Source organism: Ostrinia nubilalis, chromosome 4 (assembly GCF_963855985.1).
Source record: "Ostrinia nubilalis chromosome 4, ilOstNubi1.1, whole genome shotgun sequence".
Classification (NCBI taxonomy): domain Eukaryota; kingdom Metazoa; phylum Arthropoda; class Insecta; order Lepidoptera; family Crambidae; genus Ostrinia; species Ostrinia nubilalis.
In genome coordinates this window covers 16,878,004-17,166,361 of record NC_087091.1, presented here as the reverse complement: position 1 = coordinate 17,166,361, position 288,358 = coordinate 16,878,004, and the positions used below count along the sequence as shown (strand labels likewise).

The 288,358-nt window shown below is 37.0% G+C and overlaps 3 protein-coding genes, 1 long non-coding RNA gene and 1 other non-coding gene across 7 annotated transcripts; 3 read left to right on the top strand and 2 right to left on the bottom strand.

The window, feature by feature from the left end:
* Positions 1-3,551: 3,551 nt before the first annotated feature.
* On the top strand, positions 3,552-5,391 carry LOC135071561 (uncharacterized). The gene is made up of 4 exons (XR_010257288.1): positions 3,552-3,772; positions 3,850-4,035; positions 4,119-4,217; positions 5,055-5,391. It is a non-coding gene; the product is annotated as an uncharacterized LOC135071561 (long non-coding RNA).
* Positions 5,392-82,649: 77,258 nt separating this feature from the next.
* LOC135071273 (netrin receptor UNC5B-like) lies at positions 82,650-215,288 on the top strand. Of its 3 annotated transcripts, none has more exons than XM_063965065.1 (13): positions 82,650-82,693; positions 151,920-152,003; positions 172,679-173,248; positions 180,073-180,272; positions 185,274-185,352; positions 193,284-193,457; positions 193,822-193,857; positions 199,481-199,636; positions 208,384-208,521; positions 209,160-209,307; positions 209,823-209,944; positions 211,703-211,936; positions 212,164-215,288. In XM_063965065.1, the coding sequence occupies exons 2-13, from the start codon at positions 151,943-151,945 to the stop codon at positions 213,336-213,338; spliced, it is 3,093 nt and encodes a 1,030-aa protein (XP_063821135.1). In that variant the 5' UTR covers positions 82,650-82,693; positions 151,920-151,942; the 3' UTR covers positions 213,339-215,288. The 3 variants fall into 3 exon arrangements, with proteins under 3 accessions (XP_063821135.1, XP_063821134.1, XP_063821136.1); XM_063965064.1 differs by lacking the exon at positions 82,650-82,693 and adding an exon at positions 139,645-139,879; XM_063965066.1 differs by lacking the exons at positions 82,650-82,693; positions 193,822-193,857 and adding an exon at positions 139,645-139,879.
* On the bottom strand, positions 90,084-90,190 carry LOC135071578 (U6 spliceosomal RNA). The gene has a single exon (XR_010257293.1). It is a non-coding gene; the product is annotated as a U6 spliceosomal RNA (small nuclear RNA).
* Positions 215,289-263,568: 48,280 nt separating the features above from the next.
* Positions 263,569-266,113, top strand: LOC135071271 (uncharacterized). The gene is made up of 3 exons (XM_063965062.1): positions 263,569-263,710; positions 263,796-264,108; positions 265,285-266,113. Exons 1-3 carry the CDS (start codon positions 263,682-263,684, stop codon positions 266,074-266,076), a joined length of 1,134 nt encoding a protein of 377 aa, XP_063821132.1. The 5' UTR covers positions 263,569-263,681; the 3' UTR covers positions 266,077-266,113.
* Positions 264,128-267,143, bottom strand: LOC135071272 (uncharacterized). Its single transcript, XM_063965063.1, has 3 exons — positions 266,658-267,143; positions 266,153-266,253; positions 264,128-264,964 (listed from the first exon to the last, which is right to left on the bottom strand). The coding sequence occupies exons 1-3, from the start codon at positions 266,896-266,898 to the stop codon at positions 264,218-264,220; spliced, it is 1,089 nt and encodes a 362-aa protein (XP_063821133.1). The 5' UTR covers positions 266,899-267,143; the 3' UTR covers positions 264,128-264,217.
* Between the last annotated feature and the right edge of the window lie 21,215 nt (positions 267,144-288,358).

The following is a 288,358-nucleotide window of genomic DNA, read 5'->3' as shown; positions in this document are numbered from 1 at the left end:
GAGTGAGTGTTGTAATTATGACATGTAAATGCATGCAAGTGTGTGTGTGTGTGTGTGTGTGTGCGTGTGTGTGAGATTAAAAGGATATCATTCGATTATAATGTAACGTAACTTACTTATTTTGAGGTATTTTAGTCCACTTTCACGGACTACTCAGTTCTAGCCACCTGTGAAGTGAGTAACTTGATTTAATTGATTATCAGAAATAAAACTAAATCTATTGAAAAAACATAACAAAGTTGCATTACCTATCTTCTACCTTTATAGACGCAGCCTTAACATAACATAACACAACATTATCAATATCGTTCAAACAATTTACATGCACAAAGCTAGCGCCTTATCGTTTCCCCATCAGATGTTATCGGCTTGAGATGCGATCGACCGCGGGCTAGCTTACTTTGTATGGCTGGATTAATGTAGGGTTAATGAAATAAATTGTGTGTTGAGATGTATTGAATTTTGCTGCAAGCTAGATTTTGAAATTGTGTGACGAAGAGTCACGCAAACATCAAAATGATTATTAATCCTACTTATATCCTACTAATATTATAAATGCGAAAGTTTAGATGTCTGGATGTTTGTTACTCTTTCATGCAAAAACTACTGAACGGATTTTGATGAAACTTTTCAGTATTAATGTTTATAATCCAGAATAACATACGAGTAGGTATAAGGTATAATTTTCAATAAAAAATCTAGTTTGGTAATAATCCTGATAAGAATACTAGGACTCATTTATGACTTCAATAATAAATTAAATCCACTAAAGATTAGCACTTTACGCGTATTATTATTAGGTACACTTCAAATTCTTACATAACATACTCGTATTTAGTGCGTTTTTCCTGTTATGCGAATTTTGACACGCGTGAAGATCCGCATGCGGACTGCCGCATTTCATTATGAAAAACATTTTTATGTTATTTAATTATTTCCAAGTTTAAGCCTTTTTTTACGAAAATCCAATACAATACAAAAGCGAAATATGAAAGAAACGTAACAATAGTAACATAATTAAATTAACATGATGTATGAAATTATGCGCTCCTGCCCCGCATGCGGATCAGATCCGCACGCGTGTCGAATCCTCATCACAAAAAAAGGCACTTACATAGAGTTTCGCGCTTATTACAATTTCCATAAGATGCCACAGGTAACTTGAAGTGCTGTTCACTAATTACTGTGCTGTACAATAACTTAGTGATTAAATTAATCACCAAGTAACTCTTATGAATATTACATACAAACTGTCTAACATTGGTATTCACGAGCAGATCATTTTAATTCTCCTCGTAGATTAGCATCTGGAGGTGTCTGGTTTAGTCTTGTCAATCACGTTTGGCCGTTAAATTACAGCATTACCTCCATGAGCGGAATATGTGCTGAGAAAAGTACGTCAGAGTATAAATTTTAGTTGGAAAATAACACCTATTAATAACGGCATAAGAGCTACAATGTTTAGCTTGTTATGAAGTCTGTGCTGTATCTTAACCCTTAAATGCATAGTGTTGCCATTTGTCTACGAAGTACTTTTTTAATTATAAAAAGTGACACATTCTATAAGCGTTTCTGAACGTACGCTAATATCATAGGAAACATCATAATAAAAATAAAAAAACCGCAAATGAAGGTAGATTTGAAAAAAAATTAACCGATATTTGACGTAGCGATCGCGAAAGAGAAAAAATTGGTAGTGTTAAAATTTGTGGTATTTGAATTTCGGATTCAGTGAGAATTAATTGCTAAAACGATTGGAAAAAAATACATACGTGTTAGAAATAATGTAAGAATTCATTATTATAACTTATTTTTTGGTAATCTATCCCGAATGTGCCTTCGACTTGGTTTTTGTGTATGTAGCCAAATGTCTACACCATGCGTTTATGCCCTAAAATTGTTCGGATAGGAATTGTTTCATGGTTTGCTTATTTGGCTTTTCTTTTAAGCATGTTTGGCTCGCTATCTGAAAAGTTAGTGCTATCTGAAAAGTTAGTGCAGTCTCAGAAGATGATGAAAATTTAGATGATGATAACATCGATTTTTACCCAAACTTACAGGATTTATTGCACGATCTTGACGAGGAGTCCATAGATCATAATCTACCCTTGGAACATAACGAAGACCTTACCCTTGGAACATAACGGAGACCCTTCCATAGTCTATGAAGAGGAGCATATATTAGTTCAGATGGTGTTTCGTGTCAGTTCTATTGAGATTCGTCTTAATAGAATACGAATATTTGAAGTAAACCCTTTTTGAGTAATGTATAAATTCGTTTCGACTACAATTTTCGAAACAATGTCATCGTTTATGAACTGGATAAAGATCTGAAATGGCTCCTCCAGGTCAGATAATTCTGTGGGCAGTTCCGAATCCCCTAAAAAAGCAATGCCATCTTCGTCCCATGGTAAATTTCTTTTTTTCCAAATCATCTACGTGACCCGTACGGCTACGTGATCAGCAATTCCTGGAATACCTGAACTTGATTGCGATGAAGTACCCGCCACAGGTTCCGCCATGGAAACACCATCTAATATGTGCTCCTCTTCATAGACTATGGGAAGGTCTTCGTTATGTTCCAAGGGTACATTATGATCTATGGACTCCTCATTCAGATCATGCAATAAATCCCGTAATAATCGATGTTATCACCATCTAAATTTTCATCATCTTCTGAGACTGCACCATCATTTAATGCAGCAAGAGTTGCCTCAATTTCCTTTTCAGGTAGCGAGCCAAATATGCTGAAAAGAAAAGCCAAATAAGCAAACCATAGAACAATTTTATGGCATACAAACGCATGGTGTAGACATTTGGCTACATACTGTTATTTTTCAAAAATATACTTTTTTTTCGTACTAAGATTTTTTTTATTATTTTTCCCCCTATAGATAAGAAAGATAAGATAAGAAAACTTTATTTGACACAAAAACAAAAAATAGAACAAAGGAACTTAAAACTATACACGCATATTTTGTGTCAAAAAGGCGCCCGCTCAGCATTAATCGAGCCACGCGTGCATGCACGCGTGCCCCGACGCTGGTTTTCAGCGGGTGCCTCTCCAACCAACATTTAAATTAAAAAAAATAACACTAAACAAAACATTGACAAAGACATTGACAAAGAGGGCGCCACTATCTCACCACATAATAATTACAACAAGAAGAAAATAAAAATTAAATTATGAAATTTAAATATTGTACAACACTGGAGGCGACTCATGACGCTAGCCCAACAAAGGTTATGGCCAACCCAGTGTGCACCAATGCAAGCACAAAAACAAAAAATCACACAATCACAATACACAGATTAACCAGACTAAAAGAAAATAAATTATATTAAACTTTCAAACATTTATAAAATATTTAATTATAATAAACTATTTAAACACGCCTTTTCACTTCCCTTGTGAATGCCATAAAACTCAAAGGCATGAAACAGAGAGAAAAAAAAAATAATAATAATAAAAAAAAAAATGGTTGATGACTGAATGAAGTATGACCTATGAAGAAGATTATGTCATTCATTGTATGAAGACCACCCACATGCATTGAAGACCGCGTGCTGCCACGCAATAAAAACGTGATTTCATTTTTGGAGTTGGATTCCTGATTTTGATTGAAGAAAGTGATTTATAGACACACTATTTAAAGGTCAACCAGAAAATAAAATAAAGTAAAGCAGGCCCGAGACGACGCTAAACGAAGTGCTTGGCGTTTTGATTCCCACTCATTGCCTTGGTTTTTGGGCATGAAGTGCAAGTAACCTGGTGAGAAAGTTATCCATTTACTGTTTAGTTCGATACATTATACAATTTAATAAAAATAATACTACTTTACTTTCCAGGATGCACTCATGCGCAGGGAGGGCCCCGAGAATGAAAATGGGGAATAGAAATGGGAATGGTGGCAACTTTGAATGAACCCAGCGCTTTATGATCATGATCACGGCCTCCGTCCATCATTTTACTGCGGCTTACCGGCGCCAGGACGCCCTGATAGGTCTCCTACGCTTGCCGCGCATGACCCGCTGGTAAGTAACCCATCATTGTCAGTCTTTTGCAATTCTATTAAATATTTTCTTAGGTGATGTTTAAAAGTAAATTTTGTTTTCAGGGCGCGCAGAGGAGGAGGCAGGTCGTTCCAGCACCGGGACGCCGCAAATCTGAATGATCCGCGAAAAGCTGCTGTGCGATGTTTGGGTGTAGCAAATATGTGAGTGCATAGCCTCTTTGGATATCTACTCTGAGCTTGGGCCCATTCCAGTTTGCTGAACAGATACTTAGGCCTCGCACTATCCAGTATGCCAAACAACATGGTGGCCAGGTGCAATCTTCGCCGAGCAGCCATCTTTAACATGTTTGATGAGTTCAGGAATGGCGTGATGTGTGATCTCGGAGGCACAGTGAAACAAAAACGGGCGCATGCGTTTTGTACCCTTTGAATGAGACGTGACGATTTACCCAACAAGCACGGGCCATACACTGTATCACAGTAGTTAAGTTTGCTTAATACAAGTGATTCACATAAAGATATTCTAAGGCTTTCGCTTAAATAGGGCCTCAAGTTGTATAGAATCTTTAAGCGGTAAAAGCAGTTCTTAGTGCACTCGAGTATATGGCTTTCGAACTTGAGGTTTCCATCAATGACCATTCCCAAGTTTCTCGCCTCAGCCACTCTTTCTAAAGGTTCTCCATTTATTTCAACGTTGAGTTGTATGCTTTTAAGAGTTTCCAAGCCTCTACGTGTTCCAGTTAACATGAACTTTGATTTTCTTGGGTTGAGAACAAGGCAATTGGCAGTACACCAGTCAAAAATTCTGCCTAGCTGGTTGTTGATCTTCATTATTGCATTTTCATGATCAGATGGAGGGAATGATGTATATAATTGTAGATCATCGGCATAAAGGTGGTATTGACAGTCCTTGATACAGTTGATTATGTCAGCACTGTACAAAATGTACAGTATTGGACCCAATATGGATCCCTGAGGAACTCCGCGAGTTACTGGTTTTTGTTCTGACAATAATGCCGACCCATCCACCACTTTCAGCTCCACGTACTGCTGTCTCAGAGAGAGATAGCTATGAAACCATCGTATGGAGGAATCATCAAGACCATAATAACGCAACTTGGAGAGAAGCAGAGGAATATTAATGGAGTCGAAGGCGCGCGAGAAGTCCAGCAGCACCAGCGTCGAAACCAACCCCCCATCCTGAGCAGCCAGAAGGTCATCAATCACATCCGAAAGAGCAGTAGCCGTCCCAAAACCCTTGCGGAATCCCGATTGACGGCGCGGGAGCAGCCCCTGCTCCTCAAGGTATTTAGTTAATTGATCACAAACTATACGCTCGAGGATTTTGGACAAACATGGTAGGATGCTGATAGGCCTCAAGTCCTGAACTGAAGCTGAAGGATGACCAGTTTTTGGTAGTGGCCTTACGACTGCCACCTTCCAACAGTCTGGAAAGATCCCTTGCAGTATAGAACCGTTCACTATGTCGGTGAGTGCTTTGAGTGAGTAAGGCAATGTGAGCATCAGCATATCCAGTGTGATACCGTCACTTCCCTGAGCATTCGATTTGAGCGCTGTGATGGTTCTTAAGACAACGTCTGAGCTAACAGTATGGAGTGAGAATGATATAAGGTTCCTATGTCTGTGATATTCGTAATAGGTTAATTGAGAGATCGTCACATTGTTTCCCCCAGGCACGTTGAGAAAATGATGAATAATTGAATTAGGGTTGTTAAACATTGGAGGAAGCTCACAAGCGCCTTTCTTGTTCGGTAACACTGTACTTTTCAGGTTTTTCCAAAGCTGCTTAGGATTTTTTGAGTTACTATTGATGTGGTTTTTGAAGAAGCAGGTTTTTTCCCTCTCAATTGCGTCAACCACCATCTTCTTCATCATTTTGTAACTATCTCTAAGAGCAGTGGTTGCATTCTTCTTATACTGCTTGTGATAGTCGTCCCTGACGTGTATCATTTCCCTGATGGTATCTGTTATCCAGGGGTGAGGAGGATGTTTAAATCTACGTGTCTTGATCGGGGCATGCAGATCCATCAACCCTAGAATACACCGTCCCAGATTCTCAACCTTAGAATTCACATCCACAACTCCCTCGAGATTGGACCAATCGATTGCACTGAGATCAGCTTCAAGTTGTTCTGGTATAATATTTTTTAATGGTCTATAAGTAACCCAGCTTGGCCGAACTTTCTCCTTCCGGACCTTAAATTCAACCATGAGCATGGCATGGCCACCCAGATCCGGTGAGTGCTTTACGGTGACCTGAACAGCCCCCATATCAGTGCATATAATGTCAATGAGAGTACTGCTGTGATCTGTGTAGTGTGTCGGCTCCGATATCACCTGCTTCAGATTAAGACTGTCAATGCATTGCATTAGCTCTCTGCACTTACTGTTACTTTTGTCTAGTAAGTTGATATTAAAGTCGCCGAGAAGCACCAATCCGTCACATTCTGCACAGGAGGCAATCGATTCAGCTATGGCGTCCAGGAATACACTAACGTCTTGCCATGGAGGTCTGTAGGCTGTGCCAACAATTATCTTTTTATTATTTAGATGTAGAGAGATCCACATCTGTTCAACAGTAGTCGGGGTGCCAGGATGAGGACATGCTCTTATGTATAAGCCCTTGCGCACATAAAACCCAACACCACCCCCGCGGCCCCCTCTCACTTGAATAGGTCTTGGAGTATGTTTGAGCCGATAACCTGACACTTTAGGTGCCCTATCTTCTTCCCCTACTCTGAGCCTATCTGTGACTAAAAACCTAATTGAAATATTTTTTTCATAACTAAATAAAAAATCATGCATTTAAGGGTTAACCGCATTCCTGCATTAAGCCAGCTAGATGATTTATGGCCAGTGCATATATTTGCCTATGTAATCGAGTAATTACAATAATTAATAAATATTTGGAAAATTTTTGGTTTGGTTGGTGGTACTTTTAATAGAGCGCCCAGTTACCACCAACGTAAGTCATACGGCATTACAGCAGTGTTATTAACAGCTGCTTGTTTTTCAGTAGTTGAAGGTAAGATAGCCAGTTTTTTCCGAGTGAAGTTCGCTTCCACCTTCGACTTTATCATCACTTTCCATCGCAGTTAGCCCAGAGCTTCTCCATTGTGGGAGAGAGACAGAGAGAGCAATTTAGCTGTCTATAATAATACATTATACTATCTTAAAAGCTGTCCATGTAAATAAAAAAAATGGCCATGTCTTTTCATTTATAGTACAAACAATGGCACGTCAAACTAAAGAATTTGGAATTTTATGTGCTTGCAAAAAGGGTGAATTTCCAACAAAATATTATAGTGGGATGCTGTTGACTGTACTTAGTACTCGATTGATGACGCGCAACACTATCAGCTTAATCAGTCAGCGAGCACTGAGCATTGAGCATTCATCGGCAAATTATGGAAATGCTCATTACGATTGAGTGCTGCGACCGCGTCAAAGCTGCGTAGGCTTTGACGGTGCGGTACGGAGCTTTAGTTGCTGACTGACAACGCAATTCAGAAATTATGATGTATGTGCGAGCTTTGTTGTTCTCGTTTATTGAAGACTAGCGGCCGCCCGCGACTTCGTACGCGTGGATCCCGTTTTACCCCTTTCATCTATCTTACGCGGTTTAGATTTGTTCATACAAATGTTTTTTCCCGCTAACTCCCGTTCCCGTGGGAATTTTGCAATATCCTGTTGTAACTAAGCTTTAAGTTTACTAAGATATCTGCATGCCAAATTTTAAGCGTCTAACTTAAGCGGTTTAGATTTTTCATACAAAAAGATTTTCCCGCTAATTCCTGTTCCCGTGGGAATTCCGAAGTATACTATAACCTGCCCAGGCGTATGAAGAATAATTGTACCAAGTTTCGTTAAAATCCGTCGAGTAGTTTTTGTTTCTATAAGGAACATACTAGGGTTTGTACCCGGGTTATCCCGGAACCGAAAGAACCGGGAAAACCCGGGTTTTTTCGACAGCTTAAGAACCGGGTTTTAAAAATTCAAAACCCGGTTCTTTCGGTACTTTCGGGTTTTGCATAGTTGTCTAAAATATGTTAAAGGTATTAGGCATGAGTCGTCACAAGAAAATTGCGAACGTATAGAGAACCTAAAGATATCAGATTAGCTACTAATAAAGGTTAGGTACCTACTTATTGGTTTTGTACTTTGTTTTTTTTATGAGATATGTAAATATTTTAAGCATTTTTCTTACATTTTTTTTAAATCACTGGCACATTTTTGTTTGCGCTTACGCTGCGACAGGTTATACAGAAGATTGAGGACTATAACTTGCCACTATGCTTGGCGTTCGTAGACTATGAGAAGGTCTTCGATTCGATCGGGTCTTGGGCAGTGTTTACAGTCTCTTCAGCGGTGCCGTATTGACTATCGGTATATCGAGGTGCTGAAGTGCTTGTACAAAAACGCCACCATGTCGGTCCGAGTACAGGAGCAGAGCACGAGGACGATTCCTCTGCAGTGAGGCGTAAGGCAGGGAGATGTTATATCTCCTAAACTGTTCACCACTGCATTGGAAGACGCTTTCAAACTCCTTGAATGGAAAGGATTCGGCATAAACATTAATGGCGAGTACATCACTCACCTTCGGTTTGCCCACGATACTGATTGTGGTCATGGCAGAATCGTTGTAAGATCTTGGCACAATGCTCAAAGACCTTAATCGAGTTTCCTAACAGGTAGGCCTGAGGATGAATATGGACAAAACAAAGCTTATGTCCAATGTCCATGTTGCGCCCTACCCAGTTTCGGTTGGGAGCTCAATCCTCGAGATTGTTCACAAGTATGTCTACCTCGGACAAACGATCCAGCTAGGTAGGTCGAATTTCGAAAAGGAGGTCAATCGTCGAATCCAACTCGGCTAGGCAGCGTTCGGGAAACTACGCAACATCTTTTCATCCAAAATACCTCAGTGCCTGAAGACGAAAGTCTACAACCAATGTGTGTTACCAGTGATGAATTATGGCTCGGAAACGTGGCCTCTCACTATAGGCCTTAGGCCTCAGCCTCGAACTTAGCGGGCAGCGGGGCGGGAGCGGCGGCGGCGCTGGAGCGGGGCGGGCAACGCAGACCCGTTCTCGAAACAAGCGGGCAGCTCGCGCGGCGCTTTAGCGGCGAAGTGTTGTGTTCGGGGTTGTGTTGTCGAGATATTTGATTTTATTCGCAAACGAAATGTCTGAACAACGGCGACAATTTTATTTCGATTCAAATTTATTCCTAACGCTCGATTTATTGTGGGCAAAAGAAGGAGTGCACTGCCCGCTCGTTGCCCGCTCCCTCGCCGCTGCCCGCTCGTTGCCCGCTCCGGCGCCGCTGCCGCGCCGCTGTTTTCGAGAACCGGTCTATTTGATTTTACGCATAAGATCCTGCCGCTCCCGCGCCGCCGCCGCCGCCGCCCCGCTGCCCGCTAAGTTCGAGGCTGAGGCCTTATACAGAAGCTCAAAGTTGCACAGCGTGCTATGGAGAGGGCTATGCTCGGTGTTTCTTTACGAGATCAAATCAGAAATGAGGAGATTTCCTCCTTCCTTCTCCTCATTTCTATGTCAGCGGACTCAGCGGACATAGCCCAACGCGGACGCAGAACTGACGGCCGATGGGGCAGGAAGGTCCTGGAATGGAGGCCGCGTACCGGAAAACGCAGCGTGGAACGTCCACCCACAAGGTGGACCGACGACATCATAAAGGTAGCAGGGAAGCGCTGGACGCAGGCCGCTACCAATCGATCAACATGGAAAGCATTGGGGGAGGTTAATGTTCAGCAGTGGACGTCCTAATTTATGGTTTAAATGATGATGATGATGATATTTTTGTGTAAGAGTTGGCAACACTGACTCTTTTATTTGCTTTGCATCTGACAGTCAATATACCTATAAATAGTCAAATATATCGTTAAGTTGGATGAAAAAGACTGATTGTTGTACCTCAATTGAAAACGAATTATTTTACTTCTTTTTATTTTTGGGAGTAGAATTTAGTAAAAATAGAAAAATATTGCTAATCATGTTTGTTGATTATTCCTAGTCTATTCAAAGAAGTGTTATTTCAATAAAAAAAAAACATAATCAAAATATTGTTTTTTTGGAACCGAAAGAACCGAAAAAACCGGGGCTCCCGGTTCTCATGACCACCAGACCCGAAAAACCCGGTTCCTCAAACCAGAACCGATTCTGCATTCCCTAGAACATACAGACGGACAGACAGACAGACAGACAGACAAAAATTTTACTGATTGCATTTTTGGCATCAGTATCGATCACTAATCACCCCCTGATAGTTATTTTGAAAATATATTTCATGTACAGAATTGACCTCTCTACAGATTTATTATTAGTACCTATAGATAAACAATAATAATTGTTGTAAATAACAAAGCTGTTATCCGAAGGGTTAATTTAACTTTTCACTCGAACTTGCAAATGATCATAGTCAAATAATGCATATTTGGAACAAATAAATATCTTTATTTCTTTATCTTTAGTGCTTTTGCCTGTACCTTACATACCTAAGGTATGAATACAGTGTAAGTATGTATTAGTTATAGTTCCCATTAAAAAGACCCGGGTGCTCTGTCATTCGCCTTAAGTGGGATGGTTCCCTCCCCAACCAGTTTGCCCAAAGTTGGAGTGTAGACCAAATGCTCCATTTGCGTCTGCTAAATTAGAGTATCATGATAGTAGCTTACCTTAAATTTACTATGAGGTCACACACCAATCACAGAGCTCTATTCAACGCTGTGCGTTCGATTTGCTGCTTCACTTAAGCAAGCATCGTTTGTGAATACGGGCGTCAGAGCTATGAACCTAGAAACATGGTTAAGAAGTGTTGTTCCCACTACGCCATCCTGCCTTTTACAATAACATTCGACTGCCATAAGCCCGTGATCCCTTTAATTTGACGAATAATAAAACGGATATTATCGATCAGCTGTCAATCAATTTAATAAAGATGCGTAATCCGATATAAACTCGACGGTCTATTATTTCCTACTTATCGTGAAAGGTTGAAGCAGACCCAACTCGGCTTTAGAAAACCGAAACCGGAGTGCTAACAAATGCAACTTTAAAAAATGGCAAGCACGAGTGTACTTTACGTTAAGGGTTCCGTAGCCTGAAATTGCTTACTGTTTTCTACATATTAAAACAGTATTAGGCAACTCTGCTCATGTAGGTAGATGATTTATAGATCTCAAGTATAGTTAAGTTTTTGCAATTACTATTCTAGCTTATAAAATTCTAGATTTTTAGGGCATATTGCTACTTAATTGATACTAATAATGAGTCGTACATAGATTAAGTTTTTAAGACTTGACGAATAAGTTATGCATGCACTACTGGTCACATAGATTTGCAACAAGACTGGACACAGATTGGCCACAATTATTGATAATCTTCAAAAATTCGATTATTTCTAATAAACGGATTTTTCAGCTCGGGAACCCTAAAAACTTGGGAACCAGAATAGTCAATAGTCACTTCATATTGTGTTTACTATACAAACCACAGAGTTCCGCAGTATAAGGTTACAACACCAATAATCGCCACGACATTCACACTTACCGCGTTTGTCCTATCCAACCCTCGTTCAGCAAGGACAATAAATGTCTACCACCAGCACGAATAGGAAATGTATTATGCAGTAACAAAAAGAATCGTTCCAATTGAAGATGATACACATTGGTAGTCAGGTTAGGATAGTATGTCCCCACAGAGTGGTGAGTTGACTGTACGCACATAACCTAAATGGTTCACAATGCACCTATTGTTTTCAAGCTGAGAAATTTAAAAAAAGTCTTTGTTTAATCAGAAGTGAGAAAATGAGCGATGGGCGTGAAATCTTCTCACGGGTGTGTTATTAATTGAGTTATAATTGGGATGTATTTAAGAATATGTGGGAGTTAAGGAGTTACACGTGGGATTCTTACACTGATATAAAGCTATTGATAACATTTGAATTGGTTCTGCTGGTACAAATTGCATGTGCTTTGTGCAGTCATGCAAAGCGTTGTATCTGTAATTGAGTAAATTGATAAGTAAATGCACTTGTAATTCCAGAATGTCATCAAAAGAAATAAAATAATTTAGAGCCACATCCAGCACACATGCTACTTTAGCATCAGCATTCGGCGATTTAGCCGCTTTTTAGAAGTTAAATGCAGCGACCACACATTCCACATTAAAAACATCCAACGCGGTTGAGTCGGTTTTAGTAGCTTGCATAATAAAGTCGCGAAGTTGCGATTCTTTATCAATAGAGTCGCTAAAACGCGCTCTAAACAAATAATTTAACAATCAGAATTGACGTTTGACAAGTAAAACTAAATGACATAATAACCGCAATCCCATGCAGATTCAAATAGGTACAATTAAAACAGTCGAGCAGCAAATTGCACGCGTCAGTGCGGACCTTATCAGGCGCTTGTAATTAAATCTCAATCACGAATGCAATCTTGCACGGATCTGTGGCGGTGGCGTAGTGACAAGCAGAGAGGCGAGCGTAGCGATAAGCGATAAAAAGCTAAAAAATACCTTACTTCTAAATAATTAATACTGAAACGACAATACAATTATTTTTAGTAAATCACTGAATCTCTTTACAGCACAGCAAAAGCGAAATTTGATAGATAAATAGAACAGTACCAATTAGCCGAGAAGGCGCTGTAATATAACTGTTATTTTTAGCCTTTTACCTCTGGTAAGCTCGAAAGATTCGTGTTCCTCCTGAATACTTTTTGTTAATGAGAACTTACAATGTGAAAAGATTGCTCAATCTTGATTGTGATCAAAGCTTTACTTTCTTATAACTTACCTTTGTTTAGCTATCCTATAATAATCTACAGCTTGGCTGACTATAAAACTTCGCAATGATTGTGATTCATATAAACCTTTTTGTTAAAAAAATATAGGAATAAACGCTATCTCCATGTTACTGTAAAAGCTACCTTCATGCAATGAATCACTGATGACAAGTAATATGTTTTGTGAACGCAATAAACAGCAAGTTGTACCTGTCAATAAAATAATGCCTTTCGAACGAGAAAAATAAGTGGTGTAATGACTGAAGCAAAAGTCCATTGAAAATGAATGAAACCCTTGAATGACGCCTTGATTTATTATGCTTTTGAATTTTAATGACTGTATGAGATTGCAATTTAAAACAATGAAGTAAGTATGTAATTCCTGCGAGTGTTGCAAATTACCTGCTGTATTGTAATTTAGTTGTGACGGATTTTGGAGAGTGCATTTCATAACAAAATTTTTTTTTAATCTTCAAGGTTCAATTGACGGTTCATGATCGTTGTATTAGTTTTTGTTTTGAAAAACAAATTGCAATTTCTTGATCGTTCATGTAGATGACTCTACCTACACAGCCCGCCAACAGCCCAGTGGCTTGTGTCGACAGCTTTATTTTAGTAGGTTCTATGACTTTTGACATGTTAAAAGTCGACGACTCATGTCAGCATGTCAGGGTATGGTGTGTAGACTATAGATGACCCACGCTGAACTGTCCCAAACTCAATGACAAGGGGGCGCTACCATCGTTCAACTTTATGGTTTCCAACATGGCAAAAATCGGAACCAGCGATCCGGTTTTGACGGTGGCGCCCCACTGTCAATGTCATGGATAGGACAGTTCAGTATTTTGTTTGGAACTACATTATGTAGCACTATGATTGACATTGGACACATGGCTATCGTAAATAACATAACGTGTAGTACCAATCTCATTTAATCCTCTAAAATGTATTCCAAAACTAACTTTTTAAGCTACAACTCAAAATTCAACTCTCTTCTGATGAACAACACGAACGTATTTATTTTAGGAGCCCTGAAATAGGTGAAACTTTCCTTTCGGGACGCGGTTGTTGGAAAATATTTTTGTATTTCTGAGTTTAACTTTTATTTCACGTCCTGAAAACAAGTTTATTTTGTCCCAGCTCAAGGAATATAAAGTACAGAAGGCTCACCTTATTTTAAAGAGCAAGAGAAGTGTCTTTTCTACCATGCATAGGACTATTGAAGTCCCTCGGAGGATGCCTATTTTGCCCGCAGTGACAAGGCTTATGCATGTCTCAATTAGCTTTAACTATGAGTTAAAACTTTTATTTTATTACTAAAAATATTACAAAGTAGTACTCTAGACATATGGATAGATAAGTTATTTGCCATTCCCTTTAAGGCAATAAAGTATTTTATTAACTTTCAGGTTTACTAGTAGAGCATGATATAGGTATGTCATAGAGCCCGTTAATTGTTTTCTCTTTATTCCAGTAAGAGTTTAATTAAATATAATATTGTTTATGTAATTACTCGTTTATCGCTGCGCTGGATGCAGGCCGCCACCAACCGGCCATTGTGGAAATCATTGGGGGAGGCCTATGTTCAGCAGTGGAAGTCCTAGGCTGAAATGATGATAACGACTCGTTTATTGTAAGATCTGAGGCCTCGCCAGCGGGGTCCTTACAGTTTCCTACCTACTTTCAGGTTCCATACTCATTCAGCTCAGTGAATGACCACATTATGCAAAACACGTCAGCGGGACAGCGCTGTTCCCAGTTTGTGGACTTTGTTCACGCTCGATTAACTTTTGATTTTAGATTGAGTTTTGATTTTAGACTCATGCACACTTTGTCTGATATTTTGCGGTAAACCTGAGTATAAATTCTGTTACAGTTTGACATAAATGTTTTGCAAAGGGTGCTAAAAAACTTGTTATTGGTGAAATCATAATATTTTTACCAATCGATTCTTTGACTGTCGGTTTATCTGTGAATTAGGTCCACTTTTAAAATAATACACCCTAATTTCGGGAAAAACACTACGTCAGGTTCGGAGTGTCATTAGGATAAATCAATTAGCCTATTTTGTATCTATTTTTGGGCAATTAAGTTTTAGACTAACCAAATTCTATCTAGTGAACGCCAGACCTACGTTATTTTATAAAAGCTGAAAGTTTGTCAGAGCATGCTCCCAACATAGATTTTTACAAGACTAGACCTTACTTACCTACGTCACTTACGAGATGACTCATATAATGAGCATTCAATATGAAAGAAATACAGGAAAATTAATTCAATCGTAATATTATTAGCAAATAACCCGTAAATTATTAAACTCAATCTGTCCACACGGGTTGACTTATTAATCACTTGCATGGGGAAGGCGGTCGTCGGTCCTAAGTAAATATCGTCCGCCAATCCCATCAATTATGGAACCGCGAATGTAATTATTAGTGTGATTATTTAATAAGTTCTGGTAAGAGGGTTTGGTAAAGGTGAAATAATATGACGTCAACATCGTTAGTATGTTTAAAAAATGTTTTAAAATAACTTTAAAAATCTTACTTAGTTCCTTAATTAGCTTATGTAGTTCCTTTGGTTAAAAAAAAACCGGCCAAGTGCGAGTCGGGCTCGCACACCGAGGGTTCCGCCGTACAAACGTAGCGGTTTACAATTTATGACGTATTAAATCAAATTACTTACTTGATTCCGTTGCGAGTAGTGGCGAATTTCAAAATATGCGGTATGATTATTTTTTATTTATTTATTTTTCCTATATTTGCATTATAGGTAGGTACCTACCTCAGCGTTTTGAATTTTTGCGTTGATTTAGAATTTCTCACAGTTTAGAGGCAATTAGATTTAAGAAGTGTTTGATATGAATTTCACCTTTATTATCTATACGCGTTCATGTGAAAAAGGGTAGGTAGTAAGTTTATAATTATTAAAAAAATATTTTATGTCATGTAAGCAAAAATAATATTTTAAATTTTATATAACTTCAAATTTATCATTTTCGCAATTTTTCCTTTATCTGTACTATATAACGTTGCTTCGTGCCGAATTTCAAGATTCTGAGTTCACAGGAAGTACCTTGTAGGTTTTGATTCCCTAGCGTGTGACGGAAATTCGTCTAAGGTGTCGGTATAAACTGCTGTATCTTTTGATCGCGTTAACTTAGAAGTTTGATTTTTTTATTTCTTAAAGGGACAATAGATCTAGGTATTTGGTATAAGTTTCAATTTGATACCTTTATTCGGTCGTGAGAAATAAGGTAGTAAGTTTCATTTTATTAAAATATTTTTATTATATTATATAACTAAAAAAATGTAATTTTCGCAATTTTTCCTATATTTGCATTATATGACAATGCTTTATGCCAAACTTCAAGATTCTGAGTTTACGGGAAGTATCCTGTAGGTTTTGATTCCTTTGCGAGTGTCGAAAATTTGTTGAAAATATCGACATAATCGGCTGTATCTTTTGATTGGCTTGGCTTAGAAGTTTGATATTTTCACAGCTTAAAGGGACAATAGACCTGAGTATTTCATATGAATTTCAGCTTGATACGTTCACGCGTTCTTGAGATAAAGGGTCTTGACAGAAGGACGGACGGACAACAAAGTGATCCTATAAGGGTTCCGTTTTTTCCTTTTGAGGTACGGAACCCTAAAAATACACAAAAGTACGTTGTTGTTCCGTGATACGTTCTATACTGTTTAAAATTCATAAAAATTATGTCGTTTTATTAGTTTTCCATCACGTAGGTATCCGACACTCTACCTCGAGCCGTTTTCGAAAAAATCAAGCGTTATTATTTGCATTTTTTTATTATTTAAAGCACGTAGGTAACTTACATCTTTAACAAAGTAACTATCATATAAACCTAAAAAACCTCTACCTATAAATATACTGATTCTCTACCACATCAAACACATTCATAAAAAATATCAGCATGTTTATCTAAATTGAGGAACAATTTTATGTCGTGGATAACTCGCGGGCTCGGCATATCGGAGGCGAGCGGCATGCTTTGGGGCCCCTGTTCCGATGGGGGTTCCATGGTGACCCAATTCTTGACATTGCATCTTCTTGAGGTAGAGATGACAAGATTAGTAGAATGTTTAAGATTTTATAAAATACTAGCGGCCGCCCGCGACTTCGTACACGTGGATTCCGTTATACCCCTTAGGGGTGAAGTTTCGTAAAATCCTTTCTTAGCCTACTTCATAACATCTACCTGCATGCCAAATTTCAGCCCCGATCCGTCCAGTGGTTTGGGCTGATAGATCTCTATGTCAGTCAGTCACCTTTGATTTATAATATATATTTAGATAGATTCCTTTGTTAGTGTCAGTGGAGGATTTAGATTGTTCCAATTAGTCAGTAGTATAATGAATGAAGTAGTTTTGGTAACATAATGTTTTAATAACCTTACTGATGATTTAACGATAGAAACGTCAAAAAAGCAAAGTAAAGGATCCTATAAAGGATGCACTGCAGCGTGGAGGCTTCACCCAAACTCCGAACCGAAGGGTGACTCATTCAAAACTCAAACACGCGGGCCCAATAAGAATGCGTTTCCACCAGAAATGTGCGAGGATGCGAAGCGAGGAATGTGTTTGTAAAGAACTAATAGAATCGCTTCATTAATTTACCTCGCCTCGATAAATGAAGCGATTCTATTGGTTCTTTTCACATCTCTGGTGGAAACGCAGACTAGGTAACTACAAGACACTTATGGCTCAGCAACCCAAAGTGTGTCTTGGCCTCCGATTGGAGATGCCGCCATTTACTTCTATCTTGTGCGGTTTCTAAGAGCTAAAGCCGTCTAAAACTTCTTTATAGCGTCGATGAAAAGCTGCTATTGACAGATACAGACATACTTTTAAGACAAATTGTTGGATCATTTTTGGCTTTCCCCGATAAAATTACTGAACTATTAAATAAAACCAGTTGCCATCTATCTATCTACAAAACATTAGATACGAGATAACAAAAGGTCATTCATTCCATTCACTCTATATTCTCTATTCGCTCTATAAATCATCATTAAAATGAATAATGCCGACCAGATCTGAACTTGAACTGGTTTTGTCATAATGAGACCAAAATGTCTTTTGACAGATGTGTCTCAGATTTAATCTTGTTTTCGAGAGATTCCTTTAAGATAAGCTTAAAAAATTACCTCAAGATTTAAAGAATCCGGGCGATTTTTGAGGTATTCCAATGAATTGGGCGGCAAGTTGGTTTTAATTATAATAAATGAAGGCAGAATTTTATTAATCGATTAATTTTTTAAGAAACCTTTAAAAAAATGCCGTTTTCACTTTAGGTAACGAGTGTTGGACAGCAAATTGTACAATTTTGAGTTATCATTAATTTATTAGTATTGGGTATCAATTAGAATTTGGAGCCTCTTAACATAGAAGTTCCAGTTTTGATCTCTAGTTTCAACACACGTAGTTAACGGTTTGAATTGTGTTTGTTCCTAGATTGTTTAGTTCAATCGACCTAATTATTTGGAGAGAAATACCTACTTGTGCTTCAAAGATAACTTTTAGATGTCGATTCTATTAAATAACAGTCCATTAGATACCAGGAACTGTAACCTAAGTTTGTCACCCAAAGTCTCAATTACTAAACCGTTCGAAACTTCTCAAATCAATTCATGTTGTAACAATAGACACGTAATACTACGCAAACGTATCCGAACCCTCGATAAACTATCTGATAAAACTTGTATTTGCTTTCAGAAATTGAATTAACGGTATGTACATTACTTGTTGTTTTAGCGAACTCTAAAATAACAGATCTGTTTCCGCAGAACACGGGTGCGGAATATGTAATTTTGGAATGTAGTCGAGTGGTTGGGAGATTTAGGCTTCAGTCTGAAGCTATTGCTTTGAGTCCCTAGTTTGGTTAAGACTCCAGGCGCGTATTAATCTGACAGTATCATCCATCCAGCTTCTATAAATAGACAGATGCAGTAGTCGAATTGCATGGTTTGATAATGTTACGTAAACAATTGCAAATGCATTATTTTCTTCCAGAAAACAAGATATCTAGGCAAAACTTGGTTTTGTAATGCTTATTCGGAACATTTTTAATACGCACTTTACATTTGTTTGCTTGTTTGCCTCCTATTCCATAAAAAAAACGTTAGTGTAATTTAGTGATCTATGGACAAAGACACCTACTAATAAATTCTCACTATAACGGGATTCGGCAACAAACACTTTTAAAAAGGTAACCTTCCCGACGTTTTCCGAATTTAAAATATTTACACATGTACTAATACTATTAGCGAAAAAGTTTGAGAGGATGAACATGGATTATTTTAGACCTTCATGCAAAAACTACTTGTTTTGATTAAGGCAACTTTTAATGAAAACCTACGTGGACAATGTCGCAGATAAAAGCTAGTTTCTAAACTAACGTCTTACTGCATCCTATTGACAAGCAACTCCGTTTACCGCCATCGACTTGATGGAACGTCCCTTCACAACACGTAATGTTAACTGAACAAACATTGCAGAGAAATTACAAGTTACAACTGTACACACACGCAAAGCTATTTGCAAATATTGGATGACGTCTGGAGAGGCCAGACGCTTCCACGTCCAAACCCATCAGAGTATTGTCTATGCTTGCGATGCTAAACGTTACTGTTTGTTTGTTTAAACGTATTGAAGGCAGGGGAGAGTAGAATAATTAATTTACAACGGAACTCAAGCTAAACTTTGAGGCGTATTGGGTCATGATTTGTTATGTAGGTAATAAGTAGTTTCGGTTGGTGTGTTGACGACTATTTAAGAAAGAAAGAAATCGAGTTAATGAAGCCTTTGAGGGTTTATAAGCAGTTAAGTATAAAAACAATGTTAACAGCATTGTTGTGTTCCGGCAGTTAGAGGTAAGATAGCCAGTTCCTCCGTGGTTGAGCTCGCTTCCACCTTCGGCCTGATCGTCACTTACCATCAAGTGACATACAGGCCAAGAGCTTCCTCGTTGTGGATAAAAAAAGTATCGCACAGAAAACAATTAAGCAAATTATTGTTACTTATCACATTGAAATTAAAGATGATCCTACACGACACTATGCTACTACTCATACTCAACATGACTATGTTTATTTTAACGAGTTCACACATAGTAAGACTCCACGCAAACTACAGACTTATAGTCAGCTGATTGTTGGGCCCGATTCTAATTTGTATGAAAAGTCGGCTGATACCAATGTGCACTTTCATACATGTCCATACTGATTAACAGCCTGACCCTACTATAGGCCCACAAAAAGTCGGTGATCTGCGCCTAAGGTTTCATATGAACCTTTTTTTTTATTTCAAAGGTTCGTCTAGTTATCTGGCTCCTGTATTTTGCGATTTTATAGCGAACATAGTGTTCACTGGTTTACTCAAAATTGCCTTTTGAATAATACCGGAATGTGAATGTTGTTTTCCAAGCATTTGTACTTGGTAACTACAGAAAAGTATCTTTTACTGTTCACGTGAGTAACTTTGAATTTATTTTTCGTGAGCATACGGTATAATGAATTAGGGTTGAGCGAATCATCATCATCATCATCATCATTTCAGCCACAGGACGTCCACTGCTGAACATAGGCCTCCCCCAATGCTTTCCATGTTGATCGATTGTTAGCGGCCTGCGTCCAGCGCTTCCCTGCTACGTTGAGCGAATAAATTATAATAATTAATATTTTAACATATTTTTCATACAGAAAAGTCAAATGCATTCGGGAAATCTAGCGATTGAAAAAATCGACCAAGGGCATTTTTATTACTAATAAACATATTGCTTCGGAACCGTGTGATTTAGGGAAAAAAATATCCCTGATTTTTTTCCGCCAAATGTTTATTATTTTACCTAATTTAATTATACCTATCTTATTATCTTAATCCCTTGGCCTCAGGTCTCTGAACAAGAAAAGACGACCCCAAATAAAGGGAAAAAGGCTAGAGAAAAGAAGGAGATCGAACCTTTAGTAAGCAACATAAGAACTAGGCTTACTAATCGATTATGCCCCACTCTACCTAGCTGACAACTTCGATCGCCACAAAACTTATTTCCTTTACAAACGTTCCATAAAGTCGCACTCCATGGCCTAAGACCAGCCCACGACCCAAACAAAACAACGGCGTAGGGAGCCGATAAATGGTGGGTATCGTGTTACCTTAAAGAAGACATTTTCGCTCTTAACTGCTTTACGAACTTATTTGTGGGCGGATTGAAATGATCCTTTTGGTGTGGTGCAAGTAATAAGCGGGTAGCTACTGCTAGCTAGTAGCTACCAGACAACAAGTAGCAACACAACTTCGTTCCATGACGCGTGATAAAGTAAACTAAAATAAAGTCATGTGAATGAAGACACTTTAAGAGGCTAATGAGGACATGAAATCATTCGACTTACATTCTTAAAAATATATTTTTTTAACAAGACTCACTAAGAAGAACCCATAAAAGTTCACAATAAAAGCAATAATAAAAGCTTGAAAATACTTAAATACATAGAAATTAACTACATTATACCTGCAGATATTTTAAATGTCCATGACATTGGAAGCGCTTATTTTCATCAGACTAACATTTTTGCTCTGATTGTAATTCAAACCGACTCTCATAAAAGCCCTAATTGAAAAAAAAAACACTTTTATGACTTTGTTACTTTTCACTTGACTAGGAGGCCTATCATGTTATCGTGAATTTTTTCGCTAAACTCGTAGCTTATAACTTACACCACACAGCTCTCAATGCCCCACCGGTAATCAGATTCTGTGCCCAGATGAAGCTATATTCAGGACAGTTTCTTGGCATTACACTTATACCTAAGTCTTGTTTATAACACGATCGGCTGGACAGAACAATACTAAAATAGGTATTGAAAATCGGCTTAGCATTAGCAGATAATATTGAAGAGCTAGGTATAAGTAGAATGGGTAAAATCGCCTCCTACCAGTCTAAGCTTCTTTAGTCCGACATTGATTCTCTGGACTTGATGTTATGAAACTAATTTAAAATACCTAATTGAGGGCTACACAACTAAAACTATGATCTGTATGTGGTCGGAATAAATAAATAATTATTATAATAATCTCCTTGTTGATCGGTGGATATTTGTTACTATGAGGTTAGGAGCAAAATGCATGTTTGGAAAACTTTTTCAAATCGTATAAAATAATGCTCTAATATCTTGTTCAAGTTTTATAATACATAGTTATGTATTGTATTATTTAGATAAATATTGCAATGAAAAATAGAAAATACGCAAATAATCACAGCAAAACTGCATGATAAAGTATATTCAGGATACAATTTATACAGAAATTATGTTGTAATTTCTGAATGAATAACATGCAAATTGGTCCATAAATAACGCGTAGAATTAATACATCAGCACAGCATATTGAAATATTATGTTATTATTAACAGTAATAAGTCACCGACCATTGTTACAATATTTAGTTTTTACTTTAATCAACTTTTTTCTGTCCTCAAACAGTTAGTCAATTACATAGTGAAACTTGCATCGTTTTAAGAACCGTTTTATATGCATGCGGCCATCTTGGAAGGAATTCTTACTAACTATGCTTCGGGATTAATCACATTTCCTTGTTGGTTTGCTTGTCCTGAGAAATAGTCCAGGAGCTTGACTACGGAAAACTTTATTACCTATAATGTCCCTTTTTTGTAAATTCGCTGATGCAGTCTAACGTTAAACTTTTAATAAGGGTTTGTATGGTGTAATAAAATATAAAATGCTACACTTGTATGGCAATTTTTATTTTTTACAGAGGTAATCAAGCGGGAGAGCAGAGAACTGCTTTCCATAATTTTAATTTTGACTCTCGATCTCCGGAAAAAAGAATACGGAACCCTAAAAAATGATGAATTTGAAATACCTGTCTTGGCTGAATGGCAAACCTTGACATTAACCTTTAAACCAATCTGGCTGCGTTTTACAAAATTTTACTAGCGTACTCTTAGACTGGGTTGCACCACCTAAGTTTGACCGTAACTATAACGATAACCAGTGCTTTTTTGTGTGGAGTTTGACAGATATTTTGACCCTTGTCTCAGTTAAAGTAAGATGGGAACGCAGCGTGAGACGTCCACCTACAAGGTGGACCGACAACATCGTAAAGGTAGCAGGGAAGCGCTGGATGCAGGCCGCTACCAATCGATCAACATGGAAAGCATTGGGGGAGGCCAATGTTCAGCAGTGGACGTCCTATGGCTGAAATGATGATGATGAAGATGAAAGTAAGATGGTGCAACGCAGCCTTAGTTGTGATCTTTGCAAACAACTGAAGCTGGCTCTGTTTCGTAAACTTTCAATCGTATTAACCGTCCGATGCTTGTCCCCAGGAGTATAGCTCGTAATGGATTTGTCGTTACAAAACGTATCTTCTCAATTAGCATAGCGTAGCCTTTCGCATTGCCGCTTTATCACAGCGCTCGGTTATTATCGCGGTTCGCGCTTGACGGTTGTTTATTGTGAAACGCAACTAGTGGTCGTGTCGTGGTTCCGTCTGTGTGGTTTTTGTGAGGAAAGAATAGGCTGTTCTTCAAAAACTGTATAATAGATTATTCTATGTCATCCCACTTTTACAAGATTTGCTTACTTTGAGACTAGAGACGCATTGTAAAATGTCCAATGATATTCATTTAATTTTACTTTATGTGTAAAAAGTTACGCTCAAATCGAACACGCCCAATAAGCGAAAAACATCAAAATGCGTTGTGGTTACTTACACTACAGTAAAAGATTCACATCGTGATATTCGGATATAATGAGACATGGTGAGGATGAAGCCATAGTCTTCTGCCTCTTTTAATAAAAAAACGGTATTTTTTTTAACTAATACTAACCAAGTCGCTAAATAATAACCTAAAAAAATAATAAAATGCCAAAGACACGGGACTTCTAATATTCACCAAATATTCGCATACCATGCATATTCATATTGTAGCAACATGATCAATTCCACGTAAGGACTCTCCAATTGCTACATTTCCCCGGAAGTAAAAATGCAAGCAAATCCATTGTTTCAAATACATTTTCAAACAATACCGATGCTATTGCGGATACAATATTAAACTTAATATCAGATATTTTATGAGGAAACTCTCACATCGCGCAGTGTACAGACAAGGGCACATCAAGCTTGCACTATGGCTTCTTATTACGTTGGAACAAGAGTGATTTTGCAATAAAAATGCATAGTTTGGACTGTCGCTGTACAAAACATGTATGCAATATCCGTGACACGAATATAGTTGCAACTTATTGCATCGGATCTTGTTTCAGAAACAATATGCAGCAGTCATAGGCAAAGGATTTACGGGAAAGTTTAATAAATTCTTTCCCGTATTCACAAACATTACTATGAAGTCTCACAGTGCGCGTGAACGCACAGGGTCCCAAAAACCTATTCATAGACAATTCTTGAGTGGCGGAGTCACAGAGCTCTATACAACGTTGTGCGTTCGACTTCGCACAGCGTTGCTGCTTCACTTAAGCAAGCATCGTTTGTGAATATGGGTGTAAGCAATGATATTATATAAAAACAAAAGCAGATATGTTATAAGCGCTCGCGCTGTGAATACTCAAATACGTCCCAATTGGGACGTCTTGTGTTTAGTCTTCGTGTGGCCTGCGTCGTGCGCAATCGCGTGTACCACACCGTAAGTTCCTGTGTTCTTACCAAAATAAATAAAAAATGCCATCGTGTGTGTTTCGAAAGTGTACCAATTATGACTCTAAAGTAAACAAAATACAAGGGATCTCTTACCACATGTGATTATGCAAAATTATTTAGTATTTATATTTTCAATTATTTATGCAAACAATCAAGACGCCATGCGCCATGTTCAAGTTAAGAAAGAGAAAGCGATCTTGTTTTGACGTTAGAGCGATAAGGATGCGTGCGCTGCGGACATAGATTAGTTAGTGCAGAATCGTTAAAACTACAGCTATCTCTTTCATTTGCGTGCTATTTCGTATCTTTTGTTTCACTTATCAGTTACATTTGTCAATGTGTGCAATTTGGAATAGCTCGGCACGGATTAAAATTGTAATTTCTATGAACGTAACATATCTATAGTTCTATAATATCATTGGGTGTAAGTCTCTAGTTACTGTTTAAACAAGACTGGCTGTAGCCTAGCTTCTAACGCCCGTATTCACAAACGATGCTTGCTCAAGTGAAGCAGCAAATCGAACGCACAGCGTTGAATAAAGCTCTGTGATTTTCGCGTGTCACCCTGTGCGTCCACGCGCACTGTGAGACCACATAGTAATGTTTGTGAATACGGGCGTAAGTGACTCTAGATTGTTTCTTAGAACTTAGATCAAAAGCAATTTAAAATCTGGTTTCAGGCAAAATAAAATGTAGGTAACTATCCATATTTTATCTAGTTTATCAACGCAGTACTAAAATGTAAGATAATAAATGTGTCAATGATTTACATTAGATTACATAGATCGATAATAATAATATCATAATCATTTCATATTATGAATTTGAATTAAATTTTGAAATAAGATTCATGACTGAATGAATATTGTTCATTAGAGGTTGAAGGATCCTGCCCCGGCTTCGCACAGTATTTAACAAAAAATGAAAAAATATAAATTAAAAATATGTCTTGTTCATCAGAAGAAAAGTAAAATTCTAATGGTGAAAGAATTTTTCAAATCGATTTAGTAGTTTCGGAGTATGCTCCGATTGCGATATGCGAAGATTTGTATTGAATATGTTTTGTTTGTTTGTATTGAATATGTTCAATACAAATCTTTTCTCTTTATGCATTTAACTTTTGCCCATTTAAGAGCGACTTTCGCAGAGCTTTTCCATTTTTTATGCCGTTCTGCATTGCTATGTGCATATAATAGCAAAATGAGGCTACTCTATCGGATATTGTGATAGCAATACCAAGGCATTTGTAATTGTTGGCAGCCAATCGACATAATACAAATAATTCTCAGACATTTTATCGGGAACATAAAGTCCATAAAGTATCGAGTGACCGCATTCCGGCTACCGATTGTAACCAATCCGATAAACGTTTAATCAATTTTCTAACACCGGTTCGCAAAATAACCACAAAGTAAAGTAGTGTCAGTATGTTATGTTCTTTGGTAATTTGAAAAGTCGAAGAAACAATATTTTTGGAGACACCGTCACCTAAGATCATAGACAGACATGAACCTTACAAAGTAGATTTTTGTTTGTATGTTCTTTTCGTCCGTCCGTAGGAGAACCAGAGTGACCGACATAGCCCGCAGAATCACTAAAATCAAGTGGCAATGGGCAGGGCACATAGCTCGTAGAGCTGATGGCCGCTGGGGCAGGAAAGTTCTTGAGTAGCGACCACGAGCCGGAAGACGTAGCGTGGAAAAGAACATCGTTCGTTTCAGCCGAAAGACGTCCACTGCTTGACAAAGGCCTCCCCCAAGGATTTCCACAAAGACCGGTCCTGCGCCGCCCGCATCCAGTTACTTCCGCGACCTTCACCAGATTGTTGGTCCACCTAGTGAGGCCTACCCACACTAGGTAGCAGGATTACTGTCTCCCACTTTACTATGACAACAGCTTCTGGAATTGCTGGTTAGCACTTTAAATTATCAACGGAAATAATAAGTGATAATTCGCACCGCGTAAATACCAGGCGCTAGTAACGATCGAGTATTTCACAACGGTATCGCGTCACGATACAGAACTGTGATAAAAGTACGTTATTAGTGGCCCACAAAGACAACTTATGTCCTTGTCTATAATTGTAGACTTTTCAAATTATTGGTGAAACTGGCTGTTACTGTGAATAATAAAAATAAGTGGCGTTGGAAACTTACAAATAAAGTTACACTGAACTTTATGCAGATACTTAGTAGGTGGGCTAGGTTTTTTCCGGAGACCCTGAAGATGACAGTGCGCTATGTCAAGAAATTGTAACCTGGCTCTCACTCAACAAAACCAGTTTAAGACAATACGTCTTAATACTTTCTATTTTTATGAATATCATATCTTTTACGTACCACCTCGTATTTATAGTCTATTTCATTTCAAAATAGGTCTGACACCAAAATTCCTATAATAGGTTAAGGGATGAGAGAGTTACTTTTGAAAAAAATATACTTTATAACAATAACTTAATTCTCTTTCCACGATTCATGATGGAAGTTTGTTTACCAGTTCACAATTTTCGAAAAATTTTGCATTTAACTGTCTTACCCATTATACTTTGTTAGTCTACGAGTATACTCGTAGTAACCTATTAAATCTGGTTTATTACTCAAATTAGTTTACCCTACATCTCAGATACCAATCTCGTGCCATAAGTGTCAAGATACCACCTACTTAGGATCAGATACGCGGTAGCCGCAATATACAGGGTGATTATTATAAGTGACAACACAGGATGCTGCGCTATCGCGATAAAGCGGTTATTAGGAGTTTAGAGATTGAAGCGATATTCATCAGAATGTAGTTATTAAAGCATGTTGAAACATTGAAATTACTCTCAATCTATCATCAGATTACGTGCCAACGAAACATAGGTATCAGTTAAAAAAAAATCAACGTAATTGCTTTTCGAGAAGATAGAGAGAGAGCATGTTTACTTTTAGTTCTATAAAGCTCCATAAGTCAACAGGATAGACGTTTACAAGTACTAAACAAGGTCAATTTGCTGCCCTAAAATATAGGAAAATTGGGTAAGATTTTAATTACTAATAAACTGGTAAAATTACGTAAAGTACAAAACCGTTACTGACACCACTTGTTACTAAAACTTCAATTTGCTGTATCAGCTTTGTAAATTCTAATAACACTAAACAAGTTTGCCCCACAAAGCGAATTAGTTCAAACTGCCCACTGTCCAACCAATTACTGCTAACAGTTTAATTGCTAAAGATTAATTAATTAACAAACGACAATTGTTTTATCGTTTTAATCACGTTCGCGCGGATATTACACCGTAATACGACGCAGTCACGGTGTAATCGTAGTAATTATACTGTAATCACACCAGTTATCTGCTTACAAAATTACATGTAATTTGTTAGACGCCTTTTGGTTATTTTATAACACGAGCGGGGATATTTAATTAAGTAAAACAACGTTTATAATTGGCACTGGCTGTGCTAATAAGCTTGTACAGGTATCGCATGACACTTTTTGCAATTACAAGAATTACATACTAGTAATTTAAGGATAGAACAGTCAAGTCCGTCCGAGCCTTTTCAAGGCGAGAGTGAATAGGCACTTACAGGGTAGATATGTACCATCCTAGACTGCATTGCGATTGCGGTCAAATACCTGCTTTATTCTGCAAAAAAATTCAACAATCATGTTCGAAACATTCAAAACGGTGTTTTTCTTCACCATGATCAAGAGTTTCCTATTCTTGGCCTACATCTCACCTGATGGAAAATTATTGACAAGCCGAAGGTGAAAGCGAGCTTCACCTAGAATTTTCAACCATAGAGAACTGACTACTTTACCTCCAACTGCGAAACACAACATTGCTACAACAAACCTTTGGAAAAATTAGCCCATTTGTAGTAAAATCATCTGTATTTTTAATATGGAAATTGTCATTTTGTTTTTATTATCAATAACTCTGGCGAACTGTAGTAAGACATAACAAATCCCGCCGGCGCCATCGAGTGTAAACTTGCATAAATTTCAATAACTTACCAAACGTGTAATTTGAATTTATTAAGCATGAAAATCAATTCAGTCCATTATGTTTCCATCTAATACAATTAACGTTACCTACGATATTTAAAACAGATGCAAATGTGTTGTAATTTTATTGGAGCGGCCGCTTTGGAGCTTTATGGTTTTGATATTGCTCAATCCGTGTGTACTCTTATAAGCTTAAAAAATATGAGTAAGTTGCACCTTATGGTTAGAGTTCTCAATAATGGGTCAAATAAAAATATTTAGTGCAAAACGGGACTAATTCCCACCTCTCGTTCCCACCGCTTGCAACTCCTGTGTAGCCAGGATCTACACCTTGACCGCCATAAAACCCAACCAATGAAGATCAAGTTTGTCCCGGAGGAAAGTTAAACTTTCATTGTACCCGCAACGAAATTATCAGAAGGACATAGGAGGAGTTCTAAAATTATAGTTCGACTTTCCTCCATTGCAAAGCGGATGACAGGTGACAAACAAAGGTTTAATAACCTTTAAGAAAAGATATGCACCACGGACAATAAATATCAATTATGGGGTCTTTAGTGCAATAGTTGGTTCGAGATAATGTGACAAACTTTTTGCAAAACGATACGGATGGGTAGTGCCACCAGCACTCTACAAATATAAAAAATTCACATGCACAGATTGTGTGGACAAATCTTCTGTTGTCTAGAATTTTTGAAAAAGAGTGCCTTATAATCGGACTGTACGCTCACTCCAATAGGTACTGACAGTTACATTAAAAGTTAAAACATGTGTTTTCCTCAAGGAACTCCACTAAGCACATTCGGACCACTTATTCGGCAGACGGAACGATATAACGCAGCTTCTCAATTTAATGTTACATTTCAAGAGCTTAACAGAGTTTGATTAAGTACTTTGTTACAAAATAGCTCTACTTACAATTATTTACATATGCTAAAGTGTAAAGCTTGATGTGCAGTCGTCTATTGTCTTGAGTTTACAGAAGTTTCCAAAAGCAAAGCGGCTATAACAGACTATTTGATAAACTATTATATCTCTAAGTGAAAACGCAACGCTGTCGTCCAATACAGCACAGTGAAACAAGGCCCGTATTTATAAAGGTATTCAATATTCAACCTATAACAAGGTACAGGTAAGAGGCGGGGTCCGGTGTATTCAATTTACCTCGTGGCATGATGGATTCCACTTGGGACCGTGAGTTGCACCTTTTTACCTTTAAACACATTGTTTTGTTGTCATCCATTCTTTTCGTTTTGGAGAAATGTTAAAAGAAGTTTAGTAAGTGTGGATGTTTTTACAGCGGTCTTAAATGAGATTGTAATAGTCAAAAGGCCTCGTTTTTTCCGACATCCATATAAAATAATTATGTTTTCTACATACTTCAGTTTAAATAATATACTTCAAAAGTATTATCATCTAGTGTCCGCTAATGAATGTTATGCTATGATAGTGTTTGCAGTGTAAACCATTTCAGCCATTTTTTAAAATCTGAAACAGAAAAACAAAAAATTTACTTACGAGTATAATGCGCAAATAAAATCTGTAATTTTGACATAGGTACCAAACATACACTTTGATTTTATTTATTTGTTAAGATGCGTGAAGTGTTGAGAAAAAGAAGCAGAAAAAACTAACCATGGAGCAAATCCCAGTCTCAAATTTGAACAGATCCACATTTTTATCCGTTCAAACGCCTGCCATTACAAAGACAATGCGTCGAACTCTGATATTAATGATCTTCAGCGCCCATTTTGTGTCATAACTGTGATAGAAGTTTTCCGTAAGTTTATCTTACATCATATTTTTACAAACAGTATTGTCAATTTAGCAGTTATACACAATAATTATCCTAATAAGGCTCATAATATACTGTCTGGTAGATATTGCTGCTCACTTATGGTCTAGGTTGCTAGTATGATAGCTTTTCAGAATCTAAATAAAATACAAGCGTCTCACGTATCTTGAAAAACAAATATATAACTAAAAATAAGATTTTCAACCTCAAAATAACTTCAACAAAACTAACAATTCAAACAGGTTTGACTTTAGAAAACTGTATTCCCAAACTTCTCCGGCCGATAGGTTTAAGTTCTGCCAACCTAAGTCCAAAACATATAAAACTTGATCGAAATCTTTCAGACTTTAAAATTCGAACTCGGAAAAAGTTTGACAAAGAAAAACCAATGCTGCCAATGGCAAATGCGGGAGCGTGAATTTTTTATGGTGTAGGGCGCTGCCCCCTAAGAAAAATACCACCTTGCTAAGGGAAGAGGTTAATAAACGTCCGATGGTGCCCACGATGTTGGAAGGTTTGACGTGTATTGTTTTTGGCGTTAGATGTATTACGAAGCGTTCACCTGGAATCTTGGGCACTCATTTCACATTTTCATAAATAAATGGACGTTGTTCTTTAACCCGATAACAACTTTGAGACGTAAATGGATTCCATTAAATATTTGTCTTAGTTTTCAAAACCCTTGATTACCTATATGTTTTGTGTAAGATCTAACCTGTTTAAAGAAAAAAAATAGTAAGCAGGAATATTTACTTGCAACAGCTCATCAGACTATAACTTTGGGACAAAATTGCCTGCATTGTATTTAGTTTTAATGTTATCTTCCGTACGTAAAATGGAAACCAACCGACTGTCTATCACAATGCTATTCCTCTAAAACACTCACTTTTCAAACACACATTCCTTTCGCATCGCATAACTCAAAATCAACTCGCACAGAATTTTCCCGTTAAAGAAACGCTGCTTATTCAGACTGAAACTAAAATCACCAAGAAATTCTGCGCAAGAAACTGGGAATTGCCACATCCAATTCCTAGTTTCACACATGACTGGCAACACTCCGGGACCATCTGGCCTTTCCCAGGGCAAGCAAACGCCACTAAAATACACTACGCCAGTGAAGCCCTTTAATTTGTATGATACCTCTTATTACAGAAAGCATTGTTTGATTTAAACGGATTTATATTGGACGACTTTTCCTTGTAAACCAGAATCGGAAATGAAAGTTTTCGGTCGAACTAAAAGTAAAAGTGTTTTAAACTGAAGGGGCTTGCTCATGATTACAATTTTAAGGGTCCAGCGATATAATATAATGCAGCAAGCCCAAAGATGCTAGTTTACTGCGTACTTTGAAGTTTACTCGTACTTTAAAGACCTTGGGGATGATTCATGAATAATTTATTCATTAGAGAAAAATATTTGTCCTAAAAATGTGGAAAGGTTGAGTAACCTTTCTACGTTCTCTCTCTTATTTTCTCACTAACTATCAACATCTGTAAACTGTGTGTTGTATGCAACTCTAAGGCCCAGCCGTGCATCATCTTACTTTAATAGCTTTAACAAACGTTAAAAATCGGTCAAACTCCATACAAAAACATCGGTCATCGTTATAGTTACGGTTAAAGTAATATTATGGTGCAACTCAGCCCAAGTCCTTCTAGGAATGAGTCAATAAAAATCTTCTAGGTGATCTCGCTCTACCGTATGAGATCACCTCAGGTGAAATTTTAACTATCCCTCCATTCATAAAAATAATTTCTTCAAAATAATATATGACGATCAAATTAATAACACTGGCCGCAAGACTATACTAGAAAGATATAAATTTCTATCCCTCAACTTGTACTACATACTTGGCTCTAAAATTAGCAGCAATCGCAAAAGCCAAGGTAATAATTATAGACGTTTGTCACGGTTTTCCCACTTGTGGGTTTTACGCTGTTATTTGTAAGTGGTGCCACGTGATGGTTCCCACCAAGTTTGTTTTGTGCCGTTCGTTTTGAATCTTTAATGTATTGGCTTTGTACGATAATTTATAGGTATTTCTTAACATTTCCCTTTGTTGGTTATTTTGCTACAATATATTTTTCCCGTCTAATTTAAAATTTATAGCTTACCACATATTCTCATCAATTTACTATCTTCGAATGTATTTCAACACTAATGATTTTATTTTAACCACCTACATTTTAATATAAGAAGTTCCGAATAAAATGGCAAACTCAATCTCAATACATCACTCAATATAGAACAAGTGACATACGAATGCTCCATTTGCTACTATATTTTACTTGACATTCGTTCAGGAAACCTAGCTGTGATACGTAGCAAAAAGTCAACTTAATATCCACTCTTGTGTGCTACATCCAGTATTTCAATATCCACTTTATTGCCATAGAGATAGGGTGCAACTACAGCTCAAATATTGTTGGTTTTGTGTTTAATACCTTGCGGTAATGTATGATCCATCATAAATCATGACACATCAATACAGAAAGCAAATACTTCGTGTAACTGGTTTCGAGCAACAAATCGATTTAATCCCGATAGATTTACGAGCGAGTAATTTATATTTAAGCTGCATCGATACTTTAACAGTCACTTTACATATTACAAGTTTATTTTTTAATTTGTACGCTGTAAAGCAATACAAGCTGACAATAGGAACGGTTGAACATAAAGTAAGAATATCTTTACTAATATAAAAAAATATATAAGTGACTTTGTCTGTCTGCTTGTACTTTTAATGCTAAAGTTACTAGGTCAATAAATTTGGAATTTAGGTATTTTTTTAAAATTATATAAAGATAAAGTAGAGTCATAGGTTAATCTTTCAGAATGTCATACAAAGTTGCTATTTAACGCAAAATCATTTAAGAGGAAAAATAAGATGAGAGTTAATAAAAGAAGCTCATTATTTTACTTGTAAGGGATATAAGAATATTGAAGTGTTTTTCATGGGCGGTAAATTTGTGATAGTCCAAAACCCATGCGAGCAAAGCCGCGGGCACAAGTTGTACCTACCTACCCACTCAGATAAGTAGTGAATTTTGTAAGTAATAAATTTTACTAAAACGTCGCAGTGCCTTATTGCTGTGAAGTGAAGTTGATTTATTATGGAAATGATAATGCGCTAGCTTTTCAACTTTTTATGTTATTTTAATTACTTTAATATGTAGATAAGTATGGGAAACTGAACACTTTTAACTTGGAAATCTGAGCAGCTGCCTTTATTTAGATCTCACCAGCGCGGGCGTTTTTTATGTTTGAAATATCATTTGAAGCATGTGAATAATAAAACATAATAGACATTTATTGAAATTAGTAGCAATCAAAATTATTCTTCTGGCTTTAAGGTAATCCTATTAATAAATCTATAAGTATTTTTACACAATCGGTAAATTTGATTACCCTACCAATATTTGAAAAAAATACCTAGCCCATTATGTTGCCCTGAAGTGGTGGTAGGCAAACTATTTTTGGGACGTGTATATTATTATAGTTTATATTCAAAATGAAATTACTACATCTCAATTCACCACCATGTTAAATTGCTAAGCGTATTGCACATTATGTATCATATTGCGTTCACGTAAATTACCTGTCCATTACCACATACCGTCGCTTAATTCAAAACCTATTAAGTCCAAGTATCATCGATGTATCAAGATACCAATTCATGATCATTAAGCTCGCAATTTTTTTGGATTCCGTAGCATAAAAACAAAGAACCCGTTGAGAATGTTCAGTAGGATTGAATTAAAGACTTTTAGTATAGAAAAGAAAAGATATTATTATATTAATAGCCTATAACAATTCTGTTGCATAACAAGAATGTTATCAGCATTAGTGTGTTTCTATTGGAGGTTAAATAGCCAGTTCCTTTGTGATTGAGGATTCCGGGTAAAGCTCGCTTAAGTACTATATAGTTGTTATTTTTGTAACTCTATTATTAGGTAAAAAATCTTTACATAAAAGCACCAGTTCGTTCGTTCGTTCGTTCGTTTCAGCCGAAAGACGTCCACTGCTGGAGAAAGGCCTCTTCCAAGGATTTCCACAAAGACCGGCCCTGCGCCGCTCGCATCCAGACACCTCCCACGACCTTCACCAGATCGTCGGTCCACCTAGTGGGAGGCCTGCTCACGCTACGTCTTCCGACTCGTGGTCGCCACTCCAGATCTTTCCTGCCCCAGCGGCCATCAGCTCTTCGAGCTATGTGTCCCGCCCACTGCCACTTGATTTTAGAGATTCTGCGGGCTATGTCAGTCACTCTGGTTCTCCTACGGATCTCCTCATTTCTGACTCGATCACGCAGGGAAACTTCGAAGCACTAGTATTTTAAGCATAATCTGCTGCTCTACCAATGTAGCGTAGTTAAAATCATAAAATGTACTTGAGTTTACAATAGGTAAATATACGAAATATTTCTTAAATATAAGCATTTTAAGTCTATAAGTTACCAAGATCTGTCACAGAAAAACGGTATCGCGCGCGTCCCTGTTTCAAAAACCGGGATAAAAACTATCCTTTATCCTTTTACGAGACTCATGCCCGTTTTCACCATCAAGCCCTATTTTTTAAGTGATCCTTATGGGTACAAATAAAAGGAATTTTGTTTACTTAGGGGTTACTTAAAAATTAGGGATTGATGGTGAAAACGGGCATCATCTGGGGGCACGGCAGTGCCCCCGCCAAGTCGAGCGCGAAGCAAACACTGCCGTACCATCTTTACTGGAACCATTTCGCCGCATTTTCAGGCCTCTATTTGAGAACCTCTGGATAAGACCAGAATGCAGAAATTTTTGTCATCTAGTAAGCTATAATCACATACTTAAAATCCAAAATTTCAAGTTTGTAGGTCATTTAGTTCCGAAGTTAAGCGAAAGCAAAGTTTCGCATTTACGACACTCACTCACTCACTCACTGATGATCATCAAAATAGAACTAGTACTTCCCATTAACTCAGAGAGCTGAAATTTGGTACAGAGTTAGGGTGTAATGACTCCATAAAGGGAAAACTATAAAAACTAGGAAAATCGAAGATCTGGAGTAACACCACATTCATAATCAATACTACTAGCGCCACACCGGCACCGTGGTGTTCGCCTGTACCGCTCATCGCTAGATGGCGTGGCACTTGTTATTAAAACAATTTCTGATTCGTTGTCCATTTTAAAGGTCGTTGAGTTTATTTGTGTTTAATATCGTAAAAAAAATGTCGATGATATTAAAAGAAAAGACGCCGACGTTAAATAATTATGCCACTTTCTACAAAAAGAAGTGAAATCCCACCAAAAACATTCTGTAAAAAATTAGCCAAGTCTCGATGGAGCTGCCTGTTTATCTCTAAAAAGTAATGAAATCTAGACAAAGTCGTGCCAAGTCTATGGTTCCTTACTGCGATTTCTTTATTATTATATTTAATGTTGTGTGACTTGGCCGTTGAACAATCTTTATTAAGATAATCATACATAAGTATTATTGAAATACGCAGCTTTATTAAGCCTACAATTGACTGGTTATTGAATCAACGTTTTCCAAGTGCAATTTATTTTCCATCGTCAATGGGTAGCGATTTTGGCGACAAATTGGTACAATGGTGTCATGGAGCATCTGGTTTGGTACCCTTCAACGGCCAAGTCACACAACATTAAATATAATAATAAAGAAATCGCAGTAAGGAACCATAGACTTGGCACGACTTTGTCTAGATTTCATTACTTTTTAGAGATAAACAGGCAGCTCCATCGAGACTTGGCTAATTTTTTACAGAATGTTTTTGGTGGGATACTATTATCTCTTTGCCTTTCATCAAAATCAGATCAGCCGTTTAGGTGTGAAAGCGACACAGACAGACAGAGTTATTTTCGCATTTATAATATTAGTAAAGACAAAGGATAGACTACGGAACCCCACATTGCGCGTGAGCAAACACTTGTCCGGTTTTACAGAAACACATCAAGCGTTTTTGCTTACATCATTGTCTTAACAGATAAGGTTCCGTTCAATCTTCCTTAGCAGACTTTAATTCCGTAAGTAGGCCTTCGCCACAGCACTGTGGTATCAGCCACATCGTTTTTGAAGCAAACTAATTTTAACCTGACAATTTACACACCACTTTTGCACTTTTTGACGAATGAATAGTTCAAGAAAGGACATGATAGCGATACCTGTCATACTAAAGTTTTTTTATTTCTTTTGGTATGTTACTGAGTTTTTCAGAAGTTGGTTACCTGATAAGTTTTTGTTTCTTAAAGAATTTAAAAATACTATATTTTTTCAAAAAGTGTGCAATTTTTCATGAACTTTTGCTTTACAAATTGTCATTGATCATGTGGGTGTATATTTTATTCTTTTAGTATAACTTTTAAGTTATTTTGTAAGCCGTTCTATTTTAGCTACACCGGCGTCATCGCCATAATGGCAGCTACATCAAAACCTATACAGGCATTATTGGCCTCGCTGTCCTTTTCTGACCTTCCCATTCATCCCCAAGTGCAAAAGGGACAGTTGCAAGCACGTGCACAGTTCCCAGATCAAAATTGATTGTGCGGACGGCTTATTGTGGGACACGGGGCGATTGATTCTTCATCAATCTTTATTCACGGTATTAGCGACTTTTTCCTCTTTTTCCCCGCTAAAAGTCTTTGGGTCATGGAGATTTTTGTGATGTGCCAGTGTTGAAGCCAAGATTTTTGTGATGTGCCAGTGTTGAAGCCAAGACTTAGCTGAATGCTTCCCTGAATGTCATATAGTTAAATAAATAAATAAACAAATAAAAAACGTTTATTGCTTTTTACACATAAAAGGAATTAAAATAATTTATAACTTAAAGGAAAAAGCAAATGGAGGTGGCTCAGCACGTGCCGGCAAGGACTACCTGCCCTAGAAAAAAAAATGAGTAAAAAGGCAGTTTTATATTTACTTTTGAAATCCTGAATAGTTTTGGTAGTAGTATGTTTTTATTGTGTGTAGTCCAATCGCCACATAGCTGAGTATTGGAAACAGCAGTAAGTGATGCCCACTAGTAAATAACAAAAAGTAAAAAAATACTAAAACCCAACTACGACAAAAAACGACGCTGAAAAAGTATAAAACAAGATTTTCAGAATACTGAACTGAACGAAGTTGCTAATGTAGTTGCATAGTAATTTTCATGTTTTGGAGGAGGCACAAGGAGGAGTCTTTTGGTTGAAAAGAAAAACAAGTAGAATAAATTGGACCTCCTCGTTTAAATTTAGGTTAAGTACTTAGTGCCTTAAATAAGAAATTGATCTGTTTTGCCGTAAAAAACTTTTTATAGCAAACCCCAATACTTTGCGAGATTAAAGATTACGTAAAATATATAAAATACAAACAGATTATCTTGTTATTGATAAACTTTATCCGGCTCATTTAAATTTGTATATAGCCGTTTATTTTCACCAAAACATTTAAATACATTTCGAAACGAAGGAAGATATAAATATCATATTGTTTACCAACCTCGTTGCCGTCGATTTAAGATCTTTATTGCATTCTCAACACGTACAGAATTTATCTCCCAATAACTTAGCTTAAGCATGTGATTCAATAACTGTAATTTTTCCAAACGCCGTAAACCTGTTGTCTCATTATCGGAAGAAATCGCCCGACAGAGGGCCGTCGACGCAATAAACTTTAAAGAGCTTTAATTTGACGATTTATTTGTTTCCATCATTAAAATGGCAAAGAATAAGTGGCGGTGCAGAGGAGAAAAGATCTTTAAGTTTGTGAAGTTTGTGTTGAAACTTGTTTTCATTTTACAAATGAAGAGAAATTTTTCGCTACCCTCACATTATAAGTAAAGTGATAAAAATATTTACTGTTTATTAATTTACTATACAATATGTAGTTAAGAGTACGATACGGCCAAGCCATATAAGTAAGTACTACGATTCGACGCGTATTTTGCTTGAATTTGGCTTTCAAAAATTAAATACGGGAATGATACCAGTAACAAGAAAATTTATTTCCCAATTGTTATGTTAACTAAGGTGTACCTACAGTTTGTGAAGTAAAGGATAGTAGAGTTAACTTGGCATGAGATCTTATAGCTTTTTTGCAGTACTTTTTAATATACAGAACAAGGCAGGTTTTTGACCGCAATCGCACCTGATGTTAAGTGAGATGCAGTCTATGATGCAGTGCAAGCCATAATGGTCTCGCCTTGGAAAAAATGTACATGAAAATTATTGAAGACTATTTACTTACAAAACCAATTCTACATAACATGTAAGCGTGAAATGGCGTTTCTGATTAATCCTTAATCTTTGGCATTCACGAAACTAAATCGGCTGTTACGCGGCGCTCAGTTGATTGACGTTTTTAATTAACAAGCCCCATTTAGACAATCCGATTTTGTTTAAATGTAGGCGTTAAACTTTTTTGATGTTCGCGTTAAATGATCGATCGATGCTGTTCCCGGAATTGGTTTTTAAGTATGCCGTTTTGGGTTAGTATAGGCGGTTAACATATTTATTGTTAATTAGTGTGCAAAATGAAAAACAAAGGCTTTTTCTCACAAAAAATATAGCCCTTATGAAACTAAAATTTCAAGCAAGTGGATATAAAGATACATTTTTGCATTTCAAATTGAATATTTCCGATAGCATGCTATAACATACCTAATAACTTATTTCAAGTACCAAAAAATTTTAATCGGAGTAAAATAAAATTATTCACAGAGCTTTCTTATGTAGGTATGAGTCTTTTGTATTTCTAATTTCCCATCTCCTTTATCTTCCTATCTCCCAAACAAATGAATACATTTTTCTTTAAAACAGTATGTACAATGTTTAGCAGGAAATGTAACTTATCCACCGTTACTTTACAAATCGTTACCCACTAAAATAATCTATAACTGTTCCCGTGCCATGTTAACACAAACGGAAGGTCAAAACGTGTTTTATTTAAATACACCAACTAACCCATATCTCACGGTTACATTTCCCTTTGTATGTTCTATTACAATTGAAAAAGGTAGAGCAGCAGCGCATCACAGATTTTTTTTATGTATGAAGAGTTGCAGTTTTCTTTTCACTTTTTTATTTGTTTACGCATAAAAATCGTTGTGTTCGTCTTAAACGATTATCACACTGCACCGGGCTTCGCCGCGGTCCGCGTGGCTACATATAAAGAATCCCGCGCGCAGACGCGTTGTCAGTATGTTGTGCCGCGCGTGTTTTCTATACAAACTGAGGTACTTGCATACAATGATTAAATCTGTCGTCCCGCGTACCGCGGTGGAGCGCGGTGCAGTGTGATAATCGCCATACAGTTCAGATCAGTGGTTCACAACACAATACAGATTTTCCTACTTCCACTTCGATAACATAACGGTTGGTGCTGTGAAGATTTGACAGAAAAAACTCAGTCACCTTTCTTTGTGATGATATTAGAGTTAATCTTTCATAATTTTACGTTTGTATCTCAACTCAAAACATGTAATAAGTACCTAGCCTACCTACTTATATTGCTTTTGAATTTATTTGAATCTTATAAATCGTTTCATCCACGAAGACCACCCCACCATTCTTCCGCTAATGTTTGAGTGTTATCGGTACATGCTAAATCATCCATGAGTACAATAATGACGCTCGAATTGCTCGGATCAAACTCCCTGCACCCCGCGCTTCCCTCGACCAAAAATTGGTGGGGCGCGTCTTCGTCTATCTATGTTTCATCCACGAAGACGGAATACCTAATTAAATCATTTATTAAATTAATTGTGTTCAATCTCTACACCTGAGACGATTTGGAGCTAACCTTCTGTATCTATTTTCACTGTGTATGTATTAACATTTCCCCCGTATGTTTTAATTCTCATACATAAATATTAAGAGGGACCGTGACTCACGAGGTGTACCTATTCAGTTTTTAGCCTATTAAAATTTAGTTGTTGGTTTGTTATACTTAAATAATTCTCCATATAGATCCGATATTGGGTAAATAACACATTAAATTATTATACGTTTTTCGCTACTTTTGTCTTAGGATTCCTTTAAAATTGTATGCGCTTTGCCAAAACATCCAGGGGACTTCGATTTTAACTATATCTATCCAGGGTAGTTTTGCTAGCTACAACAACAGCACACGGACGATATTTTTTGTTGCGAAATCGTATCTATTACAACTGCATAAGATTTATACAGTTTTCATGCCGTTATTCATGTACAAAGATATTTTTTTTCCAAAATTATGACGGCAATAAATTATGAATATGACTTTAAGGATCTTCTTGCCGATCCTTATTCACTGTGCCATACAATAGATTAGACATGCATAATGATATTCGCTCTGTCACGCCCCCTGGCCATTATAAAGAAGTATCTATTCTGCTTTGATTTTTTGTCTCTTATCTCGTAGTCGCCACATCAAAGGACCGCTGTGTAGAACAAAAAATGTTTTGCGAAATCGTATCTGATCGATTGTTACTGTTTTTGGGATCTGCAGTCGAATCTTTTGCAAAATATTAACTAACAAGAATCACGTAAATCGGCTCAGAAATCTCGGCGTAATCGGTGTACACTGTACATACATTGAAAAAAATACCAACCGAATTGAAAACCTACTCCTTTTGTGGAAGTCGGTTAAAAACTAAGACTGAGAGTTGCATTATCTTACTTTAACCATAACTATAACCGTAACCGGTGTCTTTTGTATGGAGTTAAAGATAATTTTGACAATTGTTTATACTCGTAGTTAAAGTGATAATAATATGATGCAACCCAGTCTTAGTTATTGTTAAAAACTGAAGGTTTATGGAAATAATCTAATCTAATCTAATCTCAAATGACGACATGTATGCTTCGGAAATAAAAGTGTGTAAGCACTGTCTGATGGACTCAGAATTTATTAAATAATTCTTCATTTACGTAGGTATCTCTGATAGTAAAGGCAGAGAAATCACTTGCTTAACCAAATTACACAAACATTTTCATTCTTAGACTGTTAAATTAAATAAATAATATGGAACCAAACTCAAAAAGCAACTTGTTTCATATTTCGCCTACCACATTTCGTCGCCACGCCTAGTTATTAGTTGCCCATTATTGCCCTGGGTGGCGAGATGCGCCTTACATTTCGGTGGGCCGAAAGGTTTTTGCCCAAACCGCTTTTGTCGGAAGTGTCATCAAATATGTTAAACCTCAAACAAAAGATCGTATCTCGTTAACGTTATTAATGTGTCGGATCTGAACATGTTTTATTCTTTGAACCTTTGAAGGGAACTTAGTTGATTTGTAATTAAACTAGATTATGTCTGAGATTTCGTTTGCCTGGGTTTTGGTATATCATTGAAAGTACTTATCACGACATCCAATTGCTTTTGACTAGGTCCTATACTAAAATAATCAATTTTGGCTAAGCCATTTAGGAATGCAAAACGTAACAGACAAATAGACGGACGAAATGTGTTTTTTATTAGGGCGTGTTCTTATTTATATTATTCCGTCTCAGATTTGACTTCAAAGATACAAATTACTTATTTTAATATTTGAACCCTATTTAAATTTATTATACTTTTTTATCAAAGCAATACGAGGATTAATGATAATCGATTAAGAATGAAAAAGGGGTGAAATAATTGGCGATTACGACTCTACCTCAGGATTAAATAATAAGCTCGTCCATTATTTCCCACGAGAATCTTAAATTCAATTGCAATAATGTAATCTTACTATTAGTAATTGGAAAGCGGTTGAAGATTACTTGCAAATGGTAGAACGAAAAATCAACTCTACATTTTTGTTCCAAAATCACAACTATTAATGTTGAGATACACACACACTTAATAATTATCCCTACTAATATTACTAATGCGAAAGTAACTCTGTCTGTCACGCTTTCACGCCTAAACAACTGAACTGATTTTGAAAAATGTTGGCATTGAGATAGTTTGAATCCCGGGAAAAGACATAGGTTAGTTTTTATCACGGATTTTGAAACAGAGACGCGCTCGGTAAAGTTTTTCTGTGACAGATAAAATTACAAAACTAGTTACAAAACCTAATTCAAAGTTTCAATTTAGGTAGTTTAACAAATATGAAATAACACAAACCAATCGTCCCCACTTAGCGTCCCGTTAAGTCTTAACTCATTAATACATTAAGCACACGTTACTTACACTACGCGATTTGGGGACGCCGGGGACAATGATGTGTTTGCCCCGTCCTCTACAAATATGGGGCAGAAACCTTGCCCCAAACGGGTTGACGACTGAGATCAAAATGGGATCCAATTGAATCTAAATGTGGAGAGAATTTGGAATGGAAATTGAAATCTTTGGAATGAATATACAAATTATAAGCAGATTACTAGATTGTTTAACCTGCTATTGACTAGCTGTGTTCTCTTTGTACACGTGGAAATGATTTTACAAGATACAAAAGTAAGGTCAAAGTATTCATAATTAAATTACCAATTTGGGGCACGGGAAAACGTAATCTAGATTAATTTATTGAAATCAAATACATGCTCCAGACGTTAATGCTCTATCAAAGATCCGCTCGTCGTTTCAGCCGAAAGACGTCCACTGCTGGACAAAGGCCTCCCCCAAGATCCGCTCAGTTGTTTTAAAATACAAAAAAAAACCAATTTGGCTACACAGGAGGTGGGAATAGTCCCGTACACAATAGCTACTATGGCAAACCCTTCTGTATTATTTAAGTAAAATAATAGAACTAGGGTACCACTGTTAAGTCAATTTCGCGGTTTCTATAATTTTGCATTTATCCCACACTGACCACTGTTTCCGGATAAATCAACAGCTAAAATTTTACCATTAGTAAACTTGAGCATAAGATATTAATCAGTACTAAATATTTTCCAAGCCAACCTTAGCTTTTACCATACAATAGTACCGACCTATGTCACAAGGGAGCCCCAATTCGGGCGTAGATACGTTTTATGATACATTAACTATACCTGTTTTATTTATAGATCCTTTGTTATGCACGCCCGGTATAAAAGGCCCGGAAATACAGGGCTGTAAAGACTGGTGCATGCAATTTTAAAGGGGTCATTGAATTAGGCGCTTTACCCCAAAGGGTGAAAGTGTAACTAACAAAGGGTTAACCAATCCACTTAACCATGGAGAATAGGAAATCGCTCTATAAAATGTTATAAACTTCATTCACTCTTTTGTTTTTGATACAGCATTAAGAGTAGGCGCACACCGTTGATTTTTAGTTGGCCGATAGTTGTGCCCGATTTTAATTTGTATGAAGAATCGGCCAAATCGAATCGGCGTAGTGTGCGCACTCCCATACATGCCCCGACTAAACTATCGGCCGATAAAAATCAACGGTGTGCGCCTACTCTAAATACGATTTCATCTCCATAAATGCTTTACTACACTAGTTTACTTCATTAAGTTGTTAGAAAGATTTTCAATGTCACACAGGGTAAAGGAAATAAAGGTCAGTCTTAAAATGATGTTACATAAACACGTAATTATGTTGTTGAGGCGAGAGGCCAGTCTAATTATTTACTTCCGTCAAGTGCGATGGAGATTCCCTGAAAATGATGTTATCATCTTCATAATTTCAGCTATAGGACGTCCACTGCTGAACATAGGCCGCCCTCAATGATTGAAAATAATGTCATTTGGAAGTAATAGTCATTTGGAAGTCGGCCGTTTGGTGTAGTATAGTGGTTCGAAACGGACTACTATTCCGGAGGTAGCGGGTTCGATTCCCACACAGTACAAACATTTGTGTGCATGAACATATTTGTTTGTATTGGACTGGGTGTTTTCTATGTATAATAAGTATGTATTTACAAAAAAAAAGTATTTAGGTATGTTTATATCCGTTGTCTAGTACCCATAGTACAAGCTTTGCTTAGTTTGCAAGTGTAAAATGGCCAATGACAATGATATTTATTATTATTTATTATTTAATATAACCAATTACTACATTCTAAACTATGAAGACCGTCTGAAAGTTAATGTACACGAAAATCAAATAATAATAATACTTTCAAGGCGTAAGTTTGTATAATGATAATTCAGTCATTAAAGTTAGTAGACAAAGACTCTACCGATGCGACGGCTGCTTCCGCTGCGGCTCACGCGCATCGACGCGGTGGCATTGTCAAAGAATAAATATGGCCAGAAAGAGCACTAATCCATTTTAAGAACCTTCTTTTATACCTAAGATCTAAGATATTACAAAGTAATGTAAATTATTATTTTTCTCAAAATGTTGGAAATTAAGTTTACCTATAATTCTATCTCATCATTAGATAGGTTTACATATTCTTAAATTAGTTCTCCCATTAAATATTTACATTCAATTGCTGTATACCTATCGCTGTATTTAAATCTCTGTATTTTGAATGATGATGCCATTAGATATTGAAAATGGTAAATCTTTATTCACTTTAGACCCCCTTTTAAATGTTAAAATAAATAATTAAGTTACTGTTGTTAGGCATAATATTAGATGCTGGATGGTTCTGATCAATACTTCTGTTCTGTATTTCAGTATAATCTATGCAACCGTTCCTATGAGATCATTGACGCATGTCGGCGCTTTGACTTTGATGTGCGATCGGCGCGTGCGCACGGAATGATACTAATATGCGACTAAGTACCAATAAACGTGGACTCAGTAGGCTTATATTCTTACTGACCCTCTTGGTATACCGAATCATAATGCGTTAAGAGTTTGCGATATGATACAAGAATAAGTATATTGGGTATCTGTGATGCGGTAAAAAGTTTTTGGTATAATTTTTGGAATATTTTTCCACAGCTTACTAAGGGTTCTACATACTGGCATAGTTCGCTGAAAAAGTTTATGCTAAAGGTAGAGCAAGAGGAAAAATAATCGTGTGCGCTACTCAACGACATAGCGCCTTCATTGAAACTGTCAAATACGAGTATAATAGAATACGTATTACCTATTCGTGACGTTACTCATTGAAGCTACTGCTTTAACATCATTTAGGCATGGTACTTTGTGGAAGCCCGCTTCACAAAACTGGAAATCGTGTTCGTATTTACTATTAATTTCCAAAATTGGAATACAATTGGCCATTATCGTGGGTCGTATCAATTGTTTTGGTAAACAGATTTGAAATGAGTTTGGAATGTTAATCATACTTAGACAGATTTCATGGTAAATTATATGAAATCATCAAGCTATGTGTATGATTTTCAATTTGAAGCTATATTGTTGTCTATAAATAAATGCTGTCTTTCTTGCCAACGATACAAACATTAACTACTGTTGATGAAAGTTTCAGAACAACTAGAAAGAACATCTTCCTATTGGATACTCTACATTCAGCTGACTTTACCTCTTACATCATAACCTCTTACATCTTCAGCCCCTTAGAGAAAAATACAAACGGGACAGTCTTAATTCCTAAATTAATCTACTCTAGAGTATTTTTGTTTCTTTTTAATTTTATGTCCACGGGCCAAGTCACTGGTTTGAATTTCTAAATAAGTAGTTTTTCTTCCGGTGACTGGGCTCATCGTCAATGATTTTTAAATAAATTAAACAACAAGTCAACAAAATTTACTCCAGAATCTTAGAGGTAGGCCCAGTCACTTGAAGAAAAACTATTTAAAAAATACAAGTTACTTGGCCCGTGTCACTAGAAGACTCTACACTCCATGTATTTGTTGTCAAACGTATCACCACTTACACCTATGGTCTATTGTACTGGATCACTGTTCTGGTAAAATAGGGGTACACCCAGTTAAAACCGTTAAAGCTATCGTTTTACCGATTTTTATCACGAAAAGTAGTCGTATGTAATTGAATACATTCCCACCAAAACATCACGCCCCGCTGCATGCGCTTGCGTCGTTAATTGTCGTGCGCTAATAGACGATGACAAAAGCTGTGTATTGTGCCCCCATGCGGGTCACGGTGTTGCTTGGTATGAAATAGTGTACTAAAAATGTACTTTTTGGGGTAGGATTTGGTACTTTTAGGAACTTTTTTTGATGTAAAAAAACTAGGATGCGTTATCTTACTGCAAATAGTTAAAGTCAATCATTTTTTTCTGCAGCGAAAACTGCAATTAGTGTAATTAAAATGGGACGAGTCACATTCGATTGCAGCTTTTTCTAAAGGCATTAAAATTTATCTTTGTTCACTTTATTTTGGCATATTCTCAAGTATTTAGTACTTTTTGCAATCATTGCACTTTACAATGAGAAAATTTAGTAACAATATAATTACAATAATGAAAAAGTTCATGCTACTTTTAAGTGGCAATCTTTTCTTTAGCTTTTAGAAACCATTACATGCAACAAAAATATCGAATAACGCAGGTTATTGCAAGTTATTGGCACTCAAATGAAATCGCTGAATCATGCAAGGGTTCCTATTACAAAACATATCGACATAATATGGCAACACTAGTCATGCAGATTTATAACTGTCACGTTTTAACATGTTCATTTTATTGCCTACCGGGGGTTATCATTAACAGAATAAAAGATACTCAATTACTTTTTCATTGTCGTTATTCCGCTCCCTTTTTTATCTACCGATTAATTCTGAGAATGAAAATGATTGATCGATGTCAATGTGACAGCTGAAGATGAATGCGCTCTATCGATTTGAGAATCGATTCGGGACAAATCGATCATGTGATAGATTTGAGGCTGTGATTCTATTACTTTTACTTTTATTGTTGTTGGAAGGGGTGAGTTTTGTTGATATCTACCTGTTTATTTATTGCAGAAACCACAATTGTTTTTGATACAAAGATAGCGGAAAAACTTTTGAAAACTAAAGACGAATAAGTATTGTAGAATACATCGTAGTTTTCTTATGACACCATTATTATACTGATAAAGCAGGAAGGCGCTAGATGCAGGCCGCTACCAACCGTGCGATGTGGAAGTCATTGGGGGAGGCCTATGTTCAGCAGTGGACGTCCTGTGGCTGAAATGATGATGATGATGATTATACCACTAAAAGAAAACTAATACAGTTTTCCATCTGTACGTGGTCTTAAACCCGTATTCACAAACGATGCTTACTTAAGTGTTGAACGCACAGCGTTGAATAGAGCTCTGTGATTGGTTCGTGTGTGTTACTCCGCCAAGTAATGTCAATGAATAGGTGTTTGGGACCCTGTGCGTCCACGTGTACTGTGAGACAAACTTGACCTTCATTGGTTGGGTTTTTATGGTGGTCAAGCTGTAGATCCTGGCCACACAGGAATTGCAGCGGTGGGAACGAGAGGTGGGAATAGTAGTGTTCGTGAATACAGGTTTAAGAGTTCTTTCCTCAAAATAAAAGTCAGAGGCAAGTCAATTAATGTTTCCAACAAAACGATCCTTTAATCTACATTCCACACTATGATCCTAACCGAATCTAAGCCGATCTACAATCGATATCTCGGATCAGTCCAGCGCTCGTACATTATAACCCGAACAAAAACAAATCATGTCGCGACAGTCGCAAGATAACCGATTCGAAATGCGTAAATCGTCCGCGTTACAATTAAACCAGTGTCGATATAAAGCCGCGTTACACTCTATCGCTAAGTTATGTCATGTCAATTACTGTGTACTTGAGTTCATTGACAGGGACTATTTGTTTCTTTTTTTATTGTGACATTTGTCTAAACTACTCTTGGAAACTAAAAAGGTTATTCCAAAGTTAACACGTTACTCTGAAACTGGAGTTAGCTGGGCCTCAACCCATATTATGTCCATAGAAAAGTCGGAAAACCTCTAGTGTCAGTGTGACAATGGAAATCTTTGGGAAGTCTTTTGAACCGCCTCTGTGGTCTAGTGGTAAGACCACCTGCTTCAGACGCAGAGGTCCCGGGTTCGATTCCCAGTGGGGACAGATTTTTCTGTTCGGTTTGGTTGGTGGTAGGGCTTGTTCTAAGTCCGCCTGGCTAGCTACCACCATCTTACCTAAATCTGTCGCCATAACAACAATGTTAACAGCATTGTTGTGTTCCGTCAGTTAGAAGTAAGATAGCCAGTTCCTCCGTGGTTGAGGACTCCGGGTGAAGCTCGTTTCCACCTTCGGCCTGATCATAGGTGAGCCGTGAGATACAGGCCAAGAGCTTCCTCGTTGTGGATAAAAAAAATCCAGCAGGGGAAGTATTTTGTTTGATAAAAAACTATGTAACAAAGCTTATAATGAATCATAGGCTTTATTCAAACTTTTGTTTCTATAACTAGAATGAACGAAAGAATTACGTATCGTTATCATAACTGACACCTCAAAAATAGCCTGTAAATTGTAGCACTCTTTTAAAATCTCTTATAAAAGTAGGTACCTACATTTTATTTTTGACGAAGCAGTGTCACTAGCCCTTAACTACAAGTGACTTTACGACTCGTACCTGGACGATGTAATTGGAACGTCACGATATTGATCGAGATTTACAGCGATCCGACTGGCACTGTCGATTCAATTTATTCCATAACATTATTATAACATGTAGGGACGGGAAAAGAATATCGATAACTTTTGATATAGACTGTAGAATCATTTGGGTTCGATAACAAAAAGGTTTTTCTAGAAGCTTTTGCATTATAGTGAGACTTAGGTAACTATCGATAGTCGATACCTAAATGCATCCAATTAAATCCACATTTAAAGGTAGCTCAAATTATTACTTCAAAAGTTGTTTCAAAACGTTTATTATCGATAGAGCTCTCTTTTATTGGTTCGAATTAGATTAAACTGTATCGATACATTTTACTCGAAATCGTAGTCACTATTAATAACTAGTCTGTGCACCTTACTGCGAAGTTGAAATGTTTCAAATCAGTGTTGTTATCGACAACAATTTTGCTTGTCGACATTGTTTTCGTAATTTACTCTAGACAAATGACCGATCGTTACAAATAATAATTGTGTAATAGTTACAGGATTAAAATAATAAAATTATGCACGACTTTGTTGCCGCTTTCCCTCTAAGTACCTACCCGCCATTTTGATTGCAACTTTTGTTTAAATTTCGAGTCCTTATTAATCCTTCAAGCTCCGCGAATCTAGACACAATAGATAATCAATTGTTATGACATTAATTAATGCCGTCTGGGACTCAATCGGTTAAGTCATTCACAACTAATTTCTTCTAACTTCAAATAACTTCTAGGAATAAAGCTGCGCCAGCCTTCTGGGCACCGGTAACCTCACTGACGGATCTGGGGATACTTTTTAAGATGATACCAGTGCAACTTTTTATTTGTCTTTTGTTTTCTTTTTTGTAAATATTTTATTAAATATAGTTTTTTATTTATTAAGTTTGTAAATTAATTGTAAGAATCTTTGTATTGTAAACAAATATGCTGACACCCACTTCTAGAAATTACTGAATCTAACAATTCAGTAGGTACTTACTTAGTCTTTATTTAATGCTAATTAATTTATATCAACATCGTCTAATCGTAGTGCATTTTATCATGCAGGTTGATGAAACCCTGAAGTTACATCCATGTCACCTGACTTCACCAAACACGGATCTGAAAAAAGAAACAGTTTTTAGCAGGCAAGAACCTGTATCAGTCAAATTTCTAAACCGCAAGTAACAACCATCACGATTTTCTTGTTAACTTTTTGTTTGCCACCGATCGTTCGAGTTCACTGCGGTCGGTTAAATATCTCAAATCCAGCATCGTAGTAATGAGTTTTTGTCGTTTATTGTGGTTTTACCTTTGTATCCAGTTTTTACCAACAGTTTTTGTGTCAGCATTGTATCAGTTATTGAAGGGCCCTATAGTGAGATGATTGAAACCTTGCTTTGCTTTCTCCATTTTATTATTATTGTGCTTTTCCCTTATAATTGCGGAACCAAAAAACGTTAGTTAATCAGAAATTGGAGAACATTCTGAAATTTTGTCTATTATGCATGAACAGGGCTTAGCAAGGACGACAATGGACAATTTGACACCATTCTCCAATAATTCGAAATTACAACTTTTCTAAAAAGACGCTTCATTCTGGTCTTAAAAACTTAATTCATTTAAAATTACCTGTAAATTACGTTTTTTGGTCGCATTGTAATTGAAAAAAGTAGTTTGAGTTGACAAAATAGTGACGTCACTTGCTTGTAGTGCCATACAAAATCTATGGGAGAGTTTCGTTTTGACAGTTTTAAAAAGTACGTCAATTGATTGGTGGTGTCAACATGACTGTATATTTCGACAAATTAACTACATACATTACTTAAAAATAACTCTCTAAATTAAAAATAATATCTATCTATACCCTATTTTACCTACAGTTCCGTGAGAAAATAATTCCAGTGTATAACAAAACGCGTAAAATCTGTCAAGTAAAAGTAACTTAGTATTTTTTCTTTTTAAATAAGCTCTAGAGGCACCTGCAATTTTTCCGTCCGAGAATTTCCATTCAAAGCTCCCCCGTCCCTCTCACACCCGTGACAAGTTCAAGAGGCGTGACAAAGAGAGCATTATCTTCTGAGCCCTAATTTAGGCGACATAAATGGCATCTCTCAGGCTAGTCTTTTGAGAGCGACGAAGCATTAAATAACTGCTTCCAAAGCGCCGATAAAGGGGCCATTCACGCGCCGACATACGTTTTAATAGCCATTGAGTTGAAAAGGATTTGTAGAAAAACGCTTACTTCCGAAAGGTCTTGATTTCACCGGGAGGGCGGGGGCTGTGAATATAATTAAAGGTACGCGTGAATTTATAATTTCAGGTGAAATTTGGCCTTGGCTTGGGTAAATGATAAATCCAGTTGTTTTAGCCAAGGTGCAGACCATCGACTTTTAGTTAGCCGATAGTTGGGTCGGGCTGTTACACCGATTTGGTATCGGCGGATTCTTCAGACAAATTAAAATCGGGCCTAACTATCGGCTGGTGGTGTGCGCCTAGGCTTTAATTGTTAGTTGGTCCTACAGGGCCTTTAGTCTATGTATCTTTAGATATTATACGCCAAATTAAGAACTCTACCTTTTTTTAAATAAGAATGCTCATAGGTACTATTCGACCGTAAGCAAGTTTCTAGATATTTTTGTGCATAACAAGGCAGGTATTTCTACAGTACCGCAATCGCACCTACACTAAATAGATCGCCTTCATTCAACTTTTATGCTACTAAATGAAGACTTGAATGGCCTTCCTTACCTCAGTGCCAACAGTAAGCGTGGCATACCTCGGCCAGTGTTTCCTTTGCCGAAGGTGTTTAGTTCCACTAAAACAATGTTTGGGCTGATGGGACACGTTTGTTACTATTTTGAAAACGGACTGATGAGAAGTGTTTGTTTTAAGGAGTTTGTCTCGGTTTTATTTGAATAGTTTACCCCAAATAGTTACTTTGACTATTATTGTAGTTAAAAAAAGATAAAAGATACTGAATTGTCTCAGTGCTCTTCAGAATTTGTTACTTTGTAATAAGATTTTTTCTCATTTGCCTTTGGTAAATTAGTAAGGAGCAAAGTAAGAAAGAGTATTTATTTGATGCAAGTACATCCTTACAAAATAAACTTATAATTTGAGTAGTCAAGTGACTAAAATGAGCTGATGATAAGTAAATAAAAAGAAGGTTTATTCAACGAAGGGCCATATAGAGTGGATGTAATGTTAGTCAGCCATGTCAGTTTGCCAAATTGCCAGTATAATGAATGGATCAGACTATGAAAGCTCTGTGCGCTTTGATTGAAATTATTAATACACGATGCAATGATACTCAAGTATAAGTTTCACTAAAATATTAATTAAAGTGTATAAATTGGTCTAAACTGAAATATGTCAAAAAACTCGTATTTTTGGGCCTTTTAACGTCGTCAGTACTGACAGCTCAGCGAATACTTAAAATTGCATGAAAAACAAGTACTTCATTAGTGTTACTCGTATGTATGTACTATGTAACGTTGTTATGGGTTTTAAGATTTCCAATGTATTAAAACTTTCTCAACTTTGATTCTGTGTTCTCTCCAATCGATTGCATGTCTAAACACAGCCCGACCAGTTTTCCAACGAGTCGATAATATGACGTATTATTAGCTATTATTTATAAGTGGTCTTGTAACCGGAGTAGTTTGAAATGGAAACCTATTAATGACTGTTTCGGAAACTATGTTGGCATAACAGAGAAAATTGCGTTTGCGCTTAGAATTAGAAATTGCATAAAATAGAAAAAGAAAAAGAGAAAATAATTTTGTTTTGAATTAGACTTCGTGGGTCAATAGGATATGACACACAGTTAGAATCACATGGCATAGTTTGATTCATTTTCTCAAAATTAACCCGATATGAATTCAAAACGTAGCGTGACACGAACCGACGACATCTTAAAGGTAGCAGGAAGGCGCTGGACGCAGGTCGCTACCAACCGGGCAGCATGGAAAGCATTGGGGGAGGCCTATGTTCAGCAGTGGACGTCCTATGGCTGAGATGATGATGATGATGCATTCAAAAATGAAAAGAAAGTTTGTTCCGGCGTTTCTTCTCAGCACTTGCCATAATTATGTTTGTCTCAAGCGCTGGTAGGGCCCAAAATATAAGGAGACATGTAAAGTGCCCCATAAGGGCTACCTTTTCTTTTTATTTTTTGCTATATTTGACGTTCATAAGTGCCACTTATGGTCTTAACTGAATAAATATTTTTTATTTTGATTTTTATTTTTTGAAATCGAAATCTTAAATTATCGATTTGTTAGCAATTTCATTTAACTAAGTACTACTTATTTAAAACTATAAAACAAGTTTTTGATTTTGGTTTTGGCCATGTAGGTCAAAACAAAGCTGTCTACTAAAGCCACACACTCAAGTAAAGAAAGCCTACGTAATAAGATAACATCTCTACCCTACAGTATAGCAAAGGATTGGCCCGTACCGCCATGCAGTCGTTTCCTCGCGGTCCGAGCGATCGCTTCTCTCGCTGATTGTACTTCGTTTTCGATAGCACTTTTGTCGTTATTCGTCGCGACTGTACTCTTTTATGAATGAGGTTTTATTTTTTATTAAAAGCTGTGTAGTGTTTTGTGCCAGTGAGTGGATTTTATACTAGAAGAGCTTGCAGTTGTAAGTATGATATTATTTGTTGTGGCAAAGAAAGTTTTGTTTATGTTGTGTGTTTACATTTGGAAGTTTCGCGTCTATGCGTAAACTAATGATGGATATTAACAATTTGTTAAACTCATCTACCGTAGATTTCATTTAAATCTAAGTATCAATAATTCTCCTTTGTGTTTGTTTCTTAATTTTCTTTCTTTTTCTATTACCATTTTTTTCTTTATTAGTGTCTATTTAATAAGAACTAGCTTTCCGCCCGCGGCTTCGCCCGTGTGGAACCTTGTCTGTCACAGAAAAACTTTATCGCGTGCGTCCCTGTTTCAAAAACCGGGATAAAAACTATCCTATATCCTTTCCCGGGACTCAAACTATCTCTATGCCAAATTTCACCATAATCGGTTCAGTGGTTTAGGCGTGAAAGAGAGACAGACAGACAGACAGAGTTACTTTCGCATTTATAATATTAGTATTGATAATTGATTTTTACGTTAACTTGTATTAATGGGATAAATACTAAACAGTAGAGTTTTTACATTCATATACAGTAAGCAAGTACCTAGTAGAGTATTTGTTTTAGGTATTCCTTTGTGTTTCGTTTTAAATAAAGCCACAAACTTATCAGCCAGTCTACTAGAGACATCCGATATGAATAAATTGCACAAATCCACAACTAAAGTTTCCGATGACTCGACAAACCACGAACAAACATCCCAAGGTAGAAGAAATATAAGGCTTTTCTCACAATAATGGATTAAATATTAAAAACTCCGCTGTAACATCAAATCGCAGCTTTGCAGTAAAAGAGTTCGAATCCCTCGAGAAATTTTACGTTCTCAAGACTAGTCGCGAAGATAGCTCGTAGTGTTGTAACGATATCTATCGATATATTTTCTAAAACGTCTCGACTATTATGTAGGTTTTATTTAAGATGGTATTAATCTTTGACTAACTTCAAAATTCAATTCATTAAATTTTACCTGATGGTAGGTGACGACAGGTTTTTGATTAGGCAAGTACCTATGCTGAGTACCTAAAGTATTCAAGCACAATCACTCAGATTATAAAATGACAAATTGACATGGAATAGTTAAAATTCCGTTTCTTAATAGAGCTGTAAAAAGTAACTTTAATACAACAATTATCAATTATTGACTTATCAATTGTTTAAGATAGATTTTTTAATAAGTTCATTGTATTTGCTACCAAACTTAACAGTAGTTACTATGAAATGGTTAAAAATAGAGTATCACTGATATCGTATCGTATCAATAACTTAACCCCTTCAATACCACAATTCCATCGACAATAACCGTCCCATTTCTATCCGGACTTCTAAAAAAGATCTAAGTTTGCCAACTAATTTATTCAAGACCTGGAATTGCTTTGTGAAATATGATTTTGGGTTTAAAAACTATTCGGATTTTCATTCGTATGCATATTCGTGACAAATAGCCGGGCTTTGTTGAATTACTGCTGGGAGCTGCAGTTTAGTGCAGTTTTTGAATAGTTCTTTGGAAGTTCTGGACAGTTTTAGTTGCACATTATTTTTGAACTAGCACGTACGCACGATGGCACATTTTTTCTACACACACGCTATTAATAGATGCTACAATCTCATAATGAGTTAAAGATTATAATCCAATAGATAGCTATTCATAGGCAATGTGCAATTTTCAATGTTAATATAATAGCCTGATGCCTGTGGACTGTCCTACATCATTATTGAAAACTTACATACATACACATACTTACCTCATCTTTTTCTCAGCATTATTTTTAACGCTGTGGTCGTGTCTTGATAGACTTTTTTACTAATCATTTCAAAGTTGTTTGTGCATTGGTACAGGATACAAAAAGCGAACTTAAATGCCACTTGCATTCTCCTCCAGCTAACCTTTGGGCCTAGCACAAATTAGAGTAGGTAATTAGTGATTTTTAAACTCCTTTTTTCTCAAATAAATTAATCGCAACCCTCACCCCAAAAACAATTTGTCAGAACTCACGGTTAATTCCGTATTCCGACTTTACTCAGACCAATAAACGTCAGTTAATTTGACACTCAAACCCCACCTGTACTTCAATGATTTGAAGTCGAGGAAATAATTCCAGCCCTTCCAGGCGGAGGCAAGTTAGGATAGTAACAATTAGCGCTGGAAACTTCTAATGAACGGTTTAGTAAGTTTTAAGGATGGATTAGGAACTTAAATCGCTTTGGATTCTGCGAGTAGACTTATTAAAGTGAAATTAAGATGATCATAGAATTGAGTTTATTTTTGAAGACGTTTTGTGTTGATAATTTCATGATGACGATGATAATTAAGACTTTAATGATTCGATAGTCCAAAAAATACTTGAAAAGAGCTTTATTAGGTAATGGACACTATTACCCAGTAACTCCAAGACACTGTGTGTAAAACACTTCATTTTGGCCTGGCAACTGAGTTTGTTTTCAATTTGCTGTAAAAAAATCGATGTTTTTCAATAATAGATGGTCAATTATAGAGTTCATGATGAAATAGTGACGTCATAGGTTGCCTTTGCTATACAAAATCTTTTATGGAAAGTTGCATTTCAACAGTTCTTAACAAGTATGTCATCCTATTTATGTACGTTAAAATAGTAAAATAAATTTAGATGAACTGTGATAGCAAAGTTGCAGTCTCTATCGCAGTTGATAATAAATCCTACGTCCCAGGATTTCAAGTCGTATTTAATATTGTAATTTAAAACCGTTTCCGAGGTTTGCACTGTAAATGATTTATGTTTGCGTTTCTACGAACTGAGAAACTAACTACACGCTAAATGTAATTTGAAAGATGAAAATAAAACAGAAAATGTCATTGTTATTTTACAACATTCTAATTGGCCTTCCATGATCCCTGTTGTCTGGCTTTTCCATATATCATGATAAATGATTTTAGGTCTTGAAATATAATATAATAATAATAAAATAAAAATATAATTATATTAAAATTGTTTTATTCTTCGTCGTCTCGCTCTTGGCAAAGTCTCTGTCACGTTGAGGCGTCCACAACGACGGTAGAGGCGGAAAGTCTTCCAGTAACTTGGCAGATTTTAGCTTGGTTCAGCGACTTGGCCCGTGGCCCAAGCTAAAAGTGGGCCAAGTCACTGGAAGACTCGAGGCGGAAACAGCTCCCCGCACGATCTCCCACCAACTCTCCTTGCTAGCAGACTGCCTGGCGCAGTTAAATACGCGGTTTCCTACTATACATTTTGCTTGATCAATCCATCGCATAGGCAGCCTGTCCTGCGATCTGGTTCCCTCAACTTTTCCCAGAACGACGGTAAGTCCAGTCACGACCAGTCGCTATGTAATATAATAAAAGTGTACCTACCACTGGCCTTATTTTACAAACCATATTGTTGACTCCAGTTCTTTTCCAGATAACTACGCTCCCAATCTGTACACGGGCTTGTAATTAACAGTTGGAACAATGCAACTTTGTAGGAGAACGGCATAGACGCCATAATAGACCACAGCTCTGATTCAGAGGGTTCGTACAGTCACAGCATTATCAGAGTACAATTTTTTGTAGCAAAATGACCCCTATTCCTAACACTATAGGGGTCGTACTTAGACCTTGATGTGCAGTCATCTGTAGGTGCTACCTGCGTACCTACATGAGAATGGTATCTTAGCTAAGATGACATATCCTTCTTCGTCTTGACATGCCCTTTGAAGTGCAAAATCATCTTATTGGACAATTATATCCCATCAAAAACAATACTTGTCAAAAAAACCAAGTCTCGCAACTCAGTTGTTCTACGGTAAAAAGTTGTGAGATCCATGTAATACCAAGTCCAGGCCAGGAAATCTTTAACGTTTTACATAAATATATTGACTTGGCCATCGCACTAAATAATTTAATTTACACGTGTTTTCATGCGATGGCCAAGTCAATATATTTATGTAAAACGTTAAAGATTTCCTGGCCTGGACTTGGTATTACATGGATCTCACAACTTTTTACCGTAGAACAACTGAGTTGCGAGACTTGGTTTTTTTGACAAGTATTGTTTTTGATGGGATCTCATTTCTTTTTGTATTTTGTAGACAGCAGTTATGTATCTAGAAAACTGGACCGAAATTGAAAAATTTTACTCGACTTGGCGGTTGCACTACCGTGCCCCCAAATATTTTAGTTTTTCCTTGATTCATACACCAAACACTACTTTTATTCCAAATTTGAAGCTTCTAGGTCTGCTAGAAGTGCCTTAGAATTTTGATGATCGGTGAGTCAGTCAGTGAGTCAGTCAGTGAGTGACAAAATTAAGTAACTTTGACCCGTTATAATTCTTAAACTACTGGTTCAAATTGAATGAAATTTTAAATATACCGTGTCTTTACAATGCCTGCATAGCTAATGAAAATTCAGCCTTCTAGTTTTATCCACAACGAAGTTACAGGCGGTCGAAAATGGCCTGAATTGCTTCGAGAAAAGGATGGTACGGCCGTGCCGCTTTTTTGCTCGACTTGGTGGGGGCACTGCCGTGCCCCCAGATCTTAGAAGAATGAAGAAGAATATAATGAACCTCCCGTTGTGAGTCTTAATGGCACAAAAACATTTAGGCTGAGTTGCACCACCTAACTTTGACCGTAACTTTAACGATAACCGGTGTTTTTTGTATGAAGTTTGACAGATTTTTGACGTTTGTCAAAGTTGAAGTAGGATGGTGCAACCCGCAAAAATCCGTTTCTAGTTTAGGTAAGTAAATAAAAGACAAGTGCTTTTATGAGTTTTATGAATTCAATTGTTATAAATTAACTTATTAGCAGCATCAGGATTTTTAAAATCAAAACACAGCACTACGTACCTAATAAGTCTCCCTTGCACTAGAAGAGTCTTTTACATGTTTTTAAACTGTTTAAAAAACAAAAGCTAACGCAGTTGACGTCATCAACAACATTATTAAAGAGCCCACTGCATCCATCTCTATTACTTAAGTGCTAATATATGAGTCAGGCACAAACGGGAACAGTGAAACCGGAGTACCTACGATAAAGGGATTTTAATGGGCTGTTTTAATTAATGGTAGGAAATGTGTATTTGTTATGCTGGTGAACTCAGTTACTTTACTTTTAAGCGGTTTGGTTACATTTTACTTGCAAATAAAAGCTTAAAACTGATCCTAAGCCTAAGCAATCTGTGTCTTTCGAGGTACGGAAACGTACTAAATTCATTTTCGAACCTTTAGATTTATTATATTGTTATGGCAATGGCATAATAATAATATGGCAATCGAACCAATTAGTAGAAAGCACTACCACAAAATTGGACGCCAGGTCCAGTGCAAAAATAATGTTAATCGAAATAGGTGATACATCACATACATTATCGGTCTTGTGAATAGCAGTTTTTTGAACTTCTTCTTCATCTTATCGTCTCGATAATAAACCTACACAGTGTCCCAAAACTCCGCTACATGAGTGTTGCTGAAACACTCATTAAATCCTCCTGAGTGCAGTTGCTCGGCCACTCAGGGCACGACATCATGAGTGCTTCATCGACTGGGGAGCAAACCCGCACCTGCACTCCATGTTTGAGCCATCCAAGAAACCCCACCTTTGAACTATAAAATAAAGAGAACCAAAACATTGCCGATTCATAGCTGCCTCAACATCTACGCAAGCTGATGCACACTAGAACCAACAAAGCTAACGAAGCCAATTTATATACACCGTTTAACTCTGTAACTCTGCACGGTCCAAACTCAGCTTTTTTCTCAGGTGGAATATCCGCGTAGGCACAAAAGTAAAGTCGTCGTTTATTCAAATGTAACGCGAATAAACTCGAATAAACTCGGAATCCTTTGTATTCGAATTCCGCCAGATAGAATATCTTATCAGCGGCAAACGTTTGCCTCAGTGACTCCTTTGTCAGAGACATAAAAACGTGTCGCGTTATGTAAGGAATGTAAATAAATATATGTGACGGAATAAAATGACGGATAAAGCGTAAACACATAAGTTTGGGAATGAAGATTATTTTATCTAAAGCGCAATGACAAAAGTGATAACACGGCATTATGGAAGTTGGAATTATAAATAGCCAGTTCCTCTGTGGTCGTGGATTCCGAGTGACATCACTTTTCATCACGTGATATGCAGGCCTAGATCTTCTCCAATATAATTAGAAAAATAGATAAAACTGATCTCTTTCTTTTCTTTTTTTTTGCTTAAAGTTCAATATAATTTTCAAAGAACAGCGGTTGTTTGTATCAAACTGAAGATAATTTTAAAAAATGATAATAAGCTTTCATAAAAAAACATACAGTCTATTTGAGAACCTCCTCCTATATTTACATGCAACCTTCTCGCTTATTCGTAACCTAGAGGAGCAGCTCAATCTGCCACAACCATGCGAATCAAAGTTCTCACCTTCCTCCAAAACGTTCGAGACAAGTAGTCCCACAAACTTATAGACATTGGGTTACAATACCACTAATTACCATACGTTAGTCGTCACTCAGCAGACAGTGGTGACTGAGTTTGTTGCGGCGCTTCTTCTCAGCACTTGCCAAATGTTGGTCTCGAAGCGCTGGTAGGGTAAAAAGATTATGAGACATGTAGAGGCTCCTTAAGAGCATATTTTATGACGATTTGTAAGAACTATTTATTAGTCTAAACAAATAAAGAAATTTTGACTTTGACTTTGACTTTGACTTTGACTCAGCCATCGATCGAGTTCGATGGCTGACGGCGCACGGTATGCATGACAATGCGCGTTTTGTTCTTTTGTCGAGCTTTGTTTTTGTGATACTAAGACGGCGATAGCTTTGTGAAAAAGTTGCGGGATCTAGTTACATTGTGTTTAAATAAATAAATGTCTTATAAAGTTGTAGCTATGTCCAATATCTTAGCAACCAATAATTGTTTAGTTTGATACATATCAATACAACATTTATGTAAAATGATACATCGCGTTTGTTCATCACCGGTCCATCATAAAAGCTATGATTATTTGTAGGTTCATAACATCCACGGTTGCAATTCTAAGTTGCATTTACTGCCATCCATAACACATGCCGTTTAATTTAGTTCCTTCTTTTGATTCCAAATCCCAACTAAATTCATCAGGTATAAATATTAATGCGTCTAATAAATTATCAATTTCTAGAGATTTACCGTTCGTTTTAATTGCTACTCCAAAGATAAATGAACCACACGACTGATATGTTATTAATTTATTCGTAGTCACATTTATAAATGAACATTCAGTTATAGAGAATAATGAAACGGAAAATATAATTGATGATGCCATTCATACAGAAAATGAATAGGCTATTGAACATGTTTTGCCGCTTTCTATGAAGTTTAGGAAACTGTATGCTGAAACTAATTTATAACTAGAGGGCTTATACGGTGTTTAGTAAAACTTGCAATCATTACTGAATACGGTCTGTGAATGTTTTGGGGTATTACATTAAAGTTTATAAGCTTTGGTATTAGATTATAAATCAAAGCCATTTCATTTGCTTCAGAAATCTGTAATGAAAAGCTACATAGCAGCAAATGGCATAACTATGGCCTTATGAGCATTATCATCATCAGGACGTTTAGTTTCCATTGCAAGAGATAAATTTATCTAATTTAATGGAGACCTACACTTCCCGCGCTGTCTACTGTGGGTGTAGAGAAAGGTCACAATCACAAAGGGTCATATAATATGCGAATATGAACCACGAAGACAAAACTAGCAATTATTTAAAATATACATTTAATTAAAATCAAATGATCTGGTGAAGGTCGCGGAAAGCACCTGGATCCTGGAAATCCTTAGGGAAGTCTTTGTCCAGCTGTGGACGTCATTTGGCGGAAACGAAAGTAAGTAGGTAAATAAGAATGAAGCTCTTAAAATACAATTGATACAATTCCCTATCACAAAACTATGCATAGTGGTCAAATTTCTCAAAGGAGGATGTTTACCTTTTTATCCAGCGAGTTCCACTACTTTTGAAGACAATACAATTTATCAAACTAAAAAGACCGGTTTACCAACGAATGGTTAACCACCAAGATTTGAGGACCCGTCAGCAGTTGTAAGCTTCAACTTGACATGACATGCAACTGTAATGAAAAGCAACAACTTGCAGTTGATTTGCAGCCTTCGCCCAGTCACTGTGCAAACAACTTCACAAAGGACTCGCCACAATAGTATTGTGGCCAGGTTCTAAGGAGTTAGGTAAACTGTTAGCTTTTTGAGCTCAATGAGCGATTGTTATGAAATTACTTAGAAGGATGTGGTCTAAAGCAAGTTTATTTAATGTGTGAACGATTCAGTTTGCTTGTATTAGAATATACAAACCAGTGGAGACGAAATCCGCAAACCTAAGGGTATTTAAACTCTATATTGACAATTATTAAATAGTTTCAATAACGTAATGTGAGTTTAATGTTATCGTAATACATTGAGTTCTAATGTACTCGTAATACCGTAAAGTTATGATTTTAATTTAATCAAAGCTTTGAGATCTAAAAATAATCGTTCCTATTGCGCAATTAAAAAAAAACACTTATTTGTATTTTACTCCTTCTTCTCTTTTCTCTTACTTCCTAAAACATAAGAAGGGTTCTCAATTTTTTTATCGAATAATTTAATAAATTTTCTATTCCTATGATAAACTGAATTAAAAAGATATAAAATGGAAGGTGAGTCACAAATGACTCAATAACACACTTGCAAATGAGGTTACACAAACACAAATAACTTTTCTATAGTGACATATCAATGCAACTAGGGTTGTTGACCTTTCGATATACGTGCGTTTAATAACTATGCACAGCACAGCTCGTACAGCGATATATTAGCCATTTAGACCGGCGTTTGACCAGAGATGGTAGACCCCTGACTAATCTTAAAAAAACCCTTTTTGGGCCCTATTTTTCCAGCGCAGACGGGCGGGGAAGGTCATGTTAAATGGCCATTAAGTCACTCGTAGTCAAACACTTGTCGATTTATAACATTTCTGTACGACTATTCTCAGAAAGTAAATAGTATTTAAATGTTTCTGCTCTTGGCGATAAATCAGTTCTGGGAATTGTGCTAAGAGTGTAATCGTCTGAATAAGTTATCGTTTACGGGAATCGACGAATTTTCATAACGATGAGTTTCTTTGCTTTATTGGAGTGTTGATTTTTCCCGTTAAAATATTCTTATTAGTAGAGGGAGGGAGCTGTAATTCAAAAAAGGTACTTTATTGTTTATTTAAGCTTTAGCCTCAGGCAATATAAAGCAGAACGATGTACTTCGTAAGAAGACTTTTCGTAAATACCTACTTAGGTATAGGTCATCATCATCATCATCATCATCATCATCTTAACCATGGGACGTCCACTGTGAACATAGGCCTCCCCCAATGCTTTCCATGTTGCCCGGTTGGTAGCGGCATGCGTTCAGCGCCTTCCTGCTACTTTTACGATGTCGTCGTTCCACCTTGTGGGTGGACGTCAAGGTATAGGTACATTTTTGATAAAACCAATAAACTCCCCAGTTAGAGGCTCTTCTTAGTTTTTAAATGTAGTAATAATAGGTGCTACTTTCCAATAACATTGTATAGTATCCTAGAAAGGCACCTAAGCACCGGACAGAGATAGTGTATCGGTATCTTGAGTTCAACTCTTGACTCCCACTATCTGAGGTGTCGTACATGCCGTTACTCCCTCTTATCGAGAGAAATTGCAATTATTGTGTGTTCATTATTTGTATATGAATGGTGAACATGCTCTGGTCAATAGGTAGGTACATCCTTTCGGCGAAATATTTCCTTTAAAACGATTTTTTAAATTATTTGTTTTTGTTTTTTGTACCGATACTTAATTTGCTAACAATCTGTCTGCAGAGTCATAAATCAGCCAGAGGAGTGACAACTCTGGCCGATTTCTGACTCTGAAATCCACTATTTGCCGCTGGTAAATTAGAAACCTCGTGCTCCTGAAGTAAATAATATTCTGATAATAATAAGTGAGTAGAATGATGATGATTTGAACCCAAATAAATAGCCCTGTCACTCACTTGTATCCTAATTTGAGTGACATGAATAATGACTTTATTCGGAAAATACGGACTACTTTTCAGGCTTAAACATCGATATTAGACGTCAATGGAGTCCGATGTGATACCATATTAATAGCTATGGTGATATTCTCAGTTCATTCATTATTATTAGTTGAAGACTGTAAGGGAAATATTGCCTTTAGATTGAACGTTGGAAGGTTTAACCTTTAACTACTGACGTGGGGGCCTCTCAGGCCTTCAAAAAATCAAATTATTGAATTTCTCCTCTCCCACGTGCACGACACACGCGAATCTTTTAGTACCTTCGAGTTTCATTGCGCCGAGGCTGCCAACAACTGTGCACGTGATTGCACGCGCAATTTCAGTAGGTAAATTAATTTTAAAGTTTCTTGTGGGCCTCTCAGGCCCCCACCTCAGTATTGGCGTAACTTTTTTTGTCTATAGTTTTCATTTAGTTGTCGTCTTTTCTTGAAATAATTTGAAAAAATCTATAATATGGAGCCCACAGTACGTCGTCCGAGAGAAAGCGGTATCTCGGAAGTACAAATAACCAGCATTTATCGAAAAATAGAAGAACATTAGTTTTTGGCACGTATGCTAGAAAATGATAAGCCTGTACCTGTCTATCAAGATTTAAACGATGAAACCATGTGCCATACATGTCTTTTGAAGATTCAAATGAAATCTACATTTTAAAAACATGTATGGCTTCCTTCATTGAGCAAAGCAAGTTTATCCAGATTGTGTTTAATTCGCACTATTTGATGTGTGTAATTTTTTTCCCCCTTTTTCATATTAGGATTACTGATATATCATTAGCTAAAAAGACTATTGAAAATTAAGATTCTAAGTTGATTTGTTGAATTTATGAATATTTTTGATGATAACTTTGTGAATCATGATTTCATGAGATTTTTGCCAAAAAATGCTACATGTTTTTTAAATATTCAAATAATACCTACTTATTAACAAATAATTTACATAAAAATCGTTTTACTGTATTTAAATATAACCACTATTAATAATTATTAAACATAAAACCCTAAAAAGATAATATATTTTAAAATATAAGCACACATATGTACGGGCCTCTCAGGCCCCCACGTCAGTATTTACGTAAAATTAAATCCACCTCAGTAGCTAAAGGTTAACTTTCGAAGTACGGAATATTCTCACTAACTACACGACCAGCTTAATCTGGCCTACAATATTCTCACCGAAGTCTGTCTCCCCTGGGAATTGAATCCAGGACTTCGTCGAGAATTTAGCACCAACTTTAAGCCTTAGATGTTATTGTTCCCACTTCATCATTGTACTCGGAACATCGTTTGGTACAAGATTAATTCGCGTTCTCATTATGTCAGAGCTAATTAAATTATCAAAGGAGATGAATTGCCGCAATTACGGTTACTGCGATTTGATATTTCTGAATAACGACGTTATAATATTTGTAGATAATTTGTATGATTTGTCATTTGTTTAATAGCAGAGATCCTATACCGCAATACAATTTTAATACATTCGGTAATGTATTCTTGTTTCCTTTATGAACCTTATTACGAATATATACCAAGTCGTAAATATTGCGTTTAACAGATTGATTACACATTAGAATTTTAAAGATGAAATTTAATAATGAGCACCCTCAAATATTAATATTAAATAAGGCACAGTCAGCGTCAAATAGTTCGTGACTCCCAAGGTGGCCTAAAAGTTGTCAAAAGACGTGTTGTGAACTTTTTGGCTACTTTGGGTGTCACAACTATTTGACGCAGACTGTACGTGTGATGGCGTATGTAGATAAAATTTTCTGATATTCGCAAAAAAGTTGCACTGGTTTACTTGAGTATCTATTGGAATATATTGTTACTAACCTCACCTCTGTTACGTAAGAATCTAAATACGTTTAGTCGATCGAGCTAAGTTTAGTAGGGCTAGGAATAAATCCATTCCAGTTAGGACAGCTGACCCACTTGCTTTTAAAACTAGAGCATGAACTTTAACACCCGTATTCACAAACATTACTATGAGGTTGCACAGTGCTCGTGGACGCACAGGTTGACATACGAACCAATCACAGAGCTCTATTCAACGCTGTGCGTTCTATTTGCTGCTTCACTTAAGGAAGTATTGTTTGTGAATATGGGCGTTAGTTTGTTCTCATTCCTTTTTTAGAATTTAATGCTTTGTAAAGTTTAGTAGTTAGTTTTTTACAATGATCACGTCACGATGTTATAATCGTAAATACATATTATAGTTCTTATTAAAACTAAGATACGTCCAAGTTTGAATTTTTCAAGTATTAAAAGATAAAAAAAGAACCCATACATTTTGGGAAAAAGAAAAGAGTAACAATTTACCTACCTATTTATTTTTTAATAATTAAAACGCTAATATACCTGCTAACCAACCATAAACTCTAAAACCATTGTGCCTACCGTACTGGGCATACCAAAACAAATGCCTGCAATCACAATCATACCGCGTACACTTGCAATTCATAAATTCCGATGAAAAACTGATGGCTATCAGTCTGATCTCATCGAATGATTAAACTGTCTTTGAATTCGTAATAAGTTTCAAAGAAAGGGGATAAAATGTGCTCGTAGATGAATGACATCATGCTCCTTTGGCGGGAGGCTTGTCGAATTAATTTGTTTTGCAAGTAATAACTTGGATTGATTCATAGCGGCTTCTGACCCACAGTTAACGTCAATCGTAACTTGTTGATCAGGATTTGGAATAGATAACTTGTGTTCAAAGTTCTGTTTATTGCCTGTGGCGATTGTTGCGTTTATGCCGTTTGTCACGAGAATGTTGTTACGTTCTAGTCCAGTGTAAATAACTATTTCACATTTTTCATTTAAATAAGGAGGTTTTTTTATGTATTTCTTATCGGAGATTCTGTTTTAAATAGAACAATGGGATTTTTGATTAACACCAACACTGCCCTCATATGCCAAAAAGAGTTATCTCAAAAAAAGTTTCAGCATTTATGACTGCATAACAGTCATACCTATCTAATTGTTGTTTTATCCATTTTGTATTATTACAATCATATTACGTAGGTACTCGTAACTCACAAATTGTATTGTAACTTTACAAACTTTGCCGTATTTTTAGAAGACTTGATATTCCGCCAACTTTTGTACGAAGTTATTTTCTTCCATCAACTCGCGTCGACAGTTTAACATGGCAATATGCCAAATCAAAACCATTAAATTGTTAACGTCAAACTCCTTAAAGTTTCGAAGTCGCCCAGTTAACGAGCTCTGCAAATAGCGTGGAATAACTTGCTACATGGTTATCAGTACACGTCACTAATTCGCTTATCACAGTAATCTTTGGCTTTGATTTACGTTTTGAGATCGGTTGGATTTATGGGTTTCCAAGTTTGGAATGTTTTGGTGTTATTTAGCGAAATTTTAACACCAAATAAATGCGGTCTGTGAAGTTAATGAGCCAATTTTACAATGTACCGAAAAAACAGCATTACTTTTGAGCATGTTGCTCTTGTCAAGTAATAAAACTAAGTAGGTATGATAAAACGTATCTTTACTTTAATTAAGATGCTGGATATGGCGATAACGCGTAACGTGGAAATTATTGGGGGAGGCCTAAGTTCAATTGTTTAGCAGTGGACGTCCTGTGGCTTAAATGATGATGATGATCGTAACATGTTTCTTCTATCGTTAGAGTCGAAAAATCTTTGGTCACAAAATTTAATCGCCATAAGATATAACATGGCTCAATCTCTCTGAAGTCTGAACTAAAACTCTTTCTTTTCCTTTTCTGTATATACTTATTTGCTATCTTCCTTGACAAGGTACTCTAACTTACGTTCCACCTCTACGACTTGTAAACTAGTAAACAATTATACATACTAGATCTTAGAGAAGTGGTTTTTGGTCATCAGCCAGCATTTATGCTAATCTGTGCTACCGTAATATTTTATGTCCATGTACTTTTCTATCTATGCGTGATGATGTCCTTTGGAAAAAATGATTCTTTCTTTCTGTAATATTTTTTAAAATGTTCTTGCACTATAAAATATGATAGCTATTTACTTTTTTTTTTGACATTTTAGCTCTAAACTAAGCAAAGCTTGTGTACTATGGGTACTAGAAAACGGATATAAACATAATATTTAAATACTTTTTTTTCTAAATACATACATATTATACATAGTAACACCCAGATCCATCACAGAAATTAAAATTCATCATTTCAATTTCTGCCCGGCCGGGAATCGAAACCGAGACCTCTCGGCATAGTAGTCCGTTCCGAACCACTACACCAAACGGCCGACGGCCTTTATAAGTAATAAATGTTTCTTTCTTTCTGTAATATTTTTTAAAATGTTTTTGCACTAGAAAGTGTTTTTGCTTGTAGAAGTCTATTGAAATCCCAAGGTCACGTAAAAATAGAGCTATAAAGATCGTTTTCTTATGCAACAAACAATAGATTTTTCCATTCATCAACACAAAAAAGATAATACCTACCTAATCTATTCTTACCGTATCACAAATGATTACAAACACGATAGTTGGCCCAACTCCCCAATCCTTATTTAGCGGCAAGAAGGCAACAAATTCCGCTCATTATTCCCTCAGAACAATGGCCTCAGAAATCCGACTTTTAGACAACGTTACTTGTTACATAGTTAAGGCGCCAGGGGAGACCTTAATCTGACAACTAACAAAGCAGATACTGGACTTATTAACGCACCCCTGTCACTCTGCAGAGCAACTTTCAATTAGAGGCAACCCTAGAACAAAAACCACAGAGGATCTCTAGCTTAACGATAATCTTCGACGTGAGCTTATACATTGCTTGTTTAATACTAATAAGAATACATCAGTACGTAATAAAACTGTTGATGTAAAAGGTTTAAAAGAAACTAGTAGCAAGAACGAAGATCGAGAGGAAAGTGGACTTGATATAGGTAATTAAAGTAATTAGAGAGTCGGTTCGGCTAATCCAAAGAATTGACAAAGATTTTTTCTGTAAAAGATTTTGCTTTTTGATGTAGGTCGACGGGAATCAGGTCAGGTTTTGACGTTGGTAATTTTGGAATCAATTAAGCTTTAATTTAAAACTTGGTCAAGTTACTCTGTTAATAAATTATTTTTGCTCGCTAATTTTAGCGGGTCTAATTTTATGGACAAAATGAAGATAGTATTTTACTTTACCTAGGTAATTGAATTTTTATTAATGATTGGTTTAATTACATCTTTAAGCTATGATGATGGGTAATTAATTGTGTAACGAGAGGAATCCGGCCTTTACCATATTCATGACTGTCTTGCAACAACCTATGTAAGTATTTAGACTTTTATACAGTCTACAGACAGATTATATTTTTGTTCCAGTACTAAGTAACTACTCGTATTTCAACTGCATTACTCATACACACCTAAAAATGCTATAGCGTTGGGCTATAGATGTCATTGCCTGTTGCCACGTTGCCTTTCATGATAATATTTAATTCAGATGTATCAGCATCACCCCAAAAGAGTAGTATCATAAAAGACGACCTACTTTGGAGACACCTTAATTAAAACATTAGTGACGTCATTTAAATGAGTTTCGTAAATGTTATTAACATTAACGATAACTCAATTTCATCAGGAAAACGTCATCTATTATTAACAATATAAAAATATCCTTGGTCATTTTACACTATTCCTAGTATAAAAATAAGCAAAGCTAGAATATCATTATCCTTATTTCTTTACAAAGTATTATGTACCATTTGTGTCGCCTCATCATCATCATCATTTCAGCCATAGGACGTACACTGCTGAACATAGGCCTCCCCCAATGCTTTCCATGTTGTGTCGCCTAAACAGCAACAATATTGTGATGGCTCCCACTATTTTTACGCTTTAAGTCTTAAATAATAGAGGTATTTTCAAAATAAATAAAAACACGATAACTTACTTGTTTCCAGAGTATATTGTGTATCACACACTTACAGAACAATACACACACGGTAAGTATAACACTTTCTACTATATCACTCTGACCGCATCAAGAGCACTGCTAGGCACAACCGACCACTTCAACGACCAACAGAGAACTGAGCAACTGCCTACTTTTCGGTAAAATGACAACTGTCACCCCCACCAAAAGAGTGGTGGCGCCATCTAAAACGTCAGTTCGCTCTTAGTCAATTGAGATACTTTTAATTGTAAAATGAAGCGGAAATAACCAAAATAATAGGCGTTTGTATTATAAATTAGTGATAATAATTAATAACTATAACAAATTGATGACAGTCGGCCATCCTTAATGTCGTATGACCTCGTACGTTTACAAAAAAGAAAACTAAACTAAATTACTAGATAAGGATACATTCACAAATAGCTCGCCACATAGGCTGTCTAATTACATTATCTAATGGACCAGGGATGTCCTTATTTAATTAGAGGACCAGGGATGTCCTTATTTCAGTACAGGACCAGGGTTGTCCTTAAATCATTACAGGACCAGGGTTGTCCTTAAATCATTACAGGACCAGGGTTGTCCTTATTTCATTACAGGACCAGGGTTGTCCATATTTCATTACAGGACCAGGGTTGTCCATATTTTATTGCAGGACCAGGGTTGTCCGTTTGTGTACAAAATCAACTTAAATTCTTATTTATCATAGTATATCATATTCACTCATATATTTCATTACAACATGAAATAAAAACATCATTATTTACATAATCATTAAAATTAACGATTCATTTTCATGCAAAATTATAAATCTCATTCTTTAAGTAGTCTTAAATCATATTTTCCTTAAATTATAACCATTTTTTTTTCTTTTTTTTTTTAATGGCTCTATTCTGAGGAGTCACTAGAATTATCTAATTCTTGCTCATGAGGTCTATTGAAACTAAGCCAGGGCTTAATTTTGTCGATGGCTACTACTGTAGAAAATTTCCTATTGCCTTTTCGGGTAAGAGGAGTATCCTCTACCTGAAAGCGGTCATGATCTAGTACAGCTATAATCCTGTAAGGGCCTTGGAATTTAGGTACAAGTTTTTTGCTTTGGCCAGTAGCAGGCACTTGTCTTTCGATCCTAATCAAATCACCGACTTCGTATTTTTGAGGTTCACAGCGACGTTTATCAAAAGTTTCCTTTTGTTTCTTTTGACAGGACTCGATGTGAGTGTTGATTTCCTGGCGAATACTAGTTCTGTCCGGACTAACTGGACCTGACGTATCATGCGTTTGATTAGTATCAGTGAGCTCAGACAATATTCTACTGTCGCTAGGGCCTGCTGGTCTTACACCGAATAGTGCCTCAGAGGGAGTTCGGTTAATCCCCTTATTGAAAGTATTATTGATGCCCCACTGGATGTCAGGTAGATGATCATCCCATTTACTGTCGGGTGTACCTATACACTTGGCCGTTAGGGCGTCTACAATAATTTTATTGTAGCGCTCGACCTGACCATTCGCCCTAGGTGTAGCTACTGCGTTTAAAATATGCTTAATACCCCTTTCATTCATAAATTTTTTGAAGGATCCGCTGGTAAATGATGTCCCTCGGTCAGAAATTAGCCTTCGTGGTACGCCAAATATAGCGAAATATTCTCTGAGAACTTTAATGCTTGTATGCGATTTTGTATTTCGAACGGCTTTAAGGTATAAGTACTTTGTATAAGCATCAATCACGACAAGTATATGAATATTGCCTCTACTGCTACGCACAAAGGGTCCAACATGATCAATATGTACGGTGTCAAATGGCACGTCCACTTTTGCTATTGGGTGTAGAAATCCTTGTTTCTTACCCCCTGAAGCCTTAGCATATGCACATTCGAGACATGAGGTCACATATTTCTTAACAAAATTCCTCATTTTGGGAAACCAGAATGAAGATTTAATTTTTTCCAATGTTTTGTCAATGGAAAAGTGGCCAATGTCGTCATGGTTCTGTTTGACCACTTGCCAGCGTACTCCCTTAGGCACCACCCATCTATCCCCATTAGGCGTAATTCTAAACAGTTTATCTCCCTTTAATTTGTAGTTATTTTTGATGTCAATAACGTCATTAAGATTGGAATCTTTTAATATTTTTATTATCCGTTGAATTTCGGAGTCAGCGTTCTGAACTGTTACAAGCCAGCTTTCCTCACCTACATTCCTAACATCCATTATGTCATTTCCGGCAATTGGGTTGCGGCTAAGCGCATCAACGTGTGCCATAGAAGATCCTGCTCTATATTCAATATCAAAGTGATACTCTTGCATATGTTCCCACCATCGGGCAACGCGGGGTAACATGTCTCTTTTTTGAAATGTCGCACGTAATGAATTGCAATCTGTTACAATTTTGAATTTTACTCCAATAAGGTAAACTCTAAACTTTTGTAGGGATGTCACGACTGCAAGAGTTTCTAAATCATAAGAGGAATAATTTTGCTCCTCTGGAGATGTCTGACGGCTGAAATAGGCCACAGGTCTGAGTATACCACAGTTACTGCGTTGTAGCAGAATACCAGCTACGCCAACCTTACACGCATCTGTGTGTAATTCTGTCTCTGCTTGGGGATCATACAAAGCCAAAGTCGGTTTTTCAATTAATTTTGCTTGCAATTCTTTGAACGCTTTTTCTTGTTGTGGACCCCAAAACCAAGAAACATCCTTTTTCAAGAGATGTGTAAGGGGCTTCGCTATTATGGAAAATCCTGGCACAAAACGCCGAAAGAAGCTGGCTAGGCCGAGAAATTGCCTCACGTTATGCTGATTCTGGGGCACGGGAAACTTCTCCACTGCCTCTATTTTTCTAGATCCGGGTCGAATGCCCTCTTTAGAGACCTCAAAGCCTAAATAATCAACCGTATGTCCGAAAAATAGACATTTAGAAATATTGAGCGTCAAACCAGCACTAGAGAATAATTTGAGGATATTTTCTAAGCGATTCAAGCCTTCTGTAAAGTCTTTCGCAGGGATTATGACATCATCGAGATAAGCCAAAGCTTCTTTATGACGAGCAGAGCCTAGCACCTGATTCATAATACGCTGAAAGGTGGCTGGTGCGTTCGCGAGGCCAAAGGGCATCCGAGTAAATTCAAAATGTCCGTCTGGTGTTACAAACGCTGTTTTGAATTGGTCTTCTTCGCGAATGGGAATCTGATAATATCCAGATGCTAGATCTAATGTCGTATAGAATTGATGACCAGCTAAGACATCTAATTGATCATCTATCAGGGGCATGGGATAATTCTCCTTGATCGTTTTCTTATTAAGAGAACGATAATCAATGCAGAGACGATAGTCTCCAGTCTTTTTACGTACAAGAACCACCGGACTGGCGTAACACGAGGTAGAAGGTTTAATTATCCCATTCTCCTGTAGATCTGTAACCATGTCTCTAACTATTTCTTTCTCTTTAATGGAAAGCCGATAGGGTCTGTAAACTACCGGTTCATTATCATTGAGATTTATTGACATCTTCCCAGCTGAAGTAGTACCCAATTCGGACAATTTTGATGCAAAACAGTGTCTATATTCATTGAGAAGTTTCAGTAATTGCTCTTTTTGTGCAGGAAGCACATTATCGCCTACTCTAACATCAGTGTCAGTTAATGGGGAACAATTACTTTGTTCGGCGCTAATACGCATAACTTGTGCCGTTGAGGCTGCAGTATCTTCTCGAGCCTCACACCCTCGAGCTAAAACATGACCCTTTTTCAGAATGACTTTACTATTTCCCAAAGTATAAACCAATAGCTTTCCAATTCCACCATCACTTATTCTGAACAGGCCTGACGGCACAATGAAGCTAGCATCTGATATAAGGCGAAAGCCTCCTTCAATAAAAACATCACCCATTATGACTGGATCAGTATAAATGTCTACCAATGAAGTTCCAGATAGAGTCATGTCCTCTTTAATGCAAATTTTAACCTTGAAATTGGGTGTAATGTTGCAATCAGAACCTATCATCATCAAACTATTGGCATCCTTATGTACTATAACATGGGGTTGTTCTGTGAAAGTCTGTCCAATCATAACGGGTACCTTCATGGCATCATCTGGCACGATGAATAAGTCAACGTCAGCTTCAACCTCGTCAACACATATCCTAACACGGCATTTTCCTAGCACTTGTACAACTGAGTTCCCAAACCCTCTAAGCATTGGAAGACCAACAGTCTCTAAATCGGAATAAAGTTTTTGAAAATCTGTGGATCTAATCATGCAGCATTCACTGCCAAAATCTATAAAAGCCTCAAAAGGGATCTGGTTGATTTTGATATTTTTATGATATTTATCACCTGGGCTACTGGTGCCTGAAACTACCATTACTGTTTTCTCTGACGGTAAGGGTTGCTTTGAAAAACATTGATCGGTATCGTGTCCAAGTCTGTTACATTTACTACATTTTTTTATTGGTTGGGGACAACGCGAGACATTGTGACCCTCCTGCTTACAATTAAAACAGCGCGCAACCTTAATACTTGGCGTAGATTGTGAATCACGTATATTTGTATTTAAGTTAGGAGTTTTCATTTGTTTGCGCTCAGTTTGTGGTCGGACATTCCTAGCATTCCTCAAATAAGCAAGTAACTTATCAGGGTTATCATACTGAACTGCTTCCGCGCCTAATCGTACTGATCGATCGTCTATTCCGTGCAGTATACACTCTACCGCCCTTCTTCCCTCAATACCACATCTATTGATCAATGCCACCTTATCGTAATAATACGATTCTAGTGAATCCCCGAATCGAGCTCTTTTCGCCAACATATCGCTTAACATTTGCCCATAGTTCTCATCAGACGGGAATGCTGTTAACAACTTTGACTGCCACTCTTCCCACGAGAAAAGAACAGTCGCGAGACCCTCATACCAGCGTTGGGCCACTCCACGTAATTTAGGCAAAGCGAAATGAATTATCTGCTTTTCGTTCCAATCATAAATCGAAGCACATTCGTTCACTTTATGAAGCCACATTGAAATCGTCTGTTCTTTTCTCGCAGGGTCAAACTCGGGAATGGTATTTTGCATATTACCTAGCTTATCTATTGACTCAGAGCGGTTTATAGATTTCAAAGCACTTAAGAGTTTAATAAAGGTATTGGATGTAATAGACTCATCTTTATCCTCCCGCTCCTGATGGCTGCATGACTGGCGGCTCACCCGGCTGCGGCTTTCTTGACTGCGAGACCGGCGGGCGTGCCGATTGCGCGGCCGGCGACTGGACGGGCTGCGAGACCGGTGACTGGGCCGACCGCGACTGCGCGACCGCTGACTGGACCGGCTGCGTGACCGGTTACTGGGCCGACTGCGCGACCGGTTACTGGGCCGGCTTCGCGACCGGTGACTTGGCCGACTGCGCGACCGGTGACTCGGCCGACTGCGGGACCGATGACTGGGTCGACTACGTGACCGGTGACTTGACCGTCTGCGACTGCGCGACCGACGACTGGGCCGGCTGCGCGACCGGTGACTCGGCCGACTGCGGGACCGATGACTGGGTCGACTGCGCGACCGGTGACTAGACCGTCTGCGACTGCGCGACCGACGACTGGGCCGGCTGCGCGGCCGGCTGTATCGTTCCTTCTCCGTAGGGTGAGACGGAGAGTAGGCCTCAGCGCCCTCTTGCTTGGATGAGTCCACTGAAAGTACAAAGTTTCAACCGCATAGTAAACTGTTTACTCATGTATACAAAAGTAGTGAGCAGCGTAACTATTTCATTAGTTTATTCAAAGTATAAAATTACAATAAGAGAAGGCCAAGCATAATCTACTCAGTTCAGTACTCATAATATGGGGGAATGAACTTAAATTCTGGTATTAATTTTGGTCGATATTGCTTATCCACCACCGGGAAAACGGATGCTATCAAGGAGTCGCCTTGACCAAGCGCTATTTTCCCAATTCTCTGGATAAACAACAACAAGACACAAAAATAGGAGCCACCTCTTACTAAAATATTTATTTTGTGTTTATACCTAATTATATGTTCAAAAGAAAAAGAAAAAAAAAATACATGCTTTACCATTTTACTTTAGTAGGTGTGCGAACTTTTATCCCACTTCTGAGATGTGATGGCTCCCACTATTTTTACGCTTTAAGTCTTAAATAATAGAGGTATTTTCAAAATAAATAAAAACACGATAACTTACTTGTTTCCAGAGTATATTGTGTATCACACACTTACAGAACAATACACACACGGTAAGTATAACACTTTCTACTATATCACTCTGACCGCATCAAGAGCACTGCTAGGCACAACCGACCACTTCAACGACCAACAGAGAACTGAGCAACTGCCTACTTTTCGGTAAAATGACAACTGTCACCCCCACCAAAAGAGTGGTGGCGCCATCTAAAACGTCAGTTCGCTCTTAGTCAATTGAGATACTTTTAATTGTAAAATGAAGCGGAAATAACCAAAATAATAGGCGTTTGTATTATAAATTAGTGATAATAATTAATAACTATAACAAATTGATGACAATATGTTATTTTTTACTAGATTCTTTTAGTAGTAATAAAATATCATTTTCAGTAACAAAACCTTCTCAAATTGACGTCACTAAGATCTTAAGTGGACGCATAGAAAATTTTAATATAATTCGCAACTTCAGCCATATTTTATCAAGTCCCGACAAAAGTTGAAGGTGGGCTAGAGTGCTTTTAGATTACATTTTGATATAATTAGTAAAGTAGGTCTTTTCTTGATGAAAGACTTGTGAAAGAGCTTGATTTATCTAAATGAAGTGATTTATTATTTTATAACTAACTATTATTTTTCATTACGGCTATCTTATGTTGTCAAGTTCTCAAGATTGTTATAATGAACTCAAATTCTCAAAGTGAGAGTGAATAGGCACTTACAGGGCAGCTATGTACCATCCTAGACTGCATCTCACTTAACATCAGGTGCGATTGCAGATACCTGCTTTGTTCTAGAAAAAACTACTGTTTCTTATTCAACTGCTGGGGGAAACTGAAGAAAGCCACCTATTTTGCTTTCAGAGTGCTGCAAATGTGTTATCAGTGAAAAGTTTTTTGTGTTTTATGAAGCAAGGGACATAAACCTGAACAATATCTCAACAATTTACCTATACAAGTCATAAAAGACCCTTCAATAATCTTTTGTAATATCGGTCATAGAAAACCTTTAATAACAAGTACAACAAATGACGGCGAGAGTTTTATGAACTAATACAAGCAATGTAAACATCTCATTAAAGTCAGAATGACAGATACAAGTCAGTCATGACGCAGCTGAATCAAACTCGACGGAGGAACATGACGTTTGTAGACAGGTAAATATCAACATCAAAAAACAAGAATGCGACTTGACTTGTAACGTTTCTGGGAGAGCATGTTAAAATCTAAGCATTCCTTTTCTCGCTAGACCATATCATAAACACCGAATAATAAATAGAAATACAGAATGTTGTTGTGAGTTCAACAATGTCATTTTAGTTTGAATCCTGGTGTAAGAATTTTTAAACCGCCACAGGAGTCTGAAATATTGCAATCGGAATGAAGCGGTATTCCCCGATCTGTGATATTATTATTTTTTGCTGGACAATTTTTTTATGCTTAACAAGGCAGGTATTTGACCACAATCGCACCTGGTATTAAGTGGGATGCAGTCTAGGATGGTACATATCTGCCCTGTAAGTACCTACTTACAGGGCCCTACCTACCTAGGTACCTATTCACTCTCACCTTAAAAAAGCCCGGATTATAGTCTTCCCGGATTATTAGTAGGTACCTACACAATTACCTTATTAGGGCTGAATTATTGAATACTGCATGTTATAGGGACTTCGGGTGTCTATGGGCGACGGTTATCACTTACCATCAGGCGATCCGTTTGCTCGTTTGCATCCTGTCTAAAAAAACTGACCTAACGGAACCTGCAACAAAACATTTTCAACAGTGCTAAGACCCAGTTTGGCAATCGAAAGCACTCAGGACCTTGAGTGTATAGTTTAGTTGACATTTTGATATCATCTTTAATCCTTCTGTGTTTTATTAATCAAAAACATACATTTATTCATACTATTTATTGTTTTTTTTTTTAAAGAAAAGGTACACGTAAATAAAACAATATCTCAAAGACTCAAAGGCACGTGTCCTACCTCTCAACCTCATTTGTTAAGCACATTTAAATTCCCGCTTTGTCCGAACAATTTCGAGTCACCAATACTGAGGTATCTGGTAGACGATCAGATGCGATCGTTGATAACTGTTCCGTAGAATGTTTATTCAAATCACATCCTAGCAGGCTCTAGAGTTCCGTAGGCTAATAAGGAACCGCCTAAGTTTTGTGTGTTTTTGGTTGAGGAACTTAATTATTATTTTGTTTGTTTGTTGATATTAATATGATTTAATTTTCTTTCAATATGATTTCTGTGTGGTTAGTAAAATAAATTAATGTTATTATTTTGGTAGAGACTTTGTTATGATTAAAAAAATAAATCTTTGGACAATTTCACACAGCGCCAGCTAGCCCCAAAGTAAGCAACTTAATGCTTGTGTTATGGGTGCTAGCTTAACGGATATACTACTTATATACTTTTTTTTGTAAATACATAAATATTATACATAGTCACACCCAGACCCGTCACAGAAATTCAAATTCATCATTTCAATTTCTGCCCGGCCGGAAATCGAACCCGGGACCTCTCGGCATAGTAGTCCGTTCTGAACCACTACACCAAACGGCTGATTATAATTATTGTATTCAGTTATCAAATTAGTAACCAAGTCGGAACAATTTTAAATCTGCATTCTATTGAATAGTTTAAATTTTAATTTCCAATATTACATTGTTTTACATAAAACACCTTAACAGCACCCTATAGTAATATTTGTAATTTGTGTTGATCTTTAAGGCTGAGTTGCACCATCCTATTTTAACTAACAAACGTCAAAAATCTGTCAAACTCCAAACAAAAAGCACCGGTTATTGTTATCGTCATGGTCAGAGTGAGATGGCTAAGCTTAATTCATTCGTTTAATCCAAAATCTTTGACGTAATTTCAACTAGCTTTTTAATACTGAACCTTAACACGGTCGTTTCAATCCGAACTTGACCGTATTTTTTTAAATCTCTTTCGAGCCTTCAAATATTGGTTTTGGTCAAAGACCGAGTATTTGATCTCCACTTCTTTCGTCGGAAGTTCGTCATTCTAAGAAAGGCACTGGTTTGGCTGCACAAATATTGTGATTTGATTTTAATTCGTATTTGTGGTGTTGATAAAATTAAAGTAAATAAGTGGGGTCAACAGTTAAACTATGCAGTTAAATCGTTGTTATCAATGTTATTTACATACTATCTGCTCGTTTTCCTCCTGACCTAAAAAAAACTTATAGGTATCAAATCGGCCAATACGAATCCGTCAGTATAGAAATCATTTGGGGAGGCCTATATTCAGCAGTAGACGTCCTGTGGCTGAAATGATGATGATGATGTAGGTAATTATATTTATAAATGTGAGCATGTCCAATACAGTCAATTTAGCTCTATTTATCTAATAACATGTATATTGTATGTCCATGTATTAAGTTTTGCTAAAAATGCTACTAATGCTGAAACAAAATAGAGATATGTTTTCATCGATCGGGAATCGAACCTGAGACTTATTACGTCATCACGCGCTACTAAACCAACGGACCGTTAATCTATGGGCTTTCAATCCAAAATACAGGTCTAGACAAGTTCACGACTCTCTGATAAAGCTTCTTTACGCCCAAGCTTAAAACGCCCTTTCAGCAATCGCTAGTACAAAATGCTTCAATGAATAAACTCCAACTAATGCACAGGTTCTCAATCGTATTTTTCATGTATCCTTTAAAACATTAGGTTTAAATAGCCCTAAAAAGTAACCATACTTTAGGGTTGATGAATAAGACACATTATTTAATTAGTTTTTTCCATGTGAATTTTAATCTGAGTAGGTAGGTATAGTTTTGTTCACTTTTGAAACTTTCTACAAGTCTGAACGTGCTTGCTGTCTAGAGTAGTTTCGCACGAAATTCGTTCGCATGAATGTGCGAAACGTCCCCTTTCAATAATAATATTTTTTTAGTAGGCGTTCCGCCCGGATTTTTAATATCGCGTGCGAATCGACTCTTTCGAGAACTAGTAGTATGAGATTATTAGTTCTCGAAGGAGTCAATTCGCACGCGATTTAAATACTTTTAATACATTCGGGCGGAACGCCTACTAAAAAAATATTATTATTGAAGGGGACGTTTCGCACATTCGTGCGAACGAATTTCGTGCGAAACTAAGGGTTAGTAGTTGTTTCGCACGAAATGTGCGAAACGCCTACTAAAAAATTAATATTAAATTATTATTGAAAGGACGTTTCGCACATTCGTGCGAATCGACTACTAACCCGAAACTAATACTAACCCAGATTTCTTAACTAGGCCAGGCTGACAATAACCTCAATATTAATTTAAACCTTAGAATTACTTATCATAGGGTCTAAAAGAAAACTTTTCTAACATACTGTATCCTATAAGTAGAAGGGCTTTCTGAATACACTTTGAGAATAGCGACTCTATCGTTACATAGTATCGCAACAAAACCGTTATTGTGAAACAATGTTATCGATATCCCTTTGGTTTTATCGTGCATTCAGCCTTTGCATTTTAAACCTTACTTCCTTCAACTTAAAGGTGTGTTAGTAATTCAAAGTATTAACGGTAGGGAAGTGTAAACAAAATATTGAATGTTTTGTTTTAGATCACGATCAAAGCACAGATGGTGGGCTTTTGTTGCTGCTTGTCTTTTCAACGAACGGGAAAAATACATATATTGTTGGATTGGATGAAGGGATGCAGTCAGAGCTCGATTTCGATAAATTAGGAAATAATCATAAAATTGTAGTAAGTAGACTCGATAGTAGAGTCACATTTAAATCATCTTTACCCAGATTTTCAAATAAATGGTATTTTCGAATAGAATAGAATAGAATAGTTTTTTATTTGAAAGAAAGATATACAACGAATGAAATAAAATTCTCTAAGAAATTCAATATGCTTAGGACTAAGATTATTAAGATAGAATAATCATAAATTATAAATAATATAGTCTACTTATAGTCTTACCGTGATCGAATCAGAAATGAGGAGACCCGTAGGAGAACCAGAGTGACTGACATAGCCCGCAGAATCGCTTAAATTAAGTGGCAGTGGGCAGGGCACATAGCTCGTAGAGCTGACGGCCGCTGGGGCAGGAAAGTTCTTGAGTGGCGACCACGAGCTGGAAAACGTAGCATAGGCAGGCCTCCCACTAGATGGACCAACGATCTGGTGAAGGTCGCGGGAGGCGCCTGGATACGAGCGACGCAGGACCGGTCTTTGTGGAAATCCTTGGGGGAGGCCTTTGTCCAGCAGTGGACGTCTTTCGGCTGAAACGAACGAACGAACGAACTTACCTTTATCAATTCTAAATAGTATCTAATCTTCTCCACAAATCTAAAACAAATGAAGGCTAGTCAAAAGAAGCTACCGCGTATCAAAGGCATCATCTACAAGTTTAAAACAAATGAAGACTAATCAGAACAAGCTACCGCATGTCAACTAGTCTCCACACCGTCTGCCAACTACACACCACAGCATCAACAGCTCGATTTGTTTACGCACAGGTGCAGGGAACTTCAAAAGGGTATCAGAACAAATTCTAAGTAGCTGGATACTTGAAACTTGTGTTGGCAACAAATATAGTTATCAAACATGAATAAACGTGAGGACGGCAGCGTAAACAACTGTTTCTTATGAATGTAGAGACGTTGTTGTCATCGTAAACGTCTATCTACAGTAGCATACTATTAATACATAATTATAATGAATTTAAGTTAACTAGCTTTCCGCCCGCGGCTTCGCCCGCGTGGAGTTTTGCTGTCACAGAAAAACATAAACGCGCGCGTCCCTGTTTCAAAAACCGGGGTAAAAACTATCCTATGTCCTTTCCCGGAACTCAAACTATCTCTAAGTATGCCAAATTTCATAAAAATCGGTTCAGTGGTTTAGACGTGAAAGCAAGACAGACAGAGTTACTTTTGCATTTATAATATTAGTATAGAATTATAGATAATTATATGTATAGTATAGATTAAAATCGCACAAAAGACGTTGAAGTATCGTCAATGTACCTGAAGATATCACAGAACACCATAATTTTCATTATTTTTTGTTAAAAATAAGCTTGTGAAAGATCCATTTTGGATAGGTGGAAAGCTAAATACTACACCGTTTCTTATCAACCAATGTGTACTGGCACATCACAGGCACATTGTATAAGAGCGTATGCAATAATAATAAATGTAAATCTCACGACATTTATTAAGTATCTATCTACAATTAAATAATTGATACAACGGCCATTGTGGAAATCATTGGCCTATATTCATCAGGCCTATGTTCAGTAGTGGACATCCTATGGCTAAAATGATGATGAATTGATACAACAAAATTAAATAATACAAACAGAAGCCGATGCAAAAGATATTATTTTTGTTATTAGAAGTAATGAATCAATGAACCATATTGCTACCAATCATGTCAAGAGAGAGCTCACAAATTGGATGAGTGCACTTAAGCGAGGTATGTCCGTCATTAAAATCGGGGCCAATAAAAAAATTGTTTGATACATGAACCGAGAAATTCATATATCGAGTGATATTGACTCGGATAATCAAGATTGGGAATGTGAATATGAATTCAATTTATTCAATCAACCGATTTGTCACGTCCATGGTTTCTTTTGTACTGTTATTATTATGATGTGGATTAATTAATAAGTCAAGTTTATTATCTTATGTAATCAATTAGTTATCTAATCAACTGTGGTTAACATCACACCTATTTATAACAATTTAATCAGAAGGTGAACCCGATTTCTTGTATTTGAAAAGCACACAAATTCAAAAATTACTAACTCTACGCGCTCTACAATTTGTAAAATTCTGTCATACTAAGGCTAAGTTGCACCACCGAACTTTAAGTAACTGTAACGATAACCGGTGCTTTTTGTATGGATTTTGACTGATTTTTGACGTTTAAATTGTTAAAGTCAAAGTATAATGGTGCAACCCAGCCTTAATAATTATGCTCAGATCATTAAACATTGCCTGTGGTAATGATTATTTTAACTCGTTGTATGATATTTAAAACTAACCATTTCTTGTATATTCCTCAATGAATTTTCTGTACATTATGTACGGTGATAATAATGACGTACCTTCAGAAAGCTTAAAAATCTTTTTTTGTTTGCATGTAGCACCGAATTGTTGGAAGTGTGTTCTAAGAAAAGCTTCAAGTAAAGAATGGTATGTACCAGAATAGCCTTGGCACTGCAGGATTTTTGAAAAGAAACTCCTTGATTTTCAGAATTGGTGTGTAATCCCGTGGATAGAAATGAAGAGTGACAATAGTAATAGTAAATTTTCGTTTGTTTTAAATTATACAATGCTAGCACCCGCGGATTGGTGCGCAAAATTGATCGCGGACGAGGAACGTTCCTGATTGGTTGTTGGTCTCGAGCGTTAAGACGTTGAGCGAAGAAATTGTAGCAGGGAGAAGGTATATGGCCGCCAGTTCTCATGATGAGTTGCGTAGATGGCGCTGTGGGTGTCCAAACATGCCCCCGGCCTTGGAAGCACCAGCTTACGAAAGACTAGCAGGATCCATCTCTGGCTGATCCCATAGTAAAGGACAGATCTTGGTTACAGCGCGCCTGATGACTCCGGATGTTGTTTGGATGTCAGCAACTCTCACGATGCCATCTTTTCCATGGATCGTGTTCTTAACGCGTCCCAGTTGCCACTTCAATGGAGGTAAGTTGTCATCCTTGACAATCACCAGCGTGTCTGGTCGCAAGTCGACCGTGTTCTCCTTCCACTTGATCCTCGTCTGCATCTCCGAGATGTACTCTTTGGTCCAACGTGACCAAAAATGCTGGCGCAGTTGTTCAACACGTTGATATCGAGTAAGTCGATGCATCGGCGTATCTTGCATGTCGGCGCTTACAGGTGCAACGAGCGGACGACCAACCAGGAAGTGAGCAGGAGAGAGAGGCTGAAGATCGTGCGGATCTGTGGATAGGGGACTCAGTGGACGGGAGTTAAGGACAGCTTCCACCTGCGTTAATAATGTGCATAGCTCTTCGAAATTTAGGTGCGCGTTGCCTAATACACGGTTAAGGTGATATTTGCAAGATTTTACTCCTGCTTCCCACAGACCACCAAAATGAGGAGAGTATGGAGGTATGAATTTAAATTTAATCTGTTGGCTGCTAGCATACTCGATAATATCGGATGAGCAATTCGTTAAAAATTTCTTAAATTCATTCATCAAACCTACAAAATTCCTACCGTTGTCTGAAAAGATTACTTCCGGCCTGCCACGACGCGAGATAAATCGTTTCAGGGCTAGAAAATATGCGTCAGATGTCAGATCGCTGACAAGTTCCAAGTGTATCGCGCGTGTAACGAAACAAATAAACAAACAAATGTACGACTTTACAGTTTTAGCACCTCTGCCTTTGCGATTCAGTACGAGCACCGGGCCTGCATAGTCTACCCCGCATCGCATGAACGGGTAAGTTGGCGTGATTCGCTCCATAGGTAAGTGTCCCATAATCGGGTTTACGGTTTTACCTCTTAAGCGTGTACAAATAATACATTGACGTATTACCTTTTTTGCGAGATCACGCCCCCTTACCGGCCACCAGCGCTCGCGCAGCGCGAACAGCAGCGCCTGCGGAGCCGCGTGCAGCAGTTGCGCGTGCTCGCGGCGGAACAGCAGCACTGAAAAGCCATGTTTACTTGATATTAGCATGGGGTGTTTTTTGTCAAAGTCGAAACTGGTAGAATTGTCTAGACGACCTCCTACTCGAATTAATTGGTCGTCATCAATAAATAAATTTAATTTGGCTAAATTATGATTTCCTTTTAGTTTTCCTGTTTCTAACAATTGCTTATGTTCTGCTGGAAATGATTCTAATTGTGAAAGTCTAGCTAATGTTTTCACAGCATCTCTCAACTCTTCCACACTGAGCGGTCCTATTATTCTGTCATTTTTATTTCGCGTATTATGAATAAAGCGGAGTACGTATGCGGCTGCGCGACTCATGCGGTTGAATTGAGAGAATCTGTGAAATGGAAATAGTGAAGTACCGGATTGTTGTTCCGCTATAAAAGAATGTACTGCTTCACGTTTGACTTCTGTGAGTGCTTGTTCAGGGATGTCAGACTGGTCACATCCTGAAGCCGAGCTCAGTATAATTTCGGGTTCGTGTAGAAATGTCGGTCCATTCCACCATAGTGACGAATTCGAAAGGTCAGCTAAACTAACACCACGCGATACGAGGTCAGCAGGGTTATTCTTTCCACTGACATGGTACCACGGGAGCTCTTTACTGAGTTCGTGAATTTCAGAAGTTCTGTTCTGAACAAAAGTTTTTAGTAGGTTGGGGGCCATACGTAACCATCCCAACACTATGGTTGAGTCAGTCCAAAAAACAACGCGGTCAAAGTGACACCGAAGTGCATCGCGAACCTTGTCATAAAGTCGAGCACCCAATAACGCTCCGCATAGTTCTAATCTAGGGATGCTGACCGGTTTTAAGGGCGCGACCTTGCCTTTAGAGCACAACAACCTCACTGTTACTATCTGAGTGTCACTTACTGTGCGTATGTAGATGCATGTACCGTAAGCAGTTTGTGACGCATCGGTGAAAATGTGAAGCTCAATCCTAGTTGGGTATGGTCCCATGACATGTCGCGGTACAACTATGTTGTTTAAAATAGACAGATCGTTGACAAACCGGTCCCAGATTTTTGTAATGTCACTAGGAACGGGATCGTCCCATCCCAATTTCAACAACCATAATTTTTGCAATAACACCTTCCCTATGATTACAGCAGGACTCAGAATGCCTAGTGGGTCGAATATTTGCGACACGGTGGACAAAATTATGCGTTTGGTTAACGGCATCGGTTTGTTTTCAAACTTACTAGTGAAATTAAAGTTATCTGACGAGGGATGCCAACCAAGACCTAGTGTTTTGCATTGACTATTTTCCCCTAATGCTAACTCTTTAGAATAGTGAGGAACTGATTTGTCAAATTCGTGATCAAAATTAAATATCCATTTGCGTAATGGAAAACATCCAGACTCAAGTGTGTTAGCTGTATTTTTACATATTTCTAACAACTGAGTTTTATCATCATGGCCCGTGATCATATCGTCGACATAGAAATCCTCGGTTAACACTCGTTTGACGTCACAGTCAGTACAGTCAGCAGCTAACTGCTTTAAACAACGACAACTGAGAAAGGGCGCGGAGGCTGTCCCATACGTAACTGTATTCAAGCGATAGACGTCTATAGGCTGCGATGAGTCATCACGCCACAGTATCAGCTGTAGGTCCCTTTGTTCCGGCGCAACACTTACTTGTCTATACATTTTTTCTATGTCGGCGCAGGCTGTGTATTTGTATTGCCGAAATCGTAATAAAATGGAAAACAAGTCGCCTTGTATTGGAGGACCTACTAGTTGGATGTCATTTAATGACTTTCCAGTCGAAGACTTGGCACTAGCATTAAAAACCACACGTAATTTTGTGGTGGTACTGTGAGCACGAAAAACGCCATGATGTGGCATGATAAAATGAGGAATCCCATACGACTGTGCGAGTGTCATGTGGCCTAAATTGATGTATTCGTGTATAAAGTCTGCGTATAATTGTTTGTATTTAGGATCACGATCTAATCTTTTTTCTAGTGATAAAAATTGACGCTTCGCTTGAGAATACGTCTCGCCCAAGGCATCAGCTGACTCTTTAAGTGGGATGTGAACACAAAACCTTCCGTCAATATCGCGTGTAGTATTGCTTACAAAAGATTTTTCACACTCTAACTCGTCATCATTAAGCGTATTCTGAAGCCTGGGTAGTTCTTCAAGCTCCCAAAATTGGCGAAGTTGTGTATCTAAAGATTGACTGAAGTTGCAATGAATAGATTTATTTTTGTGTGCGTATAAATTCAAAGAACCCGACACTATCCAACCTAACTGTGTGTTTTGGAGGAACGGGCCGTTAGGTAAACGCATTTTACCTTCAATAAGTAGGTCCCAGAATCGATCTGCGCCTATTAATAAATCGATATCTTGTGACTCTAAAAATTGAGGATTTGCAAGCTGAACATGTTTAGGAATCCTAAAATGCGCGCTTTGTATGTTAACAGCTGGCAAAGTTGATGTTATTTGCGGTAGAACGAAACACTTAATGCGCATGGAGTAGGTATTGATGCGTGATTTTACTTCGATGTCACAAATTTGCGTGGATTGTGACACAAAATTACCCACACCTCGTATTTCTGTAGTGGACTGTATAACTGGAATGTCTAATCGTTCGCATAATGATTTTGTGATAAAACATCGTTGACTTCCGTTGTCAAGAAGTGCGCGTACTAAATGATAGTTACGATGTTTATCCGCTATCTCGACCAGTGCAGTCGATAACAAAACCGGTAGCAAGTCTAAATCATGTGTGTTGGAATGCGCGTTGTAAACACACTCGTTTGTATTGTGCGTAGCGGCCGTATCGGGCGAGCCTGCGACCGGCGGCGGCGGCCGCGGCGCGATGAATGCAGATGTTTGTGCGCTGGGCAATGCGCAGGATGCGCTCGGGCAATCCGATTCAGTCGTCAGTGCACTAGCTGAGAGTAAGGTCATGCCGGGACTTGTGCCTTGTTCGTCACTATGTATGAGGGAGTTATGTTTTTTGTTGCATTTTCTACACGACCCAAACTTACAATCGCTCACCGTATGACCAGAACGCAAGCAGTTTTTGCAAAGTTTGTGATTATCAATAAGTTTAAGCTTTGTGTGCAAATCAGAATCTAAAAACCTTTGACAAGAATAAAGTGGGTGCTTACCGTTGCACATCACACAACTTGATGGCTTTTGTGACTTGTTGTTGGAAACATTGCAATGCACTTTAGTACGTTCATGCGTAGCTGTTTGTTTTTTATTTAAATTATTTTGGCTACCTTTGCAGTGTGAACTAGATAAAGTTTCCAACATATCTGCTCTGTGCTTTAGAAATTGAAGTAAATCATTTATTTTCAAAGCTACCTTGGAGTCGCCACGATTTTCAATTAAATTACTATATTTATATTGTTCCCATTCGCGTTCTGTGGTTTGATCCAATTTAGAGACAACAATAAAAATAATTAAAGTGTCCCATGAATCAGTGGGCTCGCCTAATATTTTTAAAGCACGTAGGTTCTTTAAAACAGTGTCTATGAGGTGTCTAATGGATGTAGGTGACTCCTTGGTGAGCGTTTGAATTGAAAATAAAGCCTTGATGTGATTGTTAACCAATAAATTTGAATTATTGTAACGGTTAAGCAATAACTCCCATGCAACTAAATAATTGTCAGCGGAAAACTCTAATGATTCAATCACTTGTGCTGCGCTGCTTTTTAGTGATGATTTTAGATAGTGAAACTTTTGAATATTACTAATCTCATTAGAATTATGCACAAGAGATAAAAATGTGTCTCTGAATTCTAGCCAATGCTCGTATGAACCGTCAAAGGTTGGCATGGAAATGGTAGGTAATTTGACCGATTCCTGTACTTTATTCCTACACTTAGAACTTGTAGCAACCAGATCACTGCCCAACATACATTCAGCCCGAGCTAGGACGTCATAGTAGCAATCTTCAAATGAATCGCGTTGAGATAATTGGCTATCTATTTCGCTTTCTGACACAATTTCCTCTATTTTAGTTTGGAGATCACTAAACTCAGCGTACAGGCCCTTGGCACCTTGTACGCGAAGTGCCAAGTCGGTACGTAATTTCTCAGACAACACATTACTTTTAATGCTATCTAGGTAATTAGAGAATCTAGTCAGCCTACTTTTAACTATTCCACGTTTTTTATTTAAGCTGTTTAGCAAACTAGATTGTTCGAATGAGATACCATCGACCGTTAGATTACAAGGGGACTTTGAACGTGCCCTCACCTCACTTTCTTTGCTCATTTTGGTAAGTTAGTGAAAAGCAGGAGTACTTACAGTTTTAGTGTTCGTAGTGATCTGCGAAAGTAGCAGGTATTAGCAACGACACTCTGCTGTTGAACACTCGACACACTTGATGCGCGTACGTAGGTAGGTAGGTAAGTACTGAAATTAGCAAATGCACAGTATTACACAAGTGAAAACCAAGGGTTTTTGGATATTGCGGATGGCTGGCCGTACCGATTTTGCATCTCCTGAAGTCCTGGTGTCCAATACGTGGACGTGACTTGAAGATAGCTTCGCCGGTTGATATTGTGATATCTTGCGTTTTCCGGTGAATATGCAGCTCGGATAGGTCGCTCGCTTGTTGTATTCGGCTGAGAAGGACCAAATGTACCAGAATAGCCTTGGCACTGCAGGATTTTTGAAAAGAAACTCCTTGATTTTCAGAATTGGTGTGTAATCCCGTGGATAGAAATGAAGAGTGACAATAGTAATAGTAAATTTTCGTTTGTTTTAAATTATACAATGCTAGCACCCGCGGATTGGTGCGCAAAATTGATCGCGGACGAGGAACGTTCCTGATTGGTTGTTGGTCTCGAGCGTTAAGACGTTGAGCGAAGAAATTGTAGCAGGGAGAAGGTATATGGCCGCCAGTTCTCATGATGAGTTGCGTAGATGGCGCTGTGGGTGTCCAAACAGGTAAGTATCTGCATAACATCCTACTAATATTATAAATGCGAAAGTTTGGATGTCTGGATGTTTGTTACTCTTTCACGCAAAAACTACTGAACGGATTTTTTTGAAACTTTACAGTATTATTGTTTATAACCCAGAATAACAATATAGGCTTTTATGACGATCTGTGACAAACGAAATTTCATGCGGGTGAAACCGCGGGCAAAAGCTAGTTAACTTATAAACCTAAGGCTGGGTTGCACCAACTTACTTTAACCGTACTATAATAATAACCTGTGTTTTTTGTATGGACTTAGACAGATTTTTAACATAATTGTTAAAGTTAAAGCATTACATCTCAGTCATATAAATCTAAAAGTTCAAAAGACATTGTAACTATCGACTTGATCGCACATTCAGCATGACTTGAACCTCAATTATGCCGGTTAAAGTTAAAAATTGGACCATTTACTGTCGTGACAAGTCAACAAACTGTACAAACGATAACTGACACAAGGAATTAACTTGACGAGTTATTTAGAGTTCAAGCAATTGTTAATTTCCTCCAATGAGCTAATGGGCCAAATCCTCTGTTTTGTAATTGGTTGATTGGGCACCTCCCTGAAGAGTTTAAATGGTGGGATCTATGGGGTCAGGCTATGTCATGAGATAAAATACATGGAAACTACGAATAACTGTAGTACTGTGTACCTTTACTCTTTTTTTTTAACATACTATTAGTTAATTTTACAAAACAATTTGTTAATTGGACAGATTTGTTTTATAAATTGTATTTTTTCTATCCACAACAATTATTTTAGAGCTAAGTCCATAACGCTGCGTAATTAAACTGTAGTTTCTTTCATTCTTAAAAATATTTACCTTCATCTACATTGCACAGTAATAAAAGCTATGAATCCTCATCAAAAAGAATGACTTATAAAATGTATACTCGTAAATATTTATTTCTATTCCGCAGTCCGCACTACAAACATTTATCCAAATTGTCCAAAAAATGTGGAACGCTTCACGATTTTGCGTGTCATCCTTGCGCAGGGGCCATGCTAATCTTCTCTGTATCGTTCCAATTTTAGTATATGTACTGCCGAAGCAAGTACACTTGACATGGTAAAATTTTTCTATATATACTAAACGGGATCAAAAACTTTGATAGCGCGATTCAGGTCTGCATACTTTTGGCGGGGCTTTCATACGAGCGCTTGTTCAGCGCCATCTATTGACATTAAGAAGTAACTATAACATCAACTCGAGATTTTATAAAACAACTTATTAGAATAAGGTTATCATTATTAATTTATGATAGATTTAGATTTAGATTAAAAAAAAACCCTTAAATATTAAAAATAAAATAAGTATTACATACATCATTAACGTAATCTTAATTTGCTTACTACACGGAGTTTTTTTTTTACAAAGTTTTTTTTTTTTTTCAAAAATAATGGCAATTTAGATTTATAATAATGGTAGCAAATCTATAAACCATCTATTTACTCAAAATGCAACATCTAACAAACTACTAAATTTTAATGCAACATTGTCAAAATGAATACAATCCAGACTGTAAACTAGGCAAAATAATGATGGTTCCGACAGTAGCAATCAGGAAGCCATCTTGCGACTAGTTATGCGGTTTTGACCAAACCCTTCGAGCTTTAATAATTTTGGTTCGTGTCGCTCTGTTTGTCTTTCAGAACCTGTATTTACTTACATAGATAAGTAGGTACCTATACTCCTATTGGATAAAATATAGTAGACTCATTAACATTTATGTAGCATTCAAGTTTTCTCCGCAGTGCGTATTCTTAATTTTGTCTTAGGTTTTGTTCTTAACATGACTTTTGACACTTTATTTTTGTCATGCTTTTGTCCACGCTTCAATCAATTGACGGTTATTTTTATTCATACCGTACATTATGTAACACAAAATCATGGTCATACATTTTTGTTTCGCTTTTTTTTAATGAAATTAAGTTTAGGAACTGAAATACGAATATCTAAAATAGTATTCGCAGCTTAGTAAGGCATTAGATTACCACTAATTCCCGCACTATCGTTCTATCCCATTTTGAGCTTTGTCCCCTCGGAATAGGGAGTAAAAGCTTACCTATGGAACCTTCTCGTAATTTTACCTTCGGATCCAACAGTTCGGAAACCAGTTCTATTCGGTCCAGGGATCTTTTTGTCCGGTTGGCTTATTTGGAGCGTTTAACGATCTTTACAAAGTTACGGCACTGTTGCTAGCTTTGAATTTATTTAATTAAGTAATAGAGAAAGTAGATCTTTAATTTAGTAATGAATATTCTAGATTCTACACGTGTGATGCGCGTATTGATGAATTTGACAAAAGTCTTTAAACAATAAGTTCAACTTTACATAGCGTCTCGGTCTTTGTAAATGTTATATCATGGGTTCTTAAATGTAGAATGTTCTTAATGTTCTTAAATGAACATTGTAATAATAAATTAAATTAGTATTTTATGAAGGGGTAAACGAGCTTATGAGTTAATTAACTAGTAAGAGATCGGCTTTCTATAAAAATCTAAATCTAAATTTTTGAAGTGGGAAAACAAATAAATGAATCGTGGTTTTTTCGTGTTTGAAATATCAAAACAGTCTTTTTTTCATGCTAAATACTTACCTACTGTACATAAAATGTATGTTGTAATACGTTCAAATTATCAACAAAAATATTTACTACTACTTACTACTGTAGCGGCTACTGTATAAATCCTAATCGTTCTGTTATCAACATCTACTCAGCCTAACCAAGCATCAAACGCTGTCACGTCTCGGCGATCATAAATCAAATCAAATTCAATCAACACCAATAGGAAGAAGTCATTGAAACGTGGTATTAAAGCCGCAGTCACAACATCGTGGCCGTTTGAAAACACGCCATTGTAAGAGATTAGTGTTTGTAAACCAACTTTGTTTGCCTTTTTGGTGTCACGTGGAACCTTATTCTGTGTTTTAGTATTAAGTAACAAAAATATTTACGCCGCAATGATGCTAAGTTATTATGTACACTCTTAACATCTTCATATAACTACCAACTGTTTTTTTACGGAAATAAAGATTCTGATAGTGGACCGACGATCTGGTGAAGGTTGCGGGAAGAACCTAGATGCACAGAACCGGTCGTTATGGAAAACTTTGGGGGAGGCCTTGGTCCAGCAGTATGATAGATTCTGATTCTGGTTAATACATATGTATAGGTATATGATTAACATAAGCAGAAGTCGAAATAACCCTTTTAATTTAGAAAATTGGAACACAGCAGTAAAATAATTCCTTTTCATAAAATATAACTATTAGAAAAGGTTCAGATTCTTATTACGCTTACAGAGGCAGCAATTACAGCAATACTAAGTAAAATAATATTATCTTTCAACGTAGGCTGTTCTGACTTAAAGCATACTTATTCTAATGGAAATTTTATTTAAATTAAATCCTAAAATTGTTTGGCATTCCCAAATACGGCTATCCTTTAATATCTACCGTAGTTCAAACGTTGTAGATTCCTTATGATTTAAATTAGTTTATCTTTCAAATGATCTAAACCATTTACAAAATGGTTTCACTACAAACTTCCATTTACAAATTGATTTTAGTCGGAACTCACTTAATTCGAGAGAATTTGGGGAGAGACAAAATTATGAAACACGAGTTTGGTTGTGTTAAAAGGTAGAGTTTTCTACGGAATTACGTAGATAGAAAGAAAGATAGCTATCTAGAATAAATGCTCAAAGCAAATTGAAAATTTTACATCGTTTCTATTAACACTCCCGCTAAGTCTCTAGCCATTTTAATAAATACCTCTAGTGATGATAACCTGCTTGATACTGAGTCAATAATCATAAATTCATATTCCAATACTAACATAAAAATATTAACCCATTATCAGAGAGCGGTTAAAGTGAAATCAAACGCAGTATCGCAAATGCAATCTAGGCTTGACCATAAAAATGGTAAAACGCCGGTGGGCTTTGCCGGTTTTGCCGCGCTGTTTTTACTTAGTAGGCAAAAGACTTCTCAAGGCATGTCAGGCAGGATCTTTAAGCAAGAAAATTCTAAGACAAAATTTTTTATGTGCTTTTAATGCAAATGATAAAGACACCATAGTAGTCCATATCATGTGGCACTTGTCCCATTATTGTATCAGCAGATTTCTTTAGTAGAATATTTTTTTATGTATCTAACCTTCCACCTTCCGCGACCTCTTTAATCCTCTTTTCTACTCATTTACTAAGAAGTAAGAAGACAGGACTGAAAAATTGGCCCACAAAGTAAAAAACACTTGATTTCTATTCCGTGCATCTATCTGATTATTTTCCCAAATGAAGGAACGACGGTTTGTGTCCAAGCGATCTGCTACCTCAGCAAAGTACCAAAAACATGGATATTGCTTTTTTCACTGGACGCAATCTCTAGGTAGGTATGCAAACCCTACCTTTTGCGCCCTTATCGTGATCGAAAGGTCGCATGTATAATGCATGCGCGATCTCCGAATCAATCCCTGGATATGTGGAATTGTGGAGTAATGCGGAAACAAAACAACCTACATAATCGGACGAACTTTGTCCTCTTTGAAGTGGGGTTGGAGAGACAGTGGTTATTTGATATTCGGAAGAATAAATCGGAATAAATAATAGGATGGGACATTTTAATTTTCGTGCCACTTCTTGGTAGTATCAACAAATTATCGGAACTGCGTGGTGTGTCAATTTTTTACTTCGAATTTGTCATTTTATGATGTAGGTTGACTTAACCTTCATTGGTTGAGTTTATGGGCAGTTAAGCTTTAAGTCCTGGCTATACAGAGTTGCGAGCGGCAGGAACAGGAGGTGGATTTAGTCCAGTATTTTTATTTAAATTACTGAGATTTCCAATAGTAATTCTAAATCGTATTTATTTTACTCCGATTCATGTTTAATCCGCAAATACAATGCAAATCGTTATCTCGTACCACCCCATTTTTGTAATCCGCCGTCGTGCACCCATCAAAAATATATCACCCCAATGCGATGGTATCTTGCTTTGGCAGAGCAGCAAATTTGGTCTAATCCAAGGGCGTAATGCCAACTTTTATAGCGACTGAGATCTTATCGACTCGTTAATTTGTCTCATGTGGAGAAACCCTATACAGTCGGTGGGATGTCTGAATGGGGAAATATTTCCCTGGATGTTCCAAGAACAACTCAAAATATTTTAGGGAAATGGTACTCCTGAAACTATCTTGTTAAGATGAGTTTAAATATTTGAATGTCTTTCAACATAAACGGGTCAAACCCCATCCAAAATAATGTGTTTGAAATATTTTTCTGTTGTTCGGCGCAAGACCGTTCATTGTGGAAATCCTTGGGGAGGCCTTTGTCCAGCAGTGGACGTCATTTGACTGGAACGAACGAAAACTTATTTTTCTGTAAGTTTATTGATTTGTTCCCAATTTGAAAATTCACGAAATTCTCTCGTGATGAACAGATAAGTAATTAAGTAAATAATCTAAAGCGTTACTGCTGACTCCTTACCTTAATTATCCAATATAACTATGTATATACTTTTAATTAAACAGCTGTGCAACTCAACGCACAATTTGGCCCCACGGATTTGGCTCTATAGCGATTGCTATAAGGCTTATATTATTATCGGTATCAACCGAAGTGATGCGGCGATTAGCGCGTGCGCCTGAGCGCGTATGCGTTGATAGCGTAATGCGGATGTAGGGCTGCGAGTTATAGTAATTGATACTGAGAATGGAGTGCTAAAAAGAAGCAGTAGACTTGAGTTGATAACCCTATAAAATACTTAACAAGAAATACCACAAAACTGTAAGTTTCTATGTTTTTACGATTTTCCGACAGTCGTGCGTAGCTTTGAAGTTAATTATAGAAAAAAAAGTTTAAAATTCTAAGAAGTTCGCAGTTTTAGGTCACGAATAGTAGTAAATACGCATCTTCTGTGCTTTTGCTCATCACAGATCGCATTTACATTATCCGGATAATATTGTAATATGATAAATGAAATTAAAATTATCGTACATAACATAACAGAAAAGAAGACATACAAAAAATATTTTTGGTAGAGCATTTCATTAGTCATGCACTTTGCCGCTGACTATCCGTCGAGAGTTAAACAAAGAACAAACAAAACTCAAACACTACATACATATTTAAAGAGGCTGTTTAAGTGGACACTACACTTAATGTAGGCTTATTAAATACTTCATAATTCATGAAGTGCCCATTATCAATGCTTCAAGCAACGAATAAAAGACATTAAACACTCAACTCTACATCTTCATTTGTGGAAACATTTGACCAAACATAACCACAATTTGCTTGCCAACTTTTTTTGGCTTATTGGTTGAGACAACCCTGCTCCGTTCGATACACTGCAGCAATCGAACGTCCTTGTAGCCCATACATTGCGGTTTCTGTCCGATAAGACAGACATGGAAGCGGCCGAAAACATTAATGTACTTCCTTACACAGAAATTGTTGCTTCGCCTTTCCGCGTCGCGTGTTTTCACTAGCAAACCGTGTTAGTGTTGTCGGAAACTGACTATCGATACTGTAATAATATGCTAAAAGCTTCATAGTAAAATTTCTTAGTCATCGTTTGCAAAATATAACATGTTGGCGTTGTTGTGGTAATAAAATGATTTATCTACATAATATCGGTTATGGTTACTCCCTGCTAAAAGCACTCATTTTTGGCGTGAGGAGCTTTTTTAACCTAAAATTCTATTTAATTTTGGCGCTAATTGTGTAGAATGGTCATATGTATAAATTTTACGAGTGTGTTGGTTATCAATTCATATTATCACTTTGTTTCGCTTTTGTTTGGTGTGATAAAAAGGTGGTGCAATTTGTAACCGACTTCATATTCATATTTTTTTATTTTATATTCTATTTCAATTTCAAGATTTCTATTCTATTTCAAGAACACAAACAACAAATATTTGTGTTTCTATCGTCAGGTAAGCTGTATTTGTTTTCATAATAGTATTACTAAGTATCGATACGTTGGATTATTCGAAGCCTCCCCATCACTATTTCTACCGGCGATCCTTATGCAAATGTTAGTGCCTCGAATAATAATTATTTGCCCACTTTTATTGCCTCCTGACCCACAGATAGTTCGCGACTGTAAGCCTTGCATGTAAGCGAGTTAACTGCCGTCCAAATGGTGCGTTTGCCATGGAAATGCATTCTTGCGGAATGCGATTGCTATAAATGGATCGTAAACGGCTGCTGTGATTGTTGGTTTATACTTTTTTATTATTTTTACATGTTTCTGACGTGTCCTAATGTCCATCTGTGGGTAATTGAATGTTGCAAGTGTGAATGTTCAACTTCGATTATGCTTGATATTATTGGTGACCATAATTATTATCAAGAGGGGCAAAAATTGGCATAAAAACTATCATATAATATTTTTCCCTGGGACTAATAGAGAGAGAGAGAGAGAGTTACTTTCGCATTTCATATTAATATTACTAGGGAAACATAACGGGTGTCAACTGCAAGTCATCCCTACTATATATATATATATATATATATATATATATATATATATATATATATATATATATATATATTATATATTTATATATATATATTAATATTATAAATGCGAAAGTAACTCTGTCTGTCTGTCTGTCTGTTACGCTTTCACGCCTAAACCACTGAACTAATTTTGATGAAATTTGGCATAGAGATAGTTTGAATTCCGGGAACGGACATAGGATAGTTTTTATCCCGGTTTTTGAAACAGGGACGCGCGCGATAAAGTTTTTCTGTGACAGACAAAATTCCACGCGGGCGAAGCCACGGGCGGTAAGCTAGTAAAATTAATAGTTTACACTATCGTTCGTTCGTTCGTTTCAGCCGAATGACGTCCACTGCTGGACAAAGGCCTCCTCCAAGGTTTTCCACAATGAACGGTCCTGCGCTGCCCGGCGCCCGCATCCATGCTCTCCCCGCGACCTTCACCAGATCGTCGGTCTACCTAGTAGGAGGCCTGCCCACTCGAGAACTTTCCACAATCATAAAATTAATCTGAACGACTTTGAACGCGAAAAGCTTCAAGAAAATTTTGTTCCAAGAATTATTTATTTCACTTAACTTTTATTTAAAAAAGTAACGTTAAATAATTACAAACGTTCATAATCAGTTCCTTCCAGCTTAGGCACCTACTTTTTAACTAAGCTGCCAGTTAAGTGAAATCTTTGTTTCTATTAATTCCAATTACACATTAAAAGGCTAAATGGAACCGTTTGCTAAATTCGCTGTAGCGTAAAAGCCTACCTTTGATGGAAATTACTTGTCAACAACAGAAAAGTGGATTTTGTAAATTGGCCGTTCAAGTTCCCATTCTCAGTATTTATCGAGTAAATAATGTTATTTTCTGTGCAAATTCATAAAACAGAAGAAAGCGTAAGGCGGCACGCACACGTGGATTCTGAGATATGAAGATTACGTCATCACTGCTTTGTGAGACAGTGCCACAGTATTTAAGATTGTCATAAAAGTCAATAAAATCGTTTTTCATTCTACAAAAATTTTATTATCATGATCAATGGTCGTTAATCATTATTCGTTCATCATCATTGTTCGTTTGTGTATAAATAAAGCTCTTAAATTAGTACTACGAACAAAATTTCTTCGGATGAATCGACCATCTAACTTTGACCGTAACTATAACGATAACCGGTGCTTTTTGTATATTTGAGTTTGACATATTTTTGACGTTTGTTAAAGTTAAAGTGAGAAGGTGCAACCCACCTTAGGCTATTTTGTTGTGTTATGACCACTGGCTTGTCACAAGTGGGGAAATACATAACACGATTTTAACTTGTTCTTAAATAAAGTCTGCATGTTTGAATTCATTGCCCAAACTTTAGATTTAATAGGCGTTTGTTTTGGTAACTTGCTAATTACTCAATTTAATAAAAGTATAAGCCGTCGCGGAGCAGCTTATACAAAAGATGTCCGTATACGCTGACCCTAAAGCAAATAGTTTCACGTTTGCGTGTTTGTTAAAAATAAAGACGATAATTTTCGTCGTTTGTGTGTGAAAGTAATTTCGGTTGGGCAAATGTTAAAATATTCCAGTTAGAAAAGCCAGTTTGAGTATTTGACGGCTAGTGCCGGTTCGGTGTTCGCTCAATTTTCCAGCAAAAATATTTAGCGTAAACTGATTTTATCATAACAGCGTATGGCTAAAATTTTCTACAAAAATATATGGAAAAACATAAATTTTCAGCATAACACGATAACCTGTTTTATAACGTATAAAAACTTCATAGCGTACATAAATCATTGTATAATCGACCAGCACCTACTAATAAGCTACTCGTTTTATGCAGCGGCGAATTTTTTATGCCTTTACTCATTAAGACATTATGTACTTTATAATATTTATTTTAAGTAGGTATGTATACTGTTCTGAGTTTTTTACCATTTCTTTATCTGCTTTAGTTAACTGGTAGATAATGCCTTCCGGTATTAGGTCTGCCTTGTACATCATCTTACGTGTAAAAAGGTTAAATTTTCAGACGCCCATGGTGGCTCTTTTATATGGTAAGGAGGAATCCAATCCCAAACCATCCTTTGTAAGGATCAAAGCTTATTCTTGAGTGTCATATTAATTACCACCATCATTCTTAATTTCTCAAGAGATCCTTCATAAAGCATTTGTGTGCCAATCCTCAATAAAAGCAATCGGAGCCGCTGGCAAATGCTAGTCATTAATATTTTTTATTTATCACTTTCGGCAGTTGATTACACGAATGCAAATTCATTTCAACACGGTAAACCCTGCGGCTACTGGGGTTCTATTCCAAAACGATTTTGACATTCGACTCTATTGCACTCTCTCTCACAGCTTTAAAGTCCTTCATGAGCAAATGGGAAGGATGTATTCGATGCAATACAATAAATATGTTTTACATTTACACAAGTTTTGTTAAACTATATCCGTTTCTCTCACTCACAACATAATTGTGATATGTGAGACAGAGTCAGATAGAGTCGACATATCGAAATCGTTTTGGCAGTTGGTCCTCTGCGGTTTTAATGGCTATCATATTAACCCTTCATTCTATTCATGCGAGGATGATGAAAGTATATTTCATTAATACTGACGGTGGAGCTAATTGTGTACGGTTCATATATTGTTTTTGATGCACTTTATAATTTGATATTGAATGAGGAATTTATGATGAAAAGCTGATATAAAAAAAAGTTATTCATAAAATAAATAAAAAAATCGAATGCAATGAATGACTGACGTAGGCACGTACCTCCTCAAACAAATACAATGTCTAGATAGAGATCTGAAATGATCAGTTTTGAGCCGAACTCTGGATCTATACTAGTATAGTTTATACCCCGTCCAGCAAGATATTGCTACATTATTGGACCTACGATAAAAAAATTACAGTATTTTTCCGTTTGGCAGGAGATCTTGTATTAAGTTGTATTAATCAAGAAAAAAGTATTTAAATGTCATCAACCAGTAGCTAGATGCAGCTTTACCTAAGCCTCCCAAGGAGCGCCAAAAAGTAAAAAATTGGGCGTTTTCATTGAACTACTGCCCGATATTCTCATGAGGTACTTCATCATTCAAATCAACACACTCTGTTAAAATAGTCGTTACATTAAAGCATTTCAAAACTGCCATCAAACTTATGCCTAAACAAAACCTAAGTCTACAGTGATTAAAACGTCCTTGCATTATTTGCGGAGCAATCGAAGCTGCGTGAAACAATGCTTAAATATTATTGTATTGGAATTCATTTTATTTTTAGTGTTCAAAGGCTTTGTTATGGCGACTCTCGTGGATGCGACGTAAGGCATGAGCGGGTGACGTCATAAATGTATAATTTTTACCCGACTGCACAATAAATTGTAATAAAGGGGATAATGTGTTTAATTTTGAGGTGGCAATAGCCCAATGGTGCACGATTTCAAATTCAAATTGTTTATTACATGAATACTTTAATGAATACATGTCGGTGTCAGAATTTCAAGGAGCGCTAGTCCCGTAGCTAGAAGTTCCCGACTGGACTATTGTAATAAAGTTGCTCCTAATACAAGCATGTAGCTTACTTGGATAAGAATAAGAATAAGAAATTTATTTATAATGTTCATTAAATGTCAAATTTTCAAATACATTTTCTTATTAATAATAGTCAAGTATCAATAAGAAAGAAATACAATACATATTATACCTACATAAACAAACATAAAAAACGATAGATGTAGTGTAGGCAGGTATTCCTCAAGGTGAACCGACGATCTGGTGAAGGTAGCGATAAGCTACTGGATGCGGGCAATACAAGACCGGTCTTTGTGAAAATCTTATGTTTAGCAGTGGCCGTCATTTAGCTAAAACAAACGAAGATCGTGGTGGAGTCGATTGCAAAGATTGTGACATTCAGGCTGAGTTGCACCACCTTATTTTAACCGTAACAGTGACAATAACCGGTGCTCTTTGTATGTTTTGACAGATTTTTGACGTTTGTCAAAGTTGAAGTCCAACAGCAACTCAGCCTATGTATGACTTTTCAGGGATTCCGTGGAGGGTAGTTGAACGGGAAGCATGGTCGATCTGTTTTAATGGTTTCAATTTATTATTTAATGGACTTTAGTGTACAAATTTGGTGTTATTTTGTGTTCTAAAGTGCAGTGAAGTGATAAATTATAAAAAACATTGAAATACTTCGAATTTGAGCGCGCATCGAGTGTCGAGTGGGTTGTCGTATGAACAACCCGCTTTGGACCCGGTGGCGTCTCGAAACCTGCTTACGGGCATACTTAACTCCACGGAATCCATGAAAAATCAATAGAACTGAAACACCCACGTTCTATTGATAACTATGTCAATATTTTTCACTCGACATTGGCAGAAATAAACCTCCCAGAGAGGTTTGGTTGCCACAAATAAAAAAAAAAAAAAAAAAAAATGACTTTTCAGACATGTTTTTTCTCTAACTTCCCATCACTTGGACCGCATCACCGGATGCTTTGTTATAGCGATTTTCATTGTTGGCAATTCAATGAACGCAGTTTTTTGAATCGATTCGTTTGGTGTTGAGCGCTTTGAATGATTTACTTTGCTATGAACTTGCAATTGAGTTTGTGCGTTTGTCGCGCGTCATGTCAAAACGCTGGGAATGATCGATGGTAATTGATTTAAGATTTATGGATCTTGATCGTTGGGTGTGCCTTAAAAATGTCATAACTGTGTCGAAACCTTGGTTGTAATGAGAGGTGCAGTCATAACATTGGTGAATTAATTAGTATTTGTTTTTGTCTTGATGTTCATTGTATTAAGTAAGATGTAAAGACGGCTGTTAATGGGCCGAATTGTAATTCGGTTAGTTCCGAGTCGATTCTGCTAGCTAGAGGCCTGAGCTGCCTGAATACATCCTACTAATATTATAAATGCGAAATTTTGTATGGATGTCTGGATGTGACATCTTTGTTACTCTTGCACGCAAAAACTACTGAACGGATTTCGACGAAACTTTACAGTATTATTGTTTATAACCCAGAATAACATATAGGCTATAATTTATGACGATATGTGATGTGACAAACCTTTCAATAAATAAATACCTAAGACGTGAAAAATATTTACAAAAAAGCGCCATCTTTCAAATTTGCTTTTGACGTTCGTAAATAATATTGAAATATTAAAAACGGGGAAAAACGGGGTCCACGCGTACGAAGTCGCGGGCGGCCGCTAGTGGAAAATATTTATGCCGTATCGTTATAGTTCACATACTTATTCTTTATTAGGAATGTACTAATTATGTATATAGGAATCATATTTTTTCATATATTTTAATGTAGGTTCCAAATATAAAGATAAACTAGATTTGGGGTAGAATCATCCTATTAGTTCACGTTAAACCAACCCTATTTATCAAAATCGGTGAAATACCATGTGGCAAGCACAGAACCTTTACAAAACATTCGCAATTTTAAAATCTCAATTATCTGTCCCTTAAAAAACTGAACGTATCGAATTAATCCATCTGATCCCCCCGTTCCCAGCTATCACGCTAAGTACATTATCACGTTGCTAATCGATTTGAACCCTACCGAAGGGATATCCGACCGACCGTTTTATTTTATTGTATTCACCCACATCACTATTTTGAACCCGAATTAAGACCGTAGCCAAGAAAAGTCAGCAAGTACGTTCTACTTCCAGTAGCTCTATCAAATATTATGAGGATAAAATCTGATAACTGATGCAACGTAATGCCAAAAGCTAGAGGCTATAATTTATTTATTATATGTACATATTTTATCAGTATAAAATTGTGAATAGATAAAAGAAGAATCATTTTCTTCAGCTGTTTTTGTTTTACAGAAAATTCAAGAAAGAAGAGAGGCGGGTTTTTGACTCTGTCTTAGCGTTTTAAATAAACAGGTTATAAGAGAAAAGGCAAGTTTAATTAATTTGCTTTTAACCAACAAAACAATTTCGTTTCGTTTGCGAACGATTTGCAAATTCAAATGGTATTACTGGATTATTTTGTACTTTGGCATCACGTTTTTATTGTTATTTCGTAACCTCTATCACAAAGGCATAAAGTCTACGGTTAAGCAAGTTTTATAGCACATCATTACCATTTTTTGTTTACAACTAGGATATGGGGGGACATTAAACGTATAAATAAATATCGGTATTGGTAAAATGAGCGATTACAAAGAGGGATTGGTGATGTCATGTTTTTAATTTATAAGACAGAGTCATAGTTTATCAATATGGAGATGAATGTAGTAGGCTCAATCATTAGAACCATCAATTTTTCCAACACTTCAACCATATTGTCGAGTTGAACTTGCTCATTGGTGCTAGGTTCGACTCTATCTGTCATTTCTGTTAAATTATTTAAATAAACCTAATTGTCTTAAAATAAATGCTTTTGAAATATTAAAAACTCCCACAATGTGCTACCTACAAATACAAATAATATCTGTTATTCTATACATACAGGGTGGCCAAAACAGTGAGGTCTAAAAGAAAAATTTAGATTCCTTACATCAAGGTGTACCTAAATCACCCCCATGTATATAATACGATTGTGCTTAGTTTAGGAGATAGAGTTAATTTTGTGATATTTTAAAATTTTATGACCTAGTAGGCTTTAAACATTTTTATCTTTTTTTTGGGTTGACTTTTTTCGGATTTATTTTTTTCGACAGATTTGTTATTAATTGCAGATGTTCGAAAAAAATAATCACCTTCCTATCTTTGATTCAAGATACAAAAGTTTTGCTAGAAACATTAAAATTATGCTTTTATCAGAATACTATCAAATTTTCAACTTAAAAGTTTAAGTAAAAAAAAGAACTTCCATAGGTCCAAAATCATTTTAAAAACTGCGCCGTTTCCTAAACATTCATAATAATACAAAAAAACATGTACTTAATGGGCCACTATTTCCTGTAATCGGTCCACTAAAGTGGTAAGTCGGAGATTTCGTTACATGTTTTTGACTTTCTTAGAGTGAATTAATATTGGGAATCCTCTAAGTTTACATTACGTAGAACAGATTTAGAGCAGTAACTGGACAGAACATGTATTTATTCTCAACGAGGAAGCTCTTGCCCTTCATCACACCTGGCGGAAACTGATGATTAGGCTGAAGGTGGAAGGGAACTTCAACTACAGAGGAACTATAGCTTCCTACCTCCAAATGCCGGAATACAGTAATGCTATTAACATTATTGTTATAGTGACAGACTTAGGAAAATAGAGTTGCTAGCCAGGCAGACTTAGATCACCCTACCGCCAACCAAACCGAGCAGAAAATTTCACCTCCACTGGGAATCAAACCCGGGACCTCTGAAACTTACCTCTTACCACTTGAAGACAGAGGCAGTTGTTACATTTTACTGTTACCCTTGAAATACCTACTACAGTGAGAAGAAGAAGGAGGGATATTTGGTTTATGTTCATTAAAACTTACTTAAAATAACAATGTGTTCCAGAATTTGGAGGTGGGAAGCCATAGTTCCTCTGTAGTTGAAGTTCCCTTCCACCTTCAGCCTAATCATCAGTTTCCACCAGGTGTGATGAAGGGCAAGACCTTCCTTGTTGAGAATAAAAACATGTTCTATCCAGTTACTGCTCTAAATCTGTTCTACGTGATGTAAACTTAGAGGATTCCCAATATTAATTCACTCTAAGAAAGTCAAAAACATGTAACAGAATCTCCGACTTACCACTTTAGTGGACCGATTACAGGAAATAGTGGCCCATTAAGAAGTACATGTTTTTTTGTATTATTATGAATGTTCAGGAAACGGCGCAGTTTTTAAAATGGTTTTGGACCTATGGAAGTTCTTTTTTTTACTTAAACTTTTAAGTTGAAAATTTGATAGTGTTCTGATAAAAGCATAATTCTAATGTTTCTAGCAAAACTTTTGTATCTTGAATCAAAGATAGGGAGGAGATTATTTTTTTCAAACATCTGCAATTAATAACAAATCTGTCGAAAAAAAGAAATCTGAGAAAAGCCACCCCAAAAAAAAGATAAAAATGTTTAAAGCCTACTAGGTCACAAAATTTTAAAATATCACAAAATTAACTCTATCTCCTAAACTAAGCACAATCGTATTACATACATGGGGGTGATTTAGGTACACCTTGATGTAAGGAATCTAAATTTTTCTTTTAGACCTCACTGTTTTGGCCACCCTGTATATGCGAAGTTTCTTAAGCAGTGGTTTGTAGTCTGTTATTGTTTCACTGTATGTTTTTCGAACAAAATAAAACAAAATATTTGAACGGTTACTAATTTTGAACTTCCAAGAGGTAATACGAATGCAGTAAAAATAGAAAAAAGATACTTCTAAAACTTTATTTTTCTTAGCAATATGTAAACGAAGTCCAGATTCCAGGTACTTACAGAGTGAACCTACCACGTCTATGATTATTTGTATATTGAAGGTAATTATAGGGTTAGCTCCCATGAAATGCTATTAATAACGGTCGGCTGGTTAAGTCGATATCGTTCGATATGATTTGTTGGTTTTTATTGTGTGAATATTTAAATTTACATATTGCCATAGAATTATAAAAGTAAACACCTGTGCGGTTCTACGGCAGTCCCGTTTCAAAATTATTACACACAATAAGATATTGAATTTATTAAATGTTGGTCTCTATCTAATTTCTTTTATCAAATGTTCAAATTCAAATTATTTATTGCTCCATGTTGGTATACAATTTATTTTTGTTGTAGTTGCAAATTCCCTTATTTAGGACTTAATGTGCAAATAAATATTTGAATTTGAATTTAATCATAATCGTCGGTTTCAAGTTTTAACTGACGTTATATTATCCACTTAAAAAAGTTCTTTATTAGCCCCTACTATGAATGAGACGGCAAAAAATATCCCAAAAAGTAATTAAAAACAGATCAACTCATTATAATATTTCATTTACCATAAACAATTAACTGTCCGCCACAGGAGATTTTATTTTGGCTATTACAAATAGGTCTAAGAACCCCTACTGTATTAGCGATTGAGTACCAGTAGTCTCTATCAAGTTTGTAAGGGGTTTGTATCAATCTCCTTGGGGTCCATAAGGCTACTTTTTAATTGTTGATTAGATAGCTGAAGTAACTGTCGATATCGATGATAAAATAAATATAACCTTGACAAAAATATTGATAAAAGGCGAATTCGGTAGTCATAGTGCAATGTAAGAATCAGAAATACCGATTCGAGAGGTTGCCAGTTCAATACCACATAACACAAGCATATTTTTTAAAGATTATTAATAATTTGTTATTACACAAATTACTAATAGGCCCGTTAGCCCCTCGTACTAAAGCTATATTAGTTGTTCACTTTGGGGCTAGATTATAGCGCTGTGTGAAATTGTCCAAAAATATAAAAAAAAATCATCAATCGACCATCGATCGTTGGACTGTAACAGTTTTGATAGTCGTATCATATCATTTTTAATAATATATTAGTTGAAGTGGTTACTGGGAATATTAGCAATTTTGTACATCAAATGATATCCTTATAAAGGTTTCCCTCCTCATCCCAATCTCTATATCTAATACAGGTGCGCTTGTCCTCCAAATCTAAGGACCCCCGCAGTTTAATGTGAACTAGCGCCATTATTTTTATTGAAGCAAAACTGGCTGGCACGTCATCGGCAGAAAAAAAGCCGATAATAAAATTATCGGGGAACCGCCAGGCTATTAAATGCAGGCCGCCCGTGAAATATACAGACAGGCCCCTAGCTAACGTAGGGGTAGGAGAGAGGTTTGGGTGCTAGGAAAAGCGGATTTGACAAAATAAAATATATTTTGGTTGTTCCATCAATCCTTAAGCGGTCGCATGTGACCGCGTAACAATTGATTTTCTTGTGTCTCGATTTGCAGGGCTTGAAGGGCTACTCTCAAGGTCTTTTTTAACTACTTCATGGCAATTTTCAGGGTTACAGGCTCCTAGCTAACGTAGGGGTTGGGAGGAGGTTTGGCTGGTAGGACTAGCGATGTTATTGTAAAATTACTGTATAATGATATTATTGTTATCCTGCACTAGAAAGGTAAGATCAAACTATTCGAAGTTCGAGAAACCGGTTTGGCGAATAGTTCGCCAAAATGTAGAGCAGAGATTGTTGCTCTATAAAAATAACTCTAAAATTATGTCATAATAAACGAGGTTCGGGTAGAATGGATTCGCCAACTTCTTTTAATTATTTACTTTCTGCCTTGTCAGCAAGCTAGCTGTTTCTTTCTTAAAGAAAGCAGTTCCTTTTTAAAGATACGCCGATTTTATATCAAGCTGGAAATACCACACACAGCAATAAACAGTTCGGATAGATAGATATATTACCGGTAGTTTTTTCTACTTTGACGTGCTAAAGTAAAACCTAATAGAGAAGGGTCAAAAGTGGCACCAAATGGTTCGTGTAATATTACACTCTGCGCTGCTGGCTACCCAGTTCCTTTGCTTAAACTTGGCTTGACACGTTGCCGCGTGTCTAGAAAGTGAAACTAGCTAGTAAAATCGCTGTCGCCCATACAATATGCCCTCACCCCGTCCGATAGAACGCGTGATATTTATGCTTACTTTATGCAGAGGCCGGCGGATATTCTCAGCGGTGGAATTTACGGGCTCAAATTCATTTAGCGTTTCAAAACTATGGCCACGTACGTGAGGTAGGACGCCGCAATAATTATTCTGTGCTGATAAGGGAAAGCACCAGTAAATCATAACCAAACAGCGTGAAAGAAGGTAGGAGTAGATTGTCGATGCATTCATTATTAAGGTATTTAAAAAGGTTGGTTTTATGTGATATCAAAGTGTACAAATGATTGGATAAATGTTGATGATTATCCATACATAGCTGTGCCCGAAACTTCGTACGCGTAAAAATAGTTTGAATAATATTTTCTGCAACATTTTTCTCTACTGCTCCGCCCCTATTGGCCGTAAGGTGATGTTATAGCCTTAAACCTTCCTTGGTTTTTCCTTTTTCCTCTTTCCTTCCTAATTGGACTTCTCAGTGTGATTTTAGTGATATTTGTTTAATAATCATAACTCATAATCTTTGATAGAGATGAATCTTTGCACAGGTTCACACTGCAAAATTACGATGGAGGATTAGTTTGTGTTCTGATAAAGAACAAAGGCAAGATTTTTGCTCACGTACCTAAAGACACAAGTCATAAAACCAAGTCACGATTTTTGGAAAACAATGTAAGCAAGCAGTCCAAATCGAATCCCAAATTCTAGATCCAGGATATTCGAGCAAGTTCAATGATTGGCAAATAATGCGCATATTGATGAGAACTCAAATATTTGCACGCAAGTTTGGCACATTAACATTTAAAGGCTCTTGCACTTTAGCACGTACTTTGATATCTTGATTGGTTTTTGGGTCACATGATTTGTTACAAAGGTTTGGCAAACGATCATTATCAATGTTATTTACCACGACAGAATTGCTCGCGGTCTCAGTTGTAGCACAAACATTAATATTTATTCATGTAATTAAGTCGCTTTGCCTAGACGACGAATAAGTACAGATGTGACTTGGTGATAATTTTAGTTCAATACCTTTTTACTCTCTATAAGCTGTTACTTACCAGAGAATTATTACGCGTGCCAGATTAAACCCACAGGTAAACCTGTCAAAATGTCTCTTTACTTTAAGAGTTAAGGTACGTTCTTCACATCAACATTAGGTAGTATTAATTACCGTTAAACTATATTCTTCTAATACAGTTAAGTATTTTAAGAAATCACCAACTAATTTCAAGCTTAATGACCCTAATAAAAAGCAAATGAATACTGGCCACAATTTGATTGATACTTAACCTTTTCCGTGACATTTCCAATGTCCCAAGACCCACCAGATTTCTGAGGGGCCTCAAATGACATCCCTCCGCCCGCGACCCAATCAACGGATGAAAAGTCGTCGCCGATTAATTAGCGCCCCCTAGCGGAGACCGTGAGAACCTAAGTGCAGACGGTGAGCGGAGTAATTGCTATGCTCATGCTGTGTCGGTGATATAATGGTGTGGGCTCATATTTCTGTTTGTTATGGTGAAGCTGGCATCTATGAGCTTAAAAAGGGTGTATTATTTATGTATTTTCAACCGACTTCAAAAAAGGAGGAGGTTCTCAATTCGACCCGTATGTTTTTTTTTTTTTTTTTTTTTTCTATGTTTGTTACGCGATAACTCCGCCAATTATGAACCGATTTGAACAAATCTTTTTTCGGCGTATAGGTAATACCTCAAGGGTGGTCCCATTTAAATTTAATAATAAAAAAAACAACCCCCAAGGGTGGAAAATTGGGGATGAACTTTTTTATACGCAATATCTCCGCCGATTATAAACCAATTTGAACGATTATTTTTTTGTTGAATAGGTATATCAAAAGGGTGGTTTCATGCGAATTTGAAGAAAATATTTCACCCCCAAGGGTGGAAAATTGGGGATGAACTTTTTTATACGCAATATCTCCGCCGATTATGAACCAATTTTCCATAGCTCATCAGTTTTGGCATCGAACTGCCGAGTGTCGGAGTGTTCCATGTCCGCTTTTAAGAAATGGGTGCCATAGTGTTCTGATTAAAGGCAATAATAATCGCGATTTTCCATCATTTAAACCACTCCAAACACTACCCTTAGCAACTTTATAATGAGTTCATTAAGCTCCGGTCCATTCTTTCCGAAGATAATACTATTGGAAAATTTTTGATTGAAGTTGGCCAAAGTTGTTGATTGATCTTGGAATAGGCTATTCCAACTGTCAAGAGATTGGGTCGTGGGACTCGTGGAATCCTTCGGATTTATAAGTTAATCCTTTTAAATTCTGCCCTCTGGAAAAGTCCGAAATTGGTTTTACCTAAAAAGATGGTGTCTTTATTTCTTGACCTGGTGTCATATCTTAAAACCTTCATGAGTATCTTTTTAATTTACTTTTTATTTGTCATATACGTATCGATTTAGCTCAATCGATGATAATCTCGTAAAGCACGGAATAATTACATGATTCGTTCATTCGTTTCAGCCAAATGACGTCCAAAGGCCTCTCCCAAGAATTTCCACAACGATTGGTCCTGCGCCGCCCGCATCCAGGCACCTCCCGCGACCTTCACCAGATCGTCGGTCCGCCTAATGGGATCATTTCATGATTGGTATCTGCCAATGTTTTTACCAAATACTTCAGCTAACACATGTGTCCCATCACCTGGGGTGTAAATCCAAACCTCCGAGTCCAGAGAGTCTTTCTAATTCTTTCATATCACTGGATCTTTTAAGTGCGATATTATTTTCAGTTTTTCACGCATCATCATCATCACAAAGTCATAGCTCGGTCGGTAGGACCTAAAGTTTCAATTAGTAGCAGGATACTGTCACATGCCAGTTGGTCGGTAGGATGTATATCGCGCAATTTGTCACCGTAACACGATCTTCATTAGCCCGGCGGCTGCTGATTCCCGATATTTGGGAGTCAGGTGCGGTTTGATTACTGACAACACATTTATTGATGCCGACATGTCCGTATTTGACAGTTATAGGATATAATGACATTATAATGGGATTTTAGTCATGATGGTCAAAGTAGAACTCTGGCAGTAATACTCCTGCAAAAGAGCTTATATGACAGTTTTACGGAATTCATGCACATTATTATAAAAAATCACATCAATCATTTCAGTGATTTTTCTGTAGTGTGTGTATAGTGTTATTACATTACTTAAAATTTTATTTTATTCTATTTGTACAAAAAACGCAGGACCGGACTTTGTGGAAATCCTTGGGGGAGGCCTTTGTCCAGCAGTGGACGTCTTTCGGCTGAAACGAACGAACGAACAAAAAACCCACACAGAGTACATTCAGCAAGGTACATTTAAAAATATAATTTAATAAAAAAATTTGACTTAAAAAACTATTTTAATAGAGTCAAACCCTGAACTACTACGCAATTTACGCTAAATAAAAACAACACGCTGAGCTTAACAAAATAAGGGCTCCTGCACACGTGCACGCATGTTAAGACACGCGCACACGACACGCGTCGAGTGGGGCGGACGTGACGTCACTAGCGTTTTGAGTGAGACGTTTTTTAAACGGCGGGTGGTGTCAATTATTTGCGTTGTGATAACTTTTTTGCGATATGATAAGGCTGACAGCAAGACGTGCTGTCTGTGAGTGCTGTTGAAATTGGGGCGATAAAAATGTAGATTATGTGGAGTGGAGATTATGCTTTATAAACAGATTGAAAGTTTGTCGCCGATGCGTCTGACAGACTATTATTTATTTTTATATTGAGATTGTTAATAACAATCTAAATATTTTTATTTAACGGTAACACAATGTTGCGAGTTTTATCATAGTGCTTCAAGATTAATTCCCATTTATGGCAAAGTTTTTGACCGCTTTCATATCCTGTGAGAAAAGTGACTCATATTTACTGAAAATGTAGTAGTATATGCCTCTAGTAGGCTAGGCAAAGTAAATAAAGCATGTACAAGTATTTCTTAGAATTTCGGTACAGAGATTGAATCTTAACAGTTCTAGACATCATTTGCGTGTTACAGCGTAGGCGGCCATTAAATTATATGAAAACTACACGTCGTTCTCACGCCACACCAAGCTCAAAATGTTTATCAGAGATTTAAACAGTATTAACTTAAAAAAATACACTTAAATGTATCTTACAATAGAAAGATCCATCATGGCAGTAACTGATACGTCACTTTCATAATCAACTGTCGCACGTCATATCACATCGCCGCGTGAACGGGGTAACTCTACACTTGGTAATAGTGCTGCCGTTGCGATTGTGTGGAATTGTTTTTTTTTTTGGGTCTTCTAATAGTATTTTTTTTGAAAAAAAAAGGATGGGGAAAATGTACATTGTCCTTGTCATCTGATGATGAACGATCATTGTTTAATGAAAAGTTGTCGATGAAAAAACAATTGTTAGTAGTCCCGTATTTATGAACGATACTTATTACTTAAAATTCAATTATAGCCTGACCAGGAACATAAAAACCCTGGCATAGAGGCGCGTCAATTGCATTTGATAGTGCAACACTGAGTACAGTCGTACCTGTGTTAAATTAATAGGCTAACTTTATGTATCAGGACTCAGGATTACGGGCTAATTTGATATTTTCATGAATTAACGAAAAAATATTATTATAGGTAACCTGGTTTAAATAAATTAAATGAAAACATCAATCGAGCTAGTAGGATTTATATTATTATTTGTACGCGCCAGCATTAAAACCTCATGCAATTCAAACTCATGTCACACTATTCTATCACTCATTCTGACAGTCCTTTTTCCTATCCTCTCCCTCCCACCTTCAGTCTCGCTCTCGCATCGCAACGCGCCGCTTCGCCTACCTATCTGGGCGTTAATTACTAAATAAGTATCCAAAATAAACCAATTCAAATAAACCCAAATCGCGCGCTAAACTCATCTCAATAAAATTCAAGTGTTTGTGAAAGTGAAAGAAGAACCAAGCTTGGACCGTCCTGTGGAGTCTGCTCAATCGAAGGTATCCCATCCCATTCCTATCCCAATCTCCTACAACTCCTTTCTGGTCCTACCGAGCCGCATGGTTCATTTCCTATCCTTTACACTTACATAAAATCACAACTACACATTTTCACGCATCCGTCATTTTGACAACCCTCTAGAAAATTCTAGAAAATTCGCTCGTTTGACACATTCTTTTTGGAAATTTCGATTCGTTTGACATTTGACACATTCTAGAAATTACTATTCGCTCAAACGTCAACTCGTTGTTTGTAAACACGTATATTTTTTAAATTCAATCTTTTAAAATTTTATTTCAATTCAATTTCAAATTCGCTTACATACGCTACGCATTTTATTTTCCTACTGGATTATAAATAAATACGCTCAACTCAACTCATTTTTTAACGCTAGCTCTCGTGCGTGTGTTTGCTCACCTACCAATACAATGGAGGGAGTAAAACGCAAAATTAATTTGCTTGAAGCTAAAAAAGAAGCGCTTTTTCAGAGGGTTCAGGAACTATACGACCTCAGCCTAAAGGTCTCCGACCCTCAGATTGAACAAATTTTCATGTCTCGCATGCATTCGATTGAAAAAACAAGATCGGATTTTCTTGATACTATTGACGAACTTAATTTGTGTTATATGAAAAATGATGAGGAACTCAAACCTACATTTGCCGCACTCAACTCGTTTGACGATTTGTACTGTAACATCCTTTCGGTGCAAAGCTCCATCGCACAACTAAAGGCCAACACAGAGCGTCGCAAACAGGATTTCGTAAAAAAATTACCGCCTTTAGAACTAGTCTCTTTCGACGGAGCCCCTTCCAAGTGGCCCGTTTTCTACCAAAATTTTAAAACTCTTATTCATGAGAACACTGGTTTGTCTCCAGGTGAAAAGGCTCAATACCTTATAGGAAAACTTTCCGGAAAAGCACTTACAATTTGCTCGGGTATTCCACCTACTGGTGACAACTATTACATAATTTGGAACAATCTATTAGAAAAATACCAAGACATAAGAGTACAAGCCTCTATGTATTTGGAACAGTTAATAAACTTCAAATCGCAATCTTTAGATGAATTTTTGGAACAGTATTGCTCAGCTGAAGCTGCCTTACGACGTTTACAGATTGATGACCTTTCCGATTTCATTTTGACTCATATTGCTCTCAGTAAATTAGACAAAGACACTCTAAATTTATTTGAACAATCCATTAAGCACGTAAAAATGCCTACGTTTAATGATCTCAAGACTTTTATAAAAGAACAGAATAAGATCCATTCTTTACGCTCATCTTTTACGCAGAATAAGCCGTACGTTAATAATAAAACGAATTTCGCATCGCAGTCTAAAAACTCGAAACCGACACAGTCGTTTGTTTCTAATACAGCTTCTGGAGTAAAACCCAATCAACATTACTTCCAATCTCAACCGAATTCGCAAGGCTCATACACTCCATCCGCTGTACGCAAGAATTGTCAACTTTGTAAGACGGAACCTGAACATGCCCTGTTCAAATGCAGTTATTTTCTCTCGAAAAATGCGCCAACTCGCCACTCTTTAGTTACTAAATGTAACTTTTGCCTCAATTGTTTAGGCTTTCATAATGTTAAATATTGCAAATCTCAAAATCGTTGCTCAGTTTGCCAACGTAAACATCACACTCTTATTCATATAGATAATTTTAACGTAAATAGACCTATGACGTCACAACAGCTGACTTGCAGCGCTACGCTTTCGCCGACCGACGCGTCCATGTCCGCGCCCGGTCCGGTCACGCCGCCGTTGCAATCGATGCCAACCAACAATGTGTCTCTCTCTGCAGTCACGCCGTCGATCGCTGATGAATCTAGTACCACGGTCTTATTACCCACCGCGTCAGTGTATACTTATGACAATAATAAGACGTGTCAAAAATTACGCGTGTTTCTAGACACAGGTTCGATGAGCAACTTTATCACAAATAAATGTTGTGCGCGACTGAACTTAAAAGTCAATCCGCTACCTACCACTATTAAGGGCATAGGTCAGTCTGAAAGTGTGTCGCTAGGATATGTATCTTTCACAATTGCCTCACGCTTTGATCCCAGGTGTAAATACACAATAAACGCACGCGTCATTGATACAATAACCGATTATTTACCTAATGTAAGGGTTGACATAACCCAGTTATCGCATTTACAAGGTCTTCCTATGGCTGATGACAGCTTCGATATCCCTGCTGAAATCGATTGTTTGTTAGGCAATGAGATATTCCCGCTTCTTTTAGGTAGTAATAAAATAACTTCACCGCAATCCTCTGTCATCGCCATCGAAACCACGCTCGGATATCTCGCTATGGGACGCGCTCAGTGCTACTCAGCTCATTCACGCAATGATAATAAAGCATTCTTTTGCAATGTAGACTCGCACTCATTAGAATCACTCACGCAACGCTTTTGGGAGCTTGAAAGTGTACCTACTAAGAGACACATCAGCCCTGCTGACGATGATATATGTGAAAACATTTTCCAATCAACTCATTCTCGCGACGACTCTGGGACGTATACCGTTTCTTTGCCATTTAAACTCGACCCATCAGAACTCGGCGATTCTTACTTTACTGCTAGGCGTCGCTTCTATAACTTAGAGAAAAAGTTAGACTCAACTCCGGGCTTACGCACTAACTATAATGAAAATATTCAAGACTGTATCGATCGCGGTTTTCTGTCAAAAGTTGAAAACGCATCGAATTCAGAGGAAAATACTCCAAATTATTATATACCTCATCATGCAGTATACCGACCAGATAAACTCACTTCAAAAACTCGAGTCGTTTTAGATGCAAGTTGTAAAACAACCTCTGGAAAGTCGTTAAATGATGTTCTTTACACTGGCCCAAACTTACAAAGTAATATTTTTGATCTTTTAATTAACTTACGCATTTTCTCAGTCGCTTTATCTGCTGATATTGAAAAGATGTATTTCTGTGTAAAGCTTGATCAAAATCACCACCCGTTTCAACGCATATTATTTCGATTTGATCCTGAATCACCGATTGATACTTATCAATACAATAGGGTTTCTTTTGGCGTTTCTAGCTCGCCTTACCTCGCTATGCGTGTCGTTCGCCAACTCGCTGAGGACGAGCGCGCGAATTATCCTATCGCCGCGTCTGAAGCTCAATCCTGTATGTATATGGACGATTATGTCTCATCGATGGACGGGTTAGAAAAAGCTGAACAATCTTACCATCAAATGGTTAAGATGTTCATGGCCGGGGGGTTTAAAATGGTTAAGTGGATCTCGAACAACCCTGAGCTTATAAATAAGATTCCCGATTCGCATAAAAATCCACAGCTCGTCGATTTTGACACTGACTCAGAAATTACGACAAAAATCATAGGCATGCAGTGGCAACCTAATGATGACGTTTTTCTTTACAAAATTAACTCTACTAACTCTGACCAATGCACAAAACGCACGATTCTTTCCGCAACCGCTAGATTATTCGACCCTTTGGGTTTGCTAGGCCCTGTGACAGCGTTTCTCAAACTTTTAATTCAAGAATGCTGGCAGCGCGAACTTGAATGGGATCAGCCAGTTCCAGACTCAATAAAAAATAAATGGAATCGGTTTGATAGTGAGATTAACTATTTATCGCAATTAAAAATATCTCGTCATATAGGAATCACCGCGGGTTGTCACGTCACTATCATGGGCTTCGCGGACGCCAGCGAAGTATGCTACGGAGCTGTAGTTTATGTGCGCGTGAGCTCTGATGCAGATTCACCCGGTGAAGTCTTTCTTATCGCATCCAAATCGCGCGTCGCGCCTTTAAAGAAAATATCTCTTGCGCGGCTTGAACTGTGCGCAGCGCTGCTCTTGACAAATCTTTTATTATCGGTTCGCGATAGTATAGAGAATCGTTATGCTGTTAACTCAATTTACGCATTTTCAGACTCGACTGTCACTCTCACGTGGATACATTCTCCCGCGTACAAATTTCACACATTTGTTGCGAATAGAATTACTGAAATTAATTCGAAACTCAACGCAAAAATTTGGCATCATGTTAATGGAAATGAAAATCCTGCAGATGTAATATCGCGACCTGTAACTCCTAAAGCATTATTAAATCAATTAAATTGGTTTCACTCTCCTCAATGGACAGCTCAGCCAATCTCGCAATGGCCTATCGAGCCATTTCAAGTTTCATCTAACAGTGTTCGACTGGAAGAGAAAACTATCGCTCTTGTTTCAGAGACAAACTCTCAATCGAACTCTCACCCTTTCGATCGATTAATTGATCGCATTTCCACGTACCCAAAATTATTACGCGCTACTGTGTACGTGTTACGCTTCGCTAAAATACTACGTTCAAACGGAGTGGTTACATCCTCTGATTTAGAACTCGCTGAACTCTATTTAGTACGCCATATACAGGCACTATTTTTTACTCAAGATATGCACGCAATTAAAAATAATAAACCCTTTAACAAATCGCTTCTCAAACTTAACCCTTTCATTGACTCTGATAATATACTTCGTGTCGGAGGTCGACTCACTCACTCTCAACTCAACTATGGACAAAAGCATCCAATCATTCTATCGCCTAAACATCGCTTCACTCAACTTTTAGTTGATTACTTTCATGTATGTAATTTACATACTGGTCCTTCACTTCTACTCAGTCTGCTTAGACAGAAATTTTGGATACTTTCCGCACGTAACTTAGTACGTCAAAGAGTGCATCAATGCAATATCTGTTTTCGTTTAAACCCTAAATCTACAAACCCTCTTATGGGCGACTTGCCATCATTTCGCGTTTCAGAAGCTAAAGCCTTTGTTTATACATCGGTCGATTATGCAGGTCCCTTCTTTGTTACTCACATTCGCCGCAGAGGTGTTAAAAGCCAGAAGGCTTATATTTGTTTATTTTGCTGTCTTACAACTAAGGCTCTACACATAGAGTTAGTTTCAGACTTAAGCTCTGATCTATTTCTCGCCGCTTTTCGTCGATTCATTTGTAGAAGAGGCCCCGTTTCCATGATATATAGCGACGGAGGTACTAACTTCATTGGCGCTAAACGCAAGCTTGACGAAATTTACGCTCTTTTAGAATCTGACTCTCACAAAAATTATTTAAGTTCACATTTGGCTGAACAACGCATTAAGTTTCTTCATAGTCCACCATATGGCCCGCACTTTAACGGCATCACAGAGATAAATGTTCGTTATGTAAAAACGCATCTTTATAAAGTTATTGGTCTTCAAGTGTTAACATACGAAGAGTTCAACACTGTACTTGTACAAATAGAAGGCTTATTGAATAGTAGACCATTGTGTGTTCTTAGCTCTGACCCATCTGATATATCCGCTCTCACTCCCAATCACTTTCTCAATATAACTCCACTGAAATTCTTACCAGTAGAGGATGTCTCTGATATTTCTGACAATCGGTTAACGCGTTATCAGTTAGTCAATAAATTAGTGCAAAGCTTTTGGCGTCGCTGGAGTCAGGAGTATTTAACTTCTCTACAACGCCGTGAAAAGTGGAATACGGTGACCAAACCGATAGATGTGGGCTCTGTTGTTGTTATAAAAGATGACAATGCGCATCCTCTTTGTTGGCCATTGGGTGTGGTTGTGGAAGTATATCCCGGAAAGGACAAAATCATTCGCACCTTAAAGATTCGCACTGCAACCGGTACTTATGTTCGGCCTGTAGTTAGAGTTTGTCCTCTTCCTTTACAGTAACTCAAATAATGCTCTTAACTTAATTTTTTTCTTAACTTTAATTTAACTCAACTTTAATTTTAATTTAACTCAACTTTAACGCTTATAACTCGTTTAGTTCTCTCTAACGCATGTTTTTTTTTTTACGTTTTTAACTTTTTTTTTACAAACGCTACTCAATCTAGAGGAAGACCTCTAGGCCGGGGGAGTTGTACGCGCCAGCATTAAAACCTCATGCAATTCAAACTCATGTCACACTATTCTATCACTCATTCTGACAGTCCTTTTTCCTATCCTCTCCCTCCCACCTTCAGTCTCGCTCTCGCATCGCAACGCGCCGCTTCGCCTACCTATCTGGGCGTTAATTACTAAATAAGTATCCAAAATAAACCAATTCAAATAAACCCAAATCGCGCGCTAAACTCATCTCAATAAAATTCAAGTGTTTGTGAAAGTGAAAGAAGAACCAAGCTTGGACCGTCCTGTGGAGTCTGCTCAATCGAAGGTATCCCATCCCATTCCTATCCCAATCTCCTACATTATTCATCAATAATCAAATTCAGAACTTGAATATTCAACTGCAATGTCTACTCATGAACGCTTCAAACTCGGTACTTCTTTCCCAATTCCATAAAATTCAACACTTAGAAAGTGACAAAAAAATTTAAAATAGGTAGTTGAAACAAACCACAGCTAATTTTCATAGTGGACTGTACTATACGATAAACATGTCAGTCAATTTGACACCCTTGTCGGAAAAATTATTCAATGAAAATATTGTCCGAACCCTTAGTATTTCTCTTCGACAAATACTTTAACACATTGTGAACCACTTTTCTTTCACGACTATGAAAAGATTTTAGCAATTTAATTCACAAAATCAATTGCGCACACTTAAAATAAAGTTTGTTTACACTTTGACAGCAATAGACTGACATGCAAGGTGACATGACAATGAAGTTTTCAGTTACTGTTGCCATTAAAAGAAATTAGTACCATTAGTTTTCCGCAACATGGCGAGGGTTTTTATGTTCGTGGTCAGGCTATACTATTGACTCTAAAATGTGTGTGTGTGTGTATGTGTGTGTTTAACTGAAGAATAAGTTCAGCACATCGACAGTCTCAGTGTGGAAAGTAAGTAACTGAATCAAAATGAAAAGTTTATTCTTCAGTTCAAAGATACGATTGAAAAATTTTGCTTTTAGTTAATTGACTACCTTAACACTTTCACTGTTAAGTACTTCATTATTTCAACAATTACACCAGTTCTGCCACTTAACAAAAACACTCAATTTACTATCCTCTCGACTAATACTATCGACACGATAGTCAGTCTATGCACAACACTAGCTCCAGTACAATTTGCCGGTACACTGCGGGGGTTTTTCGACCTGTAGCTGACGTCACTGGCATTGAAACGTGAGGGGTATGTGTGCTGCGTGTGACATTATTGGGTTGGTACGTTAGTATTAATGAGTATATGAAACCTGATACTGCAATTTAGGGTTAAATAATGCGTTGTGAGTAAGAAGCTTTTAAGCTTTCAGCATTTAAGTAATATTATTATTTGAAAATGCGAATGCCAGGGGTTGAGAAGTGTTTTTTGTTCGTTCGTTCTTTGATTGAGAAAAACATTACTGCTTAAATAAAATATGTAATTTTCCTATTTTTTTTATTATGAGTCAAAATTGATTTCTCAATGACAATCAACTCGATTTTTTTTTTACTCTTAGAACAGCAGTAACTAATTTGTTTTTATTTCTGGCCGTGCAGAGAAAAACGTCACTCCAAGAAGCGTGTCCAAATTGCGCTGTCACGTCAAAACGCAGCGTATGACGTGAGTGACAGAAGTGACAGCTTATTTCGTGCGTGATGCTAGTCGCAGCATCTCTCTTTGTTTAGACTTAGAACATGTAAAGCTTTTTAAACGAATCCTTTTGAAACTCGGTATGTTCGTATTTTTGGGTTGAATCATGTATCTTATTGTTAAATAGTCCTACAGATCTTGGATTACCTACTGAAATGAATTCTATATTTTCCATGGATTAAGTTAACTTCACACTACAAATCTATGGAAAAAGTCACCTTTGTAGATTACGATAAAAAGAATAATAAACCCTGAAAAAAATAAAACATAGTTACCAAAAGCTTAGTAGCAGAATTTATATTCCAAATTAAAATGAAACATGTCCGAACTAAAAAAGGACGATAAATCTAGATGTGCTCGTACAATCCACCAAAACAAACAGAGCACTTAAAACGGGGGACAACTGATTTGCATATGGAAAACAGTCACACATGTGACACTTGGGGACATGTTCGCAAAAATTCCGCGCGATCGATGCACGAATCACTGACCGTGGCTTGTTTTTGTTTTTACGGAATGTACCGATAGATATTGGTAAAAGAAGATTACCTTTATGAATAAGCTGTGTAACCCAAATGTCATACATTTTACCTTTATTATGTGTACCATTATTCGTAAGATCGACATTACATAGAATGCTCTAGCTAGTGAGTCTAGCCTATACTCACCTTATCGGTAAAAGAATGATGATGATGATGTGAATGATGGCAATTGGCATCATCTTCTGTATCGTATGGCCCATCTGGGCCATGGGATTATGACGATTATATCATTAGATAATGAAACATTAAAATATGTATAAATAAAGTTACCTTTTTTATGCACAACAAAGCAGGTATTTGACAGCAACCACAACTGATGTTAAAAAGTGATGCAGTTTGCAGCAGGATAGTACTTCACTACTGTTGCCTTGAAGACTTAAATGATTTCAAATCAATTCGAAATTATTATCCATTATTAACCAACGAAGGAACATTAGCAAGTTAAATCACATTTGTAACCTTTCGAAATGCACGTTACCAGCAAAGGTATTGAGGTATTAATACATTTGTTACAACACCACTTAGCGGAATTACGCAAATTCCTGTTTAAATCTATTGGGCTCGTATAAAACAGCCGGATATCTAGGCAATAATTTTTATTACGGCACTAAAACGAAGGGACCACGAATGAGCATCGACGTTAATGCTCGAAAATAAAGCTGTTTTATTAATTACTATTGCATTTAGCAAAGTATCTTGTAAAACATTAATGTTTAACGGCTATTATAAACATGCAGTGGGTATTTTCTTAATAATATACATTCAAAATATTTTGAGGATCGAAACAAGGACACAGCTTTAAATTATTAACATGACCCTCTTGCAGTAGATAATAAACGCAACAGAAATGAAAATTATGTAGTGCTACCGGCTGTACATGCCTAACAGTTAAAAATATGGGTAACACACAAAGGGTTACAACAAAAACCCATCGGTGTAAGTATAATAACGCGTACAATTACTAAAAAGTATAACAATTTAAACCCAATTCGTTATAGCAAAGTCAAAATCATCAGGGGAGCGTACAAAAGCGACACTTCATATTTGTTATTAGGAGCAGCGCGGGAGGGAGCCTTTCATATTGAAATCACTCTCAAATCTACAACTATTATTATACGGAGCGCATTGTGTAGGTCCTGAGGGACCTATATCATTATTCCTGTGCGTCCTTCGATCATTCCACATGTAAAAGTATTGTTGTGTTTGTAGTCTCTGGACGCCCGCGTGGGCCAAATTATTGTCACGAGGGTGATCCAAAAGCACTTTATATCACTTTAGTACCTATTTACCGGCAACCCCATTCATAGTGTGGCCGTTAAAACAAATTTTACGGTCGACTACAGATATTATATTCCTAATAAGTTATTCGTTCCGTGATTTAGAGACATTAAAATGACCGAAATTACAAATCGGATATTTTGAAATAAATGGCTATAAACTTCCATTAGCAATAAAACATTGGTTGTAGGATTCATCGGCTCCTTTAGAGGATAATTTATGTGACGGTAAACATTTTTATGTTCCATTAATGCGTCTGATTCTGGTATCGGAGAGTCTAATGCTAATGGCGCCTGAATTCCGGATGGGAGCGGACGTCCCCGATCATAAACTTGGTCCCGAGCAAACATAGTTTTTAGCAACCTCGCTCGCTTTGTTTTTTAAATAAGCAAGCTCTGTTTTGTCAGGATTGACTTCGGTAGTTTCAAAATATTGACCTGAACCGTCGGGGGCTGCTTTTTCATTGACTTGTCGGTTGTGTTAACATGTAAAATAATAGTCTCAAGTTTTGTATTATGTAAGTTAACACTCGTTTGCTAAAAAGCGTGCACCCATGTTACACCTGTATGTTATATTAATATACAGTGTGAGTCACGTTAAAGTGTACATATGAAAATAGATGAAACTAGACCTATTTTTATCGACAAAAAAGAGGTCAAAAAATTTTTGAGATTTTTTTTTAATTTTTTATAGAATTTTTTTTCTTCCAATTACTTATTGTGAAGAAAACGTAATAACTTTTAAACTAAGCGGTATATCCTGATAAAATAAAAACAGTAATAATGCTTAATAACAGGCAATACTAAAAAAATACATAAAATACACAAAAAAGGCCAACAAATAATAACAAATGATACTTTTTAAAAAAAATCTGCTTTAAAATTCGTGTTTTTTTGGTTATTTGATAAATTTCTCCAAAAAATGCCCCTATAACAGGTGGTTTTTATTACTTTGTATTATTCTCTATCGTATTATCTTTGTAAAACCAAAAATCGCATGTCTCTATCCCTATCACAACATTTGCTATGATCGTTTGAACAAAGGCCTGCCACAACATTATTCTCCGCTACAGTTAGAGACAATTTTAATTTTAACTAAAATGCTTATTTTACTTCGAAATCTTTTGTTTTTATTTGAAATCTAACTTGTCTTTATCAAAATAACAAATCTAGAGCCATTTTCAGTTTCGTTGTTAACGAAGCGTTGAATGGCGCGCCCGGAGAGGCTTAGTTCAAACGATCATTGCAAACGTTGTGATAGGGATGGAGACATGCGATTTTTGGTTTTACGAAGGTAATACGATAGAGAATAATACAAAGTAATAAAAACCACCAGTTATAGGGGCATTTTTTGGAGAAATTTATCAAATAACCAAAAAAACACGAATTTAAAAGCAGATTTTTTTCAAAAAGTATCATTTTTTATTATTTATTGGCCTTTTTTATGTATTTTATGTATTTTTTTAGTATTGCCTGTTATTTAGCATTATTACTGTTTTTATTTTATCAGGATATACCGCTTAGTTTAAAAGTTATTACATTTTCTTTACAATAAGTAATTGGAAGAAAAAAAATTCTATAAAATTTTTTAAAAAAATCTCAAAAATTTTTTGACCTCTTTTTTGTCGATAAAAATAGGTCTAGTTTCATCTACTTTCATATGTACACTTTAACGTGACTCACACTGTATTATGTATTTTTAAGATGAAACCTATCTAATCTTTATCTTTTTTCAAGCAGTAAGTATGTTTTGAGTACGTAAGAAGTGTTTCATCTACTCCCAATTTGAAGTTTTTTGTATAAAAATATTCATCAGAGACCACACCATCGAACCCATAATTAAAATTACGTATGCAATAAATGTAAAGTTGAAGGGTGCTTACATCATTCAGATGGCCCATACAAACAGTTATAGAGTAAAAAGGCTATGACGCCACATTATAAACTCATATCACCTAGCGTTTCCGTTGATGGTGTTAGAATGATAAAATCCGGATATGACAGTACCAGCTATTGTTTCAAAGACAACAATGCAGCAGACGAACAAAAAATAGAAGGACACACGAAGATGAATAAATCTAAATCGCATTTGTGGGGAACTGGTCTAAGCGATGTTCTCTGTGGGCAGGGCGATGATGGTGATAAAATGGTTGAAGTGATGGAATCTGAAGTTTGAATGGGTATTTATTGTAATGATGATTGGATATTAGTGAAAGTTTGAATTAAAATAACACTGTTCTGAATTTTAGCTACACTTTTAATCTTAGTAGGACCTAGTAGTTAGTGTTTGGAAAGAAATACATAGGTATCTATGATATTGAATTATCGTTTTGAACGCTGTGTATCATTCGCCCGATACTGTCCATATTTCTGTCCCAAGCATAAAATAATACGAACGAGATAATCGCAATACAACATGTTTTATGAAAACATTAATTTTCATTTTACATCCTCCGCGTTATTGAAAATATTGAATTTGCTGTATAAATGGGTCATTCGGGCCGAGTGTCCGGTTACATCAACATGTGTGAAGTTATTGGCAGGGGTTAACGTAAAATTTAATTTGATATCTAAAATGTTACGGTGAGGTGCTACATAAAAACGTCAATTTATTCGACTTTCTGCGGTGTTGATCAAATATTCGGAATGTCTTAAAGGTATTTTTTTTTAAAGGTTGGAAATTGGAATTTGGAACACCAAAAAGTAGTTACTAGGGAGTGTGAATACTTATGCGAGTGGGTGAGTCTACAGACTACCTGACTTAATTGTTCCCACCTATAACTGTCACTAAATAGGTATTTGTAGATTATGTGTAAAGTAATAAGTATCACGACAGTTAATGGTTAATATATAGCTTACCAATGGCCTTAAGAGTCTCAGATTAAATAAATAGTTCAATTACAAACATCCAAATGAAGCTTGCTGTTTCTAAAACTTTGCACTTCTAAAAAGGCTTACACCAGAGTGTAACAGGATTACCTTCACATCTTTTTTGGTCAAGCCATAGTCACCATTGCCAAAGCGACGTCACTCAGAGACCGCTTCCATAAAGCACGCAGCTTAATTGAACGCATTTGCGCCGCAGCTTTTAGCAGGCAAGCTTCCAGCGATCCTGTGATAAGGCACGTGCCACTGAAAGCGTTAAAACAATAAAGCAGTGGCAATCCAATCGAGTTGAGTGATTTAAAAATACATCAGATAAAATTTTAATCGAGGACCTCAATTTGAAATTTTCATTTGTTGTAATTTAAAGGGGCGCACTCGAATTTCGAAAGTGACTATAAACAATGAAACGATTTATAACTGGATATTGACCACAACAAAATAACATAGTTTAACTGATCATCACTTACCATTAGGTGAGATACAGTACAGGCCAAGAGCTTCCTCGTCGTGGATAAAAAAAAGATGGGAAAACAATAAATAATAATAAAGTCAAGTTTACAAATACAAAATAAATTAAGTCATGATGTAGCTATAATAGGAGATTCCCCGTATAATGCGATGAAGTAAAAACTTGTCTTTCGTGTAAGGAAAAATAATTAAGAGACAAATCCCATGCACACCATAATAATTACCTTCTATAGAAAGGGTTCAATTAACAACTAGGTGTGTTTAAGACCATTTTGGTCTTAATAAAGACTAGTTGAAATTGCACATTACTAATGCATAATATTGTAAATTGTATTAGTGCAGGGCATTATCATTATTTTGTTTCCTCTTCTAGAAGATAATACTTCTTAAGTTAAGATACTTATCATTATAATTATTTAGCCTCTAACTCAATATAATGAGGATCAGTACTGTTGTAGAAAATTCAATAAAACTAGTATCTACGTTAATCTTTAAGACATAAGAAAGATATATCTTTTTGAATTATCCAAATCGGACCATTACTTACGAAGATATTAAGTAATAAACATAGGCCGTTTTTGCCGCTAAAAGTCAACGTACGCAAGGCCGCGTGACGTCACTATATCCGAATCGAGCGCAGCCGGCGTACTATTGGGATGGAAAATATTTTTTTCCGGCTAAACTATCAGTTTTAGAAAAAATCTTTTAGTAACATTTATTCTTCAAAATAAAGTAACCTATCGACCAGTAATTTTTAAAAATAAAAATTGTGAAAAATAAGTATTGCTATGTCCAAAAACCACATTTTCATAGGATTCGATGCAATGCGGAGACGCGGTTGGGGTGAGTGTAACTTAATGATTGTTTGTATTGAACATAATAATACATAATATGATGCTAATACCCAGTTTCTGGCCTGGGGGGGGGGGGGATAAGTCATACCCAGCTTATTGATTGATTTTGTACTACACTTTTTGCTGAAAGCCAGTTATTGTTTTGAAATTAATTTGTGATTGATTGACACCTGACCTAAATTTTACAGTATTTAAAAAAATTTGAAACTGCTCTACTTTCTACACAATACAATATAATAAGTAGAAGGACGACGAATTTTTAAAATTATTATTGGTTACATAATGGTGTCAATTAACCCACGAAGAACTTGGTGGGAGGGGGGAGAGGCAAGTCATACCCAGTTTCTGGACTGGGGGGGGGGGTAAGTAATACCCAGCTTCCGGCCGAGGGGGAGTCATACCTAGCTTATGCTTATGGACTGGGGGAAGGGGCTAGCCTTACCCAGCTTCTGGCTTGGGGAGGGGGGGAGGGGGGAGGGGAGGGGTCAAGTCATAACCAGTTTCTATGGGCTGGGGGGAGGGGCTAGCCTTACCCAGCTTATGGCCTGGGGGAGGGGGGGGGGTCAAGTCATACCCAGTTTCTGGCATTTCTGGCATGGGGGGGGTGTCATACCCAGCTTCTGGCCGAAGGGGAGTCATATCCAGCTTATGCTTATGGCCTGGGGGTAGGGGCAAGCCTTACCTAGCTTCTGGCCTGGGGGGAGGGGGAGGGGTCAAGTCATACCCAGTTTCGGGCCGGGGGGGGGGGGGGGGGGGGTAAATCATACCCAACTTCTGGCCGAGGGGGAAGTCATGCCCAGCTTATGACCTGGGGAGAGGAGAGGGGCGGGGTAGTCATACCCAGCTTCTAGGCTAAGATTAAATAGATTTAATCTTAGGCTGTCCTTTCCTGCAGCAGCTGGCCCGCCCATGGGAACGGCGAATAGATAGGTAGGTGCGTAGGTTTAACTCAGAAAAACTAAATAACAGGTAGGTATTGCGTGTACATCGAAATTATTTTCATAGCAATGTCTTGTAGCCTAGGCAGAGTGTATCTGCCTCAGCTATACCTTATTGTTAGAAGTAAATAAATTAATACTTATACATTTTTATATTTTACTTGGAAGAAGATATGACTCTAACAACACTTATGAACACTTTATTTGAATAAATCGCCAAATATACCACCGCGGAGACCCCAATCGCGTCTCTGCGTGCCATTGAATCGTATGAGCGTATGGATTTTTTGCGTTATTTTTCACAATTTCTATTTTTAAAAATTACCTATCGATAGCTTACTTTATTCTGATGAATAAATGTCATTACAAGTTTTTCTCTAAAACTGATAATTTGGCTAGAAAAAAATATTTTCTATCCACGCAGTACGCCGGCAGGGTTCGGATCGGATATAATGACGTCATCGTCCCCGCGCCGGGCGGTCAGTGAACTTTTTTAGTAATTTGGCCATAACTTCGTCAATTTTTGTCGTAGAACAAAAATTTTTGCACTGTGTATTAAGGATTTCTTAGCCCTATAAATCTGCATTCACAGCTAAAAATCGAAATGATCCTCATTGAAAAATGGGCTTTTAGATTTACAATTTCCAATTAAGGCTGGGTTGCACCATCTTACTTTAACTTTGACAAACGTCAAAAATCTGACAAACTCGATACAAAAGATAGCGGTTATCGTCATAGTTACAGTCAAAGTTAGGTGGTGCAACTCAGCCTAAGACTAGGCGCAGACCATCGATTTTTAGTTGGCCGATAGTTGTGCCCGATTTTAAATTGTACGAAGAATCGGCCAAATCAAATCTGTGTAATGTGCGCACTTCCATACATGCCCATACTGATCAACTGCCCGACTAAACTATCGGCCGACGAAAAATCGATGGTCTGCGCCTAGGCTAATTGTCTTAAATCATTCAGTCTCCATCACCAGTAACGATGAAAGTCCGTACCACGGCCGCCCCGACCAGTTCCACTCGATATCCATAAGCGCCGAGGACTAGGTACTTATAATTTCGTTATCTCCTCATCTCGCCGACGAAACTTTTTATCTTTCCTTTGTTCTATTATTATGGGACCGCATTGTATTCCATTGAAGGCGTCACTTAATCCTGAACCGATTATAGCGTCGTGTCTTTTAGATTAGTCACTTATCATACTTTAGCTTTTTAATTTTTAGTGTTGCACATTTTGTTTCGCGTGTTCACAGATTTATTTGGTAGAACCCTTTAATTACGTAACTCGTCCTTAAAACCATTTTGTTTTTCTTTGAAGCTAGTCTTTTGTGCCTGTTCTTATAGTATTATGTTTGTTTTATACCTTTAATATTTAACTTGTGTTCATTTAGAATTAACCTTCTGGAGGTGTAACATGGGATTTTCTTTGGTTCAATTTCTCAGATTCGGCCGAAATTAGTCAAGCAGTAACTTCTTCAATGTACTGACAATCAATCCATACTAATCTATACTAATATTATAAATGCGAAAGTAACTCTGTCTAGGCAGACAGACAGGCGTCTGTCTTGCTTTCACGGCTAAACCACGGAACCGAATTTCGCATAGAGATAGTTTGAGTCCCGGGAAAGGACATAGGATAGTTTTTATCCCGGTTTTTTAAACAGGGACGCGCGCGATAGAGTTATCCTGTGACAGAAAAAATCCTACGCGGGCAAAACCGCGGGCGGAATGCTAGTATTGGTATATAACCAATATTGATTGTCAGTACATTGAAGAAGTTACTAGATTACATTTTTTTTTTGTTTAACCCAAATCCCAATATTGTAATTTCCCAACAATAAATATTGCCCAACCTGGCCACACAGGGTGACATAAATACCGGCAGATTACGCTTGCCCAAGTTATGTAATGGAGGTAAAAATTTCTCCAGGGAATCGTTATCTACAGGATGGGCCTAATCAAACACACGCTTAACGTAACACCTTTATGAGGTAATTACTTCCTGTTTCTTGTTAATTGTAACGTTATATCAATCGATTAGCATGACAAGTTATGGTGTTTGAGATTTGAAAATCAGATCATGAATTTATTTTTTAAAAACTCCTGAAGGAAAACAATAAGGAAAACCCTTAACATATTTTTTAAGGAATTGAAGTCTAAATACCAATTTTTTAAACTGAGTATTTCTTAAAATAAATCAACACAATTTTGACAGGCATTTTGAAGATTTTACTTTTGCCTTGTGTTTACTTTGTTGACGGACTTCTTTAAAATCGATCATCTTAACGTTACGTAGTTATCGATAAGGGAATCTAATCAAAGAGTTTTATCGTCATAAATACTGTGAACTATTCGCCCGCCAGTTATTAAGATGACATAAGATACATTACTATGTTTCATCGTATGTAAAGTTGTACCGATGTTCTGCACCGTAATTAGATCGTCTTGCCTCAATTTACTGGCTGCGATCTGGACCACTGATATTTGAGCCACGTTAAAATGGACCCACACATTTTGCAGCTTAGATAATAGAGCTATTTAGCTCGTACGTAGCATATTATTTAGTTAGCAGTTACTATAATTACCATCTCTAGAGATTAATAAATGGCGTGAGAGTAATTGAGATGAAGATTGTTTAAAGGAGAGCACCTAGAAATTTTCATTCTAATGTATTGTTTGTTTTGCATGAGATATTTTTAGATCCATTTCAGTAAACTGTACTAGAGTTTTGAAATATTCATCCATCACAAATTAATTTGTTGATCTCGTTTATCTAGATGATGTATTGGTACATCAGTCAACAATATTCCGGCGGGTCAGAGTTCGGCTCCCAAACGAAATTGACGCCAGTTTTAGAACGAATTTGATTGATACGACAAAGTTTCGTTTGTTTTTGAGCGATACGTAAAACTGTTTGATGGTGCAATTAGTTTTTGGACAATATTTATCGTCGTTTACAGCTTACATTTTTGTTTTGGCGGCCGGCTAGTCTGGTTAATGGTTTGCAGACTGGCCTATAACGCCATCTGTGGTTGCTTTTGCAAATCCATCTGGGTGCGAAATTAGGTTACTGTGATTAACAGGATTCAACTCGTCTATTATGACTATTTATTATTAATTATTCATCGCCTAGTTACTAATACATAAACGCTCTGTTTATTTTGGTGCTAAGTAGATAAAATGTCCCTTTAATTCGATCCTTAGGACAGGATCTCGTCAGAAATAATACCGTAACACTTTGAAGTAAAATAATTAATGCCTCATTGTTCGGCATTATTTGTTTTTAATGCTAACGAGCCCCGCCTGTTATTGAAAACAGAAAATAATTCCGCCGAAACAAAAATCAACAAATTTGATCCCAGATTGATATCTGAAACGGGAATACGAAAAAGAACTCAGTATAATGATCACGGTTTAAAAACTGCCCTTTGGCAGTCCTCAGAATTTTGCGATTTGAAAGTATAATGTAAAAATACGGTTTCTTCCAGTCTCCCAAATTTGGCGATCGGCATCCCCACACGAATCGTAATTTATTTCTTTAATGAAAGTCGCGTATGGGCACTTTTTGTCGGCGGACTCACTCATCAGATTCTGTCTGCGACAGGTATAAAGACCCAAGAAAAACGATAAAAATGTACCCCGCTATAAATATTCATTCGCCCGAACCATGGGGAGGGATGGTAAGTGCTAGAAATATGGGGTTTGTCAAAGAGAAAGGTAATCATAATTTTTATGCGGATTCTTAGGCGAGCGTGTAATGCGACGGTGTCGGTGTTAACATGGAAGACGGTCTTGACGAATGTGGGGGACGTATAAGATTACTTTGTTGTAAATAATGAGAGACATTTCGTAGGTTGGATACGGTTTCTAACATTAACCCATGATATTTCATATTCGTAAAAGGAATGGATATTTTGTAGCTATATTTCTACTGGCTATGTTTATTCTCTAAACAAATATAATAAAACAAATTACTATCAATAAAGACACGAAATTCCTGATAAAGAAGCGCAGTAATCAACAAATGACCACAAAATCAATTCTAATCCAAAATCTTTGAAACAAAAATAGAAATCGAGCCCCTAATAGATCCCAAAACAATTCTTCGGCATGGGTCACAAAAAATATACAAGCCAAAGTTTTTTTCGTTTGGAAGTTTACGTGGGTCGAGTTAGGGTCTACCTTTTTATTTTTAGGGACATTGATTGATTGAACCTATGGCACGTCTATGAGAAACTTAGCAGGGTATTGTTTTTTACGGCTCCAACCGCTTTTCGGTTTTAGAACCTATTGAAATTTATTGCATCTCAATTTAGATTATTTTCGTATCGTCGAAAGATTTTTTTAGATCTGAAAGGTGGTTTTTAATTACGTCTTGTGAATTGAAGTGAAAGTATAAAACTATTTTATGGATAACATTTGGTAATTAAGAATGAAAATTCACCTACTTTGAATTCGAATTGTAGTTAATGACCAGAAAATACATAGTAATTTAGTGTGAGAATGATTTTAATTGAGCTGCTTCTCAAGGATTTTTTTATTATTAAGTTGTATTGTAAATATGTAATCTTAATAATGCATTACGTTTTATGATAATGATCAATTTTTTTTAGAAATTATTATAAGTGTTCAAAAATTTGAGTGATTAATAAAGGTCAGCTAAAATGTATTGTTGAACTTTGATAGAATCATAATTTATTGCAAATTACGTCAATAAATTATGTAGTAGCACATTTTGTATACTTCAAAGTAAATGTTCCAAATAAAGAATTCCTTTTCTCCTTTCAATTATCTCCAAGTGTAACAAAAAGATAAATATTTCAGACAATAGCAAACGAAATGAAAGTTTCTGAAAAAGCTTTTATAAAGGCACTGGGTTGTAATTTCAGACCCGATTTAGAGAAACTTGCACAATAAAAAGGACTCCTTTTGAATGTGAAGTACAATTTGAAGCGTCATTGGGTTTAAGGAAAAACAACAAGATACTGTGCTGCATTCGGCCGTTTAAAGATAGCAAAAGAAAGAGAGAAAGTCCAGAAATTTACGATTTTGTAGCACGCTGTCCCTGTCTGTCGTCTATTAAAATGGCTTTGTACTGTATTAGAGTGAAAAATAGGGACATAACAGAGGCCCTACGTGACACGGGCCACTTAAGGTCGACCCTTCAGGGCATAGCTCCGGGATTGTCCCAGAAAATAGGGCACTCAGTCAAGATAGGGGCAAGAAAAAGCTACCTTATCTTGTTCTTCATAAAAATATGAATAATGAAATAACAAGTTATGAATACGTATGAATTTTCGATGAGACGTCTGGAGTTGTTGTTGATGAGCAAGAAAATATAAACGAGGCAAAAACCATGACATTGTGACGGATCAGCAATTATGTTTTAATTAGAGTCATTAAAATACAAAATTTCTTACGTTCGTACCCTTAGCTAGGTTTGTAGAGCTTTTTCTTGCGGCATCGTTTGTGTTGATTGCGGTTTGTTTCAAGATAAATATCAAGCTTTTTAATACATTTATCAAGAAGTATTTTTATAACTTTTACAAATAAAGATGGTTGATAACGACATTTTGATTTAGATAAAAACGCAATTATTGCAACTAACTGAAATCCATACATAAGCTTTAAAATAAGTATCAAAGGCAGAGATAAACACCATCACAAAGCAAATCTACATAAAAACAATCAGCAAACGAAAACTCCCTGACGTCTAGTTGAACGGTAATATGTTCCCGTTATTCCATCCGCAGCTCAACGTTTTTATCTTTAGCCTTTTTGCGTGAAAAATGAATGTGTACGTGTCAAATAAAACATCAGTCTTAATCCCGGGGGTGCGGCTCGAGTTGAAAATATTATGATTTATTAAACTCCGCGCGGAGAGAAATTCTTGCGCACACAAGCGGCAGCGAATTGTTTTGTCACTTTCACAGTGGAATTTCTCTGTGACCTTGAAACTAAACAAACAAACTGTGATGAAGTCTGCTTGTATATCTTAAAACCACTTCATCCTCAAAAGCAATACAAGAGTAGAATTTGAAGTACTGAACGAACCAAAGTTTTGCAAAGTAAGATCAAGATTTTCCGGAACAAAAGATTCTTAAACAACTGTATTTGCACTCTCCGGTGATACGGTATTTACAGTTTTCGATTCTCTATTTACTAAATAAACATTCCCAATCTCTTGCGCAAGTGCAGCTCTTTTATCGAGACTTTATAGCAACAATATAAAGCCTTATTCGCAAGAAAGAAAATTATAATGGGATAAAATCTTTTAAAAATTACGCTGTCAGAAACATTATCATTACTTTTTTAATTATCAAAACAGTTAACGCATTAAACCCATTGAAATTAATTTAGGTATTCGCTTTATCTCACAAGCACAAGTTTTTAAAATAAACTCTTCTGTCGGGTTCGGCATTAGCAAACATTTACCTTGTTGATCTGTAAGCAACGTGTATGAGGCTCTTCCGCATTTCCAAAAAGCAACTTTAGTTAATTGCTTTAAAGATTACTTTCCTCAAATTCTTTCAATTGCAGATTACGAGGAATTATTTTACTTAACAAGTTCCGATTAGCAATATTGCTGAGAGGATCGTCTTTTAAATAAAACCGAACAAAATGTACCGATCTTTAACAAGTTGATTAACCTCGTTAATATTAACGATAACAATCTCAATATAAACATCACGAGTATTAACACGCACTTCGATACGAACTTTGCAATTGCCTTTTTTGTACTTGATAAATAATTATCGGGTATTGTTTGTTGTTGTCTAGAGAACATTATTTTTAATTACATCACAATAAGACATCGAAATTGATTATGTTCCAGATAAGTTCCTGCGCTTTTTACCCACGCTCGTTGAAAATATTCTGACGTTAAATTAGAATTACAAATCACGAATGTTATACAACCCCTTTAACATTTTAACCTGCGCTAAGGAGTTGTACAATTTATAGATCTTAAACACACATAAAGCGAAACATGCTCTATCCAAGACTGCACCTTTATTCAAATTAAATTGTGTTCCGCAATATGTTATCTTACGGTTTGCTGACTGAGTATTAAAATAAGAAATTATTGTTGAGATCAAAGACGTTATGGCTGGAGGAGTTAATGGAGGAATAAACTTGCCGTCAAAGGGGGAGGACATTCGTGTTTTTCATAAAAGTAGTAAAACGTCTGAGGAGAATGAGTTGCAATCAACCGGCGAGCGGAGTGGAGCGAGAGCGTGGATGTCATCGCAAGACCTGCTATTAAAGTTATTATGACTTTTAATGTCCTTTTATTTGTAGTACTTTGAACGTTGAGGGAATCTGTTGATACAGGAGTACCAATATAGCTCTAAGGGATGCTGCAAATTGAACTTTTTAGTTTTAGAAATCTAAGATAATGAAATAATTTTAAACAAATTATTCGATGATCCGTCAAGTAAATGATGGCATCAGATAAACTCCTTTAATGGCACTACCAGATGGATCAACATGATTTATTACTAAGTGAATGCCAAAGTTCACAGAGACTTATAAGCTAACAGCAAATCATAGTTACAACATTAGTTTTAATGCCATTAACTCAGTAAACTGCTACAACACGACAGGTTTATTACAACCTTCGTTGAAGTAACAGACAGCCAACTAGATAAAGATTAGTTATAAACAATCGTTTCTTTACATAAATTAAAGTACAATGTTTAAACTTTCTTCAATTAACCTGTGTAGAAACATTGGAAATTAATAATCGAATCGTCTTCAAGTATCAAGAGTCATCATCGCATAGAAATTGTAGGATGAACCAACAAGGTAAGATGTAATTAAAAATTGATTACTTGCGATACTAAATTCGTATTTTACGATAATAGGCGATATATCAGACACTCGACGATGCCGATCTCAGATTAACATTTATATACTCGAGTCGTTTATTATTGGGTTTCATATGCTAAACGCCCTGTAAAATATTGCTTTGACTTGTATCTAATTAAATTTCTCAAGCCTATAATTTTCAAATGCTTCGAGAGGTGTGTTTGTTTTAGAATTAATACGGAGTTTATGGTTGAGAAAAATTGTGCGGCACAAATGAATATTGGAAGAGGTGAAGCCGTACAAGGAACATGAAACCGCAAAAAGATGCATTAAAAATCTATAGTTGATCACAAAGATAGTCTACTGGAAGGGACAATAGGAGTAGATGAGGGAGCGGTGTCCGAAAAGTATCCGTTGTGTGTTTAAAACCATGATCTGGAATTCTGATTGTTGGATATGACTTGATTGTGTGCTTTTGTATAGGATGGCTAAGAACTTTCGCACACTTTACTGAAGTTGATTTAATTATTCTATTTATACAGAGATTGAATACTTACTGTCATTTGGAAAGCTTTTACCTTTCCTTGTAGTTACTTGCTAGGTAATAGGCAGCACGGTAGGCATGTTTTTGTCAGCTTTGGCTAGATTTACAGCCGGGAAATTCGGCTAGGGTTAGGGATACAGACTAAGCCAAAGGAAGGCTAAAATTTCCTTACACTACATCAAAATTAAGAACTTGACTTAATGTTTGAAAATGAAGCTCCCCTAGTATTTCCCTTGCGCTATCCAAGTAATAGCTTCAACCACGGTTGCAGGTCGGATAGTTCCCGGACTAGCTCACCACAAAGCGATGTAGGAGCCACGAGGCGTGGCTCACCGATGCAAATTGCACGGGCCCTAGGCGCTGGACAAATGGCGTCGTGAGGCGACCTCACCGGTAGCCCACGACTGCCATCCCGCCTCCAGCACTGTTTATAATTCAAAATGCGCCCGGCGAAATATGCCCGTATAAATAACGCTCGCATAAAACATCTAGGAGATGCAGGTGACTTGATTAAAATACTTAAAGTTTATTGAGGCGTTAAGAGTAAACGTTAGCCGTGAAAGATTATGAAAATTTGTTTTCGTATTCAACATGCAGGTCAGACGGACATAATACAAAATTTACTGACCGTAGCTGCCAGCCGTAAAATAGTAAACTATTATAATGTGTACTGTTATCCAGGAAAGCGTTAAATTAAAGCTTTTATATATGAATAAAGATAAAATAAAGTTATTCAAATAACAGTAATTAAACTAGTTAGGCCAATAAGTATAAAAGTAACGTAATAGCAATTAAATCCAGAACCGCAGATCTTTCAAAATCACTATATCTCTGTATAGCGCGTTTATAATTCAAGCAGCCGCTGTATCGAAGCTCAGGAGATTTTATTAGGTACAATAAAACCGCAGCAACCGAAGCTCGTGCCACTTTTATTCCCTGCCTACGATCCCGAAGGAAAACCTCTTATTTAGTCGGGATTCAGTCTCTATTTGTTTGTGAGTAAAGAGATAATGTATCGATGCTAGGACTTGGCCAGGGCTTGTTTTGTCGTCGACTCGAAAGCAAATGGAACTCGTGTTTAAAAGGAGCTGACGAATACAACGACACAGCAGGGAACAGTTAGAAACCTGACACGTGCAAAAACGAAGAAAATGCGGAAAAGCATAACCGTTACAAACAATTTCTCTCCAACAATGGGGCAAGAAACGTACACGAAGATGAAAAAAAAGTTTCTCAATCTTAATGGAATTTTAAGAACTGGATCTATTATCATCGACGGAGTCACGTAGAATATTAGAAGCCCTTTCGATATTTGACCCGGAATACGATCTTTGAATTCAAGTGAACGTCGGAACGATTGAAAAACAAACAAACTGATGGTAGTTAACGAAGTAAACGGGGATTAATTTTCTCGGTGTTTGAGTTGAGCTATGAACGATGGACTCGCCCGGGGCCACGGCGGAGTCAACAAGCGCTGCGATATAATTTCAAACTTGCAATGTTATTACAGTGTGTGTCTGACGCGGTTTTAGAATATACTTTACAGCAGCTTTGCTATTAATAACATCCAAAACAATTCCTACCTTAGCAAGCTCTACAAGCTTACACACAACATCGGTCCGAACAATGTAATCAGTTTAAAATTTATCGATAGTTGACGCAACCGGTCCCACTTCCAGTGATACATTTATCGCGGCAAACTATCTGGAGTCGCGACCTTTTCCACATAACTCGGGAACGTCCTCACAATCCGATAAAACAACTCGCACAGTCCGTAAAACAAAATAGACTTTTCCGTAGCAGACCTCATTTCTACACATTTCTATCGGAGTCTGGCGTAAATTGCCCATAAAGGCACTGTATACGCCTGCATGGGGACGTGCGCGGAGAAATTCCCGATAAGAATAAGAAGTGCATCGAATATACGACGGATGGATGAACAAAGCGCGGACGCTTTTAGAATAACAATGGATTCTTAGCGGCGAGCGGTCACAGGCAATCAGAACCGTGGTTAGACCCCGCAATTTATTGAGGCTTAATTAGCAAGCGCAGGATCAACGCAAGCAATCAGGACTTTTAATTATCTCCAAATAATTCAAGACGGTAAACGGTGGGGAATTTAAAAAATGAGGCAATTTGTAAAGACGAATTTTACCTTATCTCCGGCGCTGAGTTTTCAGAATCTCAATGAGCGTGATAAATTCGGCAGTGCCATAAGCGAGGAGATTGCAATCGAACATGATGTGGACGCATATGGCCTACAGTTGCATTCGGTTGTTAAAATTGACGTTTTTACGTGAAACGCACGAAAATAAATTTGTTTGTTTTTGGAAATAAATATCCCCGAATGCTGCATTATTTACTCTGTCATAAAAGACACAAAGTTACAGCACATACTGAAAGTTGTTTTATGTAGGTAAATCGATGAAAATACGCTGATTTGTGATACGTTTTACTAAACTGCATTTCTGCTGCACAGTATTTGGTTGAAACAAAAATTAACCAAAACATTTTCTTAAGTTTCTAACCTTTGTCGTCATAATCACTTAACGCATCGTTCACCAAAACAACTTTCAGCGCATCGACACGCACCAGCGACAGACAGCGAACTCAGCCTTGAGTAATGAACCGACCATTACTCATTACTAGAGATGCGCCGACGAGGGCCTTCTGACAAGTCGGCGCTGACAAGTCAGTTTCTAAACGACCGATAGTTTGGAATTCGAGCTCAATTTAAGGGATATCCGATTCACCTCAATGTTAGATTTACTGGAGGAAATTTTACTTTCTATGCTTAAAACTTTTTGCGATTAAATCTAGAGATCAGTCGATAATTTCACTTCATAGTTTAACTGAAAAACATTATCAATTAAAGTTTTCGTCCTTTGTAAACGGTCTCTTCATCTAATAGAAGATTATCCGGTACATCTTTACTCATTACGCTCTGTAGCATGACTGTTTGAAGCTTTTGTTTCACACTTTACACAATACAGAATGACATAGAAATACTTTTTTGGAAACAGGAAAACTCAAGGCTATGAGGAGAACTGCGAAAGCATTCATGACCTTGAGAACGTTAATAAGTGTTAAAGCAGTATAAACAATCAACGCTACTAGTAGCTCCTTAAGATAACGATTAACTTTTTAGGATTTGCGATGAAAATGTTACAGTTACTATCAAAAATCTTCAGAATTTATTGTGAGCTTTTTTCCCTTAATAGATATCGTGAGTTACATAACAAAACGTCGTGTACATAACAAAATATCTTAAACAAAAACTAAGTCTGCTTTGTCTACTTCTATTGTGATTGTACCGTGAGATGATTTATCACCCACAACTACCAATGCAGTGTTTTTATTATTGATAGCACTCCTCAAGTCTGTTTTCGCATCGCGACATGCACATAAATCAACGTGATCAATACAAATAATAAATCTCTCACTTGTTTTACTCCTGTTCTGATCGTACGCATTTGCTTTGCGATCGAGAGTCGGTTGGTTGAGTCTAGTAATATTTTGTAACGTACTGCCTACTTTAAATGCGTAGTTTTCTTTTTTGCTAGGTTTATACTTAAGGATATAAGCAAGAATGAATCTTATGTTTACCTTTTGTTGCGTTAATGTAAGGTACAGATAGAGCAAAATGCTTGTAATTTCCGCAGTCAACAAATACTTGTTACAATTGGGGTGATACTCTATTATGAAAAAGAAACATTGAAAATATGGGAATAATACTTGAATCTTACAATATGATTATTTGTATGCTGGTTAACGGTACGCCTCCCAAACATCTGTATAGGCCAGATTAGGGTTTCGTGTAAAAGAAATCTCCCATTGATAATGGCTCTCGTATTACTCTAAAAGTGAGAGAAATCACGGAGATCTCAGCTAAACGATAAGGTAATAACAGAAGCCGATCCTATCTTTTGTGCCCTTTTGTTAGATTCAAAACACAATGCAGTTGTAAATTTTTGGGTTCTTAACTCCACAATGTTCCCGTCATTAATCTATGAGAAGTCCGTTGTAACTTGAACCGGGGTTCGTTTTGTACCTGCTGAGATATTCGGGCCTTTGTAGGACCCCTGACATGTGCGGGGCAACTACAAAAACCGCCTTGTGCAATATTGTCTGCCCCAAGATGTCTCGGATGATGTGAAAATAATACGGAAGAATATAAAACGCAATATCCCGCTCGTCGACGTTTCGTATTTCTTCCAATTTCAACGTCTGAAGATTCTAATCTAAACCGTAACGTTTCCCCATTTTCATAGTCGGACCGCTGAAGTTTTATTACCAATCAAACCGAATTGTCTTTGGATATTTTTAAAATGTCACCCGCAACTTAAGTGTCGCTTTTTCTGACACGTCGTTTCGGGTAAGCTCTTGAGTCCTGACATGCATTAACACTTAGGCTCACTTTTTCTGTATCACCAGATGTGACTGCATCATTAAAATCTTCTATGCCTCCAAAAAGATCAAAAGTTATCTCCTCAGTTGGAGAGGCTCCCCGCCCCTTCCCCATTCCCTGTTCCCCTCGGTTAGGAGCGGTTGTAGCAAACAGTCAAATCGCGCGTCTCGGGGGCAACGGACGTGTCGGCCCGAGCTCGCCCTGTCGTTCGGAATCGCGTATACGTGAAAACAGTTTTCGTTGTATTTGCATACGTGGAGTGACTTGTTTTCTACTTTACTCTGATGTGATGTGACTTATATTAATTATCGGCGAGGATTTATCATAACAGACGACTGTGACAACTCAATTAGTTTTCAGTGCTTATGAATAATAATTGTGGATTGTTTTGGCGTTATTAAGGTGATTATTCTTGACGGTAACATTAATTATATTCGCGTTGGGCATGAATCTAATTTATTCATTATTTCTTATTAACATATTTTATGTTGGGAGTTTGAAAAATATCTGTTGTTTACTCATAAATAACTTGACATGATTCAGTGACCATTCAAGATTCTTACGAAAATCGTGATGAATTTATTGGCCCTATTAATCTGGTTTTACAAACGCAATAATTGACGTATCATTTTTTACTTGCATAACTTCCGTTTTTTGTTGGTGCTTGAGTTTACTGGTAGCCGGATATTTTTCTGATACCTACCATAAATGTTTATGATCCAATTCATCGCGATGATACAGAATTCGGTCACGAAGTTATCGTAATCTAGTCTGAAGGCACGGAGTCGTTATTTTGTTTATTTTTTACGACCGACAACGCTGCAACGGTGAGCGAGCTACCGCAATGAGGATCATTTCGATTTTTAGCTGTGAATGCAGATTTATAGGGCTAAGAAATCCTTAATACACAGTGCAAAAATTTTTGTTCTACGACAAAAATTGACGAAGTTATGGCCAAATTACTAAAAAAGTTCACTGATCGCCCGGCGCGGGGACGATGACGTCATTATATCCGATCCGAACGCTGCCGGCGTACTGCGTGGATAGAAAATATTTTTTTCTAGCCAAATTATCAGTTTTAGAGAAAAACTTGTTATGACATTTATTCATCAGAATAAAGTAAGCTATCGATAGGTAATTTTAAAAAATGGAAATTGTGAAAAATAACGCAAAAAATCCATACGCTCATACGATTCAATGGCACGCAGAGACGCGATTGGGGTCTCCGCGGTGGTATATTTGGCGATTTATTCAAATAAAGTGTACATAAGTGTTGTTAGAGTCATATCTTCTTCCAAGTAAAATATAAAAATGTATAAGTATTAATTTATTTACTTCTAACAATAAGGTATAACTTCTAACAATAAGACATTGCTATGAAAATCATTTCGATGTACACTTAATAGTTAATACCTACCTGTTATTTAGTTTTTCTGAGTTAAACCTACCTATCTATTCGCCGTTCCCATGGGCGGGCCAGCTGCTGCAGGAAAGGACAGCCGCTCCGTGCTGAAAATCTATTTAATCTTAGCCTAGAAGCTGGGTATGACTACCCCGCCCCTCTCCTCTCCCCAGGTCATAAGCTGGGCATGACTTCCCCCTCGGCCAGAAGTTGGGTATGATTTACCCCCCCCCCCCCCCCCCCGGCCCGAAACTGGGTATGACTTGACCCCTCCCCCTCCCCCCAGGCCAGAAGCTAGGTAAGGCTTGCCCCTACCCCCAGGCCATAAGCATAAGCTGGATATGACTCTCCTTCGGCCAGAAGCTGGGTATGACACCCCCCCCCCCCCATGCCAGAAATGCCAGAAACTGGGTATGACTTGATCCCCCCCCCCCCCCTCCCCCAGGCCATAAGCTGGGTAAGGCTAGCCCCTCCCCCCAGCCCTAGAAACTGGTTATGACTTGACCCCTCCCCCCCCCCCCTCTCCCCAAGCCAGAAGCTGGGTAAGGCTAGCCCCTTCCCCCAGTCCATAAGCATAAGCTAGGTATGACTCCCCCTCGGCCGGAAGCTGGGTATTACTTACCCCCCCCCCCCCCCCAGGCCAGAAACTGGGTATGACTTGCCTCTCCCCCCTCCCACCAAGGCCAGAAGCTGGGTAAGGCTTGCCCCTCCCCCCAGGCTATAAGCTGGGTATGACTTATCCCCCCCCCCCCCCCAGGCCAGAAACTGGGTATTAGCATCATATTATGTATTATTATGTTCAATACAAACAATCATAAGTTACACTCACCCCAACCGCGTCTCCGCATTGCATCGAATCCTATGAAAATGTGGTTTTTGGACATAGTAATACTTATTTTTCACAATTTTTATTTTTAAAAATTACTGGTCGATAGGTTACTTTATTTTGAAGAATAAATGTTATTAAAAGTTTTTTTCTAAAACTGATAGTTTAGCCGGAAAAAAATATTTTCCATCCCATTAGTACGCCGGCTGCGCTCGATTCGGATATAATGACGTCACGCGGCCTTGCGTACGTTGACTTTTAGCGGCAAAAACGGCCTATCTTTATTACTTAATATCTTCGTAAGTAATGGTCCGATTTGGATAATTCAAAAAGATATATCTTTCTTATGTCTTAAAGATTAACGTAGATACTAGTTTTATTGAATTTTCTACAACAGTACTGATCCTCATTGTGTTGGGAGAAGACTTTAAATCTGATAAAAAGTGAGCCGCCTCAGGAAAATAGGCTAATGACAGTGCCCATTACCAAGCTTTGTCACGTGGTGGAGATAGTTTCAGAGATTAGAAGGAGCACCTATTAGACTTTTGATGCGCGCCTCTGTGTCGCAACCAGAGCTTTGTTTACGTAGATGACATAATGTTTAGGAAAAGACGTCGCACATAAAATTTGATGAGTAGAAAGTTTTATGGCGGTTTTCATTAGTGTGGTCCCCATAGTTTCAATGTAATGGTTATGATAATCATACGATTACGAAAATGTAAAGTACATCATAATAGTGGCGTGTTAAACAGAAAATATTTTACCATAACTGGTTAATTTGGTAACAAGAAAATAATTGTAAAATTATCATAAAATTTATTTTATTTCCGAATCAATTACTTAGTAACAAGTTACAAGACATTTAAATGTGTACAATAAATGTAAGTACAGTCCTATTAAGTTTAGAATAAGTCCATTGACTTCGGCCAATTTGATCAGAGTTATTACTGTCAAAATGAAACAAATTAATGACTGGTCTTTCATTAAATAATTATTACGTAGCAATTTGGATTAAACTTTTGTAAGCTCAACAAAGTAAATGATAGACACGTGTGCGAACTTGCGCAAAAAAGTTCTTTATTCTATTATACGATTAATCTGTACTTCTTTTATGAAATATAACCATCAAATTATACGTAATGACTGAGCAGAACCTGACAATGGGAATACATTTTAATTAGCAAAGATTTGTAATCACAGTGTGGATAACACAAAACATAGTGACCTCGGAACACATGGTTAAAGGCAGATCAATAGCAATCATGGCTAATATGACCTTATAAGTAACTGAGTAGCCTTCTGTGAAGTAAATGGCTATGGAAGGGAACTTAAGTTTATTGATCAGTTACAGATACCGGAATACCAAAAAAATGCAATAGAGAACTTGGAAATATTCAGACAATTACAGTCGAATTTTTTAGAATTCAGCAGAAACTTAAACAAATATGGCCAACTGACAAAAAAAAAATAATCTGTGCATTAGTGAGGCAATAAAACCTCTCGTTAATCGCGAATTGAAATTATTGTAGTACTTACGTACATATAGAAAGAATTTATAATGCTTTAAAAAGCAGTGCATTAAATAATTAGTAGTACATTCAATGAAGAAAAGATACATTGTTGAATTAATACCCTATTTAAATCTATTTAAATGCAATCAGTAATAAAAATGATTGAATAATTGAAATAAAATCGTTTAAATTTACCGATTATTGTCTATGACTTACATGTTACAACACTGATGTATCAGAGACAACATGGAGATAACACTTAATCTTAAACGTCAAGTCATTTTGACAAGTCTCACAAATTTTCATCGTCCACGTATTTTGCTAAAATAATTTGTTTCAAAGATTGATTTCAAACTTGTATGATCGTGAGAATAAAGTTGGTTTCATGGGCTTGTGAATTAGTGTGTATGATATTATGAACACGTAAGTGATTATGATGTATTTGTGTATGAAAGTGTTTGTTTACATCTCTGCTGGATTCTAAAAAATCAAGGTAATAGGTAGAATTTGTGTTGCAATGGAAAAAATAAATTAATGGAAGAATGGTTTTGGCTAATCTTAAACCTAAGATGATGAGAAAAACCGGCCAAGTGCGAGTCGGGCTCGCACACCGAGGGTTCCGCCGTACAAACGTAGCGGTTTACAATTTATGACGTATTAAATCAAATTACTTACTTGATTCCGTTGCGAGTAGTGGCGAATTTCAAAATATGCGGTATGATTATTTTTTATTTATTTATTTTTCCTATATTTGCATTATAGGTAGGTACCTACCTCAGCGTTTTGAATTTTTGCGTTGATTTAGAATTTCTCACAGTTTAGAGGCAATTAGATTTAAGAAGTGTTTGATATGAATTTCAACTTTAATATCTCTACGCTTTCATGTGAAAAAGGGTAGGTAGTAAGTTTATAATTATTAAAAAAATATTTTATGTCATGTAAGCAAAAATAATATTTAAAATTTTATATAACTTCAAATTTATCATTTTCGCAATTTTTCCTTTATCTGTACTATATAACGTTGCTTCGTGCCGAATTTCAAGATTCTGAGTTCACAGGAAGTACCTTGTAGGTTTTGATTCCCTAGCGTGTGACGGAAATTCGTCTACGGTGTCGGTATAAACTGCTGTATCTTTTGATCGCGTTAACTTAGAAGTTTGATTTTTTTACTTCTTAAAGGGACAATAGATCTAGGTATTTGGTATAAATTTCAATTTGATACCTTTATTCGTTCGTGAGAAATAAGGTAGTAAGTTTCATTTTATTAAAATATTTTTATTATATAATTAAAAAAATGTAATTTTCGCAATTTTTCCTATATTTGCATTATATGACAATGCTTTATGCCAAATTTCAAGATTCTGAGTTTACGAGAAGTATCCTGTAGGTTTTGATTCCTTTGCGAGTGTCGAAAATTTGTTGAAAATATCGACATAATCGGCTGTATTTTTTGATTGGCTTGGCTTAGAAGTTTGATATTTTCACAGCTTAAAGGGACAATAGACCTGAGTATTTCATGTGAATTTCAGCTTGATACGTTCACGCGTTCTTGAGATAAAGGGTCTTGACAGACGGACGGACGGACAGACGGACAACAAAGTGATCCTATAAGGGTTCCGTTTTTTCCTTTTGAGGTACGGAACCCTAAAAGTATTTTTACTCTATTTCCATTAATCTGTAAATAATTCAAAATGAAAACCGAGTAATAGCAAAATAATTCAAAGTAAAAGGAAAATGTTAGGCGCCTTTAACAGCTTTAGAGCTTACTTCGTTTTGACGTCTATTTTTAGTTGTCGTTGAGCAAAATTCTTACTTCATAATTCCTACAATTTAATGAAATTCTTCATTAATTTGAAGTACAATAAATTAAATATGAGATCGGGCACATACTCGTACTATAAATTCTCGAACCGGTAATAACCAAAGGCCTGGTTTAAAGCTTAACTGTTCTATAGTACTTATGTGTTACGTCCATAAAAAACCGAAAGGCAAGCCCTTCTAAGTTGGCCAAGGTAGTTACAATAATTGAATTTTACGTCTCTACTAGTACGTGAACGTTCATACAAATCATTTTGCCCCGGGTCATAAACCCAGCATTATTTTTCTTAGTTTCGTTATTGTTTGAAGATAATCAGGATTGTCTAGAGCTTGTATCATTCGTATGATTAAGCTTCTGGGAAAATCATCGCAATTGTAAATAGGAGCGATACTGTGATTTATAAATTCTGTTATTTTTCTCTTTACTGAACCAAATTATACCAGAACTTATAACTAAACAAGTAACTCACAACAAGGGTATTGATAGACATTTATTGATTGTTGGCAGTAAATCTAAGGAAGGGATAAACGTCAGTTAGCTAGCTAGATCAGTCATAATACCATATAACCTTTTTGACGACGCAAAAGTGCAGCTGTTATAGAAAAGGAACACCTGACTAAAACGAATACATACATCACTACATAGTATAAAACAAAGTCGCTTTCCGCTGTCTGTCCCTGTGTATGCTTAGATCTTTAGAACTACGCAACGGATTTTGATGCCGTTTTTGTTAATAGATAGAGTGACTCATGAGGCAGGTTTAAAGGTATAAAACATGCATAAATATTATAGAAGAGAAAAGCCGCGAAATTCCATTGCACCGTGCAAAGCCGGGGCGGGCCGCTAGTCAATAGGCTAGTTTCCTAAAAATTTTTTTTAAGTCCGTCATGTTTATTATCAAAAAATATTGGACACATATATTTTTATTTATCAATCTAACAAATAATTACATAGCTATGGTGCGTTGAAGTTCCGTTTCACGTCACAAAGTGCAGCATTTTTATGCACTCATTGACGTCACGAGCCTCTTCTTACGAACTTTGGCGCACTTTATCTCTTTAAATTTTCATTAGTTTGAAAAAGTGAAAAATACGTGCAGAGTATTTTTTGATAAGTTAACTGACCGACTAATTAAAACTCTTGCTTTTTGACCCAGGAAACATCCCTATTCAAAAGAGACATAATTAAGGGAGAGTGATAAAAATTACTTTCCTACAAAGTTCTCTACCTACATTGGTAAATAAATATTCAGTTTCATCTCATAAATATTTTACCTTTAACTCTACATTAAAATCACAGTTCAATGTGCATTGTTTACTAGTAATTTCGTTACGCAAAACTATACACCTCTATCGTACATAAATTCTTAAACATCCATCAAAGCTCCGACATTACTTAAGTGATCATTAAACATGCAAAAGATCGTAGTTTCGTAACAAAAGCTCCGATAAGGGGACGTCGGAAGTCGACCTTATCGGAAACAAAACAAAGGCTGGCAACTTCAGACGTCTGCGAACAATAAGGCTGGACGCAGACTCGCGTAGGGATGGCAAGTAATAGAGATACGTAAATATTCATTTAAATTTAAGGATTTTATTCAATAGTTTGGAATGAATATTGTGTACTCTTCTGAACGTGACAAATAGATATTTCACATAGGCAAGTTTTCTTTTATACATATTTAATGACCTAGAAGAGCATAGATGCAAACTGAGTTTGAACTAGCTTTTCTATCGTAGAGATGTACAAAAAATAAAATGCAAAAGACAAATTTAATGACATACTTATGGCCTTTTCTCCCAGTCAACTTTTAGGAAAACTAGAAATTATAGTAGTAAGGCGGTTCCTAGTTGAAATATGTACAAAGTGTTGTTACTTTGTGCTCTTGTTCTGTGTGTTCTGCTGTGTTGTTACTATCAATCATAATTAAATACATATACTTATTAGGTAGGTAGTAGAAATCACTGATACATGTACTGTGGAAATCCACAGGCCTTCATTGTAGGCTTATACTACAGTAGTCATTGAATAGTTAAATGAATGAACAATGATTGAATTTCAACATGACAGATCAGATTTGCACATCCCTAGACTCGACAATGCGCCGACAACTGTGACGTCATCCGGCTGTCGGGCACACGAAACGATAACGCGACTTTATTTGTTCTGTTAAATTTAAATCGTATTTTATTCATCATAAAGATGCATTTCCACCAAACAAAGGCATGCGGGTCTGTTGAGTTGGATAGATTAAAATAAAAGGCTGTTGCGGTTGAAACGGTGTGTATTGTTGCAAGCTATTTGATAATGTATTTCGAAATGAGAATTAAATCGAAACGCGGGCTATTTGTAGATTTCATTAATTGATACTGTCTAATTTTGTAATACTAAAATGAAACTGATGTAGGCATTAAATAATTATGCGTAACAAACTATTTAGAGAACTATTTGCGACATGAAATAAAATCATGAAACATCTCATAAATTTAATTCTACGATTGAGCGAAGAGTGAATTACTTAATATAAGTTAAGATGATCTCAGATTCATATAATTATCTTATGATAATAAGCTCACCAAAAGAAATCTGATAACCTGGTTTGAAAAGTTAATCAAGTGTTGGTTGTCAATACTCTCAATAAATAACACAAATTACTTCAATACGTCAACATTAGTACCTATGTATGTTGTATCCTAATAAAGAAAATAAAGTCGCAAGCATGCGTTTGCCCTTAGCTTCTAGTTTGCTGACGGCTCCTTACAAGGTATTGGGTAATACAACACCGCATTCACTTCGAGATTCGCCTGCCTCACTAAACCATCGCATTATTATTGTTCTATTGTTGATAAACCGGTTCTATTTTGAGAAATGGCTACTGAAGATTTTTAATTTAAATAAAGCGTTCCATTTAGGCTGAGTTGCACCACCTATCTTTGACCGTAACTATAACGATAACTGGTGTTTTTGTATGGAGTTCGACAGATTTTTGTCGCTTGTCAAAGTTAAATTAAGATGGTGCAACCCAGCCCTTTTTTTAAATGGTTGATAGAGCTAGTAGCATTCACCTCTACGAGTTCGTCCAAATAATTTGTATTTAACATTGTTTATAAATAACTATAAACTGATGTGAAAAAATGATCTTTACACGAGTGACGAAAGCATTAATGATGCTAAAACCTATTGAAAAATTCCAATGAAGAAGAATGTATTCAGTTGCATAAAAAATTCTAAACCAGAAAAAAACGTATTTTAGAATCATTTTAGGGTTTTTCAGTCTATAAGTCTAAAATGATGGGTTGCACCATCTTAATTTAACTTAACAAACGTCAAAAATCTGTCAAACTCCATACAAAAAGCACCGGTTATCGTTATGTACATAGTTGCCGTTAAAGTTAGGTGGTACAACTCAGCCTAAAACTGTAGTAGGTACATCTAAGATGTTTTGTATGGACTTCTAAAATGTTTCTCGCTTGATTTTGTAGAGCCCCAAATGTTAACTCCAAGGCGTCCGCTCTTGTGTGCTGGCCTCAGCTAATGATGGGAAGTTAAACAAATTCCACTGAGTTCACAGTTAATTCTGTTAACGACTTTTGTTTGATTAATTGCTTAAGGTTTGCTGATCTGATTATCTACTTTGGTTAACAATTTCACGGTTTGTTTGGCTTTTTCTTTATGAAATTTGATTCGGGGAATTGAACCTTTAAGATTAGGTTAAGGCCCTTTGTATATTTGGCAATTATCAAGTAAATTCATTTGATCGGTAAATGAAATTACATATTACTGGACTATCTATTCTTAATATAAAGCAAACACAGTCTACGTTAAGCTCTAGGTACTATTTCAGAAGTTACTGGCACTAAATTGAACATTTACATAAGACAAAATACATACAGCTGAACATAGAAGCTCTTTTTTTAAAAATCGGTTAAAAATACTCTGTATAGCCGAAAAACCAATAATAATAATATGGAATAATGATTAATTTATAAAAAATAATAAACATTAATTATGTTTTTCTTACTTTAAATTATCATTACTCAGATAAAGTTTTTATCGAAGTGTAGAGTTGCAAAACCGCCTAAACTAAACGCCCAAAATGATTCATGCGCGCTGCGTCATTATAAATCTTGATAAGTCCACTTTGACACGTGCTATCAGCGACATTATCAGCGGGATTAAGCTCATAAAAGCTACTGTTCTGTAATCTGACGGTTATCAAATGATTTACTTAAGCTGCGGATTAAAGGAGCTCGAAATTATTTATGGCAGGAAATATTGTGCTGACAGTATAGAACAAAACTGCGTCTGACAAGATCTAAAGTAGTTTCTTAATAACACTTTATGGATTTGTATAAATTACCTACATAGTATTTATAACAACCTGTAGGACTACGAGTATACTTATTTGTATTACTTATACTAAAGTATAAGGCTGGGTTGCACCATCTTACTTTGACTTTGACAAACGTCAAAAATCTGTCAAATTCCATACAAAATGCACTGGATATCGTCATAGTTACCGTTAAAACTTTAACAATTCAATTCAAATACAATGTTATTTAATTGTTTTAAATAAAATTATGATATTGAAAATTAAAATAAAAGGAATTTTAGAATCATTAGAAGTCATATATTTCCGAAAGTTGTAGAACATCGTTCGTATCGTATCAAATTAATAATCGAAATTATCTTGCTAATCGTTAAAAAATACATTTGTTTTAAAATAATAAGCAGCGCTCTTTACTATAAACTTTTCATTTCGTGATGCCTACTTACCTATTTTCTTTTAGTTATTACTAGCTTTTATTCACGCACTACTAGCTTTTGTAGCAATATCCATAGCCGCTTCTCATGTGTCCTCTTCCCTTGAAGTCTCGCCTTAATCGAATTTCCTTAAACCACTTTCATCACACTTGTCACCAGGAAACCCAATCGCCTTAGACCGTCGTATATTCTAATTTGAGCCCAATACCCACCATCTGTTCTAAATGCGATTCGCTCCAGACATTATTTCATACTTCTGTCGCTAGTTTCGAATCCTTACGAGTGTTGATCGAGGATTTACTGTCTTTGGGGGTGTATAGATGTTTTATTCGGTAAAAGCTTTCGAATATTCCCTTGTGGATTGCTTTGTTTTATGCCATAATGTTTTAGACTTACAGTTTTTTCACAGAATAATAATAAGTACTACGGTTTTGTGCTCTCAATTTAATGGATAGAATTGAATCAATATTATGTTTCCATAAAAGTAGAGGTTCCTCTCTGATGGTTATGAATATTCAAAATCTGATGTACTTACAAAACATTACAAAAAATGTATCTGTAATTAGAATATTGGACACTAGCTTTTGCCCGCGGCTTCACCCACGTGAAATTTAGTTTGTCACAGATCGTCATAAATTATAGCGTACCTATATGTTATTCTGGGCTATAAACAATAATACTGTAAAGTTTCATCAAAATCCGTTCAGTAGTTTTGCGTGAAAGAGTAACAAACATCCACACAAACTTTCGCATTTATAATATTAGTAGGATAGGATGTAAAAAACAGGTACCTATTCCAAATCTAGAATTGTATGTTTCATACATTCATTCAGAGAAGAATTTCTGGTTTCTATTAATAAGAACCTCGACCTTTTTCGAATTCGGTCAAAAAGATCATTTTAAAATCGATGAGCCCGCACCGATAGTTAAACGTCACTAATCCCAGCTTGCCCACGCCTATAAATGGGCATTTTTCCCTAAAGTGTAGGCCCAATTAGTCACGGTGCGGTGCCGTACAATGGTCCTCAGACCGACAAGATGGCTCCGCAGGACTGAGCGGGACTTTGAAGGAACGCTTTGAATTTAAATGAAGCTTTGTTTGTTATTAATGACTTATTCATCCCTGTAAGATTCTTATAATGAAACGTCTAAAATTAGGTTTTATGTCTTATGCATTTGATTGTAAAAATTAGCTTTAATGCTATTTCCTGTCTTTTTTCTATCGGTGAACTTAATAAGTAGTAATAAAGGGGCAAAATGTCTACCATTTCATTTCCAGCGCAAAGTCTAACATCGTAGTTATTAGTCTAGACAAAGTTATCTTAATATACTGATACTTAAATATGATTAATATCAATTAGTGTTACTAATAATTTTAACCACAAACGAGTTATTTATCTCGTCTACAGTATTATACTCATCCAACAACAGCTTATCCTTGGATTAGTTTATGAACACGAGTGACGAGTGTAGCTCATTTAACAAAATAGTTTTGTAGAGTGAATCAGCTGATGATATCAATCAAAATTAAAACGTTTGCACTTTTTTTTTAAACAAATTTTTTTTAAGCAAATTACTAGCTTTTACACTCGGCTTGTTCGTGTGAATTTCGTTTTAAAGTGTCTGTCACAGAAGCACTGTCATATAGCACGCATTTTTATCCTCGTTTTTAAAGGGGTACCCCTCCTCCCAAAAACCAGGATACAAACTGTGCTATCTCTATACCATGTTCCATATAATTTGGTTGAGTAGTTTGCGTAATAAACTTCCCATCCTCGCAAACTGTTCATTCTACTCGTAATATTGTAAAGAGGAAATATTTGTATGTTTGCGCCTGGATGCGAGCGGCGCAGGACCGGTCTTTGAGGAAATCCTTGGGGGAGGTCTTTGTCCAGCAGTGGACGTCTTTCGGCTGAAACGAACGAACCAAATAAACTCGAAAACTGTCAACTGATTTCCAAAATTCTTTCACCATTAGAATCATTATCAAAAAATCAGCGGACAAAAACTAGTTCGTAGGACTAATCAAGAAAAGTGATAGCGATAGTCACTATTTCAGCTATTCCAAATATTTGACTATTGGCCAGCTTTCCCGTGCTCAAACACACTTATTGTTTTAGGTGATGCGCTTACGCATGTGAAGATGGCGCGGGGGGACGTTCTCCTCGTGCTATGGGTGGTCGCGGTCGCCGCCGACAAACATGGTGAGTCTTTCATTTTGGATTTTAATGTCGATTTAAATGACTTGGTATTAATGACGCCCTCAAGAAATTTGAATGGAATACAAGGAAAGGTGGAAGGTACTTTTAGAGGTATCTATGTGTACAAAGTATTGATCAACATGGAAAGCATTGGGGGAGGCCTATGTTCAGCAGTGGACGTCCTATGGCTGAAATGATGATGATGATGATAATGATCATGTGTGTACAATAAGCACACAAGCACATAATATTGGCACTGAACTGCATTAGTTATTGTTACATCATCTTCAAGAAAATTAACACTCAAGTCAATTTTTGTCAGTGGCAGTCACTACTATAAGTTAAATTAGAGAGTAACAATTTACTAAATAATAAGAAAAGTAAATTGCTTTAACTAAAAAAACCATTGAGAATCGATTTGTAACAAAATAGGCTTCAGCTTCCTATTTATAGACAACAATAAGATTGGTCCATACTCTATAAACTGTTGTTATAGGTAATATTATTTTATATAACTTAGGAAATTGTTAACCTAAAACAACAGGACATTCTTGAAAATGCTGCTACGTTTAATTTAACTAAATTGTTGTCAACAACAATTAAGTCTACACATTTGGACGCAAGATATCTTGCCAAGGCACTATCAGTTGAAACTCGTCCAACCTTAGTATTTATTACCCTTTTAAACTGTCTAGAACAAGAGACTTTTTCCTTCACAAATAAACAAGGTTCAGGGAACAAAGGAATACGTTCAATTCAGACATGCTTGCTACATCGTAAAATAAAATCCTTAACCAACAGAATTCTGTTGCTGACGTTAATTGCTTACTGCTCAAAAATTATACGAAGATTTCAAAACGGGGAAAAAACGTAAGCAAAAAGATAAAACTCTAAGAGAGTTTGCACCTAATCTCGAATCTGATAACTCTGAGAGCACCTCGACAAAAAGGGTTAGTCCCAACGGCCCCGGTGGATCTGCCCCGTCAACGGGGTGGATGGGAAAAAGTGTTTCAACGACCCCGGTAGTCATAGTCTTAGCGTTCAACGGGGTGGATGGAACACATCAAGTGTCAACCACCCCGGTATATCGTTTAACGGGGCGGATGGACTAAATCAAGTTTCAACCACCCCGGTATTTCCCTAAACGTGACGGATCAGTTTTATTTAACAGTCACTGTTTAAAAAATCTTCAGCATAAAAGTAAGTTTAATTGTCACAAAATATTATGGTCATAAACCTATAGATTACTTTTAGAATCACAGATGCGCAATTGCATTAATCAGTCAATAAATAACACTCTAATAGTCTAATGTGATAAAAAGTAACTCTAAAACTCCTCACTAACAAATAATAACAAGGAAATCTAAAATTGTTACAAAACATTATTATTATTTAAGAATCACAAATACGTAGTTACATAAATCAGGTGTTGATTAACTAACAATAGTACTTAAACTACTAATTAAATAAATCATTAATAACGAAAAAAAGTATTCTAAAATTGACATAAAAATATCACGGTAACAAATTATGATTATTAGTTTTAGAATCACAGATGCGCAATTACATTAATCAGTCAATAAACACTTTAATGTTATTAAAAGTAACTCTTAACTACTACTAACAAATAATAACAACAAAAAAAAACTAAAATTATTACAGAATAAAATAATTATTACTTTAATCACAGAGACGTAGTTACCTACATTAATCAGTTGTTGATTAACACTAGCGCTTAAACTATTATCTAATTAAATAAATCATTAACAACAACACAAAATATAATTGTAAAAAATATGATTATTATTTCAACATGGTGTTAGGTGAATGGGTATATGAGCCAACACTAGCCCATGTTAACATGGGCATATAAATGGTATGGTGAAGTCAGAAAATTGATAGCATCATCATTAACCTAACACCATGTAGAAGTAATAATAATATTTTTTTACAATTATATTTTATCTACAATCTACTACTATCTATAATCTACTAATTTAAGTCTACAATCAATGTGTGTTACCAGTGATAACTTATGGCTCGGAAACGTGGCCTCTCACTATAGGCCTTATACAGAAGCTCAAAGTTGCACAGCGTGCTATGGAGAGGGCTATGCTTGGTGTTTCTTTGCGAGATCGAATCAGAAATGAAGAAATCCGTAAACGAACTAAAGTCGCTGACATAGCCCGACGGATTAGCAAGCTGAAGTGGCAATGGGCAGGGCACATAGTGCGCAGAACTGACGGCCGATGGGGCAGCAAGGTTCTGGAATGGAGGCCGCGTACCGGAAGGCGCAGCGTGGGACGTCCACCTACAAGGTGGACCGACGACATCGTAAAGGTGGCAGGGAGGCGCTGGATGCAGGCCGCTACCAATCGATCAATGTGGAAAGCATTAGGGGAGGCCTATGTTCAGCAGTGGACGTCCTATGGCTGACATGATGATGATGATGATGATGAATTATATTTTGTGTCAGTTTTACAAATTATTCTATTTAAATGGTATCATTTATATGCCCATGTGAACATGGGCTAGTGTCGGCTCATATACCCATTAACCTAACACCATGTAGAAGTAATTATAATATTTTTTTACAATTATTATTTTGTGTCAGTTTTACGAATTATTATTTTGTTGTTAATGATTTATTTAATTAGATAATAGTTTAAGCGCTAGTGTTAATCAACAACTGATTATTATCCTGCTTTCGCCTCCGAGATTTATTTTACCGTGTAGTACCCCTGTACGACAAGCCAATCCGCACACAATATTCAGCGTAGTAGTAGTAAAAAACAAAAGAGCGGGCAACCCCACCCCTACCACGCTGTGGGCTCGGTGTCCGAGCGGTCTCATTCCTTTGTGCGCACGCGCAACGACCGCACGCAGTATAAGAAAAATGCTTAAGTGACGTCACCAGGACGTTTTTACCGACAAAAAACGTAATTATTTTAAGTTGTGCAGTGTAGTGACGAGAATTAGACCCAACACAAGGTTGGTTGTAACAACTATTTTGTGTAAGTGCTCGTACATTTTTATTATAAGCGTTGTGACACGACGCGTAACTTTGACCCATTTTTAGCTCCAAGTTAACGCGCGATGTTAACCAGTAGCCATTTTTTGCTCCGAGGTAATGCGAGATGTTACCCAGTAGCCATTCTTTTGCTCCGAGGTAATGCGAGATGTTACCCAGTAGCCATTTTTTTCTCCGAGGTAATGCGAGATGTTACCCAGTAGCCATTTTCTGCTCTAGCGAGTTAATACGAGATATTAACCAGCAACCACTTTATATTCGGTCATTTTTGCGGGTCATTTTTTAACCAGTAGCGTTAATACAAGATATTAACCAGCAGCCACTTTATGTTCGGTTATTTTTTAACCAGTAGCCGTTTTTTGCTCTAGCGAGTAAAAACGAGATATTAACTACCGAGATAGCCAGGTATTGTAATATTATTCACTTTTACGAGTTAAGTATCTTCTTTTCGGCCATTTTTAAAAGCCGTAAAAACAGAACATAATGAGCTCATACAGAAAAATGTTGCGTTTCTACGAAACTACCCACATTAAGAGCTTGCCTTCTTGGCCTTACACCTTATGAACCATCAACCGTCTTGGAGCATGATGACCCGGCGCCGCGGACGCACTCGCCCCAGTCGAGCCTCCGCCTGCTTTTATAACGACCGATGACCCTGTGGCCATACACATTGTTCAATGCTACAAAGGGTAACTGAATAATTTTGTTGTTTCGTATTTTTATACATTACACCAATCGATATTGGTCTAAATACAAAGGCTAGTAAGAAAGAAATAAGTATCAGATCAAAATTCAAAGTGCATTTATGTAGATTCATTACTTGCTATTATAAGGTCAGAATAAAAGATCCTAAATAAACCTTAGGCCGGTTTGTTGACCGAACCGAGTCGAAGTGGAAATAAATGCCTACTTTATATATCGACGGTCCCTACGTATAATAACGTATCTGAAAACGGCCAATTTTACAGGAGAGCGGTTTGAAGGTTTAAACATGTGTAGCTCGCGTTCTATTTATCATACATTGATGAAATTTGGTATAATAGTTTTATATGAGGTATATTTTATAAATCATGAAGAATTATCAAAAAATAATCACAATTAGTGTATTATTTGTCATTTACTCACTTATACAACGGAAAGTTTCTAATTACAAATGACGTAAGTGGTACTTACTGACTTTTACGTTGGATTAATAGATTTGTTTAAATCATTAACTGCCACATAAGTAATTGTACATGGGAACAAAGTTCAGCTACTACTGACCGTAACTCTCATTCTAGGCCCATAGTCCTCCTCGACGAGGCTTAACAGCGTCCCGCCTCGTTTCCCAGATAGTTGCATATTGGAGGCACTTCAATACCTTAAGATTCTTCCTTATCTAAGGGGTCTTTTGACTGAAGAATTCCTGTAGAACCGGTAAATTTTCCTTTTTAATAGTGCCGGCCAGGTTTGACACCATGGCATCGAGCCCGAAGATCCACATGGGTCTTTTTTGAGTTCGATCTTGTGGAACATTGGATACGACTGGGTACTAAATGGAACCCTTTTCAAGGGCATGGACATTTCAAGGTATCATCTGCCATGCAGATAGTTTCATCATTACAAGAATATCCTGATAACTTTCAGAGCCTCCCCTCCAACAGCGAATCGGCTTGCCTGGGCACCACAGATGGCATTATGCTCGCCCCAGGCCAGGGACCACATATATTTAAAAGCATCCCTGATACCTTCACCTGACGCCCACATCACTGTCAAAGCTAAGGCACAGATCAAATCAGTGGCGCCAAGTAGTGAGCGCAAATACGGTGACCTCCATCAACAGTCCTTTACAGTCCACTGCTAGACTATGAGCCTCCTCCACTATAGTGCAGGGTTTTGCCATAATCTCCACGCTTGGCAGGCGGGTTGAAGATCGCAGTTTAAAAGATTGATGTTTATCAGAGAGCGCTGCTGCCCGTTCTCTTTTTGATATGTAGTCCCTAAGTCGCCTCTTACGACGAGTAGAATACATTTGTCACCAACCCCTAGTCTTCCCGCGGGTGTCGTAAGAGGCGACTTAGGGACTACGGTGACCTTAATTGTATATAATCAGTGGCAGCTTGCACTTTTTCCAATTCGTCGCCGTGCGTATTATAAAGACTGAATTTACTTATTAACCACATTTATTAGCAAACTTGAACATTAAAACATTTAGCATTAATATACGCGCGAAAATACCGAAAGTCAAGTGACAGATCGTAGTGAAGTGCACGAGTCATCGATTGAATAGTGATGGAATGCGTAGATTCGATTTAACCCGCTAACAACTCGGCCATCCTGCAACATCTTCGGTCCTCCGAAGATGACCTTTGGAGCAGCAGCGTCTGCAGGCTCCACCACCACCACATCGCAGCGGTCCTCGTACATCACGCCTTGTCACTACGATGTCCAAGGAAGATGTCATCCCCTCTCAAGGAAGAGAGTGACCTGATAGTGGCAAGGCCCCGAAGGCAACCACTGAGTTAGTGCTGGCAGGCCCCTAAGGCAAGCACGGAACTAATGCTGTTAGGCCCCTAAGGCAAGCACTAGACCAAGACTGTTAGGCCCCAAAGGCAATCATTGAACAGATGCTATTAGGCTCCGAAAGCAAGCACTGAACCAATGCTGTTAGGCCCCTAAGGCAAACACTGAACCAATGCTGTTAGGCCCCTAAGGCAAACACTGAACCAATGCTGTTAGGCCCCTAAGGCAAACACTGAACCAATGCTGTTAGGCTCCGAAAGCAAGCATTATTGACTAGCACCATAAGGTCCCGATAGACAAGGCAATGTAAGAGAACACACGCTATGGAGGCCCCAAAGGCAAGCGTCATCATTCACATGAAGATAGTATTGTGTGAGGCTCCGAGAGCAAATTAAGGCAAAACACTGTGTAGGCCCCGGAAGCAAGTGTCAGCCACTACAACCAAGGTGAATTAAGGCTCCGAAAGCAGGTATCACTCGCTGTGTAGGCCCCGAAGGCAAGGAGTTAATAATTCACAGAATAGTGATATAGGGCTTCGAAAGCAAGCACAGTGTATACGCTGTAGAGGCCCCGTAGGCAAGCGTAGAAAAACAGATAATCTAAAATTAATTGTGTAATTAATCTTCACCAGATGAGGAACTTTTATATCTGTGTTCCTTGCTCTTACGACATCTACTTGCCTTGTGACCTAATTTGCCACAAACAAAACATTTTATATTTTTGTTAGAACTGACACTTCTCAATGCTGTCACAGGTTGGTCTTGTTCTACACTAGCATCTAAATTATTGATACTGGCCAAATATTGGAGAAGAGAGGCAGTGTCTCGGCACCCAGCTGACTTCGCACCAACTTCTAATAATTTGTTGCCAAGAGTACCAATGATGGCTTCCGTGATCACTTCATCACTTAATTGACATGACATACCTATTCCCAATTTATTGTAATAAAATTCTATAGGCTCTTCATTAGGCAACCGGACTCGATTCACTAAGTCCCTGATTTGTGATAATTTATTTTTAGTGAAAGGGAAAAGCCTTTATTAATTTTTCCTTCCACTCAATCCAACTAATCTCATATGATGCTTGTTGCTCATACCATCCCTTAGCATAACCACTCAACTTTGCAGTACAATTACAAATTAAGGTACGCTCATCCCAACCATGCATCTTAGCGGTGCTTTCTAAATTTCGAATCCAATGTTCTACAGAGACCGATGTAGTTTGTGGATTGAACTCAGGTATGAAGTCATTACGCCCCACATAACGCACAACTGGCTTTGATATTGCTTCACTAAAATTAGTCTTTGGCACCCATGCCACTGATGAAACAGAAACCGGCGGGGATGGTGTTGATTCATTATGATAATTACTTGTTTTCCGTAACTCTCTAATCAATCCCTCCAGGGCATCAATACGCTTGTCTTTATCCTTTAGATCTCTTTTATACTTCTTCTTTATTCTACCAGATGAAGAGGATGAACTTGAACTATGTGACCATTTACTATGTTTTGACCGACCCATTATTACACAAGTAACCAAAACCAAAACACAAAAAATCACATGCACACAATTGTTATACTAACAGCACATATAGTTCAATAAAATGCAATCAAAAGTTAGTCACTACAATGACCATCATTCATTAGAAAAATGAAAATTAAGTTTTGTCAATATAAATTGTTCAAATCTTTTAAGTGTCCAACACACAATAAAACTCTGAAATAAGTTTATATTGCACACAAAATGTTCTGTACTGACTAGTTCCACTGCACTTTAATGTTATTATTTAAAATAAAATTCAATAGTCCAAAATGATACAGCTCACCGATAAGCAGGAACAATGATTGCACCTTCAAGATGTGTTATTTATGCACATGCAACCCTTCACCTCAAGACCTTTTTAACAAGATCTATTGACTTCGAACAGGACAGCAGCTATTCCTGACCCTAAAATATTTCACCAACAAAACCAAAGTCACCACAGAAACTTGTCGCAACATGCTTGTAGTAGTACTTTTTCACACATCAGTTTTGCATTCAAAGTCACAGAAAACTATAAATACACACGTACTAGAACACTAAGTATGCCGTTTTCACTGAACAACATCCATTTAAGTAGAATGTACAAGAAATAAAGTACTTTTCATCAACTTAGAAGTAGGTAGCGTCCCATGCACATTACACACTGAAACTCGCAACAGATCGTACAAATTAATATAGTTTAAGGGTACTGATCGCACTTCTGAACTCTATAAAGACTGAATTTACTTATTAACCACATTTATTAGCAAACTTGAACATTAAAACATTTAGCATTAATATACGCGCGAAAATACCGAAAGTCAAGTGACAGATCGTAGTGAAGTGCACGAGTCATCGATTGAATAGTGATGGAATGCGTAGATTCGATTTAACCCGCTAACAGTATGGAAGACAGCTTGCTTCGTCGTGGCTGCTTCCCTAATTTGGAAGTCCGAGAACTCTATGTCTGAAGGCTATGGAGAAAGGCCAGGAGCTCTATACTGGCACCCTCAAAAGCATAATTCTGTACAGGACTCCCATCTAAGGCATCACCCTCGTAGGGAAGGGTAACGCTACCCATCTTCTAAGACCTTAACAGGCCCAGAAAGTCTACAGGGCTACATCGTAGGCTTTAACGCAGCGTGAAGAACGAGGTGAAAGCTCCGCCTTAGGAGGACAGAGAGGCCGTTTGACGTGAGACTCGCTAGCCTGTGCTGTAGTCTAGTAGTTGATAAACTACCTAGCCGTAGCTAAGTTGGGTCACCGAACCTTATTCGCAATCGTGCAGAAGTTTAAGGTTGCTCGAGCGATTTCACCATGACTGGGCACGGATCCTTCGAGCCCTACCTATATTGCGGTGGCTAGGAGCATACGGCACACCATATTCTTGCGGGATAGCATAGTCAAAGCTATGTGGACGGTAACAAAACCTGGGTGGTAATGAATCACCTCTATCTGAGAAGACAAGGTGCCGAAAGAAGCTGCGGTACGATAGCGCGACTACGAACCAAGTGCGGGTGCATTTGAATTCACTCCAGGGAAGGTGACAGTATGATTGCCTCCTATCTTCCTTTCTCAGTAATGGCCAGCATAACGGGGTCGTGCAGTACGGGAGGCATTGCATAAGCCACCATCACCGTCTGCTGACGGTGAGTGTGTGTGCGGGAAAGCTGTGTACTTCCAGCTGCTCTCGTCCCAACTGTCGCCGTGTAGGCGGGAGGTCTTTGTTCGGAATCTCACAGTTAGCACTTATAGCGAGTGACGGGTGCATCAGGGTATTTTTAGTGGGTATACCTCATCCTTCTGACGGGTATGTATGCAATATCATGTAAGCATGTAATAGTACTAGCTTCTGAGTTAATTGAAACTTTTGTTTGTAAGTGTTGCCTGCTTATATTTATTTCTGAATTCCATAATATGCTTGATAAATAAATAAAATAATTTTTTACGATATTTTTACAAACTTGTATCTTATAAAAAGTAGCATAGGAGAAGAACTTGGTTGCGTTAAGTCTAATAAATGACCCTAGATACTTCAGTCGTGTTGTATATCATATTTTATATTGTTTTGTCTTCACTTTTATCTCCACCAGATATTGCTAAAATACAATTTCTCAGCGTAAAACACCGTTACTGGCACTAACTTATAGACATAAAACAAACTTTTCCAAAGTAAAACATTTATAGTGGCAGTTACGGCTAGAAGATACTTTAATTTTCCGACGTAAAAATAGGTAAGTGCCACCTACTTACAATAGTAACTTTAATTTTCCCTAGTGAAACAACGCAACTACCAGATTCCTACAGTTAAATGATTAATTTGCCGTTGGTATAATGTTGAGTGAAACAAATTAGGTCAGAAACCACAATAATACCTATTTCCTTCATAAAATACGTATCAATTCACTCGACCTGCGCGAATGAAAGTGGCAGTTGCGGGGTTGGGCGCGCGGGGTTAAGCGTGCGGTCCAACGTAAAATTTCGTAACTCCCACTAATGCAATTTTACTGCGGAAATCGTTCTAATTTTGTAGTTGCGGGATTTGTTTTTTGACGTTTTAAGGTTCAATTTGAATAAAAACTGTATGTTTTTTGAACTGACCCGTAACTGTTGGGTGCTCTGAAGGTTTTGCAAACAAAAACGGCAAATCACGGAACTGGTAGATACTGAATTGTACGTAGGGACCGTCGATATGAAGTATGACAATATGTCGTGTTTTCTATGCAACGACTCATATTAACTGACATTGTGATTGTGAGTACTTATCAGTCTCACATTTTTTTTGTTGGAAACTTACAAAGATCTTTCTACATTTCCGGTCGGTCGACCAATTACATCGACGGTCGACAACTATAACTCATTATAATCCTCTAAAACGGGAAAAGAGGTATTTATTTGATATGACAACTAATCCAGGCTGCTGCACTGAATATATAATTTAAGCTTTAGCCGTTCGCATAACTGTGTGAATCGAGGCTTTATACAGAGGCCGTACCGACAAGCTACGCCCTGCTGTATGGTATGATGGGCTAAGACCTATCACCCGCCCGCGGCGCAACCACGCCGCCTTCCACAAGCGCAGGCGCCTTTATTTACGCCGCAGCGCCGCGCCGCCGCCGCCGCATGCCCAGCGCTGCCAGCGCAACGCGGGAAGCGCCATTAAAGACCGACCAGAACACCAAGGTAACCCGCGTCCCTAGACGACGCGCCATCTATGTACAGGTATGTGCTGGCCGCTTAAAATATTTTTATTTTAAATGCAATGTACATATTATCCGGTTACAGAATTTATTGTACCGAGATACCTATTCGATTCCCGAATCGAACCCAGATGATTTTTTTTCATAATCATCATAACCATGCGAGTAAACATAATTAATTATACAAACAAATAATTATACACGTCGGCGCAGAGACGTTGATATTAAGAATATTCTTAATCGCATCCGTCGACACGAGTACATACTGAGATTACCCACTTGTTAAAAAAAAAAAAAAAATGTTCCTTGATGGTGGACTTAGATAGCGTTTATATAAGATGCTAAACAAAGTTTATGTGGTTTAAGCACTTCAAAAGGGATGATATTTTAACCGCAATTAAACTTTTAACAAAAGATTCATTTATGGTTTAAAGAAACTTATTAATATAATATGTTTATTACATAAACACGATAGCCATTGAAAAGCAAATAGAATTATGGTCTTATTTTAACGGATGTTTGTTTTGTATCTGAACAAACAGGCAACATTTTTGTTTGTCTCTTTGCGGCCTTGCTTTAGCCCTGATATTTTTACAAAGTTTATTTTTTTATTCATGACGTCTCACCAGCTTGTATCTATAAATAATAGATAAAATCTAAGAGCTTCCTTAAACTGTATCGGTATCGGTACATAAGATGATGTAATTTTTTCTTGTATTGGAAAAACATTATTATGTAGGTTTGTACCTACTAATCAATGTATGATTAATGCTAATAATACTATTGATAGTCTTACAAAGTAAGGCTTCATCATCATTATTATTATTTATTTACAAAAAAAAAAAAAAAGGTCAGTTTTAACTCCATGTACTGTTTTACAATTGGTTCGTATAAATTATTTATGTATAACGTTAGAATTCTCATAAGAAGAGATGCGACATCATGAAATACATTGAATCATTTCTTATCTTGCTAAATCTTTTAGACAAGCAAAGTATCTAATTATGCGTTAAAGCGATAATAACTATGTCTTTATAAATATAACACAATAATAATTACATTGTAATCAATGTAATAGAAAATTATTGACACATCAAAAAAGAAATCGGGCCGCTTGTAATAACAACCGGACTAGTGGACTTTGGTCAGTCAAAGAACGAATCAACCACATAAAATAAACTATGTATTATGTAGGTACCTACCAGTACTACCACTACTTGTAACCTTCAATTTAGATTAAGGACATTTTTTAATAATACCAAAAAATAATGCGATATTATTTTACGAATCGATAACGCTGCCACAAACTCATAATAATGAATGAGTCTTTCTTCCCTTCCTATGAAGTATAAATTGAGAATTAGTATTTTGTTACTTTTTCTTAACATGATTATAAAAATTCAATCATCACAGTCATAATACTGAAGCTGACTGAATCAAGGTGTCTGAATAAAGACACGGAGTAGGAGCTTGGTTTAATATTGTCTCAGAAAATGTTAGACGCTTTGGTTTCAGTACATGACATAAAACTATTTTTTGTTTCTTGAACTTTGTTTGATATTTAGTCATAATTCATATTTTATCGTCTGGCGTAGAGATTTCTACACGATTAACATGAATTAATTCCAATTAATTCGCCTTAGAATGGCGACCATTTTTTTTTAGACGTTAATACGTTTTTTCACTAAAAATAAATAAATAAAAAATAAAAATAAAATAGAATGCCGGGGCAACAGGTACATCAGTAGTACCATATTGCCCATTTAAGCTTACCTTTCCTTGGCAGTGAGTTTTGTATTTGGCAGTCGTTGATCAAACAAAACGTACCAGACTCCGCTATACACTCCGCAAATAATAAATAAATTTTAATATCCTTCTTTCGACATTTTACACTACGCTCCTAGTCCCAAACTGAGCAAAGCTATGGGTCCTAGACAACGGATATAAACATACTTAAATACCGTTTTTATATACATAAGTACATATTATACATAGTAACACCTAGACCCATCACAGAAATTAAAATGTATCAATTCAATTTCTGCCCGGCCGGGGATCGAACCCGGGACCTCTCGGCATAGTAGTCCGTTTCGAAACCACTACACCAAATGACTGACAAATAAATATTTTTACAATGCTCAATTACATCATTGTACCTACCTTACTCTATTTTCTTAGCATATTCTAAAGTCGGGTGCATCCTATAATAACATTAAATAACCACCGCTTAGCAATATCGTTAGTGAAATCATATAATTTATTGAAATATATAATTATTTAAATAAATATTATAATTTATAGGTCAGGTTTCAAGAATCAAAAGATTGCTATTAAATAGTGCTATTAAATACAAACTGTATCCAAATAAATTAATAAGTTTTAATTAACCACATTATTTATTTATTTAATTAAAATGCAAGTGAGCTTATGTTTTACAACAATCAGAGTGTTAGCCTTGCAGTCACTGTGATCGATTCGGTGTTAACCACTACCGTCGTCAAGCTCAGTTCTGAGATGAAACTGGATAAATATAGGAAAGGAGTGTCGACACGAGGGCGTTCGGCCCACACAGCACGCGACACGCGGCAGTATGGCCTGCGGTTTGCGCCGCTGTCAACGTTGACACAATTAGCCAGTGTGCTGGATAGACAGGATGCTCTGTCAACTGTCTTGGCAACTTTTTACAATCAGTAGTCGTACTTAACAGTTAATAGAAGTACAAATAAATGTATATAATAATACTCTATAATGAACAAAATCTTGTTGAGACCGTGATACTTGTTATTGTTATGAATAAGTGATGCAATACGATTATAATACAAAAATATTGCTTTATTATGTATTTAGTACATTGACATTTACTCTCTTAACCATTTAACATGGACATTGATCCATGCTCTAAACATCTACACGGTAAAATAAATCTCGGAGGCGAAAGCAGGATAATTAGATGATCAAACGAACTTACCAAGTGAAGTTCGATCTGAATTATCCTGTTTTCGCCGAAGAGATTTAAGGTCCCTCCCAACCCGAAGATTTCTATATCTTCTTCCCTGGAGGTAAACGTCAATGTCATCTCTTCTCTAAATATAATGAGACCGCTCGGACACCGAGCCCACAGCGTGGTAGGGGTGGGGTTGCCCGCTCTTTTGTTTTTTACTACTACTACGCTGAATATTGTGTGCGGATTGGCTTGTCGTACAGGGGTACTACACGGTAAAATAAATCTCTTCGGCGAAAACAGGATAATTCAGATCGAACTTCACTTGGTAAGTTCGTTTGATCATCTAAATGTTGGTAACTACGTCTCTTTGATTCTAAAGTAATAATTATTTTATTCTGTAATAATTTTAGATTTTTTTTGTTGTTATTATTTGAAAGTAGTAGTTTAAGAGTTACTTTTAATAACATTAAAGTGTTTATTGACTGATTAATATAATTGCGCATCTGTGATTCTAAAACTAATAATCATAATTTGTTACCGTGATATTTTTATGTCAATTTTAGAATACTTTTTTTCGTTATTAATGATTTATTTAATTAGTAGTTTAAGTACTATTGTTAGTTAATCAACACCTGATTTATGTAACTACGTATTTGTGATTCTTAAATAATAATAATGTTTTGTAACAATTTTAGATTTCCTTGTTATTATTTGTTAGTGAGGAGTTTTAGAGTTACTTTTTATCACATTAGACTATTAGATTATTAATATTGACTGATTAATGCAATTGCGCATCTGTGATTCTAAAAGTAATCTATAGGTTTATGACCATAATATTTTGTGACAATTAAACTTACTTTTATGCTGAAGATTTTTTAAACAGTGACTGTTAAATAAAACTAATTATTATTTACATATTATTATTTTTTATTTTATTAACAGGTTTTATTTTCGGTATGCAATACCGAGGTGGAATCTTTTAGATCTATGTCATCCGTCACGTTTAGTGAAATACCGGGGTGGTTGAAACTTGATTTGGTCCATCCGCCCCGTTAAACGATATACCGGGGTGGTTGACACTTGATGTGTTCCATCCACCCCGTTGAACGCTAAGACTATGACTACCGGGGTCGTTGAAACACTTTTTCCCATCCACCCCGTTGACGGGGCAGATCCACCGGGGCCGTTGGGACTAACCCGACAAAAAATATAACTGTCGACGCCAGCGACGTTAGAGAAACCTATTACAATGGAGAAAAAACATCGACTGAAGATAAAAAGGGCGATACAAGCACGCGAACAAAAAACGTAGCACGTCACGATCTAACAGCTACTTCCGAACACGACAATTCCATTAAATCGTCAATACCTATAGAAATCACGTCACATTCAAACCTTCAAAATAGAATACAGTACCTCATTGTCTATGGAGTTTCTAACACACACTTAGCATGTAAACTGGGCTAACACATGGTTCACACTAGCGTAGATACGATAATTGGAGCTGTTACATTTTTTCTCAAACAAAACTCAAGTGGTTGTTTTTTGAACTATTTTCTTACGTTAGGATGCTTTTTGCTTGAGTTGTAGCATCTAAAAGAAGTTGCGGAACGCTGCGAAGTTTGTAAGCTAGTTTTTGTTACGACTTAGTTCACGCTGGAAACTAAACACGTCTCGGCGATTTTTTATGGAGACGTGAGAATTTTAAAAGATGCCCCAATGATGTACCTATATATCTTTGGATAGTACACAAGTCCGCGTGTCTGTATAAGTTCTCAACTTTTATAAAGCTGTTACTGAAGGTATTAACTTGTATGTGTATGGGGGCCTTAACAGTGTAATCAGTTTCTTTTTGCTGTCTATTTGTACTTTGTTGATTCTTAATCTTTTCTTACGAGTTTATTATTCATTCGTACCAATTATCAATTTATTTCAATGACAGATTAATTAAATGATAAAGAACTGAATAGAGTTGTCACAAAAAAGTCAACTCCCAAAATCGGCACTTGTATGACTTTTGAAGAGATTTCCTTTGCAAAAATTGAACTTCCATTAACGTTGAAATAGGAAACGGGCTCTCGAGCACACCTCGCAGCTGTCGTGAATGAAGGAGAAAATAATAGCGACGAACTCCCAGGAGACGCCATTATAACTCGACTAACAAAGGGATTATCTTGTTTGGGAACCTCTTGACTGGCACTCGACGACTCTTTGTATGTATCGTGTTACATTTCCAGCAAAGGTGGCTATTCAAGCAGTTTTTGTGGGAGTGGTCGGCCTTTATGTTTTTCTGCGGCAGGGGTGAGAATGTGGCGGTGCGTTTTAGAAACTTGGCCGATGATTGCAAGCTTTTTGCACCTTGTTAATGTGTTGTATAAATTCAGGGACGTGGTTCCTTTTGAGGCGGTTGGCAAATAACAATCCGGGCGACCTTCGAATAGGTAGTTTGGAATGAGATCTTGATATACCTTGTATTTTGTAGTTAACAGGTCTAATGGACTACTGCTTAGTGGTTGGTTAAAACTATGATTAATTATTATGTTTAAAACGCATTTGATGCTACATTATCTCTCAATATAAAAAAATATTCAACCAATTCATACATGTTTATCATTTAACTTTTTATCAAACTCGTATTTTAATCAATAGACATATCAACGTAGACGAACATCCACATTTTAATTCAATTCAAATCAACTGATACAGAAGTATGACTCAATGCTATTGAGTTATTAACCTTAACCCTTGTAACACGACAACCGGTTTAACTGTGACACCGAAAACGTCATAAAACACATCTCCCCTTTGATTTACTTCAGCAGTCGCCCGCCCACATCCCCATTAACTAGATCGAGTGCATCTTTTTACGTCTCCCTTAGCGTTAAGTGCATTTACGAGTAAACTGCATCAAGACGGAGAGTGTAGTTCAAAGAAAAAGGCCAGTTTCAAGCATTCTTAGGCTGAGTTGCACCACCTAACTTTGACCGCGACTATAACGATAACCGGTGCTTTTTGTATGGAGTTTGACAGATTTTTGATGTTTGTCAAATTTAAAGTAAAATGGTGCAAACCAATCAGTTAGTTAACCTTGGAACAATCAAGTTGAAAGTTAAAAAGACAAACTTGTTTAATCATTTAATCAGCAAGAGTGTAATGAAATTAATTGTTCTAACTTTGAAACAAAGTTAGATTGTCTCTGAACTCAAATCTAAACAGAGCTTCCAAGTTCTAAAAGGATAGGTAACTGAAACATTTAATACGTTTAAACATCTAGAACTAAGTACATAATGCTAGTTCAGCGGTTTTTGCTCAAAGTTTTGTACTAGAAACTGCTTACAAACTTTCTCTTTACTTAAAAGATTTTAGTCGATCTCTGAATCCAAGTTTAACTGTCGATTTAATACTAATCAATAATAATTAAAACGAAATATAAAATTGTATTACCAAAGAGTCCATCTCCAAAATTGACAGTTACCTAAAGATTTTATAAAAAAAAATATTTATTAGAATTTGAATAGAAGCGGTAAATACTCTATGCTTTTAAAAATATTTTCCTAAAGGAAATACCTTTGCCATTTTCCTGATGCCTTTCAATCAGTCTTGTGTGATTTTGCTGTTCTATTTACCTCAAGAAGTAGTCTCAGTTTCAACGGATGCGAGTGCACCACGCTTGAATGTTTTATTACTCCGACCAACGGATTTATCAGAAACGTGAGTTCTGATTTATTTATACACTTATAAACTTATGAATGTTTATCGGCACTCAAAAACAGACGAGTTTAATGCCCGATATCTGAACCATTAGAAGTTGTAGTTTTATTTTTCTCAAGGACCACTTAGTGGGGTATTGGGCATGTGTTATACGTTCCGATAAAATGTGTGAGCGGATCGCTTATTTTGTTCTCGGCTTTTTATCTGTTCCATGATTGGTTATTGTTGTTGCTCATGTTTTGTTAACAACTTGTTTCGCAGTAATGAAGCCATTTGTAGTATCTTTTGCTGGAAAGTTAGTGGCAGCTATGAGTATCGTTTTTAAAATTACAAATTACCTTTAAAGTTGTGTTCATTTTGTCATGCTTGATGCATCATGACTGTCTGAATGGTTCGGTCATTATTTCTATATTGTCTAACTAAAGATTCTTCCCATAATATTTTATTTCGAGTCTCAATAAGATTATAGCAAATTAAATTAATTATAAAGTTTACACATACGTAGATAGGTAACATAGTAACAGCCTATTTGAATAGCTATGTGGCGCCTCACGTTACATTAAATTAGACAATGGTATCACCAACATTCCCAATAAGAATAGCGTGGTATTCAACCGAGCGTAGAAGCAGGAATGCACCCTAGACATTGATTAAACTGAGCCATCAATATACTCATCAGAAATAGCGCCAGGCGAGCCCTAATTATTTGAATACCGGACGAAATGACATAAGGCGGTGTCTGTAGTAGTGTTGTTACTTGTTTCAATATCGATAACGGTCGGTGAAAATGAGGTTGTAAACTTGGCAATCGAAATAATGTTTTGTTTATCATCATCACTGTAGACTAAGCCATGCACTGCTAAACAAATTCTGCAATGCTGTTTATGCAGTGCAAGAGCGCGAGGTTTTTAATGAAGGCAACATCGTGGCTTTTAAACGAAGAAATGAAAGCAAAGTAATAAACAAATATTAATGAAGACAATAATTAAGCTCAGCCATTTTCTATTTCTATCGATACAATATACATATCGATCGACCGAAAGTAATCGATTAGTAACCTCACACTACTATTTAATTAAGTGACGGGCTGAAGCCAATTTGATGAGTTTCGATTTGTTTTTAGACCTCGTTAGCAGTCGCCGCAGGAATCCGAGCATTCATCAGGGCAAACATATTTCACTCTGACTCGTGGCGATAAGGCATTTCTCCATTTACATTAATTTTGTGATCCTCCGCGACCGGCATTTTAAAACTAAGAAAACATTTCGTCCATTTCATGGATGGTAGACGTATAGCAGGTATTAACTTTATTCTAACTTCTTTCAAATAATTTATTGAATTTTTCTTCATTGAATAATTATCATTATTACAAAAGGCATAGATAGGCATTTAAGTTACTAGAACTGCTAGCAGAGTAATTAAATTTAAAACCAACTTCTGATAAAATTTGAGAACTATAAATGAAATAATAATCTTAGTTACACATCGCCGTCACTTATTGAGACTTCAAGTAAGTTTAAGCTATTATCTTGTTCCAACTAAGGTACGATGAAATACCACGATAAGTAGACGACAATATTGAATTATGTCTGAAAGGTCATCGTTCAAATTGATAACGTTTCGAAAGTACGGAACCCATATTGATTGATCTAGTGAACTTTCTACCGAGTCGTAATTCACAATTGCATCGTGACAGCACTCACTGGTAAACCGCTTCTTGTAAGAGTGTAACAGTACTTCCAAATGGAGTTTCGTCATATACCGAGATAACACTTAGAGAAGCGTGAACACTCGACGTTATAAAGGACGACCCAAATTACGAAATGCTCGAATCTGTAAATGAACATCTCAATACGAGTATTGATAAGAATTGATTGGTGAGCGTTAATTAAAACTTGGATGGCGTCGAAACTTTAGTTGCGACAGAAAACAAACCAGTTGGTAATCAAGAGAGTGCTAAAAACGAACTAAAGTACGACGGCGTGATTACGCAATCGAATGGTGATAGGTACCGGATATAGGAATAAATAGGGCTCACCAAAATGGTTTCTGGCCACAGGCCCCCAACAGAATATTTAATTGATCAACCTCCATCATAATAAATGAGTGTGTGACGTGATATTAGATTTTGTTTTTGATCGACGTATCGTAAATGAGTAATCGGAGCTTGTTTTCTCTGTGTAAACATCGGTTGACATTTTTATCTGTGATCTCTTTATTCTTCTTATTAACTGTTTGGAGCGCCCAGTTATACTTATCAATTAGATGTTTAACAGCTTTATATTTCTTACAAAATGTTTTAATTATTATGATACAAAAAGTTAGTGTTTCAGTTGTTAAATAAATTAAGTTTAAAACACATAAATTCATTTATGTCTACGAAACCTATTCTCAGCAATCTGTAATTATACTGTCGTTCGTATACGCATAATTTAACCCGCATTAATAAACATTTCCTCACTTAAATCTTAATTAGCGTCTCAGAAGTTATCCGTTGGAATATTTCAATTCTCGTTGTTAAAATATAGGTCAGTAACACCTGGATCTCGGGGGAATTGGAATTTTAATGATTTTAATATGCCGCTCACTGAGCACCGCCCGGTTGCGGAGAAAAACGACCCTTCGAAACAAATCCTATTAAGGAAAAATAGATCCAGAAGGAAATAGCGGTCGGTCCCCACAAAATCGGAAATAGAAATAAGCCGAAAGGAAGTGAAACTAATTAAGTTATCCTCGCTTCACGCGTGTCGCGGTTTATTTTCGTATTCACATACAATTATAACAGTCTAGTGATATTGCTGTCAACGATGTTAGGAGTGACGCGCCTATCTGATGGCAATTCTGAGCGAATTTTGACGAGGGACCTATAAAATTGTCGCCGAAACAATTTGGGCTTTATCTTGTTTAAACTAGAGATGACTTTGTGTAGTCGGGAGGAGGTCTTCCAATGTAGGGTGTGTGGTATCAAAATATCTATGTTTTGCGTGTAAATAGGCGCGAGTGAGGCGTCAAGCCAGGTGTGGAGTCGGGAGAAATCGATGGCGAGACTGGGGTACATGTTATTATGACAGTTGCCGTTTATTCGAACTGACGCGATATTTCAGTTCCACAATTAGATGGAGTTTAAATAACAGCTATTAGTCTTATTAACGGTCTTGTCGTGTTTCGTGAGCGAGAATATGGGCTCACAATGTTCCCACACTCGAATAAATTAATCGTGAAACTTGAGCGTTCGAAACTATCATTCATAATTGTTTACTTGGAAATTCGGAATATTAAGGGTTCAGTTGCGTATAATCGCGGGTTAGCTTCATTTATCAAGATCTAAATGACCTAAAATCTACATTGCTTTCGCAATTCACTGGCCTGACTGAGCAGGTTATCAATGTCAGTCAATCTGATTAGGTATTTAAATTAGGCATTGTAACTTGCTTATGTACAGTTTTCCGCACAGTAACGCACCAGCGCAACGGTTTGTAGAGTATTTTTGTTGCGTACCGTAACATCATGCGCCATTCAGCGCATTTTCCCTACCATTTTTAAAGCCATGCGCCGCATCGTACCGCAATAACAATGCATCTTTTGGACGGCGGCCAGTCGACGCCTACCAAAACTAACCAATGAATGAACACCAAATAGATTTTTATTTTCCAAGCAGATAAAATCTCTATACTTATTCAGTTACTTAAAATGAACCAAAGGCATGTCCCAAATATTTATTCCTAAGCAAATACGACACAATGACTCATGGCATTCTCATTTGTTACAGATGTGTTGAACACGACAGAGGTGGAGCGCACCACAGCGGTGCCGACCCCGTCGCTGCCAATGCGGCCCGAATACGCCCACCCGGCCGGAGTCGAAGCATTAGACCCTTACAACTCTGAAAAGAACAACCCGCCGCCCCACCACCGAGACTACCTCGAAGAAGATTACGACCACGAATCGAACAAAGAAGACGACCACGAAAGTCGAGATGATGTCGACGAACTCCCATCTCTCACAGGAGACCACCTCCAAAGCTCAACCGACGATCTCCCAATGTTCCTTCAGGAACCCCAACACGCATTTGTTGTTAGAAACAAACCAGCAACGCTGAGATGTCGCGCAGCAAATGCATTACAAGTGTATTTCAAGTGCAACGATGTTCGCTCGGTCGCGAGCACGCAGTTTGAATTTGTGGATCCCCAAAGTGGTGTTAGAATCGTTGAAGCAGAGTGTAATGTGACGAGGGACCAGTTGGAGGAGTATTTCGGGGAAGATCGGTTCACGTGCACGTGTTTCGCTTGGAGTAGCAGGGGTGATATCAGGAGTCAGCCAGCTGTCGTCGAATTAGCATGTAAGTGGCTTTGAATTTCAAATTACTTTTTCAAGGTGCGCAATTCCAGAATCGTGCTGTTTGAATACGTTTAATTAAGGATTAATCTGTTTAATTTTCGACGTGACAGCGAGACGTGAAGGAGTTGGGGAAACTCCGTTGAATAAACATAGTTCCCAATAAATTGCTGTTAAGTTCTTAACTTGTACTGTCTGCATGTAAATGGTTTTGTTTAACTTTGAGTCGATCGCCCGAGTACGCATTTAGCTGGCCGTTAAAGATTTTATTGGGGAGTTTGGTTATGGATGTTGATATAAGGAATAGTGTAAAATAAATAAAATCATCTGAACGGTCATCGCGGTCATTAAGAATGTTGATGAATACCGATTTATATTGAAAGTGGCTAAAAAGACCGGGGCTTCCGGCGTCGGAGCGTGCATCGTTTCATCAAAAGTCATAATTTGAGTTTCCGTAGACAGATTTAGCTAACCCAGTTAGTTTGCTTGTATCTTTGACTGGAGAACTTGTGACGAAATGCAGAGAAATACTTTAAAACATCACCATAACGCTTTCACACTAGAAGTGACTATGAACAACATTAACTATTATACGAACATAATGGTGAGCTAAATCATTCTACACAAGCAAATTCTATCTTTACTGTTTGATATACACAAAACCCTCTCCTTTAACCAAATTATTTCCAGTATGGCGACCAATTGAGAGTCTAATTCTGAAGAGGGAGTATGCATAATGCCATTTATATTATTGTACGAAGCATTAAGCAGCGGGCTCGATTTAATTCAATGGACACAAGAACTAAATCTTCCGTACATATTAAATAAACGTCGGTCCGGCCGTTTGTCAGATTTATACTTTAGACACAGCAAATTAAGAACAAGCAAATCAATTTTTCGGCTTTGATGAATTTAAAAATGTACTTTATTTCAATTTGTTACACAGTAAAAAAAATCAACATATTTCGAACCATTTACTTCCAGTAAATTTCTACTTTAGTTATAGTAGTCTCAAATTAAAATCTTTAATGATTGATATATATTAAGAAACTGACAAAAATATAGAGAGTGACTTTAAAAAGATTTTGAGATCGGACTAACATTTTGTGCAAAGTATTTGTACCTTTTGTTTGGAATGGCCGATTAATAGCAGCTTTGTCTTGGATTACGTAATGGAAATTAGGTATAACCTTACTGGGTCACTCTCTAACCCTCAAATTGAAATTACATTTAATCTTGGAATGAGATTCTGTTCCATTTACGTCTGACCAAAATTGAATTTATTTTTGGATTTTGAAATAAATTGTAGGGATTGTTTTTATGATTAATTTCTCAGAAAAACGATCATCAATGAAATTTTCTATTTCTTGAAGTCTCAGTTCATTAATTCAAATGCTTGCAATGTACAAAATACGCGTACAAAAGCACGTAAACGGTACATTCTCCTTGTAAATTAGCTCTTCCACCGAAATTATCTTCCCACATCCATTGTTTCAATTTGCCAAAACAAAGACCCGAAAATGAGGAGCTCCTGAAATTATGTCTCCGAGCAAACACGGAGGCTCATAAATGTCTAAATATACACGGCACAGAAGGAGACACACACTAATTGCGTGAACCGACCGTGTGTAATACAAACGCTCTAAATTTCCATCCTGACAGTTTTAATTGTGCTCAGCTTTAAATACACGAGTCTATGTCGCTACGGATGTAAGGTTTTCCGGATAGAAGCGAGGCGAAGGCGTGTCGAATGCTTAAGTTTAAAGGTTCTAAGTATTTTTGGTAATAGGAAAATGTCGTGGCCTATTTCGGCTCTCCAGGGCAGTTACTCGCAGTTTATTGAATCGTTATTTCTGATAGAGTCAAATTTAGAACAGATTCAGCATTCCTAACTAATTTGGGCATGTTTTTTTTTACCAAAAAGTAGTAATTTTAGTAAATTTGTGTTCATCATCTAAAAACGTGAAAATAAAATCATCAAGCGGTGTAAAAAATCTCTTAGGCTGAGTTGCACCACCTAACTTTGACAGTAACTATAATGAAAACCAGTATGTTTTGTATGCAGTTTGCCAGATTTCTGACGTTTGTTAAAGTCAAAGTAAGATTGCGTAACCCAGCCTTAGATAATAAATATTAATGTGTTAGCAAAAAGCAAAAACAATTACTATCTACTAGTCGCTATAGCTTCGCTTACACTATAGCAATACTTAAGTGAATAATACACAATCGCCTACATAAAGTGACGTGAATGGAAGTAAAAATGTCAAGTATGAAGCGACATCTAGATTTACTGAAGTAGTATGCTGTGTTTTCGTGTTTACATTCGATTTAGTTGAGGAGGATCAGCTAAGTGATTCCGAACTAAAAATAAACATACTATTGAGAGCTATTTATAATTAAGCTTTTAAGAGAGCTGTTACGGTAAAAGTGAATGGTAATAAAGTTTACGATTCATTATAGAGAGATGTGGAGTTTAACAATGATGTTGCAAGATAAATAGCGGTGTTAGTGAATGTGACACCGAATTCTTGGTCGAATGCTCGATGAAAATAGAGTTAAATCTGTTTTGGCTATTGTTCGGAAAGAAAACAAACACAAAATGCATGTTGAACAGAATTTATTGGATATTTTAGATCAAATCAATGTTGTACAACACCTGACTTAAATTAGTTTAATTTCTAAAAGCTTTACGTTATGTCCTAATAACAACTTAGGGCTACGTTGCAATTAGATACTTCAGAACAATTTCGTTTCATAATTTAGATGTGAGAGGACACGAACCGGCATTAATACTTGGTCGAAATAATACGACCGCATCGTTTATTGCAAAATCCATCGTACAAATTCAAAAAGAGGCTACCTTCGAGAACCGCTTCGAAATTACGAGTAGCGCAGCCATCCAGGCATGGAAAATAAATTACAATATTATGAAAATGGCGAGAAACGTAGCCCGGATCGTGGGCACTACAAAATAATTCAATGTTAACTGCCAACGGATTCGTGTTGTATCCGGGCCATATTTTTTGAGGGCGCGGATATAAATCTCCGCTGGATGGATTACAGTCTGGTATTAACGCGATGAAATTTGCAACTAGTGCAGTTGATCTTGTGTATGTTGACAAGATTTAGGGTACATTCTGTGATTTAGTTTCTTTGGTATGTGTAATGTCTTAATTCGCAACATCTCTCTCTTTGATATAATGTTACAGAGAAAAAAATATTTACTGTGTGTAATTTGATAACTCGAGTAATCTAACAGTGTACGACTTTAACCATGGATGGATATCTTTAAACCTTACGTTTCTAGTATTAACTGGTGTATGCTACTATTATTTTCTTCATTTATTTCAAACCATTGTTCTTGAAAGGTGAACGAATATTTATTTTAAAGTAATTCGATCCCACGGATTCCATTTATTAAGCGTAGATGATACCAATTTGCTGATTCAAGTCAGGGCATTCCCTAAGTACTCTCTGAAGACTGGGGACATCAGTCTCCCAGAACGATCATACTGCGCCAATTTACAAAATTGCATTTGCTAAACGAGCAAACCGTGCACCCGAGCGAAGCCCTTTCGTTAACTGCATAGAAGAATATTGCCTTAAGTTTTATAGAAGTTATTGATATGAATCGCGAAAAAGACGGAGTTGTTTTAACAAACTCTCATTATAATAGATCACGTAATGCCTGACTTATTCTTAGAACGAATATTCCAATATTCTGGATTATTAATATTATACGAGTAATCAAAACTAATAAATCCCTTAATTAATATGATAGTCGTTTGTTTTCCTTTGCTCTTATTCCTGATCACGAGGCCTGTTTATATTGGACTTACATTATCTTCTATTGATGGAACAAGCCGTAGTCGGTTTTAAAGTTCTCAACGTTATTTGTGTACAATAATCACATCAAATGACTTGTAGGAATTTTCGTGCCTTTACGCGTGTTGTATCCTCCAACGCATCTACCATCCCTAACCCCACGTTACTAGGTACGAATTTCTTACAGGAAATGAAACGTAGTCCATAATTTACGCCAACTCTGCCGGATCCACCTAACACTTATCATTTACGCCCATCTACCACACGTTTTAAGCTTCCCCCGAACTTGGTTATTCGCGGTAGCATTTTAAGGATTCAGGGGCTACTGAAGTTGTAAAAATGTTAAGTGTGATAGTTGTTAAAATTATAACGAAGAGATGTAAAAAATATTGTCAATTGATATTTGGTGATGTTGACAAGGTTGACCGACGACATCATAAAGGTAGCAGGAAGGCCGTTACCAACCAGGCAGCATGGAAAGCATTGGGGGAGACCTAGTGGACGTCCTATGGCTGAGATGATGATGATGTTGATAGACATATTTTGATAGTATATTTAGTATTGTATTAGACGTTATTAATTAATAATCAAGATGGCTCATGATCGCCGCTAGAATAGATAAGAATAGAATAATCAATCAAAACTAGTCATCCGGATCTAATTAGAAAAGAAGAATAGGATCAGATATAGCGCAGTTAAAGTAACCCTTTATTTAGAAGTGATATATTTATAGACTTTATTATTAAATTTTCACGACACATCCAAAGGATCTAACATCTGTAACATTCGCAACACTTGCCAACAGAACAAAAGAGCTCCAATTCACCACCCAAGATAAATGAGGGCTCGGAAAGAGACAACACGATTTGTTGCAAGCTTCAATAGGATCGAACTCGCGGCCCTAGGAACTATCAATAAAACAAACACAGTCCGGCTCATACAGAGCGGAGTAATGGACCGTGTAGTAGATTTATATGCGCTCTCGACTCAAGCACTTTGTGAATAGTGATGGGTACATGGAATGGGTTTAGAGCCACTTCTGGATAGAGAACTAAAAAAAGATTGTGTGCTTCAAAAAGGGCTATGTTTTACAAATTTTAAGTTACGCTAAAAGTGACAGTAATAAAGCGTCACGGTCTTTATTGGACTTTGAATGAAGAAAAATCACCAGCACTCTCCTATAAATTACTAGCTTTCTAGAGAATTACAATAATAATTTCTCTTTAACGTTACTAATATGAATGAAGTGAGTCTAATGTGAATGATTTAATGGCACTAAAATGTTCATCTGATGACTGATTTCACTTTTTATAGTCTCTCTTTGACTTGTCATATCTAAGTTTACTTAAGCTACTCAAAAGTATGAATTTCCGAATATCTTCCATTTGACTCAACTGAGGCCTTGGTACTATTACTTATTCTGTGACTGAGGTCCGAAATAATGACCTCGTGTCGTGTTAAAATATGGGTTCTAATTACTATCCTGAATTAAACTTCACAACCGAAATGACATCTGTTCCCATCGCAAATTAACGCTTCGAAACAACAAGCCGTTGACAAAGCCACAGTGCCAAAACACAGTTAATAGTTTAATGAAAAACAATTATTGACGGGACGCGCCACCAAATTATGTAATCAATGATCTCGTTACTTTTTTATGAAGAGTGACGTGAGAATACGAGGCCTTGAGTGGAGCAAGTCATGGACTTATTGGAATGAAAAGTTTTTTTGTGCCTACATTTAAAGATAACTTTTCCATATGACAATTCTTCAGACACTATCAACCTGACTTGATACATGATTTGTGGATTTTGACTAAATGTATGGTTTGGGTGGAGTACACCAGGACCACTTCCGCTCTACCTGTAGATGTTTTAAGAGATAAATATGTACAGGGGGTCGAAAATGGCCTGAATTGCTTCGAGAAAAGGATGGTACGGCCGTGCCGCTTTTTTGCTCAACTTGGTGGGGGCACTGCCGTGCCCCCAGAAACATCAGGATCGTCAACAATATGTCTGGTCAGCGTAGAGAGAGGTAAATGGAGTACATCATCTCAGCCATAGGACATCCACTGCTGAACATAGGCCTCCCCCAATGCTTTCCATCTTGCCCAAATAGAAGTACATACTTTGCAAGAGCACGACCGTTTCTAATTTACTAATTCTTTATACATAATTTATTTTAAATTAGAAAGGGTCGTGCTCTTGCTAATTTAACACCACGTGTTTTGCCCACATGATATAATACTACTTTCTGGTACCAGCATCACTCCCTCACTAAATAATTTTTAAATCGCTATCATCTACCAATTTGAACCAAACTCGGCTGGGGTTACGCAACAAAACCTACCCTACATCATTACTGATCCGACAATTATTGAATTAGTCGCGACCTCAAGGTTTCGGGAACGGAGGGAATACTGACGTCTTTGTTGTTTACTGACATATTTCAGAATTTAATGCGGGCGATAAATTGGATTCGGGATATTGTGCAATGTATTCAACTGTCAGATGTTTAATAAATCCAATGAATAGTCCCCAGCGCATGAGGATATACATTTTATTGCAAAAATAACACTTAATTCAACTATGTACGATGCAACAGTGTTTACTTGATTGTGCTACCCGAAAAATGAAAGAATTTAACCGTAGCCGTTTTAATGAAGTTATTTTCTTCCATTGTCAATATAAATTAGATACAAAAGATTATATACAGCAACTTAAAGTGTATTAACTGCAAATTAACACATTATTGCATTGTTTTTAAAATACGATATCAGATAATTATAATTTCAAGTGGTATCATAAAGTTTTTTTTTAAGTGACCCAATGAAATTACTGTTGGAATCAAATGCGGTTCCTCTCGTCTCTTTGTCTTTCTCAATTATTGTTGTTATCAATTTTTGAGATTTAATCTGCTTACAAACAGATATCCACAATAATATTTCCATTAATTTAATGTGTCTATTTTACTAGTTCACTAATCCACTTCTTCCCCCAACAGATCTCAAGAAGCAGTTCGCCATCTCCCCATCCCCAACGTCAGTGGAGGCTGGAGTCGCTGCCACTCTCCGCTGCTCGCCGCCTCAGGCTGCCCCCCCTCCGAGGATATCCTGGCTGAAGCATGGATCTCCGCTACAGCAGGATCACAATGTTCTTATATCGGCGGAGGGGAACCTGCTCATATCCAGGGCTACGCTGCAGGTATGTTGACATTTTTTATATTAGTATTAAACATTTTTTTCTCGTTGATGGTGGTAAAGCTCGCTTCCACCTTCAGGGCTTGATTTATTTATTTATTCATGAATAGAACGGTAGTACCAATTACACTATTCAAACAAGACGCAACAAAGTTCAGAATAACATTTAAGTAGGTACTTATAAATAATTTAACTTAGGAAAAGTACATAAATCAGATGCGATCTATTGATCATTACTTTCCATCAGGTGAAAAGACAGAATTTCTTCGTTTTAGTAAAAAAATAATTACCAGCCAGTATTTTAAGAAAGGTAACAAACAGAAAGTTCATATTTTCCTTTCAAAGAAATATAACTATGTAAATACTCGAATACTCGTACGTTTTACTCGCAATCCCGAAGCGAGTCTCTATATAACAAGATTGTTCCTATGTTCTAAGAATACCTACTCAATTCACAAACCAGGATTCTTGCGCCAAAATAACTGTATTGCTTTGATATAAAATTATAAAAGCATTACAAGCTTTTTTTTTTATATCGTTACATCAACCATTAAAGTACTACTATCATTCGATGTTACACACACACACACAAATCTGAATCCCAATAAAACTACAACTCTTAAACTAGCATTAAAGCTATAATTTACAAGATCGATTTGAATTAACTCCTATAAATCAAGAAAGACCTCAAGACGACACAAATGTTTGTCCTCAAAGTGGGGATTCAGATTATGGAAATCACGTAACGGACCGACCGCGCCGATAAGTAGCTACTGCAAATCGACCGAGTTTGACACGCCTCATAGAGCATTCCAGCGTATGAGTGACATTTTTCATACCTTTTCCTCACTTTTTATGTTCACTTTCTCATTTTCGAAAAGAAAAAAACAAAAGAGCATCACATTTAGAGAACGTTTTTTGTTTCTGAGAGTTCCAAAATTAAAAACACTGTCGTTAACGTCATTATCGTCAAGACAACCACATTAATTTATTTCACAGACACTCGCGCGATAAAGTACGCATGGTGATACATTGTAACATGTAATTAATGGTTAGCTTTAATTGCCACCGTGTCAATTGTTATCAGGTAGAATGATAAGAATGGAATAAATTACTTTTGTAAGGCTACTAGGACTTCAAAAGAACTCTTGTACTTATTTCTTAATCTGTTTAACATTCAGGTCTTAAAAATATTTTTTTATTATTTAAGTTTGAATAAGTGACGAAGTACTATATCTCACTTAAAAATTTTATGTTCCTTTTAATGCTGTCATAAAAACGTATTATTTTGATAAAGTTTTTATTAACATTGCGTATCGCCAACAAAGATACGAAAGGAATAAAACGTGGGCGCTCTATAGTGAAGTTAAAATGTTATGTCCCGAATTATTTCAAAGTAAAATTTTATTACTACTCTGATTCAGTCACTGTGTTACGGCAGCACTCAGGGTACCGCAAACAAACATCTTTTGAACAGATGTAGCGCAAATGTTTATAAACTTCGATCCTCTATGAAACAGACTTACCGAACTACTAGATAGTTACGATCAATTTTATTTAGTTCACTTATTAAAACTAAAAAATACATTGAACCACTTTCAATTTTATCCTTATTATTCTTTAAACTAGCTCAGGCTATAGCACTGTCGTAAATTTTCTATACCTAAGTTGTTCCACACTGCTCTCCTTCTTCTCCCGTATGGCTATATTATGTTTCCACGTTCACAAGATCCACGTTGCTCAAAGATATTTTGACAATAATAAACGATTAAGTAAACGTCTTTCCCAAACATTATTATTACACCCGTTTGTAATAGCGATGTCGTTTTTTCGTAACATCAATTTGACACATAACAAGACAATAGTTTGTAGCTTCATCAGTATACATGCAGTCCTATTAACATTCATGTAACTGATATAAATGTCATAGAATCTAGCATAGATAGAATCGAAAGTGATCTCTAAGTTACTGTGCAAAAGGGCCCAAAATCGGATGAAGATGAAGTCGAAGCATCACTAATCGTGAATCATGCATCACATGTGGCTGTAACTCCTAATTATTTGACATATGCAAAGTTATGAGGCGTCGTTGTGGTTTAACAAGGTCATTTGAATGATTAAAGGACATTTACATACCATTCACTAGAATGGTTCGCCTGAATCACTGGACTAAGTTATTGATGAAGTCGATCGGGCTGTGAATCCATGTAACTCTAATTACGATGTTGACAGTGCATCGTATAGTAGATTGCTTAACATTGTGATTGATGAAATACTTAATGGTGAATGTTATACTAAACTTGATGACATTCTGGTATTGAAGTTCGTATTTTTTATCTTATTGAAAAGGAACACTATGTTTAAAAGAATGCAAAGAAAAAAATACATTAATTAATGATGACCAACATGATTTATGGAAATTTTGAAACGTACGGAGAGATCTTGCCAAACATTGGAGCACATTGCCAACATTCATTATTTTCTTGTCACAATACAACAACACACTGCGCCAAAAAGTAAACTTTCGTTTGCATTTTCAGTCTTTTTGGTGGAATGTTTACAAGAATTGCTATATAAATCTTGCTCCCCGCTATTTTCAAGACAAATGAAAAATTGCGAGTCCCGCTAAGCAAAGCGACACATTAAAGTGAAGTCATGAATCAAGCACGGGCAATTGGTATTCAGGACGTAAAATTTAAAGCCCAGACAATTGAGTCATCACTAAGAAAATCACACTATAATGACAGAGCAAAGGAAGATCGCAAACAAAGGAGTCGATGGAATCGATTGGCTATTGAACACAATTAAGCGTTTAGACAGCTCGAAAGCGAATCGAATGTATTAAAACGATTATTCGGTGACTAAGTATACAAATAGGCTGCTTATAAGATTATTCTACTTTCTTAAATGGGTATTTACGTACAAAATACACAGTTTTAGTAGCTACATTATCTAAATTGCCCTGAAATAGGTTGTCTTTGATAGCATTCTTATTATTTTGGTAAAAATGGAGATCTATTACGATTCCATCACTTAGAAAAACAGTTTTTGGCTTCTTTTATTGCTTTGCACGTGTCATTTTTTTATACTTCGCTAAAAATAGGCTATTCTCTTGCTTCCTGTTCGGAGAAGCGTTAGCGCGAGCAATCGCAAGTTGCGAATTTATTTCGCCCCATCGCGAGCGCGCCTAATTAGGCGAGCGGGCTGACGTTTATTAATCGCGACACGAGTCGTTGTCGCTCGCTTGTCGTCTTTTTGTAACGCTACGCGGTCGCTTGTCGTCTTTTTGTACCGCCAAGCGTTCCGGTGTACGCTTTCAAAGCGCGGTCTGTTGTTGACAAAAGTTTAAAAGGGTCTAATTTGGTTTCTTGTAGAGTGTAAACCTGTCTCCATTCGTTAATAACAACAATGCAAGGATATTATTCGTATCCTTTAACAAAAGTTTAAAATTAATATTGTGCGATACATGATAAATGCATTTCGACCAATCAATCAATCTGATTTTATTTTTTTGCCCTGTTTGAGTCTGATTGTAAAGATCTTTTAAGGCTTGCAAATGGATTGGTATCAATCACTCAGTTTATTTATATCGATCATTCATTCGATATTGGACTCGTAATGGAAAGTAGAGAAACCCTTTTATGCTATAATGACTCTTATTGATATAAAAGTAGTAACATCTCAAACTTCGTTCGTTCGTTTCAGCCGAAAGACGTCCACTGCTGGACAAAGGCCTCCCCCAAGGATTTCCACAAAGACCGGTCCTGCGCCGCTTGCATCCAGGTACTTCCCGCGACCTTCACCAGATCGTCGGTCCACCTAGTGGGAGGCCTGCCCACGCTACGTCTTCCAGCTCGTGGTCGCCACTCAAGAACTTTCCTGCCCCAGCGGCCATCAGCTCTTCGAGCTATGGAAATCTTTAAACCTATCACAACCAGTTTAATATTTTATGACGTCATTTACAAAAATAAAAATACAAGAGCCGTCTAATACAACGCGTACCTCAAAACTGAACTTCAAAAACTTTACGGGCACGTGTTGACCAACAAAGTTGTCCTCGCTATATCCTCTTTGCATATCCATTCCGAAACAACTGTACATTCGCAAATAGCTCAGTCCATCTCTTGTTTCCGCTGCACAGCACCCACTAATTAGCCCAGGAGCGCAGACATGGATTAATCACAGAGTGTCACTCGCTCACTCGTTGCAGTCTTGTGTGTAACTTTATCTCTGGGTGCGTAGGGGCGCGACCGGAATATTATGCTGTCGATGATTTGTACTTTTTGAACGAAAAAATGTGTCCGAAAAAGGAAAGTTAATCACGGTAATTGTCTGAATTGGATTAACTTCAAAGTACGTGCCAGATAAACGCAATTCGATCTTGCTCGCTTAGATCATACTTTCTCAGAATCCTTCATCAGTACCTTAAACTATCAACAGGCCCCAAAAATGTCCGCTGAACTCTACAGAAACCTTTTAGCTACATAAATTGAACTATTAAGTCCTTTACAAGAGCGCACACCCCTAGCTGCCATAGGTGCCGTCGGCTTCGTCTTCGTAATTAATATAATCGTAACGCATCCCGTTTTAGTCGTTCAAATTAATGGGCACGTCCTTTGTGATTTCAAAACAGACAGCTCATGCTTCACAACGACCATTTTCAGTAATGAACCGAGCTTGTTCATTTTACATACATAATTGAACGCGATACTTTTTTGGGAAACTTTAGCTGGGCTTAAAAGGAACAGTGGGTAATGCAATTTCACGAAAGCCACAGATTTTTATGTAAATTCTTCAAAATATGCCGAGGTTAATATTTCATAACAAATTACTGTTGTTTGAAATGCTAATACATTTTTGAGGGCATTCATCCGATGCCTTGAGGGATCGCGTGATGTAAAGAAACATTATTATAGTGTATTGAATTGAATGAGAATGTTAAAGTGGTTTGTAATAATACTATCAACTAACAGCCTTGATCTATTATGTAAATGCTTGTCAACAGGATATGGGGAACTATAGCTGTGTGGCAGAAAACATAGCTGGAAAGAGGATATCTGAACCCGCCCTCCTGACTGTGTATGGTAAGTTTATTTTAATTTATCAACTGATTTTATTTCATGACCAGAATATGTATAGCCTTACACGTTTTCAAAAGCTCTTTAGTAATTGCAACTTTGTTCGTGGAGTGCCTTGCTAACATGTTATTTATAAAAGGCTGATTATGGTTAAGATAACAACAATGTAAGGGTACTTTTAAAATGAAACAAGCGATAACGATGTGAGAATCAAAACCATAATTTACTCACCTCTGAGAATTCCCATTTTAATAAAAAAAAATCTTACCAATACCTTTGATATCTTTTGCGTTGTTATGAGCATTAGAGAGAGAATTAACTTTAGAATTTGCAGAATATTGTAATGTTATTCAATAGCTGCACGCAAACTCACGTCCAGCCGATTATCTCTAAAAAGCGTTAGACAATTTAATAACGTCTAAAGACCTAACAAGATATTACAGTCTTTCATTATTTCACATACAATTTATCGGACAACCGGGAATTTCCGATGGTGTTTAACGCTCATTTCTCCCTCACTTATAAGTAATAACTATCTTTACTTCACGGAGATCAAAGGGCATGCGCCGATGGCTTGCAATTATAGCGTGCGCGAGCGCCGAGGAATCATTAGGGACGCAGCGCCTACGCTTGCCAAGATGGCGCCTGGCTAACTGATTGCAATCAACACCTCTGACTTAACACGTCCGAAAGCATGAGAATCATTGGTATTGTTGTGGTCACATACATATTTGTGGTCGTGATCAATAATTTCAAAGCCTACGCCTTCGTTAACTTTAACAATGCAAAGACTTGAAGTGAGAGAATAAACTTCTGAAATGTGTTATTGTCTTTTTTCGTAAGTTATTTTCTCTTTAGAGACTTCAAAATTATTTTCATAAAACAAATTACAAGTATGTTTGCAAATATAGTTACATTTTCAATTCAAAATACTTTACAATCTCACAAAACGTGCTCTTATTCAGTTTCATTTTTCCATTTCTACAGTAGCTAAATGCAGTCTGCAGTTCCAAAACAAAACGCTGAGTATAAACAACAAACAAACTATTCTCTCTGCAAGCGTACACTTCTTAATTGCAGTCAAATAAAGGGTTGTCTAGTTCGACAATTCAGTGTTATCTAATTGCTCGAACCATTCGTGCGGACTAACACCAATTACGTTTATTAGAGGCAGCCCTTTGTGTGGGCTTACAATTCACACACTAACGTGCAAATTGGGTAATATATCGTCTTTATCTCGGAGGGGCTGGTGGGCGTATGTCGCCTTAACAATACTTTTAGGGTTCCGTACCTACCACAAAAGGAAAAATCGGAACCCTTATAGGATCACTTTGTTTTTCGTCAATACCATTTTTCTCAGGAGCGCGTGGAAGTATCAAGCTGAAATTCATATTAAATACTCAAGTCTACAGTTGCTTGGAGCTGTGAAAAAATCAAACTTCTAAGCCAACGCAATCAGAAAATACGACCGTATATGCCGCAAATTTTTGACACTCAAGGGAATCAAAACCTACAGGGTACTTTCCGTGAACTCAGAATCTTGAAATTGGGTACGAAGCACACTTAAGCAAGTCTTATAGCACAGATAAAGCAAAAATTGCGAAAAGCATAATTTTTTAGTAACATCATATAATTAAAATATTACCTACAGGTTTATACGGAGCCCTTGGTGTACGAGTGCGACTCTCACTTTGCCGGTTGTTTATTACCTCCACAATTATATAATGATCCAGCGTTTTATCAATAGCGACAGTATCTCTTTCGTTTGTAGCATTGGTGGCATCATTAAATGTATTGTGTTGAAGAGTTGTTGAATTCTCACCTCGTGTTGGCGAGGCTTTTGCTTTTTTAGCACTGTGTGCTTAATTTCACGTATAAATGATACTATTTATTGGGATTAATCGCTATCCATCTCGGCTGAACCATTTAAGAACCTAGTAAGGGACATGTTTTCAGATTTTCGTTTTTTATCATAAAGCTACATAATATTAAGGTACCTACCGAATACAAAGACAGAAATTTCGATCAAACAACTAGAAGCCTAAAAGGCAAGGGACTCCAAACCTAGTAACTACACCACAAACCCAATTTGACCATTTTAAAAAACCAGTAAGTAACATAAACCATTTCGAAACCTAGTAAGTGCATGAACATACTAGGTTTTATAATGGTCAATGTGCCTTACTGGGAAATGAAAATACGTATCCACCCCCCTACCGACCATCACAAACCTAGCATCACTGGCAACACACACTGATCAAAGACTTTTGTCTTGAGACACTGCGGTATTTCGGACGTGAGAATATCGCGAAGCTTCCCGAACGCTGCCCAGCCGAGTTGGATTCGACGATTGACCTCTTTCTCGAAGTTGGATCTACCTAACTGGACTGTTTGTGCCAGCTATACATAATTGTCAACAACTTCGAGTATAGTGTCTCCAACCTTCAGAGGAGTGGGTACAACACGGGCATTTGACATGATTTTTATCTTGTCCATGTTCATTTTAAGACCCACTTGTTGAGAGGCTCTACTGAGGCCATCGAGCATTGTGCTTAGATCCTCTACGGTCTCAGCCATGACTACGATATCGTCCGCGAAACGAAGGTGGGTGATATTTATGCCGAATCCGCTCCAGTCCAGAAGCTTGAAAACATCTTCCAGGGCGGTGGTGAATAGTTTCGGACGTAGACATGGCTCAGAAGTGAGATAGTTTTTCAAGATTTTGTCGTCTTTTTTGAAGAAGAGTATTACCACACTTCTGTGCCATGCCATAGGCGTTTTTCCCTCGAGCTCTATCCTTTTACCGGCGTTCCGCCTGCTTTCAGAAGCTCAGCCGTGATTCCATCATCACCCGGTGCCTTGTTGTTTTTCAGCTGTTTGAGAGCCATTCTAATCTCGTACAGACTGATGTCCGGGATATCTTCGATGTAGTGTCGGGTCAATCTAGCTCTTGGCTCTCCGGCTAGATTTGTGACAGGTGTACATACAATCGTAGTTGTCCGTAGAACTTCTCAACCTCTTCCAATAACTCAGGCCACAACGAGATGTCTCTGCCATCCTCGGTCTTCAGCTTGGTCAGTTGGCTTTGGCCAACAGACAGATCCCTTGCGAACACTTTAGAGCCTGGTAATTTGGTACGTTCAATCGCCTCTTTAATACGATCTGTATTAAATTGGCGTAGGTCGTGAGTCAAAGACTTGGAGATCTGTCTGTTAAGATGCCGATACTGAGCAGCATCTTCAGAGGATTGCAGAACCAAGTTCCGTCTCTCTTCCATAAGTTTATTGGTGAGGTCAGAGATCTTTTTGGTTCCTTATGAACGACGGGTTTTAAAGAACTTAAACCCAGTCGTTTGGACAATTTCCACGAACCTGTCATTGTATCCGTCCACATTTTCACAGTCTCCTAGGCATTCGAAACAATTTTGCAACTCGAGCTGAAAGGTTTCGGGGTTTTGGAGTTGGATGGGCGCTGGGTGGAGCGTAGACTTCATCAGTCGACGCCTCTCCAGCTTGGGTCTGATATTCAATGTGCCTCTTACCATTCGGTGATCACTTCCTGTTTTGACCGACCTATGGTAAGATTGAAATGGACCCTGACCCCAATAACCATTTTAAAACCTAGTAAGTACGCTCATACTAGGTTTGGATTCTGGTTTTTTCGAAGTAAAAAAAAAAGAAAACCATTTGAGTGTTAGTAAGGGCCATAAAACTTGCTATTTAAAAGTTAATTAATTAATTTATTGTAAAATATATAGTTAAATTATTAAGCTTCAAAATAAATATCAAAAAGTTTTCAAAAGTTTTAGTATACCAGTATGGTAAACGAAAATGTGTTTTTTCGCGCTCCTGTAAAATTTACTCCGCTGCTCTTACTAGGTTCTTAAATGGTTCAGCCGATCTGTTAAAGAGGACACGTGAGATCATTATTTGGTTTTATAACCATAAAAATTGGTCTAATTGATCCCAGAGGTGAGCCCAAAGTGAGGTCTTTTTTCAAGTTTTTCAAGTCACATTTATTGTATATGTTAATCGTTTATTAGGAAATTAAATGTGTTTTTCTTTAAGGATATTTATTGGGCTTTCAAATAACACCAATATTGTTGGGGCACCATGATTGTGTCAGTAGAAACGAGTTTTTCTGTAAAACGTAGGTGGGCCGATTTTTGTAATGACCAGTATAGTATTGATATCAACTTCGACGCAAATGACTCCCAAAATAACTTTCTACCCCTTTCACACGTTTGTCATGAATTATAATGTTAAGGAATTGTTAAGTAAAATTTCAAGTAGATTGAACCAAAGAATCACTGTCCCATACAATCTTTGCCCCCTTTTTTCACCCACTTCATTTCATGACCCCATTTCGGAAAATCGGATGCCTACGTCATACAAAGAACACACATTCCAACTTTCAGGTCTCTACGATATCCGTCAGTCATTTAGGACAAAGCATTTTTACTAGTTGTCCAATACTCTAACGTTCCAGGTATGTCAATTGACAGGAGGGCGCTACTATCTTAATGGGTTATTTATTAGTCCCAACTTTATGCCACTTGACATTTCAGAATCGTTTGACTTTAGATACCTAAGCGATTTGATATTCAGAGTCTTTTAATGAAATCAAGTTCTAAAATAACTTGAGGTGTTGTACCCGATCAAGCTTTTCATTGCAGGACAGTTAAATATTTTTATTATTAGTTTCTTCTTTAATTAGTCTTGATTTGTCAGAGTAGGTAAAGGCTCCATGAGAGCAAAATTTAGCTTTATAATAGTTTTTAATTTTTTTCTTGAAATATTTGACGCCTTGTAACCTCTCGTTAATATAGGTCCACACAAATAAAGAATGTTTGACTTAGACTTTAATAATTATGCTGTACATAATTATAAATAAACTAGCTTTCCGCCCGCCGCTTCGCCCGCGTAGAGTTTTTCGGTTTTTATATAACCTATTACACTCAGATATAATGTGGCTTTCTACTGGTGAAAGATTTTTTAAAATCGGTTCAGCAGATCCCGAGATTACCCCTTTAACAAATATACAAACACACAAACTTTACCTCTTTATAAATTAGATAAAGATAGGTAATTTGAAACTGTATTTTGTTTTATTCTTTTTTTATTTTAAACATTTCACAATCCAAACTAATATTTACTGTAAGTAAATGCCAAATAGTAAATATTAGTTTGGATTGTGAAATATCCTACTTCCTACTAATATTATAAAGGCGAAAGTTTGGATGTCTGGATGTTTGTTACTCTTTCACGCAAAAACCACTGAACGGATTTTGTTGAAACTTTACAGTATTATTGTTTATAACCCAGATTAACATATAGGCTAACACTTATGACGATATGTGACAAATAAATTTCAATATATAAATAAGAAGTGTCTAAAAAGCGCCATCTACCTATCGTCATTAGTTAAAATCTACAGCGCTGGACAAACTACTGTATGACGTTCGTAAATATTCATTCGGGGGAAGCCGTGAAACGCCATCTATCAACATGATATCTAACGGGGGTAAAACGAGGTCTACGCGAACAAAGTCGCGGTCGGCCGCTAGTTTATAATAGGTAGCTTTCCCTCCGCAACCTTATTGGTATTCCATGTATGTGTCTTTTAACTGATTTTTGTAACACATTTCATGTAAAATTTGTCCAGTTATAACTCCATTTACATCTGCATCTGTAAACAAGGGTTCATGTTCTCCAGCCCAGATGCCGAGTAAACAGAATCGTCTTTCAGTGACGTGCAGCTGCCCCTATATTTGACCCACTGATCTAATTTTTTATTGTTTATTCGTATCAGTGTCAGTGTCTTCTAAAGAGTGTAAGACGATTGTATTTGTAGGTACTATTAAAATGTAATTTTAGCTCATTGGTTTTGTCTCATATTTGAGGAATGTACTATGTATCACGAGTAGAGTCTTCGTTTAAAAGGATGCGAACGATTTAAATTTCAATAGGTAGACAAAATTGATAATTCTTAATTATCAAAAATTTTAGCTTTCTCCTGTAGCACTGATATTATTATACTGTGAGTCATCAAAGTCATCATTGTCAAAAATATTGACAAATCGCGAACTGTCACGGCCATAAAACTGACACGCGTCCGTCCTCCGTAAGCGCCACCGCGCGACTGATTGAGATTGTCCAAGCCGTCATGGACGATTTTTTCCACATTTTTTAACATAGTAACTAAATAAGACGCAATATAAAAATTTCATCCGTTAAAAGCCCTCAAGTTATTTCTGGACTTTAGTTTAGTAAAAGATTTAGAATCTCAAATCGCTTATTTTAAAAATAAAACCATAAATAGAAAATGAATAGAGGTAACTTTGGGAATTTATTCTATCGAGTCAACTTCATCAAATCGTGTTTCCATCCGTTAATAGCCCTAGAAAATATCCTCAACTATGCCCAATAAAAATCTTAGCCTTTAATTTTACTGTTTAGTACCTCAAAAATGATAAATGAAAACCTCATTTTCGCCATTTTCTCTGCTACCCGGCCTTAATCTTTAGCCCATTGTTTTCATCATCATCATCATCATCATTTCAGCCATAGGACGTCCACTGCTGAAAATAGGCGTCCCCCAATGATTTCCACAATGGCCGATTGGTGGCGGCCGCTACCTTTATGAGGTCGTCGGTCCACCTTGTGGGTGGACGTCCTACGCTGCGCTTTCTGGTACGTGACCTTCACTCCAGACCCTTGCTACCTCATCGGCCGTCAGTTCAGCCCATAGTTTTATTATTGGTAGTTTTCAATAAATAACTGAAAACTTTCGTCCCCGACTATACTAGGTATCGCACGCCACCTTGCGTGTGTCTCTAACTAGCGATCTGCGCGGAGATATTAACATACAGGCTAATGCACGCGGGTCTGCCTAGATTTCTGAGAAAGATCTGTTGGGCAACAGCCTAGCATGGGTTTATGGCATGCTTGCGTGGACTGTGCGGTGTGCTAACGAGTCCAACGAGGTGGTTAATATCAATTTATATGCCGTTAAGTTATTGGAATAAGTGAAACTTTAATACTTAATGATGAAACTTTAAATAACCGAAGGATTGAGAATAGGTTTCAGCAAACGTTAGCAAATCATGCCGATGCGAATTCGGTAGTATTGAGGGAGGTAGGTATAAGTATTTTATGCTTGAAGATTAAGACTGACTGCCGAGACACTAGACACAATAGAAATTTAATTGTACGGGGCTCACCGTGAGCCGCCAATTCAATGTACAAGAGAAGCTATAGAGTCAAGTAAAGATATTTATGCAAAGAAGAATGAGAACACGCAAAGATTATGCTTCCTCTTGGATCGGTACCTGCTTTTGTTGTTATGACCACAATTCACCAGTCCATCGCCCATAATATCACGGTATAATTTAAAATAGCCCATTTCATACATCAGAAATAGGCCGACGTTTCAAAAGCATGCGTTGTTTATGACATGCGTGAAATCGATTACATTTTTCCACACGGAATTGGAGTATTTGGTGCGGATTCCGTAAATGGCGTGCTTAGTTGGGTTGAAATTTAGCTATTGTATTTTGAAACGTTTTGGTGATGGATTTGAGGAAAATAAGCGATTTTGTAGCCCGTTATACTCGTTACAATGTAAGCAGAACATTTGCAATTAACAAAGCGTTTTGGTTTCCAGGGTTTCTTTTTGATTGACATAAACTATCACGTTCTGAATAGAATAGACATTCCCATGATAAAATTAGCAAATAAAACTTTAGGGAGTTTTGATACTTTTATTTTATAATTTTAGCCATATTCGATCTACTACTGAAAGTAAGGAACGCCAAATAACACTATATCCCGCAATTTTCATGACAGCATTTACCAAACTCTATATTTAGTCAACTTCATGCTCGATCATAATACACCTTTTATTAGTCCCAAAAACTAAGCATCCCTTTGTTCCAGTAAACGGTGGTTGGAGCTCCTGGTCATCCTGGTCTCCCTGCCGCTGCAACGGTCGCGCGACGGGAGGGCAGCGACGCACGCGCACCTGCACCGAACCGTACCCTTTGAATGGAGGCGCGCATTGCCAAGGCCAAGCCGTGCAGAGGACGTCAGACTGCGTGCCGTGTCAGAGCGGTGAGTGTTGTGGATAACAGATGGCGCTGTGCGCAGTTGAAACACGCTAGTGAAATTTGCTACGGTTAGGTGATCTATTTTTTTATCAAAAGAGATAAAGTCTGACTCCAGAATTGATGTGACTAATGTAGAGTCAAAAACGCATGGGATATTATACATTTTGGTTCCAAAAAAGCTTCCATTAATAAGTAATGTATTACTAATTAAGGTGCCAAAGTGTTTATTTTAACGTGCCATTGTATAGAAAAAGTGTAGGAATTCAAAAGTTTTATAATCTTTCATTCTGATTGTTTTAAATGTTAAACTGATTGTGATGTTACGTAATGACTAATTTCAATGCCCTTTTTCACTGCTGCCATTGAAGAAACGTACATGGATAATACTCAACAATTGCTTGTCGGTAAGTACACGTAAATTGTTTTCAAAATTTAAAATTTTCTTCGGATTGGCCATATTGTGGTACAAAATCTTTTGTAACAAAATACACTTAACATTTAGAATTGAAGATGTAAATTATAGACACTTTACAAAACGCACTAAAATTTCACCGCCGCAACTTAAATAAAACCCTCAACACGTTTATCTCGATCGCTTATACCACAATGAAAATATGATGGTAAGTGACTTCAAAACTAACCAGGTTGACTCGATACCTATACGAAGAGATTATAACGTCGCTTATTATGTTTGCAATGTGTTTGTCGCTTTTGAGTTTGAATGTTATCAGAAGATTAATAATATTACATAATTATCATGGTGCTTGTTAGGATCACCTAGAGTCATGTTTTGGTTGTCGACTGTCGTTGACTCTTCGAATCTTACTATTCCTACCTATTACTTACTCTTTCTACGAGTATCTTAGTTCTTTGCACAGTTAATAATATTTTCCTTTTAGTTTTTGTTTGTTTTTTATTGAATACACTATTGAGAACTTTCATAAAGTTTGCATTTCGAAAAGTGTTAACTATAGTTATTTATTTTATGCCAATTTTATAATTGTGTGCTCATGACGTCAAGCAATATGTTTTGATGATGACTAATGCTTATCTGAAGATAGTGACTGTTGGAGTGGTGTTACTTTATAAGACGCCATTGTACCTAAACTTCGCGGCCAGAAAGCCATAAAACGATGGAATTAATATTGCCATAAAGAGCACGTGGCGAAATCCTTACGATTGGAACAGAGCCGTTTTAGTATCGCCCCATCGGATCTCCGGTAATGGGGTATATCTTAAGGTATCGGGAAGTGGGGTACATTTACCACAAAATCCAGTAAGGATTACGCCAAATCGAAAATCACTTAAGATTTACGTCCGTATTCACATTACTATGAGGTCTCACAGTACGCGTGGACGCACAGGGTGACACACGAACCAATCACAGAGCTCTATTCAAAGCTATGCATTCGATTTGCTGCATCATTTAAGCAATATCGTTTGTGAATATGGGCGTTGATCATTTTACTTGAAAGAAATATCCTAGTCTGAGAATGAATAAGAATAATTAAGAATAAGAATGTCTACTGGTTTAAGTTATTGATGCTTGTAAAAAAGCTTGACTGCCGTTTCTCGGGATATTTGATAAATTATTCGCACTGAAAAAGTGCCGATAACTATGTCTTGTCCATGCATGATAGCAACATTTTTGAACCTGAAAATAATCAGATCTTAAATTGGAGAGAAGATTGACACTTATTGTTTGCTGAACGAAATTATTCTCGCGGTTGTAATTTTAATTTCACAATTATTTTAGAGAAAACCAACCATTAACCTGTTGAACAAGATACAAGCAAACATGTGCCAGCTTCCAAATAATGGGCAATTTCATTCCTCACGGTGCGCATACTAAAATCGCCGTGGTTTAATTCTCGGAGGCAGTAAATTTTGTACGGAACCCAGCACATCAAAGGGAGAAGGAGCTAAGTGTTTCATAGCGACAGTAAAATTACAACAGAGACAAAACTTTACCGCGTTTCTGATTGTCGGGACACACGGAGAGAATGACACGCGAACTATGGATGTCATTAGAAGTTGTGACGAAATGGTTTCAGCATCTGGCGAACACTGAGTGTGGAGTGACGTTTGAGGCGTGAAGCGAGGCTGTATCACTTGTATGCCCATTAATTTTTAGAAATTGACTGTGATGAACTTTTGAGAATCTCATTCTCCTCTAAATACTCGTAGAATTTAGGTAATTCAGTTTAACTACATATCTCTTATATCTTACTAGCGGCCGCCCGCGACTTCGTACGCGTGGATCCCGTTTTACCCCTTTCATCTATCTTACGCGGTTTAGATTTTTCCATACAAATGTTTTTTCCCGCTAACTCCCGTGGGAATTTTGAAATATCCTGTTGTAACTAAGCTTTAAGTTTACTAAGGTACCTTCATGCCAAATTTCAAGCGTCTATCTTAAGCGGTTTAGATTTTTCACACAAAAGGATTTGCCCGCTAATTCCCATTCCCGTGGGAATTTCAGGAATGCCTTTCTTAGTGCACCTCTACGGTACATAAGCTACGTTCCTTCCAAATTTCAAGTGCCTACATTTAGCCGTTTAGGCTGTGCGTTGATATATCAGTCAGTCAGTTCCTCTTTTTATATATTTAGATTTATCTCTTTACTAAAATTCATCAATATTAGTTCAGTAACTTAGGCGTAAAACTTAACAGACAGAACAACTCTTGCATTTTTATTAGCGAGAATTCTTTCGTTCCTTTAACGCTTTGCTTGACAAACTCTACAACCGTATTCCCAAACTAGACCATTTCACAATGAGACCCAATCAACTCGCTTGTTGTAAGTGCACAAGATTCTAACCACTAATTGGTAGCACATGTCGGCTTCTTAGGCGGCCTGTTTTATGACTGCTTTTTTGATTCATATTTTACGTTTTATTGCTATTCAAATTAATAACAATGCATGAACACGCCCGAGTTGTAAGTGGATAGAAAAATAAGTGACCATTAAAAAGGTAATTAAGATATTTTTAATTTGTAACAAGGATTTATGAGTTAGATGATCTCATAGCAAAGGTAAGGCAAAAACCATTTAGTCTATGGCAAACGTTGGTCATGTAGGTATTTGGAGTTGGGAGGATCTAGGATAGACCTTTGCCGTCGGACAGTGCCGTCGGACAGTAACCATCGTAAAATCCCAAAAGGATAACAAATTGTACTTATAACCAGTACAGTATTTATTGACAAAAACAAAAATACAAATACTTATTCTCAAGTAAAATATCTTGTCACTTATCTTTTTATAAACACTACTTTCTCGCAGTTTATGCAAAATAAAATGCGTAAAAGACATCTTTCCTCTGTTTCTGAATGAAACAACGATGTAATCTTACGAACGGCCAATTTAACCTCAAAATCGACTGGAAGCCTTATCGTTTTACGACTCTTTAAACAACGAAATACAACAATTGTTTTAAGGGTGAGAGGAATTTTGTGTTCAATATTAAGGTTTTGCAGGTTGCAAACGTTTATACTTGTCAGTTTTTTGCGTATCTTTATAATGAGGATATGAAGGATGTGACCCATTGGTACGTCACAATATAGAAGAATAAATCCAGTACAAAATGTCAAAAAGTGTGACTGTACTAAATTTTTGTTCAATTAAAAACATCTAGTCGATTTAAACGTCTTGTCTAAAGGAAAGTTTTCATCAAGCTCCTCGCATTTCTCCTTAAACATTACAGTTGGTTTAATCACTACTTCGCTCAAACTATCTGTAGTCAAAGCGAGCATTCCGTACTGCTACTGCAAAATGAAATAGTGATGTTGATAGGCACGCGGTAAAATAAATGCCAAGAATACAATAAACGCTTTAGTTCAACACATACCACTTTAATCGGCTGTATCTTAACCAAACGACACATTTCTGTTCTTAACATATTGTTTTAAATTCCTACATAAACGTCTTTTATCGTTGGAAGCAGAATCGTAATATAATTTAGCCAGTTTATATTATCATCACGGAACGACTTCCGGCATGGAAGTTTCTCTCAAAATTCTCCCGTTAAGGGTGTGACAGTAGGTTCCCATTAAGGACAATTTATATTTAAGGCGCGACTTAAAATGCATGTAAAAAATTCGGCCAAGTGCGTGTTGGATCATTTTCAATGGGGAATTCTGTAACAACTACTACAAAATAACGCACTATCTGTACATTTTTAATGTTGATTTAGTGAAATTTCTTTATTTCATGTAATATCATTGGTACTGGAACATTTTTTGCTTCAAAATTAGTAACAGTTTTGTAAATTTTTCTCAATCACAACTATTATTTTGTAATTTTGTAATTTTGCATGCTTATTTATTATGCTTATATTATTATTGTACCTATTTCCAACACAATGTATGTATATTGTTTTTAAATGGAATAAACTTATGACTTATTAAATTACTAGGCATAGCTTGTTACTTATGCACGCCCAACTGCTATTCTCTACTATACTTTGGAGTTTGCACACTGGAAATGTTTTACACTATGAAACTTGTGATTGAACGTGACATGAACCTATTTTCAACATCATAGTAGTATTCGTTTCTCCAATTACCACAGTTTACAGGAATTTGAGTACAAACCGCCAAAAAACTTCTTACACGAACCATTCCAGCCGTTACAAACACGACATTTTATTAAACTTTAGATCCCTAAAAAGCATAACCAATGTGAAAGTCCTTTACGTCGTTGTTCCTGCTCTAACGAACCTCGACTGATTTATGTGTGTGCGCATTAATTAATAAGAAATGCTACACACTGTTGTAGTTAAATATGCATTCTACACCCACACAGGCGTGGGGAGACAGAATAATTGTGTGGTTGAATTCATAAGAGGGCGGACTAACGGTGGTTTTGATTTAAATAGACTTGAATTTTAATTTCAATAAGCTTTTTTGGTTTGAATAATCTTTTGCTTTTTCAGAAAAACCGAAACATTATCATAATATATTTGATAATCATAAATTCAAGAAATTCATAATATGAAAAAAATCTTGATCCAAAAGCTCTATTCAATCTATTGAAGAAACTGCTAGTTTTTTATTTGTTTTAAAAATCCCCTTTTTCATTTCTGTTTCTGTTACCACAATTTTGTATTTATTATCATGCCATATTAATATTAGGTACACTCACAGACTCACACTAATATTTTTGGTAATTTCCTTTGTCTTATCACTTGGGCCGAACTCTTCGTATGAACACGGACTCTCTATTATTTCTTTTGTAAAAAACATGTGATTTATTCCCCACTTGTATGTAAGGGCAGTTACGACCATCTCCGCGATGTATTTTAATTTCAATTTATAGTACGGTACGTCAGTAACGTCGTGTATTATTAGACACGGTATTAATAATGTTAATAGTACGAATGGTTATGATTTCAGTTTGTTTGGAAACGGCGAATTCGATATCGGAATATTATATTGCCGAATCAATCTCAATTTAGCCATTGATTAAATTAAATGGCGGTATTGGCTTATTGATGAAGCTCACTAATGGTAGCCTTGGTGTTTGGTTTAAGTAACTTTGATGTACATATTATAAAAAGTTATTTCTTTTGTTCTATTTTTATGTTTGTTTTGCACAGAATTATTAAAACTAGCTACATTACTTCTATACCTTTGTATACCTTTTTTCTATACCTTCTTTATTTTATTTTCTTCAATAATTATTGCTATTTGTATGATTTTTATTTGCTATTGTATTTTGGCTGAATAAATAAATGCGTCAAATTGAAAAATAATAACACACTTATTAAATTAAAATTACCTTGTATTAAGAAACTAGTTACGTAATCAGTGGGTACTCGTAGTCATAAGTAAGGTATTTTCATTGAACCTATCAATTGATAGAAGCTATTAGTGGAAACAAAACCTTCTATATTATTTCTGTTTGAATGACTAAGATCATATGATGACCAGAGAGCATTATCTAGTGGACAGGACTCACGATGACCAGAGAATCTGGTGGACGTAACCTGTTGTGTTTCTGTTACTAATACCCCCTTTTTTCTCCAGCTCTCCCCGGCCGCTGGGGCACCTGGTCCGAGTGGTCGGTGTGCGAGGCTGACTGCCGGCAGAGCAGGCGGCGAGCTTGTACTGGAGACACTCCTTGCTCTGGTCAGCACGTGCAGTATGCGGACTGCGTTGGCGATTACTGCGGGGTGCATGGAGGTGAGTAGAGTAATTTACTATAGTATTTCTTTAGTCATCACCCGTTAGCTTACTGTTGGGCAATGTGTCTCGGTAAAGCAAAAATATTATTAGACATTCAAAGGCTTTAAAAGGGCATTTTCTTTTAATTTGTCTGTGACTTATTATTTCTTTCCTTAATATAAAATTGATGATTTAAAAAGAAACCTTTTGTTTGATAACCAAAACAACTAAGTAAAGTATTGTTCAACTTTGACCTTGAAATGTTGCTGAATAAGTGTCTACAGAAAACTTTTCAATTATGAATAAAATCATACTAATCTATTTTAAGTTCTAAATCAAGAAAATGCTGATTCATAACAAGATATTTAAATGAAAACACATTTATATCAGCAACACAATCTTGTTTGTTTAATCTCTAAAGTCAACATTGTAACTCATTTCCCAAGAAAGTTATTTTTTATTATGATTAGCTAAAGCAGCAACATTCCCTTCCGAATTAACTGTCGTGCTGACTTCTCGCACATTTCCGTCTTCGTATTTTGGACCGCTAATTGACGTAATATTTCATCTTTATAATACCAACATGGCCCAAATTGTGTGACAAATAGAAATGCGGATCTCAGCCGAGGCCACATGGGAATCCAGTTATGAATCGATCCACAAGAGACATGTTAATTGAGCCGATTCTCTGAAAAGCACACGGTTTCTACGGACCAGATGCCGTGCCTAAAAATACACTTCCTTTTCCTCGCTCATAACTATGAAATGTTACATGGACAGGGCTTTATAACAAGCTATCGGTGTAACTGTGAGCCACAAAACTAAAAAGAACTGCCCACCCTCCCACAATTCAAACAAATCCTCACCACTTGAAAACACATGAGAGGAGTATCGCGGGTCTAACGTCGGTGGTCGGGTTGAAAAGATTCGAGAGATACTAAAATCGGGCAGCATGACCATCTGGGTCATATCATATCGTCTAAATATAGACGAGGGCCTAAAATTTTATGGTCTTCTTACAAAAACGGTGAATACATTTTCTTGTTAACGCTCTTTTTGGGTATAAGTTAGTCGGGACTCTATTGTCCTTTATGTCATTAACATCCTAAACAAGTTAAAACCACTTGTTAAACTTCCATTACGTCCGAGGGGTTAAAAATTATACAGGCTCAATAAATTCTGACATATTTCCGTGTGCTCCCTAGGCGGTCGCAATTCAATCTTCAAATGGAAAATGATCAGTCCATATTTTGTTTATAATAGCAATAAATCATTTTCGTGGTCCCTTTTGACTCGGTTTCAATTTCCCATTCTGTTTATCGAACATTTGATAAATAGCTCCCAGGCAGAGCGGAGTTGTTTTGGTTTACTGAACAGTTTCTTCTTCCTCAAACGTTTCGCTTTTCATGCTAAATAAATTTGCAATCTCTGACATATTTGCCAATAAATTGGTTTTGTTTATCCTCACCCCGAGATTGATCGATATTTGTGAGCGATCATTGATCAGGTGCTGGAGTTGAGCTTATCGCTTTCTACATGAAAAGCTTGTGTTTTGATTTATCGCCTTTAAGGTTCTTATGAAGATTTATTTGCCGGTTTTGAATTATTAACCCTTTGTCATTAGTTGTCTTTTATGATATTATAAATCGTTTCTCTTTGATCATCTCATTACAGTGCTCAATACGATTCTCAATCTTCTGCACATTTCTTCAAACCCAAGATTCCTCAAAAGAAAATATTCCACCACCCGCCTCTATAAACGGACCGCTGCTTTCAACTAATTCAAGTAACCCATAGAAGGTACCATCAGCAAATTACCCACATGAAAGGTGGGCGAATGCGAAGAACGCTGAACCGAGCCATTCATTCGCGCCGGACTCCCACTTCATTAGCCTAATTGCCCTCACAAAGGGGAAATGGCGAAATTTTATAGCGCCTTTTCATCTTTGTTGGCTAAACATCGCCATAGAATGCGAACACCGTTGATTCCACTAATAAATATCAGACTTAATTATGAAAATAAAGCCGTGAATTCAGGATTAAAATCATTAGACGTGAATAGACGACTTTATTATTTTTAACCGCCGCTTTGCCGGCTACCTACATCTCGTTTTTGTAAATCTGCTGTTAACCTATTTGTGATATGACTATTTAAATGAGCTTTCTAATCTGACGTTTCCGTTGCATAATATTGAAGAGATATGTCAATATTTAAATTGAATGCAATATTTTGGAGATTTCAAGAACGATCATTGACAAGTTAGGGATTATCGCTTGATTTAACATGTTTACCGTCGCATCTTATCCAAATCCGTAAACATCAAATTTGTATAAATATGTACACTTGATTAAGCGAGATAATACATTGATTAATAGTATTGGCCATAATAGGAAAGTTAAACGTTCACATTTTGATTGACGCTCTCGCAAACAATTGTAAAAATCAATTTATATGCAATGCAAGCATCATTATTGGAGGTGGGTCCAGTAAATGATTTGTTGTGTTTCCGCCGAGTGAGCGCAGCGGGTGATCGCAAACTGCACACACGTATCCCACCCCTGCTGTCTGGATTGAAGCTTTATCTAATGTTGTATTAAGGTCTATTTTTGGATCGAATAGTTTTGTTGGGGAATTTAATTCCGCAAGGCCTCCTACCACGTTATGGGCAGAACGACAAGGGCTTGCAAATTCGGATTGGTTTTCGTATCTGCGATCTCTGCGGCCGACACAAAATACGACTGGCACAGACGAATGTTTACACATTTCGAAATTAATCCGATAAGTGCGTGGTACATAAATTAATAAGAGTGTGGTTTTGCATATGGAAGGAATAACGGATGTATGATTTATGGACTACGAGTAGTATCGGTTAACCGAAGTGCTTAGTTGGAATCAATGGGATATTTACTGGTATATCCACTTCGGTGTTACGCGTTTTCGTAACACATCTCGTGTTTACACTAAGGTTTAACGGATAAGCTTTCGTTTTTCATGAACCCGCTAGATCTTGACAAGTCACGTTTGATATATTACTATGTTTGAATCATGACAAGAAGTGCTTTACTATGGAAACAGTTTGCTACTTTATCGATACCGATTAAGGTACAGTATCTGGCTCAGGTACAGAGAATCGTTTTGCTGCTAATCTAAGACATTAAAATGTATGTACTTAAAATTAGATAAAAACCAGTTATTATTATTAAGAATTTTGACTTACATTATAAAGATTTAAAGGCGATTAAACTGCAAACCATAGTTTAGTTTTAAATCAGACACCCAATTTAAAGTGAAATCGATTGAAAAAGCAAAACTCTAGTATTTATAAATACAATTAATCCTAAGCCTTAATTTAACATGAAAGCTTTACAAAACAATTACGATTCAACCGCTATTGCCGCTGAACGAAAATTAGCAATTTAGTTTAATGCTCGTGCGAGTACCCAAAACATAAATAAGCAGTAGACTCTCTACATTTAATAAGATATTTACGTATCTCGTAACGGATTCCGAAAAATGCCCTATCTAGCTATAGGTAATCGATCCGTAGGGGCTACTTACCCTTCACCATCACCCTTGCCGGCCGTACGGCTCTAGAGCCGTAGGAAAAAATAGTGAAAGAAGGAAATAAAAACAAATAGGAACCAAACGACGTTTGTTGTAGTAAAATAATAGGGCTATATCACATCTTTATAAGATTAAAATATAAATATGTAAACTCCAAATCAAATAGAATTTTTAAAAAAATCTCGTGTTAGAATAGGTACCAAATGAGAAATTAATTCAAATATTGTATTACTTCAAAAATAAGCGAACCTACTTTGTTAAACTGACACTGTGGTCGAATCATCAGAATTTTATCATCATTTAATCGAAGTTTGATATGTGAGCAATTGAATGTCTGTTTTGTGAATTAATCGAGTTATTTGCAGTGCGCTAATGTAATTGGAAGTCTATTATTAATTTATTGACCATATTTATTAGAGAGAGTCTCGTTTAAATAATTTTGTTGATTATTGTGAAAGGCCTCCTACTAGGTGGATTGACGATCTGGTGAAGGTCGCGGGAAGTACCTGAATGCGGGCAGTATTATATAGGACTGGTCTTTGTGGAACTTATTGGGGAAGACCTTTGTCCAGCAGTGGACATCATTTAGCTAAAATGAACGATAATGTGAAAGTGACCACCTAAGGCTGCATTAATTTTACATTAGGTGGGCATCTTAAAAAGGCAAGATAAAATCCGCATGGCGTTGACAGTAATGTTGAAATATTTATTGGAAAACCAGGATGTATATTATTTGTAAAATCATCTTCTTTTATTATGTTGAGTGTAACAAATTCAGCCTTATGCTTGCAGCTTATGAATGTAAATAATAATAAAATGCTTATCATGTACCTATTGATTATAAGCTTTGAAAAATTTGTGCCTTTTTGAACAACTAACTTCTTTTAGAAAATCAGATGCGCTTGTAGTCTTATATTTTGCTACTCAAGCATGCAAATTATAAATTTATTCATCGCCTCGGTCATAATATTATGGGTAATCCGTTTTTATATGGGGATATCTTATCGTCAAGTAATATGCGCATAACATACAACCGTTTAGCATGCAAATAAAACTTCACCATACATATTAGGGGTTTTTCATAATGTTGGAGCTGTTTTATCCGACTATGGGGAAACAAAAAGGAAGGGGTATGATTGTTGCAGTGTTTTATTCATTGCCGCCGTGTACCAAATTAACTATGCCCGAGGTCGCGGGTTTGACTCTACATATTTTAGTCGTGCTTTTTATTAATTTTTTTGCATACTTATGTGAAAAATTGCCACATACGTAGTACCTATCATTGTTATATTATTATACGAGAACATAATATTTATGTTCGTTTATTTATTTTCAGTTGAAATATGCTCGTCATTCACTGTTCGTGTAGATTTTGAAAAAATAAGTGCAGATTTATTTTCATTAAACTTGGCAACATTGAGAAATACAGACAGTCGATGATTATCTCTTCAAAGATTTAATAATTAATGTATTAACATTATTTCGAAAAATAACAAAATGTCATACAACTACACTCACTATAGTGTCACTTCATCAACGTCAACAACTGGAATTTAAATTAAAAAGTAATCAAAGTAAAGGAAAGTGCAACAAAGTTATTTTGCGCCACCATGTTTGGAGGGTTTGCTCCGCTGCGGTCTAAAATTATGTAAATAAGCCATTGAAGGACTCTCGGCTAACTTTCGACCGGCGCGGCGGCGTGACATGATGATTCAAAGGTGTACAATAGACACAATTAAGAAAATAACCTTTGAGGATAATTATTATCGTTGATCATTGTTATTTAATCAAATATACCATAAAAAATATCTTCAATGTTTAGTTAAAGCACCCATTTTTTACCCTCAGTCTTATATTACGCTCACGGTCTCTGTTTTTTCCTGAAAAACTAAAAAGATTTTCTGTTGCGATTCAGCATTTTATTACAAAGCCTAGATCGATCTACAATCCTTCACCTACAAACTGGACTCGTATTTTTTTAAGCTGAAGTCATCACTGCTGGCACCAATTTTGTAATTTCATGAATTAAACCGAACCCAATCAATGGACCCAAGCAGAATAACTCTCGCACTCCTTTCCATTTTAATTGTGCGTGAAACATTTGCGATGGTAATCGATACCGAGTTATCCATTCAAATGAGCCGATGACTTCATCGAAACGCACACGATCGAGGCAAGAATCGATATTTTTATCTCGATTGACTCTTAGTTAATTAAAAGGTGAGATTTCGAATCGATAACTCGGTAAACTGTCCCAATAAGCATAGTTATCGATTTTGGATCTGGAAAATCGAGAAAGAAATGGTCAATTTGGTATTCAGGGTGTTTAAATGATTGAATTTTAAGCACGGAAGTTGATAAGATAATCTTTATTGCAAAACTTGTTTTGAGTTTTATCCTAAGTTTCTCCAAAAGAACTGGCATTAACAAGGAAGTACAAATTGCTTATGATATATAAAAGTAAATGAGTAAGAGGTTTAATTTTTAGAAAGTATTGCAAAACCCAAAGTATCAATAAAAAGGTGCAGGTGTGATCTATGATGAAAAAAGTTTGGTTGCAAAGCAGATGCCTATTCCTTGTACCATGAGATCTTGGCTTAAGGTTGTCTGAAGTATGATAAAGTATTTGGTACAGACAGGGCGTATGTCGACCATGGAGTCATGTTGGATAGTTAGTACGTGTTTGGTTCTAAAGGTAACATAAAAAAAGCAGAAAGAAATGAACAAATTGAAATAAATCACTTAAGTATTGTATCGAAGATCGAATATTTTTACATGCTAAAGATGTGTAATATTATCAAACCGTCCAATTATTTAATATCCAACCCATAACATTATCTGGAAACGAGATATCTGAATCGTTTACTGTGCTCGGCGAACCATAACTGTCTTGTTCAAGTTTATTATTTCGTTTGTGGTCGGTGTACATTTCATTAACGTTCTGAATCCGATATGGATGAAAGTTTTGAGAACAGCGAAAACAGTTATGTATCAGATTTTAGTTCTAATTATCATAAAATAATAAGATACTCGACTATTTCCACCTTTCGTTTCCACCGTTACAACTCCTGTGTATCCAGGATCTACAGCTTGACCGCCAATAAAAACCCAATCAGTGAAGGTGAATTTTGTCCCTGGGAAAGTTAAACTGTTATTGGACCCGCGACGAAATTAATCAAAAAACAAAAGAGTTCGAAGTTAAGGTCCGATTTTGGATTCGCAAACGGATTTGCACTGAAGGGAAGTCGAAATATTAAAATGTTTACTATGTAGTTATAAGGTGGAGTAAAATTCTGGTTAAGATTGAGGTCAAACGCTCATTCTTTAAAGAGAGTAGGGACACTTCTCATAGATGCTATCGCCCGTATTCACAAACGATGCTTGCTTAAGTGAAGCAGCAAATCGAACGCACAGCTTTGAATAGAGTTCTGTGATTGGTTCGTGTGTTACTCTGTGCGTCCACGCGCACTGTGAGACCTCATACTAATGTTTGTGAATTGACCTTCATTGGTTGGGTTTTTATGGCGGTCAAGCTGTAGATCCTGGCTACACAGGAGTTGCAGTGGTGGGAACGAGAGGTGGAAATAGTCCAGTTAATGTTTGTGAATACAGGAGTACCTATATTCTTTACATAAGTATACCAACATGACGAAACTAGGTTTGCAACCTCGTCAGTCAAAACACCGACAGTCGATCTCAGCGGGGGCACAAAAACTATAAAGCAAACAAAATTTATGAACTACACCTGTATGTGATAAGCTCTCTACACTTTACGAGTTTCGCTATAAAAAATGCCGAATACATCATAACTAGCGGTTGCCTATTTCCTAAGCAGTAAGGTTGAAACTGATGTTTCTCACTCGGAGAAACTTAAGCGTTTTTTGTGTACTTTCTGGCAGGTAGTGCTGTACAACTGTACAATGTCGGAAATTAAAGCGTGTCTTTTATTGTCATTGCGATATAAAATTTCGTGAATAAATATGAAGCTATTAGTAAAATAAAGTAACGTCGACTCTATTACCATACGAGTCAATATTTTATCATTATTTACAGGTTCTAAACTGTGTTCGTGTAGTAAAAACAATAGCTGCATACTTAATAACGATAAAATAAAGCTGTAAACTGCAGCTCAATATTTTAATTCTATTTCCATTAGTTACATAAATTCTAAAATGTAGAGTAAAAAATATCGCGTGTAACATAATATTATATTGTATCGGGAATGCTAATGGCATTAAAAGTTAAATAAATAATAGATGCCATTTTTACAGTAAGGCCCAGAACAGACGGTGAAACGCAACTGCAACGAAACTGCAACTGCTAGTTACTTTTGAGTTGCATCTAAGTTTCTGCCATAGCGTCCGTTGAGAGACCACACATGACGCGACCAGTTTGAAATTTTCAGTTGCAGTTTCGTTGCAGTTGCGTTTCACCGTCTGTTCTGGGCCTTACTAGGTCAACATCGATCGCTAAGTTATCGACACGTGTACAGCACTACCCCGTGGCATGTTACTTTAATATTATTTATGTCATCGCGTCCCAAAGTTTACGATTGTAGTATTTGCGGCGCATTTTTAACGAGAATCTTTTTCTTTTCCTAAGACAGTAAAACTCTGGTGCTCTTTTTATGAGCATGTGTTGAAAATATTTATGTTTTGTGATGTCAGTTTTGACAATACACTTGACTTTAATTAAGTTCGAGCCGAAATGATAACTTTCACGTGCTCTGAGTCAGTTATGAGTTGATATTTTTGGGATATCCGCTGATCAAAAACATGCGCGCAAGATCATTGCCATTCATTTTACATTTTGAAGTCAAGAGTTTATAAATTTAAAATCAAACGCAGTCTTTGTGCTTTTTTACCAGTTTTTTGGTGTGCAATGAAAAGCTTTTTATTCATAAACATCTTGCTATGTGTGTTTAGTTTTAGTTGAAATACGACGAAAATGTTCTACTTTCATTACTCTATTTGATCAATGACTCATAGGTTGTTCCTATTCTTGATTGTGCCCCACACAATTTCATAATGAGAATCAAAAGGATTGCAAAAACTTGGAATAGCAGAATCAGCTAGGAAGCGCTCTCTCTCTCTCGCTCGGAAGTTCGGAAAGGCAGAAATCAAAAACTAAAAAGGGTAGACAACAAAATATCGAATTAAATAACCAAACAAAATTCTAAATACGATATCTTCTTCAACAGTGGCCGCCCACAGCGACGTACCGCTGTACATCGGCATAGCAGTGGCCGTGGTGGTGTTCCTGGCTGGTGCCGCGGTGGTGTACAAGCTGCTTCAGAGGAAGACCAGGGACCACTCCTTGTATACCATGACGAGGACCGGTAAGTGACACAGAAACACTTCTTAGGCTGAGTTGCACCATCTTATTTTAACTTTGACAAACGTCAAAAATCTGTCAAACTCCATACAAAAAGCACCGGTTATCGTTAAAGTTACGGTCAAAGTTAGGTGGTGCAACTTGGCCTTATTATCGTATAGATTTCTTTTGGAAATTTAATGTCTTTTCAGTAGGTAGGTACGTGATATTTCATATTGTTTGAGTTTGTATTAATGAGCGCTAATAGTTTATCTCTGTTTTTCCTTTCGATCGTTCTTCCTATCTTTTTAATTTTATTTTCGCCACTTGTTCATGTGGGGTTCATATTATTATCATCAAACCACCACTTTCTTTAGACCTGCGACAATGAGACTTTATACCAAAACTCTACATCTCAACTGTGTGCTTACCATGAGTTTATGCTAGATGTGCTCGCTAGCGAGTTGCGTTAAAAAATCTATAAAGATTTTAGTTCTTGAAAGTAGCCGCTAGAGGCTGTACAATCTGTCATACATTAAATGTCATTTTTACGCAGTCGCTAGTGAGCACACGTAAACTCATGGTAAGCACATTGATGGAAGTGATGATCAGGCCCAGATTTAAGTGGTCGGCAAATTTTAAGAACCCTTCAATTCCACACAGATTTCCAACCAGAAATGTATCCCACGGTAGAGAAGCAGTCCCTCTCTTTGGCTCCGGACCTGATGCAGCACCGGCCACCACGCTATGAGCACCCGCCGCCAGACACACGCGCCGAACACCACTATGACGTGCCCCATCTGACCAACAGGTTTGTATGAACTTCCACACTGACCAAGGGAAGTCGAAACTTAACTTCAAACTCGTCCTATGTTCTTCTGATTAATATTGTTGTGGTTGTGGGTCCAATGACAGTTTAACTTTCCCTCGGGACAAACATGACCTTTACTGGTTGGGTTTTTATTGGCGGTCAAGCGACATGGCTACACAGGAGTTGCAGCGTTAAATTTCCTACACTAATTATGTTAAATTCAAATTCAAATTCTAATTCATTTATTCACAGAAATACACGTCCATTAGATGTTTGTAAATAATCAATTTCGTTACAGTGTACTTAATATGTGTAGTTAATATGAATGTTTTCATTCATTGTTTATCACTATTTTGTACCACATTTACCGCAATAAAGAAATTCTATTCTATTCTATTCTATTCATCTTCAAATGGCCATTATTCTGGTCTTTCTGAAGAAAAAACATTAATAAAGTAAATACTTCTTCGTTATAAACATTAGTCCCATAACTAATAAAGCTTTTTGTCCCACAGCTACGCATCTCCTGTAGACCACCAGGTTACTCCGTGCGCGTCGAGCAAAGGCCAGAGTGATGACTACGACAGCAAGCCATACAGCGAATCCGAACATTCTGCGTCCAGCTGTTTTACTAGCTGTGAGTATTACCATAAGCCTGTTGCATTTTGACTTGAGAAATCGTTCTTTTGTTTTATTTAGCTAGTCGACTGCTAGACAAAGGGCTCCCCCAAGAATTTTCATAACTACCGGTCCTTCGCTGCCCGCATCCAGGTTCTTCCCGCGACCCTCAACAGATCGTCGGTTCACCTAGTGAGGGGCCCACACTACGTTTTTGGCCTGTGGTAGCCACTCGAGAAATTTTCTGCCCCAACAGCCACCGACAACTTGAGAAATAAATGGTTTGCAGTTAAAAAAATTATCACCGTTTTAACCTCCTTAATTTATTTGTGTCAAAAGGTAACTTTTATCTAGGTAGGTAGACACCGGTCATTGTGGTTGTGGAAATACTTTATGGAGAAAAAACCTTGCTGTATTTAGTTTTTAAGTCCAACAGTGAATCTGAACTAAACTAGAGATAGGCTAAAGAGTTAGGCTAGGTTTGGAAGTGAAAACGCTTGTAACTCCCAAATAATAGGTTGAATGAAACTCATACCACTATCTTTTAACATTGTCTCTTAATTTTCCTAATTTCGCAATGGAAGTAATATCCCTCAAGAGGCAAATTAGCGGTTCTATAACAATAGTTTGTGAAAGTCAAATGGTTTAGCTACAAAATAGTCCTGCTCAGTTCATAATTTAGATCTTATCTGCTAGAATGGCACTTTCATTCCGTTATTAACTAATCCAAGTCGGGTTCCCGTTGTTTCTAATTCTCAAATGACTGTTTTATGTTCATTAAGTTATTGCTCATAAATATCTAGGATGGAAATTACAGTTAGACGGCGCATTAGGATTGTATTTAACTATTAATGAGCTTGATTTGCGTCTGGTTTTGTTACAAAATTATTATGAGCATCCAGTGGGGCATTTCTATTTAGCGTAGCATTACTTCTCAACTATTTAGGGACATTCCTATCGAGTGGGGCATTGCTATCCAATGGAGCATTACTATTCAGAAGAGCATTGGTCACCAGTGAGGATTCCTGTCTAACAGGGCATTTCTTTGGCACCCAACAAGTCGATGCTATTTAGTAGGGAATAATGGATAGTTATTCCCCACTAAATAGCATCAGGCAATGATTTCCTGACCCCGCTGGTCTATCATTTAAGAGTTAAAAAACAAATAAAAATTCTTTACTATAAAATGTCTGGCTTTCTTTTAATTAACATTAATCCATACCTACATTGTTTTAAAAAGATTTTCGCTTGACTAATCTCAATCTGTATCTGTATTATCCACATCAATTACTTTTGATTTTTTTACAGCCAATTTGAATATTAGCGTCAGATCGATTCTCTGAATCAATTAACTGCCTACATTTTTCAACGTCCTTGTTACAAAGTAAAACAAGCCATACCTTATTCCGGTTACTCGAAGTACCGTTTCCAATTTATATTATGTTTCAAAATAATGAACAAGCTCGCCACTTTGGTAAATTAGATAGACATCTGTTCGTACTACGGGCTGTAGTGTACACCTGCTTTTTAAACGGGCGGCAGTTACATCTGGTAATGAAATATGTTTGAACGCGTTTATGTTTAATGATGATTTTATCGTTTGTGGAATTGAATAATTAATGCATTTTTATTTGTGTTTTACATCACGCATTTTTTTTTATTGCATAAAAATTAAAGACAACATCTCTGTGTGTACACAAACAACTACTTATCACCTGTAGATATTTAACGATATCTGCTCGTTATACAAGAAGTATAACAACAGTCTTTGTTGCAGCCGGCTCCATGTACGACGCAGCCAACGAATCGGTGACTCTTCAACTCGCAGAGCTGGTCTCCAACTCCCCAACTTCCCAGTCCCTATCAGTCGCCTCCGCTGGTGCAAGACTCGCCCTACCAGCAGCTGGCGTAGCCCTTTCCATTCCCGAAGCTGCCCTCAGCAGGGGCCGACGGGAACAGATGTACGTCGCCGTCGTCAAAGATGACAGATACCGGCCTAGACTCGGCAAAGGTAAGCAAATTATTGAAATTACACCATCACCCCTAAGGCTCACAAAAAACAAGCAAACGACCTTTCAAAGCCGCAGTTTTTGCGATTATCACAACCTATTTTTAAAGCCAATTTAAATACGCCGGGAATCAAAGAACTATAATTACGTCAAGTAAAAAAGCCAAACCGCTTTAGGCACGAGTCGCAACACATCGCATTCAACTAAACCGCTTTATTTTCGCCCTCAGGTATCACGCAACTCAGCCCGGTAGTTAAATGCGGACCTCCACGCCTCCAATTAAATAAGTCAGTAATACTACAAATACCACACTGCGCTAGCCTCAAACACGGGTTCTGGAACCTCACTCTGTACGCGATAGATCACAATAACGCAAAAACCGATAACACGCAGCCACAATGGAAGAAAGTCGTCAGCCTCGGCCAGGAGACAATCAACACGCCAGTCTTCACGCAACTCGATAACGATAAAATTTATCTCGTCACAGACATGCTGTCGACTTTTGTCTTAGTTGGCGAAAGTTTCAACGGGAAAGCCGTTAAGGCGCTCCAACTTGCCGTATACGCGCCTGCTAATCTCAACGAAACTAGCTCCGAGTACAGCATTAGGCTTTATGTGTTCGAAGACACTCCGTGCGCGCCCTATTACTGTCAGGAGCAGGAGAAAAAATTAGGCGGAGTTCTGCTCGAGCGCACCAAAACGCTGCTGTTCCAAGACGGCGGATCCAATCTGTGTTTGAATTTGGAACACGTCAGCCCCGGCTGGAAGGCGAAGCCCGGCATCGGCTACCAGGAGATACCCTTCAATCACGTCTGGAGCTCAAACTACAACGCACTTCATTGCAGTTTCGTTCTAGAGCGGACGCACGATTGCGACAATATTGACTTTAGCATTTCCGCATGTCAAAGGACCAATCCGTCGTACAAACAGACGTTCCGAATATCCCTCGAGGACGTTCGGAGTCGATCGCCGCGGGGGCGTTCACCCCGCGCCGAATCTCAGCGTAGTTTCAACATAACCGAGAATCTTTTGGAGGCTCGTATGTGCCGAAGCGAGGAGGGGGGCGACGCTAAGAGGAGCGTTACGGTGAGCGAGGCAGGAGTCACGGAGTGTGCAGGCGAAGGCCCATTTAAATTAAGTGCTCGAATAAAACGGCAGCTATGCGCAATATTGGATCCGCCGAACGCTCGCGGCAACGACTGGCGCGCGCTGGCGTCGCGGCTCGGCGTGGATCGGTACACCACGTGGTTCGCGACTAAGAGCTCGCCGACCGAAGCTATCCTCGAGCTATGGGAGTGTCGCGAGCGCGGCCCAGGAGCTACCGCCTCCCTGGCCACGGCGTTGCGACAGATGGACCGCCACGACGCCGCCGACCTACTCCAAGGGAGACCGTCGTGGTTATGAATCATCAGGGAATCCAACCTCGACTTCAACTGAACGAGGTAAGATCATTGTGAGTGAAAGACAGTTAAGTGGACGGTATGTTGGTAAACTAATCTGTAGTTTAAATGTTACGTTAGAACAACTATAGTTTCGTAGGCCGACGGCCTATTGTAAAATCGTCGTAGTATATTTTGTATAGAATGCTATCTATGCTGTAGATAAGCGATGGGGAAGTAAATTATATTATAGTAGCAATAATAGTGCCTACAATTGTCTTTTAAAGAAACACTGCCAACCGTTAGTTGGTGTCGGTTGATTATTTTGTTAATTTTTATAAGTGTTTGAGTGTTCATTACAATATCGAAAAATTTATCGCTTAGTTCTATTATTATTTGCTTTGGTGATTAGTTTTTGTGCTTTTTGAGTATTCAATCTTGTGCCAAATCTCGGATGCCACTGCACTATTTGGCAATAATCTAAAATGTTATACGCAATTGATCGGAGCTTATCGTTACGATGTAAAGTAGTGTTTTATAATTTCGTACTTTGATACTCTTAAGGGTCTACTTTCAGTAAATATGTGGACTTTTGAATTAGATTGTATTTAATCGAATCACGTGCTTAATACACCTGCTTCCGTACCATGAACTCTTTAAACAGCTAAATACTTAATTTTAATAATTTTCCCAATTTAGAACTTTATAAAGACGTCACCACTACTAGCAATCCATTTAATAGAAAATCTCTATTACTCTATGGACTTTTGGTCTGAAACTATATTCGCAACACACTTGAAAATTATATTATCTTGCTATAGGGATACTCGGGCAATTTTTCGGGCAATAACTGCTCTATTTAGAGCTATTAACAAACTGCAACAACTGTTCTAAATCGCTCAATTTTAGCTTTCTATGACGTCACTGCAGCGTTTGTTCTAAATTGCTCCACTTTTGCTTAACCTATGACGTCATTGTATGAGCTCGTGGTACGGTCGCTCCAATTTAAGTTACGAATATGGACTACACTTAAAAAGACTTGAGCTGATTGCATTTACTTTTGACTGTATGAAATCATGCTGTATTGTAGTGTTAGTAGAGTCAACTTTATGAAACCGACCGTGAAGTATATCTAACTTGAAACGTATTTTTGAAGCAATATAATTCCAATTCGAATACAATGTTTCACAAATCGTACCTAAAATGTATGTAGGTACAGTTTGTGCAGTCTCGTATGCGATATGTATTTCGATTGCTTTCGAAATACGACTCCAAAATCTTGTTGTTTGATCAATCATTCAAAATGTATTCTGGTTATTATTATTTGGTCTTGTTTCATAACGTTTATCATCTGTTTTGATTTTGGATGGTTTTTAATAAGTAGTTAGAATTGGTATATAGTGGGATCATTGGTATATAAACGAAGGAAATGGCGATCTTCACTGCCATCAAATTTTGCTAAAAGTCTAACTTGTCTATATACAGTTTGGTCCTACATAAAGTACATAATTAAAAGGCTTAGTTATTAGTCATTGGGAACTTATTGGTGGTAGAATTAAAGCCTATTTATTTATGTACTTTATCAAGACCATACTGTATATTCACATGAAGGATTATTTAAATTTGTACCTTTGGAAGACCAGTTTGAAAGTATTTGTTTCTAAATAAAATTCTTAAAATGCAATTTATATACATTATTCCAGCTTTTGACTGTCTAACGGCCTAGTTATTTCACTTTTAGACTCATAGTTATTTTCATGAAATCGCTTAAAACTTCGAACTCTGTATATAATGTACTAGTATGTAAATACTTGTATCCCGCAACAAGTAGCGATCGTAACCATGATTTTGTAAATGAATATATATATACAACGCCACCGTAGACTATATATATTTTTGTTAACGTGATGACTATTAAAATAAATGGATCTGTGATACTTAAAATAATATGAAATAAATTATGTTTAACTGTGCATTTGTGGGTTTATTTCCCCAGGTTCCTTAAAATCCTGCTTAAAATACCTACTCCACTATCGGCTTCTATCGCCTATTCGCTAGTCTTATGTAAAAACTATAATGTAGTAAAGTTCCATCAAAATCTGATCAGTAGGTTTTCCGTGATGAAGAACCTAATTATTTTACAAACCTCTACCCGTCCTCACAGACATCCCCATATTCCTTATTAGTATTTCACATACTAGATATAATTTAAAGGTTACTTTTATGTCCTACATCCAGATACCCAAGACCAATACTTACCTTTTTTTTTTTTTTTTTTTTATGTGATAGGAGGCAAACGAGCAAACGGATCACCTGATGGTAAGTGATTACCGTCGCCTACACGTTAATGGCACATAGACCCCAAAGTAATTTTAGTTCAAATCCATGTATTAAACTGAAAATAAAATCCAGACAAAGCGTCTAACACCCGTCTTCACAAACGATGCTTGCTAAAGTAAAGCAGCAAATCGAACGCACAGCGTTGAATAGAGCTCTGTGATTGGTTCATGTGTCACCCTGTGCGTCCACGCGCACTGTGAGACCTTACAGTAATGTACGTGAATACGGGCGTAAGACATAGTCTTCTAAAACACGTTCTCATCAATTATTGCCTCTCCAGCAACATTCCATTACTAGAGAATAAACATTCATTTAGATTCAAAAAAGAAAGATTACACAATAGCAATAGCCAAGACTTGCGACAAAAGATGGTAACTACCATAACATATCACACAAAACTTAAGCAGACAATGGCGAACCATCTTAAGAATGTTTCAAGCCTAAACATGACGCAAACAGAACAGACAGCTCTCACACATCTATGTGTTTAAGTTACAAAGTACACTGATCAAAAGGCAGATTATAAAGAAAATGTTGCATCTTGCATTAGCACATGATAAATTAATTACTCACCCTCTTAAAATAGTCATGTCATAAAAGTGGTAGAATAAAAAAAGAAACCAAAAGTCATGTTATATTGCACGCAAATAGTTATAACTAAAATGATAGTTTGTTGACCTGTTAGTTTCAAGTTGTCTCATACACAAAGTGTTTTGCATTTTACCCTCTAAATACAGTATAAAGCGTAAAAAGGACTATGATGATTAGTTACCTATTTCAAGTAGTATAGTCTCTTATGGGTTTATGTGTAAAATTGTGACAAACCTATCAATTAATTTAAATGATTTCTTATCCTGCCTTCAATCATAAAATAAACTGAGGTGAGTAAAGTATCTCCACATAGCTTCCCATTTATAGATACTCCAGCAGATCCCTATAGGTACAGCTTCAAATATTCTCCTTTTCAGATACCTGGCTGGTATCCCTGAACTATTCCAAAGACAACCAGACTGGCAGGCGTGAAGAACCCGCAACGAAATTACGGTGAGCAACAAAGGTAATACATGTAAATGTGGTCTTTTTGTCCGTCTGTGGCAGGTGCGGGTAGTTTATGATTGGTTAACGCTTCACACGTCACGGGAGTTGTAGGTTTGGGGTTGGGATTGAGTGAGAGCGGATGAGCAAAGGGTTAAGCTAATGCCGTTACGGTATTTTCGGACATGCCAATTCTTTTCTATGAAAGACATGGTGGCATACACGAAAGCGTTATATCGATTAAGTGTAGATTTTTTATGGGTGTGTTTTAAAAACAACAATAAAAGCCACACCTATTAAGTTACGTTAGGTATAATTACTCGTACGATGCTTATCTGTCGGACTTTCCCACTATGACAACATACTATGTTTTACATCATCCATCATCATTTCAGCCATTGAACCTCCATTGCTGAATAAAGGCCTCCATTAATGCTTTATTTCCAGATTAACTTAACAATACCATTGGTATTGTTGACCAAAGCAGAATAACCGATTCTCGACAAATATTTATATTCTTTTAAATTGTGAAACGCATTTTTTCCTTTTTACCTTCGTATTTGACTTCGGTATTTATTTTAGATTCATTCAACTAGAAATAACAACCTTATCCGCTGTTACGCCGCCGCACCCGAACCGTAATTTTTTGGGAATTCATTTAAATATATTATAACGCCATTTCGTCTAGGGAACATAAACAGGCAGGTGCAGCCATAAAATAAAAATTACCGCCTGCTACTGTCAGCTTTATCGCACCGCATCTGGGGTCAAAATGACCCCACGATCATTTGTGCATACAATACAGCTTTCGGGCATTCAAAATGTTTTTTTATGTTTTTAGGTTTTTATGGGGTTTATAGAAAAGCTATTTAAAGATGGCGACTGGGTGTGATAGACGTTTAATGAGGCAGCAGGCTGAGTATCAACAACTAGCGGCCGCCCGCGACTTCGTACGCGTGAATCCCGTTTTTCCCGCTAATTCCCGTTCCCGTGGGAATTTCGGGAATTCCTTTCTTAGTGCACCTCTACGGTACCTAAGCTACGTCCCTTCCAAATTTCAAGTGCCTACGTTTAGCCGTTTAGGCTGTGCGTTGATCTGTCAGTCAGTCAGTCAGTTTCTCCTTTTATATATTTAGACTAGCTTTCCGCCCGCGGCTTCGCCCGCGTGGAATTTTGTCTGTCACAGAAAAACTTTATCGCGCGCGTCCCTGTTTCAAAAACCGGGATAAAAACTATCCTATCGCACCCTTAGAATGAAAGTGACCGAATCCAAAAAATGCAATTTGTGGTAAATGAACAAGAAAGTCTTCAAAAAAGTGTAGTCTTGAATACATTTTACTATATCTCTTTCGTGTTCCGTCGCATTTGATTGATTTTAAGTAGATTTATTGATTAACCTTTTGAGTTAACATTGGCAGAGTATTTTTTGTAATTATACTTTATTTAGTATATATTTTGACATAAAATATAAAGTACTTCTAAATTAGGTCACTTTATTACAAAATACTTTTGAAACTGATGAGATTTTTTATTAATTAAGTCTGTTTATGACGCATATTGCAAATGAATCTGTTGACATAAGTCATTACTGTACTTAATGTTATGTGAATATAAGGTAGTGAACATGGGTGTAGCCACGGTGGGGCAGGGTGGGGCAAGTGCTCTAACCTGTCAGGTACCTAACCAAACCTAAAAAAAGAATTATCTAGGTACTAACTACAATACGATGTACACTACCAACTACTTTTTGGGTGAAAGATTTCTTGGTGTAGGTAGGTGAGCAATAAGACAGTGTTGGATAATTCGGATAATTCGAATTACACATTCAGATATTGGGTGCTATAAGGTAGCCTTTTTGTATGAAAAAAACTAACCGAAGTATAGCCCAAGGGTATAGTTTGCTTCTTAGTCGTTCGTTTCAGCCGAATGACGTTTACTTATTGCTGGACAAAGGCCTACTCCAAAGATTTCCAAAACGACCGGTCCTGCGCCGCCCGCATAGGCACCTCCGGCGACCTTCACCAGATCGTCGATCCACCTAGTGGAGGGCCTGCCACTACGTCTTCCAACTCGTGGTCGCCACTCGAGACCTTTTTTGCCCCAGCGGCCCATAAACTCTGTGAGCTATGTACCCCGCCCACTGCCACATGATTTTAGCGATTCTGCGTGCTATGTCACTTTGGTTCTACTGCGGATCTTCTCATTTCTGATTCGATCGCGCAGGGAGACTCCGAGAATAGCACGCTCCATCGCCCTCGGGCCTTCTTATGAGGCCCATAGAAAGCGACCACGTCTCAGATCCTTAAGTTGTCACTGGCAACACACACTGGTCAAAGACTTTTGTTTTGAGATACTGCGGCATTTCGGACATGAGAATATTTCGAAGCTTCCCGAACGCAGCACAGCCGAGATGAATTCGACGGTTGACCTCTTTCTCGAACCTACCTAACTGGATTGTCCCAGGTACACTTAATTGTCAACAACTTCGAGTGTAGTCTCTAACTTTCAGAGGTGTGGGTTACAACACGGATATTTGACATGATTTTTGTCTTGTCCATGTTCATTTTAAGAACCATTTGTTGAGAAGCTCTTCATACATCGAGAAGCCATCGAACACGACTACGATATCTTCCGCGAATCCAATGAAGGTGATGAAGTCTTCGCTCTGCCTAGCGCTCATCCAGCTCCAAAACCCCGAAAGCTTTTATCTCGAATTGCAAAATCTTTTCAAATGCCTAGGAGACTACGGAAATGTGGACGAATGCAATGACAGGTTCGTAGGAATTGTCCAAACGACTGGGTCTAATTTCACTAAAACCCGTCGTTCAAAAGGAACCAAAAAGATCTCTGACCTCACCAACTTATGGAAGAGAGAAGAAACTTGGTTCTGCAAGTATAGGTACTCAACTCGCGACCTACGCCAATTTGATACAGACCCAATTAAAGAGGCGACTGAGCGTAACAAGGGCTCTATAGCAAGATATCTGTCTGTTGGCTAAAGCCAACTGACCAAGCTGAAGACCGAGGATGGCAGAGTCATCTCGTCGGGGCCTGAGATATTGGAAGAGGTTGAGGTTCTATGGAAAATTATCACGAGTGTACGCACACCTGATCACAAATCTAGCCGAAGACCCAAGAGCTAGATTGACCCGACACTATAAGATATCTCGGACGTCAGTCTGTGCGAGATTAGAATGGCTCTCAAACACCTGAAAAACAACAAGGTGCAAGGTGATGATGGAATCACGGCTGAGCTTCTGAAAGCAGGTGGAGCGCCGGCACTAAAGGCTCTTCAGAAGCTGTTTGACTCCGTCATCCCCGAGGGAAAAAAAGCTCCCTGTCTTTGTTTTCATTATCAGTTTGCATGTTTGGAGGTGTTATTACCATCAAACTAAACATATCTTGAACTAACTCGTGTTGATGTTATTTTGACTATAGAGTAAGAGCTAGTGAACGCCAGACCTACGTCATTTTATAAAAGCTGAAAGTTTGTCAGCGTATCCCAATATAGGATATACTATAAAATCTGATTTTTTTTGTTTAATATTTTGGCAATAATTAGAAATATTTTCCCCAACACTCTCACAGTTTTGACAGTTCCAACTCCTTGCCAGACAGATTTTTAGGGTAGCTCTAAAGCTCCCAAAGCCACGATGACCCAAACTTCATAATTCACCAACATTATAACCTATATTGGGAGCATACGCTGATAAACTTTCAGCTTTTATAAAATGACGTAGGTCTGGCGTTCACTAGCTCTTAGTTTACTAGTAAACTTGTGAAGTAAAGTCTGAAACAACACAATTTATTAAACTCTTAAGTACATACATTTATACATATCTTAAACAAATTTTATATTAAAGCGACATATTCCAAAAATATGTTAATCGGTCCTTTTTATTTTTTCTTCTACACAGGCGCAATATCAAAAATATCAAAACTAAATTAGGTCAGTTCAGTCATAAATAGTCCTATTCGTAAAAGTGTCGTGTATCCTTCATTTATATTTTTAACTAAACAGACCGAATCCATAAATGAACACTGAATACTCTAACATATTTAGTTTAAATACAGACCTATTTATTAAAAGGTCACTTTATGCCAAAAAATCATGAACTTACCTTTACAGTATTTTTGTAATAAACAGATACAATTCGAGATCCGCCAATGTTTTACACGTACACTCGCAAGCACCGCCGACGTAAAACTAGTTCTGCCTCTTTCACACAATATGCATACATGAAAAGCGGGACTAGTGAAAGAGACCGAAGTATGCGTTGCTCTGCCTTTACTAAGAGATAGGTCACTTTATCTATACAGGGATATAGAGCATGCTTTATAAGGTCAGTTTATGGTGAAATCGAGAGTAACAGGAATTTTGAGTTAAGTCACTTTCATTCTAAGGGTGCGCTATGTTCTTTCCCGGGACTCAAACTATCTCTATGCCAAATTTCATCAAAATCGGTTGCGAGGTTTAAGCGGGAAAGCGTAACAGACAGACAGACAGACAGACAGACAGACAGACAGAGTTACTTTCGCATTTATAATATTAGTTGGGATAGTAGGTACCTATGTGCCAGTCTAGTAGCATTTAAGGTGTAAGTATACTACTCTATGAAGTAAGTTAAAACACTAAACTCTGTCACACACAAAACTTGCAAGTACAGACTTGTGAACCAGAATGCAGAACATTCCCAGACGGATAACTACTATACTAATATTATAAATGCGAAAGTAATTCTGTCTGTCTTGCTTTCACGCCTAAACCACTGAACCGATTTTGATGAAATTTGGCATAGAGATAGTTTGGAAAGGACATAGGACATAGTTTTTCTGTGACAGACAAAATTCCACGCGAGCGGAGCCGCGGGCGGAAAACTAGTAAAAAAAAATTGGAAGTCACAAGCAGATACCTAAGCATATAAACATGTAGAATACATACCGGTCGCAAATGGTGTTAAATAGAAGATAAGATATAATGTAACATTCATTAAGTACTATGGTAACCAATTTTGTACTGTATGTTCGTTAATTTCATATGCGAGACCAACTCACACTTACCCGATTTTTCCATACCCTCACCCTAGTTAATTACTTTAAAATATTAAACTAGGCTAGTCGATGAGTGGTTCAATTTGTCACAAAAGCCCGTTTAAACTGAAGACCTTCAGAACTTCACATATTTGATCTCAGTTCATGCCCTAAAGACGTGTGCTCAAGCTTACCTACAGCTTGTGTAAGCGCTCATGTTTGGACACGGCTGCCTGTGACTCACCGCCCATGTCGGTCAAGCTATAAAGGAGTTGTAGGGTATGTAATTATTTAGGAAGGTAGAAGGCTCCCTCCAAACTAAAGGCTTAAATAGCCCATCGATGTCAGTGGTCGGACTGAAGTTGGTCGTCTGCTGGTCTCTTGAGGGAGTCCACTCCTAGCATAAACTTAATATATTTTATGTGACAGGAGGCAAACGAGCAGACGGATCATCTGATGGTAAGTGATTATCGTCGCCCATATTTAGCGAAGCTGGAGCAGTTTACGGAACTATTACTATTATAATTTGTGCAATATAAATTAGTAATATTTTTATGACATAACTGACAGTTTTTATGACATAAACAGAAAAGCCCGAAAAGGCTAAAAACTACCTAATTTTACTGCCAGCTAAAACTGTAAAAAGAAGTCACACGAGATCTGTAATGTATGCTAAAAGTTTTTTTCCCAACTTAAGAGCATTCATCTAATATCTTTGCCAGTCATCAAACTAATTGATATTATACATACTTACAAACAATAATTTAATACGAATACGATTTATACGTCACGCTGCCTTAAATGGTACAATTCGATAGTAATGAAAATTATTCTTATTAGCACTACTGTATTCAATTGTATTGTACGGAAGCTATGCCTTACGCATGACGTCATAGTATAACCACCATACCTACCTACATGATGCCACTGGACACAGCCGAATCTAAATTGGCCTGTCAGCGTGCTTGCAATGGATTTACTATAGCCATGATTGACGTAATCTTATCAACCTTGTTAAAATATTTGGTAGTGTAAAACCTATTAATTTGCACTCTACTCATTTGTTTGATAATTAGTTTTTATTTATTAGGCCAACCAACAAGACAAACACGCATACATGGAATTTCTATATCTAAAAGTGCTTAGAACTAAATATTTTTTTAATGCGTGTTTGTATTTTACAGCAAACCACCCAAACTATTTTTACCCGACTGCGACAGAAGGAGGGTTATGATGATTGAAAACTATAAGTTTGCGTCATTCTATACGATTTCATAAAAGATTATGAAAGTCTAAGATTGCAGCATGTCACGATAAGTAAATAAGTATGCGTCAAGCCAAGGCGGAGCGGAGCGGAGAAGTGTCGGGCCGTCAAATTTTTTCATAGAATTTGATAGCAGCGGTGGCGCGTTGCTGAGCGGAGTTGTGCGGAGCGGAGAAGAGAAGTGGAAATAATGAAATCTAACTGATTATTCAAAACATTTCTCCGCTCCGCTCTGCTCCGCTTTGATGGAAACCGGGTCTTAACCTTAAAATTCTATTTTTATACACGATAATTCTAATCGATCTATTCGAATTTTAAAATTGAAATCAATGATGCACAATATCACCAAATCTGTGCTTGCGCAGTTTGGTGTTCGAAATTTAAAAATTCAAAATTCGAGCATTAGCGGGGACGGTGCCGGCTCCAAATAATTCGTGACTCGGGAATTTGTGCGCGAAGGCTGCATGTGATTATGCCTTGGTCTCTACCACGTGACCTAAGAAAAAAAAGTAAAACAGTTTTTGACAGATTTCAATATCAACAGTCAGCGGGTAGTAAAATTTTGGGTTCTATATTGGCTCACATAAAATTCTAAATCCTATTCTTTGTCTTACTACCGATTTGTGTTCATAATTATCTCTCTTCATAATTTTATTTTTCATACTTTTTTTATTCATACATTTTTATTACTACCATCGGAGCTCATAACAGTTAGTAATCATATTTTTTTATCAATACTGTTACTACCAAGAACCATTTAAAATACATAATTTTTATTTTCAGATCTTTTTTCTTCATAACATTCATTGATCATATTGTTTTAATTAATAATGTTGTTACTAAGAACATACTTCAACTCATAATGTTGTTGTTCAGAATAATTTACTTTATAACAGACATACTCGTATCTTTAAAAAAATCATATTTAATTTAATAGAGTAGATAAGCATGCAAAGCATGCAGCATGAAAGCAAACATGCAGCATGCATTGGTATCTCCTCGTCTCCGGCGCTGCGGGATGTGCAGCCCTTCCGCCCTTGCGTAACGAAGCTCAGGCACCCACGCTAGCTTCCGCAACTTCGGCTTTTTGGATCGCCATCGGCGCCTTCGGCGCCTCGGCGACCAGCCTCAGCCGCTCCAGCTCACCCGGGCGCCTGAGCCTCGTTACAGCGGGCGAGGGCTGCCCTCCCTCCGCGCCTCCGGCTTTTAAATTACACTCTAGGGGTAGGGCAGACAAGACTACGTGGAGTCGGTTTTGCAGCGATTCGTTTCTATCACGTTAGTTTTGTGGCACAAAATATTGCCTGTTTTGGACCATTTCAAATTAATTTAATGTTAAAATACGATTTAATACGAATATAGACATCATGATTATCAATAATATGGATAAATACACTTATGAGTAATAAATTTATGAAAACAAATATTAGGATACATCACATTTATGAATATTATAGTTATTTATTCGAATGATTATGAGTTTCGATCATTAGTATAGAAAAATATATGAAAACAAATATTAATAAAAACTAAATGTATGATTAGTGATATTATGAATATCAATGATTATGTTTTTAAATATGTAGGTTTTAAATTTTTTATGAAGAATGATCATTATGGTATCAAATTGTATGAGAAATATTTTCGGACCTCCAATGATAGGAATTGAAAAGTTATGTAAGAAAATGCGCTACCAAAATTTTGTTTATTGCTTGTAAATCAGTTACGTGCGCGTCCTCGCGTTGTGCTGTTGAATCTGCATTTTTTACGTGTATTTTATATTTTAAATCAGTGTTGTGTACTCATTGTTGTTTTTTACGATTTCTCCCATTGGATTGATTCATAATAAAGTGAAATTAAACTGTATCGGATGTGTTAAAAGTGGTAACCAGCTTCAAATAGTCGTTGATATCAGGTTAGTGAAACTTTAATTATTAATTTATTACTAGCTCCTGCCCGCAGATTCATTTATGTGGATTTCGTAAGTCGCACAGCAAGAGTTGAGGTTATCAACACAAGCAAGATTTGAATCCTGAATACGCTTGTCGCGCTGATGTCTTGCGCATTTGGCTGATTTGTGTGTTCTTTTTATTCTATTATTACACCAACTTTCGTTACGATACCTATACTTTTTAACCGACTGCGCCAGAAGGAGGGTTATGTTTTTCAGTATATATACGATTAATTATATTTTAAGATGTTACACAATGTATAGTGACAATACGGCCGAGTTGCACCACCTGATTTTGACCGTAACTATTACGTTAACCGATGCTTTTTGTATGGAGTCTGACTGATTTTTGACGTTTGTCAAAGTTAAAGTAGGATGGTGCAACCCATCCTAAAATGTAGACACTGTTTTATTGATCTTACTAATGTCAATACAATCTTCCAACAATCGGTCCGCCCGTTTGACAGACTCCCTTCGAAACAAAAACCAGTCTCAACTATCGCGACCATCGGATTGGACTGTCAACTATCACGAGAAACAGTACCGACACTGCCCGATCAGATAGTATGGTTAATTGGATAGAAAACACGCGCGTAATCATGTTGAAGTCAACATCACATCAGACTATACGTTTTTATTGCAATATCGCCTCTATTACGACTGCATAAGATGCTATAGTGTATTCTTGATATGCTGTCGTCCGTATACGCGACACGCGTCGGTAGGTTCTTGACAGATTCGTATGTGGGGCTTATTATTGTCAAGCCTTGTAATTTTTTAATTAGTGACAGACTTTCGGTGCTGTCAGTTACATTGTCATTAACTAGCTGTTATAGTTCCAAAATACTGAACTGTCCTATCCATGACATTGACAGTGGGGCGCCACCTCAGATCATAGAAGGGAATAGATGTGAAACGGGGGCGTGGCGCGTGTCTCCGCGATATGCCCAGAAACGAACATCGGCCGCGTAGCTAGGTTAGTCGCGATTCAGTCGTACTAAGGAAATGTTCTCCGATATTTTGGATAATGCGTCGTTACGTGCAATAAAACAAGTGAAACGCAGAACTACAGGAACAATGGAGTCATTTACTACATGTAAGTATTGCAAATCCATTGGTATTTTGCTTATAAATAAAAAAAACTAAACATTTTTACGAACGAATTCAGTGCCGTAACAGTTACTGCGATATCGAAATCAGTGGTGATAAAAATTCTAACACACTTGTACATTGACGATTTAGTTAGCAACCACTTTATGTCATGCTCAACTACTGCGCAATGCATTTAATTTCTTCCGATATCCACTGTCGTGTGAAAATACACAGTACGGCCGCATGTGCCGGTCGTAACATAGTGCCGTGCTCGTGTTCTAATGCGGTTTCCTATTATCGATAAATAGAAGTAAATTATAATTTTCTATTTTGTAATTTTAAATAAAAAAATGATGTGTTACTTGCGATTATAAGATTTTACAAAAAAAAAATAACAGTAGAAGTAATTAGTAACTGTCAACTATGTAATGAAGAATGTTCACTAATTTTGTTTTTTAGCTTTCTGTATTCTCTGTTAAAAATTAAAAATAGGGGGAGTCCGGGAGAGTTTACCCGCCTTCCACTAAAATGCTCATAAATATTTCTATACTTACAAATTGCTAATTTTTATTAATTGTATCTTAAGCTACATTATTTAGCTATATTTTCTTCTAAGAAAGTTTAATACATCATTAAGAGTTTAAGAGTAATTAACAATTTTAACCAAAGTGATATTTGGCTAATATCTCCCGCCTGGGTGGGAGACTTGACCCCCCAAGTAGGGAGCCTTTACCCGGGTTTAAAAATAAGCAAAATAATCACTACAAATTATAATTCTATAAAGAAATTTAATCTTCTTGAACGAAAATGTGTAACAATTAATTCTATAAGGTTTTCAAAAAAATCTGCGACGTTTTTTCTATTAAAACTGGTTGATCTGGATAAACTGGTTTCTACTGGGGCAACACCTCTAATAATTTTCCTTTATCAATGTTTCATACCTATATCATTTCTTATTACTGACAGATCTAAATTGCTACTGTTTCTAGATGTTCCTTTTTATTTTTGAAGCCTTTCAAATAATTTTGGAAGATTATCTGCAATAAAAGTACCAGATTACCCTGGGTAAAGTCTCCTCCCGATGCCAGGGTAATGTCTCCCACCCCAGGCTAAGCTGTCTATTATTACATTTTTATAAAAAACTATAACACTTAAGTAAAAACTGTGTACCGTAAATGGTACTAGGATAATTACTTTTACGATGTATATAAATGACATGCTGAAATATATTCATAGTAAACAACTGAAATCAAATATCGAAAATTGAAAAAAGTTACTTTTCGGGCTCGAAAATGTGTTATCACTTGTCACTCCTAAACCAAACTGCCAATCACAACGGCAATGCGTGGGCGAAGTGGGATGCGCCTATGGAGTCTAAGAAGTGTAGCTACGTTGCAATATTTAGTTCCACAAAAATTCTATGAGCAGTGGCTATTGTCTCCCACCTGCTAAACTCTCCCGGACTCCCCCTACACGTGAAAGAATTATTTCGATACGTCAATTAGTTTCCAAGATATTGAATTTTAAAAGTGCGGGCGGCGGCCGGCCCGCCATTTTATGCGCGTGACGTCATATTACAACGACTGGCTCATATTTGTATGGGTGGAATCTTGCAAACTGAATTAAGACCCACTTCCAGGCAACCGATTAAGCTGAAATTTCGCAAACACATGTGATTTGGATGACCATGCAATATTATGATGACATGGAGCTGATCTGATGATGGAGCTGGAAGGTGGCCATAGGAACTCTATAATAAAACGACTTAAATGCATCGAGTTTGGGCTCGTTCGTATTGTATTGATGAGTATTTTAATTCTATATAGTAATCGGGGTCTAATGATGGAGCTGGAAGGTAATTCGCAATAAAACGACACAATCGCATCAAGTTTGGGTTTGGTTCAATTTTAATTTCTGTGATGGGTCTGGGTGTTAATATGTATAATAAGTTTGTATTTACAAAAAAAAAATATTTAAGTATATTTATATCCCTTTTCTAGTGAGCGGACGCTGTGAATGTACGTCACACGGGGTCACGTGACCGTCGGCGGGACTCAATATTTAAGCGAACTTTGAATGCCTATAAAATCATAACTACTGGGTATTTTTGAATGAAATAAAAACTAATGTATTTGTAAATGTAAAAGCTTAACTGTAACATAGGTTTCAAGTGATTTTGCATACCTAGTAACATTCTCAATTACTATAAGAGCTAGTTGAAAGCCTAATATAGGCATTATTTTTGATAAACATTATGCGGTACGCAGATCGCCATAATTAAAAAGTAAATGCGTGATAGTAGTTAATAATAACGTATAATAATAAAAAGGTATAATAATAAAAATACATAAGCATTTTGTGAAATCAGTTTCGATCCTTGCCCCTAGCGATTTAAAGTATCGATATCTTGTCGACTCCATTTTATCTTTGTTCTCTCATTAGCGTTTTCAATGTGTGCGTCACGTCACGCGGCCATTGATTGGCCATAAGGCATGCCTTCTGGCCAATCACAGCACTTTTAAGCCGGTTGCACATTTTGTCGTAGACTCTCAGTCGCTTTGTTTTTACACAGTTGAATGTGTGTGTGGGAGCTGTGGTGGGGGAAATGTGGGGACACTGGTTCTCGTTGTAGTTACGCGCGACTTCATATCTATTCTCTTTCTATGATCTGAGGGCGCCACCGTCAATACCGGATCGCTGGTTCCGATTTTTGCCATGTTGGAAACCATACAGGGTGGAAACGATAAGTGATCTCATTCGATTATTTCTGAACTATACAAGATATCGAAAAGCTGGTTACTGATCCTAAAAGTGCTTCACTAGTTCTATCCAACGGTACTAATAATATGTTACAGAATTAACTGGATCTATCCAAAAATTAAATGTTTCCAGCCTCCATACTAAATGTATGCCAGCCAAACAATATTAAAAGTATTAAGTTTTTTTATTAATTAATAAACACTTAAAATGAACTTGTAAATTGCATTATTATTTAAAATTATTCTTTGAAAACATTGGTTTTAGGCTTTACTTGCTATAATATTATCAAGACATGAGTGCCATGATTGTGGCTGTACTAAATGTATGGAAGCTGGAAACATTGAATTTTCGGATGGATCCACTTTATTTTGTAACCTATTATTGGTACCGTTGGATAGAGCTCGTGAAGCACTTTCAGGATCAGTAACCAGTTTTTGAATATCTTGTTTATTTTTTAATATTATGTGGTTTTACAAAATGTATGGAAGCTGGAAACATTGAATTTTCGGATAGATCCAGTTTATTATGTAACCTATTATTGGTACCGTTTGAAAGAGCTTGTGAAGCACTTTCAGAATCAGTAATCAGTTTTTCGATATCTTGTATAGTTTAGAAATAATCGAGTGAGATCACTTAACGTTTCCACCTTTTATAGTTGAACGATGGTAGCGCCCCCCTGTCATTGAGTTTGGTGGGACAGTTCAACGTGGGTCATCTATAGAGTCCGATGATGATGACCATCTCTAATACTAACAATGATGTTTTTGAGGATTCAAACGCCTACGAAATCTTTCCATGTAAAGTTGCGATTATTCAGTTTCATCCGTACAATTACTTTTTTTCTGGAGTTTATTTGTGCCTAGATCACTTTTATTACCTATGTCATTCGGAAACACCATAACAAATGACATATTGAAATTTTATTTATCCCTGTTCCATCTCATGATAGTTTGTTGATGACATCAATTAGATTTATTAACCGTTCTACATAATATAATGAAGATTCTTTAATGATGGAATAACTAATTTCTAATTTGTATTTCGTTAATAATACTTAAAGTTTCCATCCTATCACGGCACGGGGATGAAATGAAATAGCATCGCCTACCCATCCAGTCTAGACATTTGGAAGAATGCAGCGAAAATATATATTTAGAGCTAGAATTTAAGCTTCACGTTAAGGTATTCGAGAAACGATGTTCGGCCAATATCTCGCATTGCGAAACTAGGTACATTGATAAAGTATTTGATAGAAAATACTGAATTCTCTTCGCTCCTTCTTTAACCTTCCTATACCCGCGCGTTGGTCTCTCAGACCGACGAACTAATAATTCGGAGTTTTTTCAAAAAGTATTAACTCTATGACTTTGCGGTTTTTAGTAGCTTCATGATTTGTGACCAGCCATTGTTTAGTGTTGGGCGATCGCTGCTGCCAAGTGTACGTGTGTCACTTTTCGCTGTTATTCGGTCTGTGAGACCGACGCGGGTATACGTGTAACTACTTCAGGTATGTTACTATTGTTTTATTTTACAATATTACTCAATAAAATGTATTGTCATATTTTTGTGGCGTTTCATATCAATTAAGTATTACTGTATTTTATTATTTTTAATTTGTTTTAGCCATTTTTGTCGTCATAATGAACGAAGAAAGGATAAGGGCGCTGTTAGAATGTGAAGATTCGGACTCCAACTATGATGACCAGAGTGACAGTGATGAGGTGGTGGATGATTTAGAAGTGCAGGAGAACAACACCGATTCTGAGCAAAAGGGTGATTTGTCACATGCAAAAAGTATTTTTGTCATTATACGAGCATGAAGTTATGGTATGTTCCGGTCATTATTCCACTAAAACCACTAGTGATAAATACTGTTTTAATCTTTTATATCACTAAGGATACTTCCATTTATTATATTTTATAGTAATTTTTTAGGCTTCAAAAGAAAAAAAGTTTATTTTTGTTATGAAATTTAGACTGATGTAAAATTTTGTTTAAATTTTAAGTCTGATTCAAAGGCTGATTAAACCAAAATATCTACAAATATAAAATTTGTTTTAATTTTTTTATGCAATTAATACCTTAACGTGTAATTTAAAGTAAATTATAGTACAATACAGGACACAATTATACTATAAAACACGAGCTCAACTTTCGGTCTGAGAGACCGTGCGCGGGTATATGTGTAATGCTTTTTGGCGCGGGTATACGAAGGTTAATAAGTTACAACAGCACATTATGCTCCTATATTACCTTACTAGCTTTTGCCCACGGCTTCGCCCGCGTATAATTTAGCTTGTCAAAGATCGTTAGCCTATATTTTATTCTGATGTAACAATAATATAATAGTAGTTTTTATGTGAATGAGTGACAAACCTACATGTAATTTTAAACCCCATTTTGTTTTCACGGACAAAATTTTCCCCATACGCCCCTATTCACCAACGTGGCTTCAATCCTGCTTCACCTACAACTAAACTCGTTCCAATAGGAACCGCGACCTTTTGAACACTACGGCCCCCCATGCGGCTTCTTAAAGACGCCCTACTACTGAAAGGGTCTGAAATGCCAGCTAATCAATCGGTAAGGGCTGACCCTAGTTATAAATGCGACAAAGAGAAGGGCGTCAATTCATCAGGGAAGAGCTAGTTTGGTGTCGATGGTCGATAGATTTATATCGATAAAACATCATTATTTGTAACCTCAACTCTTAAATTCACGTTTAACTTCAAAATTTAAAAAGCTTCGGCCAAATCAACGCGTGCAGCACGCTTCGGCGATGGCGATGGCGATGGCTATGTCGATCACTGCGCATGAAGGGTTCCGTTGATATGAAGTCATCGCTACAAATTCATCGCGTTGGTTTGGCCGAATCTTAACTTATAAAAGCTCTAAAGGACTAACTATACTATACTATACTAATTAGTTGGGCATGATGCTTCAAAACCTATTCTCTATCTATAAATTAAATTAAAGTATAGGCAGTTCTGTCTCATTGTTTAGTTTTTGCAACTAGTAGTATTATAAAATAATGTGTTTTAGTATATTATAATAGTCAATATTAAAGCTCGTGTATTCTTGAGATTAAATTCGTTGCAGCTCGGGACTTCTAAACCTTCACTCCTTTTAACCAAGTTATAAATTCTAGCCATTAGGAGTTGCAGTAGTGGGAACGAGAGGTGGGAATAGTCCCATTTATTACGAAACGTTGGCGATGAATATATCGACTAAATTATCGACCCAGCACCGCTCTAGGGAGTGCACGAACGACCGCCAACTATTTCCTTTCACTACTAAGGCATCTTTTTGTGAGGAAACTAATTTGGCTTTTAGTATAACCAAACCTATACAACGTATAAAATATAGTACCTACATAAAGCACGCCTAAATTGTTGAGAATTTTTGCGTGGTTTTCGGTGGGCTTCATAGATTTATTTGTCACCTGACAGCTAGGATGAAATACCTCTATGTTTAAATAAAGTCCGCGCTAATAGAAATAGAAAACCTAGATTTCTCTATAGATTTTGCTATCTGTGCTTCCAGCGGCAGTAATAAACTTGTTTTTATTTACAGTCTGAAATAATTTTCAACTCACTACAACCAAGCCACGTTACCCCTCCAATAGATTCTTATTACTTTTTATCTACAACTTATCACCATACGTCATTTCACACACAGGACGTCCACTGCTGAACACAGGCCTCCCCATTGATTTCCATATCGCGCGATTGGTAGCGGCCTGCATCCAGCGCCTTCCTGCTTCCTTTATGAGGTCGTCGGTCCACCTTGTGGTTGGACGTCCCACGATGCATTTTCTGGCACGACGGGGCCTCCACTCCAGAAGCTTGCTGCCCCATTTTTAATTGATCAACTACATTGACGCTGATCAAAGGTAAAAGCATCTTTATAAAAAAAAATCCAGTCTCTACAAGATACACGTATGATGATTCCCTGCAAATGTTTGGAATCGTTCTTAATTACAGATCTTAATCTCACAATCGCTGCCACAGCAGCTACCCGAATACATTTGCTCAAGACAAACGGGTCCAGCAGGGCTCAAAGGTCCCGGGTCACGGGTAAAGGGAACGATACTATCAAATGTCGCATTTGGCTCGGTGGCCGCTCGTGACTTACCTTACTCGGCCACCTGGGACCCTAAAGTATAGGCTATAGCGGTAATAGCGGAATTATAATATGAACTTGTTCAGTATAGCGTTCGCCTGCGATTTTTTATGGGTCCGTGGCCGAGTCCCCCAGTATTCGACGCACCCGTGGTTGAAGCCCCCGATTTAAATAAATTTAATATCATATTTTTTTCGGCTTTTGCACTAAGTACAGTCAACGAAAACCATGCATGTTTGACGCTATTTAAAATGATGTATTTATTTTTTTGTTAAAAATACTTAAAACTTTTATTTGTAGTTAGTTAAAGCGAATGTAGAGAGAGTAGAGTTATTTTGAAGACTGATTGTTACAATTATTTTGATTAGGTAAAACGATTTACATGTTATTATAGGTAAATAAAACCTATGATAAAATATGATAGGTTAAAATAAAACCTATTATATTTTTAGGTATCACTATGGTAAAATAATATTAAACATTTATTTGTACGATCAGTATAAATATTTATTCGTTTATAAATATTTTTGTGACTGACTGTACATTTGATTAAAAATTGCTTCTATCTGACCGGGGGCGTCGACCACGGGTGCGTCGAACACAGGGGGACTTGGCCACGGACCCTTTTTTATTTCCGTTATAATTTTTGTATAAGGAAGACCGACCGTATATCTTTCGCCTAGATCTTTTTTTAAATTTTCATTTTGATTCAGCATGGCAGTCGTATTGCTATGATTTAGAAACTTCTATCAATGAGATTTAGTCCTGGTATCATACTTCATTGTCATTACTTAACCTTATAGGTACTTATCAGAAAATAGTATTTCAATTAAATTGAGGATTTTCAGATGCAATAAAAGTTTGTCTTCTCTTTCTAGACCCTACAGGTTGTGTGACGACCCTTTCCCGACAGTCAAGGAAATTGTAGATGATGAGCCAATAAAGTGAAATATGACTCAACTTTTAATAAAGTGGTAAAAGAGTCGTAGAATTATTTAATTTTTTTTATGAGTCCTACCTATGCCCGTTTTCACCATCAATATCTAATTTTTAAACGACCCTTATTGTAACAAAAATACAGGAATTTTGTTTTCATAGGAGTCACTTAAAAATTAGGGATTAGGTTAAAACGGGCACTAGAATTTTATATAACACGTTAAGGTTTAACTCGCCCTCTGCTTTCACTTGGACCCCATCACAAATGGCTCGGACAAGGAGTGGGCGACACTGGATCGACACAAACGGTTACGATTGTTTAAGAATGGGCCCATTTTTGACTTAATGAGACCCAGATTAGAGATCTTGATTGGGACAGTATTGGTTTTGGGTAAAATCTTGATTGGGAAAGTATTTGAATTATGGCAATCTAATTGGTAAAAGTTTAGTCGTATTTTAGCCAACTTGTAGTCTTACGTCTCGGTGATGGTACTGCTGTGTGGGTTTTAATCTTTTAATATCTCTGTTTTTTATATTATTTCAATAGTGGATTACAACCATAAAAATAATAAGTTTAGGTATTAATCTAAACTTGAAAATGAAAATGAAATTTATTCGTCATTATCATAGGTACAAAGTTGTTAGGGGTTAGTAGGTTCCACTATGATCTGCCGTATAGGCATACGAATTCTTAATAAATTTGAATAATAATATAATCTAAATCAATTGGTATTACAAAATTATCTATGTCAATGCAGTCAATCAATCTTTCTAATTATTAAATACAACAAAATAATAGCTAATGTCATAAAGTATACAATTTCAAATTATGTCAAAACTTAACCTAAAGAATCATTACAAAATTCATCAATGGTATAATACATTTTATTTAATAGTAGTAAGATCAGTTCCTTTTTAAACATTTTGTCATCACACTTGAGCAAGGCCTTAGGAAGCTTGTTAAACAGTTTTGGTGCCATATCTAAGAAACTCTTTTTCATTAATGCAGTCTTACACATATTTCTTTCCACCATAGGTTTCCTAGGTCGAAGACGATGAGCTATTGTTGCTTGTTGTCATGTTTGGTCAAGCTATCCAAAAGAAGACAGAAGTCTTACTTTTCTTACATAAAATCTAGTCATGATGCTGGTGATGACCATTGTAGCAGATTATGTTAGGTCTCCCTTGATGATTCACGATGTTAAGTACCAGAAGTCACCAAGCATATACACGTGAGATCCCTCTTTCCGCAGTTAGTGGAATAATAGAGGATTGTTTATCAAATGCTCTCCTTCAGCCCAGGCTAGTCTATAAAACCTGCAATGTCTTTACCAAACTAGTAACCAAATTGCTCACAACTTTCAAATCGTAGACTAAACTGAAAGATGTTCAAAACTTGAACCTCGCGCATATTTTAATCCAAATAGGATTATCTCTACATTTGACCGATCATAGACTTAAATGAATTCTATGAATCATAAGAGTGGCCTTAATAGTGCAAATATAGCTTAAATACCTTAAATATAGCTTAAATACCTTATTCTTCTTGAATCAAATACCTGTTCGAATTCAAGGCAAGTCCAGGAGATTTCTCTGCCCTTCCAAGATTCACGAATCCAAATGTACAGGATCAATTTATATCACAGCTGCCTACGTCACGCGTGTCCCACACATTCGGGCCATATTGCAGGAACCTACAACCGTCACAATAGGTAAATACCCGTCGTATACCCATAAAGTAACGTAACAGCTCTTAAGCGCGCCAATAAATGTAACTCAACCCAACTATCCCTATCTTAACGGGGACGTGAATCAAAACAGAACTGTCTTGGTTAGGGTTGTGGAGAGATACTGTGATAATAGACGATTTATTCACAATAGCAATTATTCTGTTCGATAGACAGAAAACATCTCACCATCATACTAATTATTTAAAGAGTGTCAAAAAATCAATGAAAGTAAATTAATGTAGTTTCGCTAGTGGTCTATTTCATGATTTACTTCAGGCTATTTTTGCTCTGTTAAGTATTGATTCTTTCATAGTATTCCAAAATGTTATAAGATTTTTTAATGAAATCTTTTTGAATGCTAATAAGAAATAGTTTTTTGGTGACATGACGTGCCAACCCTAATGCTTTACTATAATTTCCCATGTAATAGGACAAACTAAGGACATAGATTGATTTGACTGGCAACATTTACAAGCCTTTCAATTTTGACATGTCCAACGTCGTATGTCTATCTCTTTCAATCTTGAGACACCACCAAATGAGTAAGCAGGACGCACTGCTCCTGACTCTTGTCTCGCTCAGCCTTATCCATCCTTCAATCTTGTTGGTATCTTCTATCTGGTAGATAAAACAAAGAATTTTACCAAACACTGTATAATCGGGATTGTCGTAATTAATCAAGTAACTGCTCCATCTGATAGGGACCACCAACAATGTTGGTTGGGGTCAGATGTTTGGGATACTTTCTGGGCATGTATTTGAAAAATTTAGGTTATAAGGGCTGGAGGAATCATAGTTAAACATGACTTGGGAGAAATATTTTATCGAGTTACGCTTTATGTCTCGCTGTCTATTTTTTTATTACAAAAATTTTAAAAAATCTATACTTAAAATAAATCTGTACAGAGGTTCTGTACATGAAATATATTTTCAAAATAACTATCAGGGGGTGATTAGTGATCGATACTGATACCAAAAATGCAATCAGTAAAATTTTTGTCTGTCTGTCTGTCTGTCAGGTCTGTCTGTATGTTCCTTATAGAAACAAAAACTACTCGACGGATTTTAACGAAACTTGGTACGATTATTCTTCATACTCCTGGGCAGGTTATAGTATACTTAGGAATTCCCACGGGCACAGGAATTAGCAGGAAAATCCTTTTGTATGAAAAATCTAAACCGCTTAAGTTAGACGCTTGAAATTTGGTATGTAGGTACCTTGGTAAACTTAAAGCTTAGTTACAACAAGTAATTCCCGAAATTCCCACGAAAACGGGAATTAGCGGGAAAAACCTTTTGTATGAAAAATCTAAACCGCTTAAGTTAGACGCTTGAAATTAGGCATGTAGGTACCTTAGTAAACTAAAAGCTTAGTTACAACAAGGAATTCCCGAAATTCCCACGGGAACGGGAATTAGCGGGAAAATCATTTTGTATGAAAAATCTAAACCGCTTAAGTTAGACGCTTGAAATGTGGTATGTAGGTACCTTAGTAAACTTAAAGCTTAGTTACAACAAGTAATTCCCGAAATTCCCACGAAAACGGGAATTAGCGGGAAAAACCTTTTGTATGAAAAATCTAAACCGCTTAAGTTAGACGCTTGAAATTTGGCATGCAGGTACCTTAGTAAATTTAAAGCCCAGTTACAACAGGATATTGCAAAATTCCCACGGGAACGGAAGTTAGCGGGAATAAACATTTGTATAAAAAAATCTAAGCCGCGTAAGATAGATGAAGGGGGTAAAACGGGATCCACACGTACGAAGTCGCGGGCGGCCGCTAGTACTACAATAAATCGTTTTCGTAGGTTTATTAATATACAGTGTGTCCGGGCATGTAGTGATCAAACTTTAAAGGCGTAATCTATGAACAATTTTATCGATGAAAATACTTTAAATTTGGGGCTTGACCCATTTCTCGAAAAATTACATCGATTTAAGTTTTTAATTTTTAGTTTACACCTCTTCTTTAAAAAACAAGTGAAAGCGTGGGTAGCTTAACATTAATAGGCAAATATTTTATATCATGCGATAGCTAATAAAATTATCTATTAGTGGAAGAAGAAAACCATACATTTTATGGGAGTAAGAATGGATTGAATTAGAAAAATACATTACTTTTTTCATTTCTTTTTCAGTCATTTTCCAACACAAGAAAAACCAGGTCGTTAAGGTATGTTTTATTTGCATTGTATTATTAGTATTTGAGTTATTCTACAAAACGAATGTAAATTTATTAGTCTACGTCTATTACTTTCGACGTAATTGTTGAACAAAGATACCCCTTCCCAGCGGTTTCCATAGCGCACGCGACATGCGAAAATGCACTGCCTGAAAGAATCACACAACCTATTCCGATTACTTTGGAAACCGCTGGGAAGGGGTATCTTTGTTCAACAATTACGTCGAAACTAATAGACATAGACTAATAAATTTACATTCGTTTTGTAGAATAGCTCAAATACTAAAAATACAATGCAAATAAAACATACCTTAATAACCTGGTTTTTCTTGTGTTGGAAAATAACTGAAAAAGAAGTGAAAAAAGTAATGTATTTTTCTAATTAAATCCATTCTTACTCCCATAAAATGTATGAAATTTGTGTCTGTTTTCTTCTTCTACTAATAGATAATTTTATTGGCTATCGCATGATATAAAATATTTGCATATTAATGTTAAGCTACCCACGCTTTCACTTGTTTTTTAAAGAAGAGGTGTAAACTAAAAATTAAAAACTTAATCGATGTAATTTTTCGAGAAATGGGTCAGGCCCCAAATTTGAAGTATTTTTATCGATAAAATTGTCCCTAGATTTTGCCCTTAAAGTTTGATCACTACAAGCCCGGACACACTGTAGAACTGCATAAAAGCGTAGTTATTTTTTACAATTTTCTTTTTGTAATCGTGAAACAAGCTTTTAAAATGTCGTCTTTTCATATTTTTTTCTATAGCTGTGAAAAATCCCCTGAATCCCAGAATCGACTTGTTTACTGGTATAATTATGTAAAACTTATTTATTTTTCATTATCCTACTTCCTACTAATATTATAATTGCAACAATTTGTATAGATGTCTGTATGTCTGGATGTTAACATGTTTGTTACTCTTTCACGCAAAAACTACCGAACGGATTTTGATGAAACTTTACAGTATTATTGTGTTTAACCCAGAATAACATATAGGCTGTAATTTATGACGCTCTGTTAAAAACTAAATTTCACGCGCGAGCTAGTGCTCAATAAATTAAGCATTTTCCAAGTGTGACATCATAAAGTTAGTCATTTTTTCATTCTGTGCGGTCTAATAGGTATGCGTCAACTGTTCAATCTCTCGAACTTCTTTAACTCCTTAACTTATTCAGACTCATCCTCCATTATTCAGTAAATCTCGAGTCTTCAATTACAGGCTACCATCGCATCCGAGCATATTTACGACCAATATTAGCTCATTTGGACCGATGCATATCGAGTTACATCGATTAAGTGGCGGAATGGCGGCGCCATCGATGTTACTCAGCTTGGCTGTAATGCTCCAGAATTTATTTTGATGATGAGTCTTATTAAAAAGGGACCTAATATACAGGGAAGCCAGGGAGTTGACGTTCAAAGATAAAATTTGAATTCCTTACATCAAGGTGTATCTAAATCACCCCTATATGGTATGTTCTACGATTTTGCTTAGTTTAGGAGATTTATCCTTCATTATCACCAATTTTTTTCTCACTCTGGCGAGCAATTGTAGTTAGTTTTTCCTCACTTACGCTAGAGAAGCTTCCAGAATAAGAAAAAAATAAAAACCGACCATAGGTGATAGTTAAGAATAAATCACAAAATTAACTCTATCTCCTGAACTAACCAAAATCGTAGAACATACATGGGGGTGATTTAGATACACCTTGATGTAAGGAATCTAAATTTTAGCTTTGAACTTTAACTCCCTGGCCACCCTGTATGTGGAAGGAGCTATAATTAAAATAAAAACTCCTCCTTCAAAAAGAACAACAAAACTACATTTTGCGATCGTTTTATCATGTTGTATTTATTTGTGTTATGGCGACTAATATAGAGGCGCAATGAATCAGAATGAAAACTGATAATTTTACTACTCGTACTTAAAAATTCCAATGCTATTCATAAACCAGTATTAGTCAGAATACCACAATTATATTGTGGTCAATAAATAATTAAACAACGTTAAAACTGCACTTTGATCAACTGAAATAGAGAAACACGGGTCTCAACACACTTTGCTCATTTGTAAATTACAATGCACAACAGCGTTGTTTCAAGAGCCATTTAAGACTTATAATTTAAAAATAGCTAGATAATTATAGTCATAAAGAACAGCTAGAGTTACGGTAATAAAACAATAAGCAATTGAAACTCTCTAACATTGTCCGGTACATCCGAACAAAGGCCAATCGTAAAACAAAACACTGAACAAAAAGGCAAGATTACCCCCAACGTATAATTAAGACTCAATTTATGTAAATCAGAGACATTATTGCTACCATAAATTAAGCTGCGCGCTTAAATTATACGATAGAAAATAAAACCGACGCCTATAGATGATATATTAAATTTTATTGTTTTAAAACTCTCGGTGTAATTGAGTCATGAAAACCAAAACCTGTATAATGGGAGTCGTGGATGTTTTAAATGCTCGTAAAAATATTTTATTGTGGTCACGTGACCTGCTTTAACTTTTTTTGGACTTTTTCCATTTTGGACCAAAGGCCATTGAGCCAGAAATGGTGGTATTGTTTATGTTATTATTATGCTGACAGGTAAATGTGGTATTTAATGTTTTAATTACAGTGATTTCATTGAATTCATATAAGAGAATAACTGAAAGCTTTTTGTTTGCGTAATTTTATTAGCAGTGGATATTTGGAAATAAAATAGAGCTATTAAATGTAATTTAAATACTGACTCTCATTAAAATAAATCTGTGTAACTTGCCATATTATAAAGATACTTTTTTCTGAATGTGACATCTGACCCCATTGTTTTACGAGTAGGTAGTGTTTTCAACCGACTTCAAAAAAGGAGGAGGTTCTCAATTCGACCCGTATGTTTTTTATCTATGTTTGTTACGCGATAACTCCGCCAATTATGAACCGATTTGAACAAATCTTTTTTCGGCGTATAGGTAATACCTCAAGGGTGGTCCCATTTAAATTTAATAATAGAAAAAACAACCCCCAAGGGTGGAAAATTGGGGATGAACTTTTTTATACGCAATATCTCCGCCGATTATAAATCAATTTGAACGATTATTTTTTTGTTGAATAGTTATTATCAAAAGGATGGTTTCATGCGAATTTGAAGAAAATATTTCACCCCCAAGGGTGGAAAATTGGGGATGAACTTTTTTATATGCAATATTTTTAATTTTTAGTTTTTTTTTGTGTTCAAGCATTTGAAGTCGGTTTTATTTTTTTTAAAAGTTAATTATTATTTCCTAAAAACATAAGCCTCTCTAAAATGATTCACTGGAAGCGGCTATCAACATTTTATTTTGCTCATATTTTCATACTACATAGTTTTCGGATTCTTACCATCATTTACATCTTACAGAATTTATTCATTTGTTTGGCCTAAGCGCAGACCACCGATTTTTAGTTAGCCGATAGTTGGCCCGATTTTAATTTGTATGAAGAATTGGCCGATACCGAATCGGTGTAATGTGCGCACTTCCATACAAAATGTCCATACTGATTAACAGCCCGACTAAACTATCGGCCGACGAAAAATCGGTGGTGCGCCTAGGCTTATTATTACTAACTAGCTTTTGCCCGCGGCTTCACCCGCGTGAAATTTCTTTTGTCATAGATCCACATAAATTATATCTTGTATGTTATTCTGGGTTATAAACAATAATACTGTAAAGTTTCATCAAAATCCGTTGAGTAGAAAGAGAGTAACAAACATCCAGACGTCCATACAAACTTTCGCATTTATAATATTAGTAGGATAATCTAAACTGCTATCATAATTATGAGTACCTAATCAACACTATTTGTCTGCTTTGAAAATAAAATTATTTTCCGATTGGAACCACAATATGGGAATAATCTCATGCCTCATGATTGTTAAACAATGCTTGTTATTGTTTGGCGACAGCTACATGGGTATTTTTCACATCTGTTTGTATAAATATTAGGGGTACCAACGACATCATAAATATTAGAGGTATGTATGTTTTGAGTACAGTAAATCCGTAGTCAGGCTTACCTGGAAGTCTTTAAATAGACTTCAGATGCAGGTCGGCCGTCGTAAGGACAATATGTTCAAGTGGGGATTCCTGGATGACTCAAACTTGGAGTGCAAGTGTGGTTTTGTTCCCCAGTTGACGAAGCACATGATGTCGTGCCCTACGTGCCCATACAACTGCAAGCAGGAAGATTTAATAAAAGCTGTTGACAATGCCACTCTTGTGGCGGAGTTTGGGGCTGACACTGTGTAGGTTTGTTGTCGACATGACAAGAAGAAGAAGTAAATCCGTCTCTCTAACTGTATAGTATTTAATCTTAGACAGTTTAACCATTATTATTTGGATTGATAAAAATAACCCTTAAGTTATGGAAGGTAATCCATTGTATTTCTAGTTTGTAAAAACTCACACAATAACCATAAAATCACACGGTGCGCTTCTTTCCAACTATTATCACTCCGTTGCAACAATGTTGCATACAGCGCATTCTACAACCAAGGAATATGCCAGACGCTTCCACTTTTTATTTGAACGAGTAGATAAGTATTTATTTTATAAAACTTACATTCGAGAGACAAACATTATAATGCCATAGTCATATTATTATAACTGCTGATATAGGTAAAACATAATAGACTATGAGCTAGTGAACGCCAGACCTACGTCATTTTATAAAAGCTGAAAGTTTGTCAGCGTATGCTCTCAACATAGATTAGAATGTTGGTGCATCATGAAGTTACTTACAATGAGATTAATAATGGGTTTTCAAATTAAAATGATAATGGGGTTAACCAAAATTTGACAACTGATGTGGACCGATGCCATAAATTTAATGTAATTTATGAAAAATCCCATCCGCATTTGTGGTCACGTTTGCGGCTTCCAATTAGGAACACACCAGACTTGCGACTTTTATTTATGACTTTAACTATGAGTGAATTATGATCACCAATGGACCGGAATTGGGTGATGAAAAAAATGGATGAAAATCACGCAATCAGCATGGCTATTTAATAGGTTTATCGATTTTGGATGATGATAAACTTGCAAAATTATCGATAAGAATTTATCGTAGCCCGTGGCCCAGCCCAATTGATGCAAAGTCCAAAATGCGAAAACTACTTAATGCCTATAAAAGTATCTCGTCTATCCCGCCTCGAAACCAAGTGTGCGGCAGTTACTCCGAGCAATGTCTCCTCATTCGACGCCCTTTATTTAAATATTTAATTGCGTGTAGGCGGCGACGTTAACCGGAGTTTTGCCTTAATAAACTGTATTTAGTACCTTTTTAATGCAATCAGACGCATGTTAAAGAGTTTATTGTAAACAAAACGAGTAGTTTTGGAGGTAATGAGTGTTATCATGGTCTGAGATTTTACTAAAGACCGCTTTAGATAAAGCCGGCAAAAGCGAGGTAAGAGGAAATGAAACGAACTTAACCATTTGGGTTTAAATTGTTCTGTTAATCGGTATGTAGTTTGATTAAAATGTGTGAAATGTGGGTGGTTGAAATAAAAAGCTTTCATGTCTTTTTCGTTTACTTTTCACAACTTAGCATAACAATGTCACTGCAGCACATTGGGATACTTTTCGAGAAGCGATTTCACACACTAGATTTATTTCAATTTATTTATTTGCCCGCGACTTTGCCCGTGATAAATTCAATTTGTCACAAACAGGCCGACACTTGACACTTACTATAATATTAGTGGGTTAATCTGGGGGCACGGCAGTGCCCCCACCAAGTCGAGCAAAAAAGCGGCACGGCCGTACCATCCTTTTCTCGAAGCAATTCAGGCCATTTTCGACTGCCTGTAACTTCGTTGTGGATAAAACTAGAAGGCTGAATTTTCATTAGCTATGCAGGCATTGTAAAGACACGGTATATTTAAAATTTCATTCAATTTGAACCAGTAGTTTAAGAATTATAACGGGTCAAAGTTACTTAATTTTGTCACTCACTGACTCACTGACTCACTGACTGACTCACCGATCATCAAAATTCTAAGGCACTTCTAGCAGACCTAGAAGCTTCAAATTTGGAATATAAGTAGTGTTTGGTGTATGAATCAAGGAAAAACTAAAATATTTGGGGGCACGGTAGGGGGTCATCCATAAAGTACGTCACACGTAAAGAGGGGGGGAGGGGGTCGACTAAGTGTGACATGGTGTGACAAGGGGTGGGAGGGGTCCTAAGTTTCGTGACATCACATTTCAAAATCTAATATATCTAGAGGTACCTACTAATCGCGTAATTTGAAATATAAATTAAACTAAAAAATACCCCCACCACTTAAGCACAACTCCGTCGAAGTCGAAAACCAAGGAGAGTTTTAATGGGCAACCAATGAAGCCATTAAATCAATAAATTTTTTTGTAGGAATTATAAATTAGGATTTTATTGTTTCTATTTGTTGCTATTTTTTTTGTTAATTTAATAATTTTTCGATGTGAAATTGCAAAATATGTGACGTCACACTAGGGAGGGGGGGGTCTCAGAAATGTGACCACCTGTGACAAGGACGGGGGAGGGGTCAAAAATTCATGAAATTCGTGTGACGTACTTTATGGATGGCCCCTAGTGCAACCGCCAAGTCGAGTAAAATTTTTCAATTTCGGTCCAGTTTTCTAGATACATAACTGCTGTCTACAAAATACAAAAAGAAATGAGATTTGGGGGCACGGTAGTGCAACCGCCAAGTCGAGTAAAATTTTTCAATTTCGGTCCAGTTTTCTAGATACATAACTGCTGTCTACAAAATACAAAAAGAAATGAGATCCCATCAAAAACAATACTTGTCAAAAAAACCAAGTCTCGCAACTCAGTTGTTCTACGGTAAAAAGTTGTGAGATCCATGTAATACCAAGTCCAGGCCAGGAAATCTTTAACGTTTTACATAAATATATTGACTTGGCCATCGCATGAAAACACGTGTAAATTAAATTATTTAGTGCGATGGCCAAGTCAATAATTTATGTAAAACGTTAAAGATTTCCTGGCCTGGACTTGGTATTACATGGATCTCACAACTTTTTACCGTAGAACAACTGAGTTGCGAGACTTGGTTTTTTTGACAAGTATTGTTTTTGATGGGATACTTTATAGAGATCTCGCATCATCAAGCGTTTTTTCATCTTTTTCATCAAGATGGGTCTAATTTAGTGCCAATTCAAATCACTAGGTACCTGTGACTTCGGAGGCGTTATAGGCACTAAGCTTAGCGCCCTTATGAACAAACTTTACTATGAGGTCTCACAGTGCGCGTGGACTCACATAGTGTCACTTGAACCCATCACAGAGCTCTATTCAACGCTGTGCGTTCGATTTGCTGCTTCACTTAAGCAAGCATCGTTTGTGAATACGGGTGTAAGTGTCTTAACTTTAAGCACAGCCTAAAAGGGTCTTCATAGTACATTCCTTTGCAGTTGAGGCTTTCTCAGTCGAAACTCGGGTCGCATTTGATCGAGTTATGCATTATTAATGAACTCGACGTATAATTACGGGGTACAGCAGATTTATCGCCACAACTCAGCTGCGAGTCACTGAACCCGGATAAGTTTAGATGTGGCATACGAGTATGACTTTGTTTGTCTAGTGCAGGTTTCATTCCATCGTAAGTGTGGCAAAAAAAAGTGTTTTATTTACAGGCAGTGTAAAAATGTAATTTAAAGCTGGACCTTAAAAGCCACCGGATCGCCATATTCCTAATTGCTTGATTCATATTTTAGCATAATATGACTTTGTTTGTGTGTCAAATGCAGGTTTCATTTGATTGTATGGTGAAAAAGTGTCGCACTCACATGGAGTGTTAAAATGTCATGTAAAGCTGGACTTTAGGCCAGCTGAACTTTATTCCAATTTTAGTTTATTGAGCAGGTACTGAAAGCCATAGACATTATGTAGATAATAATATTCTTCAAAAACGATAGACGTCGATAAGCCTTGACAGTAGATTTCCTATGTATGTACTTGTGTCTAGTTTTCCAGTAGGCAACTAATAAGTAACACAGTCTGCGCATTTACTTGAAAGCGAAAAATTTTTAATATTCTTCCGTAACTTCCAATTAAAAAGGTCTCTCTACATCACTCACAAAGTTTTACCACCTGTCTTCTACCCGAAATTTTACTCATAAAACATTTTCGTTAATGAAAAATCGTTAATAACCTAATTAAGTTCGCAATATTCAATTGAGGCGATACCCGATTCAATTAAACGAACTTATTCATATCAGCCCGCTGTAATGGCGGAATATATCGAAAATGATGTGGGAAATGCACGCTCAATTTATCAATTAAGTTTAATTAAGTGCATGTAGAGTGTGTAGAGTTCACCAGGGAAAGCCTCGGCGAGCCCAAGTGGCTTGCCTATTCACTCGCTTTTTATAGAATCTATTTTCAAAGCATTCATACAGTCAGCATGGCAGCAGCGCGACGGGAACGCGACGTTTTCATACAATATGACAAGCGATGCAACAACAATTTGCGTTTTTTAACCCCCGACGAAAAAACAAAGGGGTGTTATAAGTTTGACGTGTCTGTGTGTCTATAAATGTGGCATCGTAGCTCCCGAAAGGGTGAATCGATTTTGATTTTGTTTTTTTTTATTTGAATGGTGAATTAGTCTGTGAGTGTTCTTAGCTATGTTTGATGAAAATCGGTCCAAGATGGCCGCCGCCATAAAATGGCGGAACATATAGTTTTTATCAACTCCCTCGATATGGGTATCAAACGAAAGGTCTTGAATAGTACAATACTGTGACATAAAAAAATTAAGGATTTAGTATCTTTATATAGCATGAAATAAAAAAAATGTTGGTAGTTTCGGTTAAGGGAAACGGTGTTGTTTTTTGTTTATTTTTTAAAGCGCTAGTCAAGTTCTCATTCAATGACATAAATAGTTAGGCAAGTACAAATTATAACTAACCAAAGTCAAAGTCAAAGTCAAAATTTCTTTATTTGTTTGGACTAATAAATAGTTCTTACAAATCGTCATTTTGCTCTTAAGGAGCCTCTACATGTCTCATAATCTTTTTACCCTACCAGCGCTTCGAGACCAACATTTGGCAAGTGCTGAGAAGAAGCGCCGCAACAAACTCAGTCACCACTGTCTGCCGGTTAATATAAATAAATAGAAATAGTAGTAGTAGGTACATTCGATTCAGGAGCAGTTCACTGAATTTACCATGCATTCTTGTATGGTGTATCTTATAAGAATGGGTATACAAGATTGCGTGGTATATTAAACAAGGTAGTGACGTGCTAATATCTAGACTTACATATTAAGATACTAGTAGAAATGACTCGCATACATAAATTTGAATAACTTGGATTGACCAGTCCCCGAAAGCAGCGCCTGTTCACAGACATGACGAGTGAACCAGCCATCGCTTCACTCGACCATATTAGAGGGAATGTAACGACCCGCCTCACTACGCCACCACCCCAGAGACATTTTAGTGAGAATGACAATTCCAAGTTATCTCTTTAAAAAAAAACTAATAATAAAGCTAAGTAACAGTCCAGATTGAGAAGCATGACACTATAACATTTGAGAAATTATTATTAGTTTATACATTACTTTTCATTTTAATTCTTTTTAGTGCGAGCATGAGAGGACCATAATCCTACTCCCAGGATGACTTATCATTAAGAAAATCTCGAGTTGTATAATAGGCTTTTTTAAGCATGTGATCTTTAACTATATCTTTAAATTTATTATACGGTAGCTCTTTATATTTATCAGGGACTTTGTTATAAAAATGGATACCTTGTCCCATAAAAGTAGCAAACACTTTATTAAGTCTAAAAGCGGGTATAGCCAATTTATTTTTATTTCTAGTGTTAATTTGGTGAATATCACTTTTCTTTTTGAATTCAGTAATATTTTTTTGAATAAATAGAATACAGTTTAAGATGTATTGTGAAGCGGCCGTGAGAATGCCAATTTCTTTAAACAATTCTCTAAGGGATGCTCTTGCTTTCATTTTATACAAGTATCTTATCGCACGTTTTTGCAAAATAAATATTGTTTCAAAATCTGCAGCTTTGCCCCACAGCATGATTCCATATGACATTAGGCTATGAAAGTAGCTAAAGTAGACTAAGCGAGCTGTTGAAACATCGGTTAATGACCGTATCCTTTTTATTGCAAAAGCCGCTGAGCTGAGCTTTCCCGCCAGAGTTTCTATATGGGGGCCCCACTGGAGTTTTGAATCCAGGGTAATTCCCAGAAATACAGTAGAGTCTACCAGATCGATTGCATTATTATTAAGTTCTATTTGTGTACTAACTGTTTTTACGTTAGGCAAAGAGAATTTTATACATTTTGTTTTCTTTGCATTGAGTTGTAAATTATTTGTAGTGAACCAACTTAAAACTCTTGTTAGTGCATTATTTACATCGTCAAAGTTATTTTTACTTCTATCGATATTAAAAATCAAAGATGTGTCATCAGCAAATAACACGATTTCGCAAGAGTCCTTAACAAAATATGGTAGATCATTAATGTATATAAGAAACAAGAATGGACCCAGAATGGACCCCTGCGGAACTCCCATTTTCACAGGTGACCCAGAAGACAAAACACCATTTATGTCAACTTTTTGAACTCTAAAGTTTAAATAGGATTGTATTAAATCCAAAGCCGAGTCCTTTACCCCATAATAGTGCAGTTTGCGAATTAGCGTTTGATGTTCTACGCAGTCAAAAGCTTTTGAGAGATCACAGAAGACCCCTAGTGCATTTTGAGAATTCTCCCAAGCCTCGAAGATATGTTTAAGTAGTGCAACCCCTGCATCGGTGGTGGAACGACCCTTGGTGAAACCATATTGTTCACTATGAAATAGTTTATTAGAGCCAAAGTGAATCATAAGTTGCTCCTGTATGATTTTTTCAAAAATCTTGCTCAGAGCGGGCAAGATAGAAATGGGTCTATAATTGCCAGGGTCGGTTTTGCTACCAGACTTAAATAATGGCATTAGTCTACTATGTTTCATGAGGTCGGGGAAGATTCCCTTCTCTATGCAATTATTGAATATTATCGCTAACTGTGGGGAAATTATATCAATAATGTGTTTGACTATCTTGACAGAGATGCCCCAGATATCAGTTGTACTCTTTACGTTTAAAAGATTAAAAGTTTTAGTGATATCTAATGGAGTAATATGTTTAAAAGAGAAGTGCGAGTCACAGGGTGTCACGTGGGTTTTCAATATTTCTTCGGCCTCGGAGGGAGATGACTTTAAGTTGGCAGTTGTTGCTGAAGCTATATTCCCAAAAAAATTGTCAAAAGCTTCCGCTACATCTTTATCTGCAGATATCAAATTATCGTGAACTTTGAGAGAAAAGTCATTATCTCTTGGTTTTAGTTTACCAGTCTCTCGGTTGATAACATTCCAAGTTTCTTTTATTTTATTACTGGCGTTCCCTATCTTGTCCCGAATATAAAAAGACTTAGCCATGAAGCAAACTTTCTTAAAAATTTTTGAATACTTTTTTACATGCTCAAGAAAAGATATACTATTATTATACTTTTTCATGCCATAAAGTTCATATAACGTATTTCGACTTTTGTATATTCCCTTAGTAGCCCAGTCACTAAACTTTGATTTGGTATTTGGTTTTAATGGCTTTACCGTAAAAACTTTGTCATGTTCGGTTTTAATACATTCGAAAAGGTTATTGTAAAGAGCATCTGGGTCTCCCTGAACATACGGGACTAAATGCAATTTATTTTCAAGATTATTTTTAAAACGTTCTAGACGACTAATGGTTACAGGTCTACATACGGCATTTTTTTTACTTTTATTATTCAAATTATTACAAATAAATTCTACTTTAATACCACAGTGATCTGACGTAAGATTGTGTATGACAGCTTTATTGTCAGGGACACAGCTAGAGAAAATATTATCTAGACAAGTAGCTGTGGTTTCCGTAATTCTAGTTGCTTCCTTAAATTGACTAAACAAGTTAAATGACTGAAAAAGGGAAAGTAGTCTTACAGAATATGATGATGAGCTATCTAGTAAATTGACGTTAAAATCTCCACAAACTAAGACCTTTTTGTTGCTGTTACAAGTTTTATTAAGAGCATCCTCAATAGCCGCTTCAAAAATACCAAAGTCCCCAGAAGGGGGTCTATACACACATACAATGATGTAACTCTCAAGCTCGACACAGGAAATTTCGACAACACGCTCAACTGATAGCCCTACTACATCTTTGCGTACTTTATATTTAATATTATTATTCACAAATATTAAGGAGCCTCCGTGAATGGCAGACTTCCTGAAAAACGCGCTACTTAACTGATAATTATCTATATGAAAAGAGCTTTCATATTTCTTTAGCCAGTGTTCAGTAATACATATTACATTAATATCAAAACTTTTTAAGAATAGCTCTATTTCTAAGACTTTGCTGGCCAAGCCTTGAATATTTTGATGAACAATCTTGAATGTTCCGGGCTTGGCCTTTGTCGAGTGCCTCAGTTTAAATAACCACTCTACCAATCTCATAATTTAATATCGTAACCAAAATAAATGCAAATTGGTAATATTTATGTACAAACAACAATGCGTGTGGTTACACCCGAGCCGGCTCATATTATGGCGACCGCACATACTCGCGAGCATAATCACTTGGAATCGAGATAATAGATTGAATTTCATTTGAACGAATCCATTTTAACGTAGAATTACGTCACACACTGAATACTAAGCGGTCCATTGAATTAGGTTCCAAATCATTAAATAATAAGTACCTACCTATTTAAAATAATACTCATGGCTATAATATGTCACAACCCTTTTTTACGGGGAAAAAATGCGTTGAAGTACCTAAGTAACTGTACGTCTCACAAAAATCTATAAACCCAAAAATATATTATTTAACTCAAAAATTTTATTTCTTAATTCATAATGACAACATCTACCATTAATATAAATTTTAAATCCATCTACCTACACTTTAAAGAAATACGATCATTCTGCTTACAAAACCTCTTTCCACAAATCATATGAAATCTAACAAAACTTCAAAGAGAACTGTCAACACCAAAAATACCGTATCAACAAAATTATAATGTCTTTATAATCTCTACGCATAATTTCTCAACAGTGTCTCTCTTACTCTCATAATATTTCTTAATTAAACACAAGAATGGCATTATGCAACAGTGACTAAATAAACCTAGAATATTCTAGCAATAAAGCGGGATCACCTCAATAAGGCGTCCCGCGCGTAATCCCCGAATATTGGGCTAGTAAATCTGGAAAACTTCGCCCTTTCCATATTTCGTAATGCCCTCGGTGGGGCTTTTAGATGTCACGACCATGACTGCTGTACAGGTGAGAAAACTCATTAAATAATGTTAGACAAAAATGTTTGTGTTCAAATACTAGTAACGATAATTACGGTTATTAACCAACGTTTTTAACTACTTTTTGTAAAGGACTGTAGGTAAAGATATCATGCGGTAACATCATTAAGTGCCACTGTACAACACTTCAATGCAAAAGTTTAAATTAATAAATATAAATAAAAACAAAAATATAAAATTAAATATGAACATTTACTGAAGAAAAAATTCAACCATTTAATTTCATAGGCTTTTACACAAACTACTCTTAGGCTGGGTTGCACCATCTTACTTTAACTTTCTCTTATCTGTCAAACTCCATACAAAATACACCGGTTATCGTCATAGTTACGGTAAAAGGTTGGTAGTGCAACTCAGCCTTTACATACTCGTAATTAAAGCCAAAGAAGACATTAACTAAAACTCACTTCTTTTTCAATAATACACCAATAAATAGGTCTTGTAACACGGCGCGCCCTTTTATTTACTTCGAGCGACAAGCGCCGAGCCTGCCACTACGTCACAGCGAGGACTACGCGCGCGCGCAGCCGGTTTACCCTGCCCCGAGACCCCGCACGCCGCCGCGTACGTCACACGCGCTCACCGGCTGGCTATAAAAGGCGTGCGAGCCGGCCTAGCAGTCAGTTCGTCCGCGACGCTCCGCGCTTCCGTACCACGGAACACGATGCGCCCGCCGGATTGAACTCGCACACACCGCGATGGTAAGGTCTGCTTCCGTAACACGGAACTGACTGGACATCGCGTTGTATCGTCCCATGCACGCTTCCCGTGCCTACTAGATAGTTAATAGAAATAGTAACTGTTGTCTTGTAGTAGCTAAGTTAATTACGCTAATTAGAATTTTCTCATTGTTTACATTCATGCTTAGCTCAAATGCATAATCCAATCCTGGTTTTATGACTTAGATAATTATTCACGCTTCTTGCTATAAATTTATTAAGTGAATGCTATTGTACTAAATATGGCACTAATGCATACGCCGATCCTAGTTTTATGCTTTGCACATGCTTTCGTTATGAACTTTATTAATTAGACGCAATTGTTTAGTTTTCAATTAAGTTTAGATCATATGCATAAACCGATCCTTGTTTTGTGTTCTAATTGAATTACTCACGCTTTTGTAATAAAGTTTATCAAGTAAATACAATTGTATAGCTTACTATTGGATCCGGCTCAAATGCATATACCGATCCTCATGTTTCGCTTTGAATATTTAATTAGTCAATGCAATTAGTATTGCTTTGCTCATATGTACATGCCGATCCTAACTTTACTGTGATATTTTGTTTCTACCGACTACTAGCTCCGTAATAGAGAGGTTGTCTGCTTTGATCTTGTAATTTAGTCATAGGTTGATTGGCAATAAACACGAGATAAAGCCCTATAAAATTGGTTTTGGTCATTTCTCTCTGTAGGTTAGGTTCCCCTCCTATAAATAGGGCGACCCAACGCGGCGCCCTCTTACAACTGGCGCCCAACGTGGGGCCCTCTTACAATCTGGCGCCCAACGTGGGGCCCTCTAATAAACTGGGTCCCATCGAGGCACGAACCTAAGCTTATCATTTAAGACCAAAACCGCACAGACAACCTGCTCTCTTAGTTTCGCGAACTAGGGATTAGTCGAAATAGGGTTAGGCTAATTAAGATAGGCTAGACTCTTAACACGAGTAGGTACCTACTTTGGCAGATTCGTCATTCGTGGTAGGTACTACCACAGGCCGCCAAAGATTTGGAAGACCCTTCTATTGTCCACGAGTAACAGGAGGAGTCCATCCAAGATATAATTTGAAAAGATGAAGGAGGAATTTGCCCTTCTGCGAAATGTTTTCCTCTATGGCAACCACACTTGAATTTCAAGTCACCTCAACCTTCCATGAGTTCGGAAGTTGCAAGCGGGCTTATAGTGGTGCCGTCAGAGATGAAGGTTAATAGCAGCGAAAAGCTGAAGGAGGAATATGCCCTTCCGCGAATCGTTTCCCCATGGTAACCACACCTGGATTTCAAAAGTCACCTCAACCTTCCATGATGAGTTCGGAAGTTGTAAGCGGGTTTACAGTGGTACCAGTGTTATGGATGAATGTTAGCAGCGAAAAACTCAAGCCCTGCTTCGATACAGGGGGAGGGAGGAAGCTCTTGATGGCCTTGAAAATTACGGGTCGAGCTGAGACTATTATAAATTCAGTCACATCAGCCCTGTTTGGAAATAGGGGGAGGGAGGAAATTATTCCTTACGGGAGAAGTTTGAGAACGCCCGAGGGTCAGCACCAAGTTAGAAACCAGGGGGCGATGGGCCCTATATGATATTTCGAAGTCATGGACTAGCTCTTTGAAATTGCAGACACCAATGTTCCTGACCAGCGCCTGGGCCTGTACCACTCGTCAGCGCTCCGCCTGTTCCAGAGCGCTGAGACAGCGCCCCACCTGCTCCAGAGCGCTGAGACGGCGCCTGTGCCCAGTCCAGCCAGCCTACGGTGGTGCCTCCCGAGCCACCTCCGCCGTGCCATGCGTGAGCGTGGTCGGCTGAAGAAGATGACCTCCCGAGCCACCTCCGCCGAGCCATGCGTGAGCGTGGTCGGCTGAAGAAGATGACCTCCCGAGCCACCTCCGCCGTGCCATGCGTGAGCGTGGTCAACCAGAGGCCGGGCCATGCGTGAGCGTGGTCGGCTGAAGAAGATGACTTCCCGAGCCACCTCCGCCGTGCCATGCGCGAGCGTGGCCAACCAGAGGCCGTGCCATGCGTGAGCGTGGTCGGCTGAAGAAGATGACCTCCCGAGCCACCTCCGCCGAGCCATGCGTGAGCGTGGTCGGTTGAAGAAGATGACCTCCCGAGCCACCTCCGCCTTGCCATGCGTGAGCGTGGTCGGCCGAAGAAGATGACCTCCCGAGCCACCTCCGCCTTGCCATGCGTGAGCGTGGTCATACGAAGAAGATGACCTCACGAGCCACCTCCGCAGTGCCATGCGTGAGCGTGGTCAACCAGAGGCCGTGCCATGCGTGAGCGTGGTCGGCTGAAGAAGATGACTTCCCAAGCCACATCGTGTGATGGCACGCCGTCATCCACACCAGTCCTGGCTTCCTCGTCGGGACGACTTCGGAGCCAGAGGGGGAGTCTGTAACACGGCGCGCCCTTTTATTTACTTCGAGCGACAAGCGCCGAGCCTGCCACTACGTCACAGCGAGGACTACGCGCGCGCGCAGCCGGTTTACCCTGCCCCGAGACCCCGCACGCCGCCGCGTACGTCACACGCGCTCACCGGCTGGCTATAAAAGGCGTGCGAGCCGGCCTAGCAGTCAGTTCGTCCGCGACGCTCCGCGCTTCCGTACCACGGAACACGATGCGCCCGCCGGATTGAACTCGCACACACCGCGATGGTAAGGTCTGCTTCCGTAACACGGAACTGACTGGACATCGCGTTGTATCGTCCCATGCACGCTTCCCGTGCCTACTAGATAGTTAATAGAAATAGTAACTGTTGTCTTGTAGTAGCTAAGTTAATTACGCTAATTAGAATTTTCTCATTGTTTACATTCATGCTTAGCTCAAATGCATAATCCAATCCTGGTTTTATGACTTAGATAATTATTCACGCTTCTTGCTATAAATTTATTAAGTGAATGCTATTGTACTAAATATGGCCCTAATGCATACGCCGATCCTAGTTTTATGCTTTGCACATGCTTTCGTTATGAACTTTATTAATTAGACGCAATTGTTTAGTTTTCAATTAAGTTTAGATCATATGCATAAACCGATCCTTGTTTTGTGTTCTAATTGAATTACTCACGCTTTTGTAATAAAGTTTATCAAGTAAATACAATTGTATAGCTTACTATTGGATCCGGCTCAAATGCATATACCGATCCTCATGTTTCGCTTTGAATATTTAATTAGTCAATGCAATTAGTATTGCTTTGCTCATATGTACATGCCGATCCTAACTTTACTGTGATATTTTGTTTCTACCGACTACTAGCTCCGTAATAGAGAGGTTGTCTGCTTTGATCTTGTAATTTAGTCATAGGTTGATTGGCAATAAACACGAGATAAAGCCCTATAAAATTGGTTTTGGTCATTTCTCTCTGTAGGTTAGGTTCCCCTCCTATAAATAGGGCGACCCAACGCGGCGCCCTCTTACAGTCTTACGAAATTTGGTGCAGTCCTGTTGTCCCCCCTGCTTGGCCCCCCTGGGGGAGCCAACAGGATTTCGAAATCCTGTTGTCCCCCCTTGCTAGGGGAGACAACAGGACTGGATTTTCAATCAATGATTTGAGGACTGTTGTCCCCCCTGTCAAACATTGAGTATTTAGAAGCCATATATTTTTGTAACATTTAAGAAGTACTGGAGTACCTGACTAAATGCCATATTGACAAACTAAATACCTAAACGTGTGTCAAATAATAATTAACATTTTGTTAACGAAAAAAATATAAGTAGTTGGTACCGGTACCGGTACTATTTCTGACTATTCCAAAATCTGCTTAACTTGCTTTTAAAAAAATCTTAATGAATTATCCCTACTAAATAATATTAAGTAAATGCGAAAAACTTTATCTGTCTGTCTGTTACGAATTCACGCCTAAACCATTGAACCGATTTTGATATTTGGTAAAGAAGACGTGGGATAGTTTTTACGCCAGTTTTTGAAACAGGAAGGCGCTCTTATATTTTTTTCTGTGACAGACAAAATTTTACGCAGACAAAACCGTGGGCAAAAGCTAAGTTAAAGGTATGCAATTCACATGTATAAAAAATATTATCTTGTGTAAAGTTTACTAAAAATTCGTTTAGTAGTTTTTAAATACGTGAAAGAGTATCAAACATCCATACTCACAAACTTTGACATATAATATTAGTAGATAGGACGCTAAAACTGCATAATTTTAAATTAATCATAATATTCAACACTTTACACTTGCTCAGTGATTCAACTAGCGGCCGCCCGCGACTTCGTATGCGTGGAGTCCGTTTTACCCCCTTATGTGTGGAATTTCGTAAAATCCTATTATATCCTTCGTATTATTTCATATCCTTAAATAAATAGTTAAATAAAATCCGTTCTTGGCAGATGTCTACACTCTATAAGGAACCTACCTGCCAAATTTCAAGTTTGTAGGTGTCAGTATCGGCACCAACACCTTATTTTTTTCGTTATCAAAATGGTAATTATTATTTAACAAACGGTTATTCAGTTTGGCAATTGGCCATTCAGTCAAGTACTTCCAGTATTTCAAAAATTATGGTATAAAAATATATGGCTTTTAAATCATGTTTGCCAGGGGGGACAACAGTCCTCAAATCATTGATTAAAAATCTAGTCCTGTTGTCTCCCCTAGCCAGGGGGGACAGCAGGATTTCGAAATCCTGTTGGCTCCCCCAGGGGGGCCAACCAGGGGGGACAACAGGACTGCACCAGAAATTTTTGTCCAACATTTCCAACTATTCTTGAATTCAGTATAAGATTTATCTAAAAAAAATAAAGTAAACCGTTAAATCATCGAAAGTCGTGTCGTACTCGTCTCGTGCCCTATAAGTCAGCGTTGATACACGCCATCTACATTTGCATGAAGCCGTCCTCTCATCGCCCTCTTATTAAATTTCTCGTGACCTTTCCGAGGTTTGCACTTTATCCCTCTTGAAAACTTTGCTAAGACATTCAACACTTTATGCTTTATAGAAATGAAAAATGTAATTAAGGTTCTTTATTTATAGTTACTGTTTTCCAGTAACAGCTCTCATGGTTGGTTTGTTTTGCATGCTCGCTATTGAACCCTAAAACTTTGACTCCAGCATTAATAATAGAATCGAGTCTTATATTAAACTAGCTGTGCCCGCGACTTCGTCCGCGTGGAATAATGACTTTGGGTAGGCACTTTTAATAATGTAGTCTAATTATTTTACAAATAGCTTTTGCCCGCGACTTCGTCCGTGGAGAAGTCGAAAACGTTCTCATACGATTATTTTTAAATGTTTTAACGTTATTATCTAAATGTTTGAATACTTTTAAAATATAAAAATCAGGTTAAATAAACATGAAAATATTTTTTTCTTATATTTTATGAATATGCAGCTCGGCCTTTGATCCGGTGAAAGTTACTCGGTGGTATTATTTTTTTACAACGAAATCGAAAACTACACCTACCGCAGTATTATTGGTAAACTTTTTTTCATATTTTCCTACGGGTGCTAGAATCACCAAGCTTCCAGCATGCCACTGGCCGTGGGAGAAGGAGCTTTTCCTCAAGACTACTCCCACTACCTCAAGGGCCTCCGCCAAAACTCTCGCGCGAAAATGAGTTTATGTATACAGCGCAAGCAGGTGCCCGCGGCATGACTTTCATGCATTACTATGCATTGTTGGGCGAGCGCACGCAGCGGGCACCCACTCCGAGGTTAAGTGGAGGCCCCTAGAGTATGGTAGTCGTTAACATGACGTCATGATTGTAAAAAAATGTACTAATGAGTAATTAATATCAACTTTGAAGCAAATCACCACTAAAATAACTTTCTACCCCTTTTTAACATAGTTAGGGGGTGCATTTCACTAAAATACGAAACACGTCTTCCATTAAAATTCTGTTATAGAATGCTTATGCAAAATTTTAAGTAGATTGGACGAAGGAATCTCGTTATTTCATACAAACTTTGCCCCTCCTTTTTACCTCTTTAGGGGTAGAATTTTGGAAAATCCTTTCTTATCAGATGCTTACGTCATACAAAGAACACACCGTCCAAGTTTCAGGTCTTTACGATCAGCGGTTTAGGCTGTGCATTGATCCATCAGTAGCGCGCGTAGTACTTGATCATTATTTTGCTGCGATGTGATTTTAAAACTGCGATATCTCCTAAGATATTTATTGAAATCGAATGGTGTAAAGGGCAAGAATGTTTAAAATTAAATACTTGTGGTGAATAATTTATTTATTTGGATAAGGATTAATATCATGTTTATAAAAACACCTTCGCAAATAATGCATTATTTTAAAACCGATTTTTTTTGCATAAAAATGGTTACTATGAGCCAACCTTAAAAGATAGACATATGCTATCGCGGACTTTTTTAAAGAACTTTTAAAGGGGAACAATCCTGTCATACATGATTTTTGCGAAACTTTAACCGTTTACGCAGCGTCAGCTCTCAAAAGGAAAAAAATCACTGATTTGAAATATTCTTGATTGGTGCTCCGCTCCTATTGGTCTTAGCGTGATGATATATAGCCTAAAGCCTTCAGGAACTAACGGGCTATCCAACACAAAAAGAATTTTTCAAATCGGTCCAGTAGGTCCTGAGATTAGCGCGTTCAACCAAACAAACAAACAAACAAACTCTTCAGCTTTATAATATTAGTATAGATTAATTATTTTAAAAACTGAAAGTAGCTTCATTGACTTACATTTAATACTTTAACCAAACGTCTAAATAGCTCACAAAGCTCTTTGTTAAACATACTGAAAAATAAGTTTTCAGCGTTTAATGAAGTTAGCTCTTTTTAAATGCTAAAACATAAAAGAGAACTGGAAAAATTTTAGCCTTTTTAGTGGTTACATTAAAAGTACAAATGTGTCATAAAAATAAACGGTTATCGCTGCCGGTGCAGTGAACTCTAAAAAAGTTTAAGCTACGGTAATCCAAATTTAATTCAAATGTTCAAAGCTCTCGTGTAAAGTAACTTTAATAGTCACTATTCGGCCAGCCGAGATTGTTTTGTAAATAAAAATCAGTTTCCATAACATCTTGATCAAATTAAATTATTTGGTCCTTGGACCAAACGAACAAAACGTATATTTTTTTATAAAAATGTGTAATGAAGGATCACTATTACGTCATTTTGATAGTAAACTGTACATGAATATCTACACAAGAAAACTTTACTTCCCCCGATAAGGGCGCATCTAATACCAAATCAAAACAGAGATAAAACAGTTTCCAAAAAACTTAAATGGGTAATTTTTAGCTCTCCTCGAGTTTAACTCATATCCGAAAAAAGTGTTAGATGCGGTTTTTCAACTATCGGGGGCAGTTTAGTCTAAAAACTAATTTGTGGCTATATTCCACAATCCACATGTCAATAAAAGTCGTTCAGTGTCAGTTCGCACATGCTTAATTCTATAAAATTGCTCACTTTCAGAGAAAAAGCTTAAAAAGCTCCAATCGAACTTCAATTCAAATAGGGGCATTACAAAATTCCACTATAGTTTTAACTTTTTATATCGTCCCTTCGAATACATCCCCAGGTTTAATCTACTAAAATTAGCATCAGAAAGTGGGAACAAAGGTCGGCCTATCGTTAGCCGATAATAGCTTCGTCTAATTGTAAAACGTTTTCGCTCCCGACTTTGAACCGCCATTGTCGATGTGTTAAGAGTCGTATGAACACTTCCAGACTGTAACGGGGTATTAGAGAGTATTTAGCTGGATCTGGCTTCCGTAAATGGTTCAGTTTAGTTCATATCTTAATGTCTACACTAATTTTTTTTAAAATAAATACAGTAAATGTTGAACTGTTTCTAAAAACGATACACAATATTTAATAACAGAGTACTCGTAAATGAAGCGACATAGTAAATATTTGCAATTTTAGGTACTGAATAATACATTATTTATTAAAAATCAGAAAGGTTAGTCAAGAGAGGTTGAAAGACTAGTTAGGGTTCCGTAGTTTTTATTTGGTGTTTGGAATATTTTGGGACTTTCTCCTTCGTCTCTTTGTATGTAAGAAGAGATACTAAAATATTTAGTAATAGACGACCTCAACCAAACAAACTTAATCTATACTATGTATTTCGATCGATGTCGTTTTGGAATATAGTCTGAACTACATAGATTTAAATAAAAATTGTTTTCATTTATATTTAATTATGTATTGTTAGACGGCAATGAAATAACATTAAAACTTTAGTCTCTAATACTACATTCGATACCATATCTAACGCACGTATTCACAAACGATGCTTGCTTAAGTAAAGCAGCAAATCGAACGCACAGCGTTGAATAGAGCTCTGTAAATAGTTCTTGTGTCACCCTGTGCGTCCACGCGCACTGTGAGACCTCATAGTAATGTTTGTGAATACGGGCGTTAGTCATTAACCCTTACGCGAGACTCTTAAACAATAGTCTAATCGTTCCAAAATTGTATTGCTATTGTATTGTTAATTGCTATAGTTCAGGGTTTCTCAAACTTCTGGCACCACGTACCCCTGTTAAAATTTCCAGGTGACAGCGTACCCCTAACTCATTAATTGCCTCCCCCCCCCCCCCCCCCCCCCCCAAGGAAATAATAAAATTGACTATTGAAGAAAATAAGGTTTTTATTTGAAATAAAAGGTAAGAAACATAGTGCCAAAAGAAATGTATTTTTAATATTAATGTGATGGATGTGCTTGTTTCTTGTTGCAAAGGGATTCAATTGTAGGTGTAATTTTGGTCAATTTTAACCTTAATTCTGACTCGGCATCAAGTCGATTTCTGTACTTAGTTTTTATCATGACCAGGTGTGAAAATCCACTCTCACATAAGTATGTTGTAGCAAAGGGTAAAAGGAAATTCACCGCTTTGCGTGAGAGTTCGCAATACTCTGACTGTCTAGCTGCCCAAAAATCTATCAAAGGCAACGTTTTGAAATCAGCTTGAAGAGTTTCATCCGCGGACATTTCTATTAATGACTCCTGTTGCTTGATAGTCAAACTAGATATTATGCTCTCGTTCGTAACCGCAAACGGGTTACGAATCCAGCCATCTTGAGCATTATCAATATCCGGAAAATACCTTTTCAGTTCGTCGGAGAGCTGAGAAAGATGCAGAACGATTTCAGCCTTCGTTTCGGAATCCACGGATAAGGCGTTCGTTGTGATAAATTCATGCAAAAGAGGAAAACATTCAAAGATATTTGATCTCAAGCAGGTTTTCCAAAATTCTATTTTTTTTATAAGTGCGTTTATTTTGTCGTGCACAGTGAATACAGTGCACGTGGATCCTTGCATAGAAGCATTCGTCTCATTGAGACAAGAAAAAATGTCAGCTAAATAAGTTACTCTTTCAAGCCATGTTTCATCTTCAAATCGGAATTTAAGGTTGAAGTCACTGTCTTTCAAAAATATATAGATTTCGTGACGAAGTTCAACAAACCGAGCTAATATCTTGCCTTTTGATAACCAGCGAACTTCACAGTGTAGCAATAGTGAAACATGTTCACTACCCATGTCTCGGCATAATAATGCGAAAAGTCTTGAATTTAGCGGTCGCGCTTTTATGTAATTGATTATTTTGACGACCTCTGAAAGCGCTGTTTTTAAATCATCAGGTATTTTCTTGCTCGCCAATGCTTCTCTGTGCAACGCACAATGCACACTTTTGACTTCAGGAGCGAGATTTTTAATCCTGGATATTAGTCCAGATATCCTTCCTGTCATGGCCTTTGCACCGTCAGTGGATATGCCAACGCACTTTGTCCAATCAATGCCATGTTTTTCAATAAAATCATGAATAGTGTTAAAAATATCTTCTCCTTTCGTAGTAGACTCCAAGGTCTTACAAAATAAAAAATCTTCTTCACATTTATTTTTATACACATATCTAATAAACCCAAGTAAATTCGGTAATCCACTAATATCTGTTGATTCATCAACTTGAATCGCGTAATAATTATTTTGTAATCGTTGCGCGAGTTGATGTTCAACATCATGTGCCATTTCATGAATGCGACGTGCAACTGTATCATTTGAAAGTGGTATTTTATCCAACAATTTCGAAAATTTATCTCCCAATACACAACTGACCATATCTTTAGCTGCTGGTAAAATCAACTCTTCAGCAATATTGTATGGCTTGCCAGTCTTTGCAATTTTATATGCCACAAGGAAAGACGCACGTAAATATTCAGAGTTAGTAGCCAAAACGGTTTTCATAGTCTTTTTCGAAGAATCCAACTCTTTCTTTTTTCGAACAAAAAAATCTATAGGTTTGTCTACATACTGCGGATGTTTTGTTTCCAAATGTCTTCGCAGCAATGATGGCTTCATCACGCTATTTGCGAGAACTTCTGAACATATTACACACTGTGGCTCTGGGTACTGAGATTCTTCTTTGCACGTAAATCCAATTTTCAGATAATCTTCGTCATATTTCCTTTTTTTTGTCGATGATGTTGTGTTTTCTTGTTCTCTCGATGTCGCAGGATTTTCGTTTAAAACTGAACTTTCAGCAGAAGTAGACGCAGTTGGAGTAAATGTACTTTGTGCAGGTTGCGAACTGGATGTATTACTTGGACATTTTCTGCGTAATGACCCAGTTTTTAACCACTCATTCATTTTGAAAACTAGCTAACCGCGTGAATGTATTGAAAGTACTTTGTTTTTATTTTACTGTCAACGAAAAAAGCGCATATGCTCACACATTAAAGTAAAACAAATGAATCAAAAACGGAGTACAGTGTAAGTACTCGTAAACGGCGGGGGAGGGCGGCGGGGCGCGCGAGTCGCGCGAGAGCGAGCGAGCTACGAATTCAGTCAGTCGCGCGCGCGCCGCTATGCATGTCGGTCATGCGCGCCTTCCAGTTATAGAGCCGCCATTACGTAAATGTTGTCGCGTACCCCTTGCCCTCGAATGGCGTACCCCTAGGGGTACGCGTACCCCTGTTTGAGAAACCCTGCTATAGTTTTATGGGTGACTATAGAACTATTATAAGGGCTTATTTTAATGAACTCTGATTTATTATGCCATTGATTAGGCAGGAGTATTGTTTCTTTTTATATGTGAATTCAAAATACTTAAGTAGCTATAAAAATACGTTCTTAGTAGATTTATTGCGCATTGTTGCTTTATTTTCTACATAAAAAGTATTTTATTTTCAACTTTTTATCACATCAATAGGTAATTAATCCCACGTTTCAGATTTCAGTAGTACTCATAGGCTATGGTCTTATCTTCCCCTTTAGAATGGAAAAACCCTGTTACCATTTCCTATTATTACGATATACTAGTCAATTTTATGTCGTCAACTGCATACTATAGTTTGTTGTTGAGAATTTAATGGTACGTTTACACGCTTGCCAAGCCTTGGCAAGCCCCGACAATCACAAGCGTGTAAAGAGGGCGTTTGGCTTGGCTTGCGTGAGCTTGTGGGCGCTTGCTTCCGATCCAGTCGAGTGTCGGTTTTTTGACGCAGATCAAAGGGCGTTTGCGGCAAGCGCTTGCGACGCGTTTACACGTTGGTCCACGTTCAGTGGGCATTGTGATCTCGCGGCGAGTACACTCTTGTACGGACAAAAAAATGAGTAGCTGGTCAAATGACGAGTGTCTTTCCTTCCTCGAGCATACCAGATGGAATCCTGCATCTGGAATCCGAAAGATGCAAATCACAAAGATAAGAAGAAACAAGCCGACAAGCAAACAAGCATGGCGGACACCGAACTTGTAACGGCTATTGCATTTGGTTTATCGTACTTTTATTTAAAATGCAAGCAAAGTGAAACAAAAAAAAGAAAAACTCGACGACAACGAAGATGGTGGATGAAAAAGATTCATCGAAATCGTACCAGGTAACTACTATTTTGGTGTAACCATTATCTGTTGTAGTTACGTTATTCCACAATATTTACTGTACCTATATTTTATTTGTTACAGACAATTTATAGAAGAGAAATTTAATGAACTTTTATATGAACCTTCTGGCGAGTTTGATAACTTCTGCCGAATGAGCTATACCGATTTTGAATTTTTACTGCAGAAAATTTCACCAATGATATCCAAGCAAGATACAGACTTCAGAGATGCTATACCGGCCAAATTTCGTCTTGCCATTACGCTACGATTTTTAGCATCTGGTGATTCTTACAAAAGCCTTCACTACATGTTTAAAGTATCTGTCTCTATGATATCAATAACCATTCGTGAAGTTTGCCGATCTCTTAATGAAATTCTAAAGGATCTAGTTAAGGTAAGAATAAAAGAAAAAATTGTTATACATTTGTTTAGGTTTTAATTGATTCATAGGAAACTTTTTTACAGCTTAATTATTTAACTTTATATTTAACCTTAAATAAGAATTATTTTGACGACTCAAAATCTTCGAAAGCATTCAATAAAGCTAAGTTTATAATGTTGGTGTCTCGCGGGGGTGGGTTGAGGATTTGGTCCGATATTATACGAATAGATGACAGGGGTGCTGTTGATGTAGAATATGTAGATGGAGCTGGAGGTATTGGAGTTGGTATATGTTCTGTTGTGTTTGGCACTGAATGAGAGGTTTCTGTGTATGGAGAGGGAAAAAAACTTTGAGTGTTATGTATAGGTTCAGAATAAACGCTATTAACTGATGTTGGCCGACTCTGAATGACTTGAGGAGATGGTGTATGGCGTGAATATGAACCAGCAATTGAGGAAGGTCGAGAATAATATTGAGGGTATGGTGTATGACGCTCATTTGATTTTTGACTGATTCTGTTTATAAACAACCCATCTATTTGGTACATCATAATTTTTCGTTCATCATTTGGCAGTTCACGTAGCTTTATAGCCAATAATTTAGCATATAGATCGCAATCATCTTCTTTGTAAGGAGGTCTATTTTCATTCTGTTTTTGACTTAAAACATTCGTTAATTGACCAAAAGCCACGGCCATTTGCTTTTCAGCCGTTTCAGAATCAGAAGCAAGGCGGCGACGTTTATTAACTGCCTGTATGGATGGTGATCTAGATGGTGGTCTGGATGGTGTGGTAGCCGTACTGGTGCGGTCTCTTATCAGAGGATCATCCTCTGTCTGATCTGTAATTTCTTCTATTTGTTGTGATTGCTGCAAAGAATAATATACAGGGTGTTAGGTAAATGGGTATATGAGCCGACACTAGCCCATGTTAACATATACATATAAATGGTATGGTGAAGTCAGAAAATAGATTTCATCATTTTAATTATTTTAATTTTCATACAAATCTGAATTTTTAAATTTTATTTTGTATGAACATTTAAAAAATTAAAATGATGATATGAAATTTCTGATTTCACCATACCATTTATATGCATATGTTAACATGGGCTAGTGTCGGCTCATATACCCATTTACCTAACACCCTGTATTGTTACTCACACTTCATTTAGTTTCTTTTTTTACAGATGCCCACCACAGCAGAAGGATGGCTTAATATTGAAGAAGGATTCAGGACCAAATTTCCACATTGCATAGGGTCATTGGATGGCAAGCATGTAGTCATTGAAAGCCCAACTCATAGTGGAACAGAATATTTCAATTATAAAAAAACTTTTAGCATTGTCCTTTTGGCGTTAGTGGATAGCAAATACAAATTTGTATTTGCAGACATCGGGAGTCAAGGAAGAATAAGTGACGGTGGCGTGTTTAATAATTGTTTACTATGGAAAAGAATATGTAGGAACGAGATAGATTTTCCACCGCCATGTCCACTTCCAGGATCGAATATTAATATTCCATACGTGTTTTTAGCTGACGGTGCTTTTGCATTGAGTCAACACGTAATGAAGCCCTACCCTGGAAACCATGAAGTAGGCTCACCAAAAAGGCTATTTAACCAAAACTTATCTAAATCCCGAGTTGTAGTTGAAAATACGTTTGGAATTTTAACCTCGGTTTTTAGAATATTCAGACGTCCTATCGATTTAGAACCACAAACTGTGACAGAATTTACGATGACTTGTGTATTACTACATAACTTTTTGAGAACAAGTAAAAGTTCTTCAAATCGATATATTCCTCAGGGTTCGTTAGACGTATATGACAGTAGTGGAAATATGGTTACACCTGGTTCATGGCGCAGAGATAACGACGGATATAATGCATTGCAAACATTACCACAAATACCACGAAGATCTCCGCTGAATGCCAAAGAAGTCAGAGAAGAATTTACTTCATATTTTAATAGGATTGGATAAGTTGATAAAAATGTATAAATAAATTTATAATAAGTAACGGATTTTTTTTATTTAGAATAAATGACTTTTGACTTACAGTTTCGGTGTTTAACCCTTCATTACAAGTATATACTTGCAGTAAGAATGACTCCATGATTTCGTAGGCATACCAAGTGGGATTGTATATTTCATCGGCACCTAAAATAAAAGATATATAATGTAATGTAAATAATGGAATTATAGGAATATAATTTTTATTATTTAAAATGCGTGGAAACACTTTTAAACATATATCTTTTTTGATCACTTACATTAATAGCTCATTTAAATTTAAAAAAAAATTCAAAACGTATCTTCATAAATTAATACGGAAGTGACCAAAAAGAAAATATGATTAAAATATGGGAAATGTTACGGGAATAGGTAATCTAGTGACTAACAGAGAGTTTTTTTAGTATCACAATTATTTTCTCAAACCTTTGAAAACGTCGAAAATTAGAGCGAGACAGTTGCGGAATAATAGAGAAACTAACTTTAATTAAAGTTACACCTTGCTAAGCAGACTATCAAAATAATTATAAAGGTACATCATAGGAACATACCTGCGCCAGAACGCATAGATTCCTGTTTCTTTTTTAAGTGCTTGCGAAAAGTAGTCATCAATATCTCTTTTTTATTTTTTACTTCCTTCACTGGCCTTCCGGTAAGTTGAGCGAGACGAATCCATGCATCTGCTTGTTTCTTCTTATCTTTGTGATTTGCATCTTTCGGATTCCAGATGCAGGATTCCATCTGGTAATGCTCGAGGAAGGAAAGACACTCGTCATTTGACCAGCTACTCATTTTTTATTTTGTCCGTACAAGCGTGTACTCGCCGCGAGATCACAATGCCCACTGAACGTGGACCAACGTGTAAATGCGTCCCAAGCGCTTGCCGCAAACGCCCTTTGATCTGCGTCAAAAAACCGACACTCGACTGGATCGGAAGCAAGCGCCCACAAGCTCACGCAAGCCAAGCCAAACGCCTTCTTTACACGCTTGTGATTGTCGGGGCTTGCCAAGGCTTGGCAAGCGTGTAAACGTACCATAAAACTAGCCTATTGCCAGGCCTGGCTCACTCCGCGCGGTACATCCGATAATTACCTACAGCGAAGCGCCGGCGGGTATTATATCAGTCGAGTGTCACGCGCGCGCCCGTCAGGACGCTGGCGTGCGTTGTAGTATGATTATAATTCTATGATCGAAGTATTATTTAAAAATGGACATAAAGAGAAAGAAATATTGTGCGGCGTTCGGGTGTTAAAATTCGAAAAGAAATCTACCGGATTTATCTTTTTTTTTCGCTTCCCAAAGATGCTGAAAGGTATGTTGGCCATGTAGGTAATCAATAATTCTTAGGATAGTATAGGAACCTAACCTACCATGACTACTGCTCAGAATTCGTTCGTTCGTTTCAGCCAAATGACGTCCACTGCTGGACAAAGGCCTCTCCCAAGGTTTTCCATAATGAATGCATACTTACCTACATACGTACCTCATTACAAATAAGTACCTAGATTAATTATTTTTTCACTAGACAGCAACCCTAACAGCGTAAGAAGAGTTCAGAGGCACGCGATAGAAAGAGACAAAACTTGTAGGTGAATAAAATTGTAGGTACGTAGTGCTGTGCGAGCTGAATGCCACTGTATCGCGTCGTAGCAAGACTCGCATTTATTTAAATCGTCTTGCGGAGTAATCCTTCTGTACCTGTACTATTACTTATTCTGTGCTATTGCTAGAAATTTGAAAACAATATTTTTTAAGATAAATGCCCAAAATATTAATTATTATGTTGCTGACAACGTGCGACTAATATCTCTAAACTGACTTATGATCTTTGGTTTTAATTTGATTGTTATGTCCCGTCGACAGATAGCATAGACATACATTCATACCTCTGCCTCTCTCTCCCTTTGTCATTTCCCGAATGAAGATATAAAACTATTATGACCCCTCAAATTCTTTTATGCAATTGATTGCAGTTGGAGGGGCGCCGCCTGACACAACACCCTGCTGATAGCCGGTAAGTACCCTCAATATCACATCAGAATATACATTTTTATAGCAAAATAGCTCTTATTACAAACTACATAAGATGCTGCAGTGTATAGCTTGACGTGCTGTCGTCTGTACCTAAATTCCAATTAAGGTTTTAGCCTTCATGTGGTTTTGTTCGCTACGACAATCAGCCTCATGAATTTTGATTGGATAATGTGAGATTTACCTTATATGTATTTGTCTTTGAGACGTTTGTACGTTGTATTTTCAAGTAAAGTGATACAATAATTCTCATAAAATAGACTTTTAAAATAATGTCTAGAATAGATCTTAACATTGAGAACTCTTTTTACTTTTTAAGGAGGAACGTGACAAAAAAAATTCAAATTGAACTGTTTATATTTCGTTACTATTAGCCAAAGTAGATACCTAGGTAAGAGGTTACCTTACATGAGTTTTTAAAACAACATTCACCCCCTTACTAATAAAACTTACACGCTCGTTGATCAGTGTTTTAAAGTGACGTTTAGTATGGAAATGTCATTTTAAAACAGTGATCAACAACTGTGTAACTTTTTATTAGTAAGGGGGTATAGCAATAATTTATCTTTCTCTTAAGTTACGTATAATAATATACTTTTTCTGGAAAGCTGTTTGAAAAACTTAGAAGTTACTACATTATTAAGTTGAGAAGCGACTCTAATCGCTAAGAAATTTTAATAAAAGTTACTACGATATTGTTAATCATAATTTAAGTCATTGACAGACCAAAATATGAATTTTGATACATAGGTAATAATATAATTAATCTCTCACAGGCAATAAATATTCGTACATTTAGTATTGATCTACATTCGTGCACATTTTCAATTAAAAGCTCTTCGACAAAATGACAGTGAATATTAAGACCCTCATAATAAAGCTCACACCCAGTAAGTAGCTTAATTAAGCTCTGTCTTTCACGGGGATTTCCCTTTATGCTTATGCTAATGAAGTCTGGTGGATATCGATCCAATTGATTTATTGGAGGTAATTCATAAATATATTATGTTTAAAGACTAGCAAGTCAAAATGTACCTGCAATTGGAGCTAGTGGAGTACTCCAGTCATCTAAATAGGTTTTCATTCTTGTACAGTAGGTCCTTATTGTGTACTTACCTTTTTAGGGCAACTTTTCAAAGTTTAAAAAGTTCAAAGTTACGTTACCCACCCAAGTTACCCAGCATAACTGGATGTTTCTTGACTTGTTGTCTATAAATACGTTCGCGATACATTTCATTTTTGAAAAAAAAATTTAAAAAAAAAACATTTCGAATCATGGCGTTATTCGTCTGTTAAGTAAACCCTATGTTACTGTTACTGGCGTAGATTAACTACATAACTACCTACATCCAAATGTTCGTAGTGTAATTGAATATCACTCATAACATTAAGATATTTGTTATCTCTCGAAAACAATAATAATCTCCCAAAAAATAGAAATAAGCAGAAAATATCTCACCAAACGGGAAATATATTACCGCCAAATACTTTCCGAACAAAACTAACAAGAGTGTCTTCATCAAAAGGAATTCCCCCGAAGTTGGATCTATTTGTTGCAATGGGGGATAAGTTATTTATTATCCAAGATTAGACGTATTAGCTCCAATGGAACGGGAACTTCTGGAATGTTTGTCGGTAAAGTTAAGGTTCTGTGACGTCATCGATCAGATTATGTACTTTAGTCCTTTATACAGTCAGCGCCAAATCGTTCGTGACACTCAAAGGAGCCAAAAAATTCGCAACACATCTTTGTCACAATGGGAATAAGATTTTGTTGTCAACATTATGGCCACTTTGGGTGTCACGAACTATTTGACGCTGCCTGTACCTACGATCGGCAGACAGCTGATAGGGATATGTTGTTATGATAATTGTAAATTCTGAGCAAAAAAAAAGATCAAATAGTTTTATTAAATGTAAAAGTAGTAGTTAACCAAACAAACCAAATCCTCCATTTACCGCTGGTGAATTAGAGAGGGTCGTGCTCTTGCGGTGGAGAGTAACGCCCGTATTCACAAACATTACTATGAGGTCTCACAGTGCGCTTGAACGCACAGGGTGACATACGAACCAATCACAGAGCTCTATTCAACACTGTGCGTTCCATTCGCTGGTTTACTTAAGCAAGCATCGTTTCTGAATACGGGCGTTACTGAAAATTTTAGGAGCATTTTCTCTAAAAAAAACACAATTAATTACTTTTTAATGTGCTGTAGAATGTAATAATTTAGCCTTTTTTTACTTTGACTACTATAATAAATCGTTAGTCAAATGAGTTCGCAACAAAGTAACATCATTATGTATGTACTATAATCTTATAAATTGGGTATATTTTTAAGGAGTTCGTAATTTTATTCATTTTTTAACCATTTTACCCAAAGGAAATTACAGGCATTATACACCAGTTATATTGCAAAAAACCTCTCTTTTAAATCACGGTTTTGATCCAGCGACATGTGGCATGCGTGTATTATTAAACACTTATGTCAAGAATACATCTGGACCTTAATACAAGGTGGTAGAGTTGGTTTTATGCTAGCAAATTATAGAATTTTGCAAAATAGTGCAGTAACAGATGGTGGATTCGACCCCAAATATTTGAAGGGCACTCGAGAACTGATTATGTGAGTGAGGCGGTGCCCTAAAGCGGATTTCTTTTTAATAGTTTTCTTTCGAGGGATTGGTCAGTATGCCGATAAGTGCTGTTTAGGGATGTGAGAAACTTGGCTGTATGTTCCAAGGTCCATAGAGGATTTAAAGAATTGTTCCAATGACCTTGATGAATTTTGGTAGTTAGGTATAGCTAAAATGAGGTAAAAAAATATGCTAGACTAATGCCCGTTTTCAGCATCAATCCCTAATTTTTGAGTGACCCCTATTAAAACAAAATTCCTGTTATGTGTTACCATAGGGGTCACTTAAAAATTAGGGATTTATGGTGAAAACGGGCATAAGTATATTACTATAAAGTCTGTGAGTGATTAAAGTATTCTCGTTATAATGCAGTTTTTTTTTTTAATTTAAAGATATTTGTGTGCAGTTTATACGGTTCTGTAAGTTCCTAGTTTTACCGCCTGATAAAACTCCAACAATAAATGTCCGAGATAATGTCTCAACGACAATAAGACTGGATTGCAGCATCTTACTTTAACTTTAACAAACGTCAAAAGTCTGTCAAAATCCGAACAAAAACACCGGTTTTCGTTATAGTAACAGTTAAAGTCAGGTGGTGCAAGTCAGCCTAAGCATTGCATACAAAAATAATGTCCTTAACTTATAAGTATTACAGGTCCTTTTTCTTTGACCACCTCATGCTTACGTCGAAACCCCAATATTCCTACACTTGGCAACCCTACCAGAATCACTTTCTACATAAAGGACCATATCTTTTGTCGCGCTCATAAGCCGAAATGAATTCTGCTATTATTCGAAGCCTTTGCAGATTACTATATGAGTTTTCTATTCAGTCTGTCTGATTGACGCTAATTTAGTTTGTGTGGACGGTATTATGTTTTGATTGGATGCCAATGTTGTATTTTATGGGGTATGAATATTTCTATGAAGTATTTGTTTGCTATTTTGTGTGGTAACTAGAAAGGATTTAATTTATTTTATGTTATTCCTGGATTGTGCTTATTTCTATAATCTTATACTTGGATGTGTTACTCTGCGTCATTTAGTCTTAAACTAAGCAAAGCTTGGGTACCAGACAACATATACAAACCTCTCTCTTAGTCCATCTACGGAAAGAGTAGAAAAGGGCCACTCTTACTTTTGCTAAAATGTAGGTATTAAAATAAATAAAATGTCGATTCAGATCCTTGCTGTGATTTAAGCTTACACAATTTCAATTTGAAATCTCAAATGTCCACATTTATCACTTACAATTTAATATCAAAGCAAAACAATAAATCATCGATAAAAAAGAACTCTGCTGCAGGCCCGTATTAATATTGCAAGCAGCGCAATAATTTTGTATAAATCATTAACGCTATGGGAAACTAACCCGAACCATAAATCGAGTCATAAATTACGCGCGATCCAGTTTTGACACGCTGTGTCGCGCGCGCAGCAAATTGTCCCACATTTGCGTATAGTCGGGATTATGATTTGAATAGGATTTAAAATATGTGTATTTTAGTGAAAATTGCTTGAACAGAATCAAAGGAAGTAAAGTTTCCCTAATATTTTGTTTCCTTAAGAAATATAAATTCAAATAAGTATACGAAATTTTCATACGAGTATTTACATAAGGGTTTCATAAGCTTACACTTGCCTGGTAAAAAAGAAGTTTTATTAAAGACTAGCTTTCCGCCCGCGGCTTCGCCCGCGTGGCATTTTGTCTGTCACAGAAAAACTTCATCGCGCGCGTCCCTTTTTCAAAAACCGGGATAAAAACTATCCTACGTCCTTTTCCGGGACTCAAACTAACTCTATGCCATGCAATGCTATTTCAATAAAATCGGTTCAGTGGTTTAGGCGTGAAAGCGAGACAGACAGACAGACAGTTACTTTCGTATTTATAATATTAGTACCTGTTACTTCGATAGTGAGTGTAGTGGAAGTTAATTAAATGAAAGAGTGGACTGTATACAATTAATTGTCTATTCGGTATAAATTAAATGATATTGAGACCGTTTAGTGCAAAGTCGTTGAAGAGAGCGTCCGGATCGTCTTCTTCGATGTTCGCTCGCGAACCGAACATTGCTCGTTCGTTCGCCGAACGCTCGCCGCTCCCTCCGGTCACGCCGCCCGCGGGCAATGTCCGTGAGTAGACATGCTCCCCGGGTTGAAGTGGAAACTTCAAGAAATTGGTAGAGGGCATATATTGTTGAAGCCACGGCGGATAGTCCCCTTCTTTGTCTTCAGTTCGGCGACCCTCACCACGCCATCGGAGCCCGGGTAGGTCTGCACGACGCGACCCAGCAGCCAACAGAGAGGTGGCAGCGCCTTATCCTTCACCAGAACCAGGCTCCCCACAGTGATGTTCCCTTTGGATGTGGACCATTTTGTTTTCTGCTGTGGATGTGGAACGGATGTGAGTGACCTTCCAATTAAGAAATGTGAAGGAGTTAGGGCAGAGAAATCAAGAGGTTCAGGTGAAAGAGGAGTGAGAGGTCGGGAATTTAGAATGGCCTCTATTTGAGTTAGGCACGTAACCATTTCTTCGAACGTGAAGTGAGTTAACGTTAGAAGTCGCTTTAAATGATGCTTGGTTGAGCGAACTGCGGCCTCAGCAACGCCATTAAAATGAGGGGAATAAGCAGGTACAAAATTAAAATCGATTCCTTCCAGTGCAATGTCATATTCAATATTTGAAGTTTGCAAAAAGTGACGCAATTGATTGCAAGAACCGACAAAGGTAGTGCCGTTATCAGACAATATACTACGAGGCTTGCCACGGCGCGCGATAAAACGATTTAAAGCGGCCATGTATGCTTCCTTGGTGAGGTCCGAGACAAGCTCCAGGTGAACGGCTTTAACAGCTAGGCAGACAAAAATGCAAATATACGTTTTTATAAGTCTACATCCTCTACCCTTTCGATCAGCAATAAGTATCGGACCGGCATAGTCGACACTGGAATTTAAAAATGGATATTCAAGGTTACTACGTGAATTAGTAAGCTGTCCCATAATGGGTTGTATATTCTGTGCTTTATGTCTAAAACACACTGTACATTTTTGCACTGTGGCTCTTGACAGGTTTCTACCTCCTAACGGCCAATATTTCTGACGTATGTTTGCTAATAGTAATTGAGGGCCAGAGTGTAGTAATTTTTTGTGAGTTGTTTGAAACAAAATTTTTGTCAAGTGATGCTTGCTACATAAAAGCATCGGATGCTTTGTGTTGTAATCATAAGGCGAATTATCCAATCTACCGCCGACGCGAATGATGTCGTCGGAATCTAAAAAAGGAGATAAGGATATTAATCGATTTTTAGAAGGCAACGTATTCCCGGATTTCAGAATCAGATATTCATTCTGAAACATTTCATATTGAGCTGTACGTATAATGCATTTCAAAGATGATTCAATTTCCTGATTTGTCAGACAACCTTGTAATTTATTATTTTTATTGTTTAAGTTGTACATATATCGTTTAAGGTAGGCTAAGATTCTTTGTAAATAATTAAAATTAGAATATTTGTGTATTAATTTTTGTATTATAGTGTGATTAATCAAGTCAGGAATTTGATTATTTGATTCGTTTACAAGATTACAAATCAACTCTGGCAGATCCTGTTTCTCGATACACTTGGACAACTTCGGCCAATAGCATTCATCTTGTGATAAGAATGCAGGTCCCGACCACCATAATTTGGAATCGCTGATATTATCAGCCTTCACCCCTCGAGAAACAAGGTCCGCGGGATTGTCCTTTGTTGGCACATAGTTCCATTTTGACCCTAAAGTGGTGTCTTGTATTTCATTGACACGATGTCTTACAAAAGGTTTTAGATCAGTAGGCGAACTGGATAGCCAACCCAGCACAATCGTCGAATCGCACCAAAATATGCAGCGGCTAATCATTGAAGTAAGGGATTCCCTTACCTTAGTACACAGTCTTGCGCCTAAAAGTGCTCCACATAGTTCGAGTCTTGGCATTGTTGTGGGTTTTATGGGGGCTATACGATTCTTAGAAGTCAATAAACGTATCGTGACTGCATTCGAGCTATCTATAGATCGTATGTATAAACAAGCGCCATATGCCATTTCACTACTGTCTGTAAACACGTGTATCTCGTGACTTATGAAATTATCACATGAAAACCATCGCGGAATGCGCAGAGAATTCAAACATTTCAATGTATCCACAAATGAACACCATTGATATGCTATATCCTGAGGTATGGTATCGTCCCAATCACACTTATTTAACCATAGTTTCTGTATGACTATTTTTGCTTCGACAACACAGGGTCCAATTAAACCCAGCGGATCAAAAATCTGACTTATTACCGATAGAATATGCCTTTTTGTTACGTCCGTAGGAGTTTCAATGTTTATGGAAAATGATAGAACATCTTGCCTACAAATCCATAACAAACCTAAAGTTTTCGATGAATAATCATCTGACAAATCTAAGTCAAGGTTGCAATTGTCTTCAATATCTACGACCTCCTTCAAAATATCAGGACTATTAGATTGCCATTTTCTTAAGTTTAGCTTTGCCGAAGCCAATATTGCTTTTATTTCCTGACAAAGTTCAACTGTCCCACGAATAGTGTCCGACCCAGTCAATAAATCATCGACGTAAAAATCATGCTGTATACTACGTTTGACTTGTTCATTATTCGTGACGTCAGCGAGGCTCACAAGACACTTGGTCGCGAGATAAGGTGCCGACGCCGTCCCGTAGGTGACCGTATTTAACGTGTAAGTTTTAAGCGGCTCGGAGGGATTCCTTCTAAATAAGATACGTTGTAGGGAGCGTTGCTTAGGATCTAGTAAAATTGCTCGATACATCTTCTCAACATCTCCAGAAATTATATATTTGTGTTGCCTGAACCTAATTAAAATTGAAAATAAATCATTCTGTACAGTTGGACCGACGTATTGGATGTCGTTGAGTGATACGCCTGACGTAGACTTAGCAGACGCATCAAAAACTACTCGCAGCTTCGTTGTTTTGCTAGATTCTCGTAATACGCCATGGTGGGGCAAGAAATAACTAATTTTATCCCGATCACCGTTTGATAAGTTTGTGTCGTACTCATCCATGAAATCCATGTACATACGTTTAAATGTAGCATCGCGCTCGAAACGTTTCTCTAAAGTTAAAAACCTACGTTTAGCCATAGCGTATGAGTCACCGAGAACGCCGGGATCCGCACTGAGCGGCATGGTAACAATAAACTGACCGTCCGGACTACGTTTGGTATTTAACGTGAAACTTTCTTCGCACGCGCGTTCATCCAAAGAAAGACAATGTTTAGGAGAAATTGAATCTAGCTCCCAAAATTTTGATAATTCAATGCTGTCTGTTTTTGAAAAATTACAAAAATGTGAATAATTAACGTTTAAATTATTATTAGTAGGTACGGAACCAGAAATTAACCATCCTAATTTCGTTTCGCATAATTTTGGCAAGTTTTTTCCTAAATTTATGTGATTGCTCTGAATTACATCCCAAAATATTTCAGCTCCTAGCAGAATATCTATATCTGTTGGAATGTTAAATGATGGGTCCGCTAAAATTAGTCCTGTAGGAATTGGTATGCAATTTATATTTATGTAGGATGCTGGCAATTTTTTAGTTATTTCAGGCAAAATGTGGCAATTAATTTTAACTGAGTACTCATTATGCATTGATTCGATGGTGAGGTTACAAGACTGTGTACTAGTACTAGTTATATTGTTAATACCTGTAACCTTGGAACTGTTGCCAACTCGGGACAATCCGAGCTTGGTACACACGGCGTCAGTAACAAAGTGAGCTGTACTACCGTTGTCGAGCAGGACTCTGGCGCTGTACCTTTGACCTTTGTCGCTCACCACTCTCACCACAGCTGTGGAAAGCAAGATATGACTTTGAGAATTAGGTAGTATATCTGCAGAAAACGAAACATTGTTACTAGTAGTAGGCATTGGATGACGTTCTACTTTATTGTTGGATTGGTCTAAGTGAAGTAAAGTGTTGTGCTTATCTTTGCAATATTTGCAGCATGAAAACCTACAGCGCTTTTCTACGTGGCCTTCCCGTAAACAGTTCATGCATACCCCGAGATATTTTGCCTTTTGTAATCTATTTTCTACAGTAAGACTTCTAAAAGAATCACATGAGTAAAGAAAATGATTATGTGAACATAATGGACAAATAATTTTATTTTTATTTTGCATATTACTATTATTACTTATATTGTGTTGATTAGATGTTATAATAAGGCTTTTTGATTTGTTTGTTTCTGAGATTTGTGTTGTATTTGATTTTTTATTGTATTCTATTGTTTCAAGTAAGTCGGCTTTATTGTTAACAAATGTGCAAAACTGAACTAGTGTTGGTGAATGAGGCAGAGTGTTGCGATACTCCTCCCAATTTCTAAACGTGACAGAATCTAGTTTTAGAGCCATTAAATAAATAATGAGCGTGTCCCAATATTGAGTGGGTTCACGCAGCGCCTTTAACGCCCGTATATTTTTATTTATAACGTCAATTAGTTGGCGCAAAGCAATACTAGACTCATTGCTTATGGGCTGAGCGTTAAATAATGCCTGAATATGGTTTTTTATCAAAAGGCGACTATTGTTGTATCGATCGCATAATAGTTCCAATGCCATTATATAATTATCGCTATTAAAATCAATATTTTTAATAATTTCGGCGGCTGCTCCCCCTAGGGACGCACGCAAGTAATGGAACTTGCTTATGTTATCGATACTATTGTTGTTATGGATCAGGGAGAGAAAGGTGTCTCTAAATTCCAGCCAACACTGATAACTTCCATCAAAATGAGGTAGGTCTATTTTAGGTAAACGTATAAAATTGCTTTTCGCCCCACCTGATACCTCGGAGCCTGATACGGAACCTGCAGAAAGCTTGTTCTGAAGTTGCTGACTGGCCTCCAGAAGCTTTCGCGCCTGTGCAACAAGCGGATAAAAGGTGTCTTCGAATTTGAAGCGCTCGGCATAGGCCTCCTCTGGATTGTCTGATAGCAGCTCAATGTCGGTCTGTAAATCATTAAATTCATCGTGTAAGCTTTCAAATTTATTAAATCGACCTTCAAGTTCGAGAGCCTGTAGGTCCGAGAGTTGTTTGCAGCTTTTTATAACTGTCATGTAATTGCTGAAACTAGTAAGCTTAGCCTTTACGGAGCCGCGCTGTTTAATTAATTTTTCAGCCATTGTGGGTAGGAAAAATAATTAAGGGCCTATGAAAAAATCTAATTGGTGCGGACGTAAATAAAGATCGTGCGTAAATTATTGTTATTCGTATGAATAGGCGCTCAGCTGATGCAGTCTAACGGTAGCGATGTATCTATAAGTATAGTAATATCTACGAAACTGGCCCGTGCGCTTATAATTATTGACAAAAACTAGTGGCGGCAGTACGGGCACCGCTAGCGGAAAGGAATGACGTGCGAATTAATTAGCTTGCGCCAACTCAAATAAAAAGCAAGAAAAGTGTTGTGAATTGGACTTATGCAAGAATTAAGTAACTGAATTTAGGAAAAGATGTAAATGAGGGATAAATTGGAAAGAACTCACAAAACACCCGTATCCTTATCCAGAAATTCCACAGGTGACTCTGATCTTCAACTCCTCGGATAGCGATGGTGACACGGCGCAATAGATCGGCGGACGTGTCGCGGGGTCAAAGTTCGATACCGCAGTCGTTTCTTCAGCGGGATTCAGTTTTCCGGTAGATGGACCAATATGTTACTTCGATAGTGAGTGTAGTGGAAGTTAATTAAATGAAAGAGTGGACTGTATACAATTAATTGTCTATTCGGTATAAATTAAATGATATTGAGACCGTTTAGTGCAAAGTCGTTGAAGAGAGCGTCCGGATCGTCTTCTTCGATGTTCGCTCGCGAACCGAACATTGCTCGTTCGTTCGCCGAACGCTCGCCGCTCCCTCCGGTCACGCCGCCCGCGGGCAATGTCCGTGAGTAGACAGTACCTATAGATCTTCTTCTTAGTAGGGCACTCTTGTCAGAGTGGTCGTGGTTGCGCTGACGAGGTACATGGTAGGGTGATCTCATCTCCGAGGGTAGCTCTCCTGGCGATGTGCTTCCATTTCTGACGGTTAGAGGCGTCGCGAGTACTTACACTGGCTTTTAAAAAGATAAGCTTATTCATTATTTTCATCAAAATTACATGTAGCTACGTAAATATTTGCATCTACATAATAGGTGCAAACGTAGGTATTTGGATTATCGTGCAGGAAGTAATTGTCGTTTTCTAATCCCATTGTTTTTAAAAACTTTTATAAGCATGATAAAAAACTCATGATGGACAGTAAAAAAAATCGAATTACTATAATCTTGATCAAAGTCAAAGTCAAAGTCAAAATTTCTTTATTTGTTTAGACTAATAAATAGTTCTTACAAATCGTCATAAAATATGCTCTTAAGGAGCCTCTACATGTCTCATAATCTTTTTACCCTACCAGCGCTTCGAGACCAACATTTGGCAAGTGCTGAGAAGAAGCGCCGCAACAAACTCAGTCACCACTGTCTGCCGGTTAATATAAATAAATAGAAATAGTAGTAGTAGGTACATTCGATTCAGGAGCAGTTCACTGAATTTACCATGCATTCTTGTATGATCAATATAACTGACAGTTTTCTGTGTATCCAACTGTACCATTTTATTCCTTATAAAACGCCAATCGCGAAACCGCAATGTAAACATTAATTTTATAATGCGTTGCGTTGCAACTGCGGGTCTGCGGATGCGGTGAGATGTAGGCCAATTTTTTATGTACCTAAACTATTTATTTATAAATTCTTATAGGTACAAATCGTTTCATCCACGAAAACGCGCCCCACCAATTTTTGGTCGAGGGAAGCGCGAGGTGCGGGGAGTTTGATCCGAGCTATCCGACCGTCATTATTGTAGTGTGCGTGTGAACTCATAGATAATTTTAGCGTGTACCACTAATACTCAAACATTAGCGGAAGAATAGTGGGGCGCGTCTTCGTATATAAAACGATATACTCCTTATCCTTACTATTTGATTTGTCTGAACTTGAAAGAAGTAAGTTGGTATTATTTTATACCCTCTTCGTTTTCAGCGCATCGGAGCCAATATGAAAGAAAATTTTAAGCTTAAAATAACTGAAAATTTCTGTTGCTACACAGTTAATTCTCATCAGTGCCAAACGAATTCAATTAAAAGAACAAATAACCATTCTGTTTAAAATGCCAGTGTCATCTCAGACGCAAAGAAAAAAGAAAAAACAAGTGACATGCGCCGGAGTCGCTTCGTGATTTGGACATGTTGACGGTCGTGCCTAAACATTTCTTGTCATCGGCTTTGACTGCAATGTTAAATGAACCTTATTGATAGTGTTTGTAAGGATTAAATTATTTTGAAGGAAATAAATTAAAATCTTCTGATTCTTTTTCTGCATTCGTAAGACGAGGGGTTAAAGTTGATTTTTGCAAATGAGAAATAATCTGCTGTGTGTTGATTTATTTTTAATTTTTGTCCTGTTTGATGTGACAGGACTTGTTTATTTATTGAGAACGCTTTTTAAACAAATGTGTTATTGAGATAAAATCGTTTTCAAATTGGATTACATGATCTTAAACCAAGTTACGCTAGAGCATATTGAAATCATAAATTGAAAGTTTTTTTATTCATGTTACCTATCTGAAATAGCTCTTTATTAATATTAATTATGACACAAGTATAAAAAAATCTCTTTATACTTATAATAACAGAAATATTGTAGTGCACAGTACAGGATTATTTAAATATTTTCGAATTTATGTTAGCTAAATGGGCTTCACAGAAATAAATATAAGGAACAATTCGACAACAATAGGGTATTTGAAACGTTTTCCAGAGCATTTTTCATGGGAAATATTGTTATAGTTTTTGCATAAACGGCCGTTTCACAGAAAATATTTCAATTGAGACTATTAAACTGTAATCGCTTTTGTGGAGGGTTAAGAAAAATAATAGAAGCAGCTCTCTATGTAAACTGCACTCACTCTATCATGTGATTTTAATTTCGTCTGCTGCATCAGGTACTAGAACCCAGATAGTATCCACAATAATGTTCGATGTTGAAAAATATACTTAAAATATTTTTTAATTTACTTAAAAATAGTTTAATCTGTAAGCCCTATCAGTGAGCGCTACAAAATTACTTTAGCAAGTGCTGAGAATATTATATTGATTGCAATTATAAAGTACCTTATTTTTCTGTGTAGACATCGTAGGACAACCTACCAATGTTCCTCACTATGTGTTACGAGGTTTTTTTATGCAGAATAAGGCAGGTATATTTGACCGCATTCGCACCTGATAATAAGTGAGATGCAGTCTAGGATAGTGCATACCTTTCCTGTAAGATATAAAATTAAGTAAGATTTAAAAGTGCTATAAAAGCCTCGTGAAGTTTGTTCACTGGAAAGTTGCAAACGCGTTTTATGCTTTCCGCGTTCACCACAGACAGTGCTGTAAAAATCCATGAATACCAATGTGTAATTTGGAGAGATATATTCTATTTGTCACTCGTAATGTTTTATTGAAAGGCCTGAAATATGGATTACCTACTTATGCGAAACAGAACTTGTCGTAAAGACTTAATGTCTCCAACAAACAAAATGGTGGTTTATATGGATATAAAATTATGTGATAAAACAGGGGTTCCGTATATTAATAGTTCGTTTATTAAACATTAGCTTCTGCCTACAACTTTACGTAGGTACTGGTGTAGATTTTGGTCTGACAGATGAGCATAACAAAATTATAACAAAACGGGTCTCAAAATTATATCGATGATAATTAAAATATAAAAATGTAGGCCACGATAAATCGAAGACGAGGCCAAAGGCAAGTGCGTTGGCACAATCCTGAAAACTTACGGGCGTAAATACTGCTGAAAAACGCATGAAGCATTCTTATTAGCTATAATAAATACTTAATAATAAAAAAAATATTTTGGATAACTTTACACAGCGCCCCAAAGTAAGCCACTAATATACTTGTGTTATGGGTGCTAGCTTGACTGATATACTACATGATTGTTTGTATACTTTAGCTATTCTTCCGGTTAGGGTTTTGCTTTTTTATTGGGTATTATAAGATGACAGACAATAAATCAAACATCTTTGTCGTCTTATGTTAGTTGTTGCACATGGTAGTTCGAGTAGGTACCAAAAAATTTTGTGTATGAATATAATATCGGCTCATATAGATATTTTGTATGTGTTCGTTCTAGCATAATCTAATAAAGGCATAATTGTATGTATTGCGTTTTACAAATAATGCAATTAAATGTATTATCTGTTGTTTCTTAGGTTACCCACACACGATCTTTGCAATAGTACTATGACTATTTATGAACTAGCTGTTATTATTATTATTAATAATGAGTGGGTTATACTCTCACTTCCCGTACGCAATGCCCGCCCGTATTTTCGGAGGTGTTCCCTCTAATCTTACCAAATCCCTATTAATTCGTTTAAGTGACGTTCGCTTAATCCACCCTGACGTTCTTAATGCGAACTTAATTAAGTTTATTAATGAACTTTGCCCTCCGGCCTCTGAAATTTTAACTGTGGGAACATTTCTTGCGGTGGCCTCATTTTGAACTGCAATTTGTGTATTTCGTTAGATATTTTTGTATTGCGTTGATAGACAAGAGTGTAGCTAGAATCTAGGTCACATTTATTTATGTTTACTTAGTGTATGGCTTCCTTAGTTAACAAATTACATTTCTGTATTTAATTGTCTGTCATAATAGCTATCATTGATATTTACTTCTAACTAGGAACTTTTAGTCAAAAATAAAATGTCTTTTTTATTATTTTTTGTATTAACCACACTAGCTAACCACTAGCTAAAGATGGGAACCATTCTAAAAGTTGAAGTTTCTTTATGCTTTCCACTAGCATATTTTTGATATTGATTTTAATTGATTGATTATAAAACCTGATATAAATCTTAGCGACAGCACACACTTGGCGACACGCTAATAATGATATTGACAAAAATAGGCGTCAAATCGCCGAACTGTCGCTGTCGCGTGTCGTCCAGTGTGGGCTTACACTTGTTGTGAAACGCATAATACAATTTAAAAACCTGCTCTTTTAACTTGCACCAAGCCACAATTTTGAGTTGTAGCAGCATGCTATCAGCGTGATAGCGGCCTAGCTCGCGATTCCAGCACTACGTTATTCCGACGATATATTATATCGGGCAGCGACAGTCCAGATACAGTAGCGGGTGACTCACGCTGATAATTTAGCTGCTTTTGTTTCTGAATAACAGCCGCCGGGTAGAGAATATTGTTTGTTGTTTAACTTGGGGTCTAGTTCTGTATCATAAATTATATTATAATACTGCTGATTGCTATTGCAAGGTCCTTTCTTCGTAAATAATATAAATCAATATAATTTTGTAAAAATAAAATGCTTTATATCTAGGAAAACATATTTTACAGTGGGACCATTATAAATCTCGCGTATTTACTATCATCATCGTCATCATCAACAGCCCTTTACTGTCCACTGCTGGACTATGAGATTCCTCCACTATAGTGGAGGGTTTTGCCATCTCAGAGAGCGCTGCTGTGTGTGTTTTTACTTTACAATTCATAATTTTTTTTCTAAATTGATTGAATTTAGGAAACATTTTGTAATAAAAGCTTTTTATTCTCCTTTCAGTTTAGGTATTTTTGAAATCAAAGCTTATTTTCTTTCATTTCCAAAAAACTTACAAATAACTTTGCAAAAAGGAATGCTATGACTTTGTTGGTGTCATACATATTGCAGCAACAGTGTCTTTTAGACGTCAAAATATAAAACCTGCTAACATCATGACATTCATGAATATTATAAACCATACTTGACACTGTCTCAATGTACTACAGTTCCCCTTTGAAGTGCAAATTTCGCGAACGCTGGAACAATGAGCGTCGCAGTCAGTGCCGATGCCTTTTCCGCTACGTCACACGTCTATTACGTCATTGTCTACTACGTGTTACAAACATCACTTTGTAGCGCGTAGCAGTAGCACACTGTTTCAATTTCAAGCGTAACGTTGCTTGCAAAATGCATTACACGTGACTATTGTACTACATTTTTCTACTACGTCACATGTCTACTACGTGTAACATATTATACCACGTCGTAGCACGTAGCTACAATAGCTTACTGTTTCAACTGTAACGTTGCCTGCAAAATGCATTACACGTGACTATAAATATGTGTACTATTTTTTTCTACTACGTTACATGTCTACTACGTGTTACAAAACACATCACTTCGTAGCACGTAGCGGTAGCATACTGTTTCATTTTCAACTCTGTAACGGTGCTTGCAAAACAAGTTACGCATGACTGTGCGTGTGCTTTTCGTCTACTACGTCACTAGTCTACTAACTACGTGTTACAAAATCATACAACGTTGTCGTAACACGTAGCTTCAGAAGCATAATTATTATCTGTGTCAACTATAACACGTTACACTGTGTCATAATGTTATGTCTGCTACCGTTACATTACGGATCACCAAATTCTTGCTTTATTTGAACGGAAAATGGTATATTAACCTAGTCGGGAATTTAAAACTGCTAAATGCTTCACCCAACCACACGAAAAATATCTACAGAAACATATTATTATTTCAATTTAAGTGGGTCAGAAAAAGTATCGTCTTCTTCAACTTTAGATTAGTCTTTGTTTTTTTTTATTTCATGATAAAAATAAGTATGTTTGTATTTGTTCAATAACACAAATATTGCTTTGAAAATTGGAAAACAAAGAAACAATCACTTATTTCCCTATTTGTTTCAATATAAAAGAGAAAACTCATTTATAGCTTATAAAGGAAAATGAAAGAAAGTCACGCTTTTAATTTTATTGGATTCCTATTGCAAAACCCAATTAATGTTTCATATTTCCGGAATAATTTATAAGAAATATGGAATAAAGTTATTTCGGTATTTACAAAGAGAGGTATTTCTGAATGAAATAATAACATTTATTTACTCGAAATAGCACAAAAGAAAACAAGTTGATAGATGAAATTTCTGCTCAATAATATTAAATAGTCATACATTTTAGGCACCTACTCATCCTACTAGTCCTACTAATATTATAAATGCGAAAGTTTGTATGGATGTCTGGATATCAACATGTTTGTTACTCTTTCACGCAAAAACTACCTTTTTATGATACTTTACAGTATTATTGTTTATAACCCAGAATAACATATAGGCTATAATTTATGACGATCTGTGACAAACTAAATTCCACGTGGGTGAAGCCGCGGGCAAAAGCTAGTACAAAATAATCCTTTTCACTTTGTCCAGTCCTCATATTAGTATTTCAAAACTTTCTGCCAAAGCACAGACACGGCTGCCAAATACAATGATTTCTATACTTATTCTAAAAGCTGAGTAACTTTTCTGTCTACACCTAAATTTTAAACTTATAAAAATGTTAGTAGTGAAAAATTACATTCCATTAGATTCTATGAATCGTAATATTTACCTTCTTTGAGAATGGTTTATCTAGGTAAAGACCTATTAACACATTTTCAGACCTAAAGGATTTAAACTATATTCATCCAAAAGACAAGTCAGTCTATGACCTATTAGTGTTATCAACCATCACTGCGTCACAGGCAACTGGCTCTGTCATCGTCGATCACTACATTTTGCTACAACGCCTCTACGTTAGGGTTGTGTCTCACTTGAAATTTGCTTTGCTTTGAACTTTGCTTTGAAAAACTTACTACAGTTTTGCCTACTCAACGGAGAGTAGTGCTAATTTTCTAAGATAGAGTTACATTAAAAAGTCTACCTGCGTTTTACACTTTTTCCATGTAACTATTTAAAGTATGTCGATTTTTGTCGATATATTTTTTGTAGTCAGTCATACTTTAGTAATAAGACGAAAATAAACCACTAGATGTTCACGAGACTGTAAAACACGTAGAACAATAAACATTGAAATGCACATAGGTACTTTTTAGCATTTTAAAAAGTCATCGCATATTCTAATTGAAATTAAATAGTTAAAAATATAAATTTATATAAATAAAAATATAAAAATCTAAATCTAATTTTTATAAAATCGCCATACATTGAAATTCATCATCTTAAAGGTAGCAACCGGGCAACATGCAAAGCATTGGTTGAGGTCTATATTCAGCAGTGGATGTCCTATGGCTGAGATAATGATGACGAAATTGAAATTATCACACTTAGGCTGGGTTGCACCATCTTACTTTAACTTTGACAAACGTCAAAAATCTGTCAAACTCCATACAAAAAACACCGGTTGTCGTTATAGTTACCGTCAAAGTAGGATGGTGCCACCCTTAATAAATAAATATCCAGATTTAATTGCACTGAAGTCGTCAAATTCAGTACTAGTGTGGATATTCCCTTACACTTAACGACCACTATCGACTCGTCACGGGTGGCTTGCGCGTCATTGCCGCGTCACTAGACTTTGCCTTTACGCGGCCGGGTCAGGGTTGTCATTTACTATTTGTGAGGTAAATTCATGTTATAGCTAGGGATTGTAATTCGCTGTCTGCTGCTGTCTTTCTCGAATACTATTCTGGGTGTCTTCAAGGCGAGAGTGAATAGGCGCTTATAGGGCAGGTATGTACCATCCTAGACTGCATCTCACTTAACATCAGTTTTCATTGCGGTCAAATACCTTCTTTGCTCTGCAAATATTAAAAGTTTCTGGATCTCATCTTGATGATCTTAATAACCGTCGACAGATATTACATAAGATAAAGCTATGTTTAGCCTGATAAGCCGTCGTTTGTCATACTTAGTCAAGCATAAGCTATAAGTTGCCGTTAATCATTATTGATTTTCATTAACCTCTTTAAGCCTTATAATATCGACTATTGAACACAGATTTGATATTCCCTCAGAACCTTGATTAATGAGTTCGTCTGTCCATCACACAGACCGCTATTCCACGCTGCGCTCAACCAACACTATTTGAAACTACATCTAAGTTTGATTAAGTTACACGTATAGTTTCACAACATAAGCGGCTTATCAGTTTCAATCTGAAGTGTCAACCCTAACTAAATTGAATTGTTTAGGTTTGCCTAGTTGGGAATTTGAAACTGCTAAATGTTTCGCCAACTACGGGGAACATAACCAACCACAATAAACATTAATGGTCTAAAAGCACAACAAAGATAGAGTATAAACATCATCATCATCATTTCAGTCACAAAACTCCACTGCTGAACATAGGCCTCCTCCAATGATTTCCAGATTGGACAGTTGGTAGCGGCCTGCATCCAGCACCTTCCTTTAACCTTTATAAGATCACATTCTGGCCAAATTGTGGATGGACGTCGCACACTGTGCTTGTTCCAAAACCTTGCTGTTCCAGTATAAAAGTTATATAAATTAGTACCAAACTCCTTACCCACCATACCACCATACCTACTACCATTTAATTTTATGAACAAGAACTTGCTAACATATTTTAACTGTTTATATTATGAATGTCATAATGGCATAATTTCATTGTAATAAATAAAAGTATTAGCTAATCGGTTTACCCCACTTAAGTATTTCGATGATCACAGTATTTGGCAAAAATATTGCTCTATTTTTTCCACATGGCGATCCCATTAGGGTAATGTTATTGTAAATGGACGAAGCTTGTCCAATAAACGGGCTATTGGTGTTACCATGGATATTATATTATACGTATAAGTTTACGCCTATAGAGACTACAAGTTTTGTCAGTGAATTTATCATCGAAATATAATATAACTCAAAAGTGACTGACTGACATAATGATTTATCAACGCACAGCCCAAACTACTGGACGGATCGGGCTGAAATTTGGCATGCAGGTAGATGTTATGACGTAAGCATCCGCTAAGAAAGGATTTTATGAAACTCCACCCTTAAAAGGATTTTATGGGATCCACGCGTACGAAGTCGCGGGGGTGGCCGCTAGTAATTCAAAAGAATAGCCAATTAGTTCATAGATGATCGAGCTTAGCAGAGCTTAGCTCCAGTTTCCTTAACGTTGTTTCTAATCTGATCTAAATTGAGTTTAGTCAATAGATATAAAGATAACTTGAATCCAAAGTTATTTGGCTTTAATTATCAAAAAAATACTGGCCTTTATTGGCGTTTATTAGAGAAGCCTATTTTGGAGATAGCACATTATTTTAGTATCTGTCTGTAACTTTTGTTATTTCGTATTATTATCATCATCATCATCAACAGCCCTTTACAGTCCACTGCTAGACTATGCGCCTATATGACTATAGTGGAGGGTTTTACCATAATCTCGACACTTGGTAGGCGGGTTGGAGATCGCAGTTTAAAAGATTGATGTTTTTCAGAGAGCGCTGCTGCCTGTTCTCCAATTTCGTATTATGCGTCCTGCAAAATTATGTTTCATCGAATGTTTCTGTTTTGTGAACATAAAAAACCTGGCAGAACACATTCATAGCACGGAATACCTACATCACTAGCAAATATCATTCATCACTGCGTCAGTCTAACGTCAGTAAACTATTGGTATGATTTTGGCAT

What these genes read in the sequence shown, in the direction of transcription:
- LOC135071273 (XM_063965065.1), top strand. Translation starts at nt 151,943, where the DNA reads ATGGCGCGGGGGGACGTTCTCCTCGTGCTATGGGTGGTCGCGGTCGCC. An exon ending in GGTCGCCGCCGACAAACATG is followed by an intron (nt 152,004 to 172,678) that starts GTGAGTCTTTCA and finishes CATTTGTTACAG; the next exon opens with ATGTGTTGAACACGACAGAG. An exon ending in CCGGCCTAGACTCGGCAAAG is followed by an intron (nt 211,937 to 212,163) that starts GTAAGCAAATTA and finishes TTTCGCCCTCAG; the next exon opens with GTATCACGCAACTCAGCCCG.
- LOC135071271 (XM_063965062.1), top strand. Translation starts at nt 263,682, where the DNA reads ATGAAAAAGATTCATCGAAATCGTACCAG. An exon ending in ATTCATCGAAATCGTACCAG is followed by an intron (nt 263,711 to 263,795) that starts GTAACTACTATT and finishes TATTTGTTACAG; the next exon opens with ACAATTTATAGAAGAGAAAT. An exon ending in TTCTAAAGGATCTAGTTAAG is followed by an intron (nt 264,109 to 265,284) that starts GTAAGAATAAAA and finishes CTTTTTTTACAG; the next exon opens with ATGCCCACCACAGCAGAAGG.
- LOC135071272 (XM_063965063.1), bottom strand. Translation starts at nt 266,898, where the DNA reads ATGAGTAGCTGGTCAAATGACGAGTGTCTTTCCTTCCTCGAGCATTAC. An exon ending in ATCTATGCGTTCTGGCGCAG is followed by an intron (nt 266,254 to 266,657) that starts GTATGTTCCTAT and finishes CTTTTATTTTAG; the next exon opens with GTGCCGATGAAATATACAAT. An exon ending in AAGGGTTAAACACCGAAACT is followed by an intron (nt 264,965 to 266,152) that starts GTAAGTCAAAAG and finishes TATTCTTTGCAG; the next exon opens with CAATCACAACAAATAGAAGA.